The sequence below is a fragment of the Homarus americanus genome, unplaced genomic scaffold, assembly GCF_018991925.1.
Source record: "Homarus americanus isolate GMGI-L3 unplaced genomic scaffold, GMGI_Hamer_2.0 scaffold34345, whole genome shotgun sequence".
Taxonomy (NCBI): domain Eukaryota; kingdom Metazoa; phylum Arthropoda; class Malacostraca; order Decapoda; family Nephropidae; genus Homarus; species Homarus americanus.
The window spans coordinates 407,906-690,203 of NW_024736072.1; the positions used below are offsets into that span (position 1 = coordinate 407,906).

Sequence of the window (282,298 nt, forward strand, 5' to 3'; positions counted from 1 at the left end):
GTGGAGTTAGTAGTGGCGGTGATGGTAGTTCGCTGATGGTGATCGTTGCTGGTGTGTGTGTGTGTGTGTGTGTGCTTCCATGTGTTTTTGCTGTGAGTTGAATATTAAAGAGGGTTATGGGTGGGTCCAAACGCCGGAGGACCCAAATTGTTAACCTGCAGTACTCCTACGACAACGACGACGAGAATTTGTCAATACACATATCAGAGCTTTTTAACTCCTATTGCTTTATCTTGCTGTGAAAGATATCTCTCTTTTTCTATTTCTAAATATACCAGGCATTAGGAATCGTTGGTCTGGCTGTTTGTCCGGCCGCCATAGAAGCTCCACACCACCACCTACAGAGACACTATCACGTGGAGTCAACACATCCCCCTTATACAAATTCTCTTGTGTGCTCATCGCTGTCCACCAGCTGCGCCGAGTTGATTAAATTTTTTCAATAATCGTAATCACCAACTCTGGTCGTCATCCATTTCCTGGTGTAAATTGCCTTGCGTGCCGTATCTATTATCCTTGAATATTACCTCCACTAGTTTGGGATTCAAAGTGTGTGTTGTGTGCAGCATTAAACTGTTCACTTGTGTTCATATTGATGGCAGATATGTATTCATCCCTATATGTACCAGCTTGTTTATTTGAGTGTATGTGAGTGTTTTCCGCGCTTGAGGGATGTACGTATTTTCAAGTGCGGTTTGACGCCCAATGGCCACTTCTTACCCACCTTTGTAATTTCATGCATGTCATAAACCAGACAAACACGGTTCCAATATTAATCGATTTTTTTTGTATCAACGTAATGATGTATAAAATGATTCTTTAACCCATGTAGTTATATACTTCGTAGATTTTTTTCAGGGAAATTGTAAATAAATGAATGTATGTATGTGTTTTTGTGCTTTCTTAGAATCTTTTTTTGTGATGAATTTTAAGAGGACCTAGGATAAGTCCAGTTGCCGGAGATGACGACTACCTAATAATAATCAAGAAACACTCTTTGAAAACGTGAAACAGTCGTCATGGTTGAGGTGCTCACTGTTGTGTTAATCCAGCCTCCTCGGATTAAGCGACAGGTGGCTAAATGTTAAACTAAGTCATCTCTTTTTTTTTCCCAAGTTGGGTTTTACAATTGGTTCATGTACGAGTATTTTTTATCATATGTTTTAGTTAATATTAAGTGTATGTTTTACTTTGTGAATGTCGTGGTATGTGTATGAAGTACATAATATATTGGTGCTGTAATTAGTGTATAAAGTATGTTGTGGTATGTGTATGTAGTAGTATGTTAGTATTGTGTTGTGGTGTATGTATGTATGTATGTATGTGTTGATGGCATATACATTAAATGAGTCGCAGTTTATGTATGTATTAGAATGATTATCGGCATTCACCATCACTTGCTACAGTCACCATCACCTATAATCACCAACACTTCCTACAGTCACCATCACCTGCTCCAGTCACCAACACCTACAGTCACCATCACCTACTACAGTCACCAACACTTCCTACAGTCACCATCACCTACTACAGTCACCAACACTTCCTACAGTCACCATCACCTGCTACAGTCACCAACACTTCCTACAGTCATCATCACCTGCTAGTCACCAACACTTCCTACAGTCACCATCACCTTCCAGTCACCAACACTTCCTACAGTCACCGTACTACAGTCACCAACACCTACAGTCACCATCACCTGCTACAGTCACCAACACTTCCTACAGTCACCATCACTCCATACAGTCACCAACACTTCCTACAGTCACCATCACCTGCTACAGTCAACAACATTTTACAGTCCAACACTTCCTACAGTCATCATCACCTGCTAGTCACCAACTAGTGCTACAGTCAACAACACATCCTACAGTCATCATCACTCACAGTCACTCAACACTTCCTACAGTCATCATCACCTGCTACAGTCACCAACACTCTCTACAGTAACCAACACTTCCTACAGTCACCATCACTACAGTACAGTCATCATCCTGCCAAGTCACCAACACTTCCTACAGTAACAGTAAACACTACAGTCAGCCCATCACCTGCCACCTCCACAGTCACCATCACCTGCTACAGTCACCAACATTTCCTACAGTCATCAGTAACAGTCACCAACACTTCCTACAGTCACCAATCACCTGCTACAGCCATCACACTGCTACAGTCACCAACACTTCCTACAGTCACCATCACCTACAGTCACTTCCAACATTTCCTTACAGTAACCAACAACACTCTCTACAGTCACCATCACCCAAGTTACAGTCACCAACACTTCCTACAGTAACCAACACTTCACCAGTCACCATCAGCAGCCACAGTCACCAACACTTCCTACAGTAACCAACACTTACAGTAACAGTAACCAACACTTCCTACAGTCACCAGTAACCAACACTACAGTCACCATCACCTACAGTCAACAACACTTCCTACAGTCATCATCACCTGCTGCCAGTCACCAACACTTCCTACAGTAACCAACACTTCCTACAGTCATCATCACCTACAGTCACCAACACCTTCCTACAGTAACCAACACTTCCTACAGTCACCAACACTTCCTACAGTAACCAACAACTTTCCTACAGTCATCATCACCTCCTACACAGTAACCAACATTACAGTCACCAACACTTTGCCAGTAACCCACTTCCCAGTCACCAACATTTCCTACAGTAACCAACACTCCTACAGTCACCAACAACACACACCAACACTTCCTACAGTCATCATCACCTGCTAGTCACCAACACTTCCTACAGTAACCAACACTTCCTACAGTCACCATCACCTGCTATAGTCACCAACACAACACTCCTAGTCACCATCACCTACTAGTCACCAACACCTTACAGTCACCATCACCTGCTACAGTCACCAACATTTCCTCACAGTCCAACACTTCCTACAGTCATCATCACCGTTAGTCACCAACACTTCCTACAGTCATCATCACCTGCTACAGTCACTCAACACTTCCTACAGTCATCATCACCTGCCAAGTCACCAACACTTCCTACAGTAACCAACACTTCCTCACAGTCACCATCACCTACACAGTCACCAACACTTCCTACAGTCACCATCACCTGCTACAGTCACCAACACTTCCTACAGTAACCAACACTTCTGCTAGCCATCATCACCTGCTACAGTCACCAACACCTTTACAGTCACCATCACCTGCTACAGTCACCAACACTTCCTACAGTCATCACCACCTGCTACAGTCACCAACAACCTTACAGTCATCATCACCTGCCACAGTCACCAACACTTCCTACAGTCACCATCACCTGCCATAGTCACCAACACTTCCTACAGTCACCAACACTTTACAATCACCAACACCTGTACAGTTCATCAACACCTGTTACAGTAACCAACACTTCCTACAGTCCAACAGTCCAACACATCACCTAGTCACCAACACTTCCTCATCATCACCTGCTACAGTCACCAACACTTCCTACAGTCATCATCAATTGCCACAGTCACCATCACTCACACCTGCTACAGTCACCAACACATCCACAGTCACCAACACTTCCCTACAGTCATCATCACCTACAGTCACTCAACACTTCCCACAGTCATCACATAGTCACCAACACATCTACAGTCATCATCACCTGCTACAGTCACTACACACATCACCACACACTTCCTCTGTATCAACACTTCCTACAGTCACCAACACTTCCTACAGTCATCATCACCTGCTACAGTCACCAACACTTCCTACAGTAACCAACACTTCCTACAGTAACCAACACTTCCTACAGTCATCATCACCTGCTACAGTCACCAACACTTCCTACAGTCATCAACACTTCCTACAGTCACCAACACTTCCTACAGTCATCATCACCTGCGACAGTCATCAACACATCCTACAGTCATCAACACTTCCTACAGTCATCATCACCTGCTACAGTCACCAACGCTTCCTACAGTAACCAACACTTCCTACAGTCACCATCACCTGCTACAGTCACCAACACTTCCTACAGTCACCAACACTTCCTACAATCACCAACACCTCGTACAGTTCATCAACACCTGTTACAGTAACCAACACTTCCTACAGTCACCAACACCCAGTTACCAACACTTAACCTGTCAGCTGCATCAACTTTCGCCGTCGCTAACACTCACCAGGACTGCTGCTAACGTTGACATCAGTCACCAGCACTGACAGACAGAAGACAGATAGACAGCGGCAGACAGAGACAGACTGAAATTGAAAGATTGAGATTGAGGTAAAATAGATAAAGAGGGGGACATTTAGAAATAGGCTGAGCTGGACAAGGATTGAAGGATAGATAAAGACATATAGATGGATAGAAAGACAAAAATTGAAAAAGGTAATGTACTGAATTCTATAGAGACAAACATAGACATTGGGACAAAACTGATGGCTATGTAAAGAGAGAGAGATTTACATTGGTGAAGAGGCTCATGCACAGGTAAGTAATGAGGATATCACCTGGGTATGAGTCTCACAGAGAACGCAGATGGTGAAGACTACGAACAAAAAAGGGTAATTTTCGTCTGCCAGAGTCTGGCTTCAGAAGTAATGACATGTTGGCGTGACAAACAGACACACCGACAAACAAATGGATTGGCGGGTAATTATAATAAGTAAGAAGGAACAGAAGGGGAAAAAATAATGTTTATATATATATATATATATATATATATATATATATATATATATATATATATATATATATATATATATATATATATATATATATATATATATATATATATATATATATATATGAGAGAAAGAGAGTCGCATTGAGAGAGATAAACATAACTACATAAAGACAGGCCTAGATAAATGCAGACAGCCAGAAACAGAGACAAACAGGCAAAGAGAAAGAAATAAACAGACATAGACAGACAGAGCGAGACTAGTCACCAGCAGGGAGCAGGATGATGATAGCACAGCTCCGTGTTTATTATCTTGAGTTAAATGATCGCTGGTCAAGACGGGTAGAGGCGGCCAGATAGTTTAAATAAGTGTGTGTGTGTGTGTCTCAACAACTCTTACACAGACACTCGCCCCTTCTACCTCCTCTATTCATCCCACATTATACTCACACTCATCATCTCTCCACGTGTACATATATCCCTCCACACACACACAGTGGTGACAGCGCCACTATGACAAGGAGACAAAGTGGTGGATAATTCAGCCCAAGTTGGTCGAGGGAGGAGAGGTAAGCGCCGCCCTATCTATCACTGGCTTCGTTAACTCACGCTCCACGCCGCTGGAAAGCTAATTTGCATACGGAATTGGCCTGAACCCCGCTACCACGAACACCGTTCCTGAATTCGCCCTAACCGGTGTGATATTTGGGACATGGAGTGAGGTACCCCCAACGTTGGTACTTTCACTGTAGGGTATAACAGCTTGCCCCTTAAATCAATCGAGGTAGTACATACCTTAGGGCTGTCATAAGGGTCCGGGCGGCCGCAGCGAGTCATTCAATATATTATCGGCTAATTATAGGGTATAAAATAGCCCGTAATTATATGTTTATCAAGCTAATGATGAACAGTGTGCTAACTTGTATCCATTCTGGCCTTAAACGAAGCCGAGGGATGGGGGTGGTTAAGCAAGCGGTCATTTTAAAGAGGCGAGGTGAGGCGCACTTGTTAAATGCATCAGTAACAACAGACGAGAATTAGGGGTGAAAGAGAAGAAAAGAAGAGGAGGAGGAGGAATTTGCATGACCACGGCTCCTTGGTTGTGGTCGGGGTGTGGTTGAGTGTTGTATGGTGTGGTATGGTTGAGTACTGTTGAATGTGGAGCGGTCGGTTGTTGAGTCTAGTTGAATGTGGTATGGTGTGGTCGGCTCTGGTTTAGTGTAGTATTGTGGGGTTGAGTCGTTCGGATTTGGTGTTATTTGATGTGATTTGGTCTTATATGATGGAGTGTGGTCTACTCCGGTCAAGTGTGGTGTGGTAGGGTGGAATGTGGTGTAGCTTTATCTGCAAAAATACCCCCCCCCCAAAAAAAAACTTCCACCAGTCAAGTCAGGACGGGGGGTGAGGGGGGGGGTAAACTGGGCTGTTAAGACGTAATCAAAATATATATACCATATATGAAATGACAGGAATTTAATCACTAACATAGAACCTGTGGGAATTAAGTGACGTTTTCTTAATGACTTGATGTTAGTTAATTCAGTTTACCTGTCGTCTTAAAGGGTTGTATTTTAACCTCTTGAGTTAGATGACTTAACTCCTCGAGTACGATAATTTAACCCCTTGAGTACGAAGATCAATCCATTGAGTACGATGGAGTAACACACTGAGTGCGACAATTTAACCCATTAAGTATGATGAATAATCCCCTTGAGTACAATGAATTAATCCCTTGAGTGCGATTACCTAACCCCTTGATTACGATGACCTAAACCCCTTGATTTCGACAATTAAACCCCCTAAGTACTATGATTCAACCCCTGAGTATGATTACAATCCTTGAGTACAATGACTTAACCCTTGAGTACAATGACTTAACCCTTGAGTATGATAACTAAACCCTTGAGTACAATGACTTAAGCCTTGAGTATAATGACTTGGCCCTTGAGTACGATGTCAATCTCTGAGCAGTGTAATTTTACTCAAGGGAATTCGTTATCGCATTCAAAGATTTAAGACATATTCAAGAGGTTAGGTCAAGTTTGGTTAGGTTAAGTTTAGATAGGTTAGGTTAGGTTTAGTTAAGCTTAGTAAAGTTAGTTTGGGTAGGTTAGTTTAGGGCCTATTAGGACTGGGGACCAGAATAAAACCAATTGACGTTTTTACGTATTATTGAGCAGAATTGTTCCTTATTACACACAGGTGTTTCTTGACCACTGACCTACAGGGGGTGTTCCGGATGTGACCCAGTGATTACCTGAAGATTAGACACCCCAACTTATTTCGCCTGAAAATTAACCACCTTATTCTAACCAAACCTAATTCCCCGGGTAGTGTAAAGCTGGTTAATGTTCAGGTGAAATAAGCTGGGAGCTAATCTTCAGGTGGTCCAAGTGTTCCTCTTTTCTTAATTAAGGTTCACTGGTTCACGCCCAGAGAACCCCAGTTCCCCCAACTGTGAATTAGTACCTGAATATACTCTTGGGTAATTGAAGACTGTCGAGTGCAGTGCCAGCCACACTTCCTCCTTGTACTGTATACTTAAGATTAAGTATCACACTACCCCCTCGCGGACCACTAGGCTTGTTGGACTTTCATTTTCACTTTCACAGGAAAAAAGTGTTTAGTATATTCTCTCCAAAAAGTATCTTTACAGAGGGGTCCGGTGAATTTAAAATTGAACATCGCGACTCCTGTTGTCTCGGTAGGGTTGTCGAACAGAAAATCGTAAAGATACTTTTTGGGGCGAGATATTTCGCTCCATCATAGTTCAATGTGTAGCTGAGAGTAATTATGGTCATTGGAGAGCTTATTTTTTTATAATGCACGCAGTCTAAACCTTGTTATGCTCCTTGGGTTGTGGCCAATGGAAACATGATAAAAAAGACAATACTAATGAGTGAAACATTACAGGTGAGGTACACCTGAGGAGGACCAGGGGTCACAGATGTCACAAAAAATGGTGTAGGACCAGGGGTCACAAGTAGTACGTTGTGAGTCTCTCCTGCTCTGTGTTCCGGATATTAAATACGTAGTAAGTGGCCCACCTCTCCTGTGTTTCCTCTTCCTGTAATAACGGAAGGTTTCGTAATTCAGATAAAAGGAATTAGTGACATGCATTATTTCGTCTTCTCCCTTGTTTCCTCCTCATTGTGTGGTCTACTTCACACACACACACACACACACACACACACACTATTCTGCACACTCAATAACCGTCCTCTACCTGGGCCGCTACTCTATCTGTCATCCATCCTCCACATCTTCCAGGCCTCTCTTCACTGTGTCTCTCCACCTTGTTCGTCGCCTATCTCTCCTCATCTCCCCTTCACCTCCTTTTTCTATGTCCTCTTTGCTAGTCTCTCCTTACTATATTGAGCTAGCCATCTAAGTTCACACACAGAAATAACTTCTGTAAAACCAGAATTTTTTATTGGGCCAAAATCAGTGATATAAAGCCAGAATATTAAAAACATTATAATCGATAATAATTTGTTATATATGAGGATGGAATCACAACTGTTGCTTCTTATAGGGTTAGATTCTAATACTGTACCAAAAATATCAAAGAATCTATCGTTGTACAGTACTGTAATTGTAAGACTAAACTCTATGTGAATGCTAGATTCTCTGTTCGTGTTATAATATATCTACTGTACTTAGCTTTTGATGCTGAAAGGTCGTAATTGATGGTTGTAGAATCGTTGGCGCCCCAATAATAATGGGTTCTGGGAGACTGAAGTCATGAGTTTGAGAGTTGTGTAATGAAAGAACGATAATCTTTACTCCTCTGACTGGTGATGAGTAACACTGAGTGAGAAGTGAGAGTAGCTAAGCAGTTGAGGAGACTGATCTAGTCGAGGGTGAGGGAGGAGGTTGACTCAAGAGACATAAACAATAGAATTACCCAGTAGGTGTGAGTACACACAGATATAAACACTGAAGGAGAGTTATCGAGTAGTAGATGAGCACATGTGGCAGCTGCCTCCTCTTCCTTGTTCTCCTCCTCCTCCTAGCTCTCCACCTCCACCTCCTCCTGCAGCGGGTGTCGACCATGACCTGATGGCAACATCGAGTGCACACACACAGTCGTCAGGTGGCTTTTTATGCATCTATTTTTCAGGGAATTCTGTGCGAAGGCTGCGGCAGTGTGGTCTTTTCCACATCATAGCGGACTTTTCTAGCTGACATGATGAAAGCTTTTTGAGTTTATGAACGAGTGTGACTAAATGCACATAGGAGAATTCTGGCTACTGCGATTCGATTGTCAATATTCTAGTGTTTTAGTACGGCAAAATATATACCGGTAGTTATGTTGGATCACCTGAAGAGTAACCATCCTAACGCTACTTGGGGGTTAGGTTAGGTTTGTTAGGGTGGTAAATTTTAAGGTGAAATAAGCTGAGGTGTCTAATCTTCACGTGATCCCTTACGTTCATTGATATTATAGTAATTATCGGTAAGTATATTTGAGACACTTTAATGTGTGTAGGCGTGTGGGAAAGCCAGGGGATGTGAGCGTCGCCTGGCCAGCTGCGGCTCCCTCACTAATGCTTCTTGTCTTTATGCATTTTAAATTCAGGTGCGTGCATCTATGCCATTTTTTGTGCTCATTACCTGAGATTTTAAAACCAATGGTTGTCAAGTAATATAATTTTTCATGGGGGAGTTCTCAGACACGAAAGGTATACTTTTCGACAGTTCTATTTGACCCGACGAATTTGCATGTTATTCCCGCCCTTGAAAAGAGGAGTGTTAAAGTAACATTCAAGATATATAACACAAAGCGAAAGTGCCCTGGACGGGAGTCGGTAACCACAGCAGGCTCGTATTATCCCACCAACCTATTTATTCCATAACAGCAAAACGCAAACCACAAGAACAGCCAATTAAATTGCAAAGGTCCAATTTAAAAGCTGTTGCCAAAACACCAAACAAGGAAAGCCCTCGCACACCTACACCACGTAAGGAGGAGCGGGGGAGGTAAATGAGGAGGAGGGGTGGGGGAGGATGACGAAAGAGATGGTGGAGGAGCTTGTTGGGGGATGGGAGGAAGTGGACGAAAGTGGAAGATGGAGATTGAGGGGGTGAAGGGAGAGGGACATGGAGGAGGTGATGAGAGGAAAGTGGAAGAGGTGGAAGAAAAGACGATGAGGCAAGCGGTGGAGGGAGTGAGGGAGAAGGCGAAGCACTGGAAAGAATAAGAGGAGGGAGTGATGGAGGAAAAAGGGGTATAAGGTGAAGGGCAGTTGTTCAGTGGCCTTCCGCATTACTCAGACGATTATAGTGTCCTCTCTCTCTCTCTCTCTCTCTCTCTCTCTCTCACAATTAACTTTTCGAGTGTAATGATTTAATCCCTGGAGTCCAATGACTTCGCCCGCAAGGTACAAAACCTATACGTATATCCATTTGAACATATAGGGTCCATTAGAACATAGAGCCCACTGTAACATGGGCCCACATTTCACCTACGATCTTTCCCTGTATTGAGTGGGTGTACACGCTGAGTGGTCGAATTCGTGAGTTTGTGAGTTGATTTCGTTCTTGAGATGATACATTTATTGTTGAGTCTGCATGATTGACTGTGAGATTTGTGTGTGTGTGTGTGACGTTTGTTTGTGAGTTCATAATTTTGATTACGTTCCAATGACGTTGTGTGTATTTATTTGTTTGCAAGTGAAGCTGTGTGTCTTTTTATGTTTGAGTGCTATTGAAACTATGTTTGCGTGTGTGCAAACATGTCAATAAAAATGTCTTCGTATGTGCTTTCGTGCGAGTGAATCTATCCGTGTTTGTTTGTGTCCCAGTGGGGTTGCGTACGTAAGTTTGAGTGTCAGGGAAAGTCTCAGCTGTTGTTTGCGTGTCACTTAAACTCAATGCATTTGTTTATACGTGAGTGAGAATGCGTGTCAATTTGCATATCACTTAAACTTACTGCATTTGTTTGTGTGTCGAGATTTACTAGAGAATTGTAATACTGTACATCAATCTGTATTTGTTTACTTATTTTGCAGGTTTTATCTCTTGCTTGTCCAATTGATTGTGCTGCTGACTTTCCTAGCTTTATTTGTTTCTTTTCTTTAAATTTCCTTGTTTTCGTTATATGCCTTTGTTTGCTTATTCCTATTGACAGTATTTACCTACTGTTTTGCTTCGCTTAGTTACCTTTTTTGTTTATTTTCTTTCCTCATTCTTATTTCATGTCTTACCCTTTTTACTCTTCTCTGCCTACTCTTTCCTCTCTATACTTTCTTTATCCTTTTTCCTGTTTTTCCCTCCTTTCGTTTATTCTCTCAGTTTACTCTTTCCTATCTTTGCTGAGTCTACTTCAACAGAACATCTTACGCTTGAGAAGAACCACCTTGAGTTACTCGTGTGTGTGTGTGTGTGTGTGTGCGTGCGCGTGTGTGTGGAACGGCACCGCACAGCCCTTCTCATCAACAACCACTCCTTCACTCTCTCTTTACCTCCCTTTTATGTCCGATAATTTGTCTCTTCACCTTTCCGTTTCTTTTATTGATATTTCCATGGTCAGTGGCGCAATGAAATCCAACCTATCATCTCCCGACCCTGAACCTTTCAATACCAGTTGCAGCATATCATTTATTGTCATGCCACTGCTTCTTCCGTGCACATTTCACTTATTCGAGCTTCATCATCATTCACCTCCTTCATTCTCTCATATTTCTCGTTTATGGAAGGTTTCACTCGCTCATGGCTTTCCGTCTACGTGCATCATACAACTCTTTTAATACACAGAGGATGTATGCATTTCCTTCTCTCGTATCCAGTGTGTATTAGGCCGGATAGCATATGGGTTATCGTGTTTTAGATCATTTATCTGATATATGGGTCACTAGCCATGAGCACCTCGCTAGTCCACCATAATTTTTTTGTCTCTTAGCTTAGTTATGATATGGTCTATGTTAAACATAGTCCAGTATCGATGAGTGAAAATAGATCACAGGTCAAGGTCACGCTTAGGTCAATTAAAGAAATTGTACATGATGTCAAGATGATTTATTCAGAAACAAAAATACAAGTACCGGTACATGTTTATGTATACAGTACAAGAAGTGTGTGTAAGATAAACTACTATAATCTAGTCACTTATACCTAATGATTTAATCAGCCTCCTTGTAATCAGTCATCTTGCACATAATATACAAAGATAAATTATTTTCCTTGAAAGTTAGAGTTCTCTGTACTGTAGCAGACCGTCTCTGTGATGTTATTTGTTACTTGGTGAGTTACCCTGCTTCTTCCGGGTAGAGGGACAGGACCGCACCTCCGTACCAAATTTCATCTATCTATTATGAACACTGGAAATGCATAAAGCACATTACTGCCCTTCAACAGGTAAGTATTTTAACACATTTAATGGATTAGTAATTGCATCTGTGTGTTACAACGTAGGGTCAGCAGCTAGGGGTATGTGTGGTGTTGAGAGTGGTTGTAGCACCTAAAAACATTAAGACTACTACTGTTCACCTTTCAGGACCCTGCCTTTGGAAGATGGGACTTCAAACTTCTGATGAAGAACATGACTGTCAGCAGTCTGAGTATGGTGTTAAAAATACACTGAGGCCATCTTGACTGCTCTACAGCCTTAGACCTACCACGATGACCTTAACAGCTGAGGGAGTTGTAAGACTACTTCACTGTCTCTAGCGACTTGAGGCGTCACACCAAAATTATCCACCGAGGTATGTACGAGAGAAATTTGCTGTACACAAGACACTTGAAAGCTTTCCGGTACATTTGGAAAATATATTTTTACATTTACATCTAATTATTATTTTTATTATTTAACGGAGCGAAGCAAATCAGTGAATGTAAGGATTACTCGATGTTTTAATATTCGTTTGTGTCAGCAGAAAATATTTTGCCTGGGCCAACGACCTCTGAATGAGGTCTGGTTGGGTTGAAACTCGACCCTCTAATAGATTTGACCTGTACATGTTTCTTTGACTTTATGATTTGCGAATATTAGCCAACATATTGAGAAAATACAAATAGGAAAGGAAGGTGTGCGACGGTCAACAAAAGTAAAAAAAACATGATCCTCCTACAAGTCGAGGAAACCCATATATAAAAGAACTTTTAAGCTTACAAAATTTTTGACAAATTTGGGCAGATATATAGCATCTATTTCGACATGAAAAAGACGTCAAATCGTCACAAGCTGTAATTTTTCTGTACTTTACAAGAATTTCCATTTTTGTGAACTCTGGATCATTCACAAACGAACGGATCTGTACTTAATTACTGCTACGTCTTAGGTCAGGTGTCCGTGTTGGGCGTAAATGTTTGTTTGAGATTAATAAACTTGACACACGCAGAAGACACATTCTGGTTCTTAAAGCACTTACTTGCAAGTTGGGGGGCGATGTCTGCCAAATCGTGTTGATATGGAACACCAGTAGTGAGTCAACAAACGTTCATCTCGCTGTCTGTAGTGTAAGATATACTTCATTGTATTCTCATCACATGTTCTTAGGAAAAATCTTTCCTTAAAGACGTAGATTCAAGTGCACATCAGAATTTAGGATCCATAAAATATCATAGATAAAGTGGGTTCTATAGGCATGATTGTCCGCAAGTTGTAAACTTTGGTACCCATTTACAGCTGGGTGAACTGGGGCCCCCTGGAATCGAACTACCGACCCCTGGAACAGGAGGCGAGCACTAAGTTTACAACTTGAGGAAACTGTCCCCTACACTTTTTTCACATTTCATATTCATAGGCCACACAAGACGTAGCAAAGGACCATTGCTATTTTACAGTATTCATGTCAAAACAGTATACATACACCAGATACTGGACACTGTATACCAACATATCATAAACCAATAGTAAATGTATATTGACATACCCAAACACTATTACTGAACAGAATATTTATTGACATACCAAGAGAGTTAAAGAAATCATTGAGTGATACCGTATACTCGGTAAAATACACAGATCAATCTCTGGAAGTTATACTAGAATACAAGTTAAAACATACATGTACACTCCACGAGATATACTCGCCATCATCTAACCTGTGGATGGACGCTACAAGACAAACTGACAATTCACCTATAACCCACAAGACACATGTAAACCACAATCAGCCAGAAGCCATGGGGCGGGTACAGTGACTCACATAGGTACACAACACAAGCCATACTCCCTCAGCCATAACCCACAACACACACACTTGAGCCACAGTCAGCCAGCAGCCGTGGGGTGAGCGCGCTACCTTGGCTGCAACAGGAGCTGCCTGCCCAGTCGTCCGTCTGTCATAATTACAGTAATAAATTAATGGGCGTGGATATAAATTACTCCCAAATACCAATTAAGGCAGGAAAAATTAATGAAGTTTCACAGTTTATTACAGGGTGAAGATGTATAGATAGCGGGGTGTGGCGGTGAGTCCCCGTGCTGTATTTATCTTGCAGGAGCCTTCCTCCCCACCCCACCTCCTACCACCTCACTCTATTACACCTGCTGAGCCATGTTGGCCTCATTTACAGGTAGGGGGAGGAGGATCGTTTTACACTCTGTTGCTTAGTTTCACATTCTAGAAGACATCACACGAGGGAAGGAGGGGGGGGGGGTCAGAAGGAAGGAGGGAGGGTCCGGCAACTCGGATAAGTACAGAGTACGCTTGTTTTTGCTGGGGAGGGGAAGGAATGAGAGAAAATATACTACTTATTGAGAGGTAAAATGCCTTACAATGGAGAAAGGATGACAAATAAAAAATATTTAGATTATAATTTATCTTAGGATATACAACATTTAGAGGCTTTCTGATTTAAAAAAAATATATATATATATATATATATATATATATATATATATATATATATATATATATATATATATATATATATATATATATATATATATATATATATATATATATATATATATATATATATATATATATATATATATATATATATATATATATATATATATATATATATATATATGTCAGTGTGACACTAATGAATAATTTACTGTTATGGGGACAAATAATCCACGACGTAACATTTACTACTTCCTCTTGATAATAACAACATCACCTCTTCACAACAAAGGAAAGTTGTATTTCTATCCATTTACACAACTATTCGATTCAAAATGACAAATTAGTATTTTGTATCGAGGCCGCAGCCTGAAGGCAGCTGCGCCGCTGACCACTTACCTTAATATGCACTTCCTTTACAGAGGTTCAACAGATATCATCTCCGCCCGATAAATCATCGTAATGTGATACCTGGCCACCCCTCTTATCTTGTACATCAACCTAATATCGGGCGTAATAAAGGTGTGAATCTTCCATTACGGCTGGGTCGAGCTAATTGTGGGGTACGGAACCACCGCCACAATCACCCCATGGCCGCCGTTTACCGAGTGCTAGCAGGTTCGACCACCCAACTGTAACGATTATGTGGCCACAACTCTCCCCACTTGATCGAAACCTCCTTCAGAGAGAATTGTTTGTCCTGGAATCGATCGAGGAGAGACATCTGCTGCCCCACTGTGTCGTCCCGCCGGCGTAATTAGCAATAAATCATTGACAACACTGGCGATGCCTAACAATCTCTGGCTTCTGTGTAATGACAGGGCCGCCGAGGATAATGTTCTGTAATAACAAACACAGGTCTGGCAGCGCTGGCCGCAAAACTTGATTGAGTCTCCCCTTAAGGACACCGTCTGTTTTCTGTAATGATGCCTTTGCAGAAAATGGACGATGGTTGCCTACTTTTATTGAGTTACTGTACATATTTTTGCAAAGACTTTTTTTTTTTTGCTTTTACCTGTATTATTTGCACCATTTCGTTCTGCTAAAAAGGAAATTTCCTAGGAATTATATTTGTTCTGTGATATTAGCGTTCGTGAAGGCATAACAATTTGCATCAGCCTTGAGAAGGATGGAATCTAAACGCTCATGGACTACCTGTAGTGGGTCTGGGGATGCCAGTTACCGTTTAGCCAGATGCAGTTGCCAAGGTATAATTACCCAGGTGTTGATGGCCACGTCCCCACTCCAGGCAGAATTCAAGAATACACTTTCGCCCCTGTGAGCCACAGAACATTCTTTACATTCCTCTGTGGCAATGGCAGATAGTCTGGCGTTTTACCACAGAATGACAAGGCGGGGACATTGTTTAAACTCTCTTACATGCTCAAGTTATCATCATCATTAACGGGAGTGGTTTGAATTTGATAGACACTTTCCATACTTAAAAGATTTTAGACTTTCAGCCCAGTCTGTGTAATAGATTCACTGAAGAGCTCATATTTAAATAGTTGTTGGGTAATGTTGCGAGCCTAATGTTGTGTTTTATGGTGTCTTTTTGAATAATGAATCATCTTTTAGTATTGTACGTTTGTTTTAGTTGTGTGTGGCAGCGAGGTAGTGTGGTGCTTGATGCGGAGGAAAACGTTTTAAAATGGAACTAGCGTTGTTACTATTTTCTCTCTCTTATCATGTCCCTGATTCGATTTAAGGAAGCATTTGATAATTATTGCTCTCCGTGTGTTGTAGTTAATAGGTGTGGCCGATTGTTTCTCCTCATCCACTCAAGTATCAAAAAAATTCTATCTTGGTGGACTATTTTCGAATTTGGGGTGGGTGTGGGGTGATGGCTAAGGTGAAAAGCTCTCTAGAATTTCTCTCATCGACACATTGTTGTAAATCTCTCTTTTATTGCAATCGTCTCTTAAGAACTGTTTCACACTGTATCTCTCTATTATTGCAAGTTTCTCTAGAGTTGTTTTAGATTTTTATCTCTATCATTCATTAAACACTTTATCAAACTTGAGTAAACCTGTAAATTAATAATCTTGGTCTCAAAGTTTAAGGTCATTTGGCTACTGAAACAACCAGGAGATGAACCCATGTAAACCTTAAACAGTACCCATCTATATATAGTGAAGAGGATAGCGGTCAACGAAACTAGACCTGTGTTTATCATCTATCGCAGTAAATAGTTCAGGTTGTTTAGTGATTTTTTAGTTAGTATCAGAATTTGAGGATCACCTGCAGAATAGGCAACCAAGTTTATTTCACCTGAAGATTAACCACCCTAACACTACCTTGTGTGTGTTTAGGTAGCTTTAAGGTGATTAATCTTCAGGTGGAATAAGCTGGGGTATCTAATAAGTGATCTGCGTACAGGTATATAACTCCTCTATGACACCCAATATTAACAAGATTCGAGTTAAATAGAGTTATACAATGGAATGATTGCACAAGGTTACCAGAACTTGAACTTACAATCATTGTACCAACGTCGATGTAATTGCCACAATTAATCACTCGTGAAAAACAGTTTTCAAAGTTTGGCAGGGAACTTATAGTTAACTCTAATACTTCGAACTGCCCTCTTCAAGCTTCGTCCATAGACATAGTTCATGAAATTCTGAACTTCTCCAAAGATGCAAAGTTAAAGGGTGATTGATCGCTTGGCACAGTATCATGCCGTGAACAGATGTTGAATATGATATTTCTTCAGATTCCTACCTATTTCTGTAGCTCTGATGGTGTATCGTTCTGGCTGTCGAATCTCTTTTCATTCTTGTCATATCTTGATTCTGTGATCACATTAGGACGATGTATTGATACCTGTGATGTTTTACCTAATTATCGTTTAATCCTCATATCTATAACCCCCCCACCCCCTTTTTCGCTGTTTTATCGAGATCTTATGTAGTTTGACGAATTTATGTTTGTGTATCGTCTTGTGTATTTTGTGCTGAGGCTAAGTGGTAAATATACCCAATTTTCAGACGTATAAAGCCTATTGTTGTCTTAACCACACACACCACACACACACACACACACACACACACGCACGCAGTCACAAGTCACAAGTCACAACAATAACCACACACAGTCACTACTTACGAGTCATTACACACAATCACCACACACGTAATGATCTGTTAGCGGAGCGTAACGTGATTGATGGATGACTTAGGTGGGTAGTTGGCGCTTTAATAACACACATGTACTCCTCTCAATGATTCTCACTATCGGGGAAAAAAAACCTATTGACAAGCTGTGGATGCCTCAATCACGGCTTGTCTCTAGGTATAATAGAAAATTTTATGACTTTGTGAGACATTCGTAAATTGTTTGAGATGTTTTGCTCTGTCATCCAACGTTGTCTGATTGACTGACTGACTGATTCGTTCACTGAAAGAGAGTCAGTTTGTGGAGTTGCTGACGGTTTGAATCGTACTGAAAAGAAAAAAATGAATGTGGATATTATAGAGTATTTTTTTCTCTTAATATCAATGGCGTGATATTAATTCACAACCACAATGGACTATAAATAACGTGGACAGATTTTCTTTACTCGGAGACATTCTCAATAACGTTAATATCAATGTTGGAGAGCAAACACCTGTTGAAAGGCAGAAACTGGTTTTAATAAACAAGCAAACTTTTATTATTTAGTTGTAAGTTTCTGTCTTTTAATTTGGGTTTATTACCATACAAAGTTTATTCTATGCCTATGATAATTTAGAAATGATGGTTAAGCAGTGTAAGTTGAATTGAGATTTAATAATGTTCTGTTTACTGATGTGTGATAGGATTATACTTTAAACAACGTTATAGTGTATTACTCGCTTCAACAACTAATGTAAATTAAGAGAGTTGCATACAGTAAGTCAAAATCGCTAACTTAAATTATGTATTAAATATGAATCATTTGACAATTTCAAACAGTTTAGGTTAATACAGTGTGATTTTATCAAGATTTATCTTATCCACGTTTTCATTGTGGAGCTACATGACATATATATAGATATATAGATATTATATATATATATATATATATATATATATATATATATATATATATATATATATATATATATATATATATATATATATATATATATATATAGATATATAGATATAGATATATATATATAGATATATATATATAGATATATATATATATATATATATATATATATATATATATATATATATATATATATATATATATATATATATATATATATATATATATATATATATATATATATATATATATATTGCTTAATACTGCAGTGTTATCAATGAAGATTACTCCGGGCTTACTGGTCGTGTAAATATATCTCCCCATCAATTTCAAACGTAACAAAGAGCAAATTTTAGACTTGGTTAGACATAAGCGATACGACAATTACTGCACCACCGTGTAATACTAATGTTGTTAAAAAAAATATATATATCATTATTTTCCTGAGTGAATTTTGAAGAGTTCTGTGCAACTACACAAAAATATTTGTTTGGATTATTGTTCAAGTTTAGCTGTGAATTTTTTATAAACTCACGACTGGGATATTATCAAAATACAGTTCACCAGTCAATAGAATTCCTTTCATGATATGATTTACTATTTTCATTAATATGAATTTTTACATATTAAGTAGCAAGGGGGCCGTAGCTTCCTCGCCTTTGAAATATAACACATTAACAAAAACCCTCACTGAACCACATTTGATTTTAGCAGGAACGAACCAGTAGACGCAGGCTTTGATTATATCGTATATAAGTGAGGGGTTTGTTCCTGGTATAATCAGACATTCTTCACAGATGGTTTTTGTCAATCCGTCATTCGCCAAAGGTGCAGAGGCTGCTGCCTTCTCGCTTTATAGCACATTCAGAGTAACAAGGTTAGTAAATTACACATTTCAATGGATTTTAGTAAGTCGTGAGTTAACTAATAAACTAGTCCAGTAAATCTTTAACTAAAATTATCTTCATTGTTATTTGTATAACAATTAGAATGTGACACATGCAGGACATAAATGGGGTCATACTACAACTTGAAACAATGTAGCGTACATTTTGATTTGTTTCAGATGGCCATAAAAGTCCTTTCAGTTTTGACAAAAGTAAAAGCCTATTAAAATTGATCGTAGTTGGCCATTTTTGTATATCCTATCTACTTCTTCGCTGGTGTCTATATAAAAAGTAATTACGAAGATGGCAATCATGGTGGACTACTCGTACGTAGATCGGGGCCATAGGTAAGCCATCGTTGGTAGAACATGCCTGTTACCGACCCACGACATTTTACCAAAAGGAATTAGTGCAAAATGTGTGAAAACATTAGTGTCCGAAGAAATTAGTGGGAAGTTTGCATATAAATTGGTGTTAAGTGTGGGAGAAACTTAGTGTTGAATTTACAGAGAGATTAGTGTTATTGTTAGAAAAATTAGTCGTAATTGTGAGAAAGAAATAAGGTGTTAATTGTGAGAAAACAGTAAGCGTCTGAAGCTTGAAGAAATGATTACAGTAAGTTTGTGAACGAAAGTGTTTTATGTGTGAAGGAATTATCGTAACGCGAATTTATTTGTCAGTTAAAGAAGAAATTCACGTGTGCTAGCATTATCATCATCACCCGTCGTCACCACCACCACAATATCATGCTCCTCACTAAAGTGCCTCAGTACAAACATGTTCTTCACTACCACCCACCACCATCAATCACCACCACCACTCTCCATCATTAGTATTACCAATCATTACACCTTCCCACCACCACCCACTCCATCATCAGCATCAACCATCTCCACCAATCATTACCCTTTCCCACCATCAACAACACCCTCACCACCGATCTCCTCCATCAGCATCACCACCTCCACCACTCCCTAACACCACTACCACCACGCTACCTATCACTGAGGGAGTGTGGTGGTAGTGGTGGTGGATGTGGTCGCTTTCCATCATCACTCCTCACAGCCTTTCCTTCACGTTCACCATCTGGGTTGAGGACGCAGTGTGTTTTGTACGTCTTTTGTTCTTTATTAATTGCTTATATCCGCAATTTCTTCCTCTTAATTATTATATTTCGTCAGTGTAAATGGTTGTGATTTTAGTTTTGTTTATACGTAAAAGTTTTGTATTTATTTATAATTTGTATACAGGCCAACTTTATAGTGTATTAATATTTCTCTTTTAAGTATAACATTGCAGTCCACATAGGAGTTATGATGGGATAATTTATTTTACTTGGAAACATTAGGCCTGATTATTTGTCATAAGAGGTAGAAAGACGAAACCTTGTGTCGCCTCAACACTCACGTTATTTAAGTAACGCCTAAATCTTAGTAAATTGCCTAATTCATATACAGTATATCAAATTTATATATAAGCTTTATTATGTTATTGTTGATGATGGACTTGTAACCTGAAATGTATTGCATACTAAAATATCGCCATAATACATAGATTCATCCGATTCTGTCCGTCAAAACAGCAGGAGTGAGCCCGGCGGTTATTAGTTGCTGGTGAAAATAACCGCGTGCCTCTGTCGCACAAGATGAATATTTCCTGGCCGTCCACAACTGTAACATTATCTCCAAACTACTTTTATGGATCTTAATGTACATTGTATATCAGAAAACAGGAGTAATCACACAATTTATATCCTCTTCCGTGTTTTTATTTTTTTAAGTTAGTGTTGTATAGCCAAAACAAGAGAAGCCTGGTTATATGTGGCGACATTTGGCAGTTATGGACGGGTGCGGCAGATGCCATCATTATAACGTTATTTAAGACTGGACGTCATGGCTTCCCTCTGTTATTTTCACAGTGACCCGGGATGGATGTATGTGTGTGTTTCTCTCATTCCTTGTGTCTGTTTGGTTCCCTGGGTTCTTTTGTTTGTTACTAAGGCGAATTTTGTTTATAATGAAAAACAACTCTTACAATTATAGCCGAAAAGTGTCGTTGTCCATAATTAAAAAAAATATTGCTTATATATATATATATATATATATATATATATATATAATACTGATAATTATGGGTTTTAATGTGGTTTCTTTAGACGAAGTAACATTGTATGCATATGCTGTCGACATTTTTTCGAATCGTATGACATACGGATTAATTTACACTATAGAAAAGATGGTATATTACATACTTGATATAAGAATATATATAAGCAAAATTAGAACATTTGCATGTTATACACAAAGGTAAAAGTAAAGAGGAAGGATACCGAAGAGCGGAATGAAAGATAAGGGTGAGAGTGTGAGTAGGGTGTTGGTAGCATCTTGAGTGTTTCTACAGTGTTGATAAGCAGCGGTTGTGTCAGGATCATTAGTTATGTGATGAATAGCTGTCACCGAGAGTATTGACCGTCAGGGTAACTGAAGGAGGGTGAACGGCAAGGTCATGAGACCTGGGTTGTTTGTGGAGTGTATTTTTGTTTTATTATTATTATTTGATTAATTCTTTGTTTATTTGAATATATTCTGGTGAGAGTTATTAGGGTCTAGGATGTGAAGGATAAGCCAATTTCTTATTAGGACAAACACGACTTGTATCAAGATTGGACGGATAAAGAGACGTTCATGTGGTACGATGATAGAGATTTCTTGGAAGCATTAATTGAGACTTGTAAACTACATCAGCGACCTCTTCACTTTTCTTACTACTCCTTTCACACTTTCCACTACCACTACACTGTCATCAAGACCCTTGATATACTGTACTGTACATGTTTTCAATCCCCCGAGAAAGTTATACTTATAAATTATCTATTTATACGTCTCTACCTTCTGTCCATAAATGTCCTCACAATGTCCATTGGGGCATTTTCTTTATACAATACAGTACTTGAAAATGGAATTGTGTGTGGGGTGTCCCAGTCGCGCTCATATGAAGATCCCCCCCAACATATAATATAAATAATCAACATAAGGATTAAATAATATAACATTATTCAGATTACTTTCATGTTACACTAAATACTGCAAGAAATTTATGTACATAGTTTCTTAAAAAAGAATTATTACACTGAATACTTCGTCCAGTTCATTTCACTATCACAAGAGGGACATTTCACTTCACTTTTAAGCATTCTGCGTTGCTTAAGCCAATTAATAACAGACAGAGAATCTTCAGTTAGCAAGGGCAGCACAACAGTCTTGAAAGTATCACGGTCCATGGTGCTCTTGATATTGAGTACATGGGCAAAATCTGACTATATATGTATACCAACACAAATGTGGTCATAGTGACGTCAGGTCAGGTAAGGTCAGGTTTGGTCATTGGTCAGGTCAGATCCTCCCATCCAGGCTTGATCATATGAAGATCCTCCCCCCAAGTAGGTTTGGGGGGGAGGATCTTCATATGATCCAATCGGTTTATCAGATAATCCAAACACGATTTGTATATCTTAGTGCAAGTTGATAATTATGAAGTAATTTGAATACTTTTACTTTCGAACACTGGCAGGACGAGCCACATTCAACTAAACTGGGTAAAGTAAAACACCAGGCATCAAGGCACTCTCCCAAGCACTTGTGTCTTATCCTTCAATCTATTGTTCATCATTCTTTGTACTAATGTGTGCATACTTTGTTTACCGTCTGTCACATCATGGTGTATAAATTCTCTCGTACAGTCCCCCAGTTTATAAATGGATCGTGCTTCCTTTAGTCTCATATTTCCCTATTGCTCTCTGTTTAATTTTTAATTCCTGTTTTCCAGAGTATTTCCTACCCTACAACCAACACTGGCTTTAAGACCTTAGAAGTAGAAGCTCAGTACAGGTTGACAATCCCTTATCCGAAATCCTTGGGGCCAGGGGCATTTCGGATTTCGGAATTTTTCTGTTTTCAGAACGATTAGTTTTTTTTTTTTTTTTTAAACATGTGTATTAGCTCACCCGGGCATAGATCACTGACCCACATTAGGGCGTGGGGGTGCGAAAATATAATAAAAATTATTATAATAATAATAATTCATAGGTCTAGGTCGTGTTTCTCACTTTTGATCTTTTTTCAATCATGTATTTATTTATGATTATTATTATTATTATTATTATTTTATTATTACAGTATTATTATTATTATTATTAATTTTATTATATTTTATTATTATTATTATTATTATTATTGTTATCATTATTATTTTATTTTGGTGTATTTTTATTAAAATTTTTATTTCTAGGAATAATTATTATTATTATAATTATTATTACTATTACATTTTCGCCCCCCAGGCCCTGATGTGGCTTCTTAATGTAGGCTTCTTAATGGACATTCTTGGATTATTGTATTAGAAGCTGTGTGATTGATTTTGCACCTAGTAGGATATTATGTGCTACACAATTTTTTTTTTTAATTTTAGCTATATATTTCCTTTACGTGACACACACGTAATTATAGACGAAGGAAGATCTGCAAAGACCTTTACTTATTGATGATATACGGATGAATTTATCAGACTTTTGTAGTGCTGTGTTGAGTGTTCGCATTGGAAGTTGCCGCACACTTGATAGTCAACAAGGGGATATCTGTTAGTCTGTTACCTTACAATTATTGGTAAATACATAGTACTACTTCATCCTTATCATACTCATTCATCATTGTGTCACTGGCTCACAAGTTTGTGAATGCTTTATGAACTCGCCCGCTGCTTTTGACGCATTTCGTTTTGATAATATTTTTTACACAACTGTATACTTGCTCAACCTTCCCTGTAATTATGGGTAATACCACCTGTGCTATTATCGATTTTTATTCTAACGTTGATTTGCCGTGCATATATCTCAGGTGTGTCTATCTGTCGTGGATATATATAGCTATAGATCAATATACAGTGGTCGATTGCCACCTGGATATATGTGAGTATATGTGTGTGTCTTTGTCTTGTATATAAATCATATATTGTTAAAAATAATCGATCGCCAATCAAAATGTAAATACTGTAATGTGTGTGAGTGTGTATTTGTTAATTGAAATATTCGATTGCAAACGAATCATCAAATTATGTGTGTGTTGTCAGTGGGAATAAACGTGTTAATATTTGAACCTGACATCATGCACCGGCAATAACATACAGGAGGAGGAAAGGTCATGCCTATAACCGCAGAGTAAAATAAACTAAACCTAAGGTCAGTGTAATTTCGCAGAGGAAGTTTTGTCTGGTGAGGTTACAATACAAACCCTCATACATTGTTACGACTGTTTACATCGCCAGGAAGTAATTATTGATCAAATTGCATTTCTCATCTTGATAAACACCTTCCAAGTTACCTGTCGATGTGGGATTAATAAACTCCGGGGAAGCGTTTGTAACCGTAAGTAGCGGTTTGGTAAGAGTAACGAGGGTTGAGGAATACGTGACCTTCCCCTTGCGGTAGTCGTCCTCCAGGTCACTTTATTTAGTTCTTTTCATAATGTTTATTGTTATGTGTAAAAGGAAAATGTGTTTGATTAGTTTAAGCTTCATGTTATATATAGTGCAATGAGTGTGTCTCCTGGTTGGAGTGTTTTTGTTTAGCTTAGTTTAATGTTTGAGTTGATGAGTCTCTCTCCTGGTATACGAGTGTTGGAAAATCGTGCATGTTAGATCGAGGTATTTGACTGACTGTTGGTGATGGTGGTACACAATTTTGGGAACGAGTTTTTTGTCTGTTGTTAATTTTTATCGATATTGGTAATGTTTGTACCACGTAAGGTCAGAGGGACACCGGTGTATCTGTCCATTTCTATGTCCCATTAAGTTCGCGAGGAAGATTCAAAACGATAAGGAATATAAATACCCCTGGATGTCCTTTTATATTGTCAAACCATATAATTTTATAAATGAATTGGATTGAGTTAGAAAGTTATTATGTGTACAGCTCTAAAAAAAAGCCATGTGTAATTATATTTCTACATGACCAAATGATTTTTTTTAGATTTGTTATTATTTTTTTCCAACACATTGAAGCTCATTGTTATTGGGATCATTGAAAAACAGAGTGTAATAGCGTGAAATGTTCTAGGCAAAAACTTTGTTTACAGCTATGAATGACCTGATAATATTTTGAAGGTACAGTATTAGTCTTCATTCAGTGAGTTTGGTCTTCTTATTATTGATAGGCACCTGTAAACTGACACCGTACATACCTAGTTCCTCAGTTAATTTGCAGTTTTAACTAAACTTTCTATCACCTCTCTCTCACACACACACACCTGTTCGAAAATGTATATTGTAATTTAAGATAAATTACCGGTTTGGTGTGTTGTGTATGTTTGTTAATCTTGTTAGTGTTTGAATGCTAACAAGCGTTCTTGCTGACTAATTTACTCAAAGGAAAATTCTTATCGATATCTGTCGGAGATTAAAGGCAGCTCGGGCGGCCAGAGTACCTTGTATCACTAAGATAATTATTAACAAGCTACCTCTATGACGCTCTTTACACCCTTTTCTCTTGATGTTCACTTGTTTTTTTCAAGAACGGATAGATTTAAGTCACAGTTTTCAGAGGTACTTCAGCTAAGCCTTAAGATGTTGTTTTGTAAGTTTACGGATAAATAGCAATAATTGTGAGATTGCTACCCTGTCGGATATGGTGGAGACGTTGTAAAGTGAATGAATAATGTATACCGGACTAATGATGGTAATTTAGGTGAGGTGATCTCCTGGGATCCACCTCATGTTTGAGGGGCCTTGTGTTGATGTGTACATTATCTCTATCGGTCATGATATTTTTTAATTATTACGTTGAAATTACATGTACACTTTGTACAGTATATGCGTATACTTATTGGTGTTGTATTTTATTTCCGTATATATATATATATATATATATATATATATATATATATATATATATATATATATATATATATATATATATATATATATATATATATATATATATATATATATATATATATATATATATATATATATATATATATTATATATATAATATATATATAATATATATATATATATATATATATATATATATATATATATATATATATATATATATATATATATATATATATATATATATATATATATATATATATATATATATATATATATATATATATATATATGCTGATAACCACAAGAAAACATGAAGTTCCCAAGCGCTTTCGTGTAATTCACATATTCAGGGGTGTGCGCTAATCAAGCATCCTTAGTCTGGATACTATTGTGAGTCTCCTTAGAGCCATTCCGAGAGTTTTAATATGAGGTAAACAATCACAGAGCTGCCACATCTCACAAAATTACCAGCCACTGCACCAGGTAAATGTGCAGGCCCCTGTACATTGTATATGAAGTGGTTTCTTTGCATAATTCCTGGGAGTGTAAGGTAAATTTTTGGTTTGAAGAAAGCTTTATACTCTTAGTTCTCAAACTGTCAGCTGTTGGGTTGGTGTTACAAGTCAAAATCTGTCAACACAGAGTTGTTTCTTAAAATAATTGAAAAAATGGCAGTTTTCGAGTGTCAGGACAAATTCCAAACGTGTCAGTTCCTCTTATATATATTCTATATATACCATATATGTATATATACAAATATGATTTGTAAATTTACAAAAAAATTATTATCATTGTTTTATGGAACATTAAATCAAATGGTAATTGTGATAGCTACAGTATAACATACAGTTAGTCTCTATGTCAGAGAAGGGTCCTTCCCCCAAATTCACCTACACACTTAGACAAGTGCAGTTAGGTGCAAGTGTAGCAGTGGGATACAGACATACTGTTGCACGTGCATGCAAAATGATATATCAATATGTAATTACATTTCAAAGGAACAGGGTAGCCGACACGAAAAAAATTGTCGAACACCTCGAATGTGGCTGCGTTAAACCTGTCCTCCCAGGATGTATCATAACAAAATTGTGTTGTGGTTGACCTTGGCCGGTGAGCAACACGGCACCGCACTGCCGTATCCGCGACTGTTGTTGCTGCTCCCAGGCGCTGGTGCTGCTGACCTAACACCGTGTTGCCTCACCTGCCGCCCACAAACGATCTGATGCCGCAAAGGATGCGTTCTGTTCACCCGATAAAAACACACACGGTAAATAAACACCTCTCGCTGTAAGTGATATATTTAGCTACCGGTATTACTGCTGATTTTCCCCTTTGTTCTTTCTGTGACACTTTCAATCCATTTGTTAATATGGCGTACGTAAATTCTTATCTCTAACTTTTTATTATCAGATTCATAGTACATTTTACATTGGCGAAACGAAGAAAAGGCGAGCCAATATTCCCGTGATTGTTAAATTTCCCTGTATTAAAAAAAAGTTCAGCTATGAGTTCGCTGTCACTGTATCACCCATTTGGAATGAACGCGACTGTGTAACGCTACAGCACAGGAGTCAAACACGCCGCTGTTGTGTAAACAAATCAGCCTGGCGGAAAACACATGGACGAGCTCTCATACTGTTGTGGTGTGTCTCCCACCACCCTCTCAACCGCGAGCCTCCCACACCCACCCACCCACCTACCACCACCACCACCACCACCGCCTGTACGTGAGACCACCACGACCAGTATGTGGGAATTCACTCACTATTTAGGATGACCAATGCCAGTATGTGGGGTATTCACTGTCACTAGTTGAGATAACCAGTGCCAGTATGTGGGATATTCACTATCACTCGTTGAGAACTTGAGATAACCGGTGCTGGTATGTGGGATATTCAATGTCACTATTTAGGGTAACTAATGTAGTACTAGTACCGTATGTGGAATATTCGCTGTTAGTGTGTAGGTCCTGACAAACACTTACATATTACAGTACAGTACATATATTCAAGGGGTATACAGTATTTTAATTGTGGTACTTTTCTTTGTCTGCATTTTTGTTTATAATTGGAAATGATTAAGCCTTACACACACACACACACACACACACACACACACACACACACACACACACACACATTTAAGTACTGTATGTAATCAAGTTTCGTGAAAAAAATGCGAGAAAAGCGCCCTCTTTTAATTAAGTTGTCTATTTGTTGTAATTTGTTGATGAGTACTTGTTTTACGTATGCAGCCGGCGATAAAATTAACACTTAAAAGAGCGGAAGCTGTAAACACAAGGAAAAGTTGATGTTCGTATACCATCAAGAATGATTACACATTCTAAGACTTCCATCACCAGACGCGATAAGAACGGAGAACCTGAAGTTTTGTTTGTAACTGTGCCCCTTAGAGGACTTGATGTGTATAGCACCTTCTTGCCTCAGTGTGGCCCCCTTACAACTTTGGTCGAGTACTTCCCCAATATTTAGGGAGTCGAGACAAGCCCCAGGGATGAAGGAACGTGATTGGAACCTCCACAAGGGGATTAGGGAATCGGAACTGAGAAGTGTATTGGCGGCGTGACGTAGCTCAGAGGTCGGCTAACTAATTCTTCTTTTATTTTAAGCCGTTAGCGGTTTAAGGGCTACCCAAATATTCCTTTACACTCATTGGGGAATTACTACTAAACTCTTGTGACGGCGGCTACTTAGGGACAAGGAATGGCCTAACTGTCTCATTTTTCTTATATATATAATGCGCTGAAATACATAAACTCAAATACTGAACAGTATACTGTATATTACATAAGATAATTTTGTAATCTAAATACTCATAATTTTAGATCACATAATGTGAATATACTACATTCTTTAAATATTACTAAATATAATGTGAACATTTTAATAAGGTTGGTAGGATAGAATAATAGAGTACTAAATAATTTGATAGCATTTAAAGATAACCTCTGTTCTGTCTGCAGCATAATTACCAGAGTTTTCTTAATTGAAAAGTTTTTCAAGTGTTGATCAAGAACTTCTTGATTCACCAAACTTACAGACACTTATATGAATTAGCTGTGTTGAGAGTCTCTCACATTATATTGTTGTGATATATAACAAAGCTTACTACACATGCTTCTGTATTTAAGTCTTGTCTGCCTTGGAAATATAATTAAATGGTAGAGAGATTTTAATTTGTCTGGGAAAATTCACTTGTTTTCTCCATGAACACCGCAGCCACCGCGTGTTCCTCCACTAGATTCCCTCCCGGTATTTCACACTAAAATTTAAACTGATGTCATCTGTATCTCACTCCGTTGGTGCTTCCCTTATATCTGCGTTCCACCTTTGTATAACTTATGAGTTTATTACGTGGCATAACTAACTATTTTTAAACTCGTTCAATTATCATATAGTAGTGTCAACACCTGACCACAGCTCCCCTAAAGTAAGTCAGTCGGTACCAAGATTGTGTCGGTGGCGCCAGGCGCACGATCGAGCTTTATTATGGATCACTTGAAGATTAGACACCCCAGCTTATTTCACCTGGTATTAAAGCACCCTAGTGCTAATCTAACCTAAAATATCCAAACCCAATCTAGTCTAACTTAACCCTACCCCCCCCCCCCCAGTAGGGTTAAGATGTCCGTCGAAAATCGTTTACAATTTTACTTTCCTTTAAATATAACTTGGATCGACCACGGCTACTTTATAATGCTTATCCTAATAAATCTTGATATAATTTAAGTCAGGTGAAGTATATGAATGGTTAAGAGAACATCCATAAATAGAATGGTGTCGTGGTATACAATGGAGCCACTTGACCCAACCTACCCTTGACCTGACTTGAGGGGCGTGTGCCGAGGAGAGTCTCACAAGTGGTGTTTTGACAGACCCACTTTCGAGTACTTATTTGCTATAAACACCAACTACAAGCCCTTGATCACACGGGCTTACCTCACGTATAAGGCTTCTCGTGCTTTACACCGGAAAATCTAGGTAATTGCTTTATGTGCTTTCAAATGAATTATATTAATTAAACAAGAAGCCTTTAGTCTAATTTGGTAGTAGATCCATAGTGAAGAGGTTAAGGTTGTAGGTATAAGATTCCATATCTGACGTGGATCTTGGGGCAAATATGTATTCTGGGTGAGCGTGGTGGCTCAGGACAGTGTTTACACCACGGTTGACTCACCTGTTCGTAAATATTTATCGTGTCATGTCAGGTAGCGCTAGTACACTATTGTTATTTATTTGACCTTCGTCCTCCAGTGCTGCTGCTATCTTTATTCAAGATTAGTGTTATACGGTATATATATATATATATATATATATATATATATATATATATATATATATATATATATATATATATATATATATATAACGTCAGCGCCTCACCAATGCGAGCAGTAGAAAAAATATAGTCGACTGTACAGATGCATAATATAATAGCATCGAAACGCTTGTGGTACAATCACTTGCTACGATTACATAAACCAAAGGTGCACTGTGCACCATACGTGTTAACCAAGCCAAGAGTGTAAGTGCTCCCACACGTATACAACTGCTGGGTGCCGAACATACATAGATTATTACATGTTGTGTGAACTTCTACTTGTATGATGTCGCGCTCAGGTTTCTCTTGGCAATAACAGGTTGAAGTGGTGCTCTAGCCTGGAAAAATGCTTCCAGAATAATATTACAGGTCAAATACGCCCCAGTCCCTCCAAGGCCCCAACCTAACCTAACCGTAAGGATTGGGGTCCGCTTTAAGTCACTCATGTACACCGAGCACGTCTGTTTCTCAATGTATACACACAGGCACCGGGAAGTAGTTTAATAAATACTGTGATGTTAAATAACGTAACTCTAGATATAAACAAACTGCAGTTTTGCTATTGATCTAATTGAAACATCAGAAACTACAAGAAAATTAGTTCAGTTGGGTATAGTTAAAAGTTCACACTTGTAAATTTAATCATGAGTATGGAAGTTCACACAGCCTCTTATGTCACCTGAAATCCCCCGCCCCCCCTCTCTCCCCCCACACATCTTATTTCACCTGATGATTAAAAATCCTAACGTTTCCTGGGGGAGTTTATTAAATTAGGTTAGGTTAGTTTTAAGGTGGTTAATCTTAAGGTAAAATAAGCTGAGGGGGACAAATCTTCAGGTGATCCCGTCTTATGTTCAACAGTCCGAGTCGTACCCCTCTGAACCAGTTGTCAGCTCGACGTAATTTCATCTTGACATTTGACTTAGTACTGTATCCTAAAACTGGCTGGGGCTCACACTCCTATGATCACTAACCCCTGTACTAATCTAATCTGTGCCGACTGACGGGGACTGATGCGCCCTGACTCACTCATTGACACAGTTGATTACAGTAATCTCACTCATGATAGGGGGAAACAAGCGATTTTTTTTGTCCCTGATCGGTGCAAATATTACGAAAATACCTTCAAGGGTGAATACAATAACCTACATAATACTGCCCTAATAAAAGTGTCCCAGTTCATTAATTTTGTTTTATTGAAATGCTTATTATGGAAATGTGTCTAGAGAGCGAAGTTTGTTTTATTGAAATGCTTAAAATAATAGACTTAGTGTCAGAGTGAATTTCCTTTTTTAATTTGATTGTAAAGGCTAGGAAATGTGCATAAATGCTTGATAAAATAAGTCTTTGAAGTGTGTGTGTGTGTGTGTGTGTGAGAGAGAGAGTGAAGAGAGCGGGTTAAGAGCGCGGGTGGCAGGTTGTCCTCGTCAGCCCTTCGCACCTGCTCCTCCAACAGAGAGGAGCGGGATGACGATATAACGAGTTTTTCAAGAGGTGTCGCTGAGTGGCGCGTATTTTGACTTTGGGTATAATGTTTACAGGTAGCGTATATAAAGTTACTAATGGAGGCTGAATGGCGTCCTTCCTCCCGACACGTATTATGATTGGGATAACGAGGTCTGGGTTTGTTTGTGTTACGGACTGGCTGGGTGAGATCGCTCATATGGGGCGTCACGTCGCAGGTCCTAATATACATGCTGTGTTTACCCAGCTTGTTCACCCTTTCATACCAGGACATTATTACTCCGACAGGGATTGGTGAATGATTTGTAAGTGACTGGACATGTGAATGAATGTCAGGGTGATGTTCTGTGATACACGGAGTAATCGAATAAGTGGTAACTATTACACATCCGTACTTGGCCTTTAAGAATCATTTGCAAGTGCCGGGATATACGAATGAATGATAGGTCAGTCTTGAATTTTATTTGTTTTAATTTCCTTATATATTTTATACCTTTACACTACCGGCTCATGAGGTACATTGTTTTCAATTATCGTCCGGACATTACAACACTTTTGGGGTCACATGAAAATTAGCCCCCCCAACTTATTTCACCCTAAGATTAACCACCACCAAGTAGCGTTTGGGTGTTTAATCATCAGATGAAATAAGCTGGGGGCTAATTTTCAGGTAACCTCATCCTTGAAATAATATATTCCTGATCTTTCTCTTCACTTCTGTCTTCTGACCCGCGACTTTAAAAAATTCACCACTTATCTAATGCTTGAGCTTAGGTGAATATATACCTTGAATATATTGGAAATTTAAAACCAGCTCAATAAAGAGGACAGTTCACCTATAAATGTTATCGTAAATTTAATCGATTTCAATTTTGTCAGTTAAGGGAATTATTGTTTAAATTTTAGATTGGAAAATAATTAATAAGGGCCACTTACTTATTTCAATTCAATTGGTAATAAAAACTTAATTTTAAATATGATCTTAATTTGTTGTGGGTTTTAATTTCTTCGACAAAAAAAAAAACCGTTTTGTAGCAGCCGTGAGGGACAGTAAAAACAGATGAGGAATTTCTATCATAAGAAGTCCTAGAGGTGGTGTAGAAAACGGATGGTGCGAGAGGGGGAGGGGGAGGTACGAGGAGAAGAGAGGGGAACAAATAAATGGGCAAGGTGAAAAAGGAGGAGATGGAGGAGAGAAGCAAGACTAATTGGGGGAAAGCGAAATAAAAGGAGGAGGAAACAGAAGTTGCAAATAAGAGAGAAGAAAGAGGAGGAGAACTGACGACGAGATTTTTGAGAGATGTATGACGATAAGAATGAGGACAATAAATAGTAGGAAAAGTGTTAGGAAAATTGATTGGTAAACGAGAGGAAGAAGCAAGTCTAAAATATGAGAATGAGGCGAGAAATAGTAGAGTGAGTGAGTGAAAGATAGTGATACGTACATGATATAAATTGACAAATGTAGGAATAGATATAAAAATAATGATAAACGATAGATTTGTGAATTAATATAATGACAGATTAATCGAAAGATAATGAGAGGTATATTGATTAGTAGAGATAACTCGAAACGTAATAGATTAATCGATAGACATTTAGATTAATATGGAGATAATGAGTGATGCAGATTAACAAACAGTTACAGTAAAGTATATATTTATACGAGTATTCGAATTAAATGAAGCAAAAATTGTTCCTCAATAAAGTTGAACACACGTGAACGCGCGCGCGCGCGCGTGTGTGTGTGTGTGTGTGTGTGTGTGTGAGAGAGTTCATATATTTCTAACGGATTTTTTAACATGAAATTCGGGACTTTTATCACCTCTTTTAATGCAACACTTTAACACGTTAAAATTCTAAGAATTATTGTTCCAAATAATAAGTTAAGGAAAATAGTCACGAGAGGGCACTTTACAACACACTTTTATACATTTTCATTTAGTCATATACGGGTATGGTGAATATAAGTAACATTATTACTAGCTGGGGAACCCGGCATTGGCGGGATGAGGGGCAGCTTATGGTCGTGACTACACAATCAACTGCACTATCACCTACACTACATCAACTACACTATCACTTTTAGGGGGGGGGGTCTTTCACCGCAGGGTAGTTAGGGGTGTTGACCATGAGGGGAATGTTATTGTACTATAAGGCTCCTGACACCCCCTTCCTCCCTCGTCCCCCCACATTTATTTTCCTTTTAACCAAATCTAAAAGTTCCCTTTGTACACATGCCAAATTTCAGGTCTCTGGGCTTCATGGTCTTGGAGACTGACTGACTGAACACACACACACACACACAGGCTCTTATACTAATTAATTGAGTTTTGTTCTTTTGTTCTAGTTTTATGAATTGGTTTAATTGAAGAGTTGTACTGGTTGCTGGTGTTCACTTGTGAGTTGTTGGAGTTGTTAGTTGTTTATATTTTAAGTTACTGGTGAGTTACTGGTGCTATGAGTTACTGGTGCTATGGGTTACTGATGTTATGGGTTACAGATGTTATGAGGTATTGATGTTATGAGTTACTGATGTTATGAGTTACTGGTGGTATGAGTTACTGGTGTTATGAGTTACTGATGTTATAAGTTATTGGTGTTACGAGTTTTGGGTGTTATGAGGTACTGGTGGTATGAGTTACTGGTGGTATGAGTTACTGGTGTTATGATTGATATACTGGTGTTGTAAGTTTCTGGTGTTGTGAGTTCGTAGGTTAAGAGTTACTGAACATTGAATATTATATGCTGTCTGCCATAGATGTCAGTCATAAATGGAGTGATGTAGACGCGTTCCCAGCCACAGGTGTGCTAAACAATTGTTGCATTTGCAGTTGTGTACAAACTCAAATAAGAGAGGGAGCAACTGTTCATTGTGAACGAACTCTCTTGTGTTATATTGCACATGTTGTGGTCGACTGGTGTTGGGTGTTACATTTGGTAGTAGTTTTGAGGTAAGTGGTGTTTTGGCCACAAAAGCCGACGATTAGCGAGTGTAAGAATACAAGGCGGGGTAGAATTTACATAAGAACTGGTTGTCCCCACCTCCGCGAGGGCTATTCCCTTACCTAGGGAAAACTGGTTTACTATTTAGAAAACTTTCATTTTTCTGCATTTAATTTTTAAGACATTCGCGTTTTTTTATTTGCTCGTATTTGTTGAGGTACAGTAGTTTTATGTGAAGTATGCTACGGGACCTCTCTCTCTCTTAGATATACGTATTAACGCATTCGTTTTTCGTTTAGCGTTTATTTGTGTCGGGAATTTTTCTCATAATATAATTTTAATGCTTGCTAGTAAATCCTTATTCGAGAACAGAACATAAAATTAAAAACTTGAAAATCGGGGTTTGATGAAAATAGTGTGAAATAACGTAGGAACTGAGAAAGAGAACAAGACGTCGAGGTTCTGACCATGTTTTTGGCGGGACATTTTAGGGCCGCTTATAATGGAGTGTCAAAGATAGTAGACGTGACGCGCGACCACCCGCACACCCCTCTCTCTCTCTCTCTCTCTCTATTTTAGAACTATATTAAATTATTTACACTAATCCTCGATAGTTGTATATATCACATAGTGCAGTACAATACAATAATATAACTATACATCAAATTGAAGTTCCCGCGAGATTGATATTGACTCAAAAGTTGAAACAGTTTATCTCTGTACTTTGAATGCAAGACTGATCGACAGAAGTACTGTATTAATAGTTAGATAGTGGGTGAAACTTTTACAAAGAAACCGAATAGCAAGTTTTAACAGCATGAAATTTCAGAAAACAGCTCGAGTAGAGCGTGGTGGCCGTGGTACCATGGTGGCAGTGTCGCAGCAGACGTCGAGATGCAAGTCACAAAACGCTGGTAGCGCCCCATCACTCTTGCCTAATTACAGAATGCTAAACAATCCTCGACAAAGGATGGCCATTCCAAGGCAGCTGCTGCTTTTTTTGTATTTTTCTATATCCCGGGCTGGTGTGTTGCCTCAGCGTCTGCCATAATCAGTCTCGTCATTAACCCTACAATCACATTAACATTTTAAGAAAAAATGAGCACGTGAGGGAGAGTTGTGTGAGGCGGAGTCCGGGCATTGAGTTACGGTCGGGGCAGAGGTGTGAAGAGGAATGCACACTAGAGAAACCTGAAACCTGTTGTGTCACCCAGAGCGAAACTTGCCGAGTTGATGCCGCGTCCACTCGCCCACCCTTTTTTACCCAATTTTATCAAAGATTTCATGTTTTTATTTACATTACTGGTTTTATTATATTTTATCAATGCTAACTATTATAAGGAACAACCATAGCATATTATAAGTAATGAATAAAGTGACTAAGTTCCACCGTTGCCCCGCCGACTGAGGCTCACCGTTGGTAATGTGATATGTGCTGCCATCTTGCCCTGCCAGTCCGCACTAACACCTGACTAGCCACTTCCCCCAACCTTACCTGGCCAATCGCCGTCCATCTCGCCGTTCGAAATGCGCCCATATAGGAACATACCTCAGAGGTTAATTCATTATGTAGTCTGCAATGCATATACGCCCCTGTGGGCTGCCGTCACCGTAAGTATCAGTTTTCCTTGTCCCCAGACAACTCCTACGCTCTTTTGCTACTGTTTTGTTATTAAGGGATTACACACAAACAGCTGATCGTGCATGCACCACTGTTTCGCAGGTACACCCCACACCTGGACCACGGTTCCTTGTATACCATACCAGCATGTACCGTCACCCATTTGTAGGGTACAGCACTTGGGAGGTGCAGTCCAGGACGTTCCTCCAGTGTCGTACAAATGCATCGATGAAGCCTAGGGTAGACACAGCTCCTTACTACACATTTCCTATATCACATTCGTAGCCATGAGCTCAGCCGATGGTCTTATTATTATATTGCACAGTCTATTGATGTCATTGTGTAAATTATTAATTATAATATTGGTATTTTATCACGGTCTATTATTAAACGAAATTGTGATTGTGTCTGTCCATATGGCTCAAGATCGTATGTACATTACCAGACTTATTGATAGCCACATAATTTTAGAATATATATATATATATATATATATATATATATATATATATATATATATATATATATATATATATATATATATATATGTATGTATGTATATGTATATATATATAATTTGTGACCGTGAAAAACATCAAATGCTGAGCTTTTGAGTATTTGATTATTCAACATATTCCTAAATTCATTTGCACTTTTGTGAATTAGCATAATTAGTGTAAGAGATACTGTGTAGTCTGGCATTTACATTATTGTACCCGTAGCGACTTTCGATGCAATTACTTCATCGAATCGTCTTGAATAACTAGCAGTACTGTGGATGATATCACTTGTGTCCCCGATAATAATACCAGGAGACACGTTAGTCTAGCAGTGCAGTGCGGCGGGAGGTTCTGCGGTGATGTGCGGCCGCTGCTCGCTCACGTGCACTCTACGGGAATTACACACCCTTTGTTGTCACTCCTCTTTCTCATATGGCCCTTTACTTACTCTCCTGTACTCACTCTTTCACTCTGATACCCTCACTCACTCAGACATAGCCTCTGTTTCATGATGTGATAACTCATTCACTTGTACGATGAGTCACTAAATCATCTTTTGTGTCATGCTATTATTACTCTCAGTCTCTGGAAGTGACACTCACTCATATGGTTACTCACGCCCATGGTTACTCTTTCTCCAGCGGTCATTCACTCAGCGAGACGCAACTTTTGTCACTTCTCGCACATATTGTCTTGGGTGTGCCTGATTTTTTACAAAACCAGTACCGGGATTATTAATGGCTGGTGTATTGATGAATATATTTAAGTAATAACACTAAAATTCCTTAAAACAACTTTGAAAAATAAATGTATGAATGTATAATTTTAAGGATATTTCTGTAGATGTATTATACAGTATATGTATTTATACAGTATATGTATTTATACAGTATATTTTTATGATTATTGTATTCCCCTTCAGTGCATAGTCTTCCATTTTTCTTTTTATTTGATTTATTATGACATAGATTTCAGATTATAATTGTCTATATTTTATCATTTTTGTTTTGCATTGTGAATAATTTGTTATCCTCATTGGTGATGGATTATAAAGGTACCTGTGGCTATTTTTATTTATATCTTACGTATGATAACTTTAATCAAGTGTTTGTAAATGTTTTTGTCTTTGAAAAATAACAAGTGAACTGGAACCTTGAATATTATTATATTTAATTATTCTCTTTTTTTCACTATTATTATTATTTTATATTATTCCGTAGTTTTGCAATTATTTTGTAATTTCAAATTTTTTTGTGTATTATTATTATTATTATTATTATTATTATTTTTATTTTTATTATTATTTTTATTATTATTATTACTGTAGTTTTTATTATTATTATTATTATTATTATTATTATTATTATTATTATTTATAGCTTCAGGCAAAGTACAACAATAATAGTATTGATGGGATTTTTAGGGTTTGTATTTCTTACTGTAACAGCATTGTGATTATTTTTTGGAATTTTTGTAATATTACTAGTTTTTGTATTTGAATTTATTATTGTAATTGGTTTCACCTTTTTATTATTATTTTTATTATATTTGGATTTATTAGTATCAATAGTATCTTCAGGTTATTACATATACAGTAGATATATTTTAAATGTTTGTGGTCTAATATTTTTTAATAATAATATTAACAATACTGATTTAAAGAAAATAAAGAAGAAATTTTTATATTCAGGGAACAGAAAATCAGACAACACTCCTCATAGAAAACGTGTTTATTATTATTATTTGTTTTTTCAGTATGAATGTCGTTAAATATGTACACAACTTCCACGTATAACTAATCTACAGGTCAAGTTAGGTTATCCTTGACAAAGTTACGTAACAACGGACACAAGAGTAGCTACAACAGCCAATCCTGAGGAGGTCACATCTGGAGTCACATATCTGGATAACTTGCTACCCAAGGGAGAAAGAAGAACCACTGTGTCACTCGAGTTTATCCAACGTCAACTTTCAGTTAGGGTTTAATGCAGCTTATTGTCGTCCTCCTCTTCTGCTTCTTCGTCAGGAGGGAATAAACTTTCTTTGAAAACAAAAAATCACTGAAAGCTTTAGGGGCGTTCGAATTCTAGACTCGCTGTAGTTTTCATGAAAGAAGTGATGTTGTCCAGCCGACGGTCATTGGCTGAGGCCGGATAGCACTTGTGTCCAGGTATCATTCGCCAGTCATCAGAATTTCTCACAACTTAATAGTTTTTTAATATTATTTTCGCGAATTATGTCAGAATTCGAAGTGCATTGGATTGCTCATGAACATACAAGTGACACTGCGTATACGCCTAATGCATTTATTTCTAATCTAGTTTTGGTCAGAGTTATGTACAGTCGCCCCATCGCGAAAATGGCAGGTGAATATAATTTGGACTAATCTAAAAATACATAATTAGTAGTTTTTTTTATTTTAACGAGTAGTCAACTAATATGTTGGACACAAATAAAAACCTGTGTGTGGATTTGACAGCTGAGTGGTGAGTGAGTGAGTGTGTGAGACATTTGGGACAAGAGATGCATGATGGTGGGTGTTGGTGTGTCCTTCCCTCCCTCCTACCATCCACCGCTAATCCTCCATGGTACCTGACCAAAGTCTTACCGAGATGTTTTTAGACGATCTTATTTGCAATAAGGTGTGAATCTTTTACATAATAACAATAACGGATACATAATTCTTACAGATTTATAATTGTAAGTTGTAGAAATGTAATATTTATAATAGAGGTAACTCAACTTCCAGACCATTACGTATGCAAGAGGTGTTGTAACTTACAGAAATTAACAAAGCAAATAAAAAAATAATAATAACTTGACACAAAAATAATTACATTTACAAATGAGACTCTTAGATCATATGTTTTTAGACATGGGAGACAGTGGAGGTGGGTGACTCTAATACCAGAAGGTGCGTGGGTTGAGGCAATCAACTGCTTATAAAAAAAGATAGCGAAATTCATCATTAATAACATTTTGAAAAAGTCTGCCCGAAAAAAGAGCGGGTTTGGCACATAGGGATCATTACACAGGTAGAATGGAGTTATTCTTATGTTTATTTTTAGTGTTGGTTTACAGCAGCTGTTAAGTGGTGGCAGCTGCTGTAATTCATTAACAGAGAGATGCTGTGCCTTAGCCTGAAACTGTTATTATTATCATTATTATTATTATTATTATTATATTATTATTATATTAATATTATTATCATCACTTTACCAGAAAAGTACATTACATTTTACTATTGCCTTCCAAGTCAGTTAGTGCTTATGAAACACAGTATAGATGATTTTACATAAAAAATATAGTTCACGTATCATGCTGAAAAATAAGTACACAAAGCACATATTGGCATTCAGGACAGCATCTCGTGACGTCACACATTGATGACGTCGCCATCACGGACTGATGATGTACAATAATTGAGGCCTCACTATCACTGAAATGCTGAAGTTGATTAATAATGGAAAAGGTTTAACATTTGTCCCTAAATTCCCATTTCACTTTTAATGGTTAGTCCTTGTCTATTCTATACAGCAGTATGATGGGACAAGCAATATCCACCCTTAGTTTGTAGTGACATGAAGGTCATCTTTTGTCTGTGGTGTGCAATGACACAGAAAAACCAAGTGAAAATAATGATGAGACAGTAAGCAGTGAAAATACAAATGTAAGAATGAAAATCGCTTGTCTTGAGTGACAACGTTTGCAAAGTGGATAGACTGGGGTATCTACCGGCCATTGTAAATAATATAAATCCTCTTTTATATACTTTCAAAAAATAAAATCAAGTCGCTCTGAACAATACCAAACCACATGAGTGATCCGAACACTTGTAGAATTAACACCAGTACATCTGTTACATAATATTCCAAGAATCACTTATTTTTCTTATGTCAAGTTGAGACTGATTCAGCCCTTCAAGAATGACGTCATAGATGATCGATGATTGGTCTCTGTGCTCATCAACAAGCCAATCATCCGAGTGGTGGTTTGACGTCACTGATCAAGTCGTGAATACAGCTGATTCCAAGTTTAGTTCCATTGTACAGCCAGTAATTCGGCGGTGTCAGCACTTTAGGGTTGTCAGTACGGTACGGATGTGTTAGTAATATATATTTGTGTCAGCACTATTTTTGTCAGAATTTTAAAACTGGTTTTGTTTACACCAATAATGTGTGTGCGCTCTAATATTGTCAGCACTGTATTGTTGTGTCAGTACTGCAAGGTTTTCAGCACTGGTTATATCAGCACTAAGGCTGTCGGCATTATATGGTTATTAGTACTGTAAGGTTGTCAGCACTATGATTTTATTAGTACTGTAAGGTTGTCAGTACTGTAAGATTGTGTCAGCACTGTAAGGTTGTCAACACTATGGTTGTGTCAGCGACCGCTGAGAGATGATGGTGAGGATGGTGAGGGTGATGCTACGAGGGCGAGAACCATACGTAAACTTCCTTCGGTGCGTTCACTTGGCTCCTGTGTTGCGTGCGTTCACTCCATTTTTGTTTTCCTGTTCAGAACACCGTCAGCAGGTGGCGTCAGCTTGGCTCACTAGTCCCTAAGGTACACTAGCTGACACTGAGCATGTCCTTATAGTCTCATCACAAATATTTTCAAGTAAATTGCACTCCAGGTTCAATTATACGTACGGAATTACTTTTTTAATTATTTATTATAACAATAGTGCAGCCGTTTCTTTGAGCTACGTCAACGTATATATATCACAGACAATAATATTCAGTATTAATATTACTCTTCGTCGGTTTCTTAAAATTAATCGTAACCTAAATTCTAAAGATTTACAAAATTAAACGAAAACTTGATAAGTTGCCGTGTGCATTGCCAGGGCGTTGTCCACCTTTTATTATTTACTTTTTACAGCAACAACTTCAACTGCGTCGAAGAATAAGACGAAAAAAATAATCGCTCAGTTAAATACGCGTCGAAGGTCATGGCACACACTGTCCTTTGGCGTAACACTCGGGTGGCATTGACTGGGAGGGCGCCCTGCGGCACCAGCTGGCTCCTTCACTGTCTGAGTGCCATCCCCGCTGCACTGAGTGGTGGCACTGATGCTACACAAATGCTCACTGTGCCTGTTAGTCAGCGTCCACCACATAAACACACGCTGCGCTACATTGATCATTTCAGCAACTTTGGTGTCACTGCTAATGCACCGTTGACCAGGGTAGCTAGAAACAGCTCTTGGGTACAACTGGGGTGAGTTCCAGGGTGACATTGTATGCAGCTGGAGGCCTCCGCCAAGGTCAGTAATACAGCTGTCGCGCCTGTGTCGCTGTTCGACCATTTTCCTCTCGCTGTGATGAGCGCTGGTGGTGTTCCGAGAAGGTAGGGAGCACAAGCAAGCAGGAAAGGCGAGGCGCCTCGGTGGTGAAGGTGGAGGTGGTGGGGGCCCGCGGTGGGAGCGGTGATGGAGGTGTGTGTGTGGGATGGGCTGGCGGCTGCTGGGCCAGTCGGGCCCGCTCCTGCTGCCCGCCTCTCTCTACTGGACGTGGGCTAGTGTGATCCTGTGACGCCCTTGGTGCTTGATGGCGTGGGTGGGAGGGGCGGCATCCCCCCCGCCCCGGGCCTGGCTGTGCCCCTCGGGGATCCCTGCGGCTGACCAACACGTCTCATTTGACTCACAAACGAGACGGTTCACAATGATGGATCCCCGCTCGGCCGCTCCTGCCTCCGCTGCCACTCCCGCCTCCTCCCCCTTCTACTCCTGCTGCCACCCCTTCTGCTGCTGCTGTCCTTGCCTGTTACTTCTGTCCCTGCTTCCTACTGCTGCAGGAGACAATCTTGCATGTCGCCCTCCAGCAGGAGTGTGCCCCCCATCGCGCCGCCCCAAACACTGGGATCAACAGCCTGTGAAAATAATAATATTTATTAATATTTGAATCACTACGTAACGACACACACACACACACACACACACACACCAGCGTCTAAAACACAACCAAGCATCCGTCGGTCACACTTGGGGTTTGGCCTTCAACTATCCCCTTCCAACTGTCCGTCCGTCCACTCGTCACAGTCAGTGGCGGCGCGGTGTTGGTCGCCCATTAATAATCCCCAAACATTCGGTTTTTCCTTGTGATGGATCAGTTGAACAAACACAGGTTGATGGCTCTCCGTAGAAATTAGCTTAACCTTTTAATACAAACTAAACCACTACGCCAGCTGGCCAATCACAAGCTCGTGCCTTAACAATAGCCTCAACACTGATGTAAATGACAGGCTTTAACGCAGTATTCCTAGAACGACAGCCCACTGAAGGTTGCTGAACCTTAAGTTGCACTTTTAGGAGAATTTACTAAGAAAACCATTTTTTTTAACCATGCATTATGATTTATGGTGATAATTTAGAATAATAAAACATTGGTACTTTTTATATCATCGTAATGAAATTCCGATGAACACCCCTCCCCCTCCTTATTGTGAAATTGAAATGACGGGAATTACAGGGGACATGATGTGAAAAACAAGGTAATTTAATCACTTATAATTAAAGTGACGACTATTCATGCAGGAAGTTGTAACTAACATAACATATTACCACCTGCTGGTAATTACTGTCATCGCAGGTACCGTCACATGTCCACATAGCAGCAGTACGGCGGGTTGTGCTGCATCACACCGCTACCACCCAACCAACCTATATTCCGTAGTGTGATTGTGTGTATCTGTTTTTATTTCCATATTTGTTTATGTTTGTATTATGTTTGTGCAGATGTGTGTCTGTGTGGGAGGGAGGGAGATGTATCTCACAGTCATCTTGTAGAACCTCGTGCAGGCATCACGGTTATGAAGCACTGAGAGGAACCCGAGGAGCTCCCCTTTATTGGAACACCGTGAGACCATCAATTATGGAGCACTGTAAGTGGGAGGAACCTAAGAGCCCATCCCTTTAATGGAACGCCTTGAGACCATCAGTTATGGAGCACCATTAGAAAAAATTATGGAGCACCCGTTTAACGGAATCTCCTGGCGCCGTCGCTATAATGGAGCACCATGGAGTAAACCCACGGAGCATATACCCCTTACCACCCCTTGAATAGTAGACTTTGTGTGTTGGAACAGTTGTGAAAGTGAAACCCGCAGTGGAATCCCCCTACCGTGAAGAGTGTGTGTGTGTGTGAGAGACCAAGTGACCCAGGCCAGACCCAACTATCATACCAAGTGACAGAAACACACACCGCCGCTCTCTCTCTCTCTCTCTCTCTCTCTCACTGAAACAACACTAGTACCGCATGAATATAAATCATTATACATCGATATCATTAAAATAAGAACCGAGGAAAAAATGTGTGTGTGTGTGTGTGTGTGTGTAGGGTATTTTCGTGAAGCGCAACCTAAATGAACAATAAAACAAGTACAGCACCTGAGGCAAAAGTACCACTCGTCGCCTCCCTCAACCACCGCTGTCATCCCTCCCTCCCTCCCTCCCTCTCCCCTACCAAACCCTCCCTCACCTTCCTTCCCTGCCTCGGCTACCTTCCCTCCCTCATCTACTACCTTCATTCCTCACTTACCCTCCCTCCCCCCTTCCTCCCTCCTCCTACCTTCCGTCCCTCCTTTACTTTCTACCACCCACTTTCCATTTCACCCACTGCCCTTCATTCACCCATCTCTCACCCACCTTCCTTCCGGCCATATTCTGCATCCATTATTCCCTTTCCTTCTCGTTCCTTCCACCCTCCGTCCTCACCCACCATTCTTCCCTACCTCCCTTTCACCATCAACTACCATACCTCATGTCATCTATCCTTCCTACCTACCATCATCCCCACTCACCCTCTCACCCTACCTACCATACCTCTCCCACCATCACCCCACTGACCATTTTTCACCCTCCCACCTCCTTCCCTCCCTTACACATCCTCTTCCACTCACCTTTCCTCCCATCATTATCCCCACCCAACCTCCCACTATCACTCTACCTCCCATCCCTTCCCTCTCACCATCACCCCAATCTACCATCCTTCACCGGCCCTCTCCTCCCCTCCCATCATGAGGGACCACAGCCCACGCTTCCTAGCCCGGAGCTTATTGTATTTATTACACTTTCCCGGGTGATAATAAATGTTATAATGATTCCTCTTCATTACAGTCCCAGCTAATATTGCTGATGACTGGAAGACAAGATATGGCTGGGGGAGTTAAGAGGTGCGCCCACCTCTTGAGACACATCTGAGACTGCCGCCACACGCACCCGTTTATGGTCTCGATAATGCCTGCAAATGACGCCGCGGCCAGGAATCACAATATACAAATAATTTCGTATAATGACCTTTTATTACAGCCCTCACCTCTAAAAACAATTATACCCAGAGTTTATATAGTTGAGTAGGCAGTGGACGTTCCCATAATGCAACGCTCTGCCCCTTAAGACACCGTTCGAGGGAGTGGGGGAGGGCGGAGTCCCGTCCGAGGCAATCTGAACCTGGCCGCTAAAGATGGCGGGTCCGATAACTCATTTCTTCAATCAAAGTGGCTGTATTACTCCCGAGTTCTGTTTATTTTTCAAAGTGAGCTCACAGTCGGTGCTTAGAGAGGCGTCTCACCCGGCCTCACACTCCCCCACCCTCATGTAGGTACTTGTTATGCCTTAATTGTGTGCTAGAAACATCACTCTTATTTTTGCCCCCAAACTCTCACAAAATTTCTGTTTATATACCACTACATCGATCAACATTTAAATAAAGAATGGCTTAATTTGCATGGTGTGTCCTGTATTATAATTCAGCTATGTAATGTATGCAGTAATACTTTAAGTAGTAAGAAAATATAGTAAATCAAGTGCAGATGAGAGGCTATAATATAGATTTTTTTATAAGCATCCGCATATTTTTTCTTCAACAGTTTTACGTCAGCATACGTAATCCTTATTGGGTGGACTCTTTAGTTAAACAGGTCACATGTTTATAGCGCACAGAAGCTATCGCCTGCTTCCATGACCATGACCAATTGTTGAAAGCATTAATGAACGTCAGAGGGCGCGGCGACTGGGCTAAGCTGAGTTTAATTGTCCTGGAGCAACCCAAGTTCAGCGTGCGTCACTATCACAGGGTCTTGGCGCTTCTATACCAAGTGTTGACGCGGTGTTGACTTGTTATATAATTATACTGTAGATCTATATGATTTACTGTCAGCCCGAAACTTAGCTATAGGTCCTTAACAATAAATGAGAAACTCGTACTGTCAGCACTAACCTTTGTCACAGGACATTAACAGCCGTATAATGGTATGTTGTTGTAGCGTTAGTCTTTTGTCGGCAAGTTTATTACCATAGAGCCATAGTGACGATGAATGGTAAAGGGATAATGTGACTACTGTGTACCTATATATTCACAACTCTAATAAGTGGACTATAACCAAAAGTTTTACATTTCAGCTTCACTGTTTTATAGTGAAGTGACTGAAACCAACATAGCGAGAATTTTATAGTAGCCGGGTATAATACAGTAAACAAATATAAAGGTAATACTACAACTACTACTAATAATAATAACAACAATCATCATCAAACATATCCCCCGCCGGTGTCTGTCAGTCGGCCATTTTCTATCTGATCCCAAAGCCAAGTACTGAGTATTATTGTCTCATCATCGAAATTTATGTTCAGTTTGATGCCAAAATCTCCAGTGGTGTCCATATAGTGATTGTTTTGGAAAAATTGAGGACACACAGATGAACGGACAGACCAACGAACTATTGGACAGGTGCAAGGGGCGAGAAGACAGGTGTACGGACGGAGGGACGCACTGAACATGGATGGATGAATGGACGGACGGGAAGCAATCATACAGACCCCTTAAGGTGCGGTCACACCAAACGAGTCGAGTCCAGTCATTAGAGTCAATTGACTTGAGTCAAATTGAATCATTCCCGTCCACACAGAAAGAGACAAGTTTGTCAGTATCCTGCCAGATTTCAAGCGGTGTGGGCACATTATCTCTCGCGGAATTACATGTTCTGCTGTGGAATCGGTGACGTAGGAGGAACCGAATCTGAGTACATGAAGTCAACAACAAAAGGACAGATTTTGGTGCTTTTGGTCATTTGTTTTCGAACCTACTGAACCATCGAAAATTCTTGTTGCTGGAACCATTAATTACTCTGAACAGGGGATGGGGAAAGGAAGCTTCCTTTGAAAGGCTTCATGAATTTCAATCCTGATGTCCATTTTGTAAGCAGGCGCTTATTGCTTTATTATATGTAGTAAGCTCAATAAAAAAAAGTGGTCTGGATCAATTTCGTCGGAACTGCTCTTTTAACTTAACTTCTTCAGTTCATTCTGGAAACGCAAGTCTATTTCGTCTGTATTAAGATACTTTTGCGAGCTTTCTTTTTAGATGTTAGAGAGCAGGACGCTTTCGAATCACGTAGAGTCACGACTCGACTCGATTCGTTTGGTGTGACCGCACCCTTAGATTAGTCATATGTCGTTTTTTTTTTAGTTAGATACCACGTCTCAGCGTAACCAATCGCAGGTGTCGACCATCATTACAGATGTCAAGCATCATCACAGATGTCGGACATTACACGTGTCAGGCATCATCACAAGTGTTAGTTGATCCGGATCGTATATAGGTTGATGCGAGCCACCAGACAATTGTCAACTCAATCTAGTTATCAACAAGTGGCGAAATAATAACTTGAGAGGGCGGGTAATTGTAAGCCCAGGAGCAGTCTGTATCACCTGGTGAGGAGGGCCGTCAAGACCCCAGTCTCTCTTAGCACTTCCTCCAGGTCGCTCACTAACGCCGCTGCTGACAGCCTCAACCACTTAATATAAGCGTCATTCGTAATCGCTATCAGGAAAACACTAATTAATTGCGGTAAAATCGTCTTAAACAAAGGAACCCTCTATGCATAATTCATTAACGGGCAACCCCCTACTTTCCATACGGAGGACGGAGTGGAATATTCAATTTCTTTTAATTAAACTCTAGAGTTAGTTCTTTCCTCGCTAATCCCTGTTAATTTACGAGACGAGCACCTCGGGACCAGCTATTCTCAGGATCAGCGTCTCGCGGCAAGTTTTTCCTTAGGGAGACATTTTCGAATATTTTAATGTGACCGACATAAACTTGGACAAACAAAGTGAGGAAAAATGCGAAAAATCCGCCTTGAGTTTGGCGAGTGTGGCCGCCGGTTATCAGACTATCTCCTCGCCGATCACCACCCAAACCCTGGGACAAGTGACCGGCATTTGAGAGCGGGACGTCCCTACCGCTGCACACTGACTTCACACCTCATCAATCTGAACACCACAAACCCCTTGACCATCACTTTACCCTCTACTGTTAACCAAATCCGAAACTAGCGTCAACCGTACCAATACTAAGTGAAACTGATGTTACAGATAACGAGAAAATTAGTTGAACAAGAGGTTGGGTAGAGGGTATGGTGTGGGTATCGGAGGAGTGACTCCACCTGGCGAGAATAGCCCAAGCTCTGAAGGTGTCGCTAACCACACCTGCCATGTCTGACAGATCCAACACAACACTCTACTTGCACTTCTTCAGGTATTCGTGCAGTCACTCGGCGGGGTAATGCAACTGTGTGGGTAATCCGGCCAGTAATGGGTGTCGGTACGCTATGCTGTGTTATTAATGGTAATTAGGGTAACCCTCCCACTGAGGCACCGCCACCGAGGACGCATGCAGATGACCACCGTAGAGTTGTCCTTCGCCTACCTGCTTATTACACTGGCTTCACGACACGTAGGGTCCTGCTGTGACGGGGCCCCCTTGTACCTGCTGCGTCTGCTGGCACGGCATCTGCTGTTGGTTCGCCATTTGTGACGTCTGCTGGGGGACCTGTTGCCCGCCCTGCTGCGCGCTGGAATGAGAACAGAGCGTTATTGGTTGTCTTAGATGGGTTTGATGACTCATTATTTTTGACTCGCCCACATGACTCACAATGTGTTGATTATCTCTTACACCTTATGACTCACAATGTGTCGTCTATATGGTCTATCCACTGACTCCACCTCCTGACTCACCTTACACCTCATGACTCACAATGTGGTCCATCACCTGACTCAATATGTGTGGTCCACTACCTGACTACCTCCCAAGACTCATAATGTGTTCACTGTCTGGTCCACTATCAGCCTCTCTTCCCAAATTTATATCCACCCTCCACATGAGCTGTGTCCTTCACGACCTGACTCAATGCCATGACTCACACTTTAGATAAAAAGTGCGTCGTGGTCGGAAATTTTTTTCCGGTTTCATCGATGCATTACAAAAGGAATAGCACTGATGCCTTACATATCTAAGTCCTAAAGAAAATTGTACTATAGTTTGTTGAAAAAATTCCACGAAGAACTCTGGTATTTCAATTCGTTTAATATTAACAAAAGGCATGAACTAGCCTAAACCTAACCAATTTACCCAAGGATCGTTAGGGTAGGTTGGTTAGTTCTTGTCGTCTGAAAAATAACGGTTCACCTGACGCGTTCGTGGTACTGTTTCCATCCTACGTTTAACAAACCATATTCTCCCAGGAGCCAGAAGGGTGACCTGTTTGCTAAGAGATGATACATACAATTATGTTGTTTGGACAACTTACTTCTTATAGACGGGTGTGAAGGCTGTGTTGGGGAGCGACGTGGCTGTGTTGTTGTGGTTGGGCGCGTGAGAGCCGCCGCCCTGGTACCGCTGGTGGAGGGAGGTGTCCCCTACGGAGGCGCTTCCAACACCGGGGGCAGGCAAGGGCGCTGTAGAACCACGGGAGCAGGAGGACAGACCTACGCTCATACTGCCACCGACGTAGCTGCCGGAGCTCGAGCCTCCCAGGAAGGCCCCAGTGCCCAGCAGGCCTGCGCCTTGACCCTGCTGACCTTGTTGACCCTTTACGTTGGGCGGCGTCTGAGGCGGAGTGTCCGTGCCAACCCCGTCACTGTTGCAACATCACCACAAGTTAATGTTAAAGTCATCCTCAACTCAACATTCTTTGCTAAAAACAATTCTATACTACATTTGACAAAATGCCTATATATATATATATATATATATATATATATATATATATATATATATATATATATATATATATATATATATATATATATATATATATATATATATATATATATATATATATATATATATATATTATATATATATATATATATTGTATATATGTATATATATATATATTGTATATATGTATATATATGTATATATATATTTATATATATCTTGATAAAATCACGGGAAAATGGAAACAACGAATTACCTTAGCTTTCGTCTTTATTCAAGGTGCTCCGTTGTTCCATTTTCCCGTGTGATTTTATCAGATTTATCTTATCCACGTTTTCGTGTGGATTACATGATATATATATATATATATATATATATATATATATATATATATATATATATATATAATGTATGTTGTTTGAGCAGACGGTGCACCAACTGTATGATATACAGTACTTATTTTAAGCTAAAAAGAAAGTAAAATAATGTAGGTATAACCTAAAATTTACCACACAGTGACGAGGTGAAACTGGTTCCCGGTTCGGATTCAGTACTGTACACTGATAATATTAGCCTTTGGTACACAAGAGGCAGTGTGGCCGGCACTGCACTCAACCGCCTTCATTTCTCTAACCATAAAAAATTGGTACTCATTCACTGACAGGTGGACTGGGGGTACCATAGGCACGAGTAACTTAAGAGATGAGTCAGTACCGAAGGCGAGCGTCAAGAGGGGGCACACTGGTGAGGAGTCATACCTGTAGCCGGCCATGTACTGAGCTGGGTTGACCCCGGACATGAGATGTGTGAAGCGGGCGCTGTGTGGGTACTGCTGCTGGGTGGGTGGGATGGTGGGTGGCAGGGGGAAGGTTGTGCCGCCCGCCAGCCACCCGCTGCCCGGCGCGCCGCCCACACCACCAGTGGGCGGGGGAGTCTTACACGCTGCTGTGTCAGCCAGGGACCAGATTTTGGGCTTAGCAGACGGTAGTGACACAGCACAGTCACTCTGAGAGGGAGATGGCGGAGTTATGTACAAAACTTATTTTGTTTAAATGTGTTGTATATCACACATTTGTTTAATATATCATTGTCAGTAATAATAACAGTACAAGAATTTCTAACTGATGGATATATATATATATATATATATATATATATATATATATATATATATATATATATATATATATATATATATATATATATATATATATATATATATATATATATATATATATATATATATATGATGTGTTTGTGTGTAAATTTAAGTTTGTAATATAAGTTACTATATCAGCTGTTGGCATCTATAGTATATACTTGAACTCAATAACACTTTTGGAAATTTGATAATTTAAAGATGATTTAAACAAATAAGTTCATCACACGCAAGGGAATCCTTGTTTAATTTATCTATAATTAACGTCAACAAATATGCAAACTACGATACTAGCAACATACAACTAAAACAATAGAAAACTACAGTAGTTATAATACTTTATAATAACAACTAAATATGAACACAGCCACAGTCGAGGCACTATTGCTGTTTACGTCTAACTAGTATATACATGGAAGCTGTCTTAGAAAAATGTATATCCACTGTCTGGCAAATTTTATTAGATATCGTGTTTATATTAGAACAGCAACAATGTCCTCACTGGCTGATATAAGAGGTCTCTCACAAGTAAGGACAATGTTACTGTTTTAATACCGTCGCACAATCATTCACGCAACCTCCACGAAATTATGTAACTCAGTGTGTACAGTACAGTATGCATCTAGAGACACCTTGTACTGATGCAGCTCTAAGTTAACTCGCAAAAGAAATGTAAAGCAAAGTCGGAAAAGATACAAAGAACAGGGAACAAGAGAGGTAGCAGATAACAGAGCTATAGTTAACGCTATCAGCCAGTAGTAAGCAAAATACCGGGTTTATAAACAAGATCATCATAGCGGTGCATTTGCGATGTGGCGGCTGCGGTATCATATAAGTTATTGTAAAATTTGGCAAAACTAACTATTAAACCCGACGTTATTCTACCAAACCATAACTGACTCTACTAAATATTTGTCGAATATTTTTAGGTTTAGTTGGGTTGGGTTTGGGTGGTGTAAGTTGGTTGATTAGATTATGTTTAATTGGTGCGGTTCGATTTGGTTGGCTGGTTAGGATATAGGTTGTTTGGTTGGTTGAATTCAGTATTTTCATCTGTTTTTGAAAATCATACACAGCATCGTTTAAAACCCAAAACGAACCAACCAAACCTTACCTAACCAACATTGGGTTTGGTTAGGTTAGGTAGGTGAGTCAAGTTTAAGTTGGAATAGGTTAAATTTGGTTAGGTTAGGTCAGTCTAGGTTAGAATTATTTAGATTAAATTTAGTTTGGTTTGCTTAGGTTAGGGTTAGTTGGGTTAAGTTTAGTTTGGTTAGTTAAGGTTAGGTTTAGTTGGGTTAAGTTTACTTTGGTTAGGTTTAGTTGGGTTAAGTTTGGTTAGGTTAGGTTGGGGATCTTAAGAATAACTCAAATTCACCTGTGCTCGAGGAACAACAGTGAGTAGAGAAATAAAGTGAAGTCTGGGGTTTTGTTTCTGTCAATTAGTTACAAGAAATACTTAAAAATAATCGACTTTTGGTAATTAGAAGCAAGTTCGATTTTATTTAGGTTTTGTTAACTTTGGTAATAATAATAATAATAATAATAATAATAATAATAGGAATAATAATCTAGGCATAACTAAGTGTGAAATTATTGCCGTTGTTGTATGTGAAGTATAATCGACTATAAAGTTATCGAATGAAAATTTAACTGAAATTGTTCAGGTTAAGATGTATAGAGAATTATTAGTTATGGAATAATCGACGATGATAATGTCAAGCCAATAATAATAATTACCTTTGAAATTATCTGTATAAAATATTTATAGAAGAAAATTTAATTGACATTTTTTAGGATATTATTGATATTAAAACACTAAATGGAGACGAAAAGCCATTGTATAGAAGAAAACAATTAATTTATAAAGGTTAAGATAGAAAGACGACATAAAGTACAAGTTTTTAAATTTAATTAATTTGAACAGAACACCAAAAACATGCTAGATGGGATGTTATATCTAAAGCAGAACATTTAACTTAAGTTATTTAGGAAAAGTATGCACAGAAAAGCATTTTAACTTATTTAGGTAAAAAAAAAAGACAAAATATAGAGATACAGACCAACTATAACATGCAGAGGTAAAACACTTAAAGAATATGAAGTTGTTGAAGGTAATACCCACCATAAGGCTCACCTTCTCTCCCTTAGGGACAGTGAAGGGATTGGTGGAGTGGAGAGTAGGTGTGGGGGAGATGGTGGGGTGGAGGGCAGGCGCCGGGGAGATGGCCGCCGTCACCGCCTTGCTGTTGGCCACCACTCCTCCCTCACACGACTTGAGCTCCGTCTGACCCTCGCTGTCCTCCACCTTGGTCTCCGTCACTGTTGGAGATAAAGATGGAGATTGACTCGTGTGAAAGGGGCATTTTTTTTGCGTAATGTTTTTTTTTATGTTTGTTGGTTCTTCCTCTTTGTTCAGTCTTCATCACTTTTGGAGGATAGTGAGCGTGAACAATATTAACAGGAAATGGACAATGTTAACTGAAGAAGTAACTAAAGATATTTTTCATTGTTGACGGTGATGGGCATGACCGCTTTGTGTTTCGGTATTAATATATACTTTGGGAAATGAGTCAAGTAGTTAACGTGGGAACAGTGATACAAAATAATGAGGTGTAGTATAACCCGGCGAACGTTTACTGTTGTTATACAGTACTTTGAACAAAAATATCCGGTAGTGAAACTTTTATAATAATCTAAATGAATTGATAACAAATTATATACTTTAACTTTTATGGCCCATATTAATCTGAAAAAATTGGGCGTATGAACTTTTTTAATCTAAATTAATAAAAACACGTGTGTATACAGTATATATATATATATATATATATATATATATATATATATATATATATATATATATATATATATATATATATATATATATATATATATATATATATATATATATATATATATATATTACCACTGGGTTCAAAGTCAGTTGTGACGTTCACTGAGATAACTGTTGGGTTCAAACAGTCATCTGTGACGTTCACTGAGATAACTGTTGGGTTCAAACAGTCATCTGTGACGTTCACCGAGATAACTGCTGGGTTCAATCAGTCAACCGCTCCCTGTACTGTGTCCATCACCGCAGTAATACCAAAGAAGGCGGCCGCATAATGTACATATTCTTCTTGATTGCAATCAGGGTACAAAGCGGTTCCTTGTGTGAGTGTGTGTGTTGTAATATCATGCATTTTAAATTGTTTTAATAGTACCTCTACCTATAGTGTATACACGTTAGTATTAAGAGAAACCTTTCTTATAGAGACATGATGTGTGTTTTTGTGTGTAGTGTGCATGTGCGTATGATATATAATACTGTTGTATTGTATGTCAGCGTTTATTAATGTTACTGTTGTTGTTGTTGGAGGTTTGTGGGGCCACAGGGTGAGGCTCCAGCAGTTACATGTTTGATGAAGTAACTGGTGAGGAGACGAGCGAGGCCACAGGAACCACCACCCGCAGGGTCTTGACAGCACGTGCTGTTGCTGACCATCATGTTTAATTTTATTCCTTGTTATTATTGAATGTGTGTCTGAGAGAAGGAACTGATGAAATGTGTAGTTTACAGTTTCTTAATGAGTAGCCTCCCACGCCTGCAGAGTGACTGTCACCGGGACACTATTGCACAGTGCAGTATATTGCACGTGTTGCAGAGGAAGATCTGTATACTGCGTCGTGTGTGCTAAAACTGATGCACACAGTTTTGTCAACCCTTGAAATATCCAACCATGTGTCACACAGACAAACTGTAGCGAAAACCTACACGACACGCGAAGGAGCCCTCCCCATAAGTCTTCAGTAGTAACAAGCGTGACACATCACTTCAACACAAGTTTGAGAGACAAAAAAAAAATAGTGTGTGAGAGTAAGTGTCTGGTGTGAGGGGAGGCGGCGTGGCCAGGCGAGGAGGGTAACACAAGCCCCGGGGTAAGGCAGTCAAAACACGGCTCATTCCTCGCTCGTTGACGGACGAACCTAATCTGTCCTCCCCCAGTGGTCGTCGACGCCACCCCGCCGCCACACTTTACCACACACGCTTGTTGACACTAGTCCCGCGTCTACCAGAGTATCTGCCGTCTCCTGGACCCTCACTGGTGCTGCCTAGTGCACACTGTACTTCTTCATCCTCTTACCTTATACCAGACACTTTACCTCGTCAGTATTTATACCCAAAACATGTATTTTTCCCTTTGTCATTATTATTACCAACAGTAACCATGTATTTATCATGTACCTCTATGTTAACGTCTTGTTATGTACTCGTATTCTTACTCAAACATGTATTTAAGCATCGGTCATATTTTGACCATACACTGATGTGTCTGATTATATATATATATATATATATATATATATATATATATATATATATATATATATATATATATATATATATATATATATATATATATATATATATATATATATATATATATATATATATATATATATATATATATATATATATATATATATATAACCAATTAAGTTGAATTATACAACTGATAGAAGACTTCTGCGACTAGCTTTGTTTTCTTGTGAGAATGTTTCAACTTGGTTGAGTCTTAATTGCATATCATGTGACTCCTTAAAACCCAGTGTCTTCACAAAACATTATGTTGTTGTTGTTGTTGTCTTCACGAAGCGCCGCAGGGTGTAGAAAAATTGGTGTAACAAATGAATTATCTCCTTGATGGATTTTGTTTAGATATTTAACTTTTTACTTGATAGTGGCGTTTTCTCCTAGATATATTGTATTACCGAAAGATACGGTTCTCACACCACTCTCTTGGTTAATGCTTTTAGTGTCAACTAATTTTTATTGAGGTGGGTAAATAAATATTGCTCGTGTTCAGATAATGAACACAGTTTCCCGTCTGAAGTCTGGCTTGTCTTCCCAATGGACGTCTTCACCTGTCTCGTGTACTGTACTAATTGATATGATGATCCATAATATAGAAAGTTATATCATAATTTTTAATTTTTGTTCGACTATTGTAATTATTAACCTTTGTTACGCGCTTAAAGACCTTTCTTTTGTAATTTATTTAATTTGAAGAACTACATGTAAGTGACTTGTCATTAGTATACCCTTATCTGGAGAAATGTCAGTAGTACCCACCTGTTCCATGAGCGGGCGTGGAGAAAGGCGAGTTATTTTCCCCGTATAGTAAGACCCTAGACACAACTAACAACATAAATAATCCTGGTGACTCCATCTTGAGAAACATAAGTGGCCCCGTGGACGGAAACCCAACCAGCTTTTATCATTATAATTATCACGGAATAATCTGTGTCGACATATCACACTTCCTCGTAACCCATTCGCCTGATGCAGTGTTTATTCTGTGTAAATCCGCGGGTGAAACTGGTGTGAGCCCAGCAGAATATTACACTAGATCTGTGAGGACCGCACACTTGTCAGGCGAGCCTTTAATCCCCCCTTGTTTACCTAGCTATGACACGGGATGGCTCTAGCCACCCCGGCGGGGGATGCCTCCACTCAGCTGCTGGTGATGGGGAGGGGTGTGGAGGTCCTCATGTTGTTGTTGTTGTTGCCTCCACTCAGCTGCTGGTACTGGGGAGGGGTGTGGAGGTCCTCATGTTGTTGTTGTTGCCTTCACTCAGCTGCTGGTACTGGGGAGGGGTGTGGAGGTCCTCATGTTGTTGTTGTTGCCTTCACTCAGCTGCTGGTGATGGGGAGAGGTGTGGAGGTCCTCATGTTGTTGTTGTTGTTGCCTCCACTCAGCTGCTGGTGATGGGGAGAGGTGTGGAGGTCCTCATGTTGCTTTTCTTGTTCCCATTCCCACCATCATTAAGCTGGCAGAGGTAACTAGCGAAACCGAGGCTTTCGTAGTTGATAAACAATGTACAGTTTTCAATACTAAGTTTTGTGTCTCATATAACTTATACATGGGAGCGTCTTGGTCTTCTGTCACCATGTATTAGTGTTACGACAGGGATGATGACGATGGCAGCTGTTAGTGTCTACATTGTTTTTGCTGACCTTCTTTTAGCTAAATTATTTTTATCTGTCCCGTAAAATTATTCATTAAGTCGTTTATATTGTGACGAAGCGTAGATATTTTGCCTTTGTCATGTCTCACACATAAGTACCGAGTAAGGCCAGATAAGTTGGTAACAAACAGTGATGTGTACAATGCTGTAAAATTCATTATAAACCTCTTGTTGCCACTAAGTCTTTATTAAACACTTGTGTACCAGTATGAAGGTAATGGCACTGGGCAGCATGGAGTAACAAACAAGACAAGTTTGCTTACATTCTGGGTAATTTATTTTGTTTCGAGACCACAAGTGGAACCTCATTCCTCCTCAGAATAGCACAAATAAAACAAAACTTTTCTATAATCAGATGGGTGTTTAGATGTTAAGTAAGCCGCGGTGTATACGACAATTTCTCATGGACCAAATAAGCTTGTGTATCGTGCCCCGGCCCGCCGCGCCAAGCCAAACAGGGAAGCCTGAAACATGGCGAGCATAATCAAAACTGCTTCACCGAGGCTCCTCCACTGTCGGCAATGGATGGGTCTCTTAGATTCAGGAAATCCTGGCAACTTGCTGGGAGTGGGGAACAAGTGTCGAGCATACTTCACCGTCGGCTGCCTCGCCAATGCACGCTAAACTACCGCTCTCAGATGTGTCATTTGGCGCGCTTTACCCCTGTACTGCTGTCTCCTCTATTTTTTTCTTGTTTTTTCGCGCACAGATTCAGAGCAAGTAAACTGATAGAGAAAACCTTTCAGGAAATAACTCATTGTCGCTTCTGTTTAACCCTCACTCGATCTAAGGCGGCCTGGCATACCGTCACATTAACGACCGGCTATAAATGCATCACTAACAAGTTGCTAACTAGCTCAATAAAACATATATAAAACTGTTTTTAATGGATGATCTGTGAGAGCTAGTCGCCGGATCCCAAAATTCTCATTATTTGCTCACGCCTCCGCCCAGCTGGTCGTCCATCTCCCTCACAAGACTTAAAACGTGTTTACTGCAACAAACATGGACGAGTGTTGTCTGGGTATGTGAGCGACGCCACCTTTTTACCCACTCACACATAAGCACCTTGTTGAAAAATTGGGAGCCCGGGTCATGATACGAGTACCCTGCGACGAGGCTTTTATTGAAGGGGGAGAGTGAGAGGCCAACAAAACCTGGGTATATGTTTCCACTCTCCGTTGGTGTATTTATGTTACTCTTACAGTGTCTTGTGATGAAGTCTTGAGGCACATGCATGTGACGAGGAAGTCTTATGCTAATTACCATACTTGAGGTGAGGGTGTCTGTGTATTACTATATATAATAAGGTTTATTTTATGTAATTCTTAACAGAGACATACTGGAAGATGCTTGCTTATGGCTCTCATGCAGAACAGGTCTTAGTATTAACATTTCGGATTAAACACCTTGGCCCTACCTGATGAGTTTATTTAAGTTATAGTTAGGGTGTTTAATCTTACTGTGAAATAGGCTATTGCCAATCTTAAGGTGATCCAATGTTTCTCGGTTTTATTCAAGAAGGTTTCAGCCGAGGAGTGCCTTAACCTAACCTAACCTACGCCTTTCCCCTCTCCCCCTTGCCCCCACTTCCCCTTACCCCCACTTCCCCTTACCCCTCTCCCCACGCCTCCCCTTCCTTTGCTCACTCCGCCGCGATAATCATCAATTTCTCGGCTTCTATTGGTTGTTCCCAGCGTTCCGTTAAACCTTTGTTTAGTTGTAGTAAAGACTAAAATTATTTCTTTACATCAACACCCTAATCTCAACAATGTTTGGCCGTAAAAAATCTGATCCCTACAAAAAGATACAGAAAATCGTAGGAGCTGAACACACTAGGCGAGATTTTTGTGGTTGATTCAAGTGAGGTTCCGGGAGAAAAAAAAAAAACCCAGGTGTGGACAGAAAATGGGCGGAGGTACACACGGAGAAAACAGATGTGGACAGAAAGTAGACTGATCAACCCAACAAACAGATAGGAACAGAAAACAGACGGAGAGACAGCAAATAGATGTGGACAGAAAGTAGACTGAGCGACACAACAAACAGATAGGAACAGAAAACAGACGGAGAGACAGCAAACAGATGTGGACAGAAAGTAGACTGAGTGACACAACAAACAGATGTGGACAGAAAACAAACTGAGCCACGCGCAAAATACAATAGTTTTATATTTTTCTCCCTTTTTACATTATTTACACTCAAGATATGTAAACAAGACAGAAGAACATTCAACACACTGCTCATTTACAATAGACGATTTTTTTCTCGTACGTTTTTTTTACATTAAGTCACACAACATCAAGCTCCTAGTAGGTCTTCACGATGAGATTTAACTGACCAATAGAACAGATGTGTGTGTGTGTGTGTGTCAGTCGGTAGGTAGCAATAATAAGTGGGATATTTACTGTATTTACCAATTCTAGTGCTGGTAGGTGTCAAGAGAACTAACTACATGTTATTTTTTTTTTATTCGACGATTCCATTAGCCTTTACGTCTTGTGTCTCTCTAACCTCATTTGATATTGTTTTAAGAAGTTTATAATAATACAGGAACGAGATTACGAGAGAAACCATGAATGAAAAAAAATGGTTTATTTCTTTTCAATTATTAATTTCGTTATATTCTACAGGTTTATTTTTTTTAGTACTCTGTATTGTATGAGTACATTTGTGGGTTGGGTACACTGTATTGTATGAGTACCTTTGTGGGTTGGGTACTCTGTATTGTATGAGTACCTTTGTGGGTTGGGTACACTGTATTGTATGAGTACCTTTGTGGGTTAGGTACTCTATTGTATGAGTACCTTTGTGGGTTAGGTACTCTGAATTGTATTACCTTTGTGGGTTGGGTACACTGTATTGTATGAGTACCTTTGTGGGTTGGGTACACTGTATTGTATGAGTACCTTTGTGGGTTAGGTACTCTGAATTGTATGAGTACCTTTGTGGGTTGGGTACACTGTATTGTATGAGTACCTTTGTGGGTGGGTTGGGTACACTGTATTGTATGAGTACCTTTGTGGGTTGTTAGGGTGTGTGTGTGTGTGATGCTCCTTTTGTATGGGAGAATTAATGAGTCTTGACGTCACATCAACTCCGTATAATTCAAGATTTTATGAGGTCTCTGGTGAATCATTTATAAGGTAATCCCTTTATAAAGCCACACCATCATACAGTAACCCCCCCCTTATAAAGCCACACCATCAGATATAGTAACTCCCCCCCCTTATTAGCCACACCACTAGATACAGTAACCCCCCTTTATAAAGCCATACCATTAGATATAGTAACCCCTCTTATAACGCTACACCTTCATACAGCAACCCCCTTAAAAAGCCACACCATCATACAGTAACCCCCTCATAAAGCCACACCATCAGATACAGTAACCCTTAAAAAGCCACACCATCATACACTAACCCCTTAAAAGCCACACCATACAATAACCCCTATAAAAGCCTCACCATCAGATACAGTAACCCCCTTATAAGCCACATCATCGTACAGTAACCCCTTAAAAGCCACACCATCATACAGTAATCCCCCTTAAAAACCACACCATCATACAACCCCCCTTATAAAGTCACACCACCAGACACTAACCCCTGCAAAAGCCACACCATCATACAATAACCCCCATTATAAAGCCACACCATCAGATACAGTAACCCCCCTTATAAAGCCACACCATTAGATACAGTAACCACCCTTATAAAGCCACATAAAGCCACACCATCAGATACAGTAACCCCCCTTATAAAGCCACACCATTAGATACAGTAACCACCCTTATAAAGCCACACCATCATACAGTAACCCCCCTTAAAAACCACACCATACAATAACCCCCATTAAAAAGCCACACTATCATACAATAACCCCCATTATAAAGCCACACCATCAGATACAGTAACCCTCCTTATAAAGCCACACCGTGAAATACAATAATCCTCTCCCTTACAAAAACCACACCATATACAGAGACCCCCCCCTTATAAAGATACAGGAAGAACGCACGCCTCATCACCAAGCACCAGAAGCATTAATGTACTTTCAACCTGTTGCTTTATCGACCCTGTTCATCAATCGCTCGTTAGGGACAATTTATTTATTCATTTTAATTTTATTGTTTATTATATTTTTTTAAAGTATTTCCACCCTTTTTTAAATTTCTTCCTTCTCATTTTTGTCTTATTCTTCAAAAAAACAAAAAACAAAATATGAAAACAGGTGGAAAAAAAGCTATCTTATTAAGTGGCATATATATCTTATTGGTCATGTCCGGCTAATGGGATGTCCAAGTTCCCTCAGCCACGGTTACCTAATTATCTATAAGCAGGTCCGTGTGAAGTGTAGCTTACAACACTCCCCAGATGCAATTAGGGATTAGTTAGGGTGGGGGAGGAGTAGCAAGTCGAGTCTGGGTGATTATAGGAGAGGAGCAGCATAGTTAGGGGGTGCTCTGAGCGTAGTAGGTACAGTAGGTGTGATGTGGTTGACCTGGTTTGGCTAGTGTGGGTTTATAGGGTGTGGTGTGAGTTTACAGGATGTGGTTTTGTTGAATTGATATGGTTAGTGTAGTGTGGTTGACTTGATAAGGTTAGTGGAGTGTGGTTGACTGATTTGGTTAGTGTAGTGTGGTTGACTGATTTGGTTAGTGTGAGTTTACAGGGTGTAGCGTAGTTGACTTGGTTTAGTTTAGGTTCTCCTTTCTCTCCTATGTTGAGTGAATAATCATAGTTGGGTAGCATTGACGTAGTTATCTAGGGTATCTTTGGCATAATAGTCTTCCCGGCGTTGAGCTGTGTCTGCGTTTGACTAGACTACCGTATACGGATATCGTTGACGTGGTTATAATTATAGTCTCGTACGGCGTTGATTTGGGTGTCGTAGATGGATAGCGTTGACGTGGATAGAAAGGGCGAATTTTTAATGGTTTTGTACTGCGTTGAGCTGACTTTCTTAGATATTGGTAACGTTGACATGAATATCCAGGATATTCTGGCACCTATGGAAGGGGAAGGGAAAGAGATTTGTTACCCTGTAAATTAATGGCGTTGAATTAGAAACAGGGGTGCTGGTGGCGTTGGCTTATTTGTTCTCCTGTTAATGGGACTGAACTGGCTGCGTTAAATTGTCGTGCGTTGAGTTGGCTACACTGATTACTTCGAGCGCTGATTTGCCTGGCGTAATCTATGCCGTTGAATTGTCTGCCGTAGCATTACAGCAAATCGTTGTGTGGCTTAATAATTCAAATGTTGGGTTACTTGGTTACCACATTTATTCATAATCATTTAATTTGGCTGACCAAGAACTCACAACATCATCTAAGTTTGTTATCTATATAAACGTGAAATCGGTTAATAGGCCACAGGAGGTCGCTTTTATGGCACGGTGTCACGTAGGAGGTGGTGTGGCGCCTGGGTGCGTCTGGGTGCCCTCAGGGGTGCTACCGTAGAGCCGATTTAAGTGCCTGATCCTTGTCGGCACTCAACACCAAGCTGGCTAATCTGACAACTTAACTGCCTTCGCTTCTTGCTACATTGACCACCTCTAGAAACTCATCTTAAAAGCGCCAGAAATCTTAGGGATCCGCCGAAGATCTTGAAGAGGAACATTCCTTTTAATTTACGCGTATCACGTAAATGGATACATATTGGTTAAGATCGCCATACAAACTTACATTGATTCAGCATTTATATTGACTGTATAGATGTATAATGTACATACACAGTTCAGATGGACAAACAATGTACTTAATGCAGGCTTACAAACAATTGTAAACAGTTAATCGATCCGGCCAATGATAGCTCAACAAAGCCTAATTTACCCTTATAATTATTTTGCCATAATGCTTCCTTATAAGCTAGTTATCTCTCTCTCTCTCTCCCTCCCTCCCTCCCTCCCTCCAGAATCATCGAATACATGACGATTTCAATCTTACAATATTACCCATATAAATTCTAGTAATAACCTTTTAATATATATATATATATATATATATATATATATATATATATATATATATATATATATATATACACCTTTCTTTTGCCATGGCGTGCGATGTTATGTGAATTCCTGGCAGGTGTTAGGAGGAATCTTAGCACGCGTTCAATCTCGCGCATCTAGCAAAACAACACAACCTTTATGGGTGATTAGGATTGTGGCGTCTTGAGCCCAGCCTAACTTGCGGTTCACCCTACGAACTGCGTGTGTGTGTGTGTGCGTGCGTGCGTGCACAATCCTGTGATATTGTATTACTGAATGGGTGTGACAAACAGTTCGAAGCTGTATTCAACAAAAGCTTCAGGAAAGAGAATACAAAGCGGAAATATTTACTCCTTGTTAGCTGTTTGAGACAAAATTGTAAGAGGACTTAACTATTCGTTTTTGTAGTAGAACCAAGACTAATTAGATTCTTTGGAGTAAAGAATTGTATGGAAAAACTGGTCGAGAAGTATGTACAATACGTGAAGGAATTGGTAACTTAAGATTATTGTTGGGTTAGGGGGAATTTTTTATTTTTTTTTCATTAATTAACGTGGGAATTGTCTCACAGAACAACAAACCCATTCATTTTTATTTCATATTTTTGCTTGATGTTTAAAAATTCATATTATTTTTTTTTACGCCACAGTACGCTTACAACTGACCTACAATGCCAGGCTGGCTGAGTCTCCGTGTACACTCCTACGGTGACGTTGTTAACTATAGTCATTGTCTTCAGTACATCGCAAGAGGTGGTGTTAACGAGGGTGTTCAGTACGAGGTTAAACCCCCAGACTCCTTCACGCCGGTGTTGTCGTCGTGTCTGGCGGTGTTATGACGGCGACAAACATGTAGACGAGAGCCGCCATGATCCCACCTTCCTGATTTGCCATAATCCACCAACCCATATTGCCTCTCTCTCTCTCTGGCCACACACACACAAACACACACACACATACATACATACATCCATACATACATACATACATACATACATATACACATACACACTCACAATACTGGGGTGGAATATAGTCTTTTTACCTGTCACACCATACCCATTAGTTAACTTATTTTAAGAAAAAACAGTTTTGTGTATCGAAATGGAATCTAATTCGTAGTTTCGTATCATAAACATCTGGTATGGGAACTAATAATGGTGTCCTAACATTATATAGGTATACCAGAGATATGGGTCCTGTTTGACTTAGAAGTGTTGTCGGTGATCTAAACTTCAGCATCATCTTATATTCTTATTTGTTAATGTCTGGCGTGTGTGTGTGTGTGTGTGTGTGTGTGTGTGTGTGTGTTTTACTGGGGTACGAGCTTTAAGACCTATGATGCCTAAGTGCGGTAATACAATATAACTTTTACTGGTGTTCTGTCTCCTTACCCAATTATACTAAGCCATTCTCCGCCACTTAACTGCACCCCATAAGTAAACAACAACACGTTACTGTACCAAACTAGGAGGATCTCTTTTTCTTTTCTTATTTTTTCACCCCGGCCATAGCATTCCTCGAGTGCCAACGACGCCTCAAAATATCAGGGCATACGAGCAAGAGGGCCGGGGCGTGGGAGCCGTGCCCAATCACCGCGACCATCACTGATACCAGGAGACGACTCGAGGCTGCCCCACTCCCTTCCCCTCAACCCCCAAATGTCCACATTGTATTTTTGTAATGCTTGGTGTGAATGTGGGGTTTAAGCTGCGTTAGGCATCTCTATATGTGCTTTTTTAGGGTTGGGTTGGGGGGAGAATTTTCCTGAGCCTCTGTCTTCTTACGTCTCGCTCGTCGCTCCTCACCGAACACAAGGCTAATGACCCTTCTTGGTCACTTTTGTTAATATTGCTTTAGTTTAAACAATCACATCATTGGTGTATGTTAAGCAGAATAGGAACGGGGGAGGGAGGTGGCCAGCGTGGACCTCAAATTCGGGAGATGGCCAGCGTGGACCTCAAACTCGGGGAGGGAGTTGCCAGCGTGGACATCAAACTTGGGGCGGGGGTGGCCAGTGTGGACATCAAACTTGGGGGGTTAGTGGCCACCGTGAACCCCAGACGGGGGAGGAGGTGGAGGTGGTGGAAGCCCGAAGGATCACGACCAAGAGAGTGACGCGTCTTGTTTTTGTCCGCTGGAACAGGTTTATTTGTGTGATGGATGGTTGTGTTGCTGCTGTACCCGCGATGCTGTGCTGCTGTACCCGCGATGCTGTTCTACTGTATTTGCGATGCTGTATTTTGATGGATGGTTTTACTGCTGTACCCGAGAGCGATGCTATGGTGTAACTGTTGTAACTGCGAGCGATGCTGTGGTGTTGGTGCTGCACCACACATGCTGTGCTGCTGTACTTAGTGGATATTTATAAAGGGACATCAAAATTATGCCCCTTCTTTTCATATAACTCCTACTTCCTTATTCTCTAGCATATCTTCCTCCTCCTCCTCCCTTTCTAGTACCTTCAATTTTTTCCCAATACTCCACTATCACGTTCTCTGACAACCAACAATACCTCGATCTCCTCAAACATCATCTCCACTACCTCCTCCTCCTCCTCCAGCAGCAGCACTTCCTCCGCCAACAACACCTCAAACACCTCATCTACCACCTCCTCCTCCTCCCCCACCACTACCACCAGGAGTAGCAGCAGCAGCAGCTCCTCCGTCAGCTTAATGTATGGTGGCAGGCGGAGTAATAAATCGCAGTGTTTACGTTGGACGTCGGGGTGGGTCGGGACTCCAGAAGGGACGGTCCCAGAGAGCCGTATATCATACAGCGGGTGGGGAGGGAGGGCAGTAGGAGTGTGGAGGTACTGGGGAGAAGGTGTAGGTAAGAGGAGAGGAAGGCCTGGGAGGGGAGGGAGGGCAGTAGGAGTGTGGAGGTACTGGGGAGAAGGTGTAGGTAAGAGGAGAGGAGGGCCTGGGAGGGGAGGGGTAGGAGTGTGGAGGTACTGAGAAGGTGAAGGGAAGAGGGACTAGGGAGGCGGAAGGGCGAGTAAGAAAGGAAGGAAGAGAATTGGGGAGGGGAATAAGGAGGAAAGGAAGAAGGGGAGGAAGAGCTGGTAGGGAGAAAACGTCGGGAAAGATGGGCTGGGGAGGAGGGGCAGGGATGGTAGGGAGAGGGCGAAAGGAAATAAATGGGGATGAGAGGTAAATGACGGAGTAAGAGGAGGAAAGGAGGTGGGGGCGGAAATAAAAAACGAAGAAAGAAGGAATAAGAGGAGTAAGAGTAGGGGATGAGAAGAGGGAGTGAGATAAGGCATTGAGGAGAGGAGAAGGGCGATAGTAGGCAAGGGAGATGTAGAGTAAGGGAGAGGGGAAATAGGGGGATGAATGGGAGGGGTAGGGAAGGTCGACAGAAAGAGGTCGGATAGGGCAAAGTGACAAAGTTACGAGGGGAGGAGCGGGATGATAGTGAATGGAGGATAATGATCGGAGGAGCGTGAAGATAATTAGGGGGAGGAACGATGGAGAAACAGCCAGCCACACTGAGGGGGACACTAGGTCGCCAGTACACTCTCAACGACACCAGCTGACACTACAACGACCACAGACTCGGGCGGTTCCCACCAAGTCAGCTTCAACGAGGCGATGACGTCAGGGCCACAAAGGTAAACAAACAAACAAACACACACGTTCGAACGTTTATTTCCCGTACATTAATTATGGTGGGGTGTCCTCGGGCCCCCCCCCCCCCTCCTGCCTCCTGATTCTCTCTTTCTCTTGGATGGTAAAAAAAATAATACCTTAGCGACTGTCATAAGTTATTGAGCTTTTTCGGCGACACACGTCTTGAGATATTTTTAAGAGATTTTCTGATATACTGTGTATCTGTTACAAGAGTCTCTCTCTCTCTCTATATATATATATATATATATATATATATATATATATATATATATATATGGACTAAAATGAAATATATATATATATATATATATATATATATATATATATATATATATATATATATATATATATATATATATATATATATATGGACTAAATGAAATATATATATATATATATATATATATATATATATATATATATATATATATATATATTATATATTATATATTATATATATATATATCGAAAAGGGGGTTAGAAGGTCAAAGTTCACGAGGTCAGTTGGTCATGTGACAGGCATGCAGGTGGGTGGAACACCTGAGCCTTCCTGAACCTGCGCTCGAGCACACTGGTTAAACATTAGGACGTATGAATTGGTGGTTTGTCTGCCTTGATACTTTGACACCCGGCCTCTCATAGCAAGCTTATTTTTCTTCTGTACGAATGTAGTTTATCGTGAATTTTCATACGCACAGACTCACAAACACACTTGAGTATGTGGGTGTGTTTTTCATGTACATATGTTTATTTACAACCCGCTGTGAGAGGCCTAATTCTGGCAGGTGAGGTGAGGCATCAACACAGGTGGTGGTGCCCCTTGGGTTAGCAGCCCTGAGGCACCACCACGCCTTACGCCGCCGCTGTCGTTCCTGGCATTCACTGATCCACTCCTGCCTAATCAAACACCTTCAGGAATTTACAGCCATTTACAGGTATTGGCAAACTTGACTTTAACAACCCAGGGACGGTCCACTGGGTGAAAACACAAGAGCCACTCTGGCGGGCAGGAATGCAACTGAGGGAGTTATTAGAAAGACATAAAATCCGCCACGCCATTAGATTTGGTGGGGAGCGATGAACTGGGTCCTGAGGCTGTCCCGTCACCACTCACCTCTCCCTCCCCGCTCTCTTCCTCTACAATTATCGTCGCTGCCAGGCCCTTGTTGCTGCCAGTGACCTCGTGGCTACATGGTGGGTTTCTGAACCAATAATGACTGCCGCTATCACTGCTAGAATCACATTTTGTGCCCCACTTATAGAATGTGAGGAGTGTATACGATTACTCCCGTCCTCCCCGAAATTCATTTCCACTTGATAGCTTGAGAACTCTTTGTGAATCGTAATAAAATTTGCTGTACAGCTTCATATCGGCAATATCTGGGCCGATTACAATAATTAACTTGTATCTACTTTATTCACCCGAGTTACGGACTGTTGGGGTTAGAATTGTTGAAAGAGTCGCTGTACATCTTCAGTTATTGTCTTAAGTTTGTTTCTTAATAAGAGGTTCTTGGTGTCCGGGGCCTCATGGACAACACGGCTGGTCTCTCAGTAAAGATCACTATAACTGTCACTCATCACCTTTTTTTTTTTATACTGCTGTACTTGTAACACGAGTACTACAGCCAAGCTCTTGTTGCTGTCAGTAACCTGGTGGCCAACCCAGCTGGTGTTTATGAGAAGAATCCATGTCGCTCTCACTACGAGAAATAACTGTTTCTTTCTCCTAAAATGGCACTAACTAGAGAGACCTAACCTAACCTAACCCGAATAAAGAATCACTATCGTGGAAAGAATAAATATTTTTCTTTGAATTATATAACAGATACAGAGAGAAGTGCCCACTCAGCTGATCGAGGTTGTGTTGCAAGCCTCCCTACCCCCCCCCCCCTAAAAAAAAAGTAATACCCGTCAAACATCAACGTTTCGGTGTATTTCATAATGTCCGTGTTTATCTTTTCGGCTTTCAACTTAATAAACTGTTATCGTCTGTAATTCTCCGCCTGTCGTCCCCAGCTGTATGTGTAGCCCCGGGTCGTCGTCTGTCATTATTGATAATTTTTTTCTGTGTTTTTTTCCTTTATTTTCGTTATTATACATTGGTACTGTATTTCCCGTTAAACTCCTTTCGGGTCAGGAGTGGAAGCCTGTAGGGTCCACGAACCACTAGACGAGATTAGGTGTTGAAAAAAATCAGTCTTTGGAGATAATCATGCAAATTTACGAAAATAATTTACATGTAAAATTGTCTTGTAAGTTATAAGGATCACTCTTGTGTTGGACAGTTTTCAGGATATTGTATATGAATTTTTACACACACACACACATACTGTGTGTGTATATATATATATATATATATATATATATATATATATATATATATATATATATATATATATATATATATATATATATATATATATATATATATATATACTGTATATGCGTAAGTGTGGATCATCTCGGTGAAGAGATGACATGACGAGGAATCCCCGGGTCGGGTCGAAGTCCTCGTATTATATATTGCTGAAGACAATAACTGTTTTGCCGCTCCTTCCTGGAAATCTAGCTCATCTTACTCTCACTCTCACTCACTCACTCTCACTCTCTCACTCTGCTGCTGAATCGCCATTCACACTTATTTATTCCCTCACTCGCTAACTATAACTCCTGTACCGCCTCACTCACTCACTCTCACTCACTCACTCACTTCTGTACCATCAGTAACCTCACTCACTCACTCCTGTATCCTCACCGTCTCTCACTCTCACTCCTGTACCGCCACCAACTTCACTCACTCTCGCTCCTGTACCGCCACCAACCTCACTCTCGTTCCTGTACCGCCACCAACCTCACTCACTCACTCCTGTACCGCCAGTAACCTCACTCACTTACTCCTGTACCGTCACCGTCTCTCACTCTCACTCCTGTACCGCCGCTAACCTCATTCTCACTGCATTAACGTCCTTCTCACACTATCACCCTAATTTCTTCTCTTCGCGTCACTCTCACTGTTATGTACATAATATCATACACTTAACTCTTTTGGATCATAGCCATTGTTATATGTTCTTTACCGTCAAATATATCCGCTAGCATAAGTCCTTGATTCATTCCTCTCTCTCTCTCTCTCTCTCTCTCTCTCTCTCTCTCTCTCTCTCTCCCTCTCTCCCTTCCGCCCAACATGACTGCGACACAAGACGTGAGTGAAGTTCGCAGGTGAGGGAGACACTATCACTCCACATCTCCCCGCGAACCCTGGGCTTGATAAAAACTCGGGCGCACTCCCTCACTCCACAAAAACCCTCTCCTCCACTCCCTCACTCCGTAAAAGAAAAAAAAAAAGAAAAATAAGACTCCCACCTACACTCCCTCCATCAAGCGGGAGACGGCCTGGCGCTCCGACACCTTCTCTTGTCCTTATCCTTAATGATATTCTTCCTATCTTTTCTTTGGTGTGTGTGTGTGTGTGTGTGTGTGTGTGTGTGTGTGTGTGTGTGTGTGTGTGTGTGTGTGTGTGCGTGCGTGTGTGTGTGTGTGTGTGTGTGTGTGTGTGTGTGTGTGTGTGTGTGTGTGTGTGTGTGTGTGTGTGTGTTAAGCATGGGGCCACTGTTTATTTCTCCAGCCCTATTATTTCTTGCTGGGTTGAGTTACCCCCTTGATATTAATACGTGACACTGGTTGTTGTGTTTGTGTTTATCAGAAGAATAATATCCTCTGGTAGCTAATATACACAGATTAATGTGACCTCTCCCGCGACCTCATTAAAACCTGTACATATCTGGTAGTTACCCCGCCTAGAATACAGCTTTAAAAGACGATTGAATTAATACCTCGGCAGTGTCTGTTTTGAGTTTTTGTTATTGTTTTTGTTTGTACTCTCATATCAGGGAGACAATGGACAAAACCTACGAGAGACTGAGCTTGACAGGGAAAGTCTGTACACAAATAGTGGGTGGGACGTTGTAAGCCTGTGTTGACAAGGCGAGACGGATACTAGTACTGCTGTTCACCTGAAAACACTTAATGTTAACAAATGTTTGCTTCACTGTTGGCTTATGATAATGGAAATTATAAATGGCTTAATTCAGAACCACCATAGAGTATACGTGTCATTCTCACTTATGGTTTTAAATTAAAGGAATACCTGGGATTGTTTAAGGGGGTAGGGGGGGGGGGGGTTGTTAGATGATTCCCAATAGTAAGCACCAATATAGAAAGCCTTTGGTTATTTCAGTCTTAGCGAGGTGGCCAGAAACCTCACCACGCCACAACAAGTCCAAGATTCCTGACGGTATGACGCAAAGTACTGGTTTTGTGATACTTGTATTACGGAAGTCTGGTTAAAATTCATCAGTATTCCTTCTAGTTAACGTTCGTACAGCTCATATGTATCCCAAAGCCTGGACGGCTGCGGGGCGTGACTAGTCCACTGATGGTCACGTGTGGGTGTTGAGTGCTTCTTAGTATGAAATTCAACAACTACACAATTATTGTCTTTTATTCGCATTAAAATACGTCCACGTAGGAGTGTTTACCTGTGAACAAGTCATTGAACAAAAGCCAGGTGGGAAGATGTGACGGATATATACACAACCATAATAATAATACAGTCCTTCGGAATACAAATGAGTTAAGAGCCGAGGCCTCTCCTGACCTACTCATAAATCTTCTTCATTTGTGAGGGATGATTATTTCCTTATCAGAGTACAAAACAACATACCATATATAATTTTATTTTTATAGCTGGTCCACTGGTTAAATTATTCGCACCATGACTATCACCTCGGGCAAGTTGAATGATGGAAGCCTCTAGCGGTGACCAAAATATAGGAACATAAACACTAGTGACGGAGAGGAGGTGCTGGCCGTCCAGATGTTACCCGTGACACACACTCTCTCTCTCTCTCTCTCTCTCTCTCTCTCTCTCTCTCTCTCTCTCTCTTGTGGTCTATCAAGGTATAATGAGCGTCTTATCCAAATTTAATTTACGTGTTTTAACGGGGTTTAAGGCAGGTCTAATTGATGCTCTTCCATAGTTTAATAAATCGTATACTGTGGTTCAGAATTAATGGATTAATTTATCGAGGTTTAGACTTTAATGTTTGTTTTACCGAGATTTGGAATTTAAGGTTTAATTTATCGTGGGTTAAATAATAGCTTATTGAAGTATTAAATGGGCAGATAAATTTGTGGTTGTTGAGGGAATATACTTGTTTTGTTTTTGTAATCTTATTTTTTGTAATGTCGACCATGGTTTAAATGTTAAAGTTTTATTATATTGTGGTTTGAGAGATACAGTTAAATTCATGGGGTTAAGTTAGATTAGGTTGTGTTAAGTTGACGTTAGGTCAGAATAGGAAATGTTAGGTTAGGTAAGGTTAGGTTAGGATTGGTTAGGTTAGAATAGGAAATGTTAGGTTAGATTAGGTTAGGATTGGTTAGGTTAGAATAGGTTAGGTTAACATTAGGGTGGTTAATCTTAAAGTGAAACGAGCTGGGGGATAATCATCGGGTGATCCTTGAATTATGTTTGGACACGTTTATTCAGCCTTCCCAGACCTAACTGATGGCTGTTTTCACTGTTGAGGAATGCTTTATGGGGTACCGGGGTCGAAGGCTTAATTTATCGGGGTTTATTGGTGGTTTAACCGGGATTTAACGTTTTTCTTCGGGGTGGTTTAACCGGGGTTTTCGTGTTATCTGAAGATGAGTGGATGTGAGGTGACAAGTGATTTATCCTTCAGGTAGTGTGGAATCGTTTATTGACAGTTAATTATTATTATTATTACCGGTATCGTTAGTTGTTCGTATTACTATTTTACTATTATTATTGTTATAGTATAATTACTATTTTATTATTATTATTAGTATTATTACTTTTGGTTGGTGAGGTAAAGTTTAATTCCACGTTGGTAAAGAGTAAAATGTTCTTCAGTATCAAATTGGCCCTAGATCAGGGCGTGAATGGTAGTTACCGGTATAGCTTTAACTGTCAGAGATTATATTTCGCTAATACTATTTTCCTCACTCAGTTTTATTTGCAAGAAAGAGTGTTTAGATTTTTTATCATTTAAAATATCGAAGATTCAGATGGTAAAGTTATCAGACCTGAACTGTGGCTAACAACAGCTTACTCTCTGTCTTGATTCTGCTGGCCCCTAAATTATTCTAATATTAATATTATTATTGGTGTCATCATCGCTAATCGTTGTTAATAAATTGTGAAGCAATTTTAAGAGAAACTATTCAATATTTTGGTTGTGTTGAGCAAGTAACTGGTATTAGATGAGTTTTATTTTGTTTTTCTGTTATCCTCGTGAATCATTAGTATTTAATTATATAGACAAAATAGGACACAGATATTTCACATTTTACTTCTACTGGCCAATAAATATTATTATTATTGAAGTATAAAGAAAATATAATATAAAATAGTGAACGTTTTGGTGACAGTGGAGGCTGGTGGCAGACAACACGGAGTAAGTCGTAAATAAAATACATAAATGTACTTAAAAGAAAGTTAGATATAAACATCCCAGATTTTGATGACGTCGTAGTAAACCAGTTTTAATTATTCTCGACACGTGCTCTAATAACTGTGAGAGATGTGCAACTGATGTCCTCATGTGTGGAATGTGTGATGTTAAGCTAGACACACTCTTACGTACAAATTTAGCCAATACCTTTTATACATATATTTACACACAAATTTATATCTATTGGTAATGTTAAAATTCGAGAATAGAAAGATTGTGTTAACTCCAGGCTGTGAGCTTCAATTAAAAGTGGAGTTTCTGTGAACGGTATAAACAAGACTTGGGGGACCGAGTGCGGCTTCAACATATAAATGACCATTATAGCCCAGACTGACATAAACGCAAGTCAAAGATCTGGTTTTATGATATTCATCTCATTTTCTCAGATGGCACAATGTTTCGCTGTCGCCCGCCACAACCCCGCCACACTTCAACACTCACTACTCCCACAACCTCGTCTTATTTTAAATTGCTTCTGGGCGAATTAAAATTTGAAGCTGTGGTGAAGGTTGAAGCAAGACAAAGGAGGTTTACCTTAGATGAGAGAGAGCAGGTGAGGGCAGGGCAAGGGACGATCTCAGACGAAACTATAAAAGATGTGTACGAACAGGTGGAAATATCCGGAGCCAGCGGGCCCGGTTGTGAGCTCGTTCCTATGTGATATGATGCGTTTTTTATACATGGAAGGTTGACAAATTAAAAGCCTTTCTTTGTTACCTGTCACATATGCGGCGAGGCTACGCTGACAAGACGGCATGATGATGATAATGATGATGATTGTGATGATGCGCATGGTGATGAGAGGACCGATACGGACGATCCAACCGGGGGATATGGTGATGATTGTCAAGGTGGTCCGAGGCTTGAAGCTTCCACCCACCCACCACTTCTCTTCCCTTTATTCTCTAGTTTATTGTTAGGTTATTTTCCCCTCCCAGTTCTTTAAATTTTAATTGTCTCCTCGACGTTGCAGCTGAAACAAGTACAAAAATATCCGACTCCCAAATACAAGGACTCTGATAAAGCGGCCACAAAGGGTCTGAATGCTGCTCATTAGCAACAGGTCGGCCGGGAACCACACGAATAAACCACTCATAGATTACACCTTAATTTACGTAAACGAGCGGCCGTAACCCGCACCCTCCTACCTCTTACATTACCGATAGCATTTTTAAGCCATTATTGAAACCTCATAAAGAGGATCAAAATTACAAATTCCGTCTCATTTTCGACCAAAACGGAACAGCCTGACTAACCAGCATAATTGGCAGTTACCGAGAAGGTTAAAGTCTGGAGCCGATCCTGGAGGCCCAACGAGAGGCCGATCACGCCTCCAGAAGTGGATTTCAATCCCAGCTTCAGTGATGCCTTACCGTAAGAGGGATAATCACCGGTCCCGAGGAGGCGAGTGTTACGTCTCGGTGGCACACAGTAGCCGAGGCAGCGACAGAAGTATGGGTTATTAATGACATCTAAGCTCTGATTACCCCAACCTGAGATTTCTTCACTCAAACCGGGTTTTAAGTATTTAATTTGTTAACAGGTAATTGTGTACTCCTTTGGGGCAACTTGAGGGATTTGGGGATGTAAGAGAAGTGGGTTGAAGGGTGTGAGGTGGTGTGGGATTCTCCTCGCTCACCTCACTTTACTACACCTATTAAACCACTTTTTTTGTACACATGTGGGGGAATAAATTTCAATTTCGGTTTGTCTTCCGTTTTGCATTTTTCCCTTTAATTAATGGTAAACTGTCTATAGCAGCCACTGAGAACCGTTTACTTTTTTTGCCGTTTGTGTGTGCGTTTGTGAACCCTAGTTTTGTTGCTAGGTAGGAATGGTGGATCAGTTGGTATCGACGGCGGATGTAGCTATTTTATGTATCAAGTGTGTATGTGTGTGTAGCAGCACACCTGTGTGGACCTCATTACCTCCACCTTGCTGTACAAGGTCCATTATCTACCATAAATGTTTATATTTTTATTTTTTCTTCGATACATGACTTTCTTGGACACTCCAATTTCCTACGGTGAAGTACAGATGGTTCACTGCTTGAAAGCATATGCGTTTAAAGAAATACTTACGAGGTTTAATTGTGAGTCTTGCATTTAAAATTTTTCACTGTCCACAAGTTTCATCGTTTAAAAAGTTTCACTGTTTCTGGAGGTATTTTATTAGTTCACAGTTGTCAAACAGGAGAAAGACTTAAAGCCAGGGAGAAATAAATATGTGTTGGCGGCTAGACTGGACGACAGGTCAGGAGGGGCGGAGGGTCGCCTGGGAGGAAAAATTAAGTCCTGCTTCTATTGGGGAGAGATCACACTAAGAGTGATGAGGCCTGGGAGAGACACCTGGAGACTGAATGTGGAGAGGTGGGGCGCGGGGAGGTAGGGCTAAAGGAAGTTGGAAGAGGGGGAGGTTTGGACACAGGGAGATTGGGACATGGTGAGATGGGACACGGAGAGGTAGGACTTGGACACGGGAAGGTTGAAGAGACATATGGCACAAAAGGTACAACACACAAAGATGAACTGAGACACCACACAGAGACACCACAACACATACAGTTAAAAACCTAATCACAACACACACACACACACACACACACACACACACACACACACACACACACACACACTCTTGCACTTGAAAAATTTGCTGAGAAATAAAAATCAGCAATATTTGTCATGCTCTCCCTTCCTCCACGTGTATTGATTCGTGATTAAGTAGTATTTTACCAGGAGTGTGGCGGACGAGTGAATACAGTGCTCGCTTCCTGTCCAAAGGTTTGCTGTGGAAGGTTACGAAGAGAGAATCTTGTATTCCTAAAGGTTAAGTTAGGTTGGCGCTTGTCATGAATGAGCCTCACTTCGCTTGGCACCTGTTAAAGACTGGTCCTCAATTTCACCAGTCACCACTCAACAGGAGTTCTGGCGTGTTACTGAAAGAATTGGCAATTGGACGTCCGGATTGGGACTTAATCATTTGTAATGGTGATTGGATATTCCGGCCTGTCTACTGGATGCTCGTATTGGCGAATCACGTCCGTTTTGCGTTGTAGAGCAGGTCGTTAGTGGGGTGAAGTCTGTATTAAGAGGTTGAAGTGAGTTAGTAGCGGTTGCATGTAAATAAAGGCGATTAAAAGAAGTTAGAGGTGATTGAATGTGAAGGTAACGGCGTTTGAATGTTTGGTAATGGCGATCGAATGTGAAGGTAACGGCGTTTGAATGTTTGGTAATGGCGATCGAATGAAGGTTATGTCGATTGATGCTCGGCAGTGGCGATGTAACACAGGTAGTATACAGCATAAGTAACACAGGTAACATAAGTAGAGTAGTGACTGACAGTAGCTAGAAGTGATTGAACTCAGGTAAGTGAATGTTGTTTAGTGGCGAAAGCCTAGGTAGTAACTATTGAAAGTACATAGTGGCGAATGAATGGAAAAGGGCTACTTAACGTTCATAATGTTCAATGACCGTCCATATTACCCAGTGAACGTCCATATTACCCAGTGAACGTCCATATTGCCCAATGAACGTCCATATTGCCCAATGAACGTTCATATTACCCAATGAACAGTGAACGTCCATATTTGAGTGAACGTTTATTGCCCAATGAACGTTCATATTGCAATGAACGTCCATATTGCCCAATGAACGTTCATATTTCAGTGACCGTCCATATTACCCAGTGAACGTCCATATTACCCAGTGAACGTCCATATTGCCCAATGAACGTCCATATTGCCCAATGAACGTTCATATTACCCAATGAGCCTCCACAATACCCAGTGAACGACGGTGTTGGCGACTGGATACCCAAATCAGTAAGTAAATATTGAGAAGTGGGGATTGAATGCTTTGTCTCGTCAGTACACAGTCACTGGGTCACCGAACCTCTGTATATTGGTACATCCGCGTTAGTGACAGTGAACCTTGAGTTTTATGTGACGGTACCCACGACCAAGGCCCTCCCCAGCCCCCTCCACCCCGTCTACCTCCCACACTCTACAGCCTCCAGCTCCCCACCCTTTTTTTTTAACGTGACCTCTCCCTCCTTATAACCTCCTCCCTGTGACCTCTCCTTCCCTATAATCTCCTCCCTCCCCTACAGTCTTCTCGACCTCGTACACTACAACAGTTCCCCATCCATCAACACAAACCAACATCATCTCTCTAATTAGGCCTAAGCCTTACAAAAAATTCTTATATACTAATGATACAGAAGAGTAATAATCGTAGTAATGAACTAATAATAGTAGTAATAATAATTATATTAATATTTTTCTCGTTTGTTGACAACAAAATAATAATAATAATAATAATGAATTCTGTGAAAATTAATAATAATGATAATTACAATAATAATAACGCCAACTGAGGTAACAATAATTACAATAAAATGACAACTGTGATAACAATAATATACTAATATTAGTATCAGTAATATTAGTATCAATAACGACATTCAAAATTACACTTCCAGACTCGATATAATTATGGAACAAACGTCCAATAGACGTTAGGACTGAGAATATAAATAGTTAATAAAGAGAAGTAGAGTAAAATAGTTATGCTGGATGAAATAAGAGTAAGAAAATCCATACAAAAACCTCCACACATTATAAAACCAGGACAATTGTTATCTTAAATCACACGTAAAGATAAACCCCGACAGATAAACATCCACCAGTCAAGTAGAGAGAGGTGGAAATTAAGACTGACTAAACCAAGTTGACAATAGATGATGGATTGAAGTATTAGAGTTATGCTTGTACAGTATAGTGTGGTGAGTGTGTTAGACGGTGTTACAGCCAGGCGTGTTGGGGGCACCCCATGACGTCACAACTGCCCTTAAGAGATAACCTAGAGATATAGTGTAGATGTGCGTCATGTGTGAGTTATAACTCGAGGAGTGAGAAAGAATACATGTGTTGTCACTCGCTTATGTATGCTTGTGTTTACTTCACACACACACACACACACACATATATATATATATATATATATATATATATATATATCAGTAACGAAAGAGACATGGAAATTAAAAAAAATAAAGGAATAGTGAATCAGCAATAAAAAGGTGGCAGCAACAAGCAGGAGGACTGGTGTGAGAGATGTGGTGGTTGGCCAAGATGACATTCGGACGTCCATTAACACCTGGTTTCCTGGAAGCCTTGGCTCCACTCCTTGGCAGGCTTCACTCTCTGGCAATAACAATGATCTTCCGTGGGCTTCACTCCCTTGGTAAAAACAATGTTCTTCTGTGGGCTCCACTCCTTGGCAATAACAGTGTTCCTACGTGCCCTCCTTTCGGTACCCCCTCTCATAACACACCTGTTCCACTCTAGCAGTAGAAAGTGTTCCTCGGTGATAAACTGTACACTCCGCTCCCTGACAGTAACAGTAGGTTCCAATCGCTGGTAATAATAGTGTTATAAAGCATTGTTTACCTGTGTTCCGCCAGTTACCCGTGTTCCACCAGTTACCCGTGTTCCACCAGTTACCCGTGTTCCACCCTATTAGTCTCGTCTGTAGGCTTCCCACTGTAAGGACCCATCAGCGTATTACAAGTGTTCCTGGTATTCTGCCTGTGTCATAACCTATCATCTGCAGTTTGTGTGCAACAAGTGTTCAGCTGAGTTCCGCATGCTCCACGTTTTAATGTCGCATCTTAGTAATCCACGCCCGTTTATACAAGTGACAAAAGGAAAGGAGAGAGAGAGAGAGAATGGAGTTGTCAAGAAGTTAGTGAGGATGGTGATGTTGATGGTGATAAAATATATGCGAAAAATAAACGAAGAGGAAATATATAATTTATGAGAAAACGAAAACCAAATGAATTAACTTGAGAACATAACAGCAAAACGCCGATTATCACAAGCAGACGCAAGCAAGCATCTCTTTGTTGACTTACATACATCTTCTACAATTGTCTTATTAATACGAATTTAATAATACCTTTTTCACATAGACCTTTTAATATTATTATGTATTTTTCTCAGGGCTCACAGACCTGACCTACACAGAGCACACAAAAAACCCACGTTGGGTGTGTGTGTGTGTGTGTGTGATCAAAACATCTGTTTTGGTGATCCTTTGTGTCAGTATCTCCTGCCAGGATTTTGTTTATGTTTTGACACCATTGCACATGTTTGTGTCTAAATGAAAATGAATATGTTTACGTGTACGTATGTATGCATGCATGTGTATGTACACATAGGCCGGCATAGCACAGCCGCTGGTGCAGTTCACACGCTCTGGCGGCTTCATATAATACACATCAATCTCCTGTGTATATGAGTGTGTAGGCGAGTGTGTGCGTTAGTGCGTGCGTGCGTGTGAGTGTGTGTGGCGGGGCGGCAGAGCAGGTTACGAGCGCCGGGCGTAACACAGACCAGACCCCGTAATCTCCACTAACATTACCCAAATTACTAGCCAGACAGCTAACTACCTTTCCGAGCCACAGCCAGCCACCTCACACCGCACTTTTCGCTCCCCTACGTACGATTCGGTTTTGTTTCGCTTCTTTAGTTTTTTGTTTCCTCGTCTTTCATGAGCGTTGCTCGTTTAGTGCTGCCAGTTTTTGATCGTGTAGGGGAACGTTTTGGGTGCGACCATTGAGGGAAGTATCTTAAGGGACGACATGTAGGTGAGGTGTTTTATTTGGAAGGTGTCGAGGTGAGAGATAGAGAAGCAGGAGGGAGACGCCAGCGATCAGTGTGCAGCTCAACTTCTCAACTGGCAATCCGAACTTGGATGGCCGTTCACCTCAGCACATCAATGATTGTGATTTATAAACCCCCAAACATATGGTCTATTACAAAGCAATATTTTGCTTGTGAGTTATTATCTGCCGATGGATCCCGCCAGACAACCATGGAAACAGAGCGAGTCAATTCTGTATGAGTCTTAGTTCTCAGTAGCGGGGTTGAGTTCGTTCTGCAATGGGAATCTCCGATTTTGACACTGGCGCTGCCGCTGTGTTCGTCCTTCACGTTAAACGCGGGGTTCTTAAGTGCCCCTGACATAGAGGCGACGCCGGAGACTAAATGTGTGCGTAGAAATGATACTCTACCTGGAGACCCTGACACGAAATTTGCAAAGACACACGCACGGCCAAGTGACAGCCCAGCCCAACCCAACCCAGCCCAGCCCAGCCCAGCCCAACCATTTCTAGCCCAACTCACCCAAGCCTAACCCGACCATAGCCGGCCCGGCCCAGCCCAACCATGCCCAGCCCAATCATGCCCAGCCCAGTCCAGCCCAACGATGCCCAGCACCGGCCCGACCCAACCCAACCCAATACAGCTAAGCCAAACCCAACCCAATCCAATCCAGCATAACCCACTCAGGATCCGCTACCTCTGCTGAGATCGCTACCCATCCAGCAGTCAGTTTAATAAGTAGTCAGCCAGCCAGTCAGCCAATCAACTAGTCACTTCATTCAGACAGTCAGTTCTGAAATCAGCCAGCGAACGACACAGTCATTCAATCACCCCTCGGATAAACAAACAACCAGCCACTCACCTATCGTGCCAGTCAATCAAACAACCGTCCAACCAATCAGGTATCAAGTTCAGCTATCATTCATCTTGCCATTCAACAAGTCAACCATCCAGTCAGCCACCAGTTACTTGAACCAATCATGTAGCTGTTCAGTCAGTCACGTAATCAGTGGTTAGTCAGCCTGTGCAATGATTAGCCACTCAGATAATCAACCAGCAGGAAGTAAATACAAATTATCAACCAGTCAATGAGTCATCTAGGTAATTCAATCAAATCAGTCAGTCAGTTAGTCAACCAGTCGATTATGTAGCAAATTATTCAACCTATATACTACATCCGGTCGACCAGCAATCTACCAACCAGTCACCCAGTTAGTCAGTCTAGAGTTAATTTACCAGGGTCGTGAGTGAGTGAAGTCGGTCAACTCATCAGTAAAAAGATGAGATAATTTTAACCTAGAAGTCAACTCGTCACTGACCTAATTAGCCATCAGTTTAGCCGGTTAACAAGGTGGTAAAGTAGTTTCTCATTGGTTGGTTGGTTTGTTATTGGCCTGCTGTAGCTTCTCTCGTCTTCCTTATTATTTAGTTGATTATAAAACTCTTTGACAATTTGCGTTCCTTCCAGTTCGTCATTTTTGCCCCGTTTTAATATTCTGTTGGACTGAGCCTAGAAAAATGATCGTTCGGGTGACATTTAAGGGATTCTGAGTTAGATATCACAATGGCAGTCAAGTTAGCATGATATAAATAGATAGATGGATAGATAGATAGATAGATAGATAGATAGATAGATAGATAAGTAGTAAAATCATCAAAAAGTTCACATTGATTAAGTATGTCCAGTACATGACACTGGTGAGGGGTCTGTGTCCCTGGCTCGGCTGTTTACCTCGTGATGTCATGATCAACGAGGTTCCCTGCATACGGAGCAAACAGCGTAAATACCTATCTTGTAAGTGTTGTATGAAGCGTGTTTACATTTTATACAACAACGGTGTGGGCAGGACCAATAAGTAAACATTGTCTACATTAGCTGCATGAAAAACGATGTAAATAAAATCTGTGACAGGTGAAAAATATTGGAACAAAGTATAATTCACTACGTAGCAAATACTGTACATCAGAGGTATTGCAAAACTATGTATACACAACTCTGGATAGCTGAATTATTATTGATTTGGGTAAATTATTCAGAGTACAGTGCGAGGGAGACGGACTCACGCAGACACTCACAAAGTCTTATCTGAAGTACCCCTGTTTACTCCTTTAAGGACCGAGCCAGCCAATCAGTGAGTTAAGGAGCTAGTTAATGAGTTATTTAGCCAATTTTACCGTCGACCTGTGAGTTAAACAACTACTTACTTGCCAACTAGTTAACTATACTGCTTAGTCAACATCGTTTTTGTCATCATCATCATCAACCTGCTGGATGATGGCGTCCTCATCGGGCTCCGCAATCTGGCCTTTCCTGCCACCTGAGCACCTTTTATATGCCGCCTGAGCACCTGAGCACCTCCTACCTGCCACCTGAGCACTTCCTACCTGCCACCTGAGTACTTCCTACCTGCCACCTGAGCACCTCTTACATGCCGCCTGAGCACCTCCTACCTGCCACCTGAGCACCTCCTACCTGCCACCTGAGCACTTCCTACCTGCCACCTGAGCACTTCCTACCTGCCACCTGAGCACTTCCTACCTGCCACCTGAGTACCTCCTACCTCCCACACTCATACCTACAGTACCTCGTCTATCCTACTGGTGGTGGGTATGGAGGAGATATCGAAGACCCGTTGTCTTGTATGTTCCGTAATCGATTGGTAGTAAGTCTGTATTTAAGTTTGTCTATATTACTGGGTACAGGAAGGAACTATTGTTTGTATATGTACTTGCCATTAAGTCTTTGTGCTGGTGTGGTGGTTTTAGATTCAAAGTCAAGGCGAGCAGCTCACCTGAGTCCAGTACTCTCGTGACTTCGGTTGTAAAATTGTGAAAACTTACCAACATAAACCTTACATATATGCCACACTTCATGACACAAACCCTTACTTATTAACTGTACTTCCAGACGTAAATTCTGAACACCCTCAAGTTCCAGATATAAGTCCCTACATATAGACGATTTTCAGTCCTAATTAGGCGTTTATATATAAAATGGACTTTCAGTTATACATAACCTCTTTACGTATCGAACGGTCTGCCCGACATGGAACAAAAACACACTAACAAACTTGACTCACGACTTAAAACCCTCATAATATAGACCAGATTAAAGTCATTTAAAGGATGATCTTTATTGAAATTGTCGGTATACATGAAAACCTTATTTACGGGTTTCTTCAAAGGGATTGTAGTTGTCCATTAAAACCGTATTCGGAATTTTTATGGACTAGTACAGGTATCTATTAAAAGTTGACACCATATTCTGGTTTTTCTTGAGTGTAGTGACATATTTAAACGATGTAAGGGCTTTTTATTGAGAAGTAAGGGTATGTATATTGAACCATGCTCGAGGAGTTTGGGGACTATATTAATTGATAATTGAGGCCGGCGTTGTCGTGGTGACAGCAGGCGAGCCAGCCGGCGTACCTCTGGGCTTCTGTGTCTCCTTCCCTGGACACGACAAGGAGGGATGTGGAATCTGAAATTACTCTTAAAAAACCATTGTAATTGCCGCCCTTAGTCCCAGTTCTCCGACACTTTAGTAAGGCAAATGATTGTGAGGGCTCTAATAAGGGGTGCTGCGTTCGCTAGACCTTGTTCAAATGACTCTGGCGTGACCCCGACAACTTGCACATTTCACAAGGTATTGTCGTGTGCAAATTTGTTTCCCAGCTTCTCCTGACGACGTTCTGAGGTCTTAATGCTCCCGCTAGACTTTCATCTATCTTTTACCCGATCTCATACTGACTATAGTGTGTGTATACATATGTCTGTTGATAAAAACAACCGAAAATTAACCCCGTAACGACGCAACAGAAGGAAATTTTCCAAGTAGGGTGAACAAAGAGGAGCGGAGGGAGGCGGCGGTGACGTCACACTGTCACGAACACCATACGTCCCGGGCCATCAAGACGTTATGACAGACACTCATTTGCAAATAAGTTTCGGGAGACTTGTCTGGTGTGTTGTGCCACGCTGGCTGCTGGACCCGTCCCCTCAAAACACTATTACCACCGCTACTTGAAGACATGGTGTTGACCTTTGACCTGTTTGATTGTATGTGCGGATGTTTCAGTGTCAATTTTCGTGTGTGTGTAGATAGATTTTCATTGCATGTATGTATATGTGCGTATTGTGTACATACAAGCGTGAACGTAAATATTTTTAAGTGTAGATATGTGCGTGTCTTAAGTAAGTTTCTGTATGTACGTTTCAGTGTGTGTGTGTGTGTGCGAGATCTGAATCTTAGTGTGTTTCATTCCAACCTGAATATTATGCGTTATGGTGAGGGTGTTCCGCGCGCGTGTGTGTGTGTGTGTGTGTGTGTGTGTGTGTGTGTGTGTGTGTGTGTGTGTGTGTGTGTGTCACTTCACTATATCCTGTTTTGCAATTTATTTAATTACTATTTTTACGATAATTCTCAATAAGGAATTCGTAGTATATCTTCCTCTTAAATTCTCCAACTTAGTGACACTTAGGACATTTTATTGCTTAATTCCGTGTTGTGTGTCACGACATGGAGTTGACACATGGAGGTGGCTGGTCGCTGTAACTGCCCTATATCACCACTGTAACGCTCACTTACTGCATGCATATTATATATCCCAAATAACGGCCACCGTTTAACGAATATCAACATAGTATTGGAATTTGTGGAAAATCATGAGTATATACAAAAATGACAGCGATAAGACTCATATACAATTAGATTTAACTTGCCAAATGTCTCCAACCAGTTTCTTTTTTTCTCTCTCTCTCTCATGCATAAAGTAACCTATAATTTGTCGTGGCCTGTGATGATTGTTATCTGCATCTGCGCACTACAGCGACCAACACCTGTGTCTGAGGTGGGGACACCTGCCACCACCCCTCCACATCTCGTTTCATGTATCTGACATACAAAGTATGAATAACTGCTATCATGCCAAGATACTTGTAATTTTGGTTCCACGTAGGCAGTGTTTACATGTGTTGATCCACCACTGGCACTACACACACACACACACACACACACACACACACACACACACACACGGTAGGTGTGACGGGATAGTTAGTCACTCCTGGTGTGGCTTCATCAGTGACCCATGCCACACACTTACTCCTGGCATATGAACATACTGCCTTAAATATCATGGTATTCTTTTAATTAATCGAAACACAGGCGGAACTGAAACATCCTTGCCTTTCTTTAAGCGATGTAAGTCAAGGGGTTATATATTTTTTTAAATAAAATAATAATTTGCAAACTATTCTATACAGTAATGAAAGACTCGCAAATATTTGTATAAGCAATTTCACATTTGTTTTTCATTAAGGTAAGTTTTTGTGTCTTAATTTACGTTGTGATAAGACTTACCTCGCTCAAAATTTCGTTTGATACAGAGAAACAATTGTGGTTCTTATCACTATAATATACAAATAGAGGTGTTATGATCAGTTGGGTGAGACATACCACTTATTTCTTGTTAGCAGTGTCGATATGAGCGTCAGTTTTGTGTGTGTGTGGAAATTATGTCTACATAGACATCAGTTGCGTTTGGCAGGAAATTATCAGCGCCGTTAATATGATTATCAGACTTCACATTTTTGCATTATACTGCTGTTACTGCGCTTCAACAACTAAGGTCTTTAAGCAAGTAACAAGGTTAGTAATTACACTAGTCCTACAACAGCCAAAACTTACGAGACAGAACTGCCACTTAAGGGCATCAATTATGTTATTTTGGTTATTATTTAGCTTTTCTTTTGCACCAGACATGTGACTGAAGCATTAGGTATGTTACTTTGGTCATCTGATTTTAATAAGGAAATATTGACATCAGGTGTACGTTACTGGTGACACCAGCAGATGTGACTTCATGAATATCACATGGACTAGTGACCACACACACACACACACACACACACACACACACACACACACACACTTGACAGCTACTTAAAAAATCACAACTGGCGGTATCAACGTAGCCTCAAGCTCTTTTGGGGGAGGGGGAGGGGGTACGTCACACCTTTCACCTCCACAAGTAGCCCGGTGTTATCGACGTGTGTGTGTGTGAGTTGTCGTCAATGTGTTTGTATGTGGGGGTTATTCTTACGTATGAGAGTATGAACATGTCATGAGTGTGTGTGTGTGTGTGTGTGTGTGTGTGTGTGTGTGTGTGTGTGTGTGTGTGTGTGTGTGTGTGTGAGAGAGAGAGAGAGAGAGAGAGAGAGTTTTGTCAACACATTGTGTGTGTGTGCGTGTGTTTGTATATTATCGTCATGTCATCAAGATCAGAAACACATGTTAAGCGAACAACTGACTTGGTTAAATTTCATTTCCTGTGGAGGTGATAAGAGCGGCTGTGTGTGTGTCAAGTTCTTACACGTCGCGGTGGAGTTATTGTCCTTGTTCTCCACTGCACTTCCGGACACCTTTATTGTTTATGCTAATTCTCGCTGGTCTACACCTGATCTATTTTACATATTAGTGTTATGTTTACATTGTCTGTTGGCAGTGTAATTTGTTTGTATTGTAATTGGTATGTACATTTATCTTGTATATTGTATATCTTCTGTATTTTGGCGTAATTTGTATGCCATCAAAGTATTGCTCACTAAATCACGCATGGTATTGTATTTTACATATCGTACATTGTTTCTCCTCAATTATACTTACCAACACTGTCATTTACATAATATATACTCTGTATAATGTTCAGTATAATGTATTTAATTGACGGTGTTCTGGCTATCATTATTGTCGGATCTTATTCAATTTTATATTTCTATTCTATTAAATTGTCTGCTTTGTCCCTCGTTATCATAATACTATAATGCTCTTGTCTTGTAATGTGATTTAAGACATGAATATTTTTACTATAATACTCAATTGTCTCATAATGTGACGTTGGACGTGAAATTTTTTGCCTCGTGTTTGACGGGTGAGTCGGGACAGGTTCCTTTCCTTCTTTTCTCCCACCAATGCGATATTTAACCCATTATTAAGTACTATAAAACTTGATATAAAAATACATTCATAGATCACGTTCAATGTGTGTGTGTGTGTGTGTGTGTAGCAAACTTACTTGTTGTGTGGGATTACCTGATCACTATATAATATTTTTCCTAATCAAAATTGGACATACAGTATCGTTAACGAATCACGTCTATTCTTTTGTAATCACGTTTAATATTTTTCTTGCTTTGTGTTTCAACTAACGCACATCCTCTCTCTGTTTCCTTCGGCGAGGAAAAAACAAAAACATCAACTCATATTTTATACCTGAGTAATTTGCCGTCAGCAGACCGTAGTATTACAAGATGAAACCATAGCAGTGAAAAAATATATATATCTTATGGCGTCCCCAGAACGTACTGCCATTGTGTGAGTGGGGTGGTGGTGTGGGGTGTGGGAGGGTGTGAGTGGTGAGGGTGTGGGTGGTGGTGTGGGAGGGTGTGGGTGGTGGTGGTGGTGTGGGAGGGTGTGGGTGGTGGTAGTGTGGGACGGTGTGTTGTGGTGGTGCGGGAAGGTATGGATGACGGTGGCAGGGGTACGGGAGGATGTGTGGGGGCGGCTATGAGTACATACTGTAATGTGTGGCAAATGGTCTCAACAGCGAGAAGATTGGTGTACCTCAGCCACACTCCCCAGGTGATTAATGACTCAGTCTACGGGTCACACCTCTCCCTGCCTCCCTCCTCCTGTTCCTCCTTTCATATTACTGTAACTCCTTTTACGGCTACTGTTACTGTTTCTTCTATAAGTCATTTTATCCTCCTACTTGTTATTGCCTACTACTACTACTACTCTCTACTTCTACGACATTAATACTACTACCACTACAGATGACATTCCGATGGTCCTACAGTTGTTCCTGTCGTTCCTTGCTTAATTCTCCTCAGGTAATACCAGTTTTATTGATGTCTTAACCCCAAACTTTGACCTCCATCACACCTGGTCTTTTTGTTATCGCTGTCTCTGATACCTCCTGCTGTTATAATTACCTCCCCCTTGTTCTCACCCCTCGACTACACTTGTTTTTTCTGTATTTGCTGTTGTTCGCTACACAAATACTGATAATGGGTCTCATTAACACGAATTATTTACACACAAACAACTGTAATAAATTGGTAACGTCATCCACCAAATAATGGATATTTTAGTGTCGTGTTCGGGTGATATTTTCAGCTTTCTCAATTATTTGGGATCACGTGAACATTAGACACCCCCAGTCTTACTCACCTGTACCTTAAGGGGGGTTAAGTTAGGTTATGTTAGCGTTTGAGTTGTTAATCTTCAGGTGACATAATCTTGGGTGTTTAATCTCCAGGTGATCCCTTACAGCCCATGAGTCAAGCGACGATGACTATGGTGTATGGGTTTAAAAATAATTTGTGCTTTTAGTCCTATATGTACACCACTGAAACCCCACTGTAGGAGAGGAAAAAAGAGTGGGATTTTTCAGTGTTACGATTTATGTGGTATTAAATAATGTCCTCAGTTATTTATGTTCAGGGGAATGAAGTAACGCATGACGGATTATTAAAGGGACAGAGGCAGTGTAGAATGTGAATGAGAGTAAAACTAATATACCTGTTAACATAATTATTATACAGAGAAGAATCCACCATCACCACCGGGACAGTTATGCGCCAGACACGCTTAACTACAGTCAGTAGTCTTAAACCATATCTTGTCTTTCATAAGAACGACTACAGACACTTAACGTTTGTTCTCACACAAAGTTCCTCCCCCTCCCACTCACCGTGATATCTTAGTCGTGTATTACTCACTAATGGCAGAGATAATGCCCCTGACCCCGCTACCACCACGACACCACACAAACATGTTATATTGATATAACCAAGAGTTTTATTCTCACTATCCTTATTAACTTATGTCGGCTGTGTAGTTCAGTGTGTAACTTTGGCTGTGTAGCTGGGAGAGACATGTAATTATGTATAGGGGAGGACCTGCTTGTTCAGATGACACATGATTTGACGATAAGGCCTAATCACGGCACTCTGGGTGGGCCTGCCTCTACTATCACAGTAATCCCCTCGGTGTGTTTACAGATAACTCGGTGTTTACATGCCTCCTCCAATCGTCCTTTATAAGGCTCCCGGGGTGACGTATCTATGTCACAAGGAACGTACAGAAACTTACAGAACTGTTCTCCTGTGTTTCTGGGGTGTTGATCCCGGAAATTACACACAGTATCTTATCTATTGAGGGTTTAATGTTATCGATAGTGTTGTAATGTGGGTGTACTAGGTGGTGTGTAAATTGTAAACATGTCAATGTAAAAGTCGCGCGTGTGTGTAATTGTTATATAAGTGTGTGTATGGCGTTATGCAGAAGACCCGACAGCCGCACCCTTATTCACTACCTCCTAAGGTGTCCCCATACACAACGCTTCCGTGACGCCTGCTGGACCACCACTCCACGACCCCCTGACAGAGACACGATGATCCTCCCCATACTGGCCAGATATTTTGTAAATAATATTGATTATGTGTTAAAGGAATATCCTTCCTTCCTTAGGCTTTAGTAAGCCCCTTTATAATATTTATACTGTATATACTTTTCACACTTGCCAGATGCATCTGGTGTCATTGTACAGGGGTACCTAGTGACAGCACTAGGATCCCGCTTCCTCTATCAAGGAATAAACAATTGAAATTGAAAATTGAATTGTGTGTATGTGTGTGCGTAATTGTTGTAGAAGTGTATGTATGTATGTATTGTAAAAGCTGTGGTCTGTATAACTAATTGTTAAAGCGTTCACATTTTAGAGTGTTTCATGTGCCTTCTGTGTTATGCTGAAGAACTTAAACACTGATTACATTAGTATTAAGAAAGGTGAACTATAAAATTGGGATTATCTTTATCTTGTCTTCGTAGTGACTTGTTCTAAACTACAGAGTGAATATATGAGGCGGCATAATAGGAGCGTTATATAATGGATGCCTCATATAACGTTATATGGCAAAACACGAGGAAAATATATACCATCGCCATCCTATAATTCGGGAAAGAATATATTATAGCTACCATATAACACAGACAGGTAAGCTATTATACCACAATTTGCTAGGACACAGGTAATAAAAACAGCACTGTGCATCACTACGGAGTATAACATTGGCATTAAACAACTGGAGAGGAAATATAATCAAGGAGGCGAGTATACCACAGGTGTTCTATAATAAAAGAGAGATAATATACTTACAAACGTCATATAACCTCAGGCATCATATAACACTGATACAGGAAGAGAGTATGCCTAAAGCAAGAGATCATATACTGTAGGCATCATATAACACTGATACAGGAAGAGAGTATGCCTAAAGCAAGAGATCATATACTGTAGGCATCATATAACACTGATACAGGAAGAGAGTATGTCTAAAGCAAGAGATCATATACTGTAGGCATCATATAACACTGATACAGGAAGAGAGTATGCCTAAAGCAAGAGATCATATACTGTAGGCATCATATAACAAAACGACAATGTTATATGACACAGAAAGTATACCACAAACGTCAGGGTATACAACAAACAGAGAGAGTATACCAAAATATACCACAAGTGTCATAAAGGCAGGACGAACATACTACAGGGAGGAGAGTATACCAGAAATATAACAAAGTGAGACGAGTATACCACGGTCATATAGCAAACGACAAGAGGGATTGTAGAGTACATTATACTGTACACGTAAGAAAGGGAGATGAGTATACCACAAAGGGAGGGGAAGAACAAACTACAAAGGGAGAACAGACCACAAAGGGAGAAGAACAGACCACAAAGGGAGAAGAACAGACCACAAAGGGAGAAGAACATACCACAAAGGGAGAAAAACATACCACAAAGGGAGAAGAACATAGCACAAAGGGAGAAGAACAGACCACAAAGGGAGAAGAACATACCACAAAGGGAGAAGAACATACCACAAAGGGAGAAGAACATAGCACAAACATCATATAACGAGAGATAGTATAATCGGATGAGTCAGGTGAGCTGTGAGAATGACAACACAAGGCCCTAGATGAGGCGTACTTAATGACTTGGGCGACATACCGTAATCAGGGAGTTAATGTGGCGATATCCATGTTAAGACCCTGTATGATCTGTACTTGAAGTGGTGAGAGCTACTTGACCGGTGGGGGGGGGGGAGGGTGTTTAAGGGGCGCCAAGCGGTGATAAGAGTAAGACATACCTGGCTAATTATCTGCTCGACATTACGTGAACACAATAGGCTTAGTAGACGTGTGTGTGTGTGTGTTGCTGGGGAGGTTTCATCTGACCCCAGTAGGTTATTTGGTTATTTTAGGTTATTAATATTTTTTGTGGTATTGAGTATAGTAAAGATGTTATTATTATTGCCTTGATTGTTATTACTAAATGGTGTTATATTTTGTTAACTGTTAAATTAGGTTTACGTTTATTATGTTAAACAAAGTTCTTCCAGCTATCTTATGCAGCAAAGGTTTAATATTTTTTTATCTGATTTTATATATTTGATCGTAATGCTTATTTTCATTAGAACTGTATAATAAATTAGGATTAATTTTTGTACACCTGTTCATAGAAATACACCTTTTCACATATCCGTTGAGACATTGTTACATAACTATTTGACAAATTTCATAACCGAATGACAGAACACATATCGAATGACAATCTAAAATAACTGTTGGTGGTATGTCATTCTCCAATTGTTACATTCTCAAACTATATGTAGACTCGGTTTATTGTTCACGTCTGTCAACTTCATAACTTATGTCAATCACTTCCGTTAGAATGAACGAACAGTTATTTTAGATTGTCATTCGATATGTGTTCTGTCATTCGTTTATGAAATTTGTCAAATAGTTATGTAACAATGTCTAAACGGATATGTGAAAACGTGTATTGAGAGAAAAATCCACTAAAGACCAAATATATATTCTGTTTTACTGATCTAATAGACTGGTATTGGTAATTCGTTGCAGGATGTACTTGCAAATGTCACATCTTAATTCTAATGTGAGTTAAAAGTTTCGTATCATTAAATTAAGTTTTCTTGTCCGACCCGAGAAATCTTTAAAACAACCTCCGGCTTCTTGTCTGACGTTAATTTTAGTGACTCTGTTTTAATTTACACAACATCTTATTTTCCTAAATTTTCTACACCAGTACAGATATTTTTTAGTTTACTTATAATATTGTCCTCAAAATCACGGAGCCATACTCTTCAGATACCACACAAAGGAAAATATTAAGATAATTCATCGTCAAGTTCAATAAGGTTCATGATTTCAGTTCTGTTTAGGCAAGAAATCAAAGTTGTGGGTAACTGTGTTAAGACAGAAAAATCCAGGGAAATCCGGGGAATTAGCTCGCGAGATCCAAGACTTTGGCAGTTCTTATAACACGAGTGATAGTGGAGGCAGTCTGGGGTTACCTCCACCACCACCACTACTACCACCATCATCACCACTACTGCCACAGTTGCAGCTACTACTACCACTATCACCACTACTACTACCACCCGCTATTACCGCCACTACCGCCTTCACCAATTCCACCCGTCACTATCACCACTACCGTCGCCACCACTACTACCATCACCACCAGTTGGTTGCCAGGGGTGAAAGTTGCCTTACTATACAGTACACGGGCACCCTTACGCAATACTCACCACTCTTTTTTCCCCTGTCGTTCACGGCCAAGATGGTTGGCCTTATCTAGTGTTTCAGACCATCGTTGGCTTTCTTCCTTCTGGTGCTTCAGGTTATAATAAGCTTCCTTCATTTGATGCTTCAGGCTATAATAGACTTCTTTCATCTGGTGGTTCAGGCTATAATAAGCTTCCTTCATCAAGTGCTTCATACTGTGCTTTACTGTAAGCTTCCTTCATCTGGTGGTTCAGGCTATACTAAGCTTCCTTCATCAAGTGCTTCATGCTATAAACTTCCTTCATCTGTTGCTTCTTGATGTTAACAGCTTCCCTCACCTTTTGCTGCAAGTGTCACCTGCTTTCTTAATGAGATAATTCAGGTCATCATCGCCTTCGTTCACCTGCTGCTTCTGGTCATCAACGGGTATCATCACTAGGTCCTTTTCTCTACCTTTACCCTTAACCGCTTCCCTCCAAACTGGCGGTGCTTCAGATCATTATCCACCTCCTTCAGGCTGTACCGTCCCTCCTCACCTTCTCTTTCCGTACCGTATAATGTGCATCTTGACCGTAAAATGTTTTAATTAAATGCAACTCTAAGGTGAGGCTTCGTCTTAAGTCTTGTTCTACGTGTGAGGTCAAGATTCTTAGGGTAAAAGGATCTTATATAATAAATTTACGTTGACAGATTTAATGGTAGACTGTGTGGGGTGTACAGTATATGTCTTTCTTCATCTGGCACTCTACCGTATTGTTAATTTTACTCGCTGGTGTTAACTGCTGTGTTAATTTTCTTTTATCGTTGTTTACTGTTGTTGTAGTGTTAGTTTTTTATGCTGTTGTTTACTATACTGTTTACTTTCATTATCTTTGGTTCTTTTGTTTATTGTTGTTTTGTAATTAATTTATTTTTTGGTGAGTATTTACTGTTTTAGTAATAACTTTTACCCAAGTACAAACTTATATTATTGTAAAATTTTGCGTTGGTGTATTCTAGTGGTATTTTTTTCCTAGTATACACAATCCCTGTTAACTGTTATGCTGGAATGGTATATTCAGATTATTATTGCTAATAATGTAAACGTTTCCAGTCATAATTCCCTTCGTTATTACTATCAATATTTGCTCTGATAAATACACTCGTACATTTGTCTCTCTATATATTCTTTTGTTGGTGTATATGCTTATTGTGTATCTCACCAGACTCGTGTTTCCCGTCCTGTTGAAACAAGGACATCGTTTTAAACCAACTGACAAATAGAAACACAAAATTCTCTTGTCTGGTCATTCTGTTTTTGTACCTGTTTTTGTCTCACGAGTCTTATGATACAAGAAACTGTTATATAAAGCGTGTTATTCTTGAGACGTCAGCTGGTGTTGTTATTATTAGTAGTAGTATTGTTGGTGTGATTCTTGTTATACGTAATGTTATTAAAACCATTAGTATTAGTGTTGTTATTATTGTTGTTACTCATATTTTATTATTTTTATTATTATTAAAACGGTACAAAAAGTGTTCGCTTATAGGTTTTATAATATAATAACATTAATAAAAATCGTACCGGTAATAACAATAATAATACAAATATTAAATAATAGTTATATCAATTACCAACAATATATTTTCATTATTAACCGTAAAGAATAAAGCGCATGATACTATCAGAATTCAGTTAAAATTAAAATTATGAATTCTTACCTAAAGGAGTAAAAAACTTGTGTGTCTTAGTCACCACATATTAATGGTTTGATCAAGTCGACCGCGTGAAGAAGTCCCCCTAATATGACAAACTGGCTTAGCGAGATCACCTCATTATAATAGACAACCTGCACCTGTTGTGGTCTCTTGTTTTGTTTTTCCCAGTATTTATAAGACGGTCGCTACCTCGGTCCACTTCCTCGTTTCTTAATAACACAAAGTTGATGTAGTCATACCTGAGCGTGGTATTAACTCGTATTGTTAATCTATGAGGGGTTTGTTTGTGGTATAGAGAGCCGGGTATGAAGTGAAGGTAGGGCGCAGACATCAGCTGGAGGGGAGGAGAGATAGCAACTACCACCACCACCATCGGCCAGCCAGCCACCAGGCGTCAACATAATCACACAAAAAGAAAACGGGAGCCACGTACCCACCTCAAACAAAATTGTCCCTTATTACACCTTTCTAAACCTGCCATATTTCAGAGACAAGAAGCCCAATCGTTTTTATGGGATATTTTTTTTTCTTTCAGATCGGTGCGGCGGTGTGTGGTGCGCTGAAGGTCCCTGCTGGCTGTTGTGGTGAGTCTTACAGCAATGGTACAATAAATCACATGATGTACTTGTGAATGATATATCATGTGCAGAGGATTAATATCGTAAGAGTCACATGATGTGTTTCTGAGGATGAAAAATGGGCTCAAGAGATTGGTATAAGTCTATATGTATTTTTATTTTAATTTGTCTGTTATTCAACATTGTTTACATTCCTGAAAGGATTTTTACATAGGCCGTATTTTGTCTACTCTGTATACATGGGCGTAAGAAGATATTGAAGGAATAGTCTCTGGAAGGTAGGATGGTGGTGGACTTGTTACAAGATGGGTCTGTGACACCTGGTGATACCTGAAGCAGAGAAGTCGGTGCACAGCTGTGAGTCAGCCTGTGTGTGACAACCCTGCAGCTCTTGTAAATGGTCTCTTGAGCCACTTTAAGACCTTACCAATGAAGATGACACCATTAAAAATACTCCTGTCATGTTGTCATCGCTAGATAATCGTCAAAGAGAGAGAGAGAGAGAGAAGTTGATAAACCCGACACACGAAACCTAACAGAGAGCACTTTGAAACACTACATCGCCATCTGGGTAATGAGACTAAAGCACAAGAACCAGTGAACCCAGTGTCTCATATTGTTACCCCAACATCTTATTATGTAGAGGTGGAGGATATGAACCAGTGAACCCAGTGTCTCATATTGTTACCCCAACATCTTATTATGTAGAGGTGGAGGATATGAACCAGTGAACCCAGTGTCTCATATTGTTACCCCAACATCTTATTATGTAGAGGTGGAGGATATGAACCAGTGAACCCAGTGTCTCATATTGTTACCCCAACATCTTATTATGTAGAGGTGGAGGATATGAACCAGTGAACCCAGTGTCTCATATTGTTACCCCAACATCTTATTATGTAGAGGTGGAGGATATGAACCAGTGAACCCAGTGTCTCATATTGTTACCCCAACATCTTATTATGTAGAGGTGGAGGATATGAACCAGTGAACCCAGTGTCTCATATTGTCACCCCAACATCTTATTATGTAGAGGTGAAGCAGTGAATCACGCCATGAAAATAGATTTTGCTTGGAGCGAAGACAGCATCTGAGTGAAAAATAATACTGTACTCGATGTAGCAATCACAGCTGCATATGATTCAACGGAAGATACAGTAATGAGGAGTATGTGCCCCACCTGAAGGACTAAATACAGTAGCTGGTGACGTCAATACAATAGCTGAACCCGTGGTATACAGTCGCTGACAAAGTAAATACAGTAGCTGACGACTTGGTATACAGTAGCTGACAAAGTAAATACAGTAGCCGGCGACGTAAATACAGTAGCAATAAGCGCAACACAGTAGCAGTGACCACATAACTGTGACAGTCGGGCACATAACCAGACGCAACAAAAACAGTGGCCGAGGCAGTGAACACTGCTCTTACAGCGATGAATACGACACACCTGAAGCACTGAAGATAGCACTTGAAATTGCAAACCCAAGAATTGGATTAATGATTGCATCGTGTGTGTGTGTGTGTGTGTGTGGGCGTGCGTATGTGTGTGTATGCGCGGGCGTGTGAGGATGTGTATGCACTTGAGGTCTATAATATGTACATTAAATAAATTCAACTCAAACATTTACGGAACTCATGGAAAAAACCTAGAATGTGACCGAAACAATTTGAAATACCGAGAGAAACAGATAGCCGAAATAGGAATTGAAATTAAATCGAAGCGTCTCGGCAGAACGAAGGAAGGGGAAAAAAACCGCTAAAAACTCCACGAGTCGAATTAACCTCGGTGTCTGGCGGTGTGTCGATAGGTTTTGTCCTCAACCACTGCCACCACTGTTACCACCACCATTTTTACTACCACCATTACTTTTACTACCACCATTACTTTTACCACCACCACTGTTACTACCACTACTTTAACCACCACCATTACTTCTACCACCACCAATTTTACTACCACCATTATTTTTACTACGATCATTACTGTTACTACCACCATTACTTTACCACCACCACTGTTACCATCACTACCACCACTACCTCCACTGTAACCAACATCACCACCACTGTAACCAACATCACCACCACTGTAACCAACATCACCACCGCTGTTACTACTACAATTACCACCACTTTTACTACCACCATACTTTACCACTACCACCACCACCACTGTTACCACCACCACCATCAAAGTTACCACCGTTACCACCACCACCAAAGTTACCACCGTTACCACCACCACCTAAGTTACCACCGTTACCACCACCACCTCCCTGTTACCACCACCACTGTTACCACTACCACCACCACCACCAAAGTTACCACCACCACCAAAGTTACCACCGTTACCACCACCACCTCCCTGTTACCACCACCATCTAAGTTACCACCATCACTATCACTGCCACCAACACGACTGTTCCCACCATAACCACTAACGTTCACTGCTCCTGCTACCCAACTGACGCTCATCCCGCGCTGTGTTTGTGAGCGAGAGAGAGAGAAGGTCGTGTGAGAGCCTCGCCCTCGCGTAAGAGTTGGTGGATCAAGGTTATCTAGTCGATAACACAGTAGTTCTTAAGAGGTATCCATGATTGATTCATTCACTTCTGTGGTCACCAAGTTGTCAAGTGTGTTTACCTTCACTTATCAATACTGACTCAAGAAAACCTCACACTCGATTCATCAATGTCATTTGGGTTTTCAGATTTTGTAAATGACGTAACTGTCGATATTATGATGCCTTGGTGGCGTCTTTGTGATGTACTTTCATTACATAGACGTGTCATACTGTTTTGAACATGTATTGTTAAGGCCCTCTAAATGACGTTACCTGCGCCATAACGCTCCTGGTTATGGATAACACGTAACCACCTTTCGATATTTCCGATTCTAGAATTCTCGTAAAATACACACAAAAAAAAACTAGTGTTGTACTAGTGTGAGTGTAGTGTGTCTGTCATTAAGGAAGGTAATCGTCACCAAATAAGACATATCAGTTTTGTGGCACGGAATAGATGTGAATCATTCAGGCTAGATTGATTTGTTTACAATTTTTTTTGTAGAATTTAATGCACAGAGTCTACTTCAATTTAATTACAAGTGTAGTGTGGTGATGCTATATGGTTAATATGACGGTAGATAATATCACTCAGAAGTAAGCTGACTTTGCTTGGGTATAAATGCTTCATCGACCAAGGTTTTGAAATACTTTCACAGTATCTCAGTTTCTACACCACATAACTTAAAATATTCAGAAATATGTTCTTATCCATAAATGCCTTGACTGATGATTCGTCTACACGTTGAAGGGCCCAGTCATCAGTAACACATAATACCAGTTAATAAAAGCCGTGGAAAATTTCAATCTTGATTCATGGCACAATTCTCCATCACGAGTTCCTTCATGTACTGTACGAGGGTCTTAGTAGTCCCTCCCTCCCTCCCTCCGGACACTGATGCATAAAATATGTTCCTGTAGCGGCCTCTATCACCATAACACCCCCGTGGCCCAAGTCAGCAACTCATGGTGGCCATCAATGTGTTTTCTTATGTTCTCATTATTTTACCGTGTTGCGGAGCCTTAGTCGTAGTACGCGGAGGTTACTGCTCTGTCTAGATGGGGGGAGATGGAGGGGGATTTGTTGTTTATATCATGGTGAGGCAAATTACTCGGAAGTGTATCAAAAGGAAGGTGTGAAACCGCACCTCTTGTAGATTTCGTAATGATAGTCTTTTTCACGTTTACTTGGTCGTACATCTCGATATATTTCACCCATTACGAGTTCCAGCTACCGTATAACTACCATGAATAATATACTGTGGGCGGCGTGTATTTTTCACCTATCCCTTTCCCTCATAACTCACCCCCATTACCCCCTCCTTCCTCCACTCTCCGAAAAGTACCAAGTGAGTAGGAGGACCCCGGACAGACGGAAGGTCACAGGTGCCAACCACTCCAGGTGTAAAGTAAAAAATACAGGAAGGGGGGTGTTTACTTACGTTAATGAGGTGTGTGTGTGAGAGAGAGTTGTGTGTGTGTATATGTGTTGTGTTGTGTTGTGTTGTGTGTGTCCAAGCCAAATCCCGTATTGGCAATTAGCAGGTATAAAATCTCTGGCCCGCGCGTGGCCACAAATAATTTAACAACAGTGAGAGCCATTGTTAACATAGTTTTCTGAAGGATAGTTTTCTGTTATTGTACGTGTGAAATATCTCGTTTTTTTTTTTTTAGTTTTTGTTGTTAGATTTAAGAACATCATGTTAATGTGTTCCATTTGTGTGTGTGTGTGTGTGTGTGTGTTTAAGGTGTTTTTATTTTTTAAAACACTTCGACGTTTAGGTGTGTTTCATGTATTATTAATTCGTTGCCGTTTTAGTAGTTGTCTTTTGTTAACTTTAAATTCATCGTGTTTTAATGGATTTTTCTATTCATGCTTGTCAGGCTGTTGTGAGACCTTATGAATCTATAGGAGTTTACTGAAGGCATTTGTTCATATTCTGTCAAGATGTTTATAAGAGTCTTTTTAATTCATAAGTGCTTTATTACATGCCTTTTGTCGGTGTTTGTGACTGTTTTAGAAGACCGGAAGTAATTCATCTTGTCAAAGTTGTTTTTCATGTGTTTATTGGCAATTGCCTTCGTTTTAAAGACCACTGAGGACGTTGGCAGGTGTTGTGGGTGTTAGTGTAGGTGATGGCAGGTGTTGGGTGTTAGTGTGGGTGTTGGCAGGTGTTGTGGTGTTAACTGTTAGTGTCCGTGGTGTTGGGTGTTAGTGTGGGTGTTGGCAGGTGTTGTTGGGTGGTGGCAGGTGTTGTTGGGTGGTGGCAGGTATTGTTGGGTGTTAGTGTAGGTGTTGGCAAGGTGTTATTGTGGTGTTAACTGATAGTGTAGATATTTGGCAAGGTTATGGTGTTAACTGTTAGTGTATTGTAGGTGTTGCAGGTATTAGTGTAGGTTGGCAGGTGTTAGTGTAGGTGTTGGCAGGTATGAATGTAAGTGTTGGCAGGTGTTCGTGTAGGTGTTGGTAGGTATGAGTGTAGGTGTTGGCAGGTATTAGTGTAGGTATTGGCAGGTGTTAGTGTAGGTATTGGCGGGTGTAGGTGTTGGCAGGTGTTAGTGTAGGTGTTGGCAGGTATTAGTGTAGGTGTTGGCAGGTATTAGTGTAGGTGTTGGCAGGTGTTAGTGTAGGTGTTGGCAGGTGTTAGTGTAGGTGTTGGCAGGTATTAGTGTAGGTGTTGGCAGGTATTAGTGTAGGTGTCGGCAGGTATTAGTGTAGGTGTCGGCAAGGTGTTTATCACATATTTGTTCACTGTTTCTGAAGTTATGTTTACGACTCATAATAACTCGCAGGTGTTCTTATGTGTTGGTCAGGCGGATGGAGGCGGTGCGGGGTCTAATACATGGTTATATCCGGCCGTAATTGCTCATAAAACCGAGACGGCACGACTTGGCTACTGTTGGTAATGATATCAAGTAAATCTGGAGTTTACAGAAGGTAGCTCAACAGATTTACGCATTTCAATTTCATTTTGTGTGTGTGTGTGTGAGGGGTTTTATGCATTGTGTGTATGTGTATATGTGGTTGTGTGTGTGTGTATGTTTTATGCATGTGTGGGTATGTGTATAGGTGTGTATGACAGGTATTCATAGAGAGAGGAGGGAGGGGGGGCTTCGTAAACAGTAAGTGTGTAGGGTGCAGTATGTCAGCTTGCATGCCATCATGACGTTAGGTATATGTCCTTACTAAAATTCAACTTCACTGCCAAATACCGGTGATTCATGAGCGACACGCAGGAAACATGTTTACAATCACGGGTCATGTTTTACTCATTGATCTGCGGCAGTAAATCAAGTCTTGCAATTTCTTGGACAGTATGTAAATAATACGAGTCTCAGGCGATCCAGGTAATTGCCTCATAGTCAGGTTGTAGGTCAAATAGGTACTCAGTCCAAATAGACCCAACATTGTATAATCAAACCATTAGGGGGTCCATTAGGAATTGGGTCCAGGAGTGGGCTCCAATCCAAATGGTTAGATTAGATTAGGTTGGGTCTGTGTGAGGGAGGGGGCAGTTTCACTCCTCAGTGTGGAGTCTGTCAATCAAGTCTTAACAACGCCATCAAATATAATGTAACGTACCGCAGAGGGGAAAATATGCTGATGTTATTTTAGCGGCGATCTGTTGACCTGCAGCCCAAGAGAGCCAGTGAAGTGTTTTAAATCGCATATTAAGGGAAAATTTGACTTCCTAATCTATGAGGATAGAGACCGAGGCTACGAGACTTAAACATTGGAGTGGTCGGTGCATAAGGGATTCGCTTGTAAATATAGCAAATTAAGTTATACATTGTTAAGTATACAGTACAGTTACAGTAATACCCATATAGTGACAGTCTCAGATAAAAAAAAAAAATAGTTGCATTTACAGCCATATGTGTTATGAGTATACTGTACAGTGAGATGTACAGTTGCGGACAAAATTCCCACGACGCATAGCGATATCTGGCATTTGCCTGTGGGTCATATGTGTGTGATTGATTTAAAACTGGTGTGGACGTTGAGCTTTATTACTTGATTTATAGCAGGTGTAAATTTTGATTGCCATTATGAATTATTAAAGACGCAAATATATAATAAGACCTATAATACCAAGGGACATATGAGATGATAGATGTTGAAATCTCAATCTACGTGACCCTCAACTAGATGCCAGATACTGTTATAAGTTTATCTACAACTTTACAGTACGTGTAGTGACCATCTTGCATGTTTATTACCTGAGGATCCACCGCCAAGTTTTATATTAATGGTTCTCTTGTTTTTAATATTGTCGTATTATTATTATTATTATTATTATTATTTCCTGTAAATTATTCTTTAAAAAAATATATTGTTTGTAATGCCACCATGACGATCTTGCCCTAACGTGTAGTGTTTATGTTGCTACATTCAGTGACACTAGCTGTCTCTCTGTCGTCACACATTTGTTTCCGTACAATATCTTCCGTTATTGTAGACGGGTGTACACAAAAGCTGGTGTATATGTGTTCGTGCTACAGGAGGATACCTATTGAACATCAGGTCGATAGGTTATATATTAAAGTGGCTACTGAAAGTGTAATTGCTTTCCGTGTGGTACATTGTGTAAGGTTGGACGTCATTCAGACTTGTACGTCTTCACCCGTGAGAGATTACAATCGACTTTATTCTGCTGTGGATAGCATAAAACGGTGGCTATTTATGGTATTTTATCTTTTATTTTTGCCGTTTTAATTTTTATTGTTATTATCTATATTTTTGTCGTCTTGTAAAAGATAGGAATTACAGTGGTAGTTAGTAGGAGTATTTGAGGTATCACAAGGTATCACATGTTAGAGTATAAGTTGTAGTAGTAGTAGTAGTTATAGTAGTAGTAGTTGTAGTAATAGTAGTAGTACCAAGACGAGCATGTACACATAGTTACAGCCATGTCAGTTCCACGAATTATATTACTGAGGGCAATAATAACCTTGAAAGTAATTCTCTCCACCCAGATTAGATTTATAGCACGTTCTATAACTTTTACCTTTACTGTTAATATATCACCTCTCATGTTTAAAGTAAGTCCATAGTAAATGGCATTTATCCTTAAAACTATATCCCTATTTTATTTAACATATTTATAAACTTTTATCTAAACAGTATCGCGGGACTGGGCAAATACCACCTTAACATTATTATAACTATACTCTCCAGTGTTTGAGTTTATCATTTATTCAGTAACCCAGAGTACCTTTTTTTTAACAGTGAGGGTAAGGCAAGTGGGCGGGAGTGATTATTGTACCTGTTTTAGTTGGGTGTCGACTGCAGAGGTGAACTAGTAACATTATCATTACTATAATTTTTGAGTATTATTTCTAAGGTATCACTTATATATTAACCCAGAGTACGTGCTTTGTGCTCTCTGTGTTTTTATATTATAGCAGTGTGAGTTAGCAGAGGTGCGTATTAGCCATTTTAGTTGCACCACAGAACCATTATTACGGATTTACTGCTACCTACTCTTTTAAGGTGATTATTTATTCATTAACGCCTGTGTACGGGTTTTGTTGTTTGGGCTCGGGAACAAGAGTTGGTATTGACGCTCGTAGTCGACTGGTGGTCTATGTGTTGCGGTATTATTAACCTCTTGCTTAATATTTTAATGTTTTGTGCGGTAGCTTAGGATAGATTTTTTTTTTTTTTTAAGAAAATATATATATTTTTTTAAGAGGTTGGATGTGTGAGTTAGTGTGAGATCAGTTTGTGTCTTAAAATATGGATTCATTGGTGTGGAGGCGAAAGAGTATTGATGCATGAATGAGCACGAGGGAGCATTGCTTGTATGGCTCGACCAGAGAACAACATCCCTTACCCTTAATAGTAAAGGATCAACCAATGTCATAAACAAGAATAATAATTTTTAGCGTAACGTGTTCACATTACCATGCAGGATTGTGATAGTGAACAAGAGGGAGTATTCATGGTGGGGAAATACACTCCTTAGTCCTTACAAGTAATATTATTTAATCTGTCAATATACTAAGCCAAGAAATGAACTCGTTAGGTAAAGGTAATAATTGTGTTGAGTAGCGAGTGTGCGTAAAACCATAGAGTAATATTAACCAGTGTTTAAGTCAGGTATTGGAATAAATATTGTGTTCTCTGCACTTTTATCTATCCGTCTGGCTGGCGGTGTGAGGAAGTGCTGACAGTATGTCTGGACCGGATGTTATTAGTCTATCAGCCAACGTTTTAAGTCAGATACTAAATCGAGTCAATATTTCGTGGCCTGGACTTCATATGTGAGTGTAGACGTTTTGTGGCAGTGTGGATGAGGGGGTGTTGACGATGAACTTTCCTAGCTGGTATTAGTACTTTAGTATGAAATTTTTAAAGTTAGAAATTAATGTGAATATTTGGTTGTGTGTAATTGTAATATGTACCAGAGTGTTGAGGAGCATGTGGCGGCGTGAGGGAGGAAGACGCCGCCTGGGCGCTGACAGTATGGGCGGAGCGGAGGTTAAGTCACTTATTGCACTACTTCCCGTCGTACGGAGGGAGTTAAGTGCTTGACCTTGTAACCACATTTTATTATCTTCACTAAACGGTCATCACGTCGATTCTAATAACCATTAAATGCTTGATATTGCCAATTATTGTAATATTAACCCGTTTTACGACATTATTATCCTCATTACATTCCTTCTTCAATACTTATAGAAATTATTCTCCATCATACAGTATGTAAACCTTTTTATACTTCCGTAGTTTTTAATTATCCATCATTGGAGGTCACCGTGTGTACACAGGGGGCGTCTGTGTGGTGACCCAGTGAGCGAGGGTGTGGGGAGCTGGTACTGCTGCCACCACCACCACCATTACTACTGCTACCACTACCACCAATACTACCATCACCACCACCACCCTAGGTAACCACAACTACCAGTAACACCACCACAATCGCCCCAGGTAACTACCACTACTACAACTACCACCACCCCAGGTAACCACCACCCCAGGCATCACCACCTCAGGTAACTACCACTACCAGCATCACCACCTTCCCAGGTAACCACCATTACTACCACCACCACTTTCCCAGGTAACCACCACTACTACCACCATCACCACTTTCCCAGGCAACCACCACTACCTCAGGTAACCACCACCATCCTAGGCAACCACAACCAATACTCCAGGTAACCACTACCCTAAGTAACCACAACCACACCAGTTAACCAGCACCACCACCACCACCACCACTCCAGGTAACCACAACCACACCAGGTAACCACCATCACCACTCCAGGTAACCACCAGTACCAGTACCACCACTACCCCAGGTAACCACCCTCTCAGCGCTCCATCTGTCTCCCTCGCCCTGGGAACTTGTTTTAGATTCAGCGTATCACCTCCCGCCACTAACCATCATTGTCCTCTATCACTTAAGCATTATTAAATTTCTATGAATTACTGGATGGTGATCTGAGTCGTGCGTAACGTAATGATGAGTGAAATTTGGCAATAGACGATGACAAAGAGGATGGAGGTTGAGTGATGGCGTTAGAAGGCTGCACCTGAGAGAGTTGCCAGGTGTTGCGGGAGGTTGTGGCGGCACCTCACCACCACACCTGCCCTCCCTGGCCCTCCTTCTCCTCCTCCTCCCTCCCTCCATCCCTCTCACACTCTCTCCCTGTCTCTCTCACTCACTGTCTTAAAATATGTATTTATTCCAGGTTACTCAATTCTAACAGGTGTAGTAAGTCGACATTAAAACCAATATATAAGCAGAACCTGTAAGAATAACGTAGTCGGTGTGTGTTTAAGGCCTGAATATTCTCAGCATAAACCAAACAGGTGTATGATAACAGTGAGACATTACCTTGATAAATGTCTACACAAGTATGAATTAAATCCCACGGGTCGAGTGCATGGGATGTGAGAGACGTCCTTGGTCTTCTTTACATCATCAATCACATTTGAATAATAAATCCCCTACCAAAATCGCGCTCAACATACACAAAAGAGGCAAAAAAAATGGCAGTACATCAAAGTGGCGTAGCTGGGAGTGACGGATATTATACCCGGGCTGGGACGACAAGCGGCTCGCCTAACTGGCCATCGATCACAGTCCACCAATCAACCTGTCCACACCACAGCGGCTCTCGACAATCTTGTACAATTGTTTGACGCCACGTCCTGTTAAAATCAGCACTTGTCTCTCATTGGCAACACGGTAATGTCTCGGTCGGCTGTTGGGTGGTGGAGGAAGGGAGGGTACCAAGGTGGGTGGGGAGGGAAGGAAGGGGAATTTGTTGAGGTGGAGAGGGAAGGAAGGAAGGAACCAAGAGAAAGGGGAAACGAAAGTACAAAGAAAAGGAGGAAACGAAGGTTACTAAAAAGGAGGGAACAAATATACCAAGTTGTGGAGGGAAGGAGCAGTTGTTGAGGTGGAGAGGGATTGGACGAGGGTAACAAAGTGGAGGGGAAGAAGTAAGGGGCCAGGGTGTGGAGAACAGCAGGGCAGTAAGTGGGGTGTGGATAGAGGGAAGGAAGTAGTTGTGGTCTGGAGGGAGGGAAGAAAGGAGGAGAGGTGTGGAGGGAAGAAAGTAGGGAATTAAGGTGTAGAGAACAGTCGGACAGTATATGAGCTGTGGAGGGAGAGAGGGAACTAGGAGAGGTGTGGAAGGAGAGAGGGAGGAAAGGTGTGGAGGTAGTAGGTGAAGTGTGGAAGGAGCAAATGAGAGCTGTAGGAGAGGTGTGGAGGGCAGTGGGTGAAATGCGGAAAGAGAGGGAGCGGAGGAAGGAAGAGATGGAGCACTTGTTCCTCGAGCCGTAGCCTGGGTGTGCTTAGTCCAGTAATATCTCCTGTTCAGTTGTTTTATAATTGTATCCAGCTGATTCTTAACATTTATCAGCTGGTGGGTTTTTTCCATCTCCTTGGCAGGTGTTAGTCCGACCAAGGGCACCATTGTTCTTAACACTATCGTCATTCTTGTTGTTGTTGTTCTTCTTATTATTATTATTAATATTATTATTATTATTAGAAACTATCTGGTAAACAAATTGATAGTAATAACATTAATGACAATAATAAATATAACAAAATCAAAGGTAATAATAGGCATAATAACAATATCGGTGGAAACAATGACTATAATACTGTTAACAATAATAATAATAATAATAATAATAATAATAATAATAATAATAATAATAATAACAATAACAATAATAATAATACCAACAACAACACCCATAACAGCAACTATACAATAATGATGTAAGAGAGGAAGTAAGGTGTGGGAAGATGAGCAGAATGGCTGAGGTAAACCCGGTACATACAGATGAGTGTGTTGGGTGGAGTGTAACACCACCACACCCGCTTCTGAAAACGTATTCACGTCTTCCGGTTTAAAGTTCTGGTATTCAACTCCTTTGCTTTAAAACAGACGATCGTTTGACTAATCAATGTCAGTCTCTCGTCTCAGAAATGTGTATCAGTTATGGCCTTGACAAATATATTTTTTATTGTGGGATGGTGGCTTTTGTGGGGGGAAATTTACACGTATAAGGAAAAAGTGGTCATCATGCTTATAAAACAAGTCCACTTAACATACTCCTGGCAGTACATACACACTAATGGACAAGTGAACCAGTTAAACACTCATAAAAACACGTCACAAAAACTTGGCGGCGGCAACACCAGAGGCGGGAAAGTCAATCAGGTACTGTATATCCAGCATTAAAAGAAATAATGATATTGTAGTGTGAAACAGGTAGCACTAACTGTGTCGTTAACGTCATTATCTATAGTGAAGTATGTTATTTTCCAAGAACTCTTTTGAGGCCACTGTTAATTGTTCTAAGTCTTATTAAATTAATATAAGTGCTAATTGCCCTACGTCATTCTATTGTTAATTTTTCATCTTCATATTAAAGTAAAGTTGTAATTTTATTTTTTCTTATTAAATTTATGTTGAATGTACTGTATTATTTTATATTATCTCGTTGTTGTTGTCATCCTGGCGTCACTTCCAACTGTTACATAATTTCCTCAATTTTACGCCATCTGCAGTCAATCAGGTGTTATCTCCCAGTCACTTCCGTTCACCGCCACTCTGTTCTCTCATTTCCATTTCATTAGCTCTTTACCACCCACTCTCTGCGTCTTCCAGTCCACAGTCACTCTCCACGTTTTACACTTCAATTACTCCCTGCGACAGTCATCCTCGTGTCGGCCGCCACTCGACAGTCATTCTGCGGCGTCTCACATTCAAGTCACCTGAACTTGACCTTCCTGCATTCTGTCGTAATTTTTACTTGGTTTAGTATGCAAGGTGTCGACAAGTGAACCAGCAGAAAAAGAGGGGAAACATTCGATCTAATCGCCTCAAAAAATAATAATAATAATAAAAAAGTATCCTATGACCACCAAACCTTGTTCTTTGGTCAGAAACACATTTTCCGTTTCAAAAATGTGGCGGCGAGCAGAGGGAAAGCCTTTCTTTGGTGCGGGAAACAGTTGACTTCACTTAACAAAATAAACTCAAAAAGGGGAAACTATTTTGCTTTTCCCCTTGTAACACTTATATTAAACTTACCCCAAGACGATACTGTTAAGTTAATTTTACACATATAAAATCACCTTTGATGTCACACAGTTCCCGTTTTCTTATTTGGGGGTAACTTTTTTTGGAGGGGGATATAACGGTGTCTGACGTCAACTTAAAAATCGTAATATGGATCAACTTAGCTGGAGTTGTTCTTGAATAGCGACGTAAATAAGCTCGTCAGGTTTTAGTATTCTTTTTTGCTACGCATCTGATTTGCTCAATGGTCGTATCTCCTCATCCTTTAAGCACCATTTTTTTTCCTTTCGGTGTATAAATTCTTTCTATAGTACTTAACATTTCAGTTTCTAATTTCACTGCTGAAAAAAAGCCCTGCGGGTACTCACTAGTAGCGTCGCCATCTTTGTCGTCCTTCTTGATATCATCATCGTCTTTATCTCCTGGTTCCTTCTCGTCGTCCTCGTCGTCGGAGAGTTTAGCGTCGTCATCGTCAGTCTTGTTACGCGGCTCCCACGTCATCTTGTTCTCTTTCTTCAGCCGCCGACGTGCATTGGCGAACCACGTCGACACCTGTGACGAGAAAGGAGATAGTTGATAAAGATGGAAAAGGGTGTTGAACACTTGAACTAAAGAGACGAAGGAAAGGAAGATCAAAACTAGATAATTATGAGGAGAGAATGATGTTCAGAAATAAATAAGAATGACTAGGGGAAATGAACAATGTGGACGAAGAAAGGTTAATGGAAATTGTAATAAAGAAGGAGCATAAAAAGAAATTGAAGATGATAATCAAAAGGTTTGGTAATACACCTTATGCTAAGTCATGTAAGAGGACTCAAGATGTCTTATATTTTCCTTGTCCAAGTACTGTACTCAAAGACGACTTGAGACCTAGACCAACTGAGGGGAGGTAGTTTGAGAGTGGACTATAGGGAGGTATATGATAGCAGACAATAATGCCACTGGAACTAAAATACTGTTCATTGATGACCATATATGAGTACTGAGACTACTGACATTAGCTTGTGTCACCATTATAACGCAAGTCACCAGTACAGTGACACCATCACCACCCTCAGAAACACCGTCTCCACCTCCACCAATGTTACCACCATAATCACCAGTCTTAACAAGGAGTGTGACACGTTACCAACATGAACAGCGGCGTTATAATGTTACCATCACCATTAGCACCGGTCACCAGCAAGTGGAGCACCGTTCTTGCGTCAGTATCACCACCGGACACCATTACTGCCGGCCACTATTACCAACAATAACCATTACAATTGGTCATTAACAGAGAAACGACGTTATCTGCGGTACCATCATCACCGCCTCTAGTACCATTACCACTACCATCAACTCCACCATCACCATTAACGCCGCCACCACCACCACCTGCAGGAGGAGGAAGTCGTACCTGTGTGAGGGTCATCTTGGTGATGATGGCCAGCATGATCTTCTCTCCCTTGGTGGGGTAAGGGTTCTTCTTGTGCTCGTTCAGCCACGCCTTCAACGTCGCCGTCGATTCTCGGGTGGCGTTCTTCCTGCGGGCGGCCAGGTCATAACCGGCACCGTACCTGTGGCAGTGGAAAAAAGACAGATCATTAAACAAAATGGTCGGTGATACTGTCTGTTTTACTGTTGCATTGTATTTATTACAGCGGAGAGCGGGAGGTTAGTCACGGGGACAGCTACACAATGGCTGTCATCAAGACAGAGCATTCTAGTGTGACCGTAATCAATAGAAAAGACTTCGTATGTGACTAGAAATAACATTGAATTATGGTTGTCAGCAGGAGTGACAGCACTTGGGTATAGCTGTAAAGAGAGGAAAAGGCATTCGAGAATGACTACACAGTAGATAGAACATTTTGTTATGGAAGTTAAGAGGTGAAGAACGTCAGAGTATGATTGTAAACAGTAGGAGTGCACCCTGGAGTAGGACCTGTACACCACACCGACAGATCACAGGCGTGAAGACAGAATTCTTCACAAGGAAAATAATAAATCCTTGGACGTAATGGTGAAGATTTCTTTTTTCTGGGATGTCTGGTGACTAACTATATAAGATTTCAAGTATACAAGCAGTGGTAAGAGAGATGTGAGCAGTAGCGGACACCGGACACCACTAACACACCACCACCACACCGGAATCCAGCTAGTTGAGCGGATGTCGCAGTCACCGGAGATTATTGGCTCGTAGCTTAGCATTACAATCAATTAGATCACGGAGTAACGCTAATGAGACAAGTCACTATGGCATTAAAAATATATGTGGAACGTCTGATGGGTTAAAAAAGGCATGACTACCTATAATGCTTTTTATCTCAGTCCTTTCCCATTTATCTTTCTCTTAGTGTTCTCTTCTTTGTTTTTTACTTCTTCCTTCCACTCTTTCTTCTTTCTTCTTGTGGGCGTGGGTGAGCGAGCGCACGAGAGAATACACCGTGCAATACAATACGTCTGCCGTTTATGTAGCGTGAAACAGCCTCGGGCGGTACCCACTTTATACACCAGCCATAACAGTCGCATCAACCTAGATTATACCCTGAACAAGTGACCGCTGCTAAGTGCTCCTTCCCTGCCTTGCTTCCCTCTCTTTCTCTCTACCTCTCTTTTTCTCATTCACATACTCCTTATCTATCTGTCTATCCACATATCCTGTTCTTTCACTGACAAGTTACTTTGAATAAGATTATAAACATTTGTTCTTGTCAGAGAAGCAAAGTTGGTCGCCGTCTCCATGTGTGTGTGTGTGTGTGTGTGTGTCTTCCTCCACCCCCCCCCCCGTTTATCCTAATTTATTCCCCCCCTCCCTCTCGTCTCCTTGAGGGCGGCCACTCAGCGTGCATAATACACTACACTTCATTTATCCTTACACAATTGATCACCACAGAGGCCACTGTATGTCACAAATGTTCTCCGCCATCAAGACTCAAATACAAATATCTCCTCATTTTGGACCTAAGTGATAATTCTAACGTATTGGTGAGGATTATCTCGGGAAGGAGCGCCTCGTGGGGCCCGGCCACGTCCCCGCCTCAGCCTCGCCTCGTTAATATTCATATGAATTTGAAGGGTTTATCTCCGGGGTTTCCGGGCGGTCGCACTAATTTCTCGCGGTCGCTATTATTCTACCAATTTTCCAGTGGATCAATCAAGAACATTGGAACCCAAACTTGGCCGTTTACCGTTTTAAAAGACTGCCGCCTTCTCGCTGAGGATTACGGCTGCGCGTGTACTTGTTCCTTGAAGATGACTCACACCAACCCAAATTTTTCATCGTTGAGAGTCAAAGTAATGGCAACGTAAAAAACCCCCAGCTTAATCTAATTCGGTGTTGAATATATATATATATATATATATATATATATATATATATATATATATATATATATATATATATATATATATATATATGTGTGTGTGTGTGTGAATACAGTAATTCTGGATTACATTTTCCAGGCGGGTAACGTTGATCTCTGTCCGGACAGTTACAGAAATGATATCCCCTTCATTCGCCGAAGGAGGGTGTGGAGGTGGGGGAAAGGGGGGTTGGAGGAAGGTCCAGTGTGTGGACTCAGCCCTTGGCCCAGTCTCCCCTCGTCCATCTCCCCTCTCTCTCCTCCCCTCCTCCTCCTCCTCCTCCTCCTCCTCCTCCTCCTCCTGTGCGTCGCCTCGTTTCCTGTGAGGTCGCACAAACGATCATTCAACGAGACATATGGGGGGAACGACTGCTCCATTTGGTGGTCCCCAATACTTCCTCGAGGCACTGGCTGGAAAACCGCTGAAAATGGAAGCTGCCGTCCGGGGGACTGGAACATTGGTTGACGCTGCGGACGCTCTTGTGTGTACGTGTGTGGTTGTCTTTACTTCGCATTGTCCTTAAATCCGAGTAAAATGTATCACTGGTTGTCGTGTTTGAGGGAGAGGGGATTGGTTGGTAGTCGTGTCGTACAGCGTGAGTTGTTGTTGACGTGTGTGTGTGTGTTGTGGTGGTGAGAACGGCTGTTACTACTGAACCTACACTACACTTTACCACCTACACTACACTTAACCACCTACACTTTACTTCATCACTTTACTACACTTCATCACTTACTACACTTCCATACCACTCCATCATTTTACTACACTTCATCATCTACACCTCACTTACACTACACATCAATCTAGTTTACAGTCAAATTTCTCTAGAACTAAAGAAAGTATAAGAGTTACATACAGCACTCCAACAACTCTCTGAAAACTAGACTTATCCTCCACACCATTTGCCTCTGTCCGTTTGTTTGTTTGTCTCCGTACTTGACAGAGAGAACTATTAGGGCTTTGGATGTTCTTATTTACCTTGAATATGTCTCATGTGTAAGTCAAGGTCAGGGTTGAATATAGGTGTGTCTCTCTCTCTCTCTCTCTGTCCGTGACCCCACCAAAGTCTTCCATGGGGACGAAACGCTTTAGCCTCCTAGGAATTGCGGTCTCCTATACACCATTTCATTATAACTGATGAATATTTATTAAGTAAGATTCATGTAGTATTGTACAGTGTTGAAGAGACTCACCAGAGGGAGACTTGGCCAGCAGGTTACCACACTAAAATAATACACAGCGTTTGGCACCATCTCCAGCTGACTCACGGTAAAAATAATAATATGAGTTGTGTTTATTTCTCTGTAGCGAGACAGGCCAATCTACCATCACTACCAGCTTCTGTGTGTGCGTGTGTGTGTGTGTGTGTGTGTTATGAACATTTTTATCCTTCAACTCGAGAACGTTCTTATGAATTATTAAAGAATCGTTTCTCAGATATTATTAAACACGCCTTCCTAACCCCAGGCGTTTATAACCAAGATTTTTGAATGCAGAATTATGTTATGTTTGAGGGTTAGAGCCGTATTTACTTTTTGTATTGTTTATAATGATAGTAAGTCTCAGACATTATCATACAAACCTCCCCCGGGATCGTGTTTTTAAATCAAGTCTAAAAATATGTTTGAATTCAGATAATAAACTTCACAATTTGTCGTATTCTCATTCATTAATTTTGTTGTAATGGCGAGTGTAGAGCCGTAACTGAAGAAAATAAAGGGATGGAGAAAAGACGATAAGTGATACAAGATGAAGAAGAAAGTTTACACTATTCCTCATACTTTCGTAAGAAGAAGAAAAACAAGTAGAAAAAGAATAGTTTACATTACCCTACATATTTTCGTAAACCCGTTCACCCTACCCACCTTTATTTATTCCCACACAACACACTGCCGTAACTACCCGCCACCACCCTACCCGGACAGCGTTACACCTATATTCCACAAATTGTACATTAGTTATGGTAATTAGGGCAGTAGAGGGTAATCATCAGTAAGTGCCAGGTACTATGTTAGGGTAACCCGAAGTACACTACACAATGGCGTTCCAGGTACCACGAGTTTGTTCTGAGATTTTTTTTTTTTTTTTTACTCTACAGTAGAATGCAGAGGCCGAGTGGATACAACACTCCCAGTCCACCTAGCTGGAAATGGTGAGCATTATATTTCACCATCATCCGCACCATCTTTTTGTGTCACTATCACAATATCTAGCGGTTCACCATCATCCACACTATCGAGCCTTCATTATCACTTATATATCTGTCACCATCATCCACACCATCGATCCTCACTATCACTTACAATATCTAGCAATCACCATCATCCACAGTACCCGTCCTCCACTATCACCCACAGTAACCAACTCTCACTATCCACATATTACTCCTCCCTCACCATAAAATATTCACCATCTAACGCTGTTACTAGGATCGCTGCGTTTCTTTTATTAATAATCTTTATTCAGAAAACTCCGTTCGTCAGGAAAAAGGGAGAGGAGAGGGTGAGGTGGAAAGGGAGGAAAGAGTGTGAGGTGGAAGGGGGGGAGAGAGTGAGGTGGAAGGGGAGGGGTAAGGGTGAGGTGGAAGGGGAGAGGAGAGGGTGAGGTGGAAGGGAGAGAGACGAGAAGAGGATGAAAGTTCTGAGGAAGAGAAGGCAGGAAAGAAGAGTAGAATATGAGAGGTGAATCTCCCTCATTCTGTTCTTCCTCTCCCTTCTTCCACAAGTCCCTTCCTCCTACATTCTTTCTCTGTATTCTCCCTCTTTCCTTTCTTTGCATTATCTCTTCCTTCCTCCTCTCCACTCTTCCTACCTTCCTCCTTCCCTCCTTTACACCCTACGTCTCTTTCCACCTGGCCCTCTGTCTCTCTCCCTCACCCTCTCCGTTCCTCTCCCCCCCCCCTCCTGTCTCTCTCCCTCCCTCCCTCCTCCTTCTCTCTCTCTCCCTTCCTCACCCTCCGTCTCCCCCTCCTCTGCCTCTCTTCCTTCCTCACCCTCCGTCTCTCCCTCCCTCACCATCTCCCCCTCCTCTGTCTCTCCCTCCCTCACCCTCTCCCCCCCCCCTTCATAACCCAGGGAAACAAGTCCATTCGTATCTGACTTGGTAATGGGGAAAGTTGGGTGAAATTTTCTGAATTATCACTCGTTCCGAACAGAGTGTCACAGTTAACCTCATCCTGGGCTCCTCTCACCGCCCTCCACACTGCACACCTCGCTAAAACATTGCCCTTAACCCCGTGTTTCCTTAATTCGTACTGCCGGGGTTCAATCTTCGCCTTTCCGTCGGCTTCCCTTCGGATTAGCCAAGTTTTGTAGGTAGGTCAGGCAGCGGTGGATGTAAAGGGGCCAGAGTTATCACCGCTTAAAACCGATCGCAGCAATTTGGGAAAAAATCGAAGGCGAATGAAATTATGAGGGAAGCTTTAATTCATCTGTTTTCATTCATTATATATCAGCCCAGTGGAGGAAAAATGAAGGCCCAAGTTTGTAAGTAAGGAGTTTTGGTCAAAGTTTTTTAATGTCTAATCATAATTCAAGAAGGATTTTTCATTAGGAACTAAGGAAAACTTCATCAAAGATTTATAACCCAAGTTTTAATTCCTTTTGCATTAAATGTTTTTAATTCCAACTGATGCTTTTTCCATGTGACGCCCTGAAAGACAAAACTTTAAACTTTGAATTTATTTTGCGCTCAACGCCGGGTAATTATGCATTATATTCCTCGTTGGCCTGGCAGCTATTCAGAGGTCTTAAACCCAGGGCTTCTCCTCCCCAAGTTTTGTGTGAGCGAGGAACTGACTTAAGGCACTACGACCAAACTATTTTTTATGGCATTTTTTTCCTTTCTTCAGCTGGTAGTATAATCTTTTGTTTATCTGTGATTATATATTCAGGGTATCGATGGCGGGGTTTAGTATTGTAGTACTGTATATATATATATATATATATATATATATATATATATATATATATATATATATATATATATATATATATATATATACATATATATACTGTGTATTTGACCCCCCCCACACACACACACACACTATATTTGTTAAAAATGGGGATGTACAGTCAAACATTCGATGCTGATATTCCTAGCGTATGTATGTATGTGTAGACCATGTATATATATCGTGTGTTAATATTCGTTGTGAGTGGTGTGTCTTCTATGTACATTTGTATTTGTACGTGTGTATTTGTGTTGTGTGCATGTGTGTACTGCTTTAATATTGTTACACAGTCCATTTGCAAGTTCAGCGGAGAGAGAGAGAGAGAGCACGACAAAATATCCCACATTTCCCGCTCTATGTTCCCTGATATATATCTATCTATCTATTTATCTATCTATATATCTATCTATCTATTTATCTATCTATCTATATACAGGAAAATCCGAGAAGGGAGCGTGTGTAAGGCAGGAGGCAATAACCTCACCCTAATAGCCCCGTGTGTCAGTTACTTCCATAGAAACAATAATTGTCACATTTACCCAGAACACAGGAGGCGGTTGTAATTGGGGTGGGGTGAGCGATGGTGGTAGTGGTGGTAGTTACTTGGGGGATGGTGGTGGATGGTAGTGATTGAGGGGTGGTGGTTGTGGTAAGGAAGGGTGGTGGATGGTGGACTGAGTTGGTGAAATTGTTGGTGATGGTGAAGGGAGTGGTGAGTAGAGGGTAATGTTGGTGAAAGGCAGGTGCTCAGGGTGGTGGAGATGATGGTGATGGTGGTAGAGGAGGAGGATGGTGATTGTGGTGGAGGGTGATGGTGATAATAATGGTGGAGGGTGATGGTGATAATAATGGTGGAGGGTGATGGTGATAATAATGGTGGAGGGTGATGGTGATAATAATGGTGGAGGGTGATGGTGATAATAATGGTGGAGGGTGATGGTGATAATAATGGTGGAGGGTGATGGTGATAATAATGGTGGAGGTGATGGTGATAATAATGGTGGAGGGTGATGGTGATAATAATGGTGGAGGGTGATGGTGATAATAATGGTGAGGGTGATGGTGATAATAATGATGGAGGTGATGGTGATAATAATGGTGGAGGGTGATGGTGATAATAATGGTGGAGGTGATGGTGATAATAATGGTGGAGATGGATGGATAATAATGGTGGAGGGTGATGGTGATAATAATGGTGGAGGGTGATGGTGATAATAATGGTGGAGGGTGACAGTGATAATAATGGTGGAGGGTGATGGTGATAATAATGGTGGAGGGTGATGGTGATAATAATGGTGGAGGGTGATGGTGATAATAATGGTGGAGGGTGATGGTGATAATGGTTGGCGAAGGAGGAGGGTGATGGTGATTATGGTGGTGGAGGAGGTGGAGAACGGTGACAGTAGTAATGGTAGTGGTGGAGAGTGACGCTGGTAATGGTGGTAGTTGTGGTAATTGAGAGGCAGAGAGGTGATGATGGGTGTTGGTAGTTGGAGAAAGATGAACTAGTTGTAGTAGAGGGGAGAAGAAGAAGAAGAACAGGAGGAAGAAGAACAGGAGGAAGAGGAGGAGGAAGAGGAAGAGGTCTTTGAAACTCATACAAACTAAATAAAACAAAATCAGCTTTAGATTATTAGTGTGGTGGTAAAACTTAATATTAGGACGCGGGAGAGAATTGTACGTGATTCGCTCCAGTTGCTGACACACGCAATCCAGTGGTAATAACGAGACAGAAAGACGGTCGTGAATAAAGAGACGGTCGTTCGTGACTAAAGAGACGGTCGTAAATAAAAAGACAGCGTATAGAGAGAGGAACTAACACCCATCCCGAGAGATATCAAGTAAGATGAAATTAGTCGAAGAGATAGTTGATAAAAACCATGATAGTCGCCCCACAGTACACTAGAGCCAGGTAAGGGAGGAAATGATAGTCGCCCCACAGTACACTAGAGCCAGGTAGGGGAGGAAATGATAGTCGCCCCACAGTACACTAGAGCCAGGTAGGGGAGGAAATGATAGTCGCCCCACAGTGGAGGTAGGGGAGGAAATGATAGGTCGCCCCACAGTACACTAGAGCCAGGTAGGGGAGGAAATGATAGTCGCCCCACAGCACACTACACCAGGTAGGAGGAATGATAGAGTAGGGGAGGAAATGATAGTCGCCCCACAGTACACTAGAGCCAGGTAAGGGAGGAAATGATAGTCGCCCCACAGTACACTAGAGCCAGGTAGGGGAGGAAATGATAGTCGCCCCACAGTACACTAGAGCCAGGTAGGGGAGGAAATGATAGTCGCCCCACAGTACACTAGAGCCAGGTAGGGGAGGAAATCACCCCACAGTACACTACAAAAAAGGGGGGAGGAGAGAGAGAGAGCGGGAGTTATGTGGTGCCGTTGTTGTTGTAGCACTAATGATGGTGTTTTGTGATGGTGTAGCAGGTGTGTTATGGTAATGTTGAGGTGCTATGGTGTGGCGGTGACACGGTTGTAGGGTCCCCGAGCAGCTACACACACACACATACACACACACATGGTAGTGGCCGTGTGTACGTGGTCTCCCGGCCGGCACGACCGACCGAGTCTCGTGTGCGTGTTTTTTTATTGCGACGTTTAGTTTAGTTAGTGGTCCGCATATTCATGAGTCCTGTATTCCGTTAACTTGTCATCAATTATCCGAATGCTCATTTTTCTTTAACCGAACCGTGTTACCAATTACTCAATTTATTCATTTTGTGGTCATGTAATTAATGTTTCGAGGATTTTATCTTATCGATTTGTTTATGTCAGGTTGTCCGTAATTTTAGATATTTTTAATGTTTAATTACAGATGTTTAGATTTTAACTCATCAATTACCGATTTTTCACATTTATTCTCATCATCTTTCAGTTAAATTATTGATAGTTGTCAATTTCTTTATTTTTTTAAATAATTATTCAATCAAGTATTTTATTTGTGCTGTCAGCTTGTTATCGATCATTGATTTGTTCATTTTCTTCGGTTCCATTAAACTCACATTACACCAAGTAATATGTTCATGTTCTAGTGTTTTCAAAGTGCCCAAACACGTACCAACTTTTCAGGATCGTGTGTTGTCCCATTGATGAGCGAGGACTTATGTGTGTGTTAGGTGGCGCTAGTGTGCACTTGTCACTCTGGTCAATATTCTACTTACTTATTTAAGTGGCTGGTCAACATATAACCCAAACTGACATTGAATTAGCTATAAAAGCGTCTTTGTGATTATATATATATATATATATATATATATATATATATATATATATATATATATATATAATTAATTTTACATTACCTGTACTGTACTTCAATAAAAGCCAAACGGACATACAACATAAATTACTCTAGGCTGGCAATTTAGATTTAATGTCATTATACAAATGGAATCTCTGTAATCTACCATGTCTCCCTCTTAGCAATTTATTAAAAAAGCTTTGTGTGGTGTGCCCGTGTGGAGGTGCTCGCTCCGCCACAACAATGGACTGCCCATAATATGCAAGGGGGAGGGGGGAGGCGCTGACACGGACCACACCACACCAGTCTTAACTAAAACTTCACTATAGTTCTACCTGTGTCAGTTCAATTCACTGATAAAATTGACGTCGATAAGACACGGTATAATTATGAGGAAATTCAAGATAATGATGATTATAAGATTAAGAAGAATTCTAAAAGTAGTATACACTGTAATAATAATAATAATAATAATAATTCTCTCATTCGGTAACGTTGGTAAAATAACGAAAGAAATAATAATTTTCCAAGTTATGTTAATGTTTTAAGAAACACATTGTAATGATAAAAAATTTATTATGAATATACATTATTTAGAATAGAAAAAATATTACTACTACCTACTAACAATAATGACGATAACAAAATAATAACAAAAGCGCTAATAATAGTAGAAGTAGAACTCAAATAAAACAGTTTTTACGGCATTCTGAAGAAAATTATTCAGATAACTCATCTAATCTTCATTACTCTTCAGCGTGTTTTATAAATTATTCCGTCAATGTGGCCAAGCAGTCCAGCCGTCTTCATACACGGGTGCTGCGGGGAGGGGGGGGTAAAATAAAAGAACGTTATACATTGATATTGTGACCTGGTACGTATTACACCTGGTGGGGTGTGACCTCATGGTTGTGATGGTGAGGGTCGTGGTGGTAATGATAATTGAAAAAAAAGTAATATTAATGACGAAATAATTCTAATCGTAATATTAATGATCATGATGATAATTACAGTATTATAAAAGAAGACAAATTTCAGTCGTCAAACATAACATCCGAATACCTAAGAAATTTAACCAATAGATGCACACATTTTCAGGCTGACATCAAACAGTCTCCTCGGTATAAACAACGTAAACAGTTTGTCTACATCAGAAGTAAACACGTAAATATATTGAGGTATAAAATAGATATCGATTCATAAACTGCCCCCTCCCCCCCATCATGTAAATATTTGTCCTCAGTCAAACATACAGTAAGTTGTTTGAACGTTTTATTTCATGTATTTTAAAGAGTTCATTAGTGTACAGTAGACCAGAGCTGACAATGGCCTACATATGTGTAGCCAACATTACCTTCACAAAGTCTTCATATTAATATTGTTTAAATTTCGTAATATGGTCCTTGATAGTATCAGCTATAATTTGACATGTTGTTCATTAAAAGTCCGTTTCGTAATATCGATTGTGGGGGAAATGTATACGACTTTTTAAATTAATTTGATTTTTTGTGAATATTAGATCGAAAATTTTAGATTAATCAAATTCAGAATAGTTTGAGACTTGTGAACAATATCGTTTCAATAAATTATTTTAAAGCAATTGCAGTGTAGAAATTTGAAAAGGTAAATTATATATATTTTAGGAGGAAGATATATACTGTATAACAAAATACTAATTTTATGCTTCGGAGTATTTAACGAAAATAAATCAATTAGGAAACAGTGCAATTTTTTTGGGGGGGAGGGGGGAATATTACAGGACAGTATTTTTTTTTAGTTTCTGAGGAAAATTACATGATTAAAAACCCATGAGTTAATCCTTGGACAAAAAAAATAAATGAAATAAATAAAAAAACCAAAAAAACAAAAAAAACATTCCGTAGCTCAATATCTTTTAACTTTTGAGAAATTTACAAAACGAATTATTCAAAACATATACTTTCTTGTATAAATCTTAAGAATACAAAAACACAACAATCTCATAGTATTTCTCAATTAGCCATTGACATCGAAGGCGGAACAGTATAATATAATACTGCACGTTATTTCCTTCCACGAGGGCCAGAAGATGTGGTAATTTGCCTCGTTGGTGCCGGTAACTACCACACTAGCGCAAATTACCTCAGGCACAGCCGCTCTCTTTCAGATGATACTTAGATTAATTTTTTTCTTATTTTCATAATAATTACAATATTAATGATGATTATAAAATTATGATGATGACGATACTACTATTACTACTACTACTACTACTACTACTACTACTACTACTACTAGTAATAATAATAATAATAACAGTACAAAGCAATTAAAATAATAGTATTAGTAATGCCATTATTAATGATAAACTAGGAACAAAATAATAGTAATAATGATAATAATAATATTTAGTGCTGATAACAATAATAATAGTAAAAGATAAATTATAATAAATTATACATGTTGAGTATTAGTTTTCCTTACCAGGTAAATAAGGAGATAAATCCCGTATTTCTCTTTAGACTAATGATATAAATCCTAGTGTTTCCTCCAAATATACTCTATAAAATCCCCTTCTGCTAGCGTACGTATAGCCTAAAAATCCCGTTCTGTCTCTCTTAAATGGCTGTATAAATCCCTGTTTCTCCCTCTGAAGTTAGAATACAGTATCTGTATTTCCAAGTCTGGTATTTTCCAGTAATATCAAGAATAAATTCCAGCTATTTTCCTCTTATGTTAATCCCGCGATTCCCCTTTAAAAACGTAGTAAAAATCACCCTTAATAAGTTATTAAAAACAAATATTTATTCACATTATTACCGCCTAAAGACTATCCCCTAATAACGAAAAATAAATTCCCACTAAATCCAAAGAAACTATCGGTTCTCAGTCAGAAAAATAGCCCGTCATTTCCATATAAATTACTTTTATAAATTTCCATTGAACTCATCCGCCAAGAAATTTTATTAGTAAAAATCCTTGTAAATATTTTTTTTTTACAAAATAATAAAATCATTAGTGTCCTGGGATCAATGTCTACTAAAGCATGAACTAATCACGCGTGGTAACTTTAAAATCTCTCTCTCGCTCCTCGCTTATATATATATATATATATATATATATATATATATATATATATATATATATATATATATATATATATATATATATATATAATCCATCTCTCTTTCTATCTCTCTCTTGCTGTTGTATCTTGGCCAAAGCACAGTATAAATCACCACGCTTGCCACCAGCCAGTAAATCACGCCATTAGCGGGCACACGGTGGTAGCAGTACGTGTGGACACGGTAATATACAGTGTTTGTAGTATAAACTCCGTGGAGCGGGAAAGGCGGTAATTCGGCGGTCGGGTGTTGCGGTGGTGGTCGCTTGGCCGACACCCAACGGCGGTGAGTGGGCCTCTTCCTCCTCCTCATCCTCGCCCCCTTCTTCCTCCGCCTCCTCTTTTTCTTATCACTCCTCCATTGCCTGGACGACACACGCAGAGAAAGAACTGAATTGTTATGAGTAGTAGGGGGCTGCTTTTACATACAGTAATACAGTATGTTTGTGTAAGCTATGATTTCTTACATTACTTTATGGATGTGTGTACGTATGAATGTGTATACGTGTGTGTGTTTGTGTCTACACGAGTATGTGTATCTGTGTGTGTGTACGTGTGTGTGTGTGTGTATCTGTGTGTGTGTACGTGTACGTGTGTGTGTGTGTGTGTGTGGTAGCTTCATACGAAACTGAGGTAAAACCAACTATGTATTTTCAGCAGCAGCATACGACAACATTGCTGGTATAAATAACACATCCAAGACTACACAACAAGTAGCCAGTTTCACTTAATCTCATTTAATTGTTTTTGAAATAAAGTGATGCAGTAAACCAGGGATGATTTACGTCTACTGTACACATTTCCTCTGCATATGACCTTGCTTGTGGCTGAGAATACATAATGTACTGTAATTCTGTCATCTAATAATGGTAAGTTTACTAATTAGAAACTAAATCCTAGTTAAGGGAGAATGACACAATTATATATATTTTACAACTAAGATTTCTCAATGGTTCGCTCACTACTGCAGGCTTCTAAGAAAAATAAATCATCCTTCCAAATTGTTAAACGAAGAAATCACAACTTAATTCTTCTGTGAATTCCTCACCATTGTAATTTTTCTTCGGATCTCGTACTCACTAAACTTTAATTAAAAACATCACCACCGCAAATTTTTCAATGAATTTCTCAAATATACCAGTTGTCAAAAAGTCGTGCTATACTTGCATATTTTAAAGCAAATCACCAAGGGTATTTTTAAGCAAAATATCAATATCAACAAAAGACTTTGTTAATGGATATTTTTAACCATTATAGTTCAAAGAAAACTGTAAATAAATGATATCTTCATCGACAGTAACGTAATATTGATTAATTTCTTTAAGTAATTTATATTTTATATTACATTGTAGTGAATAATTAATGTAACACGTACAATCTATAATTATTACACAGGTTATTTCCTATCGTTATGTTTTTAGTTTAATGTCGTGTGTGTTCAGATGATAGTGCTGTTTATCTTATATTTGGTAATCGCTCTGTCAGGTTTTTATTGTTGTAACCAAACTTATGATAATGATTTAACTAAATAAACAGTAATACAGTAATAACAACGACAGAAATATAATAATAGTAATAATAATAATAATAATAATAATAAACCTTAACACTCGTCCTCAGGTAAATTAGTTAACAAGGTCAAAAGAGATGGATGTCAACATTTTTTTTAATTGTTTACACAGGTATGACACGATAACAAGACCTTCTGGATATCGTAAGGTAAAAGATGCGTTACATTAAACTTACTCTACGCTTGTGTTTAGTTAGTGTTTTTTCAAGGGGGAGTTTCGTTTAGTGAGGCAACTTTCCAACTCTCCAACTTGACTGATGGAAACTATTAATATGAGGGGTGTTATCCTTCAAGGGTGGATTGGGACCGCCACCACTCGTCACTGTTTTCAGTAATCTTCCTCCGTTTACTTAAAGACTGAATTAATTATTTATTCATTAAACTTTTTGTTCTTATAAGATGCTGGATAATCCGTGGGTTTAATTTTAGCCCAGGTCGCTTTAATCGTGCTTGATAATGGTTAGATTTAATGATGGGTCGTTTGTGTATTTTATTTCATTTTTTTTACAAATTCTACTAATTATGTATTGTGTGTGTAACAAATAGAGGCAGAGAGTTGGTCTTGTTGTAGGTGGTTTAATTACCTGGGTTTATTGTCCCGTCTGAAATACCTGTATCTCGACTAATGCGGAGTAAGGGAATTAAACCTTTTAAAATAAGATGAAACACTCAGGTGCTTTTTATATAACACAGTTTTCTTGATATCCAGAAAATATATAATGTGGGTTCCTTAAATTATTACTAAATGTATTGTAGTAGTCTGTTACTCTGTGTGTGTGTGTGTGTGTGTGTGTGTGTGTGTGTGTGTGTGTGTGTTTTAAAGATTTACTGACATACCAACACAAGAGATCTTAGATAATAGTGCATCACTCACCCTCGCTGTATAATCCATGTTGGTTGTTGATATCTTGAAGAACATGATATATGGTGCTTAAGTTTTCTCACTGATATCTTTAAAGCACTGGTGTCAACTTTTCTTTTCACATGATATCTTGAAGTACTCTTGTAAAGATTCCACACTTGTTATCTTAAAGAATATGACTCACTAGTGTAGAGTTTTCTCATGTGATATCTTGAAGTACTCTTGTAAAGATTCCACACTTGTTATCTTAAAGAATATCACTCACTAGTGTAGAGTTTTCTCATGTGATATCTTGAAGTACTCGAAACACTGTTTGAAATGTGATATCTTAAGTATAAAATAATGGTATAAAATTTTACACCTGTTATCTTGAAAACACTGTTGCAAAGTTTCCACACATGTTATCTTGAAAATCATGAAGCAATGGTATAAGTTTTCACATATTTGATATCGTCAGTACGTAACGCGATATACAGTTCTCACCCACAGCACATGCACCTTATACCACTGTAATTAATTATATTGGTATTTGGGTGTATAATTAATTAACTCACAAAACAATGGTTCTCGGGTAATTTCGTTTTTGTCCGTATAACATGTTTGTTAATCTCAGGAGTATGTCTTGGATATAAATACATTAGTTATTTAAAAGTGTGCAGTGTGAGACTATTATATTCCTTTTCTTGTTTTCCACAGTGTGACACGTCACCGCAAACAACAGTTTAAGTCCTCATGCAACAAAGTACAGTGCGAAGGAAAGGTAAGTAAGTACCGTTAATAACTTTAGATACCACTACTGAAATATAACACACACACACAGATAAATATGTGTGTGACCTTATAATTTGCTTATTATTAAAAACAAGACTACCTTTTCAAAATTTCTCCCCCACTCATAATTGAATACTTCCACCTGCATAATATTAAACTTGGCTTCTTTGCAAACAACGATAGATGGAAGAAAACACAACCTAATTGAGCACTACAAAGATATATGAGCGTTCTGCGTGTTGTGTGTGTTGTTTTTGTATTTCTGTGTTGCGATATCTAAAGTTAGTTCATACATTAGACAACAGATATGTGAGGTTAGTACATACACTATACCAGCTATATACACAGTCAATCAATATCCACAAACAAACAAACACACACACACTTCCGTCACACTGGGCACAACAAAACGACATTGTCACATTGGACAACGCATCACCACCGTCACACACCAAGGTACAAACGTCACACACCAAAAAAACACAGTTACAGTGGACAAAATAAAATAGGAATGTCACAGTGGACACAAAAAAAACCACCGTCACACTGGACACAACAAAAGACCAGCGTCACATCACAACAAAAGACCAGCGTCACACAAGAACACACCGTCGTCACACACACACACTGGACAGGAGGAGCTGGGGTAGATTTACATGTACAGCCGCCATAAGCCAACGCATACATTGAGCTCCACTGATCGCCATATTGACACTCGGCATGTTATTAATACGGTTGCATAGCGTGTCTGGGTTGTGTTTTTCTTGGCCGCATTTTGTCATTCGGTCCCCTTTCTTACACGTGCAAGTCTCCTTTACACGTATCGTTCACTTGCTGCCTTGTTATTGTTGGAGATGTATTGAAATCAATCTATGTTGCTGACGAGAGGGCCACCTCGTACCAGAGCGGCGCGGAGTTTTTATTAGTTTGTGTTTTAACGTCAAAGATCTTCAGGAATCGACGACATCGGTGTTTTGCTTTCTGGTAGATGAACCGTTTCTGACGTGGCTACTACAGGGAAACTACTAGGTCATTTCTGGCCTCACTGGAACACTTCTCCTCAGCACTATTTCCCGGAACGTGCGAAACTCGTGGCTGTTGAGTGATACTTGGAGTCGCGGAGGAGAAATAAGTTGTCAGATGGCAGAGAAATGTTCGTCAGACGTCACACTTGCACGCTCCCACCGCCACCATAATGACCTTTAATGTCACCCAACACAGGGGCGATGTTAGCCTCGTCCTCCCTCCTCACGACATCTGCCGGCTACCACACAGCACAGACCCTCCGTAACGACACCACACGGTTAAAAGTTACAAGTGATCACGTATATGCCGAGGCTCCTCTGAAACAAAGCCATAATAACCTTAAGGTGCCGGTGAATTAGGGGCGATTATGGCCAGTCAAAGCGGCGCCATGGACGACGGTCGCCTCCGGTCAAGTGGATTCGCACGAGATCTTCTCATTCTGGCGGAGGAGTGTTCCGGCGGGCGAACGGCTGGCTGCCCTACCCTACCCCTGTTACTATTACTACTGCTGTTCCTGCTGCTTTTACTTGTGATGCTGCTACTGCTGTCACCTGCTGTAACTTTCGACACTTGTTTGTGATAATCCTGCGGTTGCCATTGTTCCTTTTGTTGCTCATACTGCTGTTACTGTTCCTGCAGCTGCTGCTGCTACTGTTGTTACTGCTACATGTTTCAACTGCTGTTGCTGCTGGCCTGCGCTGCACCTCCACTTCCTCCTCCCCCTCTACTCCATTATTATTAACAACCTCATTTCCATCCCTCACATTGTAACTGCTACGTGCACAATGTAGTAATGATATTTTTCCTTCCTCATTGTTATTTTACGGTGAGTAAATATAGATTGATAGAGATACAGATAGTCATATAGATATAAAGATATTCTGCATGACTGACAAATTTATTCATAACCTTTTATTTTAATATCTTATTTCCTTATCAGTAAGATATCTGCCTTGTACTATCATGCACTAATGTGATGTATAGCCCAGTTATCAACCTACACTGGCGAGTCTCTGAATATGAACAAGTTGAAGACCAACACTAGAGAAACAGTCCTCTTCTCTCTTTCTCTCATGTAATAATAATAATAATAATAATAATAATAATAATAATAATGCGATGTGCGTATGTGATCATATGCTTCGTCCGTCACACACACACACACATACAGTATATATATATATATATATATATATATATATATATATATATATATATATATATATATATATAGAGAGAGAGAGAGAGAGAGAGAGAGAGAGAGAGAGAGAGAGACTATAATATTATGTCACGTCAGCGCCGGCAGAGCCTTCAGTTAACCACAAAGACAGACAAACAATAAGTCACGACAGCAATATATAATCCCGTGTTGACACAAAAATATCACTTAGGGCAGCCGCTTGTTCAATCATCCAATTTTCAAGTCATTCTATCTTTTGTGGCCATATTTTCCCGGCTATTTGACCTAATTTCACCTCATTATGGCTGTCATTTGCTTTAGCCCGTGTATTAGACGATCCCCTCCGCTTTATCATATTTTTTCACCCGTTATTATTTAACTGTGACTCTAACATCGCTCTGTCCTAACGCACTACCAGTTGTTTCTATCCACAACTGGCTGAGGTCCAGTTGTGTATTACAGTATTTCTCATTGGCGAGTATTTGTCGCCGATGTTTGTGCTCCTCTCCTCTTCTTGCTGATTATATCACGCTGTACCTTATTCTCCCTCAGTCCAGAGTTTGTCTTCATTAATTATTTAATGTTTAGTAACCAAAACACAGGGAAGGTGGACGCTGATGGCCCACCTATGTTTGTGTTCATATTATGTGTACGTGTTTATTTTGTCAATCATAATCGAAGTATGAAATTTATTTTTGTTGCTCTGTTTATTAATCTAGAATACATTATAACATGAACCAAATAACAGATTATCACTTTATAAAATTCATAACTTGAATCACCAGTCACCATAAAGTGTACCCACGCCAGGACGTCAGCTGAAGATCTCCGGCATGAAACAAAACACACCATTAAATCTGAGCGCTTCTTCAGGAGGCCGAGTGTCAAAAGTGTGGCTCCCGCTGATGACTCTCGCCAGTACAGTATGCAAAACCTACGAATCTGATAGTAAAACTTAGCCATTAAATTTACTTTATACGCCATAAACTGTTGATAGTTACTTTACAGCCGGAGTATAACTTTCCCTCAAGCTAGACGTTGCAGTAAAACGGTAAATTTGTCGATCTCATTGAGGAAAATTGACTGCGGCGATGCAAATGTCCGCCACGGGGAGACTTGGGCCAGGAGTTGTGTGTGGCAGCAGCGGGGGGAGCTGGTACTGTGCTTACAGCTCGGATTCCCGGCCGTGTGGTCATCACCGGCATGACGCTATAATAATGAAAACTTGTTAGCGTTGGTCACAGTTCAGACGGATCTCTGACACTTGGGAATTTGAGAGGTGATGTGTGTGTGTGAATGATGTGGGGAGGTGTAGAAGGGAGTGTGTGTAGGTTTGTGTGTGTACTTTTGTACAGTATGTTTGTGTGTGATATGTGCACGTGTGTATTTTGTTTGCGTGTATATGTCTGGCGTGTGTATGTATGTATGTACTGTAGCCTATGTGTCACCTCTCAAGGGCGTGGTGGGTGGTGGAGGGGATAACCAAGAGTTGTGAAGGATGAACCCGACTTGGTTTTGAGCGTTTGAGAGTTAGTTTCAATAATAGAGATGAGAAGAGGGGGAGGAAGGGCGAGTCATGCTTCTGAATCTTTGATGTATCTCTCAGTTGGAATATCGACTTAAAAACTGTAGCCTTGTTTCAATAGCTTCCATATTATTTTACTTGTTCTTTTTTTTTATACCCAGCAGTGACACTCTGTTATGGTTTATGTGTCAGTAATGTTTTTTAATGTCTGTATGTAGTTATATCAGTAGGTGTTGTTGTCTGTGAGTAGGTTTACCTATTAGCGTTAGGGAGTGGTGGTGGTGGGGGGAGGGGGATGTTATGTAAGTGTTATGTCTCGTTGGATTTGTTTCAGTAGCTGTGTTTCTCAGTATGTTCATCTAAGGTGTGTCTGTTGGTAGGTTAGCCAATGGTTTGCATGTCAGTGCTGTGTCTGTCAGTTGCTGTGTCCACCAGTCGCTGTGTCTGTCAGTTTTGTTCGTCTGTGTCTGTGTGTGTCAGTAGCTGTGTATGCATAGTTGCTGTGTCATTCATCATATGTGTGTATTAGTTGCTGTCATACATCATATGTGTGCATTAGTTGCTGTGTCATTCATTATATGTATCGTGGCTGTGTCTGTCAGTAGTTATGTTAATTAACATATCTGTCACCTCCCTTCAGTGTCTTTATTAGCGCTTATGGTAAAAGCATCAAATACGACGCACTTAAGTCTGCAAAATGGACAGTACAGTATATGGGAAATAATACTAATACTAATAATAAGAATAATAGCAATATAACTACTACTAATAATAATAATAATAATAACAATAATAATAATAATAATAATAATAATAATAATAATAATAACAATAATAACAATAGCAAGAGCCTGAAAAGGGTAATATCTTGGTCTGTGTTCATCTATTTCATCACCAAGTTTTCCTGTTTTTGTAATAGGGATTTTGTCGTCATAGAGCACATCCATTATTCATGCCACGCTGTTCCTCCACTCTCTTGAATATATTGTCATTGTCCCCTGCCGTCACGGGAATGAGTTTTTTCCGTCCGTCCGTCTGTCAGTTCATGCGTCCAATAATTGTAAACATGAAGACGCCCAACAGATAACTGTGGATTTTAGCCAAACTTCGTACGTAGATGTATCACACAAAAAGTCTCTGGATTTTTTGCGATAATCGGTATTTTCTGAAAAGGCAAATGTCTGTCTGCCTTTCGCCTAAATCTGGGAGGGTAGATGTCTGTCTTTTACCCAAATCTGGGAGGTAATGTCTGTCTTTTACCCAAATCTGGGAGGGTAGATGTCTGACTTTTACGAAAAACCGGGGGGGGATCAGTGTTCCTTTAAAACAATCTTCAAAAAGAAATTGTTGACACCATATAAACAATTTAAATTGCAATTATTATTATTATTGTTATACATGAAATACATCTGGCGTCTAAAGGTAACAAATACAGTTCGTGTCGGTATATTCATCTTAAAAAAATAATAGTTTGTAAATGCAAGTATTGGTCTCAGTCCATGAAAATAAAGTCTAAACCAGCAAATCACTACCTTAATCTGTCGTGATAAAATATAAAAAAAGACAAACAAAATGTACTTCTGTATCCGTATATAATTAACCAATTTATAAAAGAATCTTACTCGAATGACCGATTATTTGGCACGTAGATCAAAATATACATTGCTTTCTCTCTAAATAATTATTCGCCTTTAGAGATAGCAAGATACAGTCGAATACATGATTTACTGGAGTTGCATGTATCCCTTAATATCTGATGTTGACCCCTATAAATTATCACGTGGATAATTATAGTCTAATAACACCATCAAAGGTCATGGGTCAGGAATTATATGGGTAAGTGAGGGTTGTGGTTTGGTGGCCGCAGTGTGGGCTGGAAGCAGTAACTTGTTTGTGTCAGTGTAGGTGTGCGACAGAGTGAATCTTTTATCTGAACATTACCTCAGTTTAGACACCCATTTACAAACTCGCTGTAGCATCGTCGTTATTGTTTTTCCGTCATCTTCGTTTTTATCGTCCTAACCATCCTAACCATCGTCATCATGAATCACAGTCATCACTATATAATATCACTATCATCATCATCATCATCATCATCATCACACAGGACCCTCGCCAGCACCCCCTCACCCACGCCTCCGTCAGCTTGACCCATATGTGAACTCCGACAAACAACCACCACCATAACATCCCCAGCGGCAGCAGCAGGTATCGCCGGTTCCAACACAGCTCCCCCGTCCCTCCTTCACCGTCAGGAATCTGGCTGACGGGGGTATATGTCAACGCCTTGGCTCTGGATCAGGGAGAGGAGACATTCCAAAACATTATTCCGTCCCGGCTTCCCCCCGCGGTCCCACCTTTTCACCATTATTCCAGAGGATTCCGTTAATTGGCTCCACCTTTTCCTTGTCGGGATGGTTGGCGCCAATTTGCCTCCCATGTTGATTCCGCTGGGTCAGGCGAGGTCAAGGGGAATGGCAGGGAAGGAAAGGGGAGAGAGCAGGGGAGATTTAGGGGAGGAAGGAAGGAAGGAAGGGAGAGATATTTGGAGTTGAGGATATTTGAGCGTAAAAGAAGTGTGTTTATAGGGGAGTATAACTGAGAAAGTGGTAGCCGAGGGAGGGAATTCGGTAAAGTGGTGATTGTCGATTAGGGGCGAGCGAGTTATGGGGCAGGGAGAGGGTGAGGGGTAAACGGGAGGGAAAATGAAGATGTACATTAAGGAAGCAAAGAGGGGGAGGGAGGGAGGGAAGAAAGGAAAGGAAGGAGGAAAGGGGATGGGGAGTGAGAAGACGTGCGATAAACCAATAAGGGAATATAATAAAAGGAGGAGGGTGGCAGAGAGATGGATGGGCAATGAGAGGGCAATTAACGAGCTGTTAATAGAGAGTGTTGGAGTGAGTGAAGGAGAGGGCAATCATTAGGGTAGGGGGGGTACATATTGACTTGAGACGAGCAAGTTTTAGGCGAGTCTGGTGGGTGATGCGTAGAGTCAAGGAAGAAGAGTGTTGGTGGACGTTCATAAGTAGTTTCCGGCAGTTGGTTATAATATGATGATGCTGTCAGGCATATGCTCAGAGGCTATCACTGACACACGGAAGGTCGCTGCTCAAGTGGATTGTCGTTGCTAACTGTTTAGTGCCAATATTGACTGTGGAGTGCCGTTGTTGACAATGTGTAGTGTCGTTGAAGAGAGTATGGATCGCCGTTGATGATGCAGTGGGTGACCGCTAACGCTGACGAATTAAGAGTGCCCTAGCTGACTCTTTTGATACAGATGACGTCGATGTGTAGTGTCAGCAGAGATCGACTGTAGAACAAAAACTTAAAGAGGCCAGGAAGATGGATGGAAGGAAGAAGAGGGAATGGACGGAAGGGGAGATGGGCGAAAGAGGGAGAAGGCGGCGGATGGACGGGCGGAGGGTAGGAAATAGGGAGGGAAGGGAGGGGACAGCCACCGTCTCTCTATTGTCTATCGATTAAATCAGGCCGTCAGCGGCGGTGGTGACGGCCGTGATGGGGTTATACCGTAAACGGGTCACACCGCGTAAATATAATAGGCGCACCAGATGCACTCAGATCCAGGCCCCGTTTAATTAAATTTTCCGCCTCGACAACTACCACTGGCCGGCCGGATACCACGTTGAGTTGTTTGTTGTTTCTGAAGTTGAGGAGCGGTACCTATCACTGGTCGGCCGGATAGCACGCTGGCTTGTTCCTCCAGTGCTACCCTCCTCTGGCCGGCCGGATAGCACACTGGGCATTTTCATATTTTAGATCACAAGGCGTCCTGAAAATCTTGGACCCTAGGTAAGATATTTTCCTTATACAAGACAAACACTTGAGACTTCACAGTTCCCCAAAAATGTTATTAGGATCACCTGAAGGGTAGAAACCCCAGCTTATTTCACCCTAAGATTAACCACATTAACACTAACCTAACATAACCCCCCCCCTCCCCTCTCCAGGTATCATTGAGTGTTTAAGCTTAAGGTGAAATAAGCTGGGGCTAATCTTTATGGAGTTATCGACTACCTGGCGTTCACGAGGGTTTTGGACCACCTCTTGCCTATTTCACCTGAAATTAACCACCCAAACGCTACCTGGGTGGGTTAAGTTAAGTGTGGTTAGGTTAGCGATAGGATGGTTAATCTTAAGGTGGAATAAGCTGGGGACGAGTATTATGGTAATCCAGATTTTTTTTTCCATTGTATAAATTTTGAAATTTGTGAACCTGAGAAGCTTCGTCACCTGCTGTAATTTGTTTATTTGAGTAAAATACATTTTATTGACGTAAGAACCGATGAAGGCGTCATGATAAATAAAACACAAATTAAATAAAACGAGCGAATAAAGATCAAAACAAGAAGAAGAAAAATTAAGACGAACTGGTTAGGTTGCCACAATATATAAAACATGAACAAAATACAATTAGCGAATAAGCATATTAACAAAAGCTGATTTCCCAAACAGAGGTGAACAATGAAACAAAAGTTTAGCGTCTGAACAAAACTTCGGTGGCAGGGAAAAAAATCACCAACAAAATTAGGATGTTGGGGAAGAATTAGGAGTGCGAAGAAAATATGACCGCCGGAAAATTATATTCAGCGTCTAGGAGAAACTTGCATACCTCTGGGAAAAAAAGGTTTAGCTTCTGAAGAAAACCTGAAGTGTAAATAAAAACCGAACACCGAAGAAGAAATTAACATTTTGACATTGTCGGTGCCGTTAAACTTAGGCGTTACGGGTAAAAATTTACCGACACAAAAGTTGGGGTATAACCTATCGCTCCTTGTTAAGAGAGATGTAGGCGTCTAAAAGGGCGACGTCTAAATAAAAATTGAGTCTAAACAATAGTTCAATGACTGCAAAGATTGATGAGCTAAACAATAGTGCAGCGTCTACACAAAAGTTGAGGATCTAAACAAAAGGTCATTGTCCAATAAAAATGGAACTGGAAAAATAAACCGATTAGGCTTGGCGACGTTTTAAAGATTACGTCTAAATGAAATAAGATCATCTGAAGATTAACCATCCGAATGCTAACATAACCTAATCCAGCTTAATGCTAACCTAACCTAACCTAATCTCCCAGGTAGCGTTAGGCTGGTTAATCTTCAAAGGAAATAAAGTGAGGGGGCTAATTTTCAGGCGATCACTAATAAATTGTACTCGTCTACACAACGAGTACGTTTCCTGGGTTAGGTTAGGGTTCATTGACGAGAGGGATTTAGCCTCACACGCACGCACTCACGCACGCACACACACGCACGCACCAAGACAACACCAGTAGCAAGGCAGCAGCAGGATCAAACAGAAAATGGCAGATAGGGAGGAAGTCAGGCAGTGAGGGAGGGAGGGAGAGAGGCAGGTAGGTGGCAGCCATCATTACCGTTTTTACCATCATCACGGGTGGAGATTTATACCCGGGCGTAAAGTTTCCTCCTGGTAAAATAAACTACCCAAATGAACCGAGATGGTAAATTGTATGGTGTCATTACCAGCCGACTGCCCAAGGTATTAGACCCTTACTCTCTCTACTGATGGGGGGGTGGGGGAGACATTACGACCCCCGGCACGACCCATAATGCCTGTAATACTGTGGTGCAATAAAGGCGTTTTTCCCGTCGTTACAATTAGATAAACTGACCCTTGGAGGGATCTAAGTGCTGGGTGGGTATTTGTGAAATTTCTCACATTTCCTGGTGTACAGTTGCAATCTACCCCCGTCTGCTCCGTTGTTGGTGTTCCTCTCTCTCTCTTTTTTGTGTTTAGGTTAGTGGCGGTAAATAGTTCCCTGATGACGCTTGATTGTATCTCTTCTTTAATGGAATCCTGGATAATTGTGGGGAATTATTCTATTAGCAATTCCTCGTGATTTTGTAGCGAGTTAGCTGTTACTTTATCTAGTTATGTAGTTTAGCGTTGCCTCTAGTGCGCTGGGCTCCTCCTCCCTCCTCATCCTCCCCTTCCTTTCTTCCTTTCAACAACCCCCCTTCTCTCTCTCTCTATCTCTATCTCTCTCTCTCTCTCTCTCTCTCTCTCTATCTCCCTTTCCCTCCTCCTCCTCCCTCTCCTCCTCCCTCTCCCTCCTACCTCCCTCCTCCTTCTCTTCTCACCAATCCTTCTCCACACACACACACACACACACACATCCTTCACTCCTCCCATTCCCTCTTCCATCTTTCTGTTTTTCTTTCTTTTTTTTTCATTTCCTCTCTTTCACTCTTCTTTAGTCGTCCTCAACAACTGTCTTCACTTTTGTAACCTTCAATTTTACTAATATCTTCTTTTCTTGTCTTCTTCCTTATTCTCGTTTCTCTTGTCTTGTGTTTTTGTATTTTTCTTGGACTCAGAATCTTCGTCCTTTTTTTTCATCTTAGTTAATTTTCGTTGTTTGATTTTTTTAAAGATTTTTGGGGGATTTGCTGTTTGCACTACCTCTACTACCATCACTATTACCACTACTGCCACCATCACTACTACAACCACTACGACTATATCCACAACCATTACTGCCTCTACATCCTCCACCGCCACCACTACCACCACTACTATATCCACAACCACTACTAACTCAACCACCACCACAATGATAACCACTACGACCAATACCACTACAATCACCACAACCACTACAGGGTATCTGACGAACGAGATATAATCGGCCGTAGGTACTATTATCCCCCGACAATCAGACAATTGGAGATCTCTTAACAATCTCTCCACATCACTAGAGGGAGTGACCGCAACCACTGGAGGTATATTACTCGTTCAACCACTTGAGGATGAGTTCACCGATGCCAAGAGGACGACTGCCAGCACTACTGACTCACTCCACCAATTACTCAATGACTCACTCCACCACTGGCTAATTGATTCACTCCACCGCTGGCTAAAATGACTCACTCACTCCACCACTGGCGAATTGATTCACTCCACCACTGGCTAAAATGACTCACTCACTCCACTCTCACTGATTCACTCCACCACTGGCTAATTGATTCACTCCACCGCTGGCTAAAATGACTCACTCACTCCACTCCACTGGTTAAATGACTCACTCACTCCACCATTTGCTAAAAGACTAACTCACTCCACCACTGGCTAAAATGACTCACTCCACCAATTACTCTGATTCACTCCACCACTGGCTAATTGATTCACTCCACCACTGGCTAAATGACTCACTCACTCCACTCCACTGGTTAAATGACTCACTCACTCCACCACTGGCTAATTGATTCACTCCACCACTGGCTAAATGACTCACTCACTCCACCACTGGATATATAAGTCGCTACCACCAAGACCGTTCACCGTATGTTACCGTACACTCCCGACATAATTAAACCTCTTGACAGTGATTAGCATAATTAGGGTCATTACCACTCCTTTTCTGATAATAAAAACAATTAGATGGTGTTACATCATCATTAGCCTCCCCCTATGCAAGACGATACGGTCCCTTCCTCTCAACGCGACCGCCCTTAACCCCTTCAGTATAATGAATTAACCCATTGAATATGAGAACACCATACTAAAACGGTTAAATCATCGTTCTCAGGGGGTTAATTCATCGTACTCAAGGGGTAAAGTTATCGTACTCAAGGGGTCAAATCATTGTACTCTTGGGGTTAAATCGTCGTACTCATGGGGTTATCATCGTACTCAAGGGGTTAAGTCATTGTATTCAAAGGCTTAAGTTATCGTACTCAAGGGGTTAAGTCATCGTACTCTTGGGGTTAAATCATCGTACTCAGTGTTACGTCATCGTACTCAAGGGGTTAACTCACCACCACCTAGACCTCCTCACAAGTCCGTCTCCCAAGGAACGGATGGAGACGAAGACAACTTTAATCCCTGAAAATATTATCCCTCGTCGGGAGTCTAAGATGAAAACCAATAACACCGGCACCATCTAGCCCCTCCTTCCCTCCCTCATCTTCTCTCACCCCCCCTCCTCACCCCATAACCCTCTCCCTTCACTCCTTCGCCCCCTAACCCTCTCCCTCCATTCTCTCATCTCCTATCCCTCCCCTTCCCTCCCTCACCCCATAACACTTCCCTCCCCTCCTTCACCCTATACCCCCCTCCTCTCCTCCCCTCCCTCACCCCATAACCCTTTCCTTCCACTCCCTCACACCCTATACCCCTGGTACTTAGGGCGGGGGAGGGGAGAGGGCGGTGGTAGGGATGTCATCTGGCGACATCATGGCTCCGGGAAGGCTGCTGACAGCGTTGACACCACTCAAATAAACGCCGGTATCCCAGTCAGTTAACACCAGGTATTGGACGTCAGGCGCTAGTTCACTCTCGGCCTCCTACTGATATATGTATCCGTCTGGACCTGTGTCTGTCTGTCTGTCCCTCTGGCTGTCCTCACGGGGCCCCGGGCACCCAGTCTCACAGGTGCTGCTCTAGTGGTGATGGTGGTGGTGATGATGGTGGTAGTAATGGTGGTGGTGGTGGTGGTGGTGGTAGCAATGGTTGCGGTGGTAATCGTAATGGTGGTGTTGGAAGTGGTAGTGGTGGTGTTGGATGTGGTAGTGGTGATGGTAGGTGGTGATGTTGGCAATGGTGGTAATAATAATGGTGGTGGTGGTGGTGGTGGTGGTGGTGGTGGTGGTTGTGGTGGGAGTAGTATGGCCTCAAGATCATGGTGGATGGAAAGGACTTGCGGTGGTCAAGGTCATGGCCGTGGTGGCACCTTTAAAAAAAATGATCATAATGGTGAGTGAGGTGACGATGATAACGAGGCTGATGGTGATTGGCGGGAGGAGTGGTCATTATCCGGTAGTGAAAGTGGTTACTTATTGTTGCTGATAAAGATATAATGATCGCTTTATTGTTTTGCAGGTAGGGAGGACGGTGAGGGTGTTGGAGAGGGGAGGGTGTTTGCGTTGGAGGTGGGGGAAGGCGAGGAGGCGGCGGGAGAGGGTAAAGGTGTTGGAGGTGGGGGTAAGAGATTTGGAGGTGGGTCATCTGTTACCAATGATGTTTCTTCACATTTCTCATCCCACCTCATTATACATCCCTCCTTCGTTCTTGATATGTATACCTTCCCCTTCCTCCTCCCCCTCCCCCTCCACCTCCCCCTCCACCTCCACCTCCCCTCCCCTGCCACTTTACACATGCCTCCTATCCCCTACGTACCTTCTTTCTCCCTCCCCACCTCCATATCCCTTTCCTACCACATCCCATCCACATCTACTACCCTCTTACACACACACACACACACACACACACACACACACACATCCCCTTCCCCCCCTTCCTCATTTAACACCTCTCTCGACAACATCTTTCCCATAAATGAAAATGTACACAGGCAAATTACCCCCTAAAAGGCTTTCTCTTTAAGGAATACAAGTAAACTATGCAGCATTTCACGGTACATGGTCAGCCTACTTAGGAGCGGCCGACATCATCAATAACTCAGTAGCCTTCATTCACTTGTCTCGCCGTAGGCTTTTGTCCCTGTTGGTGCTGGTGGCCGGGTCATACTGGCAGTGGAATTGATGGAGTAGTAGTAGTAGTAGTAGCAGAAGTAGTATTGGTGGTGGTAATAGTAATAGTAACGGTGGTGTTGGTACTAGTGGTAGTGGTGTGTAGTAATGGTGGTAGTGCTGGTGGTGGTAGAAATATTAGTACTATCTGGAATAGCACAGTGGTATTGGTGTTTTGTTGCAAGCACTGTAGGATTAACAATAGTAATAGTACTACTAATACTATAACTACTACTGTTAATACATTAATATCATTACTAGTATTATGACGATTACTCTTAAGATTATTACTACTTCTACAACCTATACTACTATTGCGACCATTACTACTACCACGACTGTTTTTACTAGTTCGACTCTTACCACTAATAACTATTACAAATATTTCGATTTTTACCACTATCACGACTATTACTATGGGTATCATTACTACTAATATTACCACAACCACTGACTTTTGGAGTAACATTACCACAACTACTACCCCCAATCTGAGACACAGACCCTGGCAAGGGACGAGAGACAGCGCGGGCCCTGTGTCGCAGCCCCTACCCTCGCTTAGAAAGCCTTCAACTGTTGCAGTAAACAAAAAGATCTTTTTTCCCCGTTGGTCTTTTATAAGATGAAAAGAACACGACGTGTTTTATCTACACTGCTAAAATACCTTCTGGAACAAAAACCCGCTGCTATAAAATTCTCTAAAACTTACTTGGAGAAAAAAATAATCCTAATAAAAAGTCCACTTCGACTTTCTTAAATTTTAAGAGATGGCTGCAAATGAAGTTTTAAATCACTTGTTAAAACCACAATCGCGTTCCTTCATTAAACCCGAAACAACCGGGAGTGTACATACAAATTCTTTCAGCGACCTCTTAAATGATGCACGGATGTTGAATGTTGCAAGATGCCATCAATGATGGATGTGCTTGGTCGTAGTGTCGCACGCCAGCGGGAGGGGGAGGCCCACTTCTGCTGGGGGTGGATGGAGGGAAAGTCGAGGGGAAGAGAGGGGAGAACGGGAAAAAGGGTCGTACGGAGACTGAGGGAAAGTAGATGATGCAGGGGATGGAGAGAAGACGACGGGGGAGTGTAAGGTAGTGCATAAAAAGGTCACGGGAGTATGTGACACAGGAGGGGGGGGGTGGAGGACAGGGAAACGGGGGAGAGGGGGGGAGCTACTACAGTAAGGCTGGAACACACACACACGCGCTGATAAACAAAACAATTGGAGAGAGCCATCGCGCCATCCCTGCTCATTCACACTGAGACTGATCAGATATTTATCATACTGTCTTGGCAGTGCTCTATATAATAATAAGACCTGTGATCACCAGAACTAGCTAGACAACAACAACACCAAAGAATACACAGCGGTGGTCGTTAGTCACCCCGGCAGCAGCAGCAGAAGGTGGCAACAAAGAGAAGATTAATATCGAGTTATGGAAATAAGGCGTCGAGCTCCCGGGCGGCTTTTGATTATGAGAGAGTCCACTAAAATGTCAACACGGGAGGTAGGACGTGAGAGCGAGATTATTGACACCTGAGATATAACTCCGCTACTCTGGGGGAAGGACAGGGGGGGGGGGAGTGAGGAATTTGACCATTGTGGGATGTCCATGGCGTAGTGGACGACTTAAAAAAATGGTGTTGTGTCAAACTAGGTTGATTGACTTACCTGTTCCCTATATCTACGTGCAGGACCGAGTCTACATAGGGAACACTACTATACCTCCTAATACTGATACCCTTATACATCGACAGAGTAAATTACTACTTCCAAATAATGGTACCCTTATACTCTACGAACCCAAATGCGCGTGCCAGGCCAACTGCGCCACAAACTCATCATTGCTACCGGGATACACGCAAGCAAGTCAAACTCCACTTATGAATGTGCTGCGCTCTGTGTCACATTACGCGCCGTCTGTACTGGGCATACGTCACTCCGCTTGTCACGAAACATAAGTATATTAAGAGAAGGTGTGAAGGCAATGTCACTGGTTACGTGTACGTCTTGTGCTTGTAACACACTTAAGTATATGGGTTAAGACACATATAGGTTGTGGCGAAGACATTCCTGTCGTATAGCGATGGCTAAGACATAGTGCCTTATTCCTACAACATAGAGGGCTGTAGCTAAGATATGGTTATGACTACAATGCGTTATTGTGACTTAGACATAAAGGGGTGTGACTTAAGTCACTGAATTATGGCTAAAATATAAAAGAATTGAAGCTTGCTTAGACACAATAAATTAAGACAGGATTAGAGATTTAGACACAGTAGCTTAGACAAAAGGTTTAAGATTCACTCACACACACACACACACACACACACACACACACACACACACACACATAAAGCTAGGATTAAGACTTAAGCCACAAGGCTACGGTATAGGAGTTACGTCAGCTGTGGTCACAATAGTGTGGTCAGCATAATGTGGACACGTTATGAAAGGTTACTATTAGAGCCTGCTACACTCGTCCGCTTCACCACTCTGATATGAAACACAGTATTTTGTGGTCAAGGTGCTGCAGTTTAATGTTTGCTTGTTTGTTTGTTTTACCGCTCGTGTTACTGCGCTCATGTTATTGTTTTGTCTTTTTACTGTTCTTTTTATTATTCTTTACTGCTTTTGTTATTGTTTTTAGTGCCCTTGTTACTGGTGTTTTATTGTTTGTGTTATTGTGGGTGTTTTAGTGCATCAAGAAGCCCTGCAGTTCCTCGTGAAATGAAGAAGAAACGTACAGAATATGAGAGAATAGGAGAAAAAATATTTAATAATTATGACTTAATAATAAGTCAAAGGAACATAATTATCACTTGGTTAACCTTGTCAGACGTTTACGAGTCATAAATAAGTATTAATAAGCAAGTTGTTTTCACAGAAGATTGCTTTGCATGTGTGTGTGTGTGTGTGTGTGTGTGTGTGTGTGTGTGTGTGTGTTCAAGTAGCACTTCCTAGTAGATGAATTTCATTAAAAATTAATTTGCGTTTAATTACCGGGTATATCACGTACAGCTTAGATAAACTGTCAGTGATGTAACTAATGATGAAAAGTTGAAAACAGATGAAAGGAGATAAAAATGTCGAATTAGTATAGTTTTTGCAGGAATCTCTCTCTCTCTCTCTCTCTCTCTCTCTCTCTCTCTCTCTCTCTCTCTCTCTCTCTCTCTCTCATACCACCAGTGACAGGAAACCTAGGACAGTGCTGGAGAACACAGGAGTGGGCCGCACAGAAGAAAAAAATTTTTCTCATCTGTCACAGTAGCATACGCATTTTCCCTTTAACCTGCTCGTGTTTACATTGTAACGTGGACGGAGTGTTTGGTGGTGCTTAAGACTCTGGTGCTGTACTGTACTTGATCATCGACACAACACACTCCCCAACTTTGGGTGTGCTTTGTGATTTGCCAGTGTGTAATAACATATTGAACTGCGTAGCTGATGGTCACGGTTCTAATGTATGAGTCCTCTCGTGTTGAATAGTTTACCTACTGGCATGCGACTACTTAAGATTTCGTTATATTTCTGAGACTTCTACACTGTTGGGCTGCTCGAGGCGCTCACATTATCGACTGACACTTTAGTCTATTGTGTAAAGAATAAATAAAAAAATGCACGTGTGTGTATGAAAGAGAGAGAGAGAGTTACTTGAGCGTGTTTCGTGTTTTTGTGTATGCGTGTCTATGAAGGTGTACGTTCGTTAGCTTGTGTTTATGAGTAAATGTTTGAGTAAGAGTAAATATTACACCTGCTCTACCTCGATCATTGGCATTATCCATTAATGAGTAACACTTGTTTGAGACCTTTTAACAGTACTGCAATATTCAGGTAAATGTTCCAGCCTTCTGTTTATTACCATCCTCCCTCCCATATAACCTGACTGTAATCATGGGTCACCGCCACACAGTAATATATAACTGCATGAAGGCAAGTGCTACAGCCAGCACTGGGTACAGATGTGGTTGGCAAGTGTCTGAATCGTCGGGCAGGTGGATACAGATGAGGACGACACGTGAATGGGCCAGTGATGGCAATAAGACGAGCAGTTATAGACAGGTGTGCAGGAAGCTACAACTGATACTGTGTGGTGAGTCACCTATATATATATATATATATATATATATATATATATATATATATATATATATATATATATATATATATATATATATATATATTATATGTATATATATATGCCAATGAATATCGCAACACGTGCACAAGTTATCATGGCGTCCTTCTGGCGTAGCACATGAAAGCGTAGTGTGGTGCTGTTGACTATATGAAGCATATTTATTGTTATTTATGAATATTATTATTATTATTACGTCTTCTCTGGTTATGTTAAGTAAAGGGGGGGGGGTGCAGGGGCGAGGCAACAGTACAGCACTACCACGCTTGTGAACTACTGCACCACTTGTATCTCTGCGGCCTCTATCTGATCCCCAATAAGTTTAAGAAAAAAGACTAAGATGAAGAAATAACCTGAAGGGGATCAAACTCCCTAATTGCCGTGCACGCTTGGTTCGGATTCGCGCCGCTTACCTGGCTAGGGAATCCTTTGGGAGTATCCATCCAGCATCCAGGATGAGCAAACTCTGCGTCGGAAACTCCCCCTCTCTCCCCAAGTAACGCACAGCTCTTCAGCCCATGCTAACTAAACCCAAAAATCGCCCTTGAAGACGACTTAAGAGACAGACCATTTTTCCGGTGGGGGCGAGAACCCTGGCCGGGCTGCATCATTGACGAGCTGGTGATCCCGACACAAGTGTAGGAGCTTTTTAGCCCCGGTTTTTACGCGTCAACTAAATTAGTGGAGCGCGTTGACGTGGTGTCTCACACGGCGCCGCCTCGCTGCCGCCTCCCCGTGGCCCCCCGGGGTTGCAGCCGCAAGATATGCAATGATTTCTCTGAGGACCTCATCACTGGGGGGAGGGGGCGCCAAAGGAGGGGCTGGTGGCGCAGGCCAGCCGGAGGCCAAGGATGTTGTCAGGAGAAAGATGGAGAGAGAAGTGAAAGGGGAAGCGCCAAGAAATAAGAAGTAAAGGAGGGGAGTGAGAGAAGGAACAAAGGAAGGACTAAACTGAGGATTGTAAGACGGATGACAGGTGAGGAGTAAGGAAACAGGAGGGTGAGGGATGGAGTGACGATGGTAGATGCTGGTAAAAATATGTGGTGTTTAGTGCAGCATATAATATTGGAGGAAGGGTAAGGTGACGCTGGCAGCATATAGTATACGAAGGTGCTGACATAATGGTGATAGTATGTGGTGATGGTGGTGGTAACATGTGGTGATGGTAGGACTTATGTAGAGTATTGTAATATATGGTGATAACTGAAGGGTTAGTGGTACAGTATGTGATGGGACTCTGGGGTGAAGGTGAGCCACTCAGTTACTGTGTCGAGGTAGGAAGAAAAAAAACGTCTCCCAGGAGCTGCTAGACGACCATAACCTTAAGGCTTAACGTATTAATTAGACCTCTCTCATTTTTTTATCTCACAATATGTAATAGCTTAATTATACTACATACATACATACATACATACATACATACATACATACATACATACATACATACATACATACACTTGTGCCCTCTGATAATATTTACCCCTCCCTTCCACCTATCTCTGTTAAAATATATATTACGTACTCAGTCTTGTATATCATGAGAATTAAAAAATCCAGAAAAACAATTCATTCGATTGAGTGGTAATATACTTAAAAGTAAGAGAGAGAGAGAGAGAGAGAGAGAGAGAGCCTGTCCTCCCCACCTGTAGAACTACACTGGGTTTACCTGTACTTGCAGTGTTATTTGATTACCAGTGTATATAAGTTGTCATCTCGCAATATTGATGTGTCTGCTATAATATGAACTAGTGTGTGTGTGTGTGTGTGTGTGTAGTATTTGGTGGTATTGGGGAGTGTTGAGTACGTGGTGGGGATGCAGGTGGGGAAGTGAGTACGTGGTGGTGGTGAAGCGATTACGTGGTGAATACGTGGTGGTTGTGGTGGTAGCTTTAGTGGTGGGGGTGGGGGAGTACATGGTTATACTGGTGAGGGGATTCATGAGTATTCTATGGTGGGGATGGAATGAATCTGAAATCTGGTTGATGTACAAACTAAACCAGCATTGACTGTTCTTCATCTATTTAGGAAAGGACACTAAACATTTCTTAAGGTTTGTAACGTCACTTGTAACTTGTCCGTCGTTGAGACTTTACTACTGGTTACTAACATACCTCTCAATGGTCCTTTGATAGTAATTAGTTTATAGGTCTTATACCATAGTCGTATAGAGAGCATAAAGGGTTACCACTCTCCGTGTTTCCGTCTCTCTATTAAATGTTGTTTCCGCTTATTAGTTCAGCGGATCGATAAGAAAAAAAAAATCCTGGTTTACATCATGAAAATTTGTGATGAAGTTGTTTTAACATCATAGATATAAAAACGTGGGTTTAATTACCAGTGTTTGACAACTTTATCCACCAGAGTTGTGACTCCTCTTTGACATGTAAATTTAATGGCGGGGGTCAATCATCACGTGCAGTAATTGTCAGGTAGGACCAACATGTGAGGGATGTTTGGATTAAAGTTTTAATGCCCTCTGATCAATAGGTAACTGCGTGTGTATACAGTTTTAGCCATTGATCGGCGTCTAAGTCCTTTTAAATGATAAGTAATTTTGGCTATCTTGGGATTCAGGCTCGTTTGTTAAGAGTCAAAATCAAATGAAGTATCTATCTATATATATCTAAAACAACGCTGTCTGCTTGTATGTGTGTCTCCTTTATGTAATCTCTCACTATACCTAACATAAACAAGTCATATGTATTTCATTTGATCATTTGAGATCTCTTGCCTCGGGGAGTTTCCTCTTGATAACAGAAGGCTTGGAGGAGGCGCGGGGGAGGAAGAGGCAGGGGGTAGCAACGTTTGGGATATGCCATAATATCAATAAAGGGATTCTCTCGGTGTATTGTGGAGATATAGTGTAGACATGGTGTAGTGGTGTGGATAGTGTAGTGTGTTGTGTGTAGCATAGACATAATGTACTTATTTGGCTGTAAACAGTGTATGTGGAATTGACACAGTGCATCCCGTGTGGTGTAGACATAGGCTGTTGTGTGTGATGTAGGTGAGGATGGAGTTTGGTTAATGACAAAAATGTTGGTAGGTCGATAATACAAAACGGGAAAAAATCCGATTTGTTCCCTCCTGGAGTGAGATGAGTTATTGATGGGGGACTTAGTGAAGGCATATCAGGGTAGCACACCTGTCTGGCTCAGGTAATGATGACACTGTACTGTATTAGTGCAAAAAAAAAATCTTGTTTATAACGATGATCATTTTCCTTCAACGCACACACACACACACACAAACACACACACACACACACACACACACACATACACACACACACACACACACACACACACACACACACAGAGCAATACTCACCCATAGGCGGCGAAGGTGGGGTCGTAGGGGTAGTAGCCCGCTGGCGACGCCCCCAGACCGCTGCCGTACATGGACACGTCGGCCGCCCCGCCCTCCTTCATGCCGTAGCCCGAACTCTGCAACACGGACACGGACGTTAGTGACACGGACACCTGGTGACACGGGTACACCCCGCCCCCCACAGGATAAAGTGGAGGTGAATATGAGGGTTGGTGAGGAGAGATGAGGGAGTAAGAAAGGATGATGGGTAATGATGCATTAAGAGAAGGTGAGGGATAGTGATGGAGTATGAGGGAAGGTGAGGATGGTAAGGAAGTATGACTGAGTATAAGGGAAGATAAAAATGACCTATTTCTAATACACTGTAAATAAATTGTGCATAGTTTGATAGTTCATATCCTAGAACCAGAAAAAAAACTACGTATTAATTTCAGATATATAAAAAAAGGTATAATAATTTAATAAATAAACGAGTAGTTCGGACATATACTTCAGCTGCCGCTCATCACTCGGCGTCAGATGTGATCGATATTTTTTAAAATGGATTATTATTATTTTTTGCTATATGTAAAATATTTTGTGAAATGTAATAGTGTCATTATAAGATACTGTGAATAGTGATTTGTGAACTATGATGATAGTTATCAGTCAGAGGCTCTTGTACCAATCTGTAGTTGATAATAGTTTACACATGCATGATACAGTTGACCAAGAATTGGAATCATGTTTACTCTCTGTATGAGTAAATACCTTTCTTAAGTCCAGGATAGACGAATGATGGAAAATATCCTTGCATACGTTGTCAATATGTGACATCATCTATATGAGGGTCACGTATAGGTAAAAGATTTTTTTCCCCATGTTAGTTACAATGAAAAGCAGCGTTAATAACTATAATCCAATCACATATAGGACTTACAAATAGATGCCATATATTGCTTAGTGTCGAGGGAATATTAGCCCTAATTGTACTGTACATTGTAGAGCCAATATGTGCCAAGTTCTGCCAACAGTGAACAACAGAGAACTGAGTGACGGGCCAATGAGCTGACAAGTGACGAAGGGGATAAACGCAGCAACTGTTCGATAAAGCTGATACTTGAAATTATCCCGCACACAATTACGATCTCGACGTCTGATGATCAATTGATATTAAACTATGCAAGTATTTCTCAAGTATTAAAGCTCCCGTAAGTTTAATAGCCTTCACTTGTGATTTAAACAACTGCCGATTAATTATTCCTGGCTTTATAACTCAAGGAAACAAGGTTAAAATCATCCATGTATGACAGCCAGCGAAACTTACCGGCAGATGGCGTTGATCTGTACAGTTCTTCCACCAATATGTATAAAATATGCTAAAATGTATGTAGAAACCTTAAATTATGTATACAAAATATGGTTCTTGTGTCGGTAATATTAACGTCACCTATCGATATAACGTTACGTTAATTAAGGCTCGCTCGCTGCTACCCGGATCTTTCATACATTTGGTTAGGTTCAGATTCGCCGATTATTATAGTGGGCGAAAACAGAACGCTTTAATCATCTTTGTTGGTCCAAATTATCCGAATTAACCAATCAGAATGGCTACTCGGCGTCCTAATAAACATTATTTTAAGAAATTATCTTACATTCAAGAGTGTAATTAAGGTGATGAAGGTGCGTGTTATTCACAATACAACCATCATTAACGTAGAAGTGTAACAATAAAGTGTGGAGACTCTTAATGTTATGTGTTGTGTGATGAAACAGTCGGCGTTATTAGATTATACAGTCGGGGATAATTTATATATTTATATCACACGGCGAGCATGTTAAGAATAGAGATTTTTGTTATAATGTTTCAAAATATTATAGACCTCACCGCCTTACTCACCATGAAGTCACCACTGCATCTTTAAGGGGGGTCACCACTGTGGGGAGGGGGGATGAGCCACCAATGCGACTTTAAGGGGTCACCATTGTTGGGTGGGAGGAAGATGAGTCACCACCACGACTTTGGTGTGTGAGGGGGCTCACCACTACGAGGGCTCACACGAGGCTCACCACTACGAGGGGAGCTCACCACTACGAGGGCTCACCACTACGATTTAAGAGGCCTCTGTAGTGTTGATCAAAGGGAAGAAAATCTGGACTTTAATCGTTAACCACAATAATAATCCACACGAACGGGTGCGGGCACAACGCGATAATACAGGTATGTCCTCATATCTTCCTGCATCGTCCCCCCCCCTCCCCCATTGACAGGTTAAATTAGGTTTACAGTTAAGTTAGTTTAAGTTAGATTAGATGAATTAGGTTTAGTTTAACATATATTTTAGGGAAGGTTGTTTGAATTTAGGTTAAGAAAGTTTCGGTTAATTAAGGCAAATAGATTGGGTTTTAGGTTAGGTTAAAGAGGTCGAGTTAAGAGGCTAATGTTAGGTTAGGTACTTTAGCTGTGGAAGGAGAGAAGAACAAACCCAACGTATGTCTAGGTAAACAAAAAAGACCAATGAGAGCAGCTCGTGCCCGCTTCTCTGTGGAGTCTGCCAAATTACGTCTCGCTCGAGGTGAAGACTCAGCCATCCATCAGTGTATTCAGGATAAATAATAATTATAATAAACTGATCAAAGTCTCTACACAAGAAATAATTCGGAAAAAGTGTATAATTAAGAATGGGAAAAAGATATAAAATTTAGCATACAACAAAGAAAAAAAATTGTATGGGTGTTTGTAATTGTGTATATACTAGTGGAGTGAAAGAAGGACATATGACACTGGCTGATGTATTGGGGGACAACACATAGGTCTATTATAGTCTCATGGAGTGCAGATGGAAACAGCTCAGTTGATGAAGTCGTCACGGGGGGACATTTTTGGTAGGTGAAAAGACCAGGTAGACCTCCTCCACAGTAACCTCCCCACTTTTCACCCCCACCCCGCCTACCTCCTCCCCACCTCACCTCCTCTACCTTCCCTTTGCTCCTCCCCTCCCTCATCACACACCACCACCCTTCTCTGCCTTCCCCTCCACCTCCCTCATCACACACCACCACCCTTCTCTCCCCTCTCCTCTCCACCTCCCTCATCACACACCACCACCCTTCTCTCCCCTCTCCTCTCCTCCCTCATCACACACCACCACCCCTTCTCTCCCTTCCTCCTCCCTCATCCACCACCAACTTCCCCCCCCCCCTCAGAGGGAACAAAGCTGTGTGCTGCTCCAGTCTTGCATTGACTTAACATCCTCCCCCCATCTAGGTATATTCCTAGGTTTGATCAAGCCTTACCCCCACTTCCCTGAGACAAGTGTTTGACGACCGAGCAGACACACACACACACACACACACACACACACACACACACACACACACACACACACACACTACTCTTCCACTTTAAATCAGTAAATAAACACTTGGTCATTATTATACATTGAATAAGCTTTAAAGAAATTAACCATATTTATATATTACAGAATAAACCATTATCTAGCTAGCGTATAATAATAATAATAATAATAATAATAATAATAATAATAATAATAATAAACAGCAATATCCAGAAAGACACCGGCAATAAAACTCAACATTAATGGATCCCAATACGATAAGCCAAACAAAAGAGGGTAAAAAAGAGGAGGTTTCGGGACCATTATTAAGAGGTCCGGATCCTCTTGAGTCATTTATTGCTTCCCTTATGATGATGGCCACGCTTTGACCGATGACTAGAAATTATAAAAATGATCCCGCCTAAAAAAAATGGCTTTCTGAATTCATTTGCAAGGTTTTTTTTTTCCTTCTTCTTTCGAGGTTCAAGATGAAAGAATACGTTAGAAGTTTTAATTGTCAAAAATCCACTTAGTATTCCGAGGAAAGGCAGAGAGAGGAAACTATTGTCGGGTTTGGCTAAGTCAGTCAGTCTCTCTCTCTCTCTCTCTCTCTCTCTCTCTCCTGCCAGAAGGCGACGACTCATGGTTATTATCGGGTTATTTTAATGTGTGTTTTGTTGGTGTTTAATTAGTTTTGTTATTTTAATTGTTATGGTGTTATTAATAGTTGTTGTTATTGTGATAGTTTTAATGGTTAGTGTTGTTATTTACTGGTCGTTGCATTGTTTGGAATGGGTATTGTTATTTCCTGTGTTATAACGGTTATTGTGTTATTTGGGAGGGGAATTACGCTTGATTTATTGAGTTATTGCGATGTTATTTCTTATAGGTGACTGTTGTTATTGTGGTGCTATGGCTGAGTGGATAAAGCACTCGTCTCATGCCCTAGGTTCGATCCCTAGGCAAATGGGTACATAACTTTACAAATGGAAATGTGAAGGTCGGTGAGTGTAGTGGCCACGCTGCCTCTCTTGCGTACCATAGGATTAGTATGCTGTGTGCTGCGTCCACACTGTCCCAAACAGGTCATCAGGTGTAAAGGGCCCCAACTTCCACTCTCACTGTGTTATTTGTAATGGGTTAATCTCTCTCTCTCTCTCTCTCTCTCTCTCTCTCTCTCTCTCTCTCGGCTGTCTTGAACCAGTTGAGCCGCCCACACAGGCAACACCAAAAATTATACTAATAGTGAAATTATTATTCTTGTATAATATGTACTCGTACGTTACCCTCCCCTCTTCCATCCCTCTATTCCTCCTCCTTGTTCACTCCTCCATCCCACTTTTCCCTTCCTGCATCTCCTCCATCCTACCCTTTCCTTTCCTCCCTCACTATACCTCATCCCAGTATTCCCTCTCCTTTACTCCTTCATCATTTTTCTATCTCCATCTCCAACTCTTCCTGAACCTCTCCTCTCCTCCTTCTTCCTATCTCTCTCCTCCCTTCTCTTCCTTTCTACCCACGTATTAAGTATGCTGTACCCTGCCTTTGCTTTCGCTTGCATATGATATATTCAGGTAGAATTGTCGAGTTAGAGATATAGTGTGTGTGTGTGTGTGTGTGTGTGTGTGTGTGTGTGTGTGTGTGTGTGTGTGTGTGTGTGTGTGTGTGTGTGTGTGTGTGTGTTACCTTCTTCATTTCCGTCGTGCAATATACTACTGTAATACTCGGTTATAGCAGCAGTACCTCCCCACAGTCTCATATACTTAGCCAAGGTTATAATCTGATGAATATACTCCAACTCTCCCTCCTTTCATGTAGTCGTATACGAGGAATTAACCAGTTGTAGCCCCAGGAGTGACGAAGTGGATATGTCCGACATTTGTATCTGAGAAGTGACTGATGCTTCCCCTGTGGTATATTCAACAACAACTGTGATATACTCAACAATAACCGTAGACTGTAAGATATGTTCCACCTCTGCATACACCACCCCCCCTTTCCTCCCCTCATTAATATACTCAACAACACCTGATAGTTATGTGGGGAGGAGGAGGGAGGGATATGTTTACTTACCTATAACATTAAGTAAACTGTTTGATATGCTCCCTGTCTCCCTTCCCCTCTTCCTCCGCCGCCTCTCCCTACCCCACCTCCTCCCTCCCTATTGACGTACCCTGCGGCCACATCACAAGGGTATACCCACGTTTTTGACCATCATTAGTGATAGAGTGAGCAATGAATCACCTTTTGTGACGTTTATTGGCGCATGTTGGATGGGTAATTATACCAAGGAGGGGATTCTGTCTGTGTCTGTCAGTCTGTCTGTCTCCGTCCGTTCCATCTGCCACCACCGCTGCCGTCGTCACTATCCGCTATTCTCTTATGTTTCTCTCTCTCTTTGTTGCCTCTATTTTATTATGGCTTTCTTGATTATAGTGAATTATCGGTTGTTCCATAATGCACCGTCATAGTTATATTTATCTGAGTGTCTCTCTGATATATATCTCATTGTATTATACTCCTGGGTTATACGTCATTGTGGTGCAAATATTTAACTATTATCTTTGAGACTACAATGTTGTTGGGGGACTCTCTCTCTCTCTCTCTCTCTCTCTCTCTCTCTCTCTCTCTCTCTCTCTCTCTCTCTCTCTCTCTCTCTCTCTCTTGACGATGTTTCTCTAAAGTAGTCTTCATTGTGCTCTTCTAATATAACGCTTTGATTGATTATATCACTAATAATATATTGCACACCTGTAGCTTATTGAAGTGCTGTAAGTGTTCACTGTACACCTTGATATATTTATTGTTTAAGATGAGAGTTTTGACTAAATACCGCTATACTACACAAACTTTGAGGTGAAATACAGCGCTTCTGCCATATTACTGTACACTGGTTAAGGTGAAGTTACGTCATAAGCAGATATACTCAACAGTTCCATGGCGTGTGTGTGTGTGTCCCTATGTGGGCTACCAGCCTATTATATCAGTCCTCCACCACCTCGCTCCACTGTAGCCATCAATCCTCCACCACCACTACGCTCCACTGTAGCCATCAGTCATCCAGCACCACCACGCTCCACTGTTATCACCAGTCCTCCACCACCACAACGCTCCACTGTAGCCATCAATCCTCCACCACCACAACACTCCACTGTTGCCATCAATCCACTAGGTTCCACTGCCTCTGACGTTGCTCCACTATTTACCACACACACTCCAAGTCTGCACAGGGCTTGAGTATTTTAATTAGCGGAGGAGATGATAGGTAAAAAGTGTGGAGACGGAGGGTAGGATGGCTCCAGAGGAATGCACTAATGTGTCACAAGAATGCATGGCCAGAATATTAACAAGGCCATTATCAATCGTATTCAAATTAGCTGAATTGATTACGGAAAATATACACTGTGTTGGGCCGAGTTTCTCCCTCGATATCTGAGTGCAACAATATATCATCTTCGTCTTGGCTGCTGTTGCTGACTTGATATCATCGCTGTAACATTATGTATATATATACAGTATGTATCACCCAAAATATATTGATATACTGATGTATTAAATTCCACCAATATGTGAATATATATTTTGGTTGATGTTGTTAACCTGATATTATCTCAGTACGTTAAAACAATATTATCGGAGAGTGAAGTTGATACCATCGCAGCGCGACAGTTGATCTTCACGATGTATTGGTTATCGTTTTATGTCTCCTGATAACAACGCACTTACCGCCAGGAAAATACAATTGCCTATTATTTGAATATATGATAATTTTACGTTATACCAGTCTTCATTAATTCTAATGTTTTTGTACAATAAAAACACGTTTTATGACTTAACAATAATATAAATTATCCCCAGTATAAAATACCAGTGTACATAAAAGCTAATTAGCTGGGTGGTATATATGTGTGAACCTGGCAGTCGTCTATAGGGTCTGGGCGTCTATACAACCAATATTAGGTCCCCGGGAAACAATATACCTCTCAATACAGTGGGATCGTTTATACACACTCCCGGGTCCTCTATCGGCCCTCGCAGAGAAGCTTCTTGGTATTCAATCCTTTAGCCGGAGCTGTTGACACAGGGGACGTAAGCTCGGGGCCGCTCGCTCACCACCAATAGTCACTAAGGATGTTGGTAATGGGTGTGTATGAAGCGCTGCGGTGTATTCTTTTACCGTCTTCCGATGCCATTATTGAAAGATACAGATCTGTTTTATTATATATGATTGATATATTTTATGGCCTTAACAGTGGTCTACTGTTCTGAGACGGTTTTATGACGTTGATTAAGGCTGTATCAGGACTCGGTAATAGGCGGAGCGGACAGTAGTGCAAATGCGTTATCCTTGTATCTACGGGTCGTAAAAATAATCAGGAATATTTCACCGCAGACAAAACAAGGGGAAACTGTCTCTTGGTTCTGGGTTATCAGTTTAGGATATCCGCTTTCGCCCCCTCTCACATCCTTCACCACGACACACACGCACACACACCCTCTAACTTCCTCTCCTCTCTTGTGTTTGACCTACTACTCAAATAAACAAACTAAGCACCACACCTCATTCAAAAAATAACAGCCCAGATAATTCCGACTCAGTATAATCAGTTCTAAATACAATCCGGATTCACTTAAACGGGGCCCGGAATTAACAATGTCCCTCAGGTAATAAAAGGCTACCCCAAAAAAATGTGACAGGTGTTGAACCAGATGAAGATTAGAGAGAATTAAATACACAGCAATGTGACACCTACACATCCTCCACTCGCGTGCTACACCACACCTACAGTACACCGTCTTACTCGTGTACTGTTCTTACACCCACCACGATCGAGGTTATCTCCCCCACGCAAAGTATTATGTTCCCTAGCGTGAGTAAGACCCATCGAGCTGTGTGCCGCCGCTTTTCGATATAAGGGTGGCGAGTGGCGTATCTCGGTGTGCGTCAGGCGTCTGTCTTCCCCCCTGCTGAGATATCTGGACAGAAATTAGGTGTAAACTGCGTTAACTGTAGCGTTTGAGGCTAATGAGACAGGATTATGAATAGTAAAAAGACCCTCGTAATATAAATTACCGTTCCATTAACACTGTGGCGGAGACCTCCTGGGTGGCGGGTAAGTGGTGGGGAGGGGCGAGCGTGAGCCACACCAGGTAACACCGGGGCGGCCAGGTAGAGCCCACTCTCACATTCAATAGACCAAGTCAATAGCTGACGTGGGAAGATTAGTCCACGAGCGAATAAAATGAAGAGGGGGCTACGTATGGCATGTTACAAGGCTCCCACCTTTCCTCTTCCCTCCTCTTTTTTTTTCAGCCACCTCTCTTCCTTCCCCTCTTCTGTTTGCTGTGTATATATATATATATATATATTTGATAAAATCACACGGGAAAATGGAAACAACAGAATACCTTAGCTTTTCGTCTTTATTTAAGACATCTTCAAGAACAAGCTTAATAATATATATATATATATATATATATATATATATATATATATATATATATATATATATATATATATATAAACACACACGTGTATGTATGCATGAACTCATATGCATGCGTATGACACCTAATAAAAGAGGAAGTATATCTGGTCATACACAACTTAGAATGTGGGCTGGTTCCTGATTGCAGGACTAACGGGTGTTTTCTTTTTGGATGGAACAGATTAACGGCGTCGTCTTCCTTAAGATGCGTAGTATGGCCAGTCTTGCATAGTGGTGAATAAATATCAGAGTTAACTTTTGGCGATAAAAACCAAACAGTTTTGCCTCCCCAAATTGTACATCAATTGCGGTATCCAGAAGTACAACATGGCACAGCAGCAGTCACGAGGGCGATGATTGGGTACAGTTTAGTACAGTACAATACAGTACTGTTCAGATCAGTACAGTACAGTACAGTACATTACAATACAGTACAGTACAGTACAGTTCAGTTCAGTTCAGTTCAGTTTAGTTTAGTTTAGTTTAGTTCAGTTTAGTTCAGTACAGGTGTGGGTCCATAGTACGCCTGGGTGTCGCTCACACCTGATTAGTTTTACGTCATAATACCAGAGTGTTCTTGTTAGCACAGGTGGGGCCCCGTGATGTGTTCGGCTGTCATCACGCGGGTTAATGTTTAAATCCCTATTGTTTGTTTATGTTTGGTGGGTGGGGGAAGGCAGCTCACACGTTCACTACACACCAGCAACGTGTGTGTGTAGCACACACCCCTAAAGTGTACACACTCCGGCGACGTATGTGTGTAAGGTGTAGCACAAACACACGTTTTGAATGTACACAATAGCGCTGTACGTATACATTCAATTCTTCCCAACTGTGTGTGAGTGAGTGAGTGAGTATGTGTGTGTGTGTGTGTGGGTTAAACAGTGAAAACACTTATGGAGTTTACACTACTACGACCTGCATATGTGCATGTCTGTATGTATGTAATTCAGCACGCGCATACACGCCTGAGATGTACATACAGCATACATTCTACAGCGCACACATACACCTGGGGTACACGCTTCGTTATTTTGATACATAAACCATTAAAACACCTGTGATGTACACTCAACAGTGACATGTGTATGTGAAGTGCAGTACCAACACCTGAAGTGTTAGACAGGTGACGTGTGTGTATATATTATTATATATTATATGACAAGTGTGTGTGTGTGTGTGTGTGTGTGTGTGTGTGTGTGTGTGTGTGTGTGTGTGTGTGTGTGTGTGTCCTCCCTCCAACAGGTGAGGATCAGATAGTCTCCTCTCTATGATTATTACACGTGACTTTCTATTTCTTTAACTTGAGCGAAATTATAGGTTATGTTGTTCAAAGTGTGGGGGTGGGGGAGGTGATAGGGATGGGGAGATGGAGGAGTTCTGGTGGGGGGGAGGTTGCGATGTGGTGGAGGAGAAGGGAGGGTAGAGTGATATTGAATGTGTGAGGGGGAGGGAGGGAAGAAGGGAGGCGGTGAAGTTAAAAGGAGAGAAGGGTCATGTGGAGAAGAGGGTGGTGTTTACCTGCCCTCTTGTTGTCACCCCCTTACACCTGATAATTACCACCACTCTACTGTATATCCGGTGATGACGACCCTGTGTGTGTTATTGTCTTGAGAACCTGCTTCATCATCTCTCTCTCTCTCTCTCTCTCTCTCTCTCTCTCTCTCTCTCTCTCTCTCTCTCTCTCTCTCTCTCTCGTGGTCAAAACACTAGGCCACATGACTCTGACACTTAACCCTTAATAGTGATTCGACTCTTGGCACATTCTCCTAACACTGGAATGAATCTGACACCTCCAGAGCCTGATATGTTTCTGACACCTCCGAATTCTGGTATGTTTGTGACACCTCCTCCGGACCCTGATATGACGGGACCACCTGCGGCGTGAGGTCAGTGTGTGGGCCACCAGCTGTCACACCCAGATGGTCTTAAATATGTCAGATTAAGGAACTATCTCTGTCATGCTAATGTTTCCGTCCCTGACACTCCGCCCCGTGTCGCGTCCCTCTACTAGTTGTTAACAGATTTTTATGTAAATTTAGGTAATGAGATGCATAATATGGTGACAAGGATTTTACACGGCGGCGTCATTTAGGCTCATTATTCACTGATAAGCCTACCAGATTTGATATTAAATGATTAATTAATTAGTGTCACTTTATGCCCCGGGACACCGACCCTTCCCCTCTCCCTCGCCCCCCTGGCTTGACAGTGTAGGAAGGGTTCATCTAAATGTGATGCTGATGATAATAGTAATAATAATGATGAGTGTTATTATAATGAGAAACACCAACGGAACGAATACGAATGTTTTTTATGACAACAATACTAATAATGACGGTAAATACAACAACAACAATAATAATAAAATAATAAATTAATAATATTGATATTAATTAAAATAATCATAATAACCGTAATAAAACACAACAATAAAAATAAAAGCTAATATTAATTATAAGGAAAAATAACAATGATATTGAAATTTATAAACACAAAATATATTTTACACAAACCAAAAGTCCTTTAAACGATAAATATTTTAAACCATTGTAAATGAAATTGCTCTGTACAGATCTCTCTCTCTCTCTCTCTCTCTCTCTCTCTCTCTCTCTCTCTCTCTCTCTCTCTCTTACCTCACTGGAACAAACTTTTTATTCTATTTTAAAGCGAGCTCTAAACTTTGGAAGTAGAGATATCTGCTTCGGCCCTAAACTCAGCCTGTCACCCACTGTTCCCCCTAAAGTTGGGTGTTTGGTGAGGCGACAGCTGCGCCCACCACGACGAACGACCACCACCACGAGCACGGCAGCAGGGGGAAGACGAGAAGGAAGGGGGAAGGTGGAACAGGAGGAGGGTAAAGGGGATGTGGAAGAGTTGGTAAGGGGGAAATGGAGGAAGGTGGTGGAGGAGGGTGGGAAAGGGGAGGTGGTGAAGGAGGATGGAGAAGATCGATTAGGAGGAAAGAGAAGGTTGGAAGGCAAGGGGGAAGAGAAAGTAGGGAGAGGTGGTGGAAGAAGAGGGATAACAGTAGGGGTAGAGAGGAATGCCGAGTAGCTAGTGAGGGAGAGGGAGGAACAAGGGGAGATGCAGGGGAGGACGAAGATGGTATAGGGAAGAGGGGGGGGCAGGCAAAGTGAGAGGAAAAGGGGGATGTGGAAGAAGAGGAAGAGAAGGTGGTAGTAGTGAGCGAGGAAGAACTGATGACGAGAAAGCAAAATATGAGAGAGAGAGAGAGAGAGAGAGAGAGAGAGAGAGAGAGAGAGAGAGGTGGAATGAGGGGAAAAAGACTGAAGAGGAAGGGGAGGAGAATTGGAAAACTCAAGAGAGACAAAGAGGAACATACAGGAGAAGACGGAATGAAAGGAAAAAGAGTGGGAGAACTCGAGGAGATGATGATAAATAAGACAGTAGGGTGAAATGTGAAGGTTGATGAGCGAGGAAGGAGGGGAGAACTGAGAGAGAGAAAGAGACGGGAGTAGGAGGAAAAAAATGAGAAAGAGAAGAAGACTAATTAGGGGAGGAAAAGAGTGAAAAGAAGATGGGAGATGGACAGAGAATGAGGAAGAATATAGAGAGAACGAAGGATGAGAAACAGTAAGAGGCCGATAAAGGAGGACAAAAACATAGAAGGAAAGGACGAAGAGGAGAGGAAAATGAATTAGGGATGACGAGAGTTGATGTAAATTAGTTAACACAGACAACTAAATAAATAAAAAAAAGCAAATAAAAAAAACAGTAATGGAAGATTGTAGAAAGTGAGATAAAAGAAAAGAAAGAGAAAGAAGAGAGAACGGTGAATGGAGACAGGTAAAAAGACGAAAGACAATTTGGCAAGAGAGAAGGGAAGAAGAAATGAGAGGGGATAGAAGATGAAAAAAAAGTAAGGGGGAGAAACGAGAAGAATAAATAGGCAACAGAAGAGGAACAAGGAGACACAAGATAATAACTAGAAGGCGTAAGGGGAGAATTGAGGATAGTAAATAAGAAGATGATGAAGAAGAAGGCGCAAGATAATACACAATAAGACGAGATAAATAAAAGTAGAGGAGGGATATACAGTATACCTTACCTAATCTAACCTAACTTAACCTAACCTAACCACGGGACAAGCTTAGCGGGTATCCCAAAACAGCACGAGAGTGGACCCACAAAAACATAAGGAAGTGGCCTGACAGAATGGGACAAGTGATCTCCTTATTATGGTGCACCAGAGCTCCCCATCACGCTGGATGAGGCGAGGACCTCCCCCCTTCTTCCTACTCCTCCTTAGCTTCCCCAACCTCACCCTTCATTTCTACTATTGGTCTTGTTATCCCTTCCCCCTTCCTTCCTTACTTCCCTCCCTTCCTTCCTTCCTCCTCACTCCATCAAACATACACACTCACCCATACCCTCCCTCACATCCACCCACATTTTTCCTCCCTCATTACACTCATCTCTTTCCTTCACACACACACACACACACACACACACACACACGGCCCTCTCCTCCCCTCCTTCATAAACTCACAGTAGTCGCATCACTCCCCTCCTCCCCCTCCTCACTCTCCCCCTGACGTCCTCCCCTCCTCTCTCCCTCACAGTGATCGCTTACCCAGCTCGCGACAATCTGTCGTCCGTGCAATATGCAATATGCAATGAACCATCTGAGGCCTCACCCTCTTATATCAAGGGCTGTCGTCGCCTTCCACGCCCTCTCCCCTCCTCACCCTCCCCTCATCCTTACACTCCCCTTTCTCTATTTCACCCCTCTCCTCCTATTTCACCGTCTCCCCTCCTATTTTAGCCACCCCTATTCACTCCCAAACACCATCCCCATTCAGAGCTAATTGTTTAACTGTCAGCGCGCAACTGGCGGCCCTAAAGCGATGCGTTGGCCGCTATTTAGCTCGAATATATAGCTAGTTTGTTTTCATGGGGGCATTTGTTTGTGGTGTGGCCTCCAGCGGCGGCCTCCACTCCCTCCACCTGTGAGTTAACCTCCATTTCACATCTGGAACTCTTTGCCAAAATGCTTTAGGTTGGTATTAAAGCGGGAGCTGTACCAGATGGTCTGTGGTCCTCCCCTGGCCACTGTGTTGTGTTGTGTCCTCTGTATATTTATCTATTATTTTGCCCATCACATTATACCATTATCTTATATACTGGATAATATTTAGTGGAAGTAGTAATGATTTATTTATTTATTTACTTCGAATAAACTCTTAACAAAATTTAATCTAGATAAAACCATACGACAACATTTCTTATATCTTATTGATTTTTTTTTATTATATTGATCAGTTGCGGAGCTGAGAATGAACTCAAGACCGAGAATAATTCATATGAAGACTTATAATGAGGTCATGTATAAATGTGTCATTAATAGTTGATGGCAACACTCGATAATTTGTTCAATTGCATAGTCTTAGTGTCTTATTGCACATAAATAAACAAGTGTATTATCTGAGACCGTAAATCCAACAAGACCTGAACGCTCTATGATAATAATTGTAGGTCATTACCCTTTAACAAACAATGTTATGTGTCCTGAGGCTCCCCCCCCCCCAGTCCCCTCAGTAAAATTCCCGAAGACCGAGTTATCGACACGGGAGACAGACAGACAGAGACAGAGACAGACGGACGGATAGACAGAGAGACAGACAAGGGGGCGTAATGAACCGGTGTGGTAATGATAAGTCTCAGCCAAATCGATAATAAAACAGAAGTAAACAAATAAACGTGGACAATGGCAAACAGAGGAGGTTATAAGAGGGCAGAGTAGTTCACACACACACACACACACACACACACACACACACACACACACAGAGTTCACAAGAAGTTAGGCTAAAAATTCACCAACCTCCTCCTCCTCCTCCCTCTCCTACCATTCCCACACCCTTCCCAGAGCTTTCCCCTCCGCCTTTCCTTTTCTTCCACTCCCCCTCTCCTTCCTTCCTTCCCTCCCCCCCTCCCTCCCTCCATCCTTCCCTTCTCCCCAACCCTTGCCTCTCTCTCACTCCCTCCTCCTCTACCTCCTCCTCACCCTCTTGGGACACTGGACTTGTCTGGCCCTAAATGGTCTCAGATTTCAGGGACATATTGGTTGTTTTATTGTCCGAACTTACACCTCTTCTCTCGTTGGGTATACTGGCCTGTACCCCGACCTGCACTATATCATGTACCCCGACCTGTAGTACCCTATGTTCTGTACCTCGACCCTGCAATAGGACCTGTATCCTGACCTGCAATATGCCCTGTACCCAGACCTACAGTGTGACATTTTACTTTAAGATGGACTCTGGTCTGTAACATACTTAATATATTGTTTACTTGTACTCTAACATTTAACCTGTAGTGTCCTCTTGACCTGTATTACATGCCATCTGTTCGAGACTGTCTCGTTTAGTCTGGTGTGGACTGTTGAGACAAAACGTAACCCGTATTTATCGACTCATTCTTCTTGTCCATTAAGCAAGATTATATATTTATGTTTAGGATTCAAAACGTACACTTGAGGCCGATTACTCTGTGCGTGTGTGTGTGTGTGTGTGGGGGGGGGGGTCAAAATTGGTGGACCTTTCCGATAAAGCTTTAATTAACACTTGAATTTATTGTTGAGAGAGAGAGAGAGAGAGCGCTGTTGGCAGTAGCTTGGCTCAATTACGGTATCCACAGTTTAAGTCAATCTACTCTTGACTTGTGAAGTAGATATTAGGTTCAATCACAATAAACTTAGTCTGTTTGTTCACTACTGCTGCGAGTCTCTTCTTGATCGTCTGTGTGGTGGTGATGGTGCTATGAGATCCCGGACTTGACCCCACGAGACAGCTATACACAAGAATACCATCCATCAACCCTTCACCTAGCATTACATTTATACAGGCTGCTGATGACCATTAGAACCATGTAAGTACACATATGCATACACACAAAAAACCACATACAAATAAATATATTCATTTATACATGCATACATACATGCAGAAATACATGCATACAAAATACGTACTCATCCAGGCGTACATGAAAAACAAATTCGTTTTTGGTGTCGTTAAAAAACACTGGCACTATAATTCGGTATAATACTGGACTATAACGTATCAATTAATAGAGGTAATCCGAGCAGTATAACGCAGTACGTGTTAAAAAAAAAGAGGATTATTTTTCACATTATTCTCTCTATATAAAAGAGAAACAATTTTCAAATTAGTGCTACTCTGTTATTAAATAAACACGGCGATACAAGGATACCGTCCCCGTCCACCCTCGCCCACCCACCCACCCACCCACCCACCCCCAGCAGGCAGCGGACAGGCCAAATTGACCCATATCCCCTACTCCTGTACACTCTATGTCCCGCCAGTTATGCACGCTGTTATCGCCCTTATGGTTAATTAAACAAGGATGAAAGCCCAAATGATGTTGCTTTTGTAAAGTTTGCCTGCAAGTATTGAATTAATCACGTGTTATTGACGGCCAAATGAATTACTTAATCGGCCCTGACAAAGCTTACACTCGCTCGCGGATGTGCAACCCTGATGAAGTGAACCATCCACCTCCCCTCCACACACACACGGACCGTCGCCGCCCCCGATCCTCTCAGAGTACACCCCTGGTTCACCTCTACTACTACTACTACTACTACTACTACTACTACTACTACTACTACTGTTGCCTATACTGCCGTTCCTAATATTACTTCTACTGTTTGTCCTCGTTGTTATACTGTTGCTGTGGTACTTTTATTATACTGTTGATTCGTTAATGCTATTCCGTCAGCTCCTTCCACGCCCCTCCGTCAGCCCACTCCACACCTTCCCGTCAGTTCTATCACCATACCTTGCCAGTCTCCATCAGCCCTCTCCACGCCCCTCCACACCTCTCCGCCAACCTCCTCTCCACACCCCTCCGTCAGCCCTGTCGACCACCCTCCGAACCCCATTGCCAGTATCCTCCACACTCCTCCATCAGCCCTCTCCACGACCCTCCACACCCGTTTGCCAGTCTCCGTACGCCTCTCCGTCAGTCCCCTCCATACCCCACCGTCAGCCCCGCCCACAGTGTGACAGCACGGCGCGCCCAATGTTCGCTTTACTAAATTAACTCAGGCTGGTGGAGCGCCCGAATGAGCCAGGATGGTATAGTGGTCAGGGTGATGTGGTTAGTGTGGTGTTGTGGTTAGGGTGGTGTCATTAGAGTGGTGTAGTGATTAGGGTGATGTAGTGGTTAGAGTGATGTGGTGGTTACCGTGTAGTGGTTAGGATGGTGTGGCCAGGGTGGTGTGGTTAGGATGGTGTGGCCAGGGTAGTATAATGGTCAGGGTGATGTAGTGGTTAGGATGATGTGGCCAGGGCGATGTAGTGGTTAGGATGGTGTGGCCAGGGTGGTGTGGTTAGGATGGTGTGGCCAGGGTAGTATAATGGTTAGGGTGATGTAGTAGTTAGGATGGTGTGGCCAGGGTGGTGTAGTGGCCACAAACAGTGTAGTTGTCAGTGAAGTTCAATTAACCCGGTCCTTCTCTCCCTTCCTCCCTCCTTTCTTACTCCTAGTCTTCTCCTTTTCTGACTCTTCTCACTTCTTTTCTTCTCCCCCCTTCCTCCCTTGCTAAAGCCAGTGCCCTCCTCTCTTTTCTCTCCCTCTTTTCGTACTCCTAGTCTCCTCCTTCTCTCCCTCCCTTCCCACATCTATCTTCCACTTGTTACTTCCTAATGAGGGGAGGCGTCGCCACATAGGAAGTTGAGGCCAAAAACGAGGGGAAATAGTGGCAAGGGTGAGGGGACCTCCGCTTACCCCGTGGCGTCCTGAGGGGAGAAGAGAGGGAGGGAATGATGATGGGAGTGAAGGGAGGATATGGGTGGAATGATGGAGGGAGGGTAGGAAGCAGTGGATGCAGGGAGGGAAGATAATAGATTGATGGAGGGAGGATGCGAAAGGGGAAAGGAGGAGACAGATGCAAGAAAGATTGTGGAGAGATGGAACATGCAGGGTGAGAAGGGAGAAAGGAAAATCAAAAGGAGATGGGAGAGAAAAGGGGGAAATCGAGGGAAGAGAAGCAAATGGCGGATGTAAGGAAGGAGGGGAGCACAAGTAGGAAGGGAGGGAAGCTAGACACAGAAGGGGAAGACGAATGGACAAAAGAGTGACGTAAAAGGAGAGGACGAATGAGGGAACTGTAAGAGTGATAGTGAAGAGAGATAACATAAGATAAATAAGAGAAATGCTATGATGAAAATACAGACGGACACGAAGTTAATTTTCGGTTTCCTATATATATACTGTATCGATAATTTGAATTGATTTTCGCATCGATTTATATTATGTAAACTTAAATATCAAAGGTGGTTTTAGTCATAGTCTTCAAACCCGTATTTAAAGCAGGTGGGCGTAAAATTCCGTCTTGTTATTTCTTATTTTTCCTGAGTCGTGCGATAGAAACATTTATACATATACGACCTACTTGGTTTTGTTATTGATGGTCATTTTTTTTTTACGCCTCACACCAAGTTTAGTCATATTTCATATTTGTACACATTTTTTCTCTTGGTGTGGAGTTTATCTATGAATTGTTAAAACTCTAAATATTTTTTCCTTGTGTGAAGTGTTGTTATGATATGCAGGGAAATGACCCGCTGAAGAATATATACTACCAAGAGAATTTATCAACTGTGTCGAGGCAAATAATATTTTCCCAGGGGGTTGGTAACTTGTGGTGAGTACATTCACCTCTCAAGTGAATGTTCCCGGTGTCGATCCCCGGGCAGAGTGAAACTATGGGGAACCAGGATGTTAATCGATTGGCGGATCATTTTCCGGGATAATGGATAACCAGTGCAGATGGTGAGTTGTCCGGTCTTCTTGGTTTATTCTTTGATACTTGGTCATACAGCTCGTTAACTCAGGGTGTAGTTGTTGTATTGGCGACATCCATTACACCTTAAACAAGTTCACGAGTTCACGCCCAGTTGGCCTTAATGTCGGCCAGCCTCCAACATGAAGGGAATCATTATCCCCTCTAGTTGGCCGTCACGGTGGTGGGTGATCAGGTGGCCCCGCTCCCGATGGTTAGCTTTGGGTCTATTAGGGCTGTGACCTCATTTGACCTTCTACGCCAGGGGTCATCATTGTGAGGCAGCTGGTACATTGACGGAGTATAAACTTGCACATTATTTATGGGTAATAACTTAAGAGAAAAACTGCTTGAACATCTCCTTAGTGTGTTAGTATTTTTCCCCAAACTAACATGCTATTGATGCATTTGTGTGGATAATTTACTTTCATGCCTTAAGTAATTTGTTTAATGTCCCGTAATTATATACCTGGCATGTATGTATGTATGTATGTATGTATAAGCTGAGTATATATTCTTGGACTTGAAGTTTAAAATATTTGTGTCATAATTATTTTCTTCACAAACGCCAGACAGTAATAGGTCAAGGTCTTTCCACGCATCAACTTCTCGAAAACAGAAATAGATGAACATATATAAAAGTGAATATCGAGTCATATAAAAAAACAGTATGATAATTTCTTTTAAACATGTAAATTATAGCAATAATACCATTAATATTTATAAATTATAGTTATTATTGTAAGTTCATATAAACACTTCTTATTATAGAACGAAACACTCGGATTGTATATAATGATGATGATGATGATGATGATGATGATGCAAAATGAATAATAATGATAATACCTAACTTAACCTAATTTAATCATCACTATAGTTACATATTATGAGGAAAATCCGACTTTCTGATCAGCCGACCCGCTACTACCCACCCTTCAGTTTGTCAGTAACCCACCTGCTTTAACCCACTCTCGCCCACCCCCTAGGAATTGAAGTATCGATATCTGTCCATTCTTTCCATTAGCAACTAGTCCGTGATTTGACCGGGATGTATCTGTGACCAGTTCGTATATTACTGTAGTTTTAATACAACGTTGAGCTCCTCAAGACAGTCTGCGATTCCCTTGTAGCCGTCCGTACTCTGCCTGTAATTTTGACCGTAAACTCTTATAACCCTTCTGTACCTTATTGGAAATCTGCCTTTACCGTTTCCGAAGGGTCCTTAGCCGCAATCCCGCAAACACACGTATGTACATCACCCGTATAATAGTACTCCGTTAGGCGCCCGTTTCCGTCCGTAATCCACCAGCTGATCGTCGACAACCCACCCTTAATGTGTCCGTAGCCCACCATTAATGTGTCCGTTGCCCACCCTTAATGAATATGTGGCTCCATCTTAATCTATTTAACCCACTGGCTGACCGTGTGTAACCTTTCTGCCTCGGTCCGTAGCTAGGTAGCCGTAATCCGTCCGTAATCCAGACGCATCCCCCTCCACAGTACGCCCCTAAGCCCCGGCCTTGGGCAGCCCTGGGGCGGGGCGGGGCCGGGCTGTGCTGGAGGCAGCCCTCAGGGTCCCGGGTTCCCACGCATCTTGCTGTGGTAGTTTTGCTGGCGGGCGAGAGAGGGCCTTGTTATCTGTTAATGAGAGGGGAGAGCGGCGCCCCTCACGCCCCTCTCACCCGAGGGGAGAGCCCCAGGTTAACAGGGGCCACCGCCATTTTTGCGGCGAGGGGAAACCATCATTTTGATACTGTTGGCCAACTCAGAACTGGCAGGAAAGGGGAGGTGAGGGAGTGGAGGCATGAAAGGGATTCGGGATGGGGAGGGAATTAGTGGTAGGTTAGAGGGAGGGATGGAAGGGTGCAGTGAGGGGAAGTAGGGCGGGAAGTTAAGTGTTTCGGTGAGGGGAGGGAGGGAATGATGCAGTGAGGGAAGGGAGAGAAGGAAGGTAGAGTGTCAGTGAGGGGGGGAAGAGGTGTTATTGCAGAGAGGGAAGGATGTGTCCGGTAAGGGAAAGTTAGCTTCAGTGAGGGGAGGGAAATGGAGGTACAGTGAGAGAAGGGAAGGAAGGATGCTAGTGAAGGGGGAGGGAGAGCAGGGAAGGAGAGGAAGAGCAGATAAAAGATGGAAGTAGCATAATAGAATAAAGGAGGAGGAGGAAGAAAGTAATGGACGACATATAGTTAATTTTAGTCAGTAATTGTTGTTTTTAATTTTCTATTATTGTTATTACTTACTGTTTTGTGGTTTTATTCTAATTATCTTTAATATTGTTCTTTTCTTACTTAGTTTCCTCTAAGTGTTTTATTTAATGTTTTTGGAATCTATTTTGTTACTATAATTTTAGTTTCTATTTCATCATTTTATTTATTTTTGTGAATCATTTCTCATATATTAGTATTTTATATAAAACTAAGATAACATTCTGACAGTAAGGCCATAAAATATAATAAAGGATAGTCACAAAACGCACACACACACACACACACACACACACACACACACACACACACACACACACACACTTCACGTACAGTAACAACAAACACAACAAGATTATCATCATTCATTACCATAATATGTTTTCATTATTTGTTTATTCAGCTAACAAAGGAAATCGTTCAGCTCATTACAAGAATCTTAAGATATAAACACAGGTAAAAAAGAAAAGACTAATCGTACAAATGGATTATATTAATGTCATGATTACCATCTCCCCCTCCGGTAATATATCCGGTTTTGACGTGGACGAGTTATCAGGACTGGCCGTCTGTCCGGAGTTTTGGAGGGTTTTATATTGGTATCAGTCGTTATTCCGGGATAATGTTTTTTTTTTCCGGATCATTCGGTAGTCAGGAATAACAAGAAGTTTTATATCGGGAACAGTCGTTAGTCCGGATATCTGAAGGGATTTATATCGGAATGAGTCGTTAATTCGAAGTACTGGAGGCTTTATATAGGGATCAGCTGGTATCGGGTATCAGCCTTTAGTCCGGAATAGTGAAGGCTACATACCAGGACTAGTACACTTAGCTTAGTGCTTGACCCTTTACTGTGCAGCAACGAGGAAGGAGGAGGTGGGGGAAGGGGGGAGGGTAACAAGACAAAGAAGAGGAAGTTGAATGCCTTGAAAAAAAATGCCTTTAGGCTTTCAGAGACATGGTAGAACCTAGTAACACATGGTAGAACCTAGTGACACATGGTAGAACCTAGTAACACATGGTAGCACCTAGTAACACATGGTAAAACATAGTAACACATGGTAGAACCTAGTGACACATGGTAGAACCTAGTAAGACATGGTAGAACATAGTAACACATGGTAGAACCTAGTAAGACATGGTAGAACCTAGTGACACATGGTAGAACCTAGTAAGACATGGTAAAACATAGTGACACATGGTAGAACCTAGTAAGACATGGTAGCACCTAGTAAGACATGGTAGAACCTAGTGACACATGGTAGAACCTAGTAACACATGGTAGAACTTAGTAAGACATGGTAGAACCTAGTGAGACATGGTAGAACCTAGTGAGACATGGTAAAACATAGTAAGACATGGTAGAACCTAGTAACACATGGTAGAACTTAGTAAGACACGGTAGAACCTAGTAAGACATGGTAGAACCTAGTGAGACATGGTAAAACATAGTAAGACATGGTAGAACCTAGTAACACATGGTAGAACCTAGTGACATGGTAGAAGCTAGTGAGACATGGTAGAACCTAGTAACACATGGTAGAACCTAGTAAGACATGGTAGAAGCTAGTGAGACATGGTAGAACCTAGTAACACATGGTAGAACCTAGTAAGACATGGTAGAAGCTAGTGAGACATGGTAGAACCTAGTAACACATGGTAGAAGCTAGTGAGACATGGTAGAACCTAGTAACACATGGCAGAACCTAGTAAGACATGGTAGAAGCTAGTGAGACATGGTAGAACCTAGTAACACATGGTAGAACCTAGTAAGACATGGTAGAAGCTAGTGAGACATGGTAGAACCTAGTAACACATGGTAGAAGTAAGACATGGTAGTAGAGACATGGTAGAACCTAGTAACACATGGCAGTGAGACATGGTAGAACTAGTAACACATGGTAGTGGGTAGAAGCTAGTGAGACATGGTAGAACCTAGTAACACATGGTAGAACCTAGTAAGACATGGTAGAAGCTAGTGAGACATGGTAGAACCTAGTAACACATGGTAGAAGCTAGTGAGACATGGTAGAACCTAGTAACACATGGCAGAACCTAGTAAGACATGGTAGAAGCTAGTGAGACATGGTAGAACCTAGTAACACATGGCAGAACCTAGTAAGACATGGTAGAAGCTAGTAGAGGTACATGGTATGAAGACATGGTAGAAGCTAATAAGACATGGTAGGTTGTGTCACACACAGTAAAGGGGGGGGTGTCAAGTTCCAACAAGAGACAGCCCTTAGTGGTAAAGTGGAAGAAGTGTTAAGGTCTGGATAGTAAACGACCTTAATGATCAGGGATATGGGATGTTGAGGGCTGGTAGTGATGAGAAGCTGTGGTAGGGGTGTTGAGTGAGTAGGAGCGGATAAGTTAAGGGTCAAGAAGAGGAGGTATAGTATTAAGGGCTTAAGAACAGGCGGCTTATATATAGGCATCGAAGAGAGAGAGAGAGAGACGTTAAGGACCCGGGGGCTGAGCCCTTAAGGATTTGAAGTGTGAGGCATTAAGGGCTTGTAAAGGGAGACATTAAGGTCCAATGGGGTGAAGCTTTAGGAACCTGTTGAGGGAAATATAAAAGGTCCTACAGGAGAACGCGTCAGGTCCCAGAGAAGCGAGATGAGAAGTGCCAGAGAACTTTTGAGGGCCAGGGTGAAGGTCATCAGGTCCTAAGAAGAAGGAAATTATGACAAAGAAGAATATTAAAAGAAAGAGGAGAGGAAGAAAAGAGAAGACTTGAATAAAAATTTTCAGGCGGGAGCAAAAATTAGAGGAACGGGAAGACGCCTTAACTATTATAAGATAGACGGAGGGGAGGAAACGGGGAGGTGAGATGACCTCACCATCCACCACTAACTGCCAATTAGGCTCATCGGGGGAACTAACAAGCTCTTACGGGGTAGAAGGAGAGGGTGAGGGCCTTAGGGGTGGTAGTATTGATGAAGTGACTGAACTACTAAATCGTGTTAATTATCAAGACGTTTTCTAGGCAGGTGTGGCAACACGGCGCCAGGTAATGAGAAGTCTGAGGGAGTGGGTGTAGTATGGCTAGTGAGACATGGTCAGTAGTAGTAAGGTATGGTGGGGAATAGTGAGACATGGTCGAGACAGTTAAGACATAGTCGGGAGCAGTGAGCGAGATGGTGAGAGACGGCAGATGAGGAAGGAGGAGCCCCGAGGACCAAGACGGAGGGAGACAGCAGGGAGACTCCGGTGGTGAGGGGAAACACAGGCTGCCGGCGGGGATTTTTACGCCGATGTTCCCCCTCCTCCAATTTTTCCTGGAGACGGCGAAGAGCGAGTGGCAGCAGCAGCGTCCGCGACTGAGAATGTTAATGCTACATACGGCGGAGGAGGTCGATATGCCGCCACACACCATCAGCTTCACCCCAAACTGCTTAAGGAAAACATTCAGGCTGTCTGTAGTACATCTGCCTCGGTGTAAGTCGTCAAGAGAGCCGGGTAGGGGATGAGTCGGAGGTTACGCTTCCTGCTAGTACATTTACAACTCTTGAAGATGACATTTTGGTATGTAATGTTGAGATACGGGACATCTGGGAGTCACTGGTTATTATGATTTTAGTTGTGATTTCTTATTCAGCTGTAGATCTGTACATTAATCTGTACCTTACCTATCTGCCACTCTTAAGAGGTAAATAGTTGCTAGATTAGATTATTATTTATCCGTTATGTCCCAGTTTAAGAAATAGAGATTTTTTCATTGTTTGATTCTTTAAGTTTGAATATTGCAAGATTTATTTGGTCTCATCTCCCTATCATCCACATCACCAGGTAGAACTCATAAACGTACACTGTAAAGCCAAAAACTATGATTGCAATGATGCAACAAGCTTACAACTGTTACCCTCCCGGTGTATCTCACAGATGTGTACTGGCTCGTTATGTGGTGTGTGTGTGTGTGTGTGTGTGTGTGTGTGTGTGTTTCTCTAGGCGGGAGGGGAAGACCTGCGGCTTAAAGTGAAGACCTGTGTTAGAGGGGACGGCGGAGACGTGGTCGAGGGGCCGCTGGGACGCCAGGCCTAAGGACACTCGGGAGTCCCTGGTGATTTCTACTGCTAGTACTGTTGCTTCTCTTGCTACTACAGCTCCTGCTAGCACTTCTGCTGCTTCTGCTGCTTCTGCTACAGCTGCTGTTGGTCTTCCTACCATAACAGCCGCTGGTATGACGGAGGTCGGAGCGACCTTACATTCGCCATGTGCGTATAAAAGTCAGTTTGTGTTGGTACAAATTCTCTTCTGAAGAATAAAACATTTAAAAGGTTTTCACCGGAAAGCCACTTTTATTCTGAAACAGAGGAGTTACACCCGCGTCACAAAAAATGTGTTTTCTGTTTACATCTTTTGTTATGGACGGCGTCGCTCCGCACCCTCACAATAGAACATACAAACCATTTTTCATGAATACAATATCTGATTATGCTGGGCAGCTGGAACACGTTGCGGGAGATCGTATCTGAGATAAGTTTGTTTGGGTATGCAGGTTCATATCTTACAGCAAGGTATCAGTGTTCAGCGTTGACTATTGTATCAGCAAACACAGTCGGAGCTGGTCCATCCTAAATAGTATAATTATCTCGTTCACATTCCAGTCAACATTTTGTTACTGTCATACAGTATAGTGAATTGTTGTCATTGTGTAGTTCATTTAAGCACTATCTTTCTCTTTAACTGGGTACAGTACTTGGTCATTTCTTGTGACTCTTCTGTTGTTGTTTTTTCATAACTCAACAGCGACTAAACGAAGGTAACTTGTAAATAAATTACTATTGAATAAGGATATCACATTACCATAACATCGATTACTCCCATCACCAACTACCAATAAAGAATTAAACATATTTATTCCCAACGTGTCTTTAAAAATATATATTGTTTGCAGTTTGATAAAGTCATTGTTGATATTCAAATAATATTTTTCTCTAATTTACGCAATAATGAGCAAGGCCAATTAATTCTTGGCCAAACGGGTAATATTCACTCACCGGCCCAGCCGACCGTTTGGGAGAATGTAAGACTCTATCTGTGTGCTAGTTAGACATTTTATTCTGTCTACACCACCGCTAGGAGCCTCTGTCTACACCATTGCTGGGAGCCTATGTCTACACCACCGCTGGGAGCCTCTGTCTAAACTGCCACTGGGACTCTCTGTCTAGACTACCACTGGGAGGCTCTGTCTACACTACTGCTGGGAACCTCTGTCTACATCACCGCTGGGAGTCTCTGTTTATACCACCGCTGGGAGCCTATGTCTACACCACCACTGGAAACCTCTGTCTAAACTGCCACTGGGACCCTCTGTCTAGACTACCACTGGGAGGCTATGTCTACACCACCAATGGGAGCCTCTGTCTACACTACCACTGAGTCTAGGAACCTCTGTCTACACCACCGCTGAGAGCCTGTCTACACCACCGCTGAGAGCCTGTCTATACCACCGCTGGGAGCCTCTTTGTGACTCAACACAGCCCACACTCGACAGCCCAGACACTCGTTGTGATTTTAACTTCTACGTTGTCTTTGAATATATATTTTTTTGACGATCATATTGACTCTAACTTAGACTTTACTGATTATATTTATATTAATTAATACTCTACGGATATTATGGTTTAATTTAGACTTTACGGATAACGTTTCCTTTAATTTAGATTTTAATCACAACTTTGACTTTATTGTTGACTTTGAATGACTTTGATTTCATTGTTAAATCTGACTTTTACTCAAATTAATTCTCTTGTTTTCAATATTAACTTTCACTTTAAGTAACTTTGACATAACTTACAAATTGACTCCGATTTTAACTGAGACTTTGACAAAGGATTTTGAGGTAGAATTTAACTTACGGTCCTCTGGGGTGGAGTATGGCGTGAGGGGATCACCTGAAGATTAACCATCCTAACACTAACCTAACCTATCCAACACGTAACTTAATCTAACCTACCCTATCTCATCTTGACCTAACCTGACCCCCCCCATCAGGTAGCGTTAGGGTGGTCAATCTTCAGGTGAATTAAACTGGGGTGGCGAATCTTCAGGTGATGCAGCGGAGGTATAATAACACGCCTTTCACAGGTTTGGTTTGTGACTCGTAAATGTTCAACGAAAATCCCTATTTGACATCTTATTGTGTCTTATAATTCTTCAAAATCCCCCTCGGAGGAAACCCTAAAAGGTCCCGCCCCTTCTCTTCCTTCCCCACAATATTAGTGTCGCCTTACCACCAACAAACACGTCAGGAGATGTGAAGCGATAAAAACAAGGTCGCATGTGTCTCTTACCCAGCCTTTAAATTCATCAGTCTTACGAAATGTTTCCTAAATTCGTCAGCAGCTGGTGTAGAAAAAAAGAGTGGGAAAGCGGCCTCCTCCTCCCCCTGGCGGGCGTGTTTAAGTAGCACCAGTTACGGTGTCGTGTTACAAGAGACGCACACCTCTCAACGGATGTGAACTAACAAACCGTATATCTGTCGAGGGCTGCGGATACGCTAATGCCCAGATACGCCTTGTCAAAATACACACACGAAGGAGGTGAAATACGTGAGAAAATATGTATGGGAGTAAGGGGAAAGAAGAATAATAATGTGAAAAGAAAAGAGGGCAAGGGGATGGGAAGGAAGAAACACCGCGTTGGCAACTGGCGGTAGACAGTGAGAAGGAGCGATAAGGAAAGGGAAAACCTTTAATGAGGAGAGAGATTAGCGAAATTCTTTCCTCTCGGAGCAATGTTGGATGGCCTGACGGTTTCCCTGACTGGAGCTGCAGGTAGCACCCTTAATATTACCATTCACCTTCCCCTCACTTGTTGGTATTGTAGTGTTGGATCATCTCAAGACCTAACCTAACCTAACCTACTAAGAACATCATCATGAAATAAAGTGCAGCTGATCTATTAGCCCATACTAGACAGCCCTGTTTACACCCAACTCTCATCACTCATCTGCCCAACCAATACTTGAAGCTCCCCAGCGACAGTTCGAGTTAATGATGGTGTTTGGTAACTTCTATCACTCATTCTCATCTCTATATTTCCATACCATTATTTACCTATTTCCTACATAAAACTAAATCTGTCTAATCTCACATAAATCTGTCTAATCTAACCTAAATCTGTCTAATCTAACCTAACTTAAACTAAGCTAACCCCTAGGTAGTGAGGCTGATATTTTATGAAGGTGAATTTAGATTTTTTTTTTTAATCGATGTAAAGATGGTCTTCTCTGGCTGGTGGTTAGTGTAATATTTATTGGTTTGTTTCTGTGTCTATCCATTTATTTATTCATTTGTGTATATTTGTCTGTGTTAATTTACTTTATATTTGTCCTTCCAATTATTAATTTTTTTTATCTATCTATTAATTTTATATATTAGTTTATTTATTTTTATTTGTGTATCTATTTATCTTTAATTGCCTTATAGCGACAACTTTTTTCTATATTTCTTTTTTTTTTTCAAACGTGTGACTGACGTAAACATTCAAGAATATCATCAAAATACATCTAATGAATAGATTAATAAAAAACCTAACCTAACCTAGCCTAAACTAATCTAACCTAACCTAAACTAATCTAACCTAACTTGACCTAACTTAACCTAACTTGACCTAACCTAACCTAACTTGCTTTAGCTATATTTTGGCTATCTTATGATGGTAAACGAGGTATTATATGAAACAGGAAATTTTATCATATGCGAATAAATTTCCATTAAGTTGTCACAGTAAAAAGAAAAAGTTTTCCCGACTTACCAAAAACGTTGTATTTATTTTGTCTATAAACGTTTATCAACTTATGTATTTGTTTTTGTGGGGAAAGTTTGTATTTATTTGTCCAATTTGTTTTATACTTTTATTTTGTTGTGAATATACAGTATATCCACAAAGACCTAACATATTGTGGTTAATCAATCATCACATATTGCTTTCCCACACTTAATACTAATATGTGTAATATGTGTATAATAATAATAATAATAATAATAATAATAATAATAATAATAATAATAATTTCTAGTTATTTGCTGAGGATCAAATTCTATGAAATGGTAGAGAAAAAAATAAACAAAATGCAAGAGATATATTTTAACATTCTTGTATCTCTTTAAAAGTTTATGATTCACGCTTAATTTTGTTATCGTTCGAATAAAAAGAATATAAGCATTTTTTTTATGATTCAATTAATTACAGTAAGTGTGCACATAGTGATGATGTAAATACTGGACATACTGTACAGTTAGTGTGTGTCGATTTACCTGACCGTATATTTCATCCACCACAATTTGATACTAAGTTGTCAACAAGGCACTTTAGGACGTTCCCTGGCAGTATAGGGTAGGTCGTTCAGTAAAAACTAACTTGGGTGTTTTTCGCTGGCTCAAGCACGGAGGAGGCGATCTGGCAGACTTGACCTTGAGGTGATGTGATCCGCTGAAACTTGACTTTTAAGGTCTTTAAAAAATCCTAAGTTGCTATAAATGTCATTACTGTAGATGGTGTTGATGTTAAGTTCCAGTTTTCTGTGAACTTGTTGGTTAATTTAGTGTGTTTAGATGTGCTGTACAACGTCCTGTATATGAATGTGATTTATTTTCATATGGATTTCTTTGCCTTCAAGATACTGTACGGTCAAATTTATTCATTTCCACACTGCAGAGAGCGAAAAGGTACGATAAAGGTAATTAATCTCACAGCAGAGAGCGAGATCTCCTAATGACCTCCAAATCAAAGACTCAAAACCTTACATCAAATCGATTTTTTTTTTTCGGGCGTGGGGAAGCTTTTGTGAGTCGGTAAGGTGAGGGTGAGGAGGTGGCGGAGGAGAGTGTCGGAGGTGACGACACTGGCGGAGGAGAGTGTGGGAGGTGACGACACTGGCGGAGGAGAGTGAGGGAGGTGACGACACTGGCGGAGGAGAGTGAGGGAGGTGACGACACTGGCGGAGGAGAGTGAGGGAGGTGACGACACTGGCGGAGGAGAGTGAGGGAGGTGACGACACTGGCGGAGGAGAGTGAGGGAGGTGACGACACTGGCGGAGGAGAATGAGGGCCATACAGGAGGTGATGAATGTTCCGCGAGCAACAATCACTCACACCGCGCCCGACCCACAGCTTCTGGTTACCTCTGCTTGGTGGAGGGAGGGAGGGAAGGGGGGGAGGAGAGGAGGATGGAGCGGGAGGAGTAGGAAGGGAGGGAGAGGAAGGGGTGAGTCCTGCGTGTGGGGAGGAAGCACGTAGTCTTGGGGTGATAATCTAGGGAGCGAGAAAGTCTTTTTGAAGTAATGATTCAGGAAAGAGAGTTCTGGGGTGATTATTCAGAGAGAGAGAGAAAGAGAGAGGCTTTTAATGTGTTACAGGATAGAAACGAACAGTAATGAAGGTAGAAGATGAACGTGACGAAGTTAGATAAAAGTAGAGGCACGTGAGGAAGAAAATGAAGAAGAGACAAATCTGATAAAGAATGGAATAACGTGACAATGATGAACGTAGATAATGAGAAATAAATTGAGATGAAAAAGAACAAATAAATGATGTAGCAAAAAGGGCAAAGGGAGTAAAATACAAGAAAGAAAAGTGAGGAGAAGAGGAGGAAGGAAATAACAACGATAAGACTCGCTCAGGGATGAAAATACAAGTAGAAAGAGAAATGTGATAAAAAAGGGAAGCAGGAAATAATCGTGATAAGAATGGTTTTGGGAGGAAACGACGAATAAAGGAAAAACAATATATGAAAAGGAAGAGGGAAATAATTGTGACAAAAGAAACTTAGGGGGAACTATGAAAAGAAAGAAAGGGGTAACTAAAGAAGGAAAAAAATAGTACTTGAAATGAAAATGAAGTCAATAGCCGTGATAAAAGCAAGTGTAAGGGAGGAAGGAAGAAAATTGAGAGAAAGCAGATGAAGATAAAAAAAAAAGAGCGTAAAATGAGGTAATTGAGCGGTGGTGTGGCAGGGGAACAGCTGACGTTGACACACGGGGACAGGAAGAGTGTTATTACCTACTACTTAGTGAGAAGAGATAAGCAACTGCTAACTGAGGGTATTGGCGTTGACGTGTTATTTATCGGGTATCCTTCGCCCTTGGGGTATAGCATACTGTATATAAGCTCTCATCGTCTGTCTTCCCTTCATTACCACCCAACACCACTACTAGTACCACAGTTCACAAGCGGCTCCCAGTCTTACATCTCTCTTTCTCTCTCTCTCTGTTCCTCTCTCATATTTCCTTCCCAACTTCCTTCTCCTCCCCAGTTTTCAACCTTCCTTCATCCCCTACTAATACCTCCCTCCTTCTCCCTTACACCCCTCCTTTCTCTCCCTTACATGCATCATCCTCCTCCTCCCCTCCTGCCTTGTTCTCTCTCTCTCCCCCTTTTATCTGTTTACTCTCCACCTCTTGTCTGATTCATTAGGGGCACGGGAGGGGGGTGGGGAGGAGAGGAGATATAATAGAATGGGAGATGAGGAAGGGAAAGGGATGGAAGAGGGAAGAGGAAGGGAAAGAAGGTTAAGTATGAACATGAAGAAGGAGGGAGGGGAGGAGGGGTGTTGGGAGGTGTTGTCTTACGTGGGAGCAGGAAGTTGGGAGCGGGGCAGCCCCTCCTCTCCCTCCACATCATACTCCTGTAGGTGATGTATACTGTCTGTGTGATGTGCTGTGTAGGGGTATACTCACAGTGTAGTGGGGTGTATATTGGGCGGAGAACATAGTGTACTGGGAACTTACTGGGTGGAGAACAGTGTACCGGGAACATATTGGACGAGAATGCAGTGTACCGGGAACTAACTAGGCGGGAACACAGTACTGGGATAATATTAGGGGGAACAGTGTACCGGGAACTTACTGGGCAAGGAATACAATGTATCGGCATATTACTGAGCGGGGAACACAGTGTACCGGTATATTACTGGGCGGGGGAACACTGTACCGGTATATTAGTGGGCGGGGAACACAGTGTACCGGGGCGAGACGCAGGTGTGGTGAGGGAGGGCGGGTGAGGGGCGACGGACGTAATGACACACTAATATCCTGCTGGACATGAACTGACACATTTGTTCCTCCTGTCAACCTCTGTCTCAAACCATCCCTTCCTCACGGTCCCTCCCTGCCTGTCCTTCACGCTGTCCTGGATTCTGTACCCTGTACCTCCCTCCCGCCTCCTGTCTTTCTCTACACCCTCCCGTAACACCTTACCCTCCTCTCTTTCCCAGCACCTCCCTCCTTGTCCATCCCTCACCTTGTGTTTTGTCCGTCACATACCTTCCCTCTCCGACCCCGCTTTTCCATCAACCTCTGGCTCGTCTCCCCTAACCCCCAACCCTCTTTCCCTCAAGCTGTCCCCTTGCCTTCCCCTCCCTCCCGTCAGCCCTTTCCTTCACCTCTGGCCTTACCTTGCTTCCTTCCCGGTGGCTCCCCTGCCGCGCGGGCTGTGGTAGTAGCATAATTACCAGTGTATCTGGGCCCCCTGAGGCGGGCGTCTGAGTTAATCATTATGGTGCGGCCGCTGGTATAGGGACACCCACCGCCTCTGGGGGTCACCTCCTGACTTATACACACTAACTCCCGCCTAGAAATTATGTCCACTTGTAGAAATTGGAGGTGAGGGACCTGTCAGTCTTTGGCTAGATGGGTAATTAATACAGGTGAGACTCAAGGTGCTGAACTACAGGTTGAGGACAGGTGAGAGAGTAAGTAATGGGAGGTGAGGGACGTCTTGGATCTTATATCTTGCCAGATGGGTAATTAATCAAGGTGTGCCCACTAGCTGGTGGATGGCCCAGATATTCACTGTGAGACCAGATGGAGATTACGAACATTTAAGAAGTCTCGCCGCTAAACTGTTACATTGATACGTCGTACTGAGTGACGGACGGCAGGCTGGGTGGATAAGAAATTGTAACTGGTGATTGCTGATTATATAGCTTGAAGCGGACCTGAGGTGATGGTGAGGCGGGCCCGGCCAGCCCCGGCACCAGGCCAGCCAGGGGTCACCGCCGGGTCTTCCAAGAAAGAAATTCATGATCAGTTAAGATAGTCCGTGGCGCTCGCCAATTGGTCGAGTAGCGCCAACCAATCAACGCCCAGTCATGAAGGTTCCAACCAAGTCAAAGCTTCTCTTCTTTCTTTTCTTTTTTTTTTACTTGACACAACCGATGCTTTTGTAGTCTTTGTAGATAACGTCGGAAGGTCTCGTGCCAACGATTTCTCCTCTCCTTTTCTCCTTCTCTTTCCATCTGTTTCTCCCAATCTCATATTTTCTTTAGCTTTACGGCCTTAAATGCGAGAAGCTGTACGGCTCGCGCTTAAAACACATACAATTCGATGCCACTAATCATCAGCATTATGTTATTAGAAGCTAAACTATAGACCACTTACCCACACTGATAAGAAAACCCTCCTTAAAATATTGGTGCTGATCCCCATGGTAAGTAACCACCACTTGCCTTGTTAGACCCAACGTCGCTATTATATAAAACTACCAATTGAATCGTCAGCGTCAATGCCCAATCAGTGGCGATGCGTAACTACCAATTTCACCTCTTTAACGCTATTGTAAATTGCCATAATTGTCCTTTCTATTTTTCTTAGCGTTTTACCTGATACTCGATAAAAACAGTAATGGCTGCGTGGGACCGTAAAACTGCTACTGGAATTGACGAGATGCAGTTGTTTGTCTCTCTGGTAACTGGGTAAACGTCCGCTTCCTTCTTCCGCTCCCTGCTGCTGCTACCTGGCGTGGCGGACCTGGTGTTACCTGGCGTTGTGGTGGTGTTACCTGGCGTGGTGTTGTTGCCTGGCGTGAGGGTATTGTTTCCTGTTGTGGTGGCGTGTTACCTGGCGTGGTAGTAGTGTAACCTGCTGTTACTTGACGTGGTAGAAGTGTAACCTGTTACCTGGCTTGGTACTATTGTTACTTGACGTGGTACTAGTGTTACTTGACGTGGTAGAAGTGTAACCTGCTGTTACTTGGCTTGGTACTTGTGTTACTTGACGTGGTACTAGTGTTACTTGGCATGGTACTGGTATTACTTGCTGTTACCCGGCGTGGTAGAAGTGTAACCTGCTGTTACTTGACGTGGTTCTCGTGTTACTTGACGTGGTACTCGTGTTACTTGGCGTGGTGCTAGTGTTACTTGGCGTGGTAGAAGTGTAACCTGCTGTTACTTGGCTTGGTACTTGTGTTACTTGACGTGGTACTAGTGTTACTTGGCATGGTACTGGTACTTCTTGCTGTTACCCGGCGTGGTAGAAGTGTATCCTGCTGTTACTTGGCTTGGTACTAGTGTTACTTGCTGTTAACTGGCGTGGTAGTAGTGTTACCTGGAGTGTTATGTGGCGTGATGGTGAGGCAGGTCAGGTGTGTCACCGTATAGGAACAAATATCATTTATCAGAAGTAGTATATCACAGTGCAGGGAACAGCTAGTACCGGGGGATCACCTGAAGATTACACACCCCAGCTTATTTCACCTGAAGGTCAACCACCCTAGCACTAACCAAACTTAACCCCCCCCCCCCAACTGACAATGATAACACGGAGTGCGATAGAAATTTTAATTGAGTTCTTTCCTATTATATATTTTTATAACACATAGTGAACGTTGAGAGGTAAATGTTGGGGGGAAATTCAGTTTTGGTATTAGTATTTCAGGTCTGTTTATGTTGGTGTAGCATTGTCTTCCTCCTCCTTCTCTCTTGTGTTTTTTTACCTCCATTACCTCCCTTAACTATGGCAATTTATTTCCCTTGTTTACACTCATTTATTTTCCTTATTTACATTCATTTATTTCCCTTACCTGTTATTAGTTAAATTAAGGGAGAATAATAGGTACTATCTGTACTACCTGTGAGTTATTGTTCACTTTATCAGTAATACCTAAGGCGTTTTCTTTATTACTAACTTTCGGAGTATTATTGAGTATTATCAGTAGCCTCTTTCATAATATTTCTCATTTATTGGAGGCTATTCCCTGAATCAGTAATATCTCCTAATATTATAATTATTAATGAGGTACACTATTATCGGGTTCACCAGCGTGGCTCTTGGCGTCATTGTTTGCATATAGACGTGACAGCTGATGAGATAGGTTCACTCTCCAAACATCGTAGAGGGGCGATATGGGATTCAATGTTTATTTCTCGTATATCTTCTTTATTCTGGAGGTTTTTGCTGTGATAGTGATGGTAATAGTTGTAGCGGTGGTAATGGTTGTAGCTGTGGTGGTGATAGTTGTAGCTGTGGTGGTGATAGTTGTAGCTGTGGTGGTGATGGTTGTAGCTGTGGTGGTGATGGTTGTAGCTGTGGTGGTGATGGTTGTAGCTGTGGTGGTGATGATTGTAGATGTGGTGGTGATGATTGTAGCTGTGGTGGTGATAGTTGTAGCTGTGGTGGTGATAGTTGTAGCTGTGGTGGTAATAGTTGTAGCTGTGGTGGTGATGGTTGTAGCTGTGGTGGTGATGGTTGTAGCTGTGGTGGTAATGGTTGTAGCTGTGATGGTAATAGTTGTAGCTGTGGTGGTAATGGTTGTAGCTGTGGTGGTAATGCTTGTAGCTGTAGTGGTGATAGTTGTAGCTGTGGTGGTGATGGTTGTAGCTGTGGTGGTGATGGTTGTAGCTGTGGTGGTGATAGTTGTAGCTGTGGTGGTAATGCTTGTAGCTGTGGTAATGCTTGTAGCTGTGTGGCTGTGTGGTGGTGATGTTGTAACTGTGGTGGTGATAGTTGTAGCTGTGGTCGTAATAGTTATAGATGTGATGGTAATAATTGTAGCTGTGGTGGGAAGAGTTGTAGCTGTGGTAGTGATAGTTGTAGCTGTGGTGGTAATGGTTGTAGCTGTGTGTAATAGTTGTAGTTGTGGTGGTGATAGTTATAGCTGTAGTGGTAATAGTTGTAGCTGTGGTGTAATAGCTGTAGCCGGAGTGGTAAGAGTTATAGCTGTGGTGGTAATAGTTGTAGTTGTGGTGGTTATAGTTATAGCTGTGGTGGCAATAGTTGTAGCTGTGGTGGTGATAGTTGTAACTGGTGGTAATGGTTGTAGCCGTGGTGGTGATAGCTGTAGCTGTGGTAGTAGTTGTTGTAGCTGTGGCAGTGATAGTTGTAGGTGTGGTGGTTGTAGGTGTAGCTGTGGTGGTAATAGTTTTAGCTGTGGTGGTAATAGTTATAGCTGTAGTGGTAACTGTTGTATCTATGGTGGTGATAATTATAACTAACGGTAATAGTTGTAGGTATGGTGTTAATAGTTGTAGCATTGATGGTGATAGTTGTAGCAGTGATGGTGATAGTTGTAGCTGTGGTGGTGATGGTTGTAGCTGTGGTGGTGATGGTTGTAGCTGTGGTGATGATGGTTGTAGCTGTGGTGGTGATGGTTGTAGCTGTGATGGTGATAGCTGTAGCTGTGATAGTTGTAGCTGTGATATTGATAGTTGTAGCTGTGGTGGTAATGGTTGTAGCTGTGGTGGCAATATTTGTGACTGAGCTGGTAATACCTGTAGCTGTAATAGTAATGTAATAGACTCCTCATTTTAAGTCGTATTTCGAGAATAATCTGCAGCTGCTTAAGTGATTCATCTTTTTTAACGCATTACTATTAACTCTTCATACTGTATACTCAACCTACTCTATTCATCGTAAGGTAATTTTCCACCAGTAGTTTAATTACCTAACTATGTCTATCTTACACTCGTAGTCGTGATCATTGTCAGTACCAAACTATTTTTTTCCACCTCACCTGTGTTCCTCTCAGCCACCTCACCTGTGTTCCTCTCAGCCACCTCACCTTCAACATACTAGGATCTTTATGTGAGTAACAAAGTTTGTAATTACATTAGTCCATCAACAATTATAAATTATGAAGGATGGAATTCTCTGTTTATATATACATCCCACATACAACAGGTAACCTACCAGCCACTATACTGTACCTGCTGTGATGTGGTCATTCCTCTTCACCCACGACCTGCCTAGTACGTGATGCCGCAAATAATAATAACCTCGGATAACTAAATAATCACCGCCGATGTTACAAATATATTATATCTAGGGAAATGTTTTAACAATTTGTTTGTTTTGGGCAGCAGTGTCATGCAAGACCATGAGACACTTCCTGATCAGGTCTTCTAATCTAGTGATGTACATGTGGGGGTCATTAAACTATGGACATATATACAGTACAGTACTATTGAGCTTATCTTGGCTTCTAAAATCAACACTTATTAAAAACAAATTTTTAACGAGTTTTGATGTTTAAAATGGACTGTACTCGAAATCAATAAAATATAAGACGTTTTGAAAATTTAGATGTGGCTATCAAAATTAAATGTTGAATTATATAGATATTGTCATGTTGGATAAAATGTCAGTACAGTAATGTCTTTCTTTAATAAAATGGTCTTGCTCTCACACACGATCACCTTCACCGCTAAGTCGTGAATTCATTTAAGTTTAGTCTTATTGTGTCCCTGAAAATCTCTGTAAGTGTAAAGAGATCCGCCTAGTGAATTGTGAGGGTGGTAAAGGCGACCATATCCCGCACCGCTCCGGCCAAACACGACTTCATCACAGCCCCCAGCACCGCCTAGGGAGACCCGCACCTCCCTCTCTGCCTCCTTCTACTGCCCTTGGTGTATATGCTGCCCCTGTTGTTGTTGTTGCTGCTGCTGATCCTTCTTGTTGCTGTTACTCCCACTGATATAGGTTTAGTGCGATCGGCTGTCGTTGTTAGTGTCTGTGGGTGTCAACCGCAGTTTCGGCCTGTGGTCCTCCAGTTCCTCACTACCGATTATATCCACATAGTCATACGATATACAGGCAAAGTTGGCCACACACACACACACACACACACACACACACACACACACACCTCACGAAGACTCCTCGAAGAGTTTTTAGAAAGAATATATTAAAATTGTTGATTGGAAGAACAGTCTCAATTCTCAATATGTCTGAAGTGCGGATTCGAATATCACGTCGAGGAATTTGTAGTGTGTTAACAGCCGATACATGGAGATGGCCTGCTGGCGGGGTGTATGTAAATGAACATTACACCCTCATACGAGACGCAGCTCCGTCCTAACCAAAATACAATATAGGAGTGTATGGAATATTTTACTTAATGTACATCGTTTGTAATGGAGATGTAACTAAAATGAACAATTCTGCTTGTATGAATAGACGCTACTGAGCCAATCACATCATGGTGTATTCTGAACTTTGAGTGTGAGGCGAGACATCGCGTCACGAGCAAATGACAAAAACTTCCCTGCAACTTGACACTTTAAGCAACGCAGTATTAAGCTGGAGGATACTGACACCGGGCCTTGTGATCTCCTGTAGTGATTTACAAACGACCAGCGCGGTAATTAGATTTGGAAGATTTTCAAGAAAAGACTTACGGGGATATGCTGAAAGCACATCTTAATTACTGAAATACCGGACTTAACGACACTAAGAAGACCACTTGTAGTAAAATGTTTCTTGAGGAGGAAACACGCGGGCCACGCCAGTGTTGTTGGGAACGCGGCTGTGGCGACCCGTGGAGCCTCACACCTGGAGCACAGGGGAACGAACACAAGGCAGGTGCACAGGGGAGGATACAACAGCCTTAATGAAAAACAAGGAAATTTCAACCTTAAAAATACATAAATTAGTGAATAAAAACCTGATAACTTAAATAATTATATTTTTTCCTGCCGTTTTCTTGTCCCAAATTGGTAGGTGTAAGATCATAGGTTTGATGATAGTGACCAATAGGTAAGGTCATACGTTTGATGATAGTGACCAATAGGTAAGGTCATATGTTTGATGATAGTGACCAATAGGTAAGGTCATGCGTTTGATGATAGTGACCAATAGGTAAGGTCATACGTTTGATGATAGTGACCAATAGGTAAGGTCATACGTTTGATGATAGTGACCAATAGGTAAGGTCATACGTTTGATGATAGTGACCAATAGGTAAGGTCATGCGTTTGATGATAGTGACCAATAGGTAAGGTCATACGTTTGATGATAGTGACCAATAGGTAAGGTCATACATTTGATGATAGTGACTAATAGGTAAGGTCATACGTTTGATGATAGTGACCAATAGGTAAGGTCATACGTTTGATGATAGTGACCAATAGGTAAGGTCATGCGTTTGATGATAGTGACCAATAGGTAGAGATTGCCACTACAAAATTTACCTGTTGTTTGACTGAAATATATATTTTATTTGTCATTTAAAAATCAGGATGAGCAAGACGTTGTACAAGTATACTTTGAGGTGACACCGCCAACAAGGCAGTAATCCCAGGGAAAGTCCCACCTTCAGTTTGCATGCCAGAGTGCATACTTGCAATCGCAGGTGTAAGTCGTCAGCGTGTACAAGAAGCTACGCCACCAACAGGAAACAGGGCTTAATCCTTCATTACGTGCGTCGGCCAATCCGCGCCACTAAGTGAGATTTAGGTCAACAAGATCACAGAGGAAGGCTTGGGCACGCGGGAAGCCGGCTCCTCCAGGTATTGGTGGCATAGTCCTTGGGGGCCATCACCAGTGCCTACATCACAGGCGGGCACCAATCCAAACTGGTATATCCCGAGATCATTTTAATACAGGGATAATCCCGGCTTTGTGTCCGGGTCGACTGTGGCGTGTGAGTGTTTATCCCGGTGCGCGTGTTTAAGACCAAGGCGGCGGCCGTCGTGTTGTATAATTGTCGTCCGCCGCGACAAAAAAGCCGTGAGGGCCAACACCATGTTTACAAGACGGACCCGAAAACTCGACGGAGTGTGACCGTGGCCACAGCGCCCGACGTGACAGTTATCGCCAGTCGTCTCCTGGGTACTGGCTGGCTCACGGCCCCGTGGCTTTGTGAGGATTGTTTAGAGCCAAGCTTTGGCGACGCACTCCACTGTTCTTTGGAACGCACGCCACTGTTCTCTGGCGACGCACTCGATTGTTTTCTGACGACGCATTCCACTGTTATCTGGCGATGCACTCCACTGTTCTCGGCGACGCACTCCATTGTTTTCTGACGACGCATTCCACTGTTATCTGGTGCTGCACTCCACTGTTCTGGAGACGCACTCCACTGTTTTCTGGGGATGCACTCCACTGTTTTCTGGCGACGCATTCCACTGTTTTCTGGCGACGCAATCATCCCCACAATTCCTTTGCGACGTATTCCACCCCATCGTGTTCCCTGGTGACTCACTATCTCTCTCACTACCTATTACTGTACACCCTCCACCCAAACAACACACTGCCACCCTGCTGTTCTACCAAACAACACACTGCCACCCCGCTATTCTACCAAACAACACCACTGCCACCCGCTGTACTGCCACCCCGCTGTTCTCTACCGCTGTTCTACAAACAACACACTGCCACCCTGCTGTTCTACTCAAACAACACACTGCCACCCCTGCTGTTCTACCAAACAACACACTACCACCCTGCGCCACCCCTGCTGTTCTACCAAACAACACACTGCCAATTCCTGCTGTTCTACCAAACAACACACTGCCACCCAGCTGTTCTACCAAACAACACACTACACTGCCTACCACTACCCGCTGCTCACACTTCTGTTAAACAACACACTACCACCCCGCTGTTCTACCAAACAACACACTGCCACTGCCACCCAGCTGTTCTACCAAACAACACACTACCACCCCTGTTCTACCAAACAACACACTACCACCCGCTGCCAAACAACACACTGCCACCCCTGCTGTTCTACCAAACAACACACTGCCACCCCTGTTCTACAAACAACACACTGCCACCCCACTGTTCTACCAAACAACACACTGCCTTTTCCCCGCTCTTCTACTAAACAACACACTGCAACACACCCTGCTGTTCTACCAAACAAACACACTGCCACCCCACTCTTCTACCAAACAACACACTGCCACTGCTCTTTCCTAAACAACACACTGCCACCCCTGCTCTTCTACCAAACAACACACTGCCACCCACTCTTCTACCAAACAACACACTGCCACCCCTCTTCTACCAAACAACACACTGCCATTAAACACACACCAACCAAACAACACCCACTGCCCCTGCTGTCTCTACCAAACAACACTGCCACCCGCTGTTCTGCCAAACAACACTGCAAGCAACCACTGCCCTGCTGTTCTACCAAACAACACACTGCCACCCTGCTGTTCTACACAAACAACACACTGCCACCCCGCTTTCTGCAAACAACACTGCCACCCCGCTGTTCTACCAAACACACTGCCACCCACTGTTCTACCAAGCAACACACTGCCACCCCTGCTGTTCTACCAAACAACACACTGCCACCCTGCTGTGCCACCCCACTGTTCTACCAAACAACACACTGCCACCCCGATGTTCTACCAAACAACACACTGCCACCCCGCTGTTCTACCAAACAACACTCTGCCACCCCACTGTTCTACCAAACAACGCACTGCCACCCCGCTGTTCTTTCGATGACGCACTCCCACTGCTGTTTCCGGGGACGCATGGGTGTCAGCAAGTTGAGGATTCTGACCTTATGAATGATAGAGCTCGACGCATCATGCTGGTAGAGTTTTACCCTAAGGCTCCTCGAGCTGAGCTTCCCTGACTCGTGGCTCTGATGTCTTTGTATTATTATAGAGCGAGGTGATTCAGTCGCCTGGTTATTGTTATTGTAGTCGTTAGTTTTATTAGTAGTAGTAGCAGTAGCAGCAGTAGTATATATTTTTTTTAATTACTTAAATATCTAAACGAATCCAAGTAATAATTTAGTCATGCTGCCTGACATCCTCGTGACCGGGTCTTAGTATTCTATCTACTACTCTATCCTATTCCATTTTATCCATGGCTCTATCCATCTGTTGCGTTTTATTCTATCCAGTCTTAGCCCAGTCCTGTCAGGTCTAGGCAGATTTTAGACCTCAGTTTAAGGTCCAGGGTTTTCCAGGCCTCAGAGTTCGGTCGAAGCAGCTTACAGACCCCAAAGTTAGGTCTTGACAGATTCCAGACATAACTGTTAGTTCAGATCTCAGCGTTCTACCCCTGGCGGCATCAGACAACAGACCCCTGCCAGCGACGGCGTGGCCTCGCTCCCCCTCTGGTCTAATGTCACTCACTCGCTTCCCTTTTTCTGGGCGTTTCTTTCCCCATGCAGACACCCCTTGTCATATCACTCCCGCCCCGGGTTTTTACACCTCTCCCCCTTCCATCCCTCACATCAATTTCCACTTCTCCTTTCCCTTCTTTTTCTTAAAAAATTGTCTTCTCGTTTTTTTATTCTGTTTAATCTGAACCATATTTGGGATGGTTATTGAGGATGTGTCATATCAACGTTGACCTTCACACACACACACACACACACACATATACATATATATATATATATATATATATATATATATATATATATATATATATATATATATTTATTTATTTATTTATATATATATATTTATTTATATATATATATATATATATATATATATATTTATTTATTTATTTATATATATATATATATATATATATATATATATATATATATATATATATATATATATATATAATTTATTTAATTGCCACATACCACCTCAACTTATACAATGCACTTGAAGCTCAATTATTTGCACACAACACAGCTTATCCCAAACACACAATATACCACAACCTACACACACACACACACACACACACACACACACACACACACACACACACACACACACACACACACACACACACACACACACACCGTCCCTCTGGTCTATGTTACAACAACAGTGTATAGAGTGACACTGGAAGGTGGCTCTCCTCCTCATCTTCCGTGGCACTGCCAGGTGCCAACACGCGAGAGAAACACCGCGTCTCGTGTTACTCCGCCGGAAGCTCAGTGCCAGGGGGTCAGCTGGGGTAGTGGTGGGTGGGGGGGAGGATGGTGTCAACTTAGAAAGGAGGACGTTGTGGAAGACTTGTGTTAAGAGGTGGAAATGGTGCCACTGTAGGGAGGGGTGCTGGTGGGTCCCAGTGTAGAGGAGTGATTAGGAGATGTCACTAAAAAGGGTGATTGTGGGGTGACACAGTAGGGGGTGGTTGTGGAAGATGCCTCTGTACAAGGAGTGTCACAATAGAGAGGTTGTTATGAGGGTGCCAGTGTACAGGAAGTGGGTGTGAGAGTACACTGTGTAGGTGTCACTGTACAAGGAGGGTCGTGGAGGGTTCTAATGGTGTCAAAACTGAGAAAAATATTATTGTACCGTAACACACAATTCATAATAAATTCCATAATAAATACTGCTGTATAAGTACTGTATATTACTAAACATAATTGAAATGTTGGTATTATATTTTAGTAATACTTAGCTGTACTTAAATGCATTATCATAACGTTACCATATCGATAATAACCAAGAAACACAAAAACTCATCACTGTATCTGGTAATGGCCCGCGGGAAGATTACTGGCCGCTGACCAGCCTGGAGTGAGTTTAGAAATACTTCACAGAACAGCTGAGATTAGGAACAAGCATAGAAACTGAGCCTCCGTTATTCACTCCTCAGAAATTCCGGAAAGTGATTAGGATCTTGCCAAGCCATAACGGAGACAGAGAGAGAGAGAGAGAGAGAGAACTTGTACTCACCAACGGGCTGTAGAAGGCGGAGGAGTCCATGCCGATGGATGGATAGGGGTTCTGTTCACTGGTGGTGTAGGTGGTGCCGTAGACGCCCCCTGAGGCCCCAAGGCCCGATCCGATCCTGGAGTAGGAGCCGAGGGCAAGGCGGTCGTACTGGCAGGAGCAGACGGGCTGGCCGCTGACGGGGTCTGTCATGATGGTGCGCCCGCCCTCACAGCACCCCGACCCGCCGGTGCCGCCCCCGCTCTGACCCACAAGCAGCTGACCGCACCAGAAACAACACGTCAGTAATCACCCACCTCACATATTCATAATACAGGGTAATGCAAGTGTATGCTGCATGATTTAAAATTTATTATAGAGAAAAGGTTTACGTAATAAAGATAAAAATCAGTATAAACAAAAGCACTATGTACCTTCCCCGCGAACACGTGTACACTGCCACAACACAAAGCCGCGGCAGCTGCTAGTCTGCACAGTGTTCATACATGCAAGTAATATCAAAGGCCACAGAAAAATTATAAAATATATAAGATACAAGACAGTGCAAGATTACGACACATCATTAAGAGAAATGAACCCGTCGACAAAAAGAGGACATGGCGGACTCGCAAAGTTTCGTAGGAGGATATTCTTCTTCTTCGTAGCCGAGGATGACGACACTTTTCGATGCTGCCGGATATTGCTGTTAGTTTTTTTTCTTACGTCATTTTGGAAGTGATATTTGTGTCGTTAAGTGAGCCGGGTAGGTCAGTTTACGACTCTACGGTTCCACTCCAGGGTACCACTCTACGGTTCCACTCCAGGATACAACTCTACGATAGTACTCTAATGTATAACTACGGTATTACCCTACTTTAAGACTCTACAGTATAACTTTACTGTCTGACTATACGGTATTAGTCGACTGCACGACTCTACGTACGCTTCTCAGAATCCGGGCCCGGCATCACACAGTTTTCACGCTGAGAATGACCCTAACGCTCCCTATTGTCTTGTTCCAAAATACTCGAGCCTTGTGTTACGTTGACTGAGTTACCATACGAGTGAGATAGTTTCAGGCAACCATAATAGCGGGAGAAGGAATGAAGTAGTCAAAATGTACAGTGAGAAGCACTAGGGCGGGCGGCGGGCTGATGAGGGGAGACAATATTCGGAAAACAAGAGATGGTTGAGTGTAGCTACCACCATTATTACCGCTACCATCACCACCACCATCATCACTACCACTGGTACCAACACCTTCACCACCACCATCATCACTACCACCGGTACCAACACCTTCACCACCACCATCATCACTACCACCGGTACCAACACCTTCACCACCACCGGTACCAACACCACCGCTACCACCAACACCACCGCTGCCACCAACACCACCACCATCATCATCATCATCACTACCGGTACTACCACCACCGACGCTGCTACTTCGCCCTGATTACCATGGTTGTGACCCTCAGATAAAGACAAAACACACGAATGCTATTTATACAGAGCTGCAGTTCTCTCACACGAACGACCAGGACCAACGACTCGAGCCAACATGTACTGTACAGTAGACAGTTGGCCATGATAAGAACATGCTGAATCCGCACACGCCAGTTGGCTTACAAATTGTGCTATCATTACTTTTCTTTAATTATGATTACGTGCTCGATAATGGCTTGTTAGTTTCCTATAACTGAATATGTTACTCCATTAAACTACAGTTAGGTATGTTGATACTATCTTAGACTGTATTATAAATTAAAATAATCTCCATAAAAGTAATGTTTGAAGATTTGTAAAGCGAAATTGTGTCATTAGTCGAAACTGTCGATTAAAAACAAAATAAATGTTAAATCTCGGAGTATTTAGTAACTTGAGAAATCTTACCTTATATATATATATATATATATATATATATATATATATATATATATATATATATATATATATATATATATATATATATATATATTGTGTGTGTGTGGTGGCAGGGAAGTACACGGGGGTGCGCCGGGTGCCTAGCTGGTTGCCACTGTGTATGGCCCCTCCCAGGTAAACTAACACTTGTGTCTTACTGTTCCTGACGAGTGGGTAGTAGTGTATTATATCCAGCGGTGGCTCTCTCTCTGTTTGTGTGTGTGTGTGTGTCTCTAAATGTGTCGGTGAAGAGACACACGTCGCTCAAGACTACAAGAAGCTGTAGAGGAACGAGACAGAATGTGAACGATGAGGGACGTGAATGGAAGGCAATCAGGTGAGGGGTGAGACAGGCAGGTGAGGGTGAAGCAGGCAGGTGAGGGGTGAGGCAGGCAGGTGAGGGTGAAGCAGGCAGGTGAGGGGTGAAGCAGACAGGTGAGGGGTGAAGCAGGCTGGTAAAGGGTGAATCAGGTAGGTGAGGGGTGAGGTAGGCAGTTGAGGGGTGAGGTAGACAGATGAGGGATGAGGTAGCTATGTTAGGGATGAGGCAAGCAGGTGAGTGTAATGCAGGCAGGTGAGGGGTGAAGCAGGCAGGTGGTTAGGGGTAATGCAGGCAGGTGAGGGGCAAGGCAAGATCTAAGAAGTAGTTGCGTACAGACCAATAACCTGCATTGTTCGCCGCTATCCTGTACATCCTGCACGATGCGACAGATACTAATGATAATATTAAAATGACACCTTTGACCCTTGCTAATGAGAGGCCACCGTAATGAATATAAATAAGTAATATCTCCCCAATAAAATTATGACACAGAAATTTGTAATAAACTGCGTAGCGTAATTTAGGTTGATAGATATATAAACGTGGAAGGTGTGTCACGGCTCCTGTAAGATTAATAAGACCTAAGAGATTAATATAATTTTTTTTTACATTGTGTGCTATTTCATGATGCCGGGTACACCATTATGAGGAATTAGGCTCCTCCCCAGCCATTATAACAGAGCCATTGTAATAATTATACCACAAGTAACGCGGGTGCTAATTTTACGAGTTTAGTTTGTTCGTGTGTGTGTGTGTGAGGCCGAACAGATCAGTAGAACACACATGCAGTAGGTTTTTTTTTTTTAATATATATGTATATATTTTTTTTTTCGAATTGAACTTTGTTTTTATCAACTTTTTAATCTTAAATGTAAATTATAGGAAATTCTGAGAGGGTGAGAAAATAATTTAGAAATAGAATGATTGTGACTAAAATAATAAAGACAAAATAAGTAAAATGGAGAGAGAGGGAATACAAAACTAGTACTGTATAATAAGACTTTTATACAAGGAAAAAATATAAAAGTAAATATCCCTGAAAACAAAAAATGCAATAGAAATTAATTAGAAGATGAATTCAATATTATTTTATTATTAATTATTCACACACAAAGCACGTCATTAGATACACGTAAGTGATAGTAACATGTCACAATACCTCAAGGGAGTGGAATGATAAGGTCGTTAACAGTGAAATGTAACGTAACAGCGACCAAAACAAGCATTAACGACCATCTGAACGACACAGAAAACGACTTATGATTTAGGAATGATTTATAGACATACCTGAACTAGCTTAAATGAGGTATATGGATTTATTAGATATAAAACAAATAAATAAAAACGTCAGAAAAATTCACGTCATGAAGGCAGTGTAAATTATCAAACGAAATCGTGAATAAAAACGACAACCATTATGTAAATATCTAATTATAAACGACAAATATACAGTATATGCACTCCTAAAACGACGACCCAAGAGTAGCGACGAGAACGAACTCAACGACACGTATAACATAACGACTGACTAAAGAACTACGGCAAAATAATTACGTGGCAACGACACTTTTGATGAATTATATAGACGACGGAGTGACATAATGAATCTAAAATACAGTGACATTTCCGGCTGATTTTACGACAACTTAGAGTGAAACAAGAATACTCTACGACACGCTGAAATATCTCCCACAAAGACGGATTGGAATATATTTTTTTTAACAACGACGGTGTTTATAAATATCTCTCAACTATAGGCCAAAACAAACAAACACACACACACACACACACACATACACACACACACACACACACACATATACCGAATTTCCCGCGCACAATGTAAACGACAGACCGTGAGCCGCGCAACGACGAACAATATACACTACCAAAATGTGGTTATAGGGAAACACTGCAGCACCTTAGCACCTGAGATGTGCTTATAACAACAGGCACTGAGATATATATACCGATGTGTATAACAAATATTATCATGACTATACCGAGATAGTGTACCTGTATATCTGGGGGGACATGATGGTGTGTGACGTCAGGGTTGATAATTACGTACGGTACTTAATACTGACGTGGGGAAATATAATCAATAACAAGAGACTGAAATAACGTAAATATACAGGCTGGGAGTGTGTGTGTGTGTGTGTGTTCGCGCGCGTATAAATCTGACGGAACACGAAAAAATACGCCAAAATATGACATATATTGCGATAACTCAAACAAAAACAATAGAATTAATTACAACACAATTAGGTTATATCCCAGTAAATACCTGCTCATGAAATTAATTAATATAGTCTCAAATACACTGTAGATAGTGAAGTTCCTATATTATAACACGGGCATACATGGTGATACAGGACTTATTAATTAAATGAATTATATAATGTCATTCTGGTGAAATATAGCAGTGTGAAGGTTTATTGTTGTGTGGTTACCTGCCTCACCTGTCTGTGTAGTGATCCCGTATAGAGACACTTCTATCTCTTGTGGTTTACTGGTTGCTGATGGAGTAGTGTTATTATTAATCTTGTTATGCACTTATAGACCTAAGGGATTATAGCGCAGTTTTAACATTATAACATCAACGACCCGATAGTGACCACTTAAAATAAAGAGGTCACTTAAGCTCGGTATAACTCTTAGTATTAATAATCGTGAAATAGCAAAAATAATAATATAAATAATTTAGACATAATATTCTTGACCAAAAAAAATAATAGCACTGTAATAATAACGGTCTTAAGATAGGTATTATAATAATTTTGTAATAATAATGTTCATAATAATAATCATAATAAAAGTAATAATGACCCCAAAAAATTAAAAACAATATAAAACAACGGAATTAAAAATAATAAATTAATGCGACTAATAACAACAACAATGACAGAAAGGAAAAATGATAACGAGAAATCCAGTCCTACAGGTATACTATAACTGGGTACGACCACGCGGGTCTGTCATCACCTGAGACGTCATATATTACCGTATAGTACAAACAGGTGCGTTGAAGTTAATGTTGAAGTAATATGGGGGTGTATTGAAGGTATCAGGGGTGTGTTGAAGTAATATGGGGGTATATTGAAGATATCAGGGGTGTGTTGAAGATATCAGGGGTGTGTTGAAGTAATATGGGGGTATATTGAAGATATCAGGGGTGTGTTGAAGATATCAGAGGTGTGTTGAAGTAATATGGGGGTATATTGAAGATATCAGGGGTGTGTTGAAGATATCAGGGGTGTGTTGAAGTAATATGGGGGTATATTGAAGATATCAGGGGTGTGTTGAAGTAATATGGGGGTATATTGAAGATATCAGGGGTGTGTTGAAGTAATATGGGGGTATATTGAGAAGGTATCAGGGTGTGTTGAAGTAATATGGGGTATACTGAAGATATCAGGGGTGTGTTGAAGTAATATTGGGGTATATTTGAAGGTATCAGGGGTGTGTTGAAGATATCAGGGATGTGTTGAAGTAATATGGGGGTATATTGAAGGTATCAGGGGTGTGTTGAAGATATCAGGGGTGTGTTGAAGTAATATGGGGGTATATTGAAGGTATCAGGGGTGTGTTGAAGGTATCAGGGGTGTGTTAAAGTAAATATGGGAGTATATTGAAGATATCAGGGGTGTGTTAAAGATATCGGGGTGTGTTGAAGTGAATATGGGGGTGTATTGAAGATATCAGGGGTGTGTTGAAGTAAATATGGGGTGTATTGAAGATATCAGGGGTGTGTTGAAGATATCAGGGGTGTGTTGAAGATATTACAGTTGTGTTCACGACAAATATATTCTTACGTAAAGTCGACATGTAAGTCAATTGAGATGTATCATAATATTGTATAAAGAATGACCAGAATGATATATTATGACTCCAGGATGATATACAATTTGTTCGAAATTGTACGTGGAAATTGCAGAAAAATATATACAGTGATAAAATGTCTTATTTCTCCCAGACAGCCTGAGATAACATAGCTTAATAATAGTGAGAAACAATATAGTCAAAAGAGATACAGATAATAACAAAAGTAATATAGTCAATAAAGAATAGTAAAAATATATCTAATAAATAAAATTCAGGAAATATAGACAATAGGCATAATTAATACAGCCAATATAAACGAGAGGTAATAGAGCCAATAACAAATTAGAAATAATATAGCCAATAAGAAACTAGAAATAAATATAACCAACCAATAACAAACCAGAAGGAATATAGCCAAACAAGCCAGAGAACTATTACCAATAACAACCATAAGTTATATAGCATAACATAAGAATATAGCCAATAACAGTACGGTGATATAGACAATAGTAATAGAAGTAATATAGCCAACAAGAGGCTAAAAGTAATATAACCAAAACAAATAATATAGAAGTACATGTTAAGACAACCCTTCCTCTCCCCCTTCCTTCCTTCGTGGTAATCCATAACAGGAGCCGGAAATAGTATATACATTAAGACAGCGTTAAATGATGTATTAAGATAGACTGAAATGATGTATTAAGATAGAGCGAAATGATGTATTAAGATAGACTGAAATGGTGTATTAAGATAGACTGAAATGGTGTATTAAGATAGAGCGAAATTATGTATTAAGATAGACTGAAATGGTGTATTAAGATAGACTGAAATGATGTATTAAGATAGCCGTAAATGATGTATTAAGATAGCCGTAAATGATGTATTAAGATAGAGCGAAATTATGTATTAAGATAGACTGAAATGGTGTATTAAGATAGACTGAAATGGTGTATTAAGATAGCCATAAGATGATGTATTAAGATAGCCGTAAATCATTTATGTAGAAGCGGGAAAAACTCAAAACAACAGCCTATATAAGTAACAACAGCCTATATAAGTAACAACAGCCTATATAAGTAACAACAGCCTATATAAGAAACAACAGCCTATATAAGTAACAACAGCCTATATAAGTAACAACAGCCTATATAAGTAACAACAGCCTATATAAGAAACAACAGCCTATATAAGTAACAACAGCCTATATAAGAAACAACAGCCTGTATCACAATTATTCTAAATTATTCATAACATCCCAATTATAGTATACATAAGTTCCTAAATTATACATAACCTACATAACCACGTCCCTTAAGTTATATAGCAACCCTAACAATATATAAGAGCTTCCCTAATTATACATAAAATCATACCTAATTATACTGTACATGACATCTCTAATCATACATAACATCCCTAATTATACTAAACAACCCTAATTATACATAAGAATAACCCCTAATTATCCTTAACAACATAAGAGTTATACATCTTAAAACATCGCTTGTGTCAGATATTAACACTTAACTACGTGACGTATAACAGCCATACATAAATTAATGCATAACGAAGGCGGTAAATCAAGTCTAATTATAGTTTGTGTTGTTTAATTTACAACGACAGTCTCAAGCACACAGTAACAAGTGGCCGAAATGACACTCAAACTAACTTCTTAAATCACCTTGTTATACATTTATTAAACGACACTTATAAAATGCATGACACGTTGATATACGTTACACGACCTTTTTACATTAAGTAAACGACATCATGATATTTAGTAAACGACACTTTGATATATATTACACGACACCTTGATATATATTACACGACACCTTGTTATAAAGTAAACGACACCTTGATATAAGTTAAACGACACTTTCATATGACACCTTGATATGAAGCAAATGACAATTTATACTAATTAAACGACACCTTAATGTGGGTTCAAACGACACCTTGATATATAGGTAAACGTCACCTTAATATAAAATAAACAACAATCTTGATTAACGAGACATCTTGCTTAATTGATAAAGAACATCCGTAGTCCCTTGGAATCAATACCAGAATTAACACGAATTAAGACGTAAAAATCAGCGACACATCGTGAGGAACACATCAAGAGAAGAATTATCCTAAATCTTAAGAAAAAAAATACAGGCTGCAATAACGAAAAAATAATACGTTTTTAATCAGGAATAACACTGAACAGGTGACGCCGGGATTATACACGCACGCACACACACACACACACACACACACACACACACACACACACACACACACACAATAACATACAATAACAATAACCAAAAAACAATCGACGTAAACACCCCAAGATAGAAAATAACAAAGAGATGCATAATTTCATATCACTCGAACTGACAGCATAAATTATCCTTTAACGAGAGTGGGTAATGACATCAACCGATAGCTTATAATAATGTACAGCAACACCATTATATGACGTGGTACTGTAGACGCCTTAAATGACAGGAAGATAGAACGTGACACGACAGCCAATATTATCGTATAACAACAATATGAAGTAATGTGAAACGACAGCTCGAATAATAATGAATAACGGCAGTAAGGGATAGCATTAAACGACAGCCAAAATTGACTTCCAATGACGACAATAATAGCGTCTTAAAATCCCAGCTAACGACAGCAAGAAATAAGTTTAAACCACAACATAGATTAACACAACAATAAATATAAAATTAAAGTAATATAAAAATAATTGAAACGACGTCGAAAAATAATACATCAGAATAAATATTTCATAAGAACGACAGGACACGACAGATTAACTCATGACAGCTTAAATTTCCGTAGAACGAAAATACGAAATAACATAACACGATCACCAAGAAAAATATACAACGACAAGAAATAATATCACAAATTACTGTATATTGATAGCAGGGAATAATTTGAAACGACAGCTTGAAATCTTATACAATAACAAAAAATCAAAATTAACGACAGCGTAAAATTGTATATAACAACAACCAAATATAACAGGAAACGACTGGCTAAAAATCTACGCATAGCTACAACATAAAATAACACAAAACGACTACTATAAATCATAAAATAGCGACAGCAAGATCTAACACGAAACGACAGCCATGATATGCATTGAATGGCGGTCGACAATAACAGGGTTCACGAAATTTATGACAGTAAGGAATAAGATGAAACGACAGCTTAAAGTAACACAACGACATTACCGCCTTAAAGAAAGCTTCAAATAACACAGTAATTGTGCATAAATAACAATAAATAACATGCAGTAACTTACAAACGACAATCAAAACGACAGGAAAACACAGTTTAGAAATTCATATACAGAAAGAAGAAACGACAGGTTAGAACGGCTTGCAATAACTCAACGACAGCGTAGAAATACCATACATTGACAGCCTATAATGAACACAGCGACAGTAAGATATAACGTGAAACGACAGCCCAACAAAACTGAGTGATAAGAAATAGCATGAAAGTCTAAATTAACAAGTAACGAAAAATGACTTACAACGACAGGTAAAATAACAAATCACAAAGAGAAGAGTTAACAGGAAACAGCAGTTTAAGGCGTCATAATAAAACAAAATTAAAAATAACACCAAACAAATTGAAATAGAATATAACAAAAGACGTTTAAAAATATACGGGAAACGACAACCGGAAATAAATTAAAGGATAAAAAAATCAACATTAAATAAAATCTAATTATGTAACAAAAGCAAAGCGTAACAGAAAACGAAATCAGATACCGAATTCTACCTAAAAACAAAGTACCGAAACGACAACTTGAAATAATGCTCAACGACTCACGGGAAGAAATTTCAAAAATAAATTACAAAGTGATCGATAACGGCAACTAGAAACGACACATAACGAAGATACAAAACTTAAAGACAAGTCGATTATACGTGAAACGACATCGAGAACCTGAGAACGACAGCCCGTGAGAACATTACGACGAACCAGGAGTAACATAACAACAGCAGAAAATAATTTAAAGACAGACTGAGAACACACAAAAAAAATAGCAATAATAATAATAACGACAGCCCTTGAAGGAAAAAATAACACCGACGGATTGAAATAACTCATAAAGACAGTCTAAAAAATATCATACTAAGAGAAGATCGAGATAACAGAACGACAGCTTGAGGGGGTGAAGGGGGAGCAGAAAACGACAGCTAGAAATGACATAACAACAGCCCCGGGTAATGTGTGTAGATGATATATATATTGTACCGTTCAAGGCCAAGATTCTCTCGTCAGTATATATGTGGAATTTTCCTCATAGCTGGAGATGTTAGACCACAACTTGCTCTCTGGTTTAAACTACAGCGTAAAACTAACATTAAAATCACCGTGAGACTCTACCTTAACTAGACACGTTCACTTAGTACCAGATAAAGATGGAGCATTTATCTTTGTATAGGTTTAGGAATTTGATCTCTGCGCCGCTCTACCTATACGGCCACAAGTTACTGTTTATTTTTTCCTTAATAAATTTATGTTTTATAGTTTAAAGGTAATATTGTTTTTAGCGTGATTACTGAGGGTGAGGATGTCAATAGTGTGAGAGAGGACCGCCAGGGTGTTGGTATATTTCTACCCTGCTGTTACCCTTTGTTGTGATGTATACTCTAAGTGCGTTAAATAATAATAATACTAAACTAAAAATAATAATAATAATAATAAACTAAAAATAATAATAATATGAATAATTATGTTCTTGTTTGGTCATCGGAATCACTATACATAAGTTGTTATAAACGCGATGACAGTTTAGGGTGTGATGCTCTCAGCCGCTGGTGTCTAAACACATGATCTTTGTATTCTACAGTTGACTATGAACATCATCTGTCATATGTACAGTGATTTACTACGGCAGATATTGTTTAAGTGTTTGTAATTTACATAGTTATTAATGCTACGTGTACTGAATAATAACAACAATTACGGTGAATAATATTAAACACTAGTGAGTAGCCCGTCAGCTGTTGTATGGCCGCTGACCAACTTTCTTTACACAAGTACAGAACGGTCACTAACTCCAAGTACTTCACATCGTAACCAAGCTCTCTCACCACCACCCAATGTTTAATATACCGGAATGGACAAATTATGGCAAGAGCACAAATTATACCAGTACAGTACAGCAATGGCCGCCACCCAGGAAAGAGACAGTACAGTACTTGTATCTCGCTGTATACAATCAAGGTGTACAGAATGTTGAGGTCGATGAATAACACCAAGTGCGCTGGATGATATAATATACTGCATGAAGAGAGAGAATGAGGTAAATGCCGCTGTTTTACCTTCATATATTCGCGGCTTTATCCTCGTGATATGCCCATACTTTTTCATCCACTTTCATGTACTAGGCCACTCCACTTCCACCCATACGCCCTCCTTACCACTACCAGGCCGCCACACTCTATACCTACTCTGGGTTTCCTCTGTAGGCTGGAGTCGTTCCCGGCCACACCCTCACCCTCTTCATACACAAATACTGTACATTTAAATTATCTTAATTAAACTCTATATTACAGGATTTTGGAGTGTTTGATTTAATTATTACGTTAATTTCTATTATGTAAATTATAATTGAAGAGTTGTTGTGGTCTAGTTTACCATGGGGTGCTAACTGTTGCAAATCTCTTAATCTGAGGGGATGTGGTACCAGGTGTGTACAGTATCTGATAGTTTTCCCTCAGTCCACACTGCTGTTTGTTCGTATGATCAGTGGTCCTGCTAACTGGAGATGTATTACACCCAAGTATAACACATGAATAACATTCGTATACGACCATATCACCAAAATTACTCAAGAGTCTCTACATTAACTAGATACATTCACTTAGCACTAAATAAGTGACAAGATCTTTGAAGAGATTGTTAATTTCATGTCAGGTGAATGTTTCTAATTATTGTTTCACTCATTTCTATACATTTTTTAAAAGTTATTTTGGAGTCTTAAGTTTGGGTCTACCAGATATGTATATTCTTGGATCCTCATTCACAAGAAATATTTATCGTCCGAACTTTCAGAATGTGGACCTTGCCATCAACAAAACATTATCTTCATTATTCAAAATTTTATGTAAAAAGTATCCCGACTGGCGAATTGTAATTATAACATTCTTTTTGAACTGTGATAAGAATTAAGTGGTTGTACTAATTACGATAATTACACTAATTAATTCCTGCTGCCAAACAGAGCTACAACAGTTTCGGCTTTAATGGTCGGGAGTACAAGGGAAAATTATAATAAATTTGGCCAGCATGATGTGGGGTAGGAGTGAGGATGCCCCCGACCACCTCGTACAAATCTTATCAGCACAACTCCACCAATTATACCGCGACCATGGCTGTCTCCCTCATCTTTATGGCAATGTAGTCCTCTTTTTCCCCACTGTTGAACCAAAATTAAAAATATGTAGGTAATAAAGGAATGTTTGTGTGTGTGTGGTGTGTGTGTGTGTCTGAGAGAGAGAAGGAGAGAGAGAGAGATAACAATATGTGCAGGTAACCCAAGTAGAAAAGATCAGTCAGCGTTGGTCTGTGTGCTGAGTGCCCAAACTCCCGCCCACCAGCTAACTTAAGCATAAACTGTTCCTCTTCAGTGAGCTCTTATTAAAATTAGTCTGCGCCGGACATTCAAAAAGACATTCTGCGTTGAGGCTGAGTTGGTGGTGTTTGTGCTCAGCGGCAACGCTGACGTGACGCCGTGGCGGTGAAGGCCAACGCTTTATGGACGAGGAACTATCTCGGAGGCATCTTTGATGACGCCACCGTGAGGAAGAATGTGTTGCTATCATGCTTCAGTAATAATGTTGTTTCTTCTTCGTATTCTTTCCTTAATTCTTACAAAATACTTTTGAATTCTAGGGCTATTTTACCTCCAGAATTAGGCAACATTTATTGTATTTCTGTATTTCAATCTGGCGTGAAACACTGTGGTCAGCACCGGTACCTATCTTTGTATTCACCTTGTGGTTCCCTACTGCCATTGCAGAATACAAAATGATATGAGATGCCTCTGTTATAAAGACGTTGTGATTCCGATCACTCCGCTGGATAATTTTTAGCTGTGATGTCATTACCAACACTTAAATTTACACTATCTATCACTCTAAGTCTTATTCTCCGCCTTGGTCAGCAGCCCCCCCCCCTCACACTACTGTTTTAAGAAGATTCGGTCAAAGATCTTTTTGAAAAAAAATTCTCCGGTATATTTTCTGCTCTTAGTGAAGGTAAACACTGGCGTTTCATAACATTTACAATATATTAATCAATTTGTCAGTTTTCAGTAAGCGGCATCCTATTTAGCTTCTGCATATTGTCAATGAGATATCTCACATCAGGAAACTCAACTAATTCTTAAAGAACAAATAAGAGATTTTATCGGCACTGCATTTATAAACTGCGATACAACAATCTGAAGTATGATGAAAGACACAAATTAGTAACCAATTAAAATACTTTCCTTCGTTACCTTTAAAAAAAAAAAAAAATGTATATATATATATATATATAGCAGAGGTAAGCTTTTACGATACACTGCTCATGGCAAGAAAATAAGTAACAAATTCTTCAGTGTTTTAATCCCCAAGACACTGCACCAGAGTGGCTGAATATTACACAGGAGCAGGAATCCATCTCCAGGCTGAACCAAGTAAGTCCAACCTTAAATTGTAATAAGGAACACCCAGCAGGATTATGGACTTGACTCCCGGCAATTAATTAATGAGATGGAAACACCTTCAAGACTTGTCCAAACTGACCGAATATTAACCCCAGATATAATCCCATTTTCAAAACATTAATCCCACAGAAGGAATCCCCCCTCAAGGGCCTGACCGAACATTAATCCCACGGAAAAATCCCCCTCAAGGGCCTGACCGAACATTAATCCCACACAAGGAATCCCCCTCAAGGGCCTGACCGAACATCAATCCCACACAAGGAATCCCCCTCAAGGGCCTGACCGAACATTAATCCCACACAAGGAATCCCCCTCAAGGGCCTGACCGAACATTAATCCCACACAAGGAATCCCCCTCAAGGGCCTGACCGAACATTAATCCCACACAAGGAATCCCCCTAAGGGCCAGACCGAACATTAATCCCACACAAGGAATCCCTCTGCAGAATGTAAACAGCACCTCACCACAACACCGCCGGGAGGGAGGGAGGCGAGGGGCGGCGGCGTACTGTCGACCGCACCGGTAATTATTAGGTTATTGGAATTGGCACTTATCACGGGAACAGCGTTTGCTTAATGACCAACCTCTGACCCGCTGAGGTCACCTGTGGATACCTCATCCCAGCTGGCGGTGTAGGGATGGTCCAGGTGGTGGTGTAGGATGGTTCAGATGGTGGTGTAGGATGGTTCAGGTGGTGGTGTAGGATGGTTCAGGTGGTGGTGTAGGATGGTTCAGGTGGTGGTGTAGGATGGTTCAGGTGGTGGTGTAGGGTGGTTCAGGTGGTGGTGTAGGATGGTTCAGGTGGTGGTGTAGGATGGTTCAGGTGGTGGTGTAGGATGGTTCAGGTGGTGGTGTAGGGTGGTTCAGGTGGTGGTGTAGGATGGTTCAGGTGGTGAGATGTTGATGGTCAGATGTTGGTGTAGGATGGTTAGTGGTGGTGTAGGATGGTCCAGGTGGTGGTGTAGGATGGTTCAGGTGGTGATGCAGGATGTTTCTGGTCGTGATGCAGGATGGTTCAGGTGGTGGTGTAGGATGGTTCATGTGGTGGTATAGGATGGTTCAGGTGGTGGTGTAGGATGGTCCAGGTGGTGGTGTAGGATGGTTCAGGTGGTGATGCAGGATGTTTCAGGTGGTGATGCAGGATGTTTCTGGTCGTGATGCAGGATGGTTCAGGTGGTGGTGTAGGATGGTTCAGGTGGTGGTATAGGATGGACTCTGTGTGTGTGTGTGTGTGTGTGTGTGTTCTACGTATCAACACTTTATCACATTAATAAGCCATATGCTTAAAGTCCTTTTTTCCTTGTCAACAGATACACCTGAGAGATCGTCCTTCCCTACACCCTGGCAGAGAGTATCCACACCCACAAGTAAGTGCCCAAAGGTTCCTATGAGCATCCACTGAGTACATCATATTAATTTATTCAGAGGTGTATCGGTCACTAGCTACATGTACACATCTATGTAACTCCAAAGGTAATATATGTATCGGTCCTGTGTACATGAGTGACATCCAAAAATTGTACATGGATGTTCCTACTTGTACTGTACACATAAGGTGAGGTATTCGATGGGTGTGTGTGTGTGTGTGTGTGCATCACTCACAATACATGGAAAGGCATCAGTGAAGTAAGAGAAGGGGGTAATTGAGGGATAGGAATGGGTAGTGCAGGAAAGGGAGAGGATGAGGAGTAAGAAAGATGTGAAGGGAAAGAGTGTTGAGAGAGGTGTACTGGTTGGTGGAGAGAAGGGGAGAGGTGAGAGGTAACGGGTGGTAGAAGAGGTGAGGGGAGAGAGGTAACGGGTGGTAGAGGGGAGAGGGAGAGGTTGGGTGGTGAGGAAGGACAAGGGACAGTCTACCTGCGCGAGCCATCACATGTACTGGGCAACGGCGACGCAGTGTCCGGCCTGACACGGGGGAGGGGGTGAGGGTGGGGAGGATTAAAAACCAGTTGCCTCTTGCAGCAGATACGTCGTTAGTTACGTTCTGGTCAGTTCCAGGTTACGTTCTGGTCAGCAACTCTAGGTTAAATCCTGGTCAAGTTCCAGATTACGTCCTGGTCAGTTCCAGTTTACGTTCTGGTCAGTTCTGGGTTGCATATCTGGCGATCCACAACCGGCATGGCCAGTCTGTCTCATCAAGACACATCTGTCACATCTACTTGTACCGTCACATCACCACGACCGTCATATCACCAATACGGTTCCTGTCGGTACCGTCACATTGTCAATATCATCACGTCATCAGTATCATCATACGTCAGTACCGTCACATCGTCAACATCACAACAACATTACCGTCACATCGTCAACATCACAACAACATTACCGTCACATCGTCAACATCACAAAAACATTACCGTCACATCGTCAACATCACAACAACATTACCGTCACATCGTCAACATCACAACAACATTACCGTCACATCGTCAACATCACAACAACATTACTGTCACATCATCTGTATCACCTCAACATTACCGTCACATCGTCAGCACTATCACGTCAACATTACCGTCACATCGTCAGCACACATCAACATTACCGTCACATCGTCAGCACACATCAACATAACCGTCACGTCGTCAACATCACAACAACATTACTGTCACATCATCGGTATCACCTCAACATTACCGTCACATCGTCAGCACTATCACGTCAACATTACCGTCACATCGTCAGCATCACAATATCAACAATACCGTCACATCAGCACACATCATTATCGTCACATCGTCAGCACACATCAACAATACCGTCACATCGTCAGCATCACAATCGTCACATCGTCAGCACACATCAACAATACCGTCACATCGTCAGCATCACAATATCAACAATACCGTCACATCAGCACACATCAACATTTATCGTCACATCGTCAGCACACATCAAAACATACATCATCGTCAGCACACATCAACAATACCGTCACATCGTCAGCATCACAATATAATACCGTCACATCGTCGACATCACAATATCAACATTATCGTCACATCATTTAGCATCATAAGATCAACAATACCGTCACATTGTCAGCACACATCAACATTACCGTCACATCGTCAGCACACATCAACATTACCGTCACATCGTCATCACACATCAACATTACCTTCACATCGTCACATCGTCAGCACTATCACATCAACATTACCGTCACATCGTCAGCACACATCAACAACACCGTCACATCGTCACCACACATCAACATTACCGTCACATCGTCAGCATCACGAAATCAACAATGCCGTCACATCGTCAACAATACCGTCGTCACACACTCAGACTCCTCACTGTCACCACGTCATCGCTGCCGTCACATGGCCTGTATCCCTGCCGTCACATCGCCTTTGTCTGTACGTCACTACTTTCACATAGCCTGTAAACGCGCCTTCACATCACTTTTGTACTTACATCCACTACCGTCACATCCTCCCTGCCGTTCCGTAACCCGTATCACCACCGTCACATATTAATCTAAAAAAATCGTTACCGTCACATAAGTGTTGATGGTCATCGCAACATTATTTCTATTGAATTATCAGTTTCCTACCGTCACATTACCGTCACTCTACCACTTTCGTAACATCCCTGGAGTAGAGGTGATGGGAACGTGGCGTCACAACGGAGTCACGTACCGACAACAATAGAGACAGGACGTCACACACACGCACTCGTCTTCAGCACATCACACAGCGCGTCACACTGTAAACAGTACACAACACGGAGCCCAAACCACCGTCACCAATACCACACAGGGTGCCACACATCGTAACCAATACCATACAGGGCGTCACACATCGTCACCAATACCACACATGGCGTCACACATCGTAACCAATACCACTCAGGACGTTACAGCATCAGCAGAGGGCGTCACACCACACGCGGCGTCACAGTAATCCCTGTAAAGCGTCACAGCGGCGGGCAGTAATCCGCCTCTCACACACCAACACAATCACCGTCGCCTTCAGTTATCACGGATTAGAGTTTGTTTACCACACCGCGCTTATACTAGTGGCTTGCTAGACATACATATTACATACACACACGTACAGTAATTATATATACAGGTATATATATATATATATATATATATATATATATATATATATATATATATATATATATATATATATATATATATATATAGTCAATATGTACGTAATATGTTATTTATATTGGTACACGGAACAATAATAGGTTTTATTGACTGGGTAAATACGTGACACTGTTAGGATACGTAAGGACTTGACGGCAGAGGGCCACCACCTGGCCACGATGCCACGTCGCCAACACTTTCTGCTTGGCAGTGCTGATGACATTTGTGGCTGTCACGCAGACTTTGTAGGTGTCGTGCAGTCGTTTAGTTGTTCTGTAGTATTTGTAACTGTCATGCAGCCTTTGTAGCTGGTCATGCAAACATTATAGCAGTCTAGTAGTATTTTGAGTCGTGATGTAACCTTTGTAGTTGTTATGTAGCTTTTGTTATGTAGTCATGTAGCCTTTTTAGTTATGTAGCATTTATAGTCATGCAGACTCTGTAGCTGGTATGTAGTCTTTGTAGCTGATAATGCAACCACAAATAAACAGTGTTTAGTAAACGAATATACGAACTAGTTAGTAACCAGAGCAACTACAGGTCGGTACACTAATTAGTAAGGCAGGTACAGTGCACACTAATTAATGATCGGAGGTACAACTGGGCCGGTGAAGGCAGGTACACGTTAGTTAATGACCTTAGGTATATTTGGGGACCAGTAACGGCAGGTAAACAGTGACATTCCTTAAGTACTCGAAGGTATACTGTACATGTGGTCAAATCGTACTTTGTATTTTTCAGACCAGCGTAAATGTATTTCAACTGCGAGCTCTAAGGTAATCACTCTATTATGTGGATGTGATTGTCATCTACTCTCTTTAGGAGTCCAGCAAAAATATGATAAGTATTTGAAACTTGAAAAAATATTCCGTAATAATCTTGTATATATTGTTTGATAAATAGGAATATAAAATATATTATCGCCTAGGTAATATTTATTTAGAATTAAAGCTTTTATTTGTGGAAAAAAATTTACTCGTAAATTCTTGCGACTCATGTAAATGATGTGTTTATCGCTGACGTTCTTCGCCAGTCACCTATGTTTTACAGGAATTACTTATAGTATTATGCGAATAATTTATTGAAAAGACAAACGATGGAGATTACATGTTTTCATTACATAATTCCTGTGATAGGATGGATCATAAGAGTATAAACTGCGTGTGTTGGCCTAGGCCAGCGGAGCCCCGTCACTTGACAGTCGCCAGGACTTGTAACGCCACTTGACCCCAGATTTGTCCCAGCGCAGGTCACTCCCTCAGAAATTCAACACTTCTCCCCATCACAAAAATCTTTTGAAAAGAGTCGGGAAAATTGATGAGAGAGAGCTGGGGTGAGGGAGTGAGTATACATAATTAAGGAATGTCTCGATGTTGCTGCTGCTAGAGGCTCCTAACGTGACCTTTGCCCCCGCCTCCCTCCTCCTGACGGCGCTTCGTCAGATGGTTCCTCCAGCGCCCTACATCACCATGCCCTTCCTTCACCGTCCTAATTTTAGTAGCAGCTACACATTGTTTATTTTGGGGTAATTTCCATAACATTTGCGGGTGGTTGAGGTGGGAGGAATATTATAATGTATCGTAAGGTTGTGACACTGAGTATTGAAGTGGTGGGGGAAGGGAGCCCGAGGGGCGCTTGAGGCCGGACGGGGAACAAGGATGAAGTATTAAGGCAGGTGTTGGGCAGCGCGTGTCCTCGTCGTGGAGGACACGCGGCTGAGGAGCAGCAGGTGATGCGGCCGCCCTGTCACCACCCCACCGCCGCCGCCGCCGCCGCTCTCACCATCGATCCAACAGTGGGAGTTCGGCAATATATCTGGGAACGTGAATGTTGATAGCGGTGCTAATTGGGAGTCTGAGAGGTCCTTTTCCCCGTGCCAGCGCCTCAGTGCCAATCTGGCATCGGTCTCGACTCAAGGGGGCGGGGAAAAATATGAATTATTGATTCATATTAGCGACATGCGCACCACAAAGCATATAAAAAGACGGCATTTTTACGGTGAGTCTCAGAGCAACACGGGGCCTTGAGGGGTCGTGAGGGGCCCCGGACCCCCTTGAGGGCCCCGAGGTGTCCCTCAGGTGTTGTTGGGGCTTACCTGTGAGGCTGCCGTAGGGTAGGTGTAGCCGAATTGGGCGTAGGCTGACATTGTTTTGTGTGAAGGCTCCAGCCTTAAGGGATGATTACAGTCCACTCCCGCGTGTAGGCCTGGTCTATCGCACCTCAGTGATGTGTACCTTGCAAAGTGTTACTATCACTAATTACACATCCCATCTACACTGGCCACCGAGCGGTCACTGGCCAACACAGTAGACACAACTGGTCACTGGTGTCCGACATACACAAGACTAACAACACACAACACGTCCTCCACTAACTCCATACAAGCGAGCCAATGGGGCGGGGCCTCGCCGCGGGAGGAGGAGTCTCGCGCACGAGGACGCGCTGGATTGGCTGACATGCCTGCCTCATCTCTCTCTTTTAACAAATCTTTTCGTTGATTGGTTGTCCTCAACCCTGAGCGCCTCCTATTGGTTACGCCTCACTGGCATCTTGGGATGGGACAGAGAATGAGTGGAACATTTCGTAGGACTGTCTGCCTAATATTTTCGACATGTGTTTGGCAAACAGAAATACACAAGTACACTGATTTTTCATGAATGACTCACTTTGTAAATGACATTTAAATTTGTGACAGGCATTAGAGGAACTTAATGAAGATATGGACAAGTGGAATAACACGACATATACAACTCCATACTGCCCATAGCTGACCACTGGGGACATGGTGACATGCACCATCCTCATGTAGCGGTCAGCAGGGACACATTTTTCCAAATACATACCATTATATTAGACACAATGGTCTTTTTATAGCTGAATTATAGCTGATATGAGATGTGATAATGTGTAGGCCAGCAGCATCAAGTGGAGGGAGGGAGACAGGAGAGGAAAGCTTTACCTGTCAGAGCGCTACACTGGCCGCCACACCACAACAACAGCCCCACCTCTGTTACACATAGGTCATCGCGCCTTTACAGTGGAAGATGCACTTTTATCTTACCGTTTTTATCCACTATTTTGAAGTTGGGGTGGAGGAAAAATACCCCAGACACGACAGAAGCCGCCTTTTACAGCCCATCTCCCCTCACACCCAGTGCACCTATTAACTGAACCCCTTACCGGAAACTGACACCATTTACAACAATAATGTGGTCACTAATCTCCCTGCTAGACATCAATGCCGCTTATCTATTACTACTTTAATATTCATCAGTTAAAGATATGACTTTTTGTTTTTACCTTTTTTATTTTTACTGTTCTTGCAAAATGAAATGAAATGTGGAGAGAGAGAAGTAATAGAGAGTGATTGAGGTGAGGTCAGTGGGTGGTGGGGAGGTGCCCACCATCAAAGGCCCTTCTCCTGCTGGTGGTCCTCTGGAGGCTGGCGGTGAGGGTCCTCCAGAAGTCAGGAGTCAGACCATGAGTAGGGCCCTGCTGCTTGTTCTTGTTGGGGGACGTCTCTCATGCTAGTATTTTGGTCCAGTCTTGAGCATCTATCAGTGCATGCAGGACACTCGACCCCAGTCACGTCGTTTATATGATAGGTTTTTTCAGCAGCCATGACGAGATGAAAGTATCCAACACTCCACATTTTTATTTTTCAGGGCAACAGCAACACCTATTCTATTTTCCCATATAAATATCTTTCTCATCTCGGAGACAGCGGGCTGGCCAAGTGCGCTCACAACCCTTCTATATTTTATACTTGCCTGTCTTCTCTTTCTGAGCTTGTATCACCGGCCGCAGGAGGGCACCCCGCCATCGACCAAGGTTCCTCTTATTCCCCTTTTCAGAAAAGTATATTTTTGGGGGGTGTTTTAACCATGCGTGTTTTCCCAGGCGTTCTTGTTCGCGTTATGTTTATATCATCAGTATTATCTATATTGATGGGGGTCTTCAGATTCCGTGTGTGTGTGTTTGTGTGTGTGTGTGTGTGTGTGTGTGTGTGTGTGTGTGTGTGTGTGTGTTCCGTTCTTCAGCAGGTTTGCTTCACCGCCGTCACGATACAGATCGATTTGGGCGTTCCTTTGTTTATATCAGAAATCGGGATCTGTATTACAAAAATTCATACCGTACATAAATATACCAAGGTGTATAATGTATGCTTTGTGTTACGTCTCAATATCAGAATCTGTATAAAGTAAATATAGTTACCTACAACACCCCGCTATAAACTCCCGGTCATCTCCCTATATCTCGCGTAAGAAGAGTCTGGCGGCATAAACACAACCTGGTGTATGATGTAAGTCACGCATGAAATTAGAATCGAGGTGACAGACTTCCTTACAACACTCATACTTGTCATAGTCTATCACAGTGTCGTGTAGATAAAAGATAGATTAATCTTATTTTGCCACTGGGTCATCACCTCGCTGCACCATCTATCATTCTTATCTATTGGATGAATTTTCCTATGGTTGCATCGCCAGAAATTGATTAGAACTCATGCGGGTATTCTTAAGTTAGTTATATTCACAAACAAACTACTAACAGGTGAGGCACAAGCCGACATGTACTCAACACATGCAGTACATAATATTAATCAAGGAAATGCACACCTTTCATACCGGTATATACTGTATATATATATATTTTTCCAAACTATGCCACTCTGAGATTTTATTTCGTTGCAATATTAATAAAGATATTAGGGGATAGACTCTTGTATTTTTCGGATTGGTGTTGAGTTTTGACTCGTAGATTTCATGGAAATAAAATGAATAAGCAGAGCGTTGTCAGTGTTATTATACGGCGACAATATTTAAATTTTCATGGAGAGGATTATACAGCGCGAATTTTGATGGGCCATGAGTTTATCGCCTCGTCCTGCAGCATCAAATATATCTAAAGCTTTTAAAAATGTGGTTTTATTTGTGGGTTTAATGCGTGTCAGATAATTACTTTAGTGTGTATGATGACGTAAACATTTATAGCTTTTTTCACCAACTGTATAATCCTTATTAATTCTGAATGGTTATTAATATATGTATGTTCTTTGTTTTTATATATTCATGTTTTTATTTATTTAATTGTTTTTAATTTTGTAGTGAAAAATGTTAGTGGTAATTGTTTAGTTATGGGAGTACAGTTATTGAGTGGCATGTTAACCTTTACACCATCAGCGTCGGGATGAAGTTACTCAGACACCCGCAATACCATACCCGACTCGTCATTGTTCTTCTAGGTGACCACTCCAAGCTTCATAGTCCATCATCCGTCATCCATACCTCACAAATACATATCCACGCCCCATAACCTCATCTTCAACTACATATCAGCCACACCTCACTACTTCACAGCCTACCACACACACACACCATCCTCATATTCCACTACACATCATCCATTTCTCAAGGCCCGTCCAGTATCATTTAAGTTCTTCACAGCGAAACAAATTCATCATCCATCATTCAGTCCTGTAATAAACGTATCTCAGTATTCAGATGATAAAAAAAAGAAGGAAAAATTAACGTTTTTTCTATAACTCTTAATTTTTATGTTAATGGAAGTGTCATGTCACAACTAAGATAAGATATCGATTATTATCTTTGTGATTATTAGTATCTAATGTGACAACAAAGTACTGTAACTTTATAATTTGTTAATGTAAATAAATCTTTTATTATATGATAACACCTTTAATATTACTTATAAGTTAATTAAAACCTTACATCAGGACTAAGATAACAGTGTTCGTTATACACAAACCGTCCAGCGGATGACCTGTACGGTGGCCAAGAGTTAGTTAAGTTATACAAGTCAGGGATGCAGTGAGGCGCTATTGGCGTGAAGGGGCCGGGAGCGCGGGGTGAGGTTTGTCTAGTTTTATTGAGCTGACATAATAAAAGATATACGTTGGAGCAGATGATAAGTATATAATTAGGTATTATATAATTATGATGTTGAATTACTGATGTAAATATAATCAAATAGTGAATTAATTATATTTTAGGTTATATAACTTTCTTGTGGTAGTCATAAAATGAGTAAATTATTTTAACTTTACAACGATCATTACGCTAGTGTGTCATATTGCATTTGTGATATTTGTTGATATGAAAGTGCTGGAATATTCAGGTGTTGTGTATACACCTGAGTCCTGTGTGAGTGTCCCCATGGTCTCAAAGGGTCATCAGAACTTCAAGCGTTGGATTGTAAATACTTATTGTGTTTGATGTTTATCCGGGTCAATTGTTGTTGTTAGTCTTATTATTATTATCATTGCAATTATTTTAATAGTTCCATTACTATTTATATAAATTTTTATTATATTATTAACAATAGTATAATAATTATATTATTATTGTTATAATTGTTACTGTTATTATTATTATAATTATTATTATTATTATTATTATTATTATTATTATTATTTTTATCATCAATACTATTATTATCGTCATCACATACAATCACGTCCAACGATCCCGCAAGTCCTCTACAGTCACCTGCAATGACACCGCGATTACAGTGATACGACCTGAGAGGCACAACAAGCACATCTCCACCAGTTGGGCTGCGTACGACCTCTCCCTCGACGACCCCTGGCTGTGAGACGGAGAGAGACACAGACGGGAGTGCGGCAGGTACTGTGAGGTGCTTCTCGGGCGAAACTTTTGATGGTCAGAACCGTAACAGCGGGGAGAGTTGGCGAGGTCAATCCACTAAAGGTTGGTTAGGTTGATTAAATTCTCTCTCACACACACACACACACACACACACACACACACACACACACACACACACACACCCGAATCTTTGGTTTCGCCTTACCAAGCCTCCGTTTCCCTGTACAAATATGAGCAGAGCCGCTGGTTTCCGACACACCCTGTTTCTGCTGTAGCCAGTGTCGGAATCCTCTTTGTTATATGACACACACACACACACACACACACGTTTTTCCATCGCTGTATTTTCTCGGACTTCTTCTGTAGTTGTATAGTTCCTGACAATTTTTATAGCGGCAATAGTTCTCTGCATTTATCTATACATAACTTTGACAACTCTTTCCTCTAGCCATAGTTTATTAAGGCCTGACGTATTACTCTCTAGTACAAGTGTTTGTTTTGAGCTTTTGTTTGCTTATAGTTTTTATTTATGAAGATGATGATTGTGTGTGTGTGTGTGTGTGTGTGTGTGTGTGTGTGCGCGCGTGTGTGCACAGCCTCATATGTCGCTCCACCACCAGCAAAATTGTATGGCTTATCAATTGTTCGACAGGTGTGAAGTATCGTCACACGCAACCGCCAGGAAATGTAGAACCTGCAAAGGGCGTGGGTGTGATTTATGTAAAAATTATACATGGGCGTGGATGTGATTTGTCTAGTGTCGTAAACGGGCGTGGGTGTGATTTGTCTAGTGTCGTAAATGGGCGTGGTTTTGATATGTGCAGTGTCGTACACAGGCGTCGGTGTAATATGTGTAGCGTCATAACAGGTGAATTCTAATGTGTAGCGTCATACAGGGATGAGGCGTGATTTATGAAGGTATTATATACGGACATGAGTGTGATTTGTGTGGGACCGTGGGTTTGATGAGGTGTGGGTGATATAAACTTGTGTGGTTGTGATGAATTGTGAGTGAGGTATGTGGTAAAAGGACTCAAGTCACGGACAAAAATCATCTATAGGATATACCAGCAGTTCGGAGTCTCGTTCCAGTGAGCAGAAGAGTCGTTTCAGCAGTCCGGATACTCGTTGCAGCAGTTCAGAGTCTCGTTCCAGCGGGCTTAAGAGTCGTTTCAGCAGTCCGGAGATTCGTTTCAATAGCTCAAAATCACATCCCAGCGTGTAAGACATGTAAAGAGACATTTGATCGGGACTGAACACTGGGGACGGCATCTCATACTTTCCCGTAAGTGGCGGAGTAACACAGAGCGAAGAAGACGTACCTTAAGAGTTATCTATCGAGGTAAACTAAAGAGATAAGAGACCTTAAGGAAGCCCCAAAAGAGAGAGTAATCCCTAAAGATATATGTTTTCGAAAGTATCCAAAGAGATAGCCCTTAAAGTTATCTAGAGAGATGTAGATAAGATAGGCACCTAAATAGCTTCTTCGAGATATTTAGAGATATATTTTGAGAGATACATAGATACTTAAAATATACATAAAGAGAAATGCGCGAGAAGAATAAGAAGAGAGGGAGTTAAGACACATACCGTGGAAAGGAGGAATACCTAACTTAAGATGCTAATTACTTGTGGTTAATCTATCAGTCAATAAGGCAATGCGTCAGTAACATCGGTAATATTATCTCATGGTTAATGTTTCCATATCTGAGAAATTACGCTCCTATAACCCGATACTTCCCCTTAACTAACACCATAGTTTTAATGGGAACAATATTAGATTATCGTAATCTTAATAAATGAAGATGTGGTTATCATTGTTAATGTTGTTGTTTACTTTGGCAAGTGGTTCTCACCTGCCCTAAAATCATTTCTATTAAGCAGTGTTGGATACTATGATCATATCTGCTGTCAACAATGTCAGCCGTTAGCGCCGGTGATGCCGATGGGTGAGCCACTCATCGGCATCACCTCAATATGCTGAATATATCTTATTTAACCGGATATTCTGTACTGAAAAAAAAAGATCATATTATCACAAGTTCTGCCGCAAAACAGAAAATAAAACAAATATATATATATATATATATATATATATATATATATATATATATATATATATATATATATATATATATATATATATATATATATATATATATATGTAAAATATTAAAAAATGCAATACTGAATTCAGTCTTCATTAGGATTTGTATATTTTTAATTATTACAAAACTACACCAAGTGTCACTCTTAGATCATAATTAAAACTAAACATTATATTCGTTATTCATAATTATATAATAAAAGTACGCCAGACACCACGTCGCTGGTACACCGTCATAGCGTTGTCGCTGGTGTATTCGCTGGTGCATGCCGTCGCTGGTGCACACCGCTGGTGTACGTCTGTACGCCGTCGTGGTGTACACTGTCGCTGGCACTGATGTTGTACGCTGTCGCTGGTGTACACCGTCACTGGTTTACACTAGCGCTGATGTACACTCGCTGGTGTACGCCGTCGCTGGTGTACGCCGTCGCTGGTGTACACTGTCGCTGGTGTACGCCGTCGCTGGTGTACACTTAGATGTAATGCTGGCGCCTGTGATTGTTCTTTTGTGCAGTTGACTTGGTACAGTACTTGAGGGTGTTTGATGGCCAGACACCTGTGACTACTGTAACACCTGCTTCTGTGACGCTTATTGCACCTATGTCATAGCAACACCTGCTTCTCTGGCTTCACTATTATATACCTTTGCTATTGTTTCGTGACAGTTGCAACACCTGTTTCCATTACTCTGTGCACCTGTGTTATGATGATGAAGAATTATAACATAATGGGTGGTTGTGATGAACTGGTGATGGTGACGAGGGGAGTGACGGGCTACGGGTAGTGGTGACGAGGGGAGTGTTGGGCCGTGGGTAGTGGTGACGGGTGGCGGATGATGGTGACGAGGGGAGTGGCGGGTGATGGTGACGAGGGGAGTGACGAGTCGCGGGTGATGGTGACGGGGGAGTGTTAGGCCGTGGGTAGTGGTGACGAGGGGAGTGGCGGGTGATGGTGACGAGGGGAGTGACTAGTCGCGGGTGATGGTAACAGGCCGAGGGTGATGGTGACGAGGAGGGTGGTTACACAGCTACAAGTAATATCATGAACTGTATCGATTTTGTGTGAGGTGGACTGAATTGGCTGGCCCTGAGGGAGGTATTGACCGTTCATACCTCTACCTATGTGTCCACCTCGACAGTCAACCTCACTCCATTCTCCCATAGATGAACCGATGGATGACTGGGGAGATGGATGGATGGATGAACTGATGATGGATAGATTGATGGATGATACAGTTGCGTCAATCCTCACGTAGGTGTTTGGTTCGTATTGATATTTTGTATGCTTTAGCTACGATGTGTGTGTGTGTGTGTTTGAGCCTTCACAGTTTTCTTTCATGAGTTTTTATATTTCTTATTTTCTACTCGGAAGAAAAAGAAATTAGATACATAAAGACAGACATACAGGCAGACTAATATACTTTATACATCTTTTTGATAATAATCTAATCTATCTGAAGTTAATTTCGTAATGTAATGTTTATTGTGTTATGAATTAATAAAATGTTACGAGTTACAGTAAATCTCTTATAACTCGGATGGGATTTATTTACGAGTTACAGTAAATCTCTTATAACTCGGGTGGGATTTATTTACGAGTTACAGTAAATCTCTTATAACTCGGATGGGATTTATTTACGAGTTACAGTAAATCTCTTATAACTCGGATGGGATTTATTTTCGAGGTACAGTAAATCTCTTATAACTCGGATGGGATTTATTTACGAGTTACAGTAAATCTCTTATAACTCGGATGGGATTTATTTACGAGTTACAGTAAATCTCTTATATCTCGGATGGGATTTATTTACGAGTTACAGTAAATCTCTTATAACTCGGATGGGATTTATTTACGAGTTACAGTAAATCTCTTATAACTCGGATGGGATTTATTCTCCTTCATCGTGTTCTTAGTCGTGTGGTATAACGTCGGTGTTCACGTTAATATGTAAATAACTGAAGATATAAGGAATTAATAACAATAATAATAAGTGTATAGGAATAAAAATGAAGAGAATGTATTACTAAAATCAGCGCCATTGATAAAACAAATGAATAATGGCATTAATAATAAAGGAAGGAATGGAGTTAAATGAAGGAATGAAAATAAACAAATGAATAACGCCTAAAATACCAGACCATATTAACTTGTATGTAGAACTGAATAAGACCAGATAAATGAAAAAAATAAATAAATCTTTCTTACAGTTTACTGCATACAGATGTTTATTCTATTTCTGATAAGTATTACTGTATTATAAGACATTCATATCGCTTCTTCGTAAAATTGCAAAGGAAAGTTTGATCAGAGAAGTTGTTTTGGCCGGGTAAGAAATTGCTTGGTGTCCGCCGCAACGTCCAAGGGTGGTTCTCGGCTCTCTTGCTTGATATGTAAAGGTGTGTGTGTAAACGTGAAAAGCAGTGGTAATGCGGTGCTGTGTATGAGTGTGTGTATTGTATGTACGTGAAAAAAGTAGTGGTAAGGCGATCCTGTGTGTATGTGTGTGTGTGTACTTGGTATACAGTGATGATGTGGTGCTGTGTATGTGTATGTACGTGAAAAAAGCAGTGGTGATGCGATGCTGTGTGTGTGTGTTCGCAGTATATAACATGGACACACCATACACAGCGCCATGTCCGTGATTCGCAGTGGGGACACACCATACACAGCGCCATGTCCGTGATTCACAGCGGGGACACACCATACACAGCGCCATGTCCGTGATTCACAGCGGGGACACACCATACACAGCGCCATGTCCGTGATACACAGCGCCATGTCCGTGATACATAGCGGGGACACACATACACAGCGCCATGTCCGATACAGATTCACACAGCGGCGACACACCATACACAGCGCCATGTCCGTGATTCACAACGGGGACACGCCATGCACAGCGCCATGTCCGTGATTCATAGTGGGGGGACACCATACAGAACGCCATGTCCGTGATACACAGCGAATTCACACCATACACAACGCCATGTCCGTGATACGCAGCGGGTACACACCATTCTCAGCGTCATGTCCGTGATACACAGCGGGTACACACTATACACAGCTCCATGTCCGTGATTCATAGCGGGGACACACCATTCTCAGCGTCATGTCCGTGATACACAGCGGGTACACACCATACACAGCTCCATGTCCGTGATCCACATCGTTGACACATCATACACAGCTCCATGTCCGTGATTCACATCGTTGACACACCATACACAGCTCCATGTCCGTGATACGCAGCAGGAACACGGGTAAGGTCTGTGGATGTCCGTTCCGTGTGGCGTCGATATGTAGGACCAGCAGAGGTTCCCAACCCTGGCTGATGTTACCCAGTGTTGGCCGGCCACCACCCCACACCCTCCCCTACCTCACTCACTCTCCCACACTCACCCTCCACCACACTCACAGCACAGCACCACGGCGTCCTTTCTCTGTCTCTCTGTGTAGAGGGTTGAGTGTGTATGTGTGTGTGTGTGTTTATATATGTATCTCTTGAGTTTATGTATATTTGGTTTTGTTAGTGTGAGCGTGTGTGTGTATGTGTGTGTGTGTGTGTGTGTGTGTGTGTGTGTGTGTGTGTGTGTGTGTGTTATTGTTCTATTGTGTTTCAAGTTAACCTTCCCACCAAGTAAATAACCAGACTGACAACTTACCACCAGGTTAACTGAGGCCTTAGAAGAAACTAATCAACTTATGTCTTGATCACCTCACCTGGACTACCTGCTAATGAGTTGAAGAAAATCAGACAACAGGTACACTTTTTTTTTCTTCTATTTCTTGTAATGTGTTTCTCAATCTCTTTGTCTCCCATCAGTAATTGTTTTCTCATGTGTGTATACTGTATGTGTGTCTCTCATTGATAAGTTATTCTCGTGTGTGACTACGTGGTTGAGTGGTTGAGTGTGTGTTTGTTGTGAGTTTTGTGAGTTTACTTTTTTGTACTTGTCTTGGTATATGTATGTATGTATGTATGTATGTATGTATGTATGTATGTATGTAATAATGGGTCGCAAAATAAAACCCTTTCCTCAGCTCCATAACTCTAGCTTATAGACTAATCTTGGACTTGCTATCATTTTTATTACATTTAAGTCCCTCACTCTCACTCTCGATTCCACAGATTAAACTAATTTTCTCAAGACGTGGAGTACAAGTGTGGCGATGATAAGTCACACGGACAAAAACAACAGAGGAAGAGTGGTGGTGGTGGTGAGGGGGAGAGAGTCTTTGTTGTCTATGATGCTTCCCAGGCATTGAAGAACATAGTGTGATGGCGGTGATGGTGGGGATGATGATGAGTTTGACAGGTGTGCGTGTGTCTGTGTGTCTGTGTGTGTGTGCGCGCGTGGTGTGAATATTATGCATTATATATAGGTAGCTGCGCATTATAGACAGCAGATGGTATGCAGGTACCGAAGATACGCATTATACAAGTGTTCTCAGCAGGTGTATTGCGGAAAGGTATTCATTAGACAGGTGCACTCAGCTAGATCTGACTCAGATTGGTGCACCATATTGAAGGAAAAAGATTGAAATTCAGTTTGAACACACGTATCGCAGCGTGTCACAGTTTAGTTTTAAGAAAGGTGTGCCTCCTACTGCTCTCCTACACACACACACGCGCCCTGTAATGACCAACCACACAGTGTATCATTTATTCTACGCGTAAAGCAAACTTCGTGTACAGAAAGCGGTGGAACACTCATGTACGTTATACATACATATATGTTAGTATATACGAATGTTTACACGTATGTTTAGAAGCCTTATTTTTTGTTCTGATTGTATGTTTAATTTCTATTTTATGTATAATAACTTCGCTTGACTCGACGTTGATTTTATATAGTGTAATTACATTATCAGATGCCTTTACAGTTGTTGTCATGCACTACGATAAAACATATACTGTACATTTTCACACGCTATGTTTTGGCAAAATAATCGGTTTCAGTTCATTTTTAGTTGGTGCTCCTGGTCGTCGGCTGTGGTGCGTCCCCGGGTGCTGGCCAGAAATTTTGCAGTAGGTAAAACTCGCAGCATTGTAACCAATCATAACTAACATTAACCCGGACAGAGTTAGGTGAGGTGGTTGTTGTGTTGTGTTTTAGGTGTTTCAACTGCCTGGGTCACCGTGTTCATTTTTAACCCTTCGGTCTATTTTTTTTCGGTTCCATTTTGCTATACGTTTAGAGTTAGGTTAGGATGGGCTGCAATACTGTAGATTTTAAGTGTTTCCTCTACGTGTTGTATGATTAAGGAAGAAGTAACCATTCACATGAATTTACAACAACAACCAAAAAACCATCAGGTAAATCAAGAAGGGCGTACATTATAACAAAATCAATGCTCCACTTCCCCAGAACCACCCACCTGACCGATTAATAAGTATATATGTACTGGTTAGTTGTATGAGTTATAATTACCTGATCACTGTTGAGGTCCAGTAATGGTCATCGAATCCCCCCCCCCCTCCTCTCTCCCTCATGTTACTACAGGAGGACACTGTAGGACCCGGAGAAGACCTGCCATGTTCAGGAAGGTCACACTGGACGATACGACACCCTCCTCCCCATCTGCCCTCCCTCACTCACGACATTTACACAATCTGACACCAGATACATCTTACCCGTTACGTCAATGCCACTTGACATTAACAAGAAACACACTTTGATGGGTATGGTATATTAGTAAGATTGACATACACTTAAGGCTGTGTTGCATAAGTTGTAGATTATATGTATAATATATATTTAAGGATGTGTTATAATGTTTGTTTTTTAGCTTCAGGGTGAGATAAAAGTTTGAGTCTGGGATGTTGTGAGTGGTTTAGCAAACATAGTGTGTAATTGAACTATAGTGTGTGTGTGTGTGTGTGTGTGTGTGTGTATTGTTGGGGCCGCCGAAACTCTCGCCTGATGCTGCCTACCGCCACCCACCCATTCACCTACCTTCTTAGCCAGTCAAGCCACCCAACGCACCCACTTACTCCATCTACCAAGCCATACTACACCAATAAACTCAACCATCCGCTAAACCCACCAACCCACCCTCCGACCCACCCAACCCACTCTCCCACTCACTATATAAACCCACCAATCCACCCTCCAACCCCCCTCCACCCCCCACCCCTCCCCACCTTACTACCCATCCACAAAGTCATCACAGAGTTCTACAGTGTGTTGTGGAGTCACTCAGCTCGCTAGCAAATTTCTTGAAGTTGTTTATTTTCCTTTGCAATTAAAAAAAAATTAGCCGAAGTAACTTGGGTTAATAAAAAGGTAACACTATGGGATGTCTCAGAAAAAAGTAGACACACTACCTTAGAGATTCATAGAGAGCTGATGCATGCTTCTATCACTACAGAAACGCTATCCTCACATGTGGGAGACCTTACACATCAACAAGTGTGGGTAAAGTTGCTATTATAACACAAACATTCACGCGATCTCCTCGAAAATCTTTAAGGCAGTGTCTATACATTTTTCTGAGACATATTGTAGTTATAATGATAATAATTATATATTTTTATTAGTTATCATAATTACGTTTGTCTTATTATTACACTGTTTATTATTACTCTGTACGCTCTTCTTATTATTGTTATTATGATTATTTATATTATTATTAGTAGTAGTAGTATTACATTATTATTATCATTATTATTATTATTATTATTGCTATTATTGCTTACAGTATTAATAAATTATCCTTCGTTTCCTTCAACTAAATGGTAATGAACAATACTTAAGGTACACACCTCGTAGGATGGAAGCGCCTTTTATTTATTTAGTTCTATTTTATATTGTTTTAAGTTCCCTCTTCCCGGGAAAAAAAATCTTGATATCACAGTAAGAGTCGGAGGCGGCCACGTTATTTATTCTTCCCTCAGCGGAGACTTGAAAATGTGGTTATTACAAGTGCTGTGTCGCTCTGTGTAAAGCTCCTGTGACATTCCTACCTGGCACCTGTAAAAGTTTGGCGAGCTACCTGTGATACACATGAGGGGCACTTGTCGGTTTTTTGCGAGTCACTTGTGAAAATTCGGTGAGGCACTTGCGATGCGCATGTGAGGAGCATGTCAGATATTGTGAGGAACTTGTGATGTGCTTGTAATATGTTCGTGATATGATAAGCATTTGTGACACATCTGTAAGGTAGTTGAGACACGTCACTTCTGTGGCTCTTATAAGAAACCAACGAAACATCTGTAAGGCACCTGCTTGGCACCTTTGAGACACCTGCATAACACTCGTGATACCTGCAAAGTATCCATTAGAGATTTCTGTAGCATATGTGAGACATGTGCGAGGTACCACTGCAACACTTAAACACATTAATGAGACATTTGCATAATGTCAGCTTAGCATCTATGAGACAATCATTTGGCACCTCGGAGACATCTGCGTGGCACCTGAGAGGCACTAGTGAGACACCTGCGTGGCACCAGTGAGACAGAGGACTTGGGCAAGAAGAGGGTGGAGGTGCGGCTTTAGCGAGAGAGGAGGCCCAGGTGCGTCCATCACCCCACCCAGGACCCGCATGGCCCCACCGGCACTCTGCCTCGTACCTGGAGTCATATTCTTCGTTGGGCTCTTTTACTGTTCTCAGAGGGTAGTGTTATTGTGTCCATGTGTTGTGGTAGTGTTTACATTTGTCAGTTAATTTTTGTTTACTACACCATGGGACGTGTGTGTGTCGCCGTGTATTAGGACACACCAACACACTCACCAGCAGCAGTAACAACAGGGCTGGGCAGGTTTACACACCTACTAGGTTCATGAATGAAATGGAGGACCATACATACATAGTTGAGGGCGACGGGGCGGGCTCCTGGGCCCCGGCAGGAACCAGCCTACCACTGTACCACTGTGGTGTACCACACTCAGCCCCGCTGCTCTTGTGCCACACAATTCTACCATTTTATCCCTGCCGTGATATAAAGAAAATGTTCCCCAATATTAGTTTTTCTTTTATGCTTCGTAGCCATATCATAATGGAATTGAAAAAAAAAAAAGCGCTGGGCTCCTTACCAAACCTTCGTCTCACGCATCGCTTACCTTTTGCAGTCTTTTCGGTATAATCTTGCAGTAGTAGTTGGATATCACTCTAACAGTATATCAGTGTCAACGTCCCCCTGGCCTAGGGTCTACTGACAACCTCACTCTGTTTTAAGTAACTAAAATTTACGATTGATCACATACACATAACACCAGTCCTCGTGATAAGCTTTGCCCTCGCCGTGTTCATCAGGGTATATAGTACAGTAGTTTCTGTCCACTGTTCATCACCAACACCAGAGTAAACACAGTGTATAGAAACACCTATTTGTCACTCATCCTCTGGTCTCTCCACCTCACATCTGTATAAGTCCTTTTACGGGCGTTTTTCCTTCTGCCTATAGCCTGCTGCCTGACCGAGTATAGACTCACACACCATGTATATATTATTTGTCTTGTATTCCTGAAATATACACCACATGTCTTGCTTTTGTATAGAGTTCCGTGTTGGGAGTGTCAATGTGTATGTCGCCGCTGTTATATATGTATACCTCCTTGTTACTAATTTAAGTTAACAGAGATAGGAGTATGTAATGACTGGAAGGGTAAGCGCACACACGGCTTACAACATTACGTTCTTCGTGTGCTGGTGGAGAGAAACGAGGCGATCAAAACTCGTGAGCCAACGTTATACAGCGAGAAGCACCCATTCTGACAGAGAAATCACCGGATAATAAATTACTAGGTGTTATTTGAGTGATATATTATGTAATTCTGTAGTGACTGGTCGTTAGAGAGATATGACACACTTCATTATTATGTCAGTGTGATGTTCAATGAGCTGTTTTACTAATGTGTTCAGTGAGGTAACTTTTAATCTGGTGACTAATTGTTCCCGCCGTCATCGTTGTGTTGGGTAGGCATTGCTGTGTATTGCTAAGCTGTCCGTATTTTTGTGTCTTGTAATTATCGGATGAACAAATTCGTTATGTTGCGCATAAAAGAAACAGGGCATAAATGAAAGTTTTTGTGTGATATTAATTTTATAATGTACATTCTGACGGAATAGACAGAGGAAAGGCGAGAGACAGTATTCAGTTTACACACACACACACACACACACAGCACAACACCACCATCACCACTGTTATCTGGTCTGGGGGCATGGTGGTACCTCCTCCTTGCCCTGTCCTACCTCGCTGTTCGAAATAAACAAAACTTTATGGGGAGAGAAAAAATTACCCACCATCTGAAAAAAAGAGACTTTTTGCGTCTGTTCCAGCGGGCCTGGGGCGGCGGCGGACCGTCTCCCCAGGTTCACGACTTTAGGCTCTGGCTAGGCTTAACTCTCCCTATTTGTTGACATTTCTTTTTCCAGGGCAGTAGGTGGAGATGCAGCATTATTTTCCTGAACAAGTACTGGTGATCCAATTCTTTCCTTGAACAGGTACGGTATAGTGGAGGAATTTGTTGACGAACATCAATACAAGACGGTTCGTGTTTGTCTTAGATATTATGAAGGTGTGTGTGTGAGTGTAGCCCTGACGCGCATATTTGGGTACTTTGTAGATCTTAACAGGTGACTGGATTGCGAATGATCTTGACTTAGTGAGTTGGGTCGTTTATTACGTTGAACTTTTGATTTAATACTGACCTGGTGACCTGGGTTGTGTAGTAGTGACCTGTTAGCCTCCATAGTACTGACCATACCACCAACACCACCACACAACCACCACTACTATACGACTATACCTGCAAGACTACCATACCACCATGGCTCCTACACCGCCAATAATACCATACAGTCATCCCAACCACACCTGCAATACTACCAACAGTACCACACCAACACTACTACAAAACCAGTACAACCACACCTTCAACTCACCCCTTCTCCCCACACCTGCAGCACATACCCTGTACATGTCACTATCATAACCGCGTTCTACCCTGCCTATGTCTGCATACTGCTGGGCCTGACTCAAGCTTCCACCTGAAATTTTATATACAGTAGATCTCTGTATCTCAAACTGTCCCTACACCGAATGAGGTCAGCTTAGGTTCGGTTTGGTTCTGATATATTCAACTAACGTTTAACTTAGTTTCAGTAGACACATTTCTATAGCTTAGTGAAGTTTGTCAATTTAAGTTAAGTTTTATAAGCAATGAGTTAAACTTGCACTTATGTTACCTCACTTCGGGAGATAAATGATTAGATGGCGAAAAGGAATTTTTGTCTATTATTTTCTTGAGTAAAATGTTCACTGATATCTCTCACTCTGCGTGTGTGTGTGTGTGTGTGTGTGTGTGTTAGCTTCTCCCTCCTACCTCATCCCTCTCCCATTATATAAACATATCTCTACATATTAACCAATCAAGCTGGACAACTCTTCCCATCCCCTCTTGTCTCTCCCCTCACTCTCTCCCCTTCCTTCACCCTCTCCCCTGTGACGCTCTTCTGTTTTCTCCTTTATTTGTCCTTCACTGCTGGCACCTTCCTCTCCCCGTCACACTAACTCATGTACACACACCCCATTGTCCCATTACACCCCCATGTACATTCTTCCCGTCACACTATACTCATGTACACATACTCCCTGTCACACTAACTCATGTACACACTTCCCGTCACACTACACTCATGTACACTCACCGTCACACTACACTCATGTACGCACTTCATCACACTATACTCCATCTGCACTAGTCCCATTACACTATTCTCCATGTACACAATCTCCGTCACACTACGTTCATGTACACACCACACTCCCAGCCACACTACTCTCCCATGTATATATTCATGTACACTACCCGTCTCTGAGTATAGCTTTCCCTGTGCAGCCGGTGTACTGCTGTAGAGATCCGTGTACAGCAGCCCGCGTGTTCCATCTCCCCCGTGTACAGCAGGGCGCCCTTCCTCATCACAGAGCGACCCACGGCATCGTCTAATAGCCCGCCCGAGGCTCTGCTATAACAAGGGAATTAGAAGCAACTTTGTACGGTAATAGCGGAACTCCGCAGCCGTCTCTATGTTGACGAGTTCCACCACAGCACGCAACTTGACGTAGGCAGGGCTGCATCTAAGGCATGAAGGGCCGCACTGTGACCTTGTGACGGAGAGTGACACTGTCAGGGATGGTAGGAGTATGGCATAGGGAGCCGCATTGTGACCCTGTGGCCCTATGTCGGCGAGGAGGACATTGTGGCCCTGTGGCCCTATGTCGGCGAGGAGGACATTGTGGCCCTGTGTTGAGGTGGATGTCACTGTGGCTCCCTCAGAGGACGTCACTGTATCTCTGTGATAGGGACGATTATCTTATGGCTCTGTGTAGTGAAGAACCTCACTGTGGCTTTGTGTTGTGGGATCATACTGTGGCTGTGTGTGCCATGGGGGGTAATACTGTGGCTCTGTGTTAGGGAGAGCCACACTCTGAGGTTCATGTGTTTTGCTTCATCAATATTTTTACTCTACCGTTTATAAATTATTCAAAATATGGTGTAGAATGAAATTTTCAGTTTTTGTTTACAATGGAAAGAGTTGTATATTTTTTAGGCACAGGCGATGGTGTATCACTCACTGTTATGCCGTGGCCTCAGCACCCGCGAACATGTACACGACATGTTTAAGTAAAGGGTTTGTGTACAGGTTGCTTGTAATACCTTTTAATAATAGTCTTGTTATGTGCACTGTAAAAAACGAACGTCATTAAATGTTTTTGTTTATGTGCTTCAGTTTTTGTCGTGTGTTGTGTGTATACGTCTCCTCGACCATGTTTGTACGTGCACAACAGACAAAAAACAAAGGCATCATGATCTAGCACCATTAATAACAGGTTGGTGTAAATTAGATGAAGTAATTTTATGAAAACACCTGCACATACAAAAAAGACAAGTGTGTGTGTATGACATCTGCGTAATGACACATCCTATTGATGGTGTTGGACGGGTCCTCAGAAAGCAAGGTCGTACTGTTGATAAGACGCTAATGCAGAATATAATATAAAAAGAAACTACTGCATACGCATTAAAAATAACACATCGTTATCCTAATAAGACTTTAGTTATCATCTTGTTCAGCGTATGATAAGTATCTGCAAGTCAAATTACTTAATGTCACAGCTGTGTTTTGTGCGGAGCGATCGTTTGATGTTAATAGATTTTTTGTCTTTTTCTATCAAACACAATCATTATTTCTGCTAATATATGTCGATTGCATACCGGTTTATTGCGTCGCCTTCAGTGTCCAGCCGAGACACAGGGACGGTGGGCGGTCGTCTGATAGCCTTTTTATTCATTATCTGTTTTATACAGTTTGGCTTAACGCTTCGCTTAGACTGACACATTACACCTATAAAGATAAAGCAAATTAGCAAAGACTTGATTAACAACTACTTCACCTGTACTGTGTGGTCCTGCACGTGGTATTGTATAAACGGATCACAGAACAGGACCAGGTAAATTAAGTGGCCCAGGAAGGTTAGGTGAACCTGTTTAAATGGACCAGGTAGATCGAGTAGACTAGGTAGATCAAGTAGACCAGGTAGATTAATGAGTGGATTAGGTAGATCATGTGGACTAAGTATATCATCTGGACCAAATAGATCAAGTAGACCAGGTAGATCAAGGGGACCAGGTAGATCAAGGGGACCAGGTAGATCAAGGGGACCAGGTAGATCAAGTAGACCAGGTAGATCAAGGGGACCAGGTAGATCAAGTAGACCAGGTAGATCAAGGGGACCAGGTAGATCAAGGGGACCAGGTAGATCAAGGGGACCAGGTAGATCAAGGGGACCAGGTAGATAAGTGGGCCAGGTAGATCAAGTAGACCAGGTAGATCAAGGGGACCAGGTAGATCAAGTAGACCAGGTAGATCAAGGGGACCAGGTAGATCAAGGGGACCAGGTAGATCAAGGGGACCAGGTAGATCAAGGGGACCAGGTAGATAAGTGGGCCAGGTAGATTAAGTAGACCAGGTAGAACAAAATAAACCAGGGTAACTAAATAGATTACCTGGACTCGGCAGGTTCAAACAGACGTAAACGCAACTTGGGTTTTTTCTTCCCTAAATATTATAATCCTCTTGCTGTTATAAATGATGTGGGCGGCTGGTCACGTGCTGATCCCCTGACTCTTAGCGTTCAGCAGCTCGGGTGGGTTTACCTCGCTCACTTCCCCCTCTGGCAGGATGTTGTTGTTGTTGGTGGTCCACTGAAAGCTGGGTCTGCCATCGTTAAGAGTACCCGGTGGTTTACTTATTTAATCGCTGAGTGTATAAGAAGTAGTGTACAAGGGGTGGTGTTCATTGGTTTGGTACAAGGGGTGGTGTATAAAGGCTGGTGTTCATTGGCTGTTGTACAAGGGGTGGTGTATAAAGAGTGTTCATTGGCTGGTGTACAAGGGGTAGTGTATAAAGAGTGGTGTTCTTTGGCTGGTGTACAAGGGGTAGTGTATAAAGAGTGGTGTTCATTGGCTGGTGTACAAGGGGTGGTGTTCATTGGCTGGTGTACAAGGGGTAGTGTATAAAGAGTGGTGTTCATTGGCTGGTGTACAAGGGGTGGTGTTCATTGGCTGGTGTACAAGGGGTGGTGTTCATTGGCCGGTGTACAAGGAAGGACCCAGTCCTCTATTTTTGTTGGATATCTAACCCGTGACCAAACATAGCGCAGATCATTCTTCTGAGTCTTAGTTGTGGATATTACCCGAGGAGGTCGTCCCTCCCTCAAGGGGTTTGAGGGCAAGAGCTTTCAGGGACATTTGATGAGAACAAGAACCGTATTATTAAAAACCAACTGATCAAAGGCATAGATCTTCGGCATGCAACTCACCAGGGTAAATGAAGACCCCGGGGTCACTTATGTAGGTATAATAAGTTTAGAATGTTTTCTTTGGCACCGCTAAAGAAATTCACATAACTTGTAGCATTTCTTGGGTCAGGTGATTTTTTTTTTTTAGCTCCTGAAGACATATTATAGTCCTGCCTTAGTGGTTCAATATAGAGGAAGGTGTAAGGGTAGAGCTTTACCAGGTACGGGGTGCAGATGGGCCTCTGGTGTACACTATGGACAATATAACAGTTTATGCCTCTTCCAGACAACATTTCGAATTGTATGTTAGTGACATCCCTGACTAGAGAAGTGTTAATACAACCATTAATATTTTCATAGAAATAGTGATGTTAGTAACAGTTCTTAGGTATGATATATGTCCAACATTAACAAGTATCTTCGAGATATATAATTTCGTTGTCTGAAATATTAACATTATAGCAGTTATAATATAATAGAATGTTCGGATTAAATTAAGAAATAGATTATAAACTATTATATTACTGTCATAACTTACTCTATTAGAAGCTGGTCCATCCCTCTCCGTCCTCCCCACACCTAAACGGACATGCGTACACTCAAACGTGCACATAACAAGACACCCATACACACAGAGGCAATTACACTTTTAATAAATAAAACTCGTTTGCAACTTGGAACACACATGCATATGCGCTCCCACAGAACAAATGCCCCCCCCCCCCCACACACACACACACACCTATGGACTAACTCAAATACAAATCAGTAGGAAGAAGGTTGACAAACGCCCAAAACACACACGCACGCTAACAAAGACCTGCACAAATTCACACACACATACGCAGTCTTACCCTAAAATCATTGACGACGCAATATATACGTAGATATAGACGATGGCTATAAACCAGTCGAGATACAACATGATGTCAGAGGCATTATCCCTGAACTAACTCTTCTACGGTGTGTTTATTTTCACCTGTTACACTTGATGTCATCCAGGCAGTTGTTTAAGGCTCCAGTGTGGTCATTAGTACTCACCACCTCGGCTCTCTCGGTCACCAAATGTCTTGGTTTAATGCACTAATAAATTCTCGGTATTTCAGTCATTATCTTGGCCATTGTCTGATACAATCTTTCACTCACATCATTTCAATTACATTTTCGCGTTATTTATATTTTTTAGGGGGTGACGTGTGTGTGTGTGTGTGTGTGTGTGTGTGTGTGTGTGTGTGTGTGTGTGTGTGTGTGTGAGTGTGTGTGTGTGTGTGTGTGTGTGTGTGTGTGTGTGTGTGTGTGTGTGTGTGTGAGTGTGTGTGTGTGTGTGAGTGTGTGTGTGTGTGTGTGTGTGTGTGTGTGTGTGTGTGTGTGTGTGTGTGTGTGTGTGTGTGTGTGTGTGTGTGTGTGTGTGTGTGTGTGTGTGTGTGTGTGTGTGATATCAATTTTCACACGACTATTCCCAGTTTTAATACAGAAGAGTTTGAGTTGTAAGCTTTAAATATTGAAACTAAAGAAATATCCAGATCGACACATCACATGTCATGTCCGTGTGAGTGTATGTCAACTGTTGCATCAAGAAAACACTCATCTCTGCCATACTAGGGGGTAGGAGGGGGGGTGGGGGGTAACATGGCCATCACATCAAATCCATTACAATAATTCCAGCGCGACAGTGAGGACGTGTTATCGTCAGTGATTACACCTGATGACACCAACTGGCCCCGGCAAAAACGGCGCTGTCAGTTTACGGTGTCTGGCAAGGTTCACCTCCACCATGATGACAATAGTTACCTGAACCACAATTGAGAGAGATGGTATTTTTAAGGAAGGTGGGGACCAGGCTGCATAACTCGCCTTAATCTGCAATTTAGACTAAAGGCATTTTTGACGAAGGTTGTTCTTGGTGGCGTCACTTGTCTCCATCTATCAGGGTTCGTATTAACTTCTTACGGGCACTGATTCTGAGGGAGAGTAAATACGGCTATTATATATGGATGTGGTTTTTTTATGAGTGATTGTTGTTATTATTAATGTCCTCCTCCTGCTCCTCCATCTTTTATTTCTTCTTTGTAATCATCACCATCATCTTTATTTTCATTATTATTATTATTATTATTATTATTATTATTATTATTATCATTATTATTATTATTACTACTACTATTATTATTATTATTATTATTATTATTATTATTATTATTATTATTACTACTATTATTATTATTATTATTATTATTATTATTATTATTATTATTATTATTAAAGGAGGTCGTACAACACTGTAGTTTGAGCCCGTCTACAATGGGGAATTAGTATAGGCATGTTCGGGCGCTACATGCCCGTGTGTCAGTGTCTAAGTTTGTTGATGTCACATCTCGGCCAGCACACACACACACACACACACACACACACACACACACACACACACACTCTTACCTGCCCTATTTTTCAACCACAACTGTTGTACCGTCACGTATGGTCACTGCCTTTATTAAGGTTCCCAGGGGCCTCCAGGTGTTTCACTGTCGCTAATATCTCCCTTTATTATGTTTGACTTTTCTTCCTGTTTTTCTACACGTTTATATTCTTTATTTATTGAGTATCTCTCTCTCATCACCCAGACGAACACACTGTAGAACTCCCAGTCATACAGTGTTCTTCCTATACAACCTCCGACAGTTCACAACATCCTGCATTAAATACCATCAGCCAGTGAATGGATTCGACAACAGCTGCCTCATTTCTCTCATTAACGAGGTGAATAAGACTCAGTACGGTATCCTCTAACTGTTTAACGCTGAAAGACCTGTTTGTTTACAACTCTTTGGCTCTACAGCGCTAAACCTAAACCAACCTCATCTAAGTTAACCTCACCAGAACTAACATTATTATCCCAGGGTATAGTGTTGGTCATATTAGGTCATGTTTGGTTGTCTCGTGTCATTTACCTTCGTGTGCATTCCGTTTTTCTTTTCCTACATTGTGCCCTTACCATGTTCGTGTTACTCATAGCGTGTGCGTGTGTGTGTGTGTGCGTGTGTGTTTTATGTGCGTGTTTAATTTTTTTTAATACAATACACATATACGTCTGTTTTATACACCTTACCGTCATTTAGTCTTGCCATCGAGAAAATTTCATTTATCATTTAAAATTATTCAGATAACCCGTATTTACTCCATCAAGGCGACGCGCCGAGCACACACTGGGCAGGATGTAAGATCATAAAAACACCTTACTAATTTATTTGTGCCCCGGTCATCATCATTCACTAATAAAGGTCATTATCCATCATCTTCACCCGCATGATCCTCACCATCACTGTGCCTTCCCCCCGCGCATCATCATCCGTCACCATTATCCGGGCAAACCTTCGTCACCATCATCATCATCACAATCCTGGCCCCCTCCATCACTATAATCACCATGGTATGACCTTGAGATAACGCCCCCGGCCGCCTTGTCATGACCAGCCGTATATACTAAGCATGTGTCGCGCACTAAATCCAAATTTATATAAACGATTTTTGTTAATGTTTCTTGTTAATTGTTGAGAGAACTGCGGAAAATTGTGTGTTATTGGTATTTTTGTTTATAAATGATTTTCACTTATATTTTGTTTTTGTCTGTCTGTCTGTCTGTCTGTCTGTCTGCTTTATATTTGTAGTTTATTCTCTCCATCTTTCTAGTCTGTCTGTCTGTCTCTGTGTCTTGTGCCTGTAGTTCATTCCCTCCATTCATCTGTCTTTCATGTTTTTGTCTAATTTTCTCTTACTATCTGTCTGTGTCTGTCTATCTGCCAGTCTGTCTGCCTGCCTGTCTACTTGCATTAACATACCGGTATATATTATATCATAAATAAAGCAGTGATCCAGAATTAGATATATGTTTTGGTGTTAAATTAGTGTCTGCAGATATTACTTGAGATTATTATTTCCATCATTAAAAATAACAGTAAACTACGTATATATTACATTGGTTATTTGCTTCTGTTAGAGAAAAACTTGTCCCCCGTGTTGACAGTGTATGTGTGTGTGTGTGTGTGTGCGTGCGTGCGTGCGTGTGTGTGTGTGTGCGTGCGTGTGTGCGTGCGTGTGTGTGTGCGTGTGTGTGTGTGTGTGTGTGTGTTTGTGTGTGTGTGTGTGTGTGTGTGTGTGGAATATTTACACACGCGGACACAACCCTTCATACATACTTAAACTGTTTCTCTCTCTTCGCTAAATAAGGACATTCTTCGTGTTCCTGTCACCTCTAAGGACATGCGCCGTGTCCCAATTCACCACTAAGGACATGCACAGTCTCCCAGTTCAACACTAAGGACATGTACCGTGTCCCAATTCACCACTAGGGGCATGCACCGTGTCCCTGCCGTACCGAGCGCCTTTGTACTGGCTGCAGAGTAATATTAATGAGAGTCACTTTTAAAGGATTTTTGTGGCATGTTATTGTGGTCTGGAGGCAATTAGTGGTGATCACCGTGGTTAGCGCGCTTGTCCCCTTCTTTGCCTTCCTCCACCACCATTCTTTGTCTGTTGTTTGCCTCTCTCCACCACATTCTTTGACTTCCTCCACCACCATTCTTTGTCTGTTGTTTGCCTCTCTCCACCACATTCTTTGACCCTCTTCTTTGACTTCCTCCACCACCATTCTTTGTCTGTTATGTGCCTCTCTCCATCTGCCTATTATAGATGCTCTGAGTCTTGTTTGCTTCACTACCACTTTGTTTATCCCTTGTTTGCTTTTTCTCCATCCGGTAAATCTTGGAGAAAGAGAGAGAGAGAGAGAGAGAGAGAGAGAGAGAGAGAGCTACTTGGTGGACAGCCCTGGTGGTGAGTAGTTAGGGTCGTTCTGAGACACTCTGCCTGGCTTGTTGAGGGTAATTAAATGCTTGTTTGAGGCGGCGTTTGCGGGCTGGCGACTAGATCCCACTCTCTTAATTGCGGTCTCTGGAAGCTCCCCTGAACCAGCTCCTCATAATCACGTTTTTGAGGCGAGAGTTTCCCCATATTGTTAGAGCTTTGGAGGTGTGATAATAGTCAGGGCTTGGTACACACTCGGTGGGAGTAAATGGTCAGGTGTGGTGTGAAGGAGCCACATGTACTGTAAGCTGTGTTTGTGTAGAAATTGGTGATAAGGAAGTCACTGTTATGTGTGATAATCATGTTAGTAATGGTGTTAATGGCTTTGATGATTTATAGCAATAAATTGTTAATAATAAAGATATGTAGATAATTACTCTTCTCACTGTTGTTATTATTGTTATTATGCCATTGTTGTTTTTATGGTTATTATCATAGTTCATATTATTATTATTATTAGTAGTAGTAGTAGTAGTATGAAGGATTGTTATTTAAAACAATCTTGACATCTCAAAGCAATATAGGTAAAGGTGAGGCAGGTAATAGGTCGTAGGCAACTATCAAACAAGGAGGTACTGCTGCCTAGGAAGTTATTGGAAGCATAATGTGTTGTCTAATGGTAGACCCTGCTGCCATATGGCATCACAAAAAATGTGACCAAGTCTCATGTTGCTGATGTGACTAGCTTTCTGCCTCATTTACACACAATTGTACGGTCTCAATTGTTTCTCTTACTTTGACAACATAACATATACTCGTATATCGTTTCTCACCAGTGAACTTTTTTTAGTTTTTGGATTTATTTATCATCCCTTATTATCATTATTATTATTATTATTATTATTATTATTATTATATTTCTAATTATTTCTAAAAATATTATTTCATTAAATTTTATTATTTAATTATTATTATTATTATTATTATTATTATTATTATATTTTTAATTATTTCTAAAAATATTATTTCATTAAATTTTATTATTTAATTATTATTATTATTATTATTATTATTATTATTATATTTTTAATTATTTCTAAAAATATTATTTCATTAAATTTTATTATTTAATTATTATTATTATTATTATTATTATTATTATTATTATTATTATTATATCAATCTCTAGGCCCGTATATGAGTCATTGACGTAGGTTAATCCCAAAAAGACAGTAGTAATGGAGGTAGTGTGGTAATGGAGGTAGGTGGTAGGGGAGGTAGTGTGGTAATGGAGGTAGTGTGGTAATGGAGGTAGTGTGGTAATGGAGGTAGGTGGTAGGGGAGGTAGTGTGGTAATGGAGGTCGGTGGTAGGGTAGGTAGTGTGTGGTAGTGGTGGTCGGTGGTAGGAGGTAGTGTGGGTAATGGAGGTAATGTGGTAATGGAGTGTAGGTAGTAGGGGAGGTAGTGTGGTAGTGGGAGGTAGGGTGGTAGGGGAGGTGGTGTGGTAATGGAGGTAGTGGTAGGGGAGGTAGTGGTAGTGGTGGTACGGGGAGGTAGTGTGGTAATGGTGGTAGGTAGGAAAGGTAGTGTGGTAATGGAGGCAGGTGGTAGGTGATAGTAGTGTGGTAATGATAGTAGGTGGTAGGGGAGGTAGTGTGGTAATGATAGGTGGTAGGAAAGGTAGTGTGGTAATGGAGGTAGGTAGAGGTAATGGAGGTAGGTAGGGGAGGGCAGTGGTACGGGAGGTGGTGTGGCAATGGTAGGTGGTAGGAAAGGTAGTGTGGTAATGGTGGTAGGTGGTAGGGGAGGTAGTGTGGTAGTGGTGGTAGGTGGTAGGAAAGGTAGTGTGGTAATGGTGGTAGGTGGTAGGGGAGGTAGTGTGGTAATGGAGGTAGGTGGTAGGGGAGGTAGTGTGGTAGTGGTGGTAGGTGGTAGGGGAGGTAGTGTGGTAGGTAGTAGGGGAGGTAGTGTGGTAATGGTGGTAGGGGAGGTAGTGTGGTATTGGTGGTAGGTGTGGTAGTGGTGGTAGGTGGTAGGAAAGGTAGTGTGGTAATGGTGGTAGGTGGTAGGGGAGGTAGTGTGGTAATGGAGGTAGGTGGTAGGGGAGGTAGTGTGGTAGTGGTGGTAGGTGGTAGGGGAGGTAGTGTGGTAGGTAGTAGGGGAGGTAGTGTGGTAATGGTGGTAGGGGAGGTAGTGTGGTATTGGTGGTAGGGGTCAGATGGTGTTGAGGTAAATGGTAAAAAAGAAACAAGTGACAGGAATCAAACAGGTAGTGGGGTCGCAAGAGACGTCACCTCGGCACTAGGATTGGGGCCCATTCAGACTGAGTCCCAATTTTAATAGTTAGGTTAGGTTACATTAGGGCCTGTTAGTACTGGGCCCATTTGACCTGTTTGTGTCGGTGGTGTGAGCAGCTAGTGGAGAGGGTAGACGATGGTAGTAAGTTAGGTGATGATAGACGGTGGTAGTGAGATAAGACAGTAGTGCGTCACCTATTACAGGAACATGTGTCTGTTTTGGTTGGATGTTACCCAAAACAATTATAATGATGCTGGTGATGAAAATTATGATAAATAAGATACTAATAGTAGTATTGATAATGATACGAGTACCGATAATAAAAATAGTAAAGATTAATTAATTAATATATATATATATATATATATATATATATATATATATATATATATATATATATATATATATATATATATATATATATATATATAGAGAGAGAGAGAGAGAGAGAGAGAGAGAGAGAGAGAGAGAGAGAGAGAGAGAGAGGTAATCACACTGACGTCAACCAGGTGTGGGGGTGTTAAATTTGTCAGACAAGTGGTGAAAATTTTTCAGGCGAGTCGTTGATGAAAGTAGAGTGCAGGTAGTGCCATGCCTGCAGGTAATAAAATTATTGGTGTCAATTTTACGACTGACTTACATCATGAATATTTATTAGTATATTGATATATTTGTGGCTGTGCTTGGTGCTATCCACTTGAGAATAATTTAATATCTTGAGGATATGAGTGAGAATAAAGCTTACCTGAGTGAGAACTGTTGCAATGTTTCAGGGTGGGAAATGTTGACACTACCCGGAAGAAATTCCTTGATGCGGTGTTATAATAACATAGTCTCACACACTGGTGCATATAACACAACACACGGCTGCAATGACCAGGAATGTTTTTCTCAAGTCTCATTGTCTCAGTAAAGCTGCTGAGTGAATCAGGGAGGCGCCCCGCTGAGCACAAGGTGGTGGTGGCCAGAACCCATGTCGTCGCCGTCAAAAACTGCGGTCGAGGGTTAACGTCAGGGTCTGAAATACGCCAGGACTGCCCACTATGTGCTGGTAAAGGAAGATATATCTATTAACTGGCAGGAAGATGACGCGGGCCAGCCGGGGGAGAATGTCCTCTGATCGCTATCGTCGCTGGAATGGTCCCATCCCGCTCACAACTTTCAACACTGGTTTGCAATTAACTTTACAATTCCAGTGGCGTTCTTTTTGCAACCTGAAAATTTTATCTCGATGAAAATAACAGAGGATGGATGACGGGGTGAATATAAATAACTTTTTATATATCTCAATAAATCCCATGAATTGCCCGAGAAGGTGAAGATAAAGATCGTAAATCTTTGGGTGGATAGGGAGAGCAAGATCCAAGAGGACGATGAAGGAGGTAACTCGCTCTCGGTCACCTGCCAATTTATGGAAGTCTGAGCCACGTCGTAAACCCGAGCACCCAGACTCATAGGAGGCCGGGGGCCCTGGTGAGCCCCTGGCCACTCTAATTTATGGAAAGTCACCTTTTATATTTTGTAAGCTTCACGTGAATTTGTAGAGTATAATACCGCTGTAAGAGATATATCATGAGACTTTTATTGTGTTGACTTTTTTTATGTTGTGTGTTGGGCAGGAGTCCACCCTGGTATGTGACCACCACCACCTCCCTAGTTTTAAACTACTTATTCATCTTTTTTGTTTCTTCAATAAATAAAATGTATTCTTAATGGTTGATTTTATATATATATATATATATATATATATATATATATATATATATATATATATATATATATATATATATATATATATATATATATATATATATATATATATATATATATATATATATATATAATAGTGTCGTCTTCTGGCCACATTACATCCTCTCCCTTTGCCACATACCAAAGTAATTTTTCAGTACCACCATATATCTCATGCCTGTTCCGTTCTTTCCATTGACAAACTTCGTAATTATCTTCTTTATTTTTTCTTCAATATGAAAATAGTTCAGCCAGTGGCTCATAGTGTTAGTCCGGCTCTCATACTCATTTACCTGTCTCTGGGGCCAGAAGTCTTCTTCATAATGGGCTGAAGGCAAAATAGTCTTATAACCATTAATTCATACCTTCCAGTATAATGTAAGAAATAATAGATGATTCTTCAGTAAGAATTTGAATCTTAAACAAATATATCTAAGAACATTTAATGACTCCGTGAGTGTCGCGGGAACCTCCATATACGGTACCTCTGAGTCCCGGGTGGGCGAAATCAAATGTCAAGCAGCGCAGGCCGGAGAGGCCACCTGAACGGGTCAAAATCTTGGCCTGAACCAGCCCCACGCAAACACGGTTTTGTCTGAACGGGCCGGCCTTAGAGTGTACGGAGCCCCTAAAGGACGATAAGACACAGGAGAAGAGACAGAAGTAATGGAATATAATAGATGAAGATAAGCGAGACAATTATTTGAAAATAATAATTGGAGATAAAAGGGACGATAAAACAGGGGAGAGTCAGAAATATTAATAATAACAGCAATAAGTTAGTGCAATAATTAGTTGACGATTAGGAGTAAAATAAGATAAGAAACTGAAACGAAATTAGATACACAAAATTAAGAATAATGTAATGAAAATTGTAAAATAATCGACAACTGCCATGTGCCTGGGAGTAGAGAGAATTAAAGATAAAGAGATGAAAAAAAATCAAGTACTGTAAATATTCTATAAGAGAAATAGCAACCAGTTTATGGAACCCAGAAATAAGATCCAGGGATTAATGGGTGTCATGTAATAGAAAACTGAAAATAAGATTGAGTGTTAAAAAAAGAAACAAACCAATTTTGTACAGGATAATTAAATAAAACAAAAGAGAAGAGGAAAACGCTATTAAAACGGGACATTTGTAAGAGTAAAAAAACAAAAAACAAAATAGAATTCCACCCAGAAATCACGTATACAAATTACATAAAAAATAATATGATAAAACTTAAAATAGAAAGAGGGAGGATACTGATAATTAAGTGGTAATAGTAGGATTGATACAGCCTCTGTTTACGGGGTTGTTTCAGTGCGTTGATATATCGAGTATTAATTCAGGGGGTTATTATAAGAGGTTAAAAAATAAAGGGTTATTTTATGAAGTTAAAATTTTATTGGTTATTTCAGCGGTTAAATTCTAAGGGGTTATTTCAGGTGGTTTAAGTGTACGGGGTTATATCAGGAGTAATGATTCATAGTTGACAATAGCGGTTATTGGATCCACATATTGTACACACACACACAAGCGTTACTTCACATAAGAAAATAAATATATAAATGTAATATTAATATATAACTCTAATGGTAACTAATTTTTTCTTGTATTCAGGTTTCCCAGGTGAATGTAATAACGGATACGTCGATAAAATTTCCGGTTATTAGTATAATGACAATTTATGTCCAAACTAGTGATAACGTGTGTAATAATAATAATAATTAACGGTTTATTGAAAAAAATTCTGCAGTCCGAAGGCTGAAAATATACATTGAACATAAATGACTTATTACATACATTGGTGGTTTAACAAGAGCCTTCATTAGAGAAAAGTAAAGGAACATACAGATTATTGTAGGTGTTAAACAGTAAACTCGTAGTGTAGTAACTCCCTCCCAGATGGTGTTATGAGGGACCTGGCGTGGTGTAGTAATTCCCTCGCAGATGGTGTTATGAGGGACCTGGCGTGGTGTAGTAATTCCCTCACAGATGGTGTTATGAGGGGCATCACGTGGTGTAGTGACTCCCTCACAGATGGTGTTATGAGGGGCATCACGTGGTGTAGTAATTACCTCACATATGGTGTTATGAGGGACCTCACGTGGTGTAGTAATTACCTCACAGATGGTGTTATGAGGGGCCTCACGTGGTGTAGTAACTCCCCACAGATGGTGTTATGAGGCATCATGTGTAGTAATTCTCAGAGATGGTGTTATGAGGGGCTCACGGTGTAGTAATTCTCACAGATGGTGTTATGAGGGACTCATGGTGTGTAGCACTACTCTCACAGATGGTGTTATGAGGGGCCTGACGTGGTGTAGTAATTTCACAGATGGTGTTATGAGGGACTCACGTGTAGTAATTACTCTCACAGATGGTGTTATGAGGGCCTCATGTGGTGTAGTGACTTCACAGATGGTGTTATGAGGGGCATCACGTGGTGTAGTAATTCCCTCAGATGGTGTTATGAGGGACCTCACGTGGTGTAGTAATTCCTCACAGATGGTGTTATGAGGGCCTCACGTGGTGTAGTAATTCTCTCACAGATGGTGTTATGGGGGGCCTACGTGGTGTAGTAATTCCTCACAGATGGTGTTATGAGGGGCCTGACGTGGTGTAGTAATTCCCTCAGATGGTGTTATGAGGGACCTCACGTGGTGTAGTAATTACTCACAGATGGTGTTATGAGGGGCCTCACGTGGTGTAGTAACTCTGTGTGTGTGTGTGGGGGGGAACATTACTGGAAATATAGGTGTTATAATGTGTATATTGGCGCCATAGGTGTAGTATATAATACATGTGTTAGGTAATGTGTACAGTATATTGAAGGTATAAACTAGTGTTGGCCTGAGGCGTCTCTTTTATTGCGCTAACGTCACCAAAAACGACACCACATACGATGACATCATAGAGATCGTGACTCACCACCTCTGACATCATAGAAATCGTGACTCAGCACCTCTGACATCATAGAGATTGTGACTCACCACGTCCGTTCATTATGTTTAACCAGGTATGACTTCAGAAAGTAACTCATATCTCTTGTTGTCAGGGAGAATTGGAGTTCCATGATCTGACGTAATGAAAATGTAACCTATTTGCTCTGAAGCCTTAAATGTCACACCTGCGCTGCCCCCCACTCTCTCACACACACACACACACACACACACACACACACACACACACACACACACACACACACACACACACACACCCACACAAGACGACCCAGAAGCTAAACGTCCATCACCAAATTTTTTGCCTCGTCCACTACCTGTCCCTGCGAGTACTTTTATTTCCTTCTTCTATTTTGTCCTGTTTTTTATTTATTTTTATTTTTTTACATGACATATGGACTTCGACAGGTGATGAAGAATGCAGTGACCTCGCACCTGTGACCTGACCTTATCTCTTCCCTTGTTCTCTCCTCTCTCCGTTCTTCCCTCCCAACCCTACATACACACATGTTGATATTGTTGTTGTTGTTGTTGTTGTTTTACATTTGTCTACGTTCATATCTTTCTTTGTATTCTTCAGGTTGTGTGTTATGCAGTTTCTCTTTCTATCTATTTGTCTTGGCAATTTTTAATTTAGTAGGTGCATATTATTCTCTCTCTCTCTCTCTCTCTCTCTCTCCTTTTCCTTTACATTTCTTCATCTCTCGTCCACCAATTCTCCCTTTCCCTGTTTTCCTCCGTCTCCACTCTTCCGTTTGTCCTCCCTTTTCTTTCCCCTCTTCATTTTCCCTTTTCCTTCGCCCTCCCTGTCCCTTTCTCCCTTTCTACTTCACCACTCCTCCATCTCTGATATTCCCTTTCCTACTCACCCTCCACCTCCTACTTCCCTCTCCTATTCCTCCTGCCTTTCCCTTTCTACTCTCCATCCCCTTTTCTCCCCCCCTCTCTTTCCCCTCCCCCTCCTTTCCCTCACCTGTTCTCCTCTCCCCTCTCCTTTTCTGCCTGTTTCCCTCTCCTTTCCACTCTTCCTCTTCTTACCCCTCCTCTCTCCTATGTCCAGTCACCCTTTCCCTCTCTTTCCTTTCCCCCTCTCTCCCCTCACCTAAGCCCCGAACCCTTTCCCTCTTTTCTTCCCTCTCCCTATCTCTCTCCCCTCCCCTGTGCCCCCCCCCCTCTCCCTTTCCCCTGCCGGCGAGCGTCCCCGGGCAGGGCTGACCAGGACAGTTAGGGGACGTGGGCAAGGTATAAACAATGCAGCGGCGGCCCCGTTCATTAGTGTAACACGCCCGCCCTGGCTAGTGCTTTTTTGCCTACTGGCTGCTCTCCATGCACCATTTACACCCGCCGACGCCACCCTCTTTATCGCTATTTTCAACCAATTTATTCAGTTTTTAGTATTTTTTTTTTACCCTTTTATTTGTTGCTTAAGTTAGTTTGTTGGACTTTTAATTATTTATTTTTTTGTGTCTTTTTAACGTATCTGATTTCTCATTTCGTAGTGGATGATATTTTAGTTGTTTTTTGGGGGGCGAATTTTCCATTTTCCGACAATTTGTAGGGATGGTATAGTAGCTATTTTGTTTGGGGTTCAGCTTTTTTTTATCTTTTTTTTCGTTTTTTTTTTCACTAACACGTGAAAACTGTAGTTGGCTCATCTAAGTCCACTTTTTCATTCGTTATGTTTTTGTTTTCGTAGATTTTCCAGCATTTTCTGGTTTGTGGGGAAGGATTATTAATGACTTTCTTTATGTTTGTCTTTCATTTTTTGGGGGGACGCGTTTTTGAGTTATCTATCGTTCACACTCATGGAGATAAAACGCGAGTGATCTTTTTTTTGCGTTTTGTTTTGGTGGAATTTTCTAGCGTTCTCTGTTTAGTAAGAGTGTTGGTTTAATTTTGCTTTTATTGATTTTGTGTGTGTGTGTGTGTGTGTGTGTGTGTGTGTGTGTGTGTGTGTGTGTGTGTGTGTGTGTGTGTGTGTGTGTGTGTGTGGAGACTTTAGCATCGTTCTTTGCTTCGTAAGGGAATGAATAAAGTATTTTTTCGTGGTTGGCATTTTTATCGTTTTTTTTTCCTATGGTAATAATTAAAATTGTTGAAGCATTATTTGACCAAGAGAATTCAACCTTTTTTTTTTGTATATAAATAAATTAAGAGATTTTTTTCCAACGCTCTTTGCTTCATAGGAGAGGATACAGTAGTGAATTGTTTCAAAATTTGCTGGGTTTTTTTAATTTTCAAGATATTTTCCATTGCTTTTTGTTGTGAGCTGTGAAACATTTCAGGTTTGCTCTTTATAACTCTTTTAATAAGGTAGTTCTTAAGTGTTCTACGACGTTCTTTGAGTCGAAGAGAAATCGGCGGGTTTTTTTGTGCTTTAAATAGATTTCCAAATTTATTCAAAGCACTGTTTCGTAAAAAAATCAACGTTTACTTTTTGTTTTGGTAGATTTCAAGAGATTTCACCCGCGCTCTCTGCTTCGTAAAGGAAGGAATATTAGTGATTTTATTCAAATTGTTGGGAGGTTGATAGTGCGGGCTCGTTCACTTGTCCAATTAGGTTTTGGGAGGGGGAGAGTGAGCGGGCGGCCCAGGAATAATACAATGAGGCTTGAGGGTTGTGTTCCCGGGCGTAGTTGTGTCAGGACTGTGGGTTGTGGGTCGTGTCAGGGTTGTGGGTCGTGTCGGGATTTTGGGTTGTGTTAAGGCTGTTGGTTGTGTTAAGGCTGTGGGTTGTGTTAGGGTTGTAGGTCGTGTCAGGACTGTAGGTCGTGTCAAGGTTTGTGGGTTGTGGGTCGTGGGTTGTGTCAGGGTTTTGGGTCGTATTAGGGCTTTGGTTTGTGTCAAGGTTATGGGTCATGTCAAGGTGGAAAGGTCGTGGGGTGTTCAGGGTTCCATCTCCTCACCATTAACAACACAGGAAATTGGAGGTGAATGTACTGTAGACGTACCGTAAGTAAGTCGCCCTGTAGACCCACCATAAAGCAAGTCGCCCTGTAGACCCACCGTAAAGTAAGTCGCCCTGTAGACGTACCGAAGTCGCCCCTGCCCACCATAAAGTAAGTCGTAGACCCCCCCTCGTACCCAAGTCGCCCTGTAGACCCACCGTAAAGTAAGTCGCCCCTAGACCCACCGTAAAGTAAAGTGCCCTGTAGACCCACCGTAAAGTAAGTCGCCCCTGTAGACCCACCGTAAAAGTAAAGACCCACCGTAAGTAAGTCGTAGACCCACCATAAAGTAAGTCGCCCCTGTAGACCCCAGTCGCCCTGAGACCCACCGTAAAGTAAGTCGCCCCTGTAGACCCACCGTAAATAAAGTCGCCCTGTAGACCCACCAAAGTAAGTCGCCCCCCCTGTAAGTCGCCCTGTAGACCCACCGTAAAGTAAGTCGCCCCTAGACCCACCGTAAAGTAAGTCGCCCTGTAGACCCCACCGTAAAGTAAGTCGCCCCTAGACCCACCGTAAAGTAAGTCGCCCCTGTAGACCCACCGTAAAGTAAGTCGCCCCTGTAGACCCACCGTAAAGTAAGTCGCCCCTGTAGACCCACCGTAGTAAGTGGTAGACCGTAAAGTAAGTCGCCCCTGTAGACCCACCATAAAGTAAGTTGCCCCTGTAGACCCACCGTAAAGTCAGTCGCCCCTGTAGACCCACCGTAAAGTAAGTCGTCCCTGTAGACCCACCATAAAGTAAGTTGCCCCTGTAGACCCACCGTAAAGTCAGTCGCCCCTGTAGACCCACCGTAAAGTAAGTCGCCCCTGTAGACGTACCGTAAAGTAAGTTACCCCTGTAGACGTACCCGCGAAAACAGAGGAAATTCGTTTTTGTATCAAGTACACAGGGATAATGATCATGCACAACACGCACAAGTAAATACAGAAATGATTCAGAAATTCCAAACGACTTTTAAGAAATATTGTGGAGGTTAGGGTGAGGCATAAACCGAAGAAATAGTGAGATATAATTCGGTGATATTTGAGACGAAGGTTAGAGAGACTTGGGTGGGGAGGTACTGAAGGCAGAAACAGTTGTAGCCTTGTAAGGAAAATAGATTAGCAGGGATGGAAGAATAGATGATACTTGCCTATTGAATACAGGTAGGTGAGGCTAGAGATATGGGATATTGTAAGTTTTTAAATATTAGCAAAGAGTATTTGTTTATTAGTTCTGCAGACATATTAACCCGTCTTTTATGGCCTTGTTAAAAATTTTAAAAAGCAAGATAATATATATATATATATATATATATATATATATATATATATATATATATATATATATATATATATATATATATATATATATATATATATATATATATATATATATATATCTTGATAAATCACACGTTTTCATATTTAATATATATATATATATATATATATATATATATATATATATATATAATGAACCCATTAGAAAGGCGAATAATTTTGAGCCATTGTGGGGAGGGGGGGGAGGCGTAAAAGAATCAGCCTTTACTGCTGAGTCGTACGTTCACACTCACCCTCGTTTAGGTCAACAACTCAATTGGATATGAACTCTGACCCCTCCTAAAAAAAGATTCGAAGCAGGGACCGAGCGTAGGAAAAGAATATTGGTGTAAGGGCGGACCTCTGTACATTCTTAGTAGATGTTAACATGGAGGACTCAGGATGACTTTGTTTATATGTGTTTATGAGTGAGAATACAGAGAAACAAACAACACGTCATCATGTAGAGTATTAATGATCGGGGATAAATATTTGATGATTGTAAACAAATAATATTAGAATAAATAATATAGTTTGTGATTATAAACGAACAGCATTAAGTTAACTTTTATAGTCAGCTGATGGTTGTAAGCAAATAATAATAGAATAACTTCCAATTATTGTAAAGTGAATTCATAATAAACTACAGAAGTATGAGTTAGTGACTAAACTGGTTAACTTATCTGTCAGAGAGGTTAAAGACAGCAGTAGCGATTGTCAAACACCAGAATTCAAATGAGACAAAATGTACCTTCTGCATCATACACCCTTATCTTGTACATTTAAGCCACATGTGTCGGCACATATTAGACGCGCTCACAATCACTAATTCACGGGAGCAGAACTTTCTAAAATGTATATTCGTCGTGAAATATTTCCTTGTATGTATTATTCACTTTCTTGAGAACTGCGTTGGTGGGATGTGTGTCGTTGAGATGTGTGTGTCGTGAAGGTGTGTCAGTATGCCGTCACAGCCACATACCCTCACACCCACATACCCTCACAGCCACATACCCTCACAGCCACATACCCTCACACCCACATACCCTCACACCCACATACCCTCACACCCACATACCCTCACACCCACATGCCCTCACACCTCCATGTGTTTTATATCATAACAATAACTATTTTCCCTCATTCATTTCTACTTTTTTATAATTAGTTTAATATATAAGTGTCTGTGTTTAGTCACTCTTAATTATTTTTCAACTATTGTGACTAAGATAAATATCATCTAAATTCATTTGTACTTATTGTTGTCGTCCGTCCGTCCTTCCATGAGTTGTGACCACGATAATTAATCCAACGATGAATTTTAACTAAACTTCAGTAACGTGTGGCTCTCTCTCTCTCTCTCTCTCTCTCTCTCTCTCTCTCTCTCGAAGCTCGCACTCTCCACCAACCTCCAGTATTTATTAAACCTACCTGCTTCCTGCTTTATCTCTTGGCCTCTGTTAGTCTCGGTAAATGCGATCATGTATCAAGAAATTAATGCTCAGAAAATGTTATTCATTCGTGGATAGAAAACATTTATTAGATTCATAAAACAAAGATGAATGGTAATGCGTAGGTTTTTTGTATTGTGAAGGAAAAAAATGACGCTTAAGTTTTTATGAAGTATTAAAATCATTAGAGTAGTAGAAAGTTGTAAATTATGTCTTTTTTTATTTATATATAGAGGAAAAGAGTAAACAGCGGGGGCGGGTGTATGTCTTGGTGGAGTATTTCAGGAGTGAGTGAAGAGTCCCTCAGGTAATGGGTGGCGGCGTTTCCATGTCCGCCTCCTCACCACAATGTCGCGCCAGAATAGTTGGAGTTTTTTCACCAAATATAGCAAAAGATGAATCCTAGCGCGCCCTTAGTCTCAGAGTCTGGTGGACATTATTAGGGCATTTTAGGATTATTATCAGGTAATGGAGACGAGTGTGTGCATGTCAGGGGTGTGTGGTTTGTGTCCTCACCTCCACACATCCGGGGAAAAACTTCATTCTGGTAGACCTTCACCAACAATCTCCATGTGAGCGAAATTAATACGTGCCTGTATACTCTTTTTGTGTATAAGATTGTGTGACGTAATAAAGTGCAGCGGTGTATAGTTGTTTTTGTGTGTTAGTTTTACTGTGGAGTCCCTGTATCTGTATAGGATCACCTGAAGATTAAACACCCTAATCCTAAACTAACCTAACCTCCCAGATAACGTTAAGGTGGTTAATCTACAGGTAAAATAAGCTGAGGAGCTAATCTCAAGGTGATTCCTTTATCTATATCTTTACCAGGATAGAAATTTTTATTTATATTTCAATTAAAACGTGAAATAATATAACAGTACGGCCCAGGCTAAGGGGTTATTGCTACCGCCTCTGGTCGTGTTGGTCTGGTATACTGGGGCTATATGCTGCCTCGGGGACACCTTGGTCAGCATTTTTGGAACGAAAAGAATTTAGTTGAATATCTTACTCGGAATTGGTATTTTCCCGCGTCTTGTTTTTACCAAGTCATCAACGGTGTTCACATGATAATACACTAGACGGCGGCGTTTTACCTGAACCTTCCCCTCATCAACCTCTTCTATACTGCTCCTTCACCTTCAAACATTCACTATTTATAATCATATCGTCTATGTTCACTTACTATTTTTTTTTACTTACTCCCATTAGCCTTACAGTGACCTGATCATATTTAATAACCTTTTAAGTAACTACTGGGAGAAGCTCAAATTTACATGTGCGGGAGTGGTGGCCGGCGGGACCATAATATGTGAATCTTTAAACTGAGTCTCACCAAACTAATGTCGGCCGCTTATTCGATTACTTGCTTAATACATGTTGGTCGACTGGGAGTATCCCCTCACCACGCTCACCCCAGCAGTAGTAGGAGTTTGTGTGTTGTGTTTGTACATGTAATTCTTCCTAACACTAATTTTATCATGCGTTTATTGTATGGCGATCTTGTTGTGTTGTTCACGCATTTAAAAGTTTACATGGATTAAATGTCAGGAATTGGCGAAATATTAACTATCATCAGGTTGTGACTTTAGAGAGTTGTACTGTGTGGTTGTCAGTGTTTGCATCCCTCTGGTTATTTCCTTGTTCAGTCTTCACCTTCCTCATCGTTTATGATCTTCATCTTCTTTCCCCCTTCACTCTGTATTTTTTTCTTTCTTCCAGTTTTCTCTTGAATGTTTTACCTTGACAATAATATAACTTCAAGCGGAGACTCACAATAATTTGACGTGAGTGTTGGGGGAGACAACATGAGGGATGGCGCCTGTGGGAACTCCTGTTGGTGGATGATCTCCTCCAGACACCAGACACGGAGGAGGAGGCGCTGCAGAGTCTTGTAGTGGCAGGAAAGTCGTATAAGAGCCAGGAAGAAATAAGGTGCTGATACCGATGGGCAGGTTCAAGTATTGGGTATTAGGGGGTTAAGGGAGATTATGAGTGATAGAGTGAAGGCGGGATGAGCAAAGAGGAAATAAGTTGGAGGAGTTTTGTGTGTGTGTGTGTGTGTGTGTGTGTGTGTGTGTGTGTGTGTGTAAGAGAGAGGAGAATGCCAAGGAAATTGAAATTCAAGTGTATAAGACAGATATAAAGTTGTTGATAATGTTTGCGGATGTTGAGGAAGAAATATTGAAGAGAACTGAGTTGTGGTGAGCATTGGAAGTGTCACTGAATAACAGGTTGGGATGTGAAGATATCAGAACCACAGTAGGTTTGTTAGATAGTATGAAATAGTCGAAGCTAAGATGTTTGGGCTTCCAGTGTGATGAAAGGAGGGGGAAGCGACCACACGGAGATAAAGGAGACGCCAGAAGTTACGGTGGAAGGACGTGGTTGAGAGACATTCTGACTATCAGGGTGAGAGTAGAGGAGGCAGTCAGCAGAGGAACGAGGCCAGAGATGAATACTTGTGTTCCCTCTAACCCACTTGTTGTGTTCTATTAGGCGTCCTAAGTACACTCTCAGAATGCTTATAAACTCTCTCTCTCTCTCTCTCTCTCTCTCTCTCTCTCTCTCTCTCTCTCTCTCTCTCTCTCTCTCTCTCTCTCTCTCTGTGTTCTCACAACTCACCCTTTACCAAACCCTCCCATTCCTTCCCACCGCTCGCCTGAGGTATCTTAACCTCCCCTCCTCCCCTTACCCCTTATATACTATACCCCATCCTCCCTTCCCACTAAACACTTCCCTCCTTCCTCCCCTTACCCCTACCCCCCTGCCACCATCCCTCCCTCCCTTCTCCCCTTACCCCCAGACACACATACCCCTTAGCCCTTCAGTTGAGCAAGTCAACCATTAACAATTAAACTGGTGAAGGGATGAGTCTATAATTCACCCGAAACTGCAACAGTGATGATGGCGAGCAAATTGTGTGTTTCCCCGGGGACTGCTGAGCAATAGCCAATAATTAGGCGGGTTGTCGGTCTGCCTCTGTTGCTTCTGCTGCTGTTGCTGGTTATGGTGGGGGGTGGTGTGTGTGGTGGGGGTGGTGGTGTGGTGGGGGGTGGTGGGGATGGTGAGGTGGTGGTAAGGTTGATGGTGGTGGGTTGGTATGGTGATGTAGTGGTAGTGTTTGAAGTAATGATGACGTTGCCGCTGCTGCTGGTGTTAGGGTGGTGGTGATGATAGTGATAGTAAGGGTGGCAATGATGATGGTGAAGGTTATACTACTGGAATGCCAATAATGGTGGTGAAGATTCTGCTGGTAATATTGATGCTGTAGTTACTTGTTTGGTGGTGAACGTGATAGATCTGTTGTTGCTGGCATGGTGATACTGCTGGGGATGATGTAATGACAATGGCCACTTGTGTCACGGGGGCGGCCCAGGTCACAAGGCCCTGGTATGCTTGACAGTGACCCGCGTACACTACCAGACTGATACTTTATTCTCTGCCCGCGTTACACTGTGTACCCACCAGGTGTTGTTGAGGCTCAGGTGCTCTACACACATTAGGACCCAAGGCTTCACTGACAAGCTCTGTGTGATTTTTCGTTGGAAGGTCAGTTGGGCTCTATACCTAATAAATTAATCTCACCTTGACCATACGAATAACACTACGTTACTAAAGGTTAACTTTGGTTTGGTTAGGTTAGGTTGGCTTACGTTAGACTGGGTTTCGTGTCGTGTTTATAATGGTGTTATATCTCCTGCACCCCGTGATGGTGAGCCGTCGTTGTTAGTGAATAACTCTCCTTGAGGTAACCTAACCTCGGCATTCAAGTTAACATTTAGGGCTGGTGTACCAATGTGTAGCTCGCTGGCCATACATCATACTGTCGTTCACTCTGTATGATACTCACCCCGAGGCTGACTAACGTTGGTGTGGCTCCCGATATTCATCACGGTGCAGAGGAGCCAATATCCCGAGGTCAAACTTCCTGTTTAACTGTTTGTGTGTATATATGCAGACTCAATGTGAATTTGTATGACGATTTTACTATCTATCTATCTACCCCAGTCCATCTATCTACCCCAGTCTATCTATCTACCCCAGTCTATCTATCTACCCCAGTCTATCTATCTATCCCAGTCTATCTATTTATCTATCTATCTATCTATCTATCTATCTATGGAGTGTAGATCTAATAGGTTCAGGTTTTTGGCATTGAGGGATTACTGTGGGCTTCAGGTCTTACAGAGTCCAAGTATGGGGGTGGTAGGTGGGTGGGTGTATGGATGGTAGGTGTGTGTGGGGTGTGGGTGTGTGTGGGTTGGTAGGTGTGTGTGGTGGTAGGTGTGTGTGGGGGTGAGATGTGTGTAGGGTGGTGGGTGTGTGTGTGGTGGTAGGTGTATGTGGGGTGAGATGTGTGTGTGTGGTGTGTGTGTGTGGGTGTGTGTGTGTGGTGTGTGTGTAGGGTGGTAGGTGTGTGTGGGTGGTAGGTGTGTGTGTGGGGTGGTAGGTGTGTCTGTGTGGTGGTAGGTGTGTGTGTGTGGTGGTAGGTGTCTGTGTGGTGGTAGGTGTGTGTGGGGGTGAGATGTGTGTGTGGGGTGAGATGTGTGTGTGGTGGTAGGTGTATGTGTGGTGGTAGGTGTGTGTGGGGTGAGATGTGTGTGGGGTGGTAGTGTGTGTGTGGTGGAAGGTGTGTGTGGTGGTAGGTGTATGTGTGGTGGTAGGTGCATGTGTGGTGGTAGGTGTGTGTGGGGTGGATGTGTGTGTGTAGGTGTGTGTGGTGGTGTGTGTGGTGGTGGAAGGTGTGTGTGGTGGTGTGTGTGGTGGTTGGTGTGTGGGGGGTGTGTGTGGGATGGTAGGTGTGTGTGTGGTGGTGGGTGTGTGTGGTGGGTGTGTGTGTGTTGTAGGTGTGTGTGTGTGGTGGTGGGTGTATGTGTGGTGGTGGTGTGGTGTGTGGTGGTGTGTGGTGGTGGTGTGTGTGTTGGATGTGTGTGGTGGGTGTGTGTGTGTGGTGGTGTGTGTGTGGTAGGTGTGTGTGTGGTGGTAGGTGTGTGGTGGTGTAGGTGTGTGTGTGGTGGTGGGTGTGTGTGTGGGGTTGTAGGTTTGTGTGGGGTGGTGGGTGTATGTGTGGTGTGGGTGTGTGTGTGGGGTGAGATGTGTGTGTAGGGGTGGTGTGGTGTGTGTGTGTGGGGTGTGGTGTGTGTGTGTGTGGTGGTGGTGTGTGTGTGGTAGGTGTGTGTGGGGTGTGGGTGGTAGGGGTGGTGGGTGTGTGTGGGGTGTGTGGTGGTGGGGGTGGTGGGTGTGTCTGTGTGGTGGTGGGTGTGTGTGGGGTTGTGGGTTTGTGTGGGGTGGTAGGTGTATGTGTGGTGGTAGGTGTGTGTGGTGGTAGGTGTGTGTGGTGGTAGATGTGTTTGGGGTGAGATGTGTGTGAGGTGGTAGGTGTGTGTGTAGGGTGGTAGGTGTGTCTGTGTGGTGGTAGGTGTGTGTGGGGTGAGATGTGTGTCTGTGGGGGTGTGTGTGTGTGTGGGGTGGTGTGTCTGTGGGGTGGTAGGTGTGTGTGTGGGGTGTAGTGTGTGTGTGGGTGTGTCTGTGGTGGTAGGTGTGTGTATGGTGGAAGGTGTATGTGGTGTGGGGTTTGTGTGGGGTGGTAGGTGTGTGTGGGGTGTGGGTGTGTCTGTGTGGTGGTAGATGTGTTTGGGGTGAGATGTGTGTGTGGTAGGTGTGCCTGTGTGGTGGTGGTTTGTGTGTGGTAGGTGTGTGTGGGGTTGTAGGTTTGTGTGGGGTGGGTGTGTGTGTGGTGTGGTGTGTGTGGTAGATGTGTTTGGGGGAGATGTGTATGGTGGTAGATGTGTGGTGGTAGGTTTGTGTGGGGTGTAGGTTTGTGGGGTGGTAGGTGTGTCTGTGTGGTGGTAGTGTGTTTGGGGTGAGATTGTGTGGGGTGGTAGGTGTGCCTGTGTGGTGGTAGGTTTGTGTGGGGTGGTAGGTGTGTGTGGGGTTGTAGGTTTGTGTGGGGTGGTAGGTGTGTGTGGTGGTAGGTGTGCACGCTGCCGTCTGCTTGAATCTTGCAACACTTGGACTCGTAATCACACACGTTGACTGTACGCCACTGTCCAAGTGAGGCCGTATACCAAATACATATAACAGTACCTATATTGTTCTTCTGTTGGAGTATGAATACAGTGGTAATGTATTTTATTTTGTGATATATATATATATATATATATATATATATATATATATATATATATATATATATATATATATATATATATATATATATATAAGTTGATATTTTTGGTTGTAGCGTTTGGTGTGTGTTGTGGTGTGATGAGGGGTGGTGGTGTAGGGCAAGAGAGCCAGACGAACATAAGCTCAAGCTGGATGCCGTAAAAGTTGGCCAGCGTGGCCCCGCTTGGGGGACGACTGTCTACAAGTATTGTGATGGTAATGCTACTCCTGCTTCACGCAGTGTACAATGACCACGGAGTATGAGTATTAATATTCCCTACAAGGACTGACTCTCCAAGGTGTATTTCGCGTGGCCAGGGGCAGGAGGAGGATCATCTGTTGGTGTGAATATAGAGAAAATACGCGGGAATGCGCTAACGTGGTCCCCGACTGAATTATTAAATGGCAGGGCTCAACTGTTCCCACATTTCAGCCAGTTGCTGAAATGTGTATTTCGCATGAGAGGAGTTAAGCTTTTGTTATTGTTATGTTTTTTTATTGTTCGTGATAAAACTTAATACGCACTGTAGCATTAATCACCTGATTATATTATTTTCCATATTAATTCCCAGCATTTTTAATAGATATAAAAAATATCAAATCGTCTTTATCACCCTAAAAGTAGTAGAGTCACACATAAACAAATGAGACATAAACGCTGTTTTAGTGTCAGCGTTGTAGGCGGAAATTCAAGTGTTGGTATTAATGAGCGCTGCAATGGTTTATTTTTCAATTTAATACGAGGGTGTGCCGTCATTACCTTTAATATAACGATCAGCATCACCATCATAACCCAGACCAGGGAGAGATATGATCATGACTCTCATCACCTCTCACTCACACACCTGATATACGAGGCACCAACACAAACCTTCATAATGTGTCTTTGTATAGTTCATTTATTGTTATCTTAAATAAAGGTGAACCTATACGCAGATAATGTGTTTGTGTTTACTTCGTGTAAAGGCTATCTCAATTATTGGCTTCTACATAACCCTGTCTTCCTCCCAAGTTTACTTTTTTAGCTGGATATGATAGAGTATCAATCATGATATATCTAACTGTGTATGATAGATATTAGTCAAGAAAAAACACAAATATTGTGTTTTGTGTGTTGCCATCTTTCGTCAACACTGATATATACATAAAGCGTAGAAAAATAAATGTTATGTTTGTGTTAACCTGACCTGACCGACCCTAAAAAAAATACCTTTGACCATTTTTCTCTGTCTCTTTTTTGTGAGGGGAAACGACAATGGAAATTTATGTCAACAAACTGAGCGATCACATCTGGGTGATGACAAGCTAGTTAAGTGTCCATGGACAACTTCAGGTTAAAGTAACAAAATTATTGAGAAAAATGGTTTACCTTCCAAATAATCACAGTTATTGTCGTCCACATTACTGTAAACACATTTGAGGGACAAAAGTCAGTGTCATGTATTTTCATGTTGTGGGAAAAAATCGTTGTATATGATGGACAGACATGAAAAATAATGAGACTAAAACTAAATCATATTGAATGTAATACGTAGTCATACGGAAGGAATTTATATGAGTGTAATTACCACGTAGTTACTTAATGTTGACATCGGTGTTAATAATTGATATGGATGAACAGTAAATGAGAAACTTTTTGGGAAGCCCTTTTTTTTTTTTTTTTTAAGTTTCCGGAAACATAACCTTGAAGTTGAGGTCACTGTCTTACCTGCGTGTTGGAGGTAACATGTGGGAGTGGAGGTGGGGTGTGGTGGGAGGACCAATTGTTCTGGAAGGCACACATACCAGGAAAGAAATAGAAATGAATAGATGATCATATTAAAATATAGACAAGTAGTTAAACAAGTGCACTGGTAATAATAATGATAATATCAATGATGTTAAGAATTATAAAACTATGCATAATGTTTTTGGAAGAAATAATGATAACACTTATAAAAAACTGATAATAATATAGAAGATAATCGCAATAAAAAGTATTTTTAATGGAATAACATGAGTAATAGTGATACTATTCATAATTACAGGAGTTAAAACAAAAATGATAAATTGTAATATAAGTACATTTAGGCTGTGACAGGTAATATGACACTTATTGAAGTATTGTTCGCCAGGTGGGTAAGACACTATTATTTTAATTGTTGTTTTTCACACCATTAGAGAAATAAATATGATAAAAAATCAGCAGTGTTTACAGGGCATATGAGCGTTAAAACGAAAGAGAAAAATTGCTTGACAGAATATGATAGAAGTTTAGTGAAGTAATTGTTCGAGTCAGACAAAAATGTTTTGGTACTGTGTTCACCAAAAAGGAAAGCTTGACATCCCTAAACACCCTCCCTCCCCGTGGGTGGGTCATTAGCATGGGCACTCTCATTAGTCCGAAAGACAATGTTTACGCAGTGACTATTCAGCCGTCGCCGGTTGAATAGCCGTCAGCTACATAGACAGGCTATTCCGTAATCACTGGTTGATCAGCCGTAAACCTATGCTTGACAAGACCAGGACGTAAACTGAAGTTTTCAGAACGAAATGTGTTTGTTTATATCTGTTGTGTAACTTGTTTCTGAGGCAGTTATATTGCATTGGCAGCAGGCAAATATAATTGATAATATAAACATCGGTGTGGCAGTACATGGTGGCGACCCACAGGGAGGTAACACGTTCATCTCTCGACAAAAAAATTCGGTCATGATTATACCTTGTTAGTGACCGAAATAACACAAGCTCACTATTTTACAGACATTTTTGACTGTATTTAGCTAAACCACCGCTTTTTCTGACCTGATTTATGGATACTTTTGGCGATGGAGGATTGTTCAGTCATTAAGGCTTGTTTTTTAAGAGTTTTTGCCTGTGATCTATTTACCATAATTGTAAAAACTATTTTACATCTTCGTTTTCTTTACACTTTTAGTGTTATTGTATTTTTTGTGTTATGTGTTTAATTTTGTGGTTTTGTTATTTAAAGTTATCCATTTTAGCGTTTTGTTAGTGGGTATTTTATTCAGCGTCATATTTATTTGTAATATGTTGTGGTTTGTGTTTCTTTGTTTTATTTGTCGTGTATAATTTAAAACATTTTGTTTATTATTGTATGTTTATTTATTTACGATTATAATGTATTGTATTCGTGTATTTTATTACGTTAGTTCTTTGTTTTATTAAGTTATATATGTTTCATTATTTATCGATTTAATTTATTGCTCTTTAATAATGGACACCTTCAAGTGGAAGGTGTAAATAAATAAGAGTGTTGCCAGGGTAGTGACAAGAGTCTGTGCCAAGTATCACACTAATACCTGTAGTAGCCTCTCTCTCTCTCTCTCTCTCTCTCTCTCTCTCTCTCTCTCTCTCTCTCTCTCTCTCTCTCTCTCTCTCTCTCTCTCAATAGCGGATTATTATTTTTCAATTGTTTTTTATCTACTTTGTACTTTACTTTATAATGACATAGTTCGTTTTAATCTGCTACTTGTTGTTTTGAGACAATGTAAGTTTTGATGAAATATTGTTGTGTATTTTCAAGTTATGGGAATCAAATAGATGATGGTGATGATGATGATAGTTGAAACATGTGGAGTAATAACAGTGAAATAAAAGGAATGGGTATTGGTAAAGCCAGAAGATAAATAATAGAGGAGTCACGAACGACTTCACAGTGAAAAACAAGTGTTCTGAGGGGTGTCCAGCCGAAGGAGACGAGGGAGGATAAGGAGGAAGGTGGTGAGGATTAGAAGAGGAAAGGGGAGGAGGAGGTTGAGTGGTTCCCTCCGTCAGTATAATACAGGGAGGAGAGCCGCCATCAAGGAACCTGGGAGGGACAACACACACACGGCTTTTAATGAGTGTTTGCATAAGTAGAATCCGGTGTTATCATACACTTACAAGCCTTCATTACCATGCGGGAGTTATTCATTGTAGGTTTACCTTGTCTTGTGCATGACGCAGCGTTCTTCATTCAGGAGGGAGGTTTCCAGGATAATTATTGCTGTATAACAAATGTAAATTACTGTTATGTTGGCATTAGGCTCATTAAGTAATCCAAGATGAAGAAACGCTGTAATTATGATAATCCTATTATTCCCTAAAAAGGCTCAACCCACATGGTCTCCTCATTGGTGGCCGCGGGCCTGACGTCACATGAAAGGGACCAATCAGAGGGCTGGGTTTTAATCGTGTAACAGGATTAGGTTAGGTTGCCAAGGGTCGTTCTCGGGCTATATACTGGCTTGGCGGTTGGCAGTTCTGTGTTTCTCTGCCATTTTATTGTACACAGAAACACACCTTTGTAGTAATGCTGATACACCACAGTACACTACCTTCTTACGTTTACCTGTTTACATGTGAAGTATTGAATTTATTCTCCTTAGAATTCTTGGCCTTTTCATTATCTCTTGAAATTTGAGCTTCAGCGAACTGCAAAATACTGTAGATAATTCCTTCAGATAAAGTTGTCGAAGTAAATATTTTTTTTTGTGGTGGTGTATGTGAGCTGTGGTAGAGGCTAGTAGAGGTGTGTGTGTGTGTGTGTCACGGAGGTAGTGGTAGTAATTACTGCATATGTTACCGCCAACTTGCTGGAGATGTCTTAATTAGTCTACTTGAATTATAGTTCCTGACTCTAGTTGTTAGTCAAACAGCCTAAGCTTGTCTGTATTACCAGCTCATTGTGCCATGTTGGCTTGTGCATTCTGGTGCAGTCCTATGTTACACTGCTGCTGTCTCTGCTCAGTTTCCTGTAATATTCTGTATCTCTATCAGCTTCTCTGGGTCTCCTGTACCATTTTGTATTAAGAGTTTTATGATCACTTCCTGTAATTTCTCGTGTATGCGTATATATTCGTTAAGGGATGTCATATATACTTGTAATTTTATACATTCTGAGACGGTACATTCGTCTTGTAATGTGTTGTGTATCTCTTAAGGTGGTGGACCGCCTCCTGATGCTTTACTCTGTTCTATTATGGCCGTAGAACATCTTACACCCTCTTACATAACCTTTGCGCCGTGTTGGTCGTCTCCTGGTAGAAATATTCTTTGTGTTTTTTGGTTTTGTCTGGGGGTCTGTTTTAACCTTTGTACAGGTATTATTATTATTTTTTAAAGCTTTTGTATTTTTTTTTGTACTGTGTTCTCATGCTGTCGTGTACTGTGGTGGTGCGTCTAGTTGTATTGTCGGCTCGCTTACTTGTACACTGTCTCCACGACTCCTAAAGTCTCCTGGAGGTAAGTTAAAGGCTCTAATATTAATGTAAATAGCAGTCGGTACCTGTTTGAATTTACTGCAGCGAATGTTCAACCTAGATAAGAGCAGTTGATTGATCTTTTGTGTAGGTTTGTTTGTGTATAGGCCTGAATGTGATTTTTTTCTTCACTTTGGTATGTATAATATTATTGGTTTACATACAATAAACAATCTTTGTATCTCTTTCGGTGATCTGTTTATCTTGAGGTCGTGTGGGTGTTGACCATCTTCTCCTCGTCCACATCACACGTCACTAGATAAAGTCCACAACACCAATTCACGTTTATCTAAGGTCAAGGTCACAGCTTAAGGCCAGAAGGGGGGGGACTGAACCCAAGTTAGAATTTGTGCCAAGCTTTATCTCACTATTACAATGTGGTGTTTATATATATATATATATATATATATATATATATATATATATATATATATATATATATATTTATATTTATATTCTGCATTTCAAAAAGGAAAAAAATATAGCGTCGCGTGAAATAATATATTATCCATTGAAATAATTCATATATCTGTCGTGTTGAGATTTAGACGTAAATGATAGATAAAATTGTATAAAAAAATCGTTAATATTAATATTATTTATTTTTATTTATTTAATTATTATTTTTTTTTACTTCGGATCTGATTAGTATCTTACTATCCAGGCACGTTTCCTCCTGTAAGTTGAGAGAGAGAGAGAGAGAGAGAGAAAATTATCTAAATGTATAACTAGAAAAAAATTGAATATTACTTATGTGTTATTTCCTTCGGTATCTTTCATCAACATGTGTAAATTTTAATCATGTATTAATGCAGCGTTATTAAATTCAGACAACATGCAATTTTCTCTCATGTTAATTATACATTTAAAGAATGGTTATATTTATGAATTACTGCACTTATATTTTTAGGTATAACCGGTTTTAAGAAGCCGTTTGAGTTTAAGTATAAATTTGGAGTAAATTTACGTGTGTGGGCGGTAAACAACCTTAGTGTACCTAGGACTAGTTATTTTATGTATTCAAGCTCAAGCCCAGAGAGGTAGTGGCTCAGTGACTGTTAGGAAGTCCACGGAACACAGTATTGATGTACCGATAAAACAGTTGAAGAGAAGACTAAGGGAGTAATTGTTTATTTTCCGATGATTAAATTATTTCTACGGGATAATATGGAAGTTATGTTGTAAAGAGAAAAATGCTAGAATTATATAACAGGGAAATTGAGATGTTCTGGTCTTATAATGATGGTGAGGGGATACAGGTAGGGCTGTTAATGGATAAAACTTAGGGTAGGAGAGAACAAGGGGAGGTAGAGGCTTTGATGAATGAATGGATGACAAACTATGGTACCCGGAGTGATAGAAAAATATGGGAGGATTGGCAACAACAAAAGCCCGGAAACGTTTACAATGGGGGGTGGGTGGTGGTCGCCAACCCTCAGACCTGAATGAAGTTAGATTTCCAGGTCAAGTTCTCTTTTTATTTTCCTCTTCTCCATATACGTCTTCTTCTATTCCTTCTATATTCATTTATTCATTTTTGTCTCGGTCTTCCTCTACTCATCTGCATCTCTATTTTTTTTTTATTGGGCATCCCCCGTGACATCTTGCTTGCGAGGCAAGAGCGGTACCGCTCTACCACCAGCGCCCCTCTTTATCCTTCTATATTATCTTTTTCTTTTTCATCCATTTCCTCTTTCTTTTCTTCCTTTTTCCTCTTTTCCCCACTTCAATTTCTTCCTATTTCATCTCTATTCCTCCCCTTCTCTCCCTCAGTTTGTAATGAACTAGGGAGTGATAGATAGATAGATAGATAGATATTTATTCATTCATTCATTCATACATAGATTTTGCAGGTATACAGCTCAAGCATACATAAATAAGTACTTTGTGTCTTGTGTAGCGAGTGTGCAGAGGAGTTTTTCCGAGACGCTTGTCAATGAAAGGCACAGAGCCAATTCTTCCTGGTAAAGGATTGAGGCGGGTGTCAAGGGAACCAGAGGGGGATTTGGGTAAAGACACAGTGGGGTTATGTTAGGCCGTGAGTTACTGACGTGTACTAAGACTTTAAGCTCTCTCTCTCTCTCTCTCTCTCTCTCTCTCTCTCTCTCTCTCTCTCTCTCTCTCTCTCTCTCTCTCTCTCAGTGTATGTGTTTCTGGTGGAGGTTGAGTAACTCTTTAGTGACGATTATTTTTAAAACACAAACAAAAGTGATCAAGAATTACTATTTGGTTGCATTAAGCTGCACTTTAAAAAAAGACATACTAGAGGAAAAATGGAAAACTAACTGATTAAACGGTGAAAAAATGGTTTGATAATACAGTTGGATCAGTGCTCTAATGTCCTGTATCATATACAAAAAAAGTTACCTCCCGCAGAATAAAACAGGACTGACGTGACTAACGCAACAACAAAGAGGTCTGTGTGTGTGTGTGTGTGTGTGTGTGTGTGTGTGTGTGTGTGTCGCGGGTATGAGTGGTCATTGTATTAAAGGTGGTGTTGGGGTGTGAGGTGAGTCTCGTCAACACCGTGGTCGGGCAGGTAGCGGGTATGTGTCGACACGGTAGAGTCTATACGGCGGGACGAAGCTGCCTGCCTCCACCCTGATGGTTGTGTTTACCTTACAACAAAGTGGGACGTAAGTGTGTTTGTTGACCAACCTACACACACACACACTGTAAACAGAAAGCCGCCATCTTGAAGTATCTTTCGTAACACGTTTTTGGTCAGTCTCCGCCAGGTGTGTGTGTGTGCGCGCGCGCTATGTCCTTGTTGCTTGGATATTTTTTTTCTTCTTTAAGTTTTCTCTATAAAATTGTCAATTGTATTTATAAAAGCTATGTTGTCGCTGGTTTGATCCCGCACCCCCACCCCGGCTCCTTCTGGACCGATTTAATGGTTTGTCAATTCCTCTAAGGCTTCACTGTATTTATGTATGTATGTACGTATGTATGTATGTATGTATTCTGTGTATTATAAAACTTTATATCGTCATTTACTCTTAAAAATTTGGAATATTTCTCTATATAAAAAAATAATTGCATGGTAGCTGCTTATTACTGTCGTAATAAGCCTGGGGAGATATTGGCAGCATAATGTGTTGTCTAATGGTAGACCCTGCTGCCATATGGCATCACGAAAATTGTAACCAAGTCCCAGGTTGCTGATCTGACTTTCTGCCTCATTTACACACAATTGCAGGGTCTCAATTGTTTCTCGTACTATTGACAACACAACATACACATATTGTTTCTAACTTTCTATTTATTTATTTTTCTCTATTATTATTATTATTATTATATTTTTCTTTACAGTGTTGTTATTATTATTACTATCATTATTATTTTATTATATTTTCAATTTTGTATTTTTATTATAAATTGTATTTACTGTGAACTATTATTATTATTATTATTATTATTATTATTATTATTATTATTATTATTATTATTATTATTACATTCCCCACCCTCGGCGGATGTGGGTCAGTGACTTGTTCCCGGGTGGGCTAATCTAAAAAAAAATAAATATATATATATATATATATATATATATATATATATATATATATATATATATATATATATATATATATATATATATATATATATACAAATAAATCACTGTAGGTGCGCGTGATTCAGGTATATGCTGATATACAAGGAAAAAGAAAACACTAAGTTCCCAAGCGCTTTCGTGTAATTCTCCTTAGTCTGTGCTCACCCCTGAAGATGTGAATTACACGAAAGCGCTTGGGAACTTAGTGTTTTCTTTTTCCTTGTGGTTATCAGCATATATATATATATATATATATATATATATATATATATATATATATATATATATATATATATATATATATATATATATATATATATATATATATATATGTACGTGATTTATCTTTTCCTATTCCAATAAAGTTATTCCTAAATTATATTACATGCTATTTACGGAAAATTAAATACTGAGAACGAGAGAAAATTACTTATTATTACGTCAAATGAGAAATAATTATTATCAGGCAAAATACATTAGTGCTGTCCTCGAGGAACACCTGTGTGTGTGCGTGTGTTGACTGTTTAATCCCGAGCGTCTTCACCTAATACTTGGTGATGGCCTGTGTGAAGCAGAAGCTACGTGGGATAGAGAAAATTTGATTCGTTAGGGAGTGGTTTTGCGTAGTGGCGGAGAAAGACATTATTGTTCCAAGCCTGCCTTGCGTGTGAGGGAGTATATCTGGCGACAGTGAAGCGCTGCAGCAGAAGCGTAGGCACCCCAACCATCACGTGAACAGAAGGAGAGGAGATGGAAGTGTGTCGAGGATGTAGAAGTGTGATGATAGAGGCTGCCTGGCCATGGCCCAGACTTAACGGCAACAGGTTATAACGCGGCGGCGGATCAGTGTGATGAGGGGGCGGGGTAGGCCAGGGTCATGGGGCGTCACTCCACGCCCACAGGTAGACACCACAAGCCACACCTCACACCTGCCTCACCACACATCTCACACCTGTCTCACCACACATCTTACGCTTGCCTCACTTCACATTTGCCTCACCACACATCTCACACCTGTCTTACCTCACAACTTAATCTGCCACACCTTACACCTGCTTCACCTCACATCAAACACCTGCCTCCCCACACATCTCACACCTGTCTCACCTCATCCTACACCTGCTTCACCACACATCTCACACTTGTCTCACCTCACACCCCATAACCTGCCTTGCCACACATCTCACGCCTACCTCACCTCACACTTGTCCCACACCACACCTGCCTCATCTCACATCTGCCTTACCCCACACCTGCTTCACGCTACACCTAACAACCGCCTCATGCTACACCTCATACCTGCCTCAGTGTCTCACGTCACACCACACCCTCCTCATCCTACACCTCACAACATACTCCAGTGTCCTGCATCGCTGCCCTTGTCTTTCATAAACCTTCAGTTGTCATACAGCTGGGATCAACACCCCTGGACATATCATACACCTGGGATTATTATACACTTAGGGTTTTGATACACCTGAGGCTGTGATACACCTGGGGTTGCCATGCATGGAATTGGCAAATGATGAAGGTGTTTGATGCAGTTACAGGGCAACTTAGGGCCGCACATTACCAGAAATCTTCCCCGAATATTCCACCAACATTTAACACCAACTAACCCTACTCCAACCCGAAGATAGTTTAAAGAAATATAATACTGAGTGGCCTTATTAATGTTGATATTTATTTATGCCAGTGTAATAGTGTGTGTATACGTTGTTTCTTCACTGATGACAACTTGCTGACTTTTATGGATTGATTGAAGGTAAAAGTCGCTAGACCTCATAGATGTGGTGCAGAATTTTAACTGAAGTTGCTGATGTGTAATTTATATCATCTTCAAAAAATAGTCTGTGTGTGTATGACGTGAGTAGGTGTGTGTGTGTGTGTGTGTGTGTGTGTGTGTGTGTGTGTGTGTGTGTGCGTGCGTGCGTGCCTATATGTACTTTGGTAGGTGTGTTTGTGGTTTGTGAGTGAATAGACACACATTTCTATTTCCTCGAACGTACTGGCCAAAATATACTATATATTGCAGATAAGAAGTTAGTGAGGTGGAAACATAAGTGTTTGTATTACAGTACTTCCGCATGAACACCCGAACACAGAGGCGGCGCCACACCGGTTCCTCACCTTGTCTCACCCGCCACAAATGATCTTAACGAGATGGCTTTTCTCCCTCACACATTCACTGCAAGGATGTACACGTCATTCAGCTGACAACTGTGCACTTGTTAAGTCTTTCAGTTTCCTCAGGTAATGAGTAGTTGTCATAATTATATTAAATAAAATATATAGTTCTGGTTGATGTTTTAGTCGTAAGACATTTCCATCGGCGTAGAAAGCATCTGATGATTAAGGAGAAGACGAGAGGAGGAAATACAAGAAAGAGCATTATACAAAATGTTATTGATTAATGAAATGGTGATGGAATGGTCAGTTATTATGGCTAAAAGAATCAGTTTTATTTTTAATTGTCTGTTATAAAGATAAGTACTGTGTGTATCGCCGTATAAAACAAGTAAACGCTTGGCTTGTCTGCCGAGTAGTTAATCCACTTAGTTGTTACTGGGGTCACCGACACTATGTAACTGAGTCTCGCAAGTTCATTGTTCTGGTTGATGTCCTTCACCCGTCACGTAATACTTTTTGTTGATACCCACACGAGGAACGATTAGATTTTATTAAATAGGATTAATGGGATGCACATGTTTGGTGAGGCGTCGGAGGTGGCGTGAAGTGCACCACCACTACCACCACCCACCGCAAGAACGCCACCAGGGGCGTGGTGAGCTGGCTGAAGCCCCTCAGATGCACCACATCCACACCCTCGCTGCCCCTTGACCATCGCTCACCCACTACCCCCTGATGCACCTCCAACTAGACGAAATAGAAAGGTGACGTACGATAAAGAGGGAGGTTAAGGAGGAAGGACCAGGTACAGCGGTTTTCACACCTCTCCCCCTGCCGGAGTAGAAAGGTGAGGTGTCGCCTTACACCCCACGGAGCGTCCCGAAGCCTAACAGGGGAGGTCTTGACTGCCAGGATTTGTTGCACGCTTGTAATAACCAGCTCAGAGAATGACATCTAATTTAAATTTGCTTCATGACCTTGAGTTTTTTACAACTTATAGCTGAGGCCTTGTGTAACTTGCTTGCCTTAGAGTCAGTGGTATGATGCCGCTGGACGCTGAAATGGTTCTACATACTGTATATTGTTCATATGATCAAAGTTGTTACTGACTATTCTTATACACTGTAAGTGGATCAAATGGAGCTCTCAGGCATGAAGACTTTTTTACGCTGTTGAACGTCATTGCTATGTTTGTGTCGATTTGTAGGTCTTCTCTAAAGAAACGAGACATATTTTCCCTGTTTCATTCGTTTTTCGTACTTAGAAACAGTTAACAACTGATCTTCCACCTTTAATTCTAGGTCCGTTTTAAATCATTCATTATGAGTCATAGAATAACAAAAATACCCCATTGTAGGTTTTAGGCTCATTAATCCAATATATTGGTAACAGTTTCCTGGGACTCGGTACAATAGTGTCTCCCTGCAGCTTCCAGATAATATTATAGCTTGATCAGGGTTTGATGTTTTGGACCATTTTGTAGGAGTTACAAAAAACATCTTGCAATTAGTGTGAAATATAAGTCTAATTTTAAACTAATTCACATTATTCTGAGAGTAGTAGCCAGTGATTCCTTTATATCTTCTCTCAACGTTAGAGTAATGAAACACTTGCTGTCACAGACAATTGTCGAAACTTAGCCTATTATGTCTCAACACTAGACGATGTATCACGTACCAGATGACTGTGTCCTCCATGTATCCCCCAGCACTGGAGGTCATGGTCACACAGATACAACTGAAGAAACATATGAACCATCAGCTAGGTGGTTACTGGGTGAGAAGTTGTGTTCTGGCTTCATTCTCTCAGTGAACAAAGTTTCTGAGATGACAAAGGTCGAGCCTTGAAATGTGTACGAAAGAAAGGTGGTGTTTGTCCAGGAGAGTTGGTGATAGCTGCAGTACAGTAGACGGCGTCGTAAGGAGCATGACGGTATGTGTTATATTACCTTTATATGCACGAATATTGTGCTGTAGAAGACGCGTATTGGGCATTACAACACCAACAAGTGAAAACATTATCAAACTTTGACTTGTTGTTTACATGGAAGACCAACGGTGTTGCGGGGGAGCTGTCCCGGAACACTATATGAAACTTGTATTGTGTGAATGAACTTGACAAAACATTCCATGGTTAACTCGCCTATCCCAAGTGAGGTTGAAGTTATTATATAGAAATACCTTGATTCGGAATAAAACGTGTTACTAGGGTACGGTAACTACTGTATTTTGAGTGAAGTACTGTAGTTCCATAGGTACAGTATATTGTTTTCGCATCAAACGGATTAAAGTTCCAACTTATGCGTGCGTTTGATAAATGTTTTGACACTTTTTGTCCGGCTAATCTAGTAAAGTCCTAAACTTATGAACTGAACGAAGGTTTGTGAAAAAAAAAAACGCTCGTAGTGATATGACCATTAAATTCTGAGACCCGTGTGTCGAGGAATGTAGGTTTTTATTTTATTTTTTATTTTTCGTTGGTGAATTTAATATCTGGATGTTTTGAATCCGAGTTATATTAAAACTATATACTTGATATAGCGCTAGTTGTTGAGTCATCAGTGTATTCAGTATCTGCCATAAAATATGTGATGAAAACTTGTTTATCCAAAATCATATTAATTATTCGAGGAAATATTTTGAGAAAGTTGAAGTAAGTGATGTTTATTTAGTCTTAAGTGTTGTGCGATGGTTTGGTAATTATTTCTAGTATGTCAGATACATGTGTCATATATTCACTAGGTCTCAGTTTGTCGAGGCTAAACTAATTGTGTTCTAAAAGGTCTTCCTTCAATTTGTATTTTCGCCAGGGAATTATTTTGGTGATCGTCGCTATACAATATAAATTTATTTACATCGTTATTATAATGAGGAAATACACTCTAACAGACACTACTCACTCATTAAAGTATTTTATATATAATATGCTAATGATTTTTCAGATGTAAACTTAAGGTTCTCTAGACGAGGCCCAGTGTTCAGTTAGTCTTCTTTGTTGCTTCCGTGCACTGCTTGCTTACCATAAGGTGTCAGGTATAATTAAGCCTTTATCCTCATTAGCTTTAAGTTCCACTTAATTCTTTCTATGGCTGGCCACCGTGTTTCCGTCTTCAGGGTGCAGGACTTTGTTGTTTTCGATATTATAGCTCTTTGCCGCTCGTTACTTCGGTGCAGTGGTTAAGTGGATACAATGCTCTCTTCTGTTCTGAGGGTCGGTAGCTCGATCCCGGGTGCTCTCAGTCTACCGAGATGTCAATGTGTACCTACCTAGCTTTACAAAGCTGGGGAAGTGTAGATGGTTGACTGCAGTGCAGCCCAAGCTGTCTCCTTGATTATCCACACTTAAAACTAACTATTGTGGGACTCGCTAGTTGCATCAAACCATTCTTTAACCCCTTGAGTGCCACAACTTAACCCCCTTGAGTACGATAACACTATACTCAAGGTGTTAAGCCATCATACTAAAAAAAGTTTTCATCTTACTTCAGGGGTTAAGTTATCGCATTCATTTAAGCTCGTCCTATTATAACTACCCTTTGCTTACGTCCAATTAGCCACTTACGAAGGCAATAATACAAGTCATAGTTTAGATAAATAACCTGGAACTAAATTCACACATTCTCACTGGTGATTAAGGATTCGATACATTTTTCTTAATAACTGGAGTCACAAGTCGAACACTACAGCTCGGCTTAGGTGAGAGGTCAGTGTAGCCTGGTGAGAGGTAATCAGTGTAGCCAGGTGAGAGGTAATCAGTGTAGCCAGGTGAGAGGTAATCAGTGCAGCCAGGTGAGAGGTAATCAGTGTAGCCAGGTGAGAGGTAATCAGTGTAGCCATGTGAGAGGTAGTGAGTATCTTGATGAGAGGTCGTCAATGTAGCCAGGTGAGACAATCAGTGTTACTAGGACAAATAGACAGTGTACCCAGGCCCAGATAGACAGTATAGCCAGGCCCAGATAGACAGTATAGCCAGGCCCAGATAGACAGTATAGACAAGCCTAGAATGAACACTGTTACCAGGCCAAATAGACAGTGTACCCAGGCCCAGATAGACAGTATAGCCAGGCCCAGATAGACAGTATAGCCAGGCCCAGATAGACAGTATAGACAAGCCTAGAATGAACACTGTTACCAGGCCAAATAGACAGTGTAACCAGTCCCGATAGAAAGTGTAACCAGGCTCAGATAGTGTTAGCCAGGCCAGGTGGACAGTGTTACCAGGCCAGATAGACTGTTACCAGGCCAGATAGACAGTGTAGCCTGGCCCTGATAGACTGTTACCAGGCCAGATAGACAGTGTAGCCTGGCCCTGATAGACAGTGTTACCAGGCCCAGGTAGACAGTGTTGGCTCTACAGGGTCGGGGCTGGACGGGTTTTGCGTCATACAATACGTCCACTTATTAATGGGCGACACTGGATAGCCTAATTTAAGCTTATGTTACCATTTTTCTCTTTTAGATAATTAGCCCCGGAAAAGATTGAAAAATACTACAGATGTAGGTTTATAAACGCCCTGATTAATTGTTCCTTTTTTGTTAACCAACGTGAAATTGTGAGTTTAGGTGACAGGTTTAACATCATCCGTGTCTGTCTGTCTGTCTGTCTGTGTAAGTTAATCTCGGCAGTGTAAGAACATCTCTCGTGATTGATTTGTGATTGCATTATTTTTTTTTAGTTTTATTACCGATTTTTGGTTGCTTCCTCTGACTGTCTTTTTTTTTTCAGCGTGATTATTTTTTTTATTTTTTTTTTATTATATGGGCTGCCGGATGTACGATCAGCCTGAACTAATATAGCTATGACGTGTTCTTGGGTGTCCCTGTTGTTCTGTGGGCTTGTTAGTATCATTGGGACTCACCTCTATACCTTCAGTATGAGGGGTGAAGAGGGTCCTGGTGTAAGAGACGGGTGAGGGGTGGTCTGTGAGGGAGAGTTGGGCTTCAGGACTCATAGCATAGTTCTTAATTATGGACATTAAGTTTATAATAAAATTAATTAATTATCCTTAATTTATTATCTTTTAATTAACAAGGGTATTAAATACATCATCTTTATATAATTATAAGTTTAACAATTTAAATGGGACGAGATAGCCTCACCGTCTCCCCGGGATGCCAGTGTTCCCCCGTCATATTTGAGCGGTACCTGTCGTAATGAACAGTGAATAGGAATTAAAAAAAAATTATCCATTGTTGCTCTTCACTGCAGATTGTAGGAAGATGTGTCACTCGTGAGCTCCCCCAAGAGGTGTGTGTCACTCTGGCTGGAGACTGAGTAAGTGGTTCGCAAGGTCATTCAATGTTTTCATCCACGAGTCGTTGTACAGTACATGTTTTTATGAGTACGGGTAATATTTTGCCTCGTTTGGGCTTTTGTTTTCCTTAGTTAAAAATCACTGAACTGTTAATCTCCCTTTTCATATTTTCATTTGTTCGTTATTATTATTATTATTATTATTATTATTATTATTATTATTAGTATTAGTATTAGTATTACCTCCTGACCATGAACGTGACATTAATTTCGTGGTGCTAATTTGATAACTATAGACTAAGAGGGTGACATTTTGGTGTACCATTTTGTTATGATACACTTTTGTTCATGGTTATTGATGATGAGAATAGTGGTGATGATAGTGATGATAATGATGGTGAGAGTAGAGGTGATAATGATGGTGACAGTAAAGGTGATAATGATAGTGATGGTAATGATGACTGATGGTTATAGTGATGACTTGTGATGAAGTATATGATGGTGGTAATGACGATGATGGTAGTTGCAATTGTCGTAGTGAAGGTTATGATGGTGATGGTAGTAGTGATAATAATAATGAACACGATGATGGTGCTGGCTGTGATGAATGTGATGATGGTGATGGCTATGATGATGATGATGATGGCTGTGATGATGAGGATGATAGTAATGGTAATGGTAACGATACTAGTTGTGATAGTACTAATGATAGTATTAATGATGATAGTGGTCATAATGGTGGTGGTGGTCAGGGAGGAGGAGCACCACCCTACCACCTCCTCCTCCTCCTGGTAGCCTCCGTAATGGCCGCATTCTTCCTATCCACGTTAAAGTCGCGGCCCTGATGTTAAACTACTCACTTAATTTTTGGTGTGAGAGGAGGTGGGCCCAGGGAGACAGATCCACATCAGCGAGGAGGAGGACCAGGGGTGTTACTCAGGCCAGGTAGAGCAGCGCCCCCACACTCTCTGTTAAAGGACGAATATTGTAAACCTAAACACCTGAGAGAGAAAAGTTATGTTTGGAAGGCTGTGTCGTAATGACCAGAGATACGGTCTTCACGGCGTGGCTTCAAGGCGGTTTTTTCTCCCTCTTTATCAATCTACCGTTGTTAAATCACCCAAGAAAATGGACCATTTGACATATTGGCCAGACTTTGATGAGGCTGTTAATTGGTGTCGAGGACCAGCAGCGCTCACGACCATGATGGGGAGGATCTGCCCGCTAACCCGATCAACAGATAACCAGATGACAGCTTAATTGATGGCACTTAGCCAGCGTTTTGACGTAGGGGGCGACCTTGGCTCTTGTGCCCGGGCAACGTAAGGAAGGTTTATGTGTGCCCGGGGCTCCCTCCTGTTCCCCTTATGCCAGTAATATCGGGGGGCAATAATTGATGATTCAGGCCTGTTTATCAGGGTGGTTTAGATACACGCCCTCGTCTCCTCCAGGATTTCTCATGCATTTTCTTACAGTTTATTTTTAGTTTGAGATGAAGTTTGCCGTCAGCAGAAGGAACAACACACGCCGCGTTAGACAAATGACAGCTTTCGAGGTCCCTGAAGGATCATCAATATAGTTCATAGTCCAAGATACAAATCCATTTTTTCACCTTATGACGAGCTTAATAAGTTAATTAACATAAATATTTGTAAATGGCATTAAATATGTTGACATGTTGTTAATGGCGATCTAGATATTATATCAAACCTTTTAGAATAATTTACTCTTAATGACAAAACATTTATCCTGCACTGACGAAGGTGACCGCTGAGTGGCCGGAGGATGTGACCCAGGCAATAATTAGTGCCAGAATGACTTCATAAGCCATACGGCTGTTACTGGTGAAGGAGGACTCATGGGTCGTCACTGGTGGAGGAGGAATTATGGGTCGTCACTGGTGAAGGAGGACTCATAGGTCGTCACTGGTGAAGTAGGTACTCATAGGTCGCCACTGGTGAAGGAGGACTCATGGGTCGTCACTGGTGAAGGAGGACTCATGGGTCGTCACTGGTGAAGGAGGACTTATAGGTCGTCACTGGTGAAGAAGGACTCAGGTCGCCACTGGTGAAGGAGGACTCATGGGTCGTCACTGGTGAAGGAGGACTCAGGTCGTCACTGGTGAAGTAGGACTCATAGGTCGTCACTGGTGAAGGAGGACTCATAGGTCACTACTGGTGAAGGAGGACTCATAGGTCGTCACTGGTGAAGTAGGACTCATAGGTCGTCACTGGTGAAGGAAGACTCATGGGTCGTCACTGGTGAAGGAGGGATGGTGCAGCCCTGGCCAGCCACACTACTTATTTTTTTTTTTTAAGGGGAGTAACCCACCCGGGCACAGGTCGCTGACCCACATCGGGGCCTGGGAGGCGAAAATGTAATAATAATAATAATAATAATAATAATAATAATAATAATAATAATAATAAAGAATTAAAAAAAATAAATAAAAAGTGAGAAACAATATATGTATGTTGTGTTGTCAGTGGTAAGAGAAACAATTGAGACCCTGCAATTGTGTGTAAATGAGGCAGAAAGTCAGATCAGCAACCTGGGACTTGGTCACAATTTTCGTGATGCCATATGGCAGCAGGGTCTATCATTAGACAACACATTATGCTTCCAATATTTTCCCAGGCGGTAGTACCTCCCTGTTTGGTAGCTGCCTACTACCTACTCGTGCTGTACATACGCCATACTCTCTTGCTGCCACGTTCTTCTCTCCACCTGTAGTATTCGGTGGTGTAAAAAGAGAGTAGATATTTTTGGCTGCGGTAGTCTGTCCGTTACCTGCCTGTCGTTATTAACTGACGACATTTTGTTTTCTTCCAGCATTACAGATTATTATTTTTTAAGTGGGGCTTCATTGATCTTATCCCTTGTTACTCATTTTTTTAGGCGTTAGTTTGATGTGTGTCACAGTAACAATACGTTTTCTAAATATTTCCTTCTTCCAACGCGTCAGCTGCCTTAGTCTTCTACCTTCCACTATGGCGTGATATGACCAGTCAGGCTACTGGGGTTATCAACATTTAAACGGACTAATACCACACAGCATTAATCACACTGTCGTTGATAGGTATCGTCTCGTGTGATTCTGCTGCCTCGTGTACTTACACTTGATGGTTATGCATGGAGATAGTAAAAATTAATGGGCCTTCTGGTTGCGTGTTTTATCTATCTAGTGGAGACGTGGACGTGTCGTCAGGAGATGGGTGGGTGACCAAAGTTCTGACCTCTGGGTGTGAGGAGGTTAGGATGTCACTGGGAGGATGAATATGTTTGTTGGTGTTTACTTCAGAACAAACGTCGAGTGATGAAACATTGCTTCGGTGGTCGAACTCTTATACAACAGTAAACCAAACAAATGACGATAATATTTTGTACATGAGATTTTAAGTTGTCTTAAGATGGTCTTTATTCGAAACACTCCGTTTTCATTTGTAAAAAATACAGCTTCTTGGTAATTTAATACAAATACCTAATATTTAAATCATCATATTTGACTGTGCCACTGATTCCTGTGCCTAAAAGCTTATAGTTCCATACCATATCTCTCGATTTCAGTCACGTCACCACTCCCAAGCACTGGTCCTGAAGTCCTCGTGTTGCTTCAGGAACCGTCATGTTGATTTGAAATTCAGTGTCATGATTCTCAGAACAACAGTTTTTGTACCACCTATTTCCAATACAGAATTGGAAGTCACTACCTAACCCCATCTCCCCTGATGTAAATGGTCGAGTCTTATCTGAAGGTAATGAATCTAATCCTGAAACATAATCCTGTACTGTATGTATTGTGGCATTATTAGTTCGGGTGTTCTGTAAGGGAGCTCGGGGATTCGGTATTGGCTTTAACACTTGATCTTATGGTAATATGTGTGTATAGAACAGTAATGTAGACTGAAAAGAGAGAGATGGTTATGAAAATTATTAATAATTGATTCGTAATCTGGGTCACGACGGGCTGGTCAAAAGGTTATATAAGTGAGTTAGGGTCGTTGTTCATAGAGCTGGATGATGCAGCTAAGGAGGGACAGCTGAGGGTGAAATGACAACACAATGCCGTGAGTCAGTAATCTTGGAAGGACATGGAGGACTAGCGAGACTTCGAGGACACGAGGAGAGCTGAGGATTACAGCAGCAACACGGGGTACAGGAGACAGGCTAGAGACGGTGTTAAGATTATAGCAGCCGGGCTGAGGCTGAGGAACAACAACGGCCACGATTGACACGAGAAGCCTGTGATGGTCCTTGCGTCGGAGACTGTTTGTGGAAACCAGCCTAGGTCAGCACCGCGTAGGTTGTCACTCAAGTGCTCGTGTTATACTGCCAGTAATGTGCTATACTCAAGACAATTGATAAAGGACGAATAACTTAGTTGACTATCATAAGACGAGAGTGATAGAGGTCACTACTTCTAGTTCAATTTATTTCTTTATTTCTTAATGGTTGTTTTAGCAATAAATTTGTGTTTTTGCTTCAAATTTGACAAAAGAACAGGTTATAGGATTAACTGTGAATTGTTATTTTTCGAATATGTCAATTTTGACTTTATAACACAACAGTTTGTTGTGTTATAAAGTCGGTCATTGAAGACATATGAAGCTTAAAATAATGTTCTATAGTCATAATGAAAGTATCTGACACAGTATTTTCAAATGTACAGATAAGAGAAATATTGGATTATGACTTACACATTGTTCAACTTCCTGAAAGATAACACTGGCAGAACCCGTCACCGTCACTGAAGATTAGACACCCTAGCTTACTGTATATCACCTGAAGAGATGCAGCTATAGGAAGGTAAACAAATTAAGAAGCTCCTCATGTCCACAGGTGTGACGCTACAGTGGACGATGGTACTACCCCCCTCCCCCTACCTGCTTCCAAGCTTCTATTACCACACCTCTTTAAAGAGATCTCATTGACTTGAAGTAAGTAAAATGTCGAGTATCTTATAATTAGCATAGCTCAGTGATGCTGTTTATTTGCGTGTGTGTGTGTGTGTGTGTGTGTGTGTGTGTGTGTGTGTGTGTGTGTGTGTGTGTGTGTGTGTGGTTAATTACTGGTTATCATGCTAAGTGAGGATAATCTTCCATCTTCTTAGGACCAGGTGGAGTCTCTCCTTCCTCATCTATCTTCCCTCCCTTCTCACCCCCCTTTACCCTCCATCTCTCACTCTCTTCTTCAAATACCTTCCTTTCCTCGTCAAGTCACATTATCCTCCCTCTCTTCCATCTCGTCTTCTACTACTATCTTCCCTTCGTCCTCACCTGTCGCCACCCCCTTTCCCTCTTCACCTAACTTTAAATTTCCTCCCACCCTCCTCATCTGCCACCGCTCTCCCTCTCACCCTTCTCTCCTGCCATAACCCTCTCTCCCACTCATCTGCCGCTCCTTCCCACTCATCTGCCACTCCCTCCCTCCCTTCGCCCGCACCTGCCACTGGTCGTTTCTGCGTCAGTTTTGTTGAAAAATAAAATGAGGTTAATTTTTCCGAGGTTTAAATTTTGTTGGTTTGGTGAAGGTGGACGAATTTGGCCGAGTGAGTAAACCCTCTGGTGAACTCTATAATTAATATAGCTCAAATAAGTCACTGTAGGTGCGCGTGATCCATGTGTATACTGATAACCACTTTAACGATTCACAGATGACATGACATCAGTGATTTTTGGCCCCTTTTCCTGTGTGATTTTATCAAGATATATATAGTGAAGTTCAATTGTCTAACATATTCCCTGAAGCTTTGAGTCTATAATTATGTACGAACAATGATTCTGTCCCTTTTTATACATCAACAAAGGCTGAAGTCCTCCTCAGTACACTGTTCAGGAGGATCATGTACACATTGTACAGTACTCTTACATTGATTATATTTTTGGTGTTTTGTGTGTGTGTGTGTGTGTGTGTGTGTGTGTGTGTGTGTGTGTGTGTGTGTGTGTGTGTGTGTAGTCACCTGAACGTGGAGGCAGACACGGCCGGGCATCTAACCTGTGACTGATTAATTGAGGAGGGAGGGTGTATGTGAGCCTCCCTTCCTCCATTAGTGGGTAATGCGACAGTCGCCGCACCTGATACGCCCAACACGCTAATTGCTCCCCTAAATGTGACCCTCGGTAGGTTTTCCGACTCCTATTTCCCACTCGTGTGTCTATTGTTTACTTATTTACTATTGTCTGTATATGATATGACATTAATCTATTGTCTGGCAACTACCCATCTGAGTCTGAAGTGTTTGACTAAGATTAAATAGTAGACAGCGCTTGATAAGGATAGCCAAGAATTTTGTTATGTGCGTTAATGAGGAGGGCTTGGTTCATGTGTACAGTGAGAAACCCTTGGTGTGAACGGGCTATAGGCGTGGGAGAAGAATTATTTTTGTCAGTTAGTCAATGGAGGAGTCAGTCAGTCAGGATAGGCGTTCATAAACGTAGTTTATCCAACAGCGTAAAATGAAGACTATTGAATCCTTTGCGTTGATGGGAGTCTGTTGATACTACTACTGTACTTTACTTCCCCATAACTGTTAGTGCCTTAGGGATTACCATATCATTGTATTGTACCTAAATTTACAGTTGAGTAAGTGAAACCGGTTGAGTATACCGAGAAAAGGTTTTGTTTACATTGTGCAGTATCCAAACTACCAGAAGAGTAAATGGTGGAAAGTCACAATCAGTAACTTTGTCTAAGGGGTGTGGTGCAGCGCCCAGTTTTGACTGAAAACATGGAAGCTCTCCTGGGCAGTGGCTTGTTTTATCGTCCACATGGTGAGCATAAACAGAAGCACACAACAGTACAGAAAGTTTATTGTTTCTCTTATCAGTGGGTTCGACAAGAATATCATTTGGCTTGTTCCTCTGCGTGAGATAATTATCTACCCTTTTCTTTCTTTTCCCTGTCTCTCACGTTTTCTCTCTATTAGTACACTTTACCCCCAGGGCCATTGTACCTCATGATAGTATTTATTTTACTTAATATATTTTGAAGCGACTTCCTTCACTTTAATAATCACCATATATGGCTATCCATACAAGTGTGTGTGTGTGTGTAGTTACTGTAAGATCCTGCATAACAACTGGTAAGGGCCTCCATGGCCTCCCTCACAGCTGGTAAGGGCCTCCCTGGCCTCCCTCACAGTTGGTAAGGGCCTCCCTGGCCTCCCTTACAGCTGGTAAGGGTCTCTCTAGCCTCCTCACAGCTGGTAAGGGCTTCCCTGGCCTCCCTCACAGCTGGTAAGGGCCTCCCTGGCCTCCTCACAGCTGGTGGGGCCTCTCTAGCCCCTCCCTCACAGCTGGTGGGGCCTCTAGCCTCCCTCACAGCTGAGGGCCTCCCTCACAGCTGGTAAGGGCCTCCCTCACAGCTGGTAAGGGCCTCCCTGGCCTCCCTCACAGCTGGTAAGGGCCTCTCTAGCCTCCCTCAGCTGGTAAGGGCTTCCCTGGCCTCCCTCACAGCTGGTAAGGGCTTTTCTGGTCTCCCTCACAGCTGGTGAGAGACTCTCTGGCCTCCCATACAGTTGGTAAGGGCTTCCCTGGCCTCCCTCACAGCTGGTGAGAGTCTCTAGCCTTCCTCACAGCTGGTAAAGACCTCCTTGACCTCCCTCACGACTGGTAATGGCCTCCTTGGCCTCCCTCACAGCTAGTAAGGGCCTCCCTCACAGCCCATTAGGCTACCCATGACGTCATCTATCTCTTTCACCACAATTAATCACATTAATTAACTGGTAATCAATTAATTGGCTTCTTGTCTTCACTACGTCGACCACAGTGTGTCCGAGCGATGGTGATGGTGAGGATGGGGATGGTGAGTGTCGGATGATGGTGATGACGAGGGAGTGAGTATGATGGCTATAGTGAGGGAGAATGTGATGGTGATAGTGAGTGTGATGTCGAGGGAGCATGTAGTAGTGATGGTGAGGGAGAGTAGTGATGGTTGGGAGAAGGAAGTTGGTAGTAATAGTGAGAGAAAGTGTGGGAGTGATAGTGAAGAGCGGGATGGTAACTGAGAGGTGAGGAAGAATGGGGATGATAACTGAGTGGTGAGGGAGAGTGGGGATGATAACTGAGTGATGAGGGAGAGTGGGGATGATAACTGAGTGATGAGGGAAAGTGGGGATGGTAACTGAGAGGTGAGGGAAAGTGGGGATGGTAACTGAGAGGTGAGGGAGAGTGGGGATGATAACTGAGTGGTGAGGGAGAGTGGGGATGATAACTGAGTGATGAGGGAGAGTGGGGATGATAAATTGAGTGATGAGGGAGAGGGGATGATAACTGAGTGGTGAGGAGAGTGGGGATGATACTGGAGTGATGAGGGAGAGTGGGGATGATAACTGAGTGATGAGGGAGAGTGGGGATGATAACTGAGTGATGAGGGAGAGTGGGGATGATAACTGAGTGGTGAGAGGGGATGATAACTGAGTGATGAGTGATAACTGAGTGATGAGGAGAGTGATGATAACTGAGTGATGAGGGAGAGTGGGGATGATAACTGAGTGGTGAGGGAGAGTGGTGGTGGTATTGTCTCATTAGAAATATAGGGACCGGTTTTTTCTGTGTTGTAGTTGCAGTAGTAGTAGTAGTAGTAGTAGTAGTAGTAGTAGTAGTAGTAGTAGTAGTGAAGAGCCAAATCTAAAAAGGAAAAAATCAAGTTTTATTAACATTTTAGGGGTAAAAACTACTTGACCCGAAGTATGTATGTTAAGGAATTATTGGCTTCATTTATCTTTAATTTGTTTTTATTCACGAAGTTTTGCCGGAAATTTGTTTTGCGGATTTTCTGAAATCTTATTTGGTGTGGGGGGGGGGTTAGTGACTTTAGAAATTGGGGTTACTTTTCTATTTGAATTTTCGTTTTAGTATTGAGAGAATTATAACAGAGAATAATAAAAACAGGGAAAGAAAAATGTGAACTGAGAAAGGGAAGAGGATATGTGTGTGTGTGCAGTCTCGTTCAAGATTCTTCGAACACTGCTGGAGACAGCTGGCAACTCAAGGCCGTTTATTTACTATAGTACGTAGTATAATATAATACGAAACAACAAAGCCCAACCATTAATTAAGCAACGGAGAACTAAGTAACCAATCACCGATCACTTTTACATTTTTTTTTATTGGGCACTCCCCTACATCCTTGTGTAAAGTGAAGCGCAGAAGCGTTTACAGCGCCCAACAGGGAAGCATGTTAAGTTCATGCTTGCCTTATGTCTCATGAGTTAAGGGCGTAGAAGCCTGAAGAGTCAATGGTTTATGTCTAAGTAAAGTGAAGCGCAGAAGCGTTTACAGCATCCAACAGGGAAGCATGCTAAGTTCATGCTTGCCTTATGTCTCATGAGTTAAGGGCGTAGAAGCCTGAAGAGTCAATGGTTTATGCCTAAGTAAGTTATTGGAAGCTCCAACAACTTGTCCCTGAATACGAATTCGCAACTTTCGATTTACAGCAGGTACCTACTGTGTTGCTAGGTGAACAGGGACCATGGGGACTAGGAAGAGTGTCCAAACAACTTCCGTCGGCCTGGGAATCGAACCCGTGACATCTTGCTTGCGAGGCAAGAGGGGTACCTCTCTACAACCAGCGCCACCAATTTTACATTCATTCATAATTTTTTACTGGGTACTGTACTAAACAAACGTCCTTGAGTTGCCAGCTGTCTCCAGCAGTGTTCGAAGAATCTTGAACGACTCTGTATATTATGAAGTTGAATTGGATGCAGAAATACCTAAAATATGGGAAGATTTTTTTTGTCAGCAACATATGATCGCCTCGACAGAAAAACAATGTGGGAAGTACAAGTTGAAAGTGTAAGAGAGTCAAAGGAATGTTTAGTTACCATGTTTGTAAAATATCATTAAGGGTGAGGTAGTGAGAGAGGTGTAGGGAAGAGTAAAGGGTAGGTGCACAAGGGTGGCTATTTGGGACAAGTGGTAGGTGACACAGCTGTTCTTTGCAGATGACTCTAATGATCCAGTACATAACGGCAAGAAGGTATTGTATGAGTATGATAATTATAATTGTGATAATACTAATACAAACTAATAATAATATTAAGGATAAATAATATAATTTAGGCATTTATAGCTATTATTATTATTATTATTATTATTATTATTAGTATTAGTATTAGTATTACTATTATTGTAGTTGTTTTTATTATTGTCATTGATATTATTAGTAATGTTATTATGATTTCATTATTGTTGTTAGAGTATAGTTAGTATTACTAAGCCTGTTTAGATATTAGATTATCATTAGTTCCATAGTTTACTTGGTGAACCTCCGAAGGAAGGCTCTGCGTCTGTATATCCAGCTCTTCGACGTGTTAGTAAGCGAACTAGTGACTTTTTCAACTTCTGTTATATTTGAAGCACTGGAGGTGAACACATCTTGATCTGCCCAGTTCTTGTTCAGTCTTTTCAAGAAGATCAATATTGCAGATTTGACCACCTGCTCGGGTAAGCTGTTCCATACGTCCACAGTGCACAGTGGGAAGTTGTTTTGTCGCATCTTGTTATGTAGACGTGTATTAAAGAGCATAAAACCTCTTGCATTAACGTTATGAGCCTCTTCATGGTGTGTTCCTTGCGTCGTCTTAAGGTTTTGATCACACACCACGTTGCCTTCATATCCATTGACGTCTTGTCATTAAACCTATGTCTCATTGATGTCATTAACATCATTATCACATCTCTTTTCAAGATGTATGATTACGTATTATCTTATCAAACTTCACTTTTATACTTGCACCCACCCACACAATCACACTATATTGTATCTTATATTGTGATCCTAGGCCCAATGGCTCATGGACCCAGTTTTCAGAAATAAAACTTTAATATTATTGTCATTAATATTATAGTGAACTGCAGACTGCAGTACTGTACTACTTCAGACGGTCTTTGCGATTTGATTCTCGACTGCGGGGATGTTTCTTCTTGGGGTTTGTATATTCGTCTGAAAAAAAATATTAATATGTTAGTGAATGATTGTCGAGTCAAGCCTATGTTTGGTTCTCCATTTTAAATTTATCGTTTATATATCTTCAAATGTTAATTTATTGTCAGCTACTAGATAATTTTGTTTTTTATATGTCCTCCATACATCAATTTGTCCAATTTCACCCTTCATTTATTATGCTCTATGGTTTCTTTTTTTTCCTATCCTGCCATTGGTTATCGCCTTACACCACAGTGGATGAAACCAAAGAAGTATTTCAGGAAATTGTTTAGGTCCATTTGGTGGTGTTTGTGGTCGCAACATCTGTGAGTCGTCAGTAAAGAGGTGTACATCAGAGACCACACACTGCAGTCAGGTAAATCATTGATATTATGTGACGAAGAACATTGGCCCTAACACAGTCCTTTGAGGGATGCCGCTGAACATTGCAAGAGTTTCAATTTGTGACCCACTCAAACCAGTCCATTGTACTGACTGCTTTTTAATGTTCAAAGAGCATGCAATTCCAAGGTGTTTTCTCTAGTAATATGAAAGTCGTGAGCTTACTAAACACACACACAGATGTGGAACCTTATCGAATGGCTTCAAGAAATCCACATAAGTCACATCTAATGCCCCCTGTGTCCCTACATCCAGGGCTTTATCAGTTGTAGCGCAGTGGATCTCTTATTCATAGAATCAAACTGCTTGTAACTGCTTTCTCCGCATGTGATTCATGGTATGCCTTTGAGGCACAAGTCTTCGACCTTGGGTTTAATTGTTGCCAGGACCAAGGGCCAGGACCTTGGCCAGGGCGAAACTACCCAACTGACGATTGGGACGAAACTTCCCGATTCAAGGATGAAACTACAGTGCCTGATGATACCCTTAGCTTTTAATATTTCTTCAGTGCGATAAAACGTGTTCTATTGTTTCCATTTCCTTCTCACAAGATGGGGCGTATAGTTAAGCATATAAAGTTTACATATAAATACATTTATATGAAGCAAACATGATAAAAAATATAAAATAATAGACAAGCACAAGTAGTTACAGCGTGTCAGACAAGACTAACACAAGTAGTTACATCAACTCATTTCACAACGTGCAACAGATCTGATGTCTCCTTCAATAGAGCAGGGGGGGGGGGGGTATCTTTGTTTGCTTGTCATCATCCCACAGCTGCTCCAACTTGTCTCGTCTTCGTTAGTCGACTTATTTTGGGTCTTGGTGAACTTGTCTTCCTCGACCAACTGGACTTGTGTACGCACCAGCTTTATTCATAGTTAGCTGGAACATGTAATTATGCCATATTAAAAACATCGAAATAGTGAAAATGGGTTTATAACCTCATTAAATGTGGTAAAGATTGACAGAAGAATGGCTATAAAGAAACTAATAAATTGAAAAGATATTGAAAGAACTAGTTATGTCAACAAGTAAACTGTTGGTAATGATGGTTGAAGGTGTTGGTAGTCATTGTCATATATTATTCTTCACATGGATAGTTTTGTCCCTGAACAACGTATGGCTTCAAAATTACCGGAAACAACGACGAAATTCCCCTTCCGATTTCCTTTCTTGAATATTACTGTTCGTTTTCCACCGTGACTTTCGATTTATTTCTAACATGTTTTTTTTTCTTCTAAATAAATCATCCCACGAATTAAGACTGATTACACAAGGAAGCGCGCGTGCCTCTCACTATTACGTCCTGTATTCAATACCCGGCCCGGATCAAATGTGAGAAGAGTGTCATCCAGTGGGACCCTCCTAAGGTTTTCT

General features: G+C 41.2%; 1 protein-coding gene across 2 annotated transcripts; it reads right to left on the reverse strand.

Annotated features, from left to right (window-relative positions):
- Positions 1-38,856: 38,856 nt before the first annotated feature.
- On the reverse strand, positions 38,857-209,518 carry LOC121871899 (homeobox protein caupolican-like). 2 transcript variants are annotated; one of them, XM_042374494.1, is made up of 10 exons: positions 209,284-209,518; positions 189,287-189,541; positions 145,810-145,925; positions 109,632-109,791; positions 108,598-108,781; positions 53,443-53,627; positions 50,905-51,152; positions 49,734-50,063; positions 48,854-48,998; positions 38,857-43,016 (listed from the first exon to the last, which is right to left on the reverse strand). In XM_042374494.1, exons 1-9 carry the CDS (start codon positions 209,332-209,334, stop codon positions 48,872-48,874), a joined length of 1,656 nt encoding a protein of 551 aa, XP_042230428.1. In that variant the 5' UTR covers positions 209,335-209,518; the 3' UTR covers positions 38,857-43,016; positions 48,854-48,871. The 2 variants fall into 2 exon arrangements, with proteins under 2 accessions (XP_042230428.1, XP_042230427.1); XM_042374493.1 differs by having other exon boundaries at positions 53,431-53,627.
- Between the last annotated feature and the right edge of the window lie 72,780 nt (positions 209,519-282,298).

Excerpts from the sequence above, each read along its gene's own strand:
- LOC121871899 (XM_042374493.1), bottom strand. The coding sequence starts at position 209,334 with ATGTCAGCCTACGCCCAATTCGGCTACACCTACCCTACGGCAGCCTCA. Across the intron at positions 51,153-53,430 it reads GAGAGAAGGTGAGCCTTATG|AGTGACTGTGCTGTGTCACT; the intron begins GTGGGTATTACC and ends TCTCCCTCTCAG. Across the intron at positions 48,999-49,733 it reads TTCACACCCGTCTATAAGAA|CGCGCAGCAGGGCGGGCAAC; the intron begins GTAAGTTGTCCA and ends TTCTCATTCCAG.